The 288,358-nt window shown below is 47.3% G+C and overlaps 2 protein-coding genes and 1 pseudogene across 4 annotated transcripts; 2 read left to right on the top strand and 1 right to left on the bottom strand.

The window, feature by feature from the left end:
• Positions 1–37,516: 37,516 nt before the first annotated feature.
• PDIA5 (protein disulfide isomerase family A member 5) lies at positions 37,517–129,557 on the bottom strand. 2 transcript variants are annotated; one of them, XM_043594331.1, is made up of 17 exons: positions 129,352–129,557; positions 107,321–107,447; positions 104,355–104,442; positions 96,042–96,125; positions 95,747–95,792; positions 91,396–91,488; positions 86,970–87,030; positions 80,351–80,418; positions 73,357–73,448; positions 73,192–73,263; positions 66,650–66,786; positions 53,792–53,862; positions 53,084–53,244; positions 48,832–48,962; positions 44,551–44,621; positions 38,118–38,252; positions 37,517–37,745 (listed from the first exon to the last, which is right to left on the bottom strand). In XM_043594331.1, the coding sequence occupies exons 1-17, from the start codon at positions 129,397–129,399 to the stop codon at positions 37,665–37,667; spliced, it is 1,566 nt and encodes a 521-aa protein (XP_043450266.1). In that variant the 5' UTR covers positions 129,400–129,557; the 3' UTR covers positions 37,517–37,664. The 2 variants fall into 2 exon arrangements, with proteins under 2 accessions (XP_043450266.1, XP_043450267.1); XM_043594332.1 differs by lacking the exons at positions 37,517–37,745; positions 38,118–38,252; positions 44,551–44,621 and adding an exon at positions 47,871–48,458 and having other exon boundaries at positions 129,352–129,535.
• LOC122492499 lies at positions 49,666–49,727 on the top strand (annotated as a pseudogene).
• Positions 129,558–169,993: 40,436 nt separating the features above from the next.
• On the top strand, positions 169,994–287,881 carry SEMA5B (semaphorin 5B). Of its 2 annotated transcripts, XM_043594330.1 has the most exons (22): positions 169,994–170,330; positions 248,151–248,351; positions 253,566–253,665; positions 258,532–258,577; positions 268,854–268,916; positions 269,240–269,338; positions 269,863–270,076; positions 270,760–271,045; positions 273,349–273,484; positions 274,666–274,873; positions 274,971–275,178; positions 281,934–282,051; positions 282,193–282,374; positions 283,383–283,526; positions 283,730–283,877; positions 283,996–284,221; positions 284,418–284,636; positions 285,113–285,283; positions 285,387–285,536; positions 285,858–285,902; positions 286,342–286,547; positions 286,776–287,881. In XM_043594330.1, exons 2-22 carry the CDS (start codon positions 248,198–248,200, stop codon positions 286,932–286,934), a joined length of 3,282 nt encoding a protein of 1,093 aa, XP_043450265.1. In that variant the 5' UTR covers positions 169,994–170,330; positions 248,151–248,197; the 3' UTR covers positions 286,935–287,881. The 2 variants fall into 2 exon arrangements, with proteins under 2 accessions (XP_043450265.1, XP_043450264.1); XM_043594329.1 differs by lacking the exon at positions 285,858–285,902 and having other exon boundaries at positions 170,230–170,330.
• Positions 287,882–288,358: the final 477 nt, after the last annotated feature.

Genomic DNA, 288,358 nt, shown 5'->3' with positions numbered 1-288,358 from the left:
CAGGCACCCCTTAGTATATATATTTTTTATTCAATAAAAATTTTACATTTTTAAAATGTTATGGGTGGGGCATCTGGCAGGCTCAGTCAGAAGAGCATGCAACACTTGATCTCAGGGTTGTGAGCTTTGGGTGCCATGTTGGGTGTAGAGATAACTTTAAAAAGTGGAATCTTAAAAAAATAAATAAAACTGATATGAGTGATGTAGCCATCAATAAGTTACTGGTACCGGATAACCTTCCTATCACAAACAATAGAAAAGTGGACCAAATCTATGAAACAAGTGTTTTCAGAAACTGGACAATAGGTACAGTAAGACTGTGATACTGGAAAGAAGGAAAACAAATAAGATGAGGCCAAAGTTTTCCCTAGATTTCTTTCTGGAGGTATTTCCCTAAGCACGGGATAGAAGAAAGCCAAACGGAATACAGTTCTCTTGCAAAATGGGGAGAGAGAAATTGGAATTAGGAGAGATTCAGGCAACTTAAATCTGCAGGGCAGAATATCAGAGAAAGAGCTCCAGAAATATGCATCAGGGTCTGCATGAATCTTTAGTGTAGGTTTAAGGATAGACTTCATGAGGCTAGTTAAATAACAATTACTGGGGGAACTATAAGCTGAACAACTACTAGAACTTAAGTAAAGTTTAGAAACATTCAAGTTCTGACCAATTGGAATGAAGAAACCTTATTAAACACCTGGCGCATTTGCTAGGGATACCTCAGAAAGGCCACATTTTAGAGAGAAGGCTAAAAATAAACTAGCCCAACATTAAAGGCTATTCTATCCGTTCAAAACAAAGCTGAAAAAGCTTATCTGCAAGTAATTAACTACTTGCTTGAATGAAACTTAATCTTTAAATAAAGACAAAATCCAGGCACCAAACCAGTAATACCTATAATGTCCGTTATTCAATAAAAAATTACTGTATATGTGAAGAAGTAGGAAAATGTGAACAGAAGAAAAATCAGTCAATAGAAACAGACCCAGAAATGGTGAAGATGATGAAATTAGCAGATAGGAACTTTAAAGCAGGTGTTATAAGTGTGATCAAGAATTTGAAGAAAGACATAAATGTAATCAAAACAATGAATCAGAACCTCTAGAGTAGTAAAATATAATATCCAAAATGAAAATTTCATTGGATGGGCTTAAAAGCAGCTTAGACACTGCAGAAGAAAAGATCTGTGAAGAAAGAAACTGTTCAGAAGAATGAACTATAACAAAGTGCAAGGACAAGTAAACTTGAAAATAAAATGGACAGAGCCTTAATAACCTGTAAAACAATACGTATGTTAGTTATCTAACATATGTGTAACTGGAGATACAGAAAGACAGGAGAGGAGATTTTTTTAAATATGAAGAAATAATAAAAGTTTTCTAAGACTGATAAAAAATATAAACCCATAGGTCCAAGAAAGAAAAACAACCCCAAAAATGATAAACACAAAGAAATCCTTACCAAAGCACACTACACTCACACTGTTAAAAATCAATAATTAAAAGAAAATACTAGGGGCGCCTGGGTGGCTCAGTCTCAGTCAGTTAAGCATCCAACTTCAGCTCAGGTCATGATCTCAAGGTTCTGTGAATCTGAGCCCTGCATTGGGCTCTGTGCTGACAGCTCAGAGCCTGGAGCCTGCTTCTGATTCTGTATCTCCCTCTCTCTCTGCCTCTCCCCAGCTTGTGTTCTGTTTCTCTCTGTCTCTCAAAAATAAATAAATGTTAAAAGAAAATTTTTTAAATAAAGAAAATACTAGAAAAGATCACAGAAAAAGCCACATTCTATATAAGGAACAGACAACAATTACTACTGACTTCACATCAGAAAGAATGTAAGCCAGAATATAACAGAATAAAATCTTTACGGTCCTAAAAGAAAACCTCTGTCAATCTAGAACTTTATATCCAGCAAAAATTATTTCAAAAAATAAAGGTGAAATAAAGGCACTTTCAGACAAACAAAAGATGAGAGAATTTGTTACTAGTATACCTGAATTATAATAAATGCTAAAGAAAGTTCTTCCAATTAAACAAAAATGATTCTAGATGGAAATTTGAATTTACACAAAAGAAACAAAAACTGTCAGAAATGGTGAATATGGGAGTTAATACAAAGACTTTTCTCTTTTACAATTTTCTCTAAAATATAAATAATCATTTAAATCAAACACAGTAACCAGGGCGCCTGGGTGGCTCAGTCAGTTAAGCGTCCAACTTCAGATCAGGTCATGATCTCACAGTTTGTGAGATTGAGCCCCACATGGGGCTCTCTGCTGTCAGTACAGAGCCTGCTTCAGATCCGCTGTCCCCTCACTCTCTACCCCTCCCCTGCTCGTTCTCTCTAAATAAATAAATAAATAAATAAATAAATAAATAATAAACTTAAAAAAAAAAAGAATTAGCCACTATTGGCTTACCTAAGCTCTTAAAAAAAAAAACAGTAACAATGTTTTGTGAGGTTTATATCACATGAAGAAGTAAAATACACATTAGCAATATAAAGAAAAGGAGACTGGATATAAGGATACTATGACTGGATATGGGATACTGGTATAAGGTTCTTACACCATACTTGAAACGGTATAATTTGAAGGTAGAATGTGATAAATTAAAGATATGTATTGTAAGACAAATGACTACAAGGAAAAAGAAGAGGTATTTAAAATTTAATCAGCCGACAGAGGAATTTAAAATGAGAATGCTATAAAATACTCAATCCAAAAGAAAGCAAGAAAAGAGTTAAAATGGAACAAAGAACAGATAGACAGATAAAAACCAAATAGTCTGGGCACCTGGGTGGCTCAGTTGGTTAAGCATCTGACTTTGGTTCAGGTCACGATCCCACAGTTTATGAGTTTGAGCCAGCAGTGAACTCCTCACTGTCTGTGCTAACAGCTCATAGCCTAAAGCCTGCTTCAGATTATGTGTCTCCCTCTCTCTCTGCCCCTCCCCTGCTTGCTCTCGGTCTCTGTCTCTCAACAAATAAACAATAACAAAATTAAAAAAAAAAAAAAACAAATAGCCTATATGACTGATTTACACATAACACATATTGAAAACTATATTAAATGCAAATGGTCTAAACTCTGCTTTAAAAGGCAAATTGTCTTACTGGATTTGAAAAATTAGTCAAGGCCCAGCTATATGCTATCTACAAAAAAATTCAGTTTAAACATAATGACATAGATCAGTTAAAAGTAAAAAAAATGAAGAAAGAGGGTTGCCTGGGTGGCTCAGTCAGTTAAGCATCCAACGTCAGCTCAGGTCATGATCTCACAGTTTGTGAGTTTGAGCCCCACATCAGGGACAGCACAGAGCCCACTTTGGATCCTCTGCCCCCTCTTTCTCTCTACTCTCTCTTTCTCTCAAAAATAAATAAACATTTTTTTAAAAAAAAAAGAAAAAAAAACAATCACTAATTTAAAAGGTGAAGTAGTTATATTAGTATCAAAGTGAACTTCAGAACAAGGAATATTATCAAAGTTAAAGAGGGATATTTTATAATGATAAGAGATTTATTTCATCAAAATAAGCACACATCCTAATAGAAATGCATCTAATAACAGAGCTTCAAATACACAAAGCAAAAATGGATAGAAGAACTGAAAGGAGAAGTAGGCAAGTCCACAATATAGGTGGAGATCTCGTCACTTTCCCTCAGTAAGTGAGAACAAGTAGACAGAAAGTCAATAAGGTAATAGAAGACATGAATTAGCAACCAACTTGGCACAACTGATATTTATAAAACGGTTCACCAAACAACAGTAGAGTACACATTCTTTCCTAGCCAAGATAGACCATATGTTGGGCAATAAAAATAATTTTTTTAATTTTTGAAAATGTTTTTATTTATTTTTGAGAGAGAGAGAGAGAAAGCAGGGGAGGGACACAGAGAGAGAGGGAGACACAGAAACCAAAGCAAGCTCCAGGCTCCGAGCAGTCAGCACAGAGCCCAACACAGGGCTCGAACCCACAAACTGTGAGATCATGACCTGAGCCGAAGCTGGACACCCAACCGACTAAGCCACCCAGGTGTCCTGGCAGTAAAAATAATTTTTAAAAAACATTAAGCAAAAGAAACCAGATACTAAAAAGTACATTCTGTATTTGTCTATTTACATGAAGTTCTAAACAAATACAACTAATCTGTAGTGAGAAGAAAATCATAAAATGGTTGCATCTAGTGGCTGGGTTGACTAGAAAGGGGCATGAGGGAATTTTCCGGAGTTGGTGATAATGTTCTCTCTCTCTTTTTTTTAAGAAATTTGAACTTTTCTTTGTTTTATGTTTATTTTTGAGAGAGGGGGAGAGAGAGAGAGAGAGAGAGAGACAGAACAGGAACAGGATAGGGGCAGAGAGAGAAGGAGACACAGAATCCAAAGCAGGCTCCAGACTCTGAGCTGTCAGCACAGAGCCTGATGCAGGGCTCAAACCCATGAACTGTGAGATCATGACCTGAGCTGAAGTCAGATGCTTAACTGACTGAGCCACCCAGGGGCACTCTATCTTGACAAGGGTTTGGGTTGCAGGGATGTATGCATTTTTCAGAACTCATTAAATGGTATGCTTGAGACTTTTGCATTTCATTGTATATAAATTTTATCTCAAAAGTAAAAAATAGCATAAAAATATTAAAGTCTATTTAGCAATTCTGAAACTACTTTCTGCATTTTCTAGGTCTCAGCAAATGGGTAAATACATTGAGGATAATGCAAGCCAGTTTCCTCACATCAGAGAAGGTAGTTAAAAATAAGGGAGTTATCTAAAAATAAGGAAGTTATCTAAAAATAAGGAAGTTACTAAAAAATAAAGGAGCTACTTAAAAATAAGGGAACATAGTGCCATTTCCACTGAAAGGAACCAGAGATCTTGGTGGGGGGGGGGGGTGGATTTCATCTCAGTCCTGAGGCACAGAAGGAATAATGTGAGCCTGTACCATCTTGTGTCAGAAAGCAAAGAAGTACCAAAGAATGTCAGGACATAGGAGGCAGCTTAAAGGAATTCCCACGGATTCAGTCTGGGACATTATAAACATCAATCTAAACAGTGATTGTAATATTTTATAACGCATTGACTGGAATAAAAGTAATGAGTTAAACAAATAGTCCATAGTCCATACACATAAATTTAAATAATAAATAAACACATTTAAAAATAAGGAGGGAAAGCTTTTCCTGATAGTAGAACACCAAGTAATAAACACCAAAGGAATGATGGAGTTAGAAAATCATGAACAGATGCCAATGCCAACATTACTAGTCAAAAGTTGAATGAGGGACAGGATATTTATCCATTCTCAAAACATCTCCCCAAATTGCCTATTAAACAATGGAACAACCAGGAACTTTACAGTAAAGAAGTCTGGCAGACAATGATAATGACAATGCTAATTGCAATAAGCTAAAAGTCAATAAAAATCTAACCAAAGGTTCTGGGAGGATTACAAAGGGATAACTGACTGAGCTTGAGAGAAGCAAAAAAAAAAAAAAAAAAAGTTTTATTTTTTATTATTTTTTATTTTTTTTTCAACGTTTATTTATTTATTTGAGACAGAGAGAGACAGAGCATGAACGGGGGAGGGGCAGAGAGAGAGGGAGACACAGAATCAGAAACAGGCTCCAGGCTCTGAGCTGTCAGCACAGAGCCCAACACAGAGCTCGAATCCATGAACTGTGAGATCATGACCTGAGCTGAAGTCGGATGCTTAGACTACTGAACCACCCAGGCGCCCCCAAAAAAAGTTTGTTTTAAAAAAAGGGGTGATGTTTGAGGAGACTTACAGGAAGAAGAAAAGTGTATCAGGCAAACTGTGGTGGGGCATGGAGAATTTAGATACTTAGATATAGGCATGTGGAACAGCATTAACAATTCAGGGAACTGCAAGTGATCTCCTAGTGCTACAGTGTGGATGGGAAATGAAGCAAAAAGAAAGGCGAGACTTCAAAGAGCTGATATGCCAAACTACCAAGTTTGACTTTTTCCTGCAGGCAATGGGAAGGCACTGAAGGATTTTAGGCAGAATAATAGTAAATGCATGTATTCTTAAGAAAGAAAGAAAAGAAAGAAAGAAAGAAAGAAAGAAAGAAAGAAAGAAAGAAAGAAAGAAAAATAAACCTTAGTGTTTTAAAAATAAACACATTCTAGAATGGTACAAAAAAATGTCTAACTATAAAATAGCTGTAAGAAAATAAAGATGGATTTGGCTTTGAGATAAAGAAATGTTTCTATGCATAAAAGCAATGAAGAAACCACAAAGAAAAGGATTAGAAGATCACATCAAAGTATAAAGTGTCTGTACATGAAAACAAATAAATGAAAATTCAGGCAACAAACTGAGTGAAATATATGCAACATATGACAAAGAATGCCAACATACCTCATCAAAATAAAAAGCTTCTGCACAGCAAAGGAAACAATCAGCAAAACTAAAAGGCAACCAACAGAATGGGAGAAGATATTTGCAAATGACATATCAGATAAAGGGTTAGTATCCAAAATCTATAAAGAACTTATCGAACTCAACATCCAAAACACAAATAATCCAGTGAAGAAATGGGCAAAAGATATGAATAGACACTTCTCCAAAGACTATATCTAGATGGCTAACAGACACTTGAAAAGATGCTCAACATCACTCATCATCAGGGAAAAATACAAATCAAAACCACAATGAGATACCACCTCACACCTGTCAGAATGGCTAAAATTAACAACTCAGGCAACAACAGATGTTGGCGAGGATGCAGAGAAAGAGGATCTCTTTGGCACTGCTGGTGGGAATGCAAACTGGTGCAGCCACTCTGGAAAACAGTATGGAAGTTCCTCAGAAAATTAGAAATAGAACTACCCTACAACCCAGCAATTGCACTACTAGGTATTTATCCAAGAGATACAGGTGTACTGTTTCAAAGGGGCACATGCACCCCCATGTTTATAGCAGCACTATCAACAATAGCCAAAGTATGGAAAGAGCCCAAATGTCCATCGATGGATGAATGGATAAAGAAGATGTGGTATATATATACAATGGAGTATTACTCAGCAATCAAAAAGAGTGAAATCTTGTCATTTGCAGCTACATGGATAGAACTAGAGGGTATTTGCTAAGCAAAATTAGTCAGAGAAAGACAAATATCATATGACTTCACTCATATGAGGACTTTAAGATACAAAACTTCAAGATGAACTTAAGAGAAAAGAAGCAAAAATAATATAAAAACAGGGAAGGGGACAAAACATAAGAGACTCTTAAATATGGAGAACAAACAGGGTTTCTGGAGGGGTTGTGGGAGGGTGGATGGGCTAAATGGGTAAGGGGCACTAGGGAATCTACTCTGAAATCTTGTTGCACTATATGCTAACTAACTTGAATGTCAATGAAAAGAGAGAGAGACAGAGACAGAGACAGAGACCGAGAATTAGGAACATGCCCATTGCAAATGGGCAAGGGCACTAAAAAGATAATTCACAAAAGAATTATAAGTGGTCAACAAACATTTAAATGGTAATTAAACGGGGAAACATCCCACTTTTCTAGAAGGAGCTGTATTTCAGAGTAAATAAGTAGTCCCAGTTGATGAGAGAAAGCGCTACTTAATAGAATAATAAAAATAAATATAACAGAAGGGATGACAGATTTATAAAATCATCACTTTCAACTCGAATGAAAACATTGATTTAGGCAGAAATTAGCCAGGTGGTAAAGTCAGGAGGTGAGTGGTGGATGGACAAAGGACATTCTTCTGATGCCAAAATACACCACATAGATTACTGTTCAGTTGCAAAGGGGAAAACCCCACCCATCCAATGAAGTGGAAAGGTTGCTACCACTCTAATCCCAGGTCAATCTGAACATCCCCAATTGACTGTAAAATGTTATAGCTCAGCCACCTGATGTGATGCAGTAAGAAGTACACATCACCTGTGATACATTCTTTCCAAAACAATGTTTAGCTTGAATCTATCATATCGTTACAGCTAGCTCCCCATTCACAAAAAAACACAAAATTTTAATTTTTTAGACATAGATAAAGTTAAAAAAAAAGTCATCATTTAACCTTTTTAAAAGAATCTTCCTCTTACTATTTTAATGGGTATCTTCCACACAAACTTTTTTTAAAAAAATGAAATTGGGGGCGCCTGGGTGGCTCAGGTGGTTAAGTGACTGACTTTGGCTCAGGTTATGATCTCCCAGTTTGTGGGTTCAAGCCCTGCATTAGGCTCTGTGCTGACAGCTCAGAGCCTGGAACCTGCTTTGGATGCTGTGTCTCCCTCTCTCTATGCCCCTCCCCCTCTTCTTCTTCTTCTTCTTCTTCTTCTTCTTCTTCTTCTTCTTCTCTCTCTCTCTCTCTCTCTCTCTCTCAAAATTAAATAAACAGTAAAAAAAAAAATTTTTTTTAATGAGATCATAGGGGCGCCTGGGTGGCTTACTTGGTTAGGCGACCAACTTCGGCTCAGGTCATGATCTCACAGTTTGTGAGTTCGAGCCTGCATCGGGCTCTGTGCTGACAGCTCAGAACCTAGAGCCTGCTTCAGATTCTGTGTCTCCCCCTCTCTCTTCCCCTCCCCTGTTCAAGCTCTGTGTCTCTCAATAATAAATAAACATTAAAAATTTTTTTTAAAAATGAGATCACATTCTACATCTTGTTCTACGACTTGATGATATTTCATGGACAATCCCTCTTCCTACCCCATCTGTCACTATCTGTGGATTTACTTCATTCTTTTTCACAGTGGCAGATGGTAATACAGATGTATGGTAAGTTATTGAATCACTTTCTATTAATGGATGTTCAGGTTCCCTTTTCATGCCATTACAAATATTGCTATCAGAAACACCATTAAATGTACATCTATGTGATGTATTTAGGCTGGACAGATCCCTTGAAATAGAATTTCCTGGTTAAAGGGCATGCCAGATTGCTCTAAAAAACCCTATACTATCTTATACCATAACCAATAATGTGTGTAATTTTCCCACATCCTCAAACAAAGCTGGATTTGTATCATCAAGCTGTTTCATTTTTTCCAGTTTGAATAGTGGGGAGGGGGCGGAAGGTTACCTCATTGTTAAGCTCATAATTTTGCTATTATTAATGAGGATGGCAATTGTTTTATATGTTTCTTGGAAAAATGTGTTTCATCTTTTATAAACTGCCCATTCATCTGTCTCTTTGCCAAAACAATCTATGAATAACTATTAGTCTGATGAAATCCTGGATTTAAAGTAGCTTTTTTAGGGGTACCTGAGTGGCTCAGTTGGTTGAGCTTCTGACTCTTGATTTTGACTCAGTTCGTGATCTCACAGTTTGTGGGTTTGAGCCCCATATCAGGCTCTGCACTGACAGTATGGAGCTTGCTTGGGATTGTCTCTCTCTCTCTCTCCCTACTTCTCTCCCCCTTCCCCATTCTCTCTCTCTCTCTCAAGATAAATAAACTTAAAAAAAATAAAGTAGTTTCAAATATTACAACCTCCATTAACCAAGAATAAAATGTTTCCTAGACCTTTGTTATTAATGTGTGTCTGTTTGGATCCAAAAGTCCAAAAATCTTTTTGATGTTCTCCCTTTAAAAAAGTCGACTTTCATGCCATACTTTCCAGATAGTTATATTATCATAATCTTCCAGGTGGAGAACCAGAGCACGACTACGTTGTACTCATTTAGAGTCACAAAATGATTCAGTGGCAGACATGCATCTCAAATCCATCATTCCATCTTATTTTTCAATTATGCTCCCCACACTTTCCTTCTCCAATTCACTCCCCACCAGTCTCATTTACTGGAATAAAGAGCCAGTTAGTATTCATAGGTTTTATTCAACACATAAATATGTAAGTTCATGAAAGAAGGAAACGATCGCACATAAGCTATAAATTATTTCTTATTCCTGTTTACAAATAATGTTTTAATTACTGTATACTTCTTGGCTATAGGAAAAATGACTTAGAAATAATTTCCCCTCCAACCAAAATTCAGTAATATATATGTTTTAGTACAGTGGTGCTTGCACAGAGAAACCTCAATGTGACATTGCTGCTGTAGTTTAAGGAGAAAAAAAAAAAAAAGGTAAGCTGCAAGGAAAGGACTTTAAACTTTTATTACAGGAGAGGGTTTTAGGTAGGGGAAGTTCTCCAAATCCAAAATACTGTTTCCCTAACAGCTATAAATACATCCGTCATTTCTTCACCGCCCCCATACAGCAGTGACCTTGTAGGATAGATGCAGTGAAGAGAAAAACCTATTTCAGAAATGAGGAATTAACCATGTGGTATAACAATACCTCCTCTTTAACCATTTCCTGGGGACTATGAAATGTCGCTATTAACACGGATAAAAATGATTTAAAATAACAATTACCATTTGTTTATTATATGCTAATTACTTTGCACTCATTTTGTTTTTCTAGCAACTCTGTGCCTTAACTATTATAATTAAATTATTATTTTATAGGACTAACTAAGCCTCAGAAAACTTGGCCATGTTCCCACAGTTAGTGAATATAAGAGCCAGGATTCAAATCCAGGCTGCTGACTCACATGCTGGTTCTTTTCCCTGCGAAGCTTTGCTGCCCCAGCACCACAGGTGGTTCTGCAGGGGTGATGGCAGACCGGCTGTTTTAGACTTGTCCTCTTAGGACACTGCACATGTCACCGGGATCCAGCCACGTCTGGGTTTTTCTTTCAGCTGTGCAAGTTCAGAAATTCTGTGTTGTGAGTTGGTTTATCCTGGAGTAGAGTAAAATACTAGGCCATGAGCATCCCAAGCAAGACCTAGCCAGGGACAGACAAAATCCACAGGTCTGTGGAGGGGAGGAGAAATAAAAACTAAGGAGGGCACCGAGATTGGAGACAGAAATACCAAAGCAAGACAACATAAGAGGAGATGTGAAGTCCATGCCAAAGATCATAGCAGTCTATTATTGAAAGCCACATAATGGTATGGTCAAGGTTCTCCCGTGGCCAAATGGCAACCGGGGGCAGTAAGGTTTACAGGAGCTTTAGCTTCTCCCACTTGGGGAGAAACCAGCCTGTGCAAATCTGGAAGCTAGCTGTGAATGAAAGGCAAACTGTGGGCTGGGGCTGCAGAGCAGAGGGCAGGTGCAGCTTTTTGAGGTGGCCCAATTGACTCAGAGGGGCAGCCATATTAGAAACTAAGTTGTCTCCTGAGAAACTTAACAGAAGACCATAGGGGAGGGGAAGGGGGAAAAAAGGATACAGAGAGGGAAGGAGGCAAACCATGAGAGATTCTTAAAAACAGAGAATAAACTGAGGGTTGATGGGGAGAGGGGAGATGGGGATGAGGTCGTGGGAGAGAGGGGAAAGTGGGTGATGGGCATTGAGGAGCGCACCTGTTGCGATGAGCACTGGGTGTTGTATGGAAACCAATTTGACAGGAAATTTCATATTAAAAAAAGAAAAAGAAAAAAAACCTAAGTTGTAGGTTACTTCGCCGAGCACACTCAACTTCCCTTTCCAGCCTGTTTCTGACTTATATTCTTGGAAGGATTAGTTTATCAATTACATGATCCATTCCTGCTTAGCCACAGCTGACTGAACCATCTGACCAAAGGAGCTGGTCAGCAACCAATCAGACTCTAAATTTGATCTAAGAAATATAAAGAGTGAGTTGGTCAGATGCCATGTGCATGGAGCTGCAAGGTCATGCAGTGGGTAGGACAGTGAGTCTACGAAGTGCCACACATGGCTCAAATTACAGGGGAGCAAATTGTTTGGAACATAGCAAGAAAAGCCCAAGAGAAACAAACAAGACTGTGTATGCTCAGTCAGAGACAGAGGCAAGTAACTCATTTTATGGTTTCCAATCGAGGAGAGGAGATTTCCTCCAATTAAATTCTCTGTGAGGTTCCCCTCAATCTTAATTTTTTTAAAAAAGAAATCCTCTTTTTATGAGTTTTTTAGAGTGGATTTCTTTTCTTACCAATAATTTCTGACTCAGGCATTGATTTGTGAATATGAATAACATTGTGGTACAGCATAGGGAATACAGTCAATGGTATTAGAATCATGTTGTATGATAATAGATGGTAGCTACACTTGTGGTGAGCATAGCATAACATAAACTTGTCACAACACTATCTCGTACACCTGAAACTAATGTAACACTGTGTGCCAAATTTTTTAATTAAGAAAATGACAACACACACACACACACACACACACATACACACACACACACACACACACACACACACACACTGCATGCATGGAGGACATAATTCTACTTAAAAAAAAAATAGAATGCCATTGTATTCATGAACAGTGAGACAGTCCTTTCCAACAAGAACTTTTACGTCCAAATACATGGAAAATGGAATTCGTAATCTTTGTGATCAGAGTGCCAAAGCCCAGAGTGTTGGGTCATCTTATAAGAAGTTTGGCTTTGGCCAAGGCAGCAGCTGGAGAGCGCTCCTTCCTGGAGAAGCAGAGGGAAATGAGCCATCTTTGAGCACCTACGAAGGGACCCTTGGATGTTACATAGAATTATATCCTTTAACTCTCACAGCCTTATTATTCAGTTATAGAAAGAATGTGAAGCTCCAAAAGGTTAAGTAAACTGCTCAAGGTCACAAAACTAAGAACAAACACAGCTGAGAATCAAAGTCAGGCCACTTTTCCTTGTGGGAACTCTGTCTCCCAAAGGCCAACATCCTAACAACCACCCATTACAGCCCCATCCTCCTTGGGCAGTGCAATGGTTAATATTATGTGTCGACCTGGCTGGGCCGCAGTGTTTGGTGGTTGCTCAAACATTATTCTGGATGTTTCTGAGATGGTGTTTTTTGGATGAGATTTCATTTAAATCTGCAGACTTTTGAGAAAAACAACTTGTCCTGCATAATGTGAGTGAGACTCATCCAGATAGTAGAAGGTCTAAATAGAAGAAAGATACTGACCTCTCCCAAGCAAAAAGGAATTCTGCCAGCAGACAGCCTTCAGAATTGAACTGCAGCACTGGCTCTTCTTTGGGTCTCCAGCCTGCTGGCCCACCCTGCAGGTTTTAGCCTTATTAGCCTCTATAATCGTGTGAGCCAATTCCTTAAAATCAATCTTTCTCTCCCACTCTCTCTGTCTCTTTCTCTGTGCACACACACACACACATACACACACACACACACACACACATCCTCCTGCATTTCTAGACAACCCTGCTTATACAGGTAGTGATAGATAATTAATATTAGATTCTCTTTTTACTCTAGGTAAGTTAGGGCTATTACTTCTAACATCTTAGGTTCATAGGAAAGCACACAAAACCACAAAACAGAATATGGTATAAAAACTCCCCTCCCTCCCTTGTATATTAAATCCCATTAGACTCCATTTTAGAGACTTACTTTCCTAACCTTGTCTTCAGATTCCAGCTTTAGCTCAGTGGGAATATATAAATTCACCAGGATATTACTTGTCATACTTTAACACCAGCAATAATAAGTACTGATTCTGGACCTATATTCTTCGGCACAATCACAAATCTCCGTAACCTCTATCCACACACAAATGTCATTGGTACCTGCAAGTGCGAGAGGGATGTTAATTTGAAAACTCTTACTGGCTGTAATTTGTTTGAAGATGGCGAACTGAATCACAAATCAACTAAAGGTGTGCTTCAATACTCTTCATTAGTATACAAAATTATCGGAAAGGTATGGGGACGGTGCATCAAAACTGAAACCTTTGATCATTCAGTCAATGACACATATGCTATTCTGAAACATTCTCCTCTTTCCAGGCAGCCAATGACTGTTTTACTGGGAAGAGCAAAGAGCAGATGGACGGTATTTATTAAAATTGTACTGTGAACCTTGTGCCAAATGGCAATTATATTATTTAGAGTATAAGAATGCCCATGTTGTAATAAGATAAAAATCATCATAATAAAAAATTAGTTAAAAATTATATAAATTCCATGTTAAATTATATATTTAAAAATAGAAATTTTATTTTTAAGTTATATAAAAATATATCCTATACATTTTGAAATAAAAGGCATACTTATAAATAACCCATGGGTTAAAGGAAAAATATTAATAGAAATTATGACTGTTAACATTGTACAACAATGGGGATACCTGGATGGCTCAGTCAGTTAAGTGTCCAACTCTTGATTTCGGCTCAGGTCATGATCTCACGGTTTATGGGTTTGAGACCCACATCGGGCTCTGCACTGACAGCATGGAGCCTGCTTGAGATTCTCTCTCCCTCTCCCTCTGTCCCTCCCTTACTCACACATGTGTGCACTCTCTCTTTCAAAATAAATAAATAAACTTTAAAATAAAAAGATAAGCAGTAACAAGTGTTAGCCAGGATATGGAGAAAAAAAGAACGCTTGTGGACTGTTTGTGGGAATGTAAATTGGTACAGCCAGTGTGGAAAACAGTATGAAGTTTCCTCAAACAATTAAAAATATGATACATATGATCCAGGAATGGATCATACCCACTAATGGGTATTTTCCCAAAGAAAATGAAAAGACTAATTTGAAAAGATATATACACCCTATGTTTACTGCAGCATTATTTATAATAGCCAAGATATGGAAGCAGCCTGAGTGTCCATTGATAAATGAATAAAGATGTGATACACACACACACACTGGAATATTACTCAGCTATAAAAAAGAATGAGATCTTGCCATTTGCATCAACATGGATAGATCTAGAGGATATTATGCTAGGTAAAATGTCAGACAGAGAAAGACAAATACTGTATCATTTCACTTATGTGTAGAATCTAAAACACAAGTGAATAAACAAAAAATGCAGGAACAGATCCATAAATACAGAGAACAAAAGGGTGCCCGAGGGGAGAAGTGGGGGTGGGTTGGGTACAATGGGTGTAGGGGAACGGGAATACAGGCTTCCAGTTACGGAACAAACAAGTCACAGGAATAAAAAGCACAGACTGAGATATATAGTCACTGGTGTTATGATAGCATCGTATGGTGACAGATGGTAACTGCACTATGGTGAGCAGAGCAGAACATATAGACTTGTCCAATCACTACATCATACACCTGAAACTAACATAACATTGTATGTCGACTATACTTCAATTAAAAAACAAAGTGTGTGGTTTCATGGAATTAAGTGATTTGGTGGTAGAGAGGTGCCCAGTGGTGAGGGTGAACAAAAGGAAAGAGAGAGGGTGATTGGGGGTGGTGGCAAAAGGGGCACTGGTGACAGAGAGGAGAAAGCTAGAGGGAGGCGGGTCTGGCAGTAGAGAGGATCCTGGTGGCAAAGATGAGAAAGCTAGGACAGGGGTGAAAAAAGGGTAAGTGAAAAATAAAATGAGCCTGGTGGCAAGGAGGGCTTTGAGGCAGAGGAAATAAGACATTGGTAGGAGGGGAGCAAAGGTTAGCGGATAGGGACCCAATGGCAAAGTGGTGGCAGGGAGGACAGTTCCAGGTGAAGGGAGTGAATGGAGTGTGAAGTCCAGATGAGGTGAGAGACGGGGAGAGACAGGGAGTGTTAAGAGGTCAGAGCCAAGGTTGGTACCTTGCCGGAAGCTGCTGATAGGCCAGCATTCCGAAGGACTCCCGCAGAGGGCTGCTAACTGCTCTCCCAGAGGGTATGGTGAGAGCCTGGATGCCAGAGTTAGAGAGGGTACAGCCACAGTCACTATGGAAGCCAAGTAGGACCAGAGGGAGCATCCCTTCCCACATACTCAGCCACCACTGACGCGTGGCTATCCTCATCAGAACACTTGCCCAGGTGGCTGCAAGACACAGAGGAGGGAGCTGTGTCAGAAGCCAGATGAGCAAGAAGGGCCAGACAGGCTTGTCTGGTGCTCAGGGGAGGAGCACCAGAAGCTGTAACCCCCTCACTTCCAAGAATCCACTCTTGGAGAAGTTCCTTCGTGGACACAAGAGAACATGCTCAACAATGTTCACATCAGCATCATTTGTCATAGCAAAAATAAAGTTTAGTCATGCAAGAAAACAGGTGGCAATGGGATTGGAATGAATTAGAACCGCACATATTAAGAAAACAAAAATCTCCAAAGAAGTTCAATAAAAAAGTAAGTTACAAAAGGATACTAAGAGTACAATATCATTTATATAAGATTTCAACTCTACCAAATAGTACTACTGTTTTGGATGCACATAGGAGTAGTAAATGCGTAGACTTACATGGGAATCACAAACACAGAATTCAAGATAATGGTGATTTTAGAGGTGGAAGGATAGAGGGGAATTGGATCAGGAAGGTACTTTCAACTGTGTAAGCTCTAAAGCTGAGGAATGGATACAGTGATGCTCTATATTCTTTTAGTGTCTTTTTAAGTATCTGAAATAAACTAATTTTTAAAGAAGAAATTTGGAGGCACGTGGTTTATTATTCTCTCTACTTTTCTGGAATTTGAAGGGTTTTTCAAATCAATAAGATACCATATTTTAATATATACTCTACATGAATAACTCCCCCTCTCCTGTCACCTGTATTTTACCACTCAAATGAATTAACGGGAAGATGGAATGAGGTAGTGATATTATTATGAAAGTAGTGAGCCAAGGCCTTCTCTACTGAGAACCAGAACTTGAAATAAATTAAGTTCGGTTCAGTCTGGAGTATTAATAGGATTTAATTATTTATAAGCTAAGTGTCATAAGGGTCCATGATCCTTAAAAGAACTAATCACATTTCAAAGGGCATTGAAAACCGTATAAACGTAATAAAGTTGCATAGTCTAATCATCAGCTTGTTACCTGAAAGTCTGTGGAGGAAGGTACCTTACTTACTTACTTATATTCTAGAAACCAGCCTATACTTCCATCAGATTTTATAACAATGTTATTTAACATTTATGGAGAATAAACAAAGATTTTACACATAAGCACACACACACACACAAACGCACACACACACCCAACCCATATTTTATAAGGATACATACATATTTAACAACATCAGATACATTGGGAGACGACTATCAGGGTGCATGGACTGATGATAATTTGCCATGAATCAAGGAGTAAGCTTAACTCAACTCTCAGCACTTGAGATTAAAAGCAAAAAAACAAACCAAACAAACAAAAACACAAACCTGGTCCCCTGACCTTATGGTGCTTATAAATTAGAGGGGAAAAGCAAATTTGTAATATGAATGTGATGGCTTGTAAAATGCTAAGAACTTCTGGATTCTTAGCAAAAGAGACAGTGTGATAATCTCTCTAGTGAATTAGTAATTTGGTTACCAATTTTTTTTTTTCCAAGAGGGGAAAGAGCTATCATCTTGAGTTGAAAGGAAGGCATTTCATAGATACACCCTTTGTCATGGTCTTAGTTCTCTTGAACTGTTGCACGTGGCTACAAGTGAAGAACCAAGAGAAGCCCATAGAGAGAAAAGAGAGCTCTGCTGAAGGATGTCGCATCCCCTGGCATGGGTAAACACAAGCCTTCTCTTATGTTGAAGTGAAAAGAACATAAAGGCAAATATCCAAGGGATGCCACGTGTAACATGTAAGGATACAGGCTTCGTGAACATCTGATCCTACTTCTATTACTAAAAGCAGAACCAAATATATACCAAAACTACTCACGGTTAGTATGATGTGACACCACCCCTGTGATGGGAGAATTCGGGGTTTTGGGTATTAAAAAGCAATTTGTTTTGATAAGACAGGATATAGGCTTAATACAGTAAAGGTTTTAGGGGCGCCTGGGTGGCTCAGTCGGTTAAGCGTCCGACTTCGGCTCAGGTCATGATCTCGCGGTTCGTGAGTTCAAGCCCCAAGTCGGGCTCTGTGCTGACAGCTCAGAGCCTGGAGCCTGCTTCAGATTCTGTGTCTCCTTCTCTCTCTGCCCCTCCCCTGCTCATGCTCTGCCTCTCTCTGTCTCAAAAATAAATAAAACATTAAAAAAATTTAAAAAATACAGGAAAGGTTTTTATTTACCGCTCACATCACCGTCTGGGATAGCGTGGCTCCCTTGGCAGCTCCTCTCCAAAGAGGAAGTCAGGAATCTTGGTTCCTTCATCTCAAACACATGGAAAGTAGGGATGAGAGAGTTGGAGGATCACACAGGTCATTTTAAGACCAAACTGGGGGCACCTGTGTGGCTCAGTCGGTTAAGCATCCGACTTCAGCTCAGGTCATGGTCTCAAGGTTTGTGAGTTCAAGCCCTGCGTCAGGCTCTGTGCTGACAGCTCAGAGCCTGGAGCCTGCTTCAGATTCTGTGTCTCCTCTCCTTCTGCCTCTCCCCTACTCACGCTCTATCTCTCTCTCAAAAATAAGTAAACAGTAAAAAAAAAATGAAATGAAAAAGATGAAAAAAACAAAAAGAGCCAAACTCAAGGTGGCTTACTTCACTCCCCTACATTTCATGGATAAAAGCAAAGCCATAGACTCCCATACCTGCAAGGAAACAGAATTTCTGAGGGCCCAAGAAAAGCAAACAGGATGAGAAATGCATTGTGCTCCCTCTGCCAGAGGACTGGCTTAAGGAAAATTATTGAGGAAATAAAAAACTGCTAATTTTTGATGCATGTGACAATAGTATGTGGCCACTTATTTATAGAAACAACCAATCCTGACTTTTCACACTGATCTCAGCAGCAAATCTAAGCATAAAAAAGAGCAAAATAATCCATCCTACTCTCTCCCTAGTTGTGCAAAAGCTCAGTAAAATTGTAGAATTTATGCTGACAAGACAGGTCTGATAGTGATAAATAAACCTCCCATCCCATTAAGGTCCATTCCTTTATGTCTCTCAAAGTGTAGTTTTTTGAATCCTAGTTGAAAAAGAAATTAAAATTCAACCATTTATTTGGATGTGAATTTCAAAAAGAAAAATGAAAGGGAACAAATTAATTGTACAGAGCAGCAAAAATAAATAAATAAATATACATATACATATACATATACATACATATACATATACAAACAAAACAAAACAAAGGTCAGAAACAAAACAAAACAAAAACAAAACAGTAGTAGGAATTCACATGCCCAGAAAAGCAAAAGAAGGCTTCTCTCAACATTTTCTGCAGAAGCCCTGTGAGTTGCCTTCCTTGCCCTCCTCTCTTATAACAACTGACCAACCTGCAGAGAGAGGGCCTTACCACTGGAGGTGCCTGTACTTATCTCGTCTTTTCTGGCAATTCTGGGTCTCTTACCACTACTACCACCAGTACTCCTACCACTACTGTTATCCTGTGGTCACTCCTATCACTAACCTGCAGTTCGTGAGTTTGTCATAGGCCATGCACTGGGCTCTGCTGTTTCGCAACTTTCTGTTATTGCTTGAAACAACCCAGTATGGAGAAATAATCATGATGTCTTTTGTGCAGAAGAAGAAATTAAGGCACGGAGACATTAGGTAATGTTATCCAAGGTCACACAAGTAGATGATAGCAGCCTGGAGCAAGGACTGTGACCTAAGCCCTAACTGAAGCATTTAGCACCTTTGCCTCACTGGCCCTCTGATAATATTTAACAATAATTATTGATATTAATACTGACTAACACAAAAAATGGCGGGGGGGAGTCACCTGCCATTCTAGAGGCTACATTAAGAGGTAACAACTATTAATTTATCGCTGTATTTCCTTTAACACTTTTTTTTCACCCTTGGGTCAAAATAGAGGTGATGTTATTATTATTTATTATTATTATTATTATTATTATTTTAGAAATAGAGAGCAAGGGAGAGGGGTAGAGAGGGACAGAGAGAGAATCTTAAGCAGGCTCCATACCCAGCATGGAGCCCAACATGGGACTCAATCCTATGACCCTGGTCTCATGACCTGAGCCAAAATTAAGAGTCAGATGCTCAACTGGCTGAGCTCATTATTTCTTTTTTAACTGCTTTGTTGAAATATAATTCACATACCACATAATGACCACTTAAAGTACAGTGTATGGATTCATGGCTTCTAGTACCTGGAAAAAGTTGTGCCAACATCACTACCATCTAATTTTAGATTATTTTCATCACTCCAAAAAGAAGCTCCATATACACACCCCCACACTCTTACCTCCAACTCTGGGTAACCACTAATGTATTTTCTGTCCCTATAGGTGTGCCTACTCTGGACACTTCATATAAGTAGAATTATGCAACATACAACACGTGGTCTTTTTTGATGACTGGCTTCTTTCACTTAGCATGAAGCTTTCAAAGTTGATTCATGCTATAGCACTTATCAGAACTTCCTTCCGTTTGATAACATTCCATGGTATGTATATGCCACATTTCTTTATTCATCTGTTGATGGACACTTGGGTTATTTCTACTTTTGGGCTATTATATATAATATTGTTTTAAAGATTCACATGTGAGTTTTTATATGGACACACATTTTCATTTTTCCTAGGAGTGGAATTGTTGGCTCACATGGCCACCTGATGTTTTAATTTTTTCCCAAACTGTTCTTCAAAGTAGGTGCCCCACTACAGATTCCCACCACAGTGAATGAGAGTTTCTCTTGCTCCACATCTCGCCAACACTGGTCATCTTTTTGATTATAGCCATCCTAGTGAGGGTGAAGTTGTATCTCATTGTGCTTTTAATTTGCATTTCCCTAATGGCTAGTGATGTTGCCCATCTTTCATGTGCTTCTTGGCCATTTGTATATCTTTGGAGAAATGTCTATTTAAATATTTTGTCCATTTGAAAAATTGGGTTACTTGTGTTTTTTTATTGTTATGAATTCCTTACATATTTTGGATATAAGTCCTTTATAAGATACCTGATTTGCAAATATTTTCTCCCACTCTACAGATTGTCTTTTCACTCTCCACTGGTGTCCTTTGAATCACAAAAGTTTTTAATTTTGATGAAGTCCAACTTATCTATTTTTTCTTTTGTTGCTCGTTATTTTCATATCATATATAAGAAGGTCAAGGCTTATTTTTAATAAAAAATATTTAAAAATAAGAATCATATTAGATAAAACATTTTATTCCCATATTTTTTTTCCACATATTTCATCGTGAGCATTTTTACCTGTAATTTACCTAAAATTTTCCCCCAAAATTTTACTTTAAGGTTATACTATCTGGTTTTATCAAGCCTTCAAAGAAATAGTAGAATTGGAGAAGATTCTGGGAAAACATTGCAAAAAAAAAAAAAAAAAAGTTCCCAACAAGAATTTAATAACCCATTCATTTCTATTTATTTATTCTTTAAACATATATTTATTTTTGAGAAGTGCAAACAGGGGAAGGGCAGAGAGAAAGGGGTGTATGGAGGATCTGAAGTGGGCTCTGTGCTGACAGCAGCAAGCCCAATGCAGGGCTCGAGCTCACAAACTGCAAGATCATGACCTGAGCCAAGTCATACCCCAAACCAATGGAGCCACCCAAGCATCATCCATTTATTTTTAAAGTAATATAACCACATCACAAAAATGCAGAAAGTAGAAAAAAGGTGTAAAAGTGCCCACACTCTGATCACCCTGGTAGTCCCATCATTATCATCTTCATGTACTTACTTCTGGTACATTTTTTTTTTATTAAAAAAATTTTTTTTTCAACGTTTATTTATTTTTGGGACAGAGAGAGACAGAGCATGAGCGGGGGAGGGGCAGAGAGAGAGGGAGACACAGAATCGGAAACAGGCTCCAGGCTCTGAGCCATCAGCCCAGAGCCTGATGCGGGGCTCGAACTCACGGACCGCAAGATCGTGACCTGGCTGAAGTCGGACGCTTAACCGACTGCGCCACCCAGGCGCCCCTCTGGTACATTTTTTTAGCTTATCTTTGAAGATTTGCAATCATACAGTATATATAAATTTGCATTCTGCTAAGTTTAACCCACCATAAGATTCTTGACATGTTTCTCCCTAGTTTTCATAACTAGCATTTTTACCAGCTGCAGGATATATCAAATGAATGTACTATAGTTTACATAACTATTCTTTTATTCAATATTTGGCATTTTTTCCAGAAACTCTCGCCTTTTGCTTTGTTTCCTACTATGAGTAATGCATAGATGAACATTTTCTTGGTTATAGTGGCTGTTTCCACGCTTGGGATTATTTCCTTGGGATACATACCTAGAATTGTTAAACTGAAAGTTATAATTTTGTGTGTGTGCCTCTCAAGAGAGATTGCCAGATTACTTTCCAAAAGGTTTGATTCGCTTCGAATTGCTGCTGGTGATGATTGATGATGATATTTTGGGCACGATCATTTAAAAAAATACTTCATTAATTTAAGTGAGAAAAAAAAGTTCCTTGTTTTAAGTTTCATTTCATTTTTTTTTTTTAAGTAGGCTTCAGACCCAGCACAGAGACCAACGCAGGGCTTGAACTCACAATCCTGAGATCAAGACCTGAGCTTAGATCAAGAGTAGAATGCTTAACTGACTGAGCCACTCAGGTGCCCCAAATTGGCATTTCATTTTATGACTACTTAAATTCAACATCCTTTGTAGGTAGGACATTCCAGTTTTATTTCTTCTAAATTAATTATTGTGAGGAACATGGTCCGATCTGTCATGTATTATATATGTGGCTATCTACAGCTATAGATATATGAATTTGAATATATAGGTCTGGGGATCTATTACTTTCAAATGTTATTTCAATAGTAAATTTATGTTTATAACCTTGTCACAGAGATACAACTCCAGTAAATTTCTCCTATACCTGCTGAACCAGGGTCTGTATATAAGTAGATTTGGGTTTTTTTTTTTCCCTAGGCAGAAGGGCAAGTGAGGTGAACAGATAGATTAATAAAAAAAACATACTCATTTAGGTAAGGTATTATTATGTCTTGATATTGCTCAGGTTAACATTTTATAGCCAAGTTCCCATCATTTTGTAGACATCTTTTAGTATGTAATTATTTTAAATATAGCCTATTATTTTAATTATCTCTAATTAAAAGCACTTTCCAAGATCAATGTGTATTCTAGTAAAAAGGAACTTTGAATTCTTCCCACTTTATAATACAGTCCCCTATTTCTCTCTTCAAAGTAATTTTATATGTAGGCAGTAAGTCCCAGGGAGCCCCTTTAGAGGAGCTATGAATTTTAAAACTAACCCACATTTTTATTTTATTGTGATACAAAAATAATGTTACAGGATTTTTCACTAAGTGTTTTTGTGCCTTCACTAAGTACTTTCCTTTTATCTGATTATTCACATGCGGCTTTCCATGAATACCAACTACTTCTATTTGGCATTTTACTTCATAGTGAGAAGGTGGATTCACCTTATCTTAATTATCATTATTATTCCATCACCCAAGTAGTCTTTGGAGACCACAAGAATGTGTCCTGTTATTTGCAGTTATGGTCAGTCATCACCATTGGAATTAATGCACAATTAAGTCAAGTCATGAATACGTAGACTCAGGTGCCTCTCTTGAAAAACTGGAGTGAAGACTTTGGGGGGTAATTTCACAATGTATTTTTTTCTTCACTGCTTTTTAAAAGAGCCCATCAGAAGTTTACAAAATAATATCTATTTACTTCTCACTTAACTTTGGGACTTCTCCAAAATTTAGGATGTTCTGAGGGCAGGCATTTATCTGAATCAAATGAAAGAAAGTCCAACTTACTTAGTTTTAAGGCCATTGTTCCACTTCTCCTTCTCCATTATTATATTCATCACTCCAAAGTGGTTGGTTTCTTCTTTCCCTATCACTATTTTATTTTAGTCTCATCAAGGGCCCCATTCCCATATTATTCCCTCCTTCTGGGTGCCCTTCTTTTTATCTTCTCCTGTTCTTTCTTTGAATACCACCAAATATCTGGCGGCATCTCTAGTTAAGGAGACCTCATTTTTTATAATTTCTGTTTTTTCATATTAATATTTGTCTTAATTTTCATAATCAAAGTAATTCATGCCCATTATAAAAACTGCAAAAGTACAACAAAGTAAGAAGGAATGAAAACTTCCTGTTATTCCAACTTCCAGAGGTAATCACTTTTAACTGATTGCTGTATTTCCTTCAAGTCTTTTTTTTTTTTTTAAGTTTACTTACTTATTTTGAGAGAAAGAGAGAGACAGAGTGTGCAAGCAGGGGAAGGGCAGAGAGAGAGGGAGAGAATCCCAGGCAAGCTCCATGCTCAAACCCACAAACCATGAGCTCATGACCTAAGTCGCAGTCAAGAGTCAGACACGTAACTGCCTGAGCCACCCAGATGTCCCAAGTCTTTTTTATTTGTATACTAATACTAATACTAATACTAATACTAATACTAAACCTGAACAAATCAGGATCAGGATCTTATTAGATACATTTTGTAACTAGCTTTTCTCACTTTTGCTTCTAATTTATCTAAAATTTGTAATATGTCATTGAAAAGAAGTCAGAATATCTAGAAAGCAAGATAAAGAAAATGAAAATCAACCATAATTTTATCATCCAGAGATAATCACTTTTAATATTCTGACCTATATATTTCTGGTCTTTTTTCCTATGTATATTCCTATGCACATTATTGCGAAAATTGGATCATACTCTCTCTATATTTTGTAAAATATTCAAGTCTTTGTGAAAATTTCCAACATTTACTCAACACACATTCATCAAGCACTTACCATGCTCTTAGTGTTGGGTCAATATGGAAAAGTAGACAGAAAATTTCTTTGCTGTCCTAGACCTTATAGTCTAGTGAGGAAGAAAGACAATAAGCAAACAAATAATAATAGATAGGACATCCAAAGAGACATGTGCTATGGAATAAAAGAAAGCAAGGTAAAGGTTAAAGACCAATGGAAAGGGAGCTGCCTTTGCATGGGGAGGTGAGAGAAGGAGGGCTCCCTGGGGAGATGGTATTTGAGCAGATTCCAAACTAGCAAACAAACAGTATTATTTTCCTGGATTTTGTGGTATTTCTGGTATAGTGCATTTTTTAAGTGTTTTATTTGTGATTTCTCCTTTTCATTCTGAATAAATATTTGCCTTTGTCCCTAATTTTGTATTCCCTTTATTAAAGAGGGCCCCTAAATTGTGTAAGCATCAGTCCTCACTCATGATGGATCCATGGCTGGCAGCACTCTGTAAGGGAGGCTGGGAGATGGACCTCTTAACAATGATATTGGGCATCAGTCCCTCATCTCTGTCAGGGGTGGGTGGTCACTGGCTCAGCAGATCGGAAGCCCAGCCTGGTAGTGGAAAAGCCCAGAAGCAGATTCATGTTACAGAATTCTGGGCAGGCTTAGGATTTGGGGGTCCCAAGTATACCCAAAAGTGAGGCTGAAAAAAAGAGGACAGGTATAATACACGCAGGGCAAAAGATACACTCCCAGATTCTACTGCCAACCTCCCTCCCCACCCTGGCCAATGGAGCTTGGTTTATTCCAATTCATTCTCTGAGTTCTTGCTATCAGCAATTTACCTGCTTCAGACACCTCTTTTATTTTCAACATGTCAAAGACTTCTGAAACCCAGTGTCTGCTTGCATTCAGATAAGCCCCTCTATGCTTCACATGTTAGTTTATTTCTTGATAGAAGAATTTTGAAACCCAGACCAATTTCTTTCCATGCTACAGAAAGTGGAAGGTTTGAAAGCAGTCAGATGATGACAGGAATTAAAGTCTTAGTCTGCTGAGGCTTTAACATCCTGTTAGAACAGACATTTGCCTGGCAGACTCCCAGCCTAGATGCCAGGCTGATCACCCAGTGATGTGGCAGCATTTGAAATGTCATGTTCTGCGTGTCCTGCTCACTCTATGCTCTGCACAAATATAGTGGTGTTGTTACCATCACTTACTTGGCTGCTTTTGAGTCCTGGAGCCAAGATATTTTAGCTGCATGGATCCTGCATTGCATTGATAATGTGGACAGATTTATATATGTAGCTTCCTATTGAATGTTTCTGAAACAATTTTCAGAAGAGTTAAAGGTAGCAATAGATCACAGCAACTTAATCACTTAATCATAATGAAAAACTTCCACCTTTGGAGAATAATATTGGGAAAACATATTTCCCTTAATTTTTTTCAAATTCCTCTTGCCTTGCTTCCATCTGTATAAGTGAGCTCGGTATTGCACACTGGTGAAGACTGCAGGACTCAACCTGCTGGTTCTGAACTTCAGCAGCACATCAGAACAACCTGGGATCTTGTAATACATATCGATGCCAGGGATTCATTTCCTGAGATTCTGGTTCGGTGGTTTGGGGTGGGCCCCTGGCTCTGATTGTTTTTCAAGATCCCCAGGTGGGTAATCATGCAGCCAAGATTGAGAACCATTGTATCTGGGGAAAAATGGCAAAGAATGTCTATCTATCCCTTTCCCAAGGAGTGAAAGAGCAGAAAATCCTGGCAAGTGTACTGAATTCAGCCCTTAGGGCTAACAATTTCCAATGACAAAATGCTGATGGCATCTCTTCCTTCCTTTTTCTCATTGTGAGGGACTTAGAGCTTGAGAGAAGAGGACATCTGGACCCCATGGGGCATAACTCTGCGCTCAGGCTATAAGGTGCTGTTGTAGAAAGAACGCCTTCCCTCTAAGCTAAAATACATGGAGTAGGAGATGTGATCCAAGAGGATGAAGAGGTTCTTGGAAATGTATTTTCTGACTTTACACTTGGAAGTGATCTCGGTGAAAAGAAAAGGAGGACACACAGAAAAAATATCCAGTGGAGGCCAGCTCAGATGGGAAAGCAACAGGGAACAAGGAGGGCATATAAAGAGATCTGGAGGGTGTTCCTGGGAAGCCCAATTGACTGAGGCTTGCAACGAAAAGCTATGGATGAGGGAAAGGCCTGCTGTAATGAAGTGAGAAGAGGTTCTTGGGAGGAGACATGGGCTCACTGCTTAAAGCCAACTACTTAATGTTGATGGATGATAAAAGAAAGTGAAATGCCATAACTGTTAATCTTTTTTTTTTTTTACCATCTCTACATTATATTTAAGTCGTTCAATCACTGCTTACCAAATCTTTTTTTTTTATATATAATCTATTGTCAAGTTAGCTAACATACAGTGTATACAGTGTGCTCTTGGTTTTGAGGGTAGATCCCTGTGATTCATCACTTACAACACCCAGTGCTCCTCCCAAGAAGTGCCCTCCTCAATGCCCATCACACATTTTCCCCTCTCTCCTACCCCCATCAACCCTCAGTTTGTTCTCTGTATTTAAGAGTCTCTTATGGCTTGCCTCCCTCCCTCGGTTTGTAACTATTTTTTCCCCTTTCCTTCCCCTATGTTCTGTTTTCTCTGTCAAGGAGAATGATCACTGTACTGAAAGGATAGAATGATCATTGATTATGAGGAACGGAGATCCAAGACAGAAAGTTTAACTAAAAAAAATATGCAAAAACAGCCAGGAAAATTCTAAAAATAAAAAAAAGTAGTTAGAATGGGATGTTTAAAAATAAAACGAAATGAAAATGGGTAAAGCAGTGGAACAGGGCAGGATGTACAGCACCCAAATAGATTTTGAAATTTGCTATGCAGTAATAGTGGCATTTCAGTGAGGAAAAAAAGATAAATTATTCAAAATGTTGTTGGGGCAAGTGGCAAGCCATCTTAAAAAAAAATCTGGATATTGATTCCTCAAATTGAAACAAATTTGAGAGGTATTTTAAAATGCCAAGAAAAACACAAAGGAATGTATACAGTTGATCCCTGAACAACGTGGGTTTGAACTGTGCAAATCCATTTAATGTGGACTTTTTCAATAAATACAGTGCTGTGAATGTGTTTTCTCTTCTTTATGATTTTGAAAATGACATCTTTTCTAGCTTTTTTATAAGAATACAGCATATAATACATATAACATACAAAATGTTTGTTGATTGCGTTTTTAGTAATGCTTTTGGTCAACAGTAGGCTATTAGCAGTTAAGTTTTTGGGGAGTCAAAGTTATATGTAGAGTTTTGATTGCCTGGGAGAGGGAGGTTAGTGCCCCTCATCCCCATGTTGTCCAAGGGTCAACTATATGGTGGAAAAGAATTTTCTTTTCTTTTTTTTTTTCAATATATGAAATTTATTGTCAAATTGGTTTCCATACAACACCCAGTGCTCATCCCAAAAGGTGCCCTCCTCAATACCCATCCCCCACCCTCCCCTCCCTCCCACCCCCCCCATCAACCCTCAGTTTGTTCTCAGTTTTTAAGAGTCTCTTATGCTTTGGCTCTCTCCCACTCTAACCTCTTTTTTTTTTTCCCTTCCCCTCCCCCATGGGTTTCTGTTAAGTTTCTCAGGATCCACATAAGAGTGAAACCATATGGTATCTGTCTTTCTCTGTATGGCTTATTTCACTTAGCATCACACTCTCCAGTTCCATCCACGTTGCCACAAAGGGCCATATTTCGTTCTTTCTCATTGCCACGTAGTACTCCATTGTGTATATAAACCACAATTTCTTTATCCATTCATCAGTTGATGGACATTTAGGCTCTTTCCATAATTTGGCTATTGTTGAGAGTGCTGCTATAAACATTGGGGTACAAGTGCCCCTATGCATCAGTACTCCTGTATCCCTTGGGTAAATTCCTAGCAGTGCTATTGCTGGGCCATAGGGTAGGACTATTTTTAATTTTCTGAGGAACCTCCACACTGTTTTCCAGAGTGGCTGCACCAGTTTGCATTCCCACCAATAGTGCAAGAGGGTTCCCGTTGCTCCACATCCTCTCCAGCATCTATAGTCTCCTGATTTGTTCATTTTGGCCACTCTGACTGGTGTGAGGTGATATCTGAGTGTGGTTTTGATTTGTATTTCCCTGATAAGGAGCGACGTTGAGCATCTTTTCATGTGCCTGTTGGCCATCCGGATGTCTTCTTTAGAGAAGTGTCTATTCATGTTTTCTGCCCATTTCTTCACTGGGTTCTTTGTTTTTCGGGTGTGGAGTTTGGTGAGCTCTTTATAGATTTTGGATACTAGCCTTTTGTCCGATATGTCATTTGCAAATATCTTTTCTAAATCTGTGTATCTAAATACACATGCATATATACATGTATACATACATATACACACAAACATACATACACACACAAAAAGCATACTACATGTTTGTTCATAAACTAAAAGAAGAAAACAAAACAAATTCTTGGCAGGATGCACATCAAACTTGACAGCAGTTATTTCTGGGACATGAAACTAGAGGACAATAAAGATAGTTTCTCTCTCTTTCTCTCAATCTCCCTCTCTCTCTCTCTCTCTCTCTCTCTATATATATATATATATTATTTGGTTATAAACTTAGTGTATATATATATTTCTATATATAAATATACATATACAGACATAAAACATATATGTATATGCATACATAAAATATATGCATACTAAGTTAATAACTAAATACATTATCTTATATATAATATAAATATATATTATATATTTATTTATTAGCTAGGTATTAGTTGATTTAGTATTACAGAGAAGATATATAAAATAAAGACAAATTTGGTTTAGAGTTTGAAGAAAAGCACTTGCTTGCTCTAAATAATTTCAAAATGTTTAACTCAGAAAAATCTCCCCCCAGGGTCCTGAAAGAATGTGAGATGTGGCTGTGTCATAGCCCAGGAAGTGAAGATGTACTGAGCAGGCATTATGCTGGTTAGTTCAGTCATGACTCATGGGCTTGGGGAGGAGGCAATGGCCACTAGAAAGAAGCATCAGCAACTAAAAGTTCTGTTGGTCATGGAGGAGACAAAGGGACCCTGTGTTGCATCTGAGCTCAGCTACTCCCCAGCCCTGTGAACTTGGCCAACCTGCCTAACCTCACCTAACCTCCTAGAGCCTTGGCCTCCCCATCACACCACAGCTGGGTGTGAGCACTGGCTGAAATGGAGCAGCTAAAGATGCTTCCACACTGTAAGGGGCTGTGCACAGGTGAGGTGAAGCTTTAGTATTCTTTCACAGGGTTATTAGATTGATTCAGCAGAGGAACATGATTAGATACAGGATATCCAGGCCTCAACAAAACATCTGATAACATTTTTCATTGTATTCTTCAGGCGAGGCTGGAAAATAGGAGTTGGAGGCTGGGGCAACCGAGTGGGTTAGGAACTTGCTGAATGACCGTGCCTCTGGATGCTGAACTAATTGACTGACAGGAAATTTCTGTTGGCCTGTCACAACATTCTAGGCTATACTCTATCTTTCACATTTTAATTCTTATCAAACTTGCAAGCGACATGAAGTTAAAGATAGAAAGCTTGTCAGAGACAAAAACAGAATCTAAAACACCCTGTCAGGCTAAAACAAAGATGGATTTTTCAAGATAAAATGTAACTAAAATAATTTTGTATCATAATTATATCAAAAATATAATTTGCAAAGATCTTTAAAAATTATAATTCCCAGAGTTAAAAAAAAACAGGTAATCTCATATACTCTTGGTAAGAGTATAAATAGGTATAGCACAGAAGGAAAATTGACAGTACGTATCACATGCCTTAAAAGTAAGCATATTCTAGGGCTCCTGTGTAGTTCAGTTGGTTAAGCGTTGACTCTTGATTTCCTCTCAGGTCATGATCTCACGGTGGTGAGAGCGAGTCCCTCGTTGGGCTCCATGCTGGGCGTGCAGCCTGCTTAAGATTCTCTCTCTCTCCCTTTGCCCCTTCCCAGACCCACGCACATGGCACACACGCTCTCACTCTCACACAACAAAAGCTTATTTTTTGACCCAGAAAGCCGCTTCTGAAAATGTGTAAAATAGCAAAACCAAAGATATCCATCCCAGCATTACTTATGACCAAGAATAACTATAAATAACATACACATCTAATGATATAGATTTGTAAGTAAAGGATGGTATTCACATAGGATGAAGTACTATATAGCAGCAGTTCTCAACTGAGGGGTGATTTTGCCCCCCAGGCGATTTTGGCAAAGTCTGGAGTCTTCTGGTTGTCACAACCTGTTGGGGAGGGGAGGTGGTACTGACATTAAGGGGGTACAGGCCAGAGATATTGCTAAAACTTCTCCAATGTACAGGAAAACGACAACAAAGAACGATCTGTCCCAAAATGTCAATAGTGCCAACAAATAGTGTTGAGAAACTCTGCTATATGATCTTTAAAAATCATGTTGAGGAAGAATACCAGATGATACCAAAAAATATTTAAACATTTTATAAAATTTTTTCAAAGTTATAAAATACTAAAATATTTCATTTGTGTGTGATAAAAAATTGAAAGACAATACACCAACATACTGGATAATAACTGATGAGTAGCAAGTCTACAAGTGATTTAAATTTTCTTCTGCATGCTTTTCTGCAAAGTTTCTTATCACACCTTGAAGATCAGTGAAGAAGAAATTCAATGAAGATGAACTATCAAGGGTTGGTCTTTTCTGTAAACAGTGTGAAAAAGTTTTGATGGCTTTGGTTGACATTGGGCCTGCAGTCTTGGACTAGATTAGCCAAGATCTATCTTATAAGATCTGGAATGAGGGATTCATGGTCCTCTCCCCCTGTGCTGTCCAGGTCTCACCTGGACTCTTGTGTTCAGTACTGGGCACTACATTTTATCAGAAATGTAGGAGTTGTGTATTTACACAGTGCCTATTTATCCAGAGAAAGATGCATGTGAGTGTGTTTTCCCATTAACTGATTTAGTAGAAGCAGTGATCTCAGCCTGACCCAATAAACTGAAAATTCTCTTTAGGCAACTATAGGATGACTCCCTAGATAAATGCCCAGTCTTTCAGAACTCCCTTCCTCTACAAGAGAGAGGATTTAGATGCACAGCCAGGGAGGGACTTAGATGTACACCAGGTCCTGCAGGTCCTTGCACCCCCTGCTGGTCAACACTGCACGTGAAGTGGTGGCTGCTAAGGGCCAACTGGGCCTGCTCTGGGGTCTTCAGTGCCTGTCTGCCACTGAAACCAGGGGCTTCCTTCCTCCTTTAGTGCTGGCTGGGCACCACCTCATCCCTGCCGGTACCGCGGACCCCTGAGGTTGGCTGTGATCTCCCTGCCGTGATACCCCCTAGCAAACCCAGCCAGATTCGTCAACTTCCCTACCCTTCTGGGTGAGGGCACAGGAAAACTCCGGTTCCTGGCCACAGTGGAAGCACGGCTGTCTAGAGAGAGAGTTAAACTCAAGCCCTCCCTGCTAAACTGGGTCGCTGAGTTTATATATTGAGGGCAGGCTTTTTCTCCCCCATATATAAAAATGTTTTTTGGGAGATTGGAGGAAGGAAAGCACTTTTTATTTTGATGTAATTTTCAAACTTATAAAAAGTCATATATACCCTTTGTCTAAAATTCAGCATTTACATTTTGTGTATTTGGCTTTATCTTTCTCTCTGTGTGTATGCATGTGTATATATATGTATATATATATACACATATTTATTTATATATATATATATATATATATACAGAAATATCATAAATATTTCTCCAGAAATACAATATAAATGTATATATATATACAGAAATATCACATATTTCTGTATATATACACATATATGTGTACCTATATATTCTTTTCCTGAATCATCTGAAATGATGAAATCCCAGAAAAAATTTTGATATAGACAAGATTATTCTAAAATTTATGTGGAAAAGGAACTACAACAGCTAAAAACAATTTTGAAAAGAAAAGGTAATGGGAGAAATCAGTCTACTTGATTTGAAGACTTATAACAAGCACATTATATAAGTATAATCTTATATAATCGTATATATCATGTATTATGTATCATATATATAATCAACAGAACAGAGAACCCAGAAATAGACCTCTGAAAGTACAGCCAACTGATTTTCTGCAAAGGCACAAAAACAATGCAGTGGAGGAAAGAGTCTACAACAAATGTTGCTGGAATAATTGGACATCCACGGGCCTGATCAAAGTTTCACACCTTGTACAAAAATTAACTCAAAATGTATCTTATGTTTAAATGAAAACTTTAGAAAAAAAAAACAGAAGAAAATCTTTAAGACCAAAGGCTTGGTCATGAGTTCTTAGATATAACACCAAAAGCATGATCCATGAAAAAAAAAAAAAAAGTCGATATACTGGACTATGTCAAAATTAAAAATTTTTGCTCTGTAAAACACCCTACAGATGGGAGAAAATATTTACAAGCCATATATCTGGCAAAGGACTAGTATCTAGAATAGATAAAGAACTTTTAAAATTCAACAATAAAATCTGAAAAATTAGAAAATGGGCAAAAGACATGAATAGGCATTTCATTGAAGAGGATAAAGAGATGGCAAATAAACACATGAAAAAATATCCAACATCACTAATTGCTGGGGAAACATACAGTAAGACCATGATGATATCTTACTATATACCTATTAGAACAGCTAAAATTTTTAAAATAATAATAATGACAATACCAAATGTCAGGAAGGATATGGAGAAACTGGATTTCTCATACATTGTTAGTGAGAAAGTAAATGATAAAGTCACTCTGGAAAAGTTTGGCAGTTTGCTTAAAAGCAAAATACACCCTTAACATATGATCCAGCATTTATATTCCTGGGTATTTAACCCAGAGCAATGAAAATTTACATCTAGATAAAAGGCCACTTTATTTGTAATGGCCCCAAACTGGAAACAACAAAAATGTTTCCTAATAGGTAAATAGTTAAACTGTGGTACTTCCATCTGTACCATGGAATACTGCTCAGCAATAAAAAGAAACAAAACATTGAACATAAATTCGGATGGATCTCAAGGACATTATGTAGAATAAGAAAAGCCCATCTTAATAGATAACTTATTGTATGATTCCATTTATATAACATTCCCCAAATAAAAAAAGGATAGAGATGGAAAACAAGTTAGTGGTTGCCAGTGTTTGTGATCAGAGGGAGGGGAGAATAGGTGTGAACATAAAGGAACACAGCAGAAATCTTTAGAGTGATGGAGCAGTTCTACATTTTGATTGCAGTGTGGATTTTGCAAATTAGACACGTGATTAATGGCATAGATGTGTGGGATTTTAAGGAACCCTGAATAGCCTAAATGATCTTTAAAAAGAATAGAGTTGGGGCGCCTGGGTGGCTCAGTCGGTTGAGCGTCCAACTTCGGCTCAGGTCGTGATCTCACAGTCTGTGAGTTTGAGCCCCGTGTCGGGCTCTGTGCCGACAGCTCAGAGCCTGGAGCCTGTTTCGGATTCTGTGTCTCCCTCTCTCTCTGACCCTCCCGCGTTCATGCTCTGTCTCTCTCCGTCTCAAAAAAGTAAATAAAGGTTAAAAAAAAATTAAAAAGAATAGAGTTGGAGGAATCTCCCTTCTTGATTTCAAAATTTACTACAAATCTACAGTAATCCAGTGTGGCACTGTGATAAAGACAGATAGACCAATGCCATAGAATAGAGAACCCAGAAATAACTCCTCACATTTATGGTCAAATGATTTTTGACTGTTCATTGAGAAAAGAACAGTCTTTTCCACAAATGGTGGTGGGGAAACTGGATAGCCATGTATAAAACAATAAAGCTGGACTCTTTACATTTAACTCAAAATGGATCAAAGTCCTAACATAAGACCTAAAGCTAGGGACACCTAGGTAGCTCAGTTGGTTAAGCATCGACTCTTGATTTTGGTTCAGGTCATGATCCCAGGGATATGGGATCAAGCCCCGTGTTGGTCTCTGTGCTGAGCATGGAGCCTGCTTCGGATTCTCTCTCCTCTCTCTCCCCCCTCTCCATCTGCTCCTCTCCCTCGCTCGTGTGCTCTTTCTCTAAAATAAAAAATAAAAGACCTAAAACTATAAAACTCTTAGATGGAAACATAGGACAAAAGCTTTGGATGTTGGGTTTGGTAATGATTTCTTGGATATCACACCAAAAGCACAGGCAACAAAAGAAAAAATACATAAACTAGACTTTATCAAAATTAAAAACTTTTGTGTATCAAAGCACATTATTAAGAAAATGAAAAAGACAACCCACAGAATGGCAGAAAATATTTGCATATCATAGCTAAGGGATTAATATCTAGAAATATATAGAACTCCTATAAGACAGCAACAACGACAAAAAACAAACAACCCATTTGGCAAATGGGCAAAGGACCTGAATAGGCATTTTTCCAAAGAAGATATAAAAATGTCCAAAAAGCAGTGAAAAGCACTAATCAACAGCACTAATCGCTAAGGAGATGCAAATCAAAACCACAATGAGATACCACACACACACACACACACACTCCTTAAACCTAGAGCATCATCTTCCTGTGCCTGGCACAGAGCTTTCTGGAAGCCAAGCACCTCTAGAAAGGGAGGCAGCAGCATGGGGAAGATGACATGGGTTGGGGGGCTAGCTCTGAAAGCTCCAGTTAGGCAGTGATGGGGAATCACTGGTGTGTGAGAGGCATGGCAGGGTTGGGGGGGGGGGTGCAGAGTAAGGTGGGAAACTAAGGCAAACCAGTGGGAGGGGTAAACAGAAACAGTAACCCAAAGGAGAGAAGCTGAGGTGAAGGTTATGTCAAAGCCTCAGAAAGAAGACTGGGAATCAGTTCTCTCCTATCACATATACTTCTGTGGAGACCTCAGTCTGCAAATGCAGGATCCAGAGGAATAGAGGCGGTGAGGTGACAGCAGGTCCTCAAGGGATAGAGAGGGGTCTGCACGGAGGACCAAGGAACTCCAAATGAAACAAGTGTGGGCATGAGGAATGGAACTAACCAGATGCCGTGGTACATGCTCCATCTGCACAGAGCTCCAGAATTGAAGAATGAGGGTGAAGGGTGCAGGAGACAGTGTACAAGCAGAGGGTGGGGGTGGGGAGTGGAGGAAAGGAGCTCTATCCACAGAGACCGTTGCCCAGAGCTGGGGTGAGCTTGCTCAGGTCATGCCCGAAGTCATGGTAAACACTAGACATTCCAACAAAGCCTTTTAATGACAAAATCCTGCAAATAGAGAAGTGAAGAGGATGCCATTCCTTGGTGCTTTCAAGCCTTCACCAAGAAGCCAGACCAGGCAAATCTGACCTTGAGGCTATGAAATGGACAAAAAGAAAGCAAGCTCCATGCCTTGAAGGTGGGTGCCAGTGGTCCTCAGGCAGGAAGTGGCTTTTGTCAGGTATTGTTCTAAAGATGCAGTTAAAAATAACTTTTTTTTTTTTTAAGTAGGCTTTACATTCAGCATGGAGCCCAATGCGGGCCTTGAACTCAGAACCCTGAGATCAAAACCTGAGCTGAGATCAAGTCAGATGCTTAACCAACTGAACCACCCAGGTGCCTCAACAACTTTTTTTGAAGACACAAGCAAATCAGTTCCTCCCACAAAGGTTCCACACCACCATTAAGGAAAAGCATGTCCATGCGCACACGTCCTCCCCAAATCCCCTTGTAGGAATGAGTATACTGCACAATGTCAGGATTACGCGGCTCCTGTATGCCTGTGTACAGAACCCAGCAGGAGCTCAGTACATGTGTTTAAATGCATGCTTCTTTCTTTCATGCCCATTCACCTGGGGCAAGACCAGGGGCCACTGCTGAGAAAGTGCCTGCTTGGGATTAAAAAAGGAAGGCTGAAGCAGCAGGAGGTGGATTGGGAAGCTGGGAACCCCCAATTTCCCCCAGCAGAGCAGTGGCACCCGTCAGCACAGCCATGAGGAGCTCTGTGGCTCTGTGCTGCTCTGGTCCTCCTCTCAGCAGATTCAGCAAGAAGGACAGAGGCCACAGGGCGGGGGGCTGGTCTAGGAGACAAGAGTGTTCCTGAAGGCCAAGCCACCAACAAAACCACCCTACTAAGTAGCTAAGTGCTTAGGCAACCCCGCTTCTGAACTGCCCAAATCCAAGGCTAGGATGGCTGCAAGGCAGAGGGAGCAGGGCTGTTCTCCCCGTAAAAAAGTACCACTGGATGGACAAGACACGTCACAGGGTGCTTTGGCTCTGACAGCACCGCTGGGCAAACGGCTGGTGTTTGTCACCCAGCGATGCAGAAAGCACAACCAGCATGGGAAAGCCAGTCAGGAGAGAGACGTATGGAGGCAGGAGGCAGACTGAGATGTAGGGTAGAGCAGGGGCCTGGGTGGCGCCCATCCATGGAGAACACGGTCGGGGGAAGGTTTGGAGGTTACTGTGGCGGGTGAGGGGATGCTGACCCAGCATCTGCATGCCTACAGAGAATATGCCACCCACGTCCCCTACCCTGCCCCTTCCCAGCCAGTGTGCAGAGCAAGCAGCAGCACAAAAGTCCCTTCCCCACTCCATTCTAGATGGCCCTTTGAGCCCAGGCTTCACCACTATACTCGTCCCCAGAGACGTAGCTTTTCTGTAAAGGGGGAGCAGGGAGGGACTGCAGAGAGGAACAGAGAAGACAGAAATAGCTGAAGAAAGGGAAACATGTCAATGAGTTCCAGGAAAACGCACACACACTGAAACCGCAATGATCCAGAAGAGGCTAGTACTTGGTTACCGTCAGCTTCAGCATCCCGTTTTCCCTGATTATCTTAATGCGTTTCCTGTCCGAAGCAGTCATTTCCAACAGGATATTCTGTGGTCTGATCTCCCTGTTCTGTTCTCCAATGGCTGATAGAGGCAGTGCCCTGTGCAACCCTCCTCATGCCCTGTCCCCGCCCTCAAGAGTCTCTGCCCCGCCTCCCAGAAGAGGACTTCATGAGTACCCACCTGTTACTACAGGCTCCGTGGAAATAACCCACACCACCAATTGGTTTAATTTTATTTCAAAATTGTACAAAATGGCCATAAGCGGCTATAAAAAATTTTGTCTTCAGAACACGTGGAAATTCAGAAAGAACAACAAAACAGGTATTATTCACAGTGTAATGGAAAAGCTTTCTCTGAGGCAGAAATTACAACTCTTCCTTCTTCTTCCCTAGTCTCTCATGGTCTCCTTCCCGGAGCGTTCGAATAAAATTGGTAAACCCCAATTCCTATAGGGAATGGGAAGAGAAAGAGAAAAAGGAAACTTTAACCCCTGATGTGGATGTGCACCCTCTCTCCCCCTTCCCTGATGCCCCACGTGCTCACTTCTCTGGGCAGAGGAGCAGCCAGTGGAAGCAGCTGGCAATGCGGGGACAGTCTGCTTGGCTACTGGGGAGCCCTTTCTGACACCCTGGAACCTGTCCCTGCTCCGGGAGCTGGACTCTGGGACAACCTCTTGGGGAAGTCTTCCAGCCAGGCTCACGGCCCTTGCTTCCCAGCAGAGTGCTAGCGCTGACCTCTGCCCTGCTCTGGAAGCCTCCCTTTGCTGCCCCCTCGGTGGCTGTTTCCCTGCCCAGGGCAGATGCCTCTCCCCAGCTCACCGTGCGATCGCTGTCATACTTTTCTGCAAATTTCCCGTAGTGGTAGTAGTGGAATGTGGGGTAGGCCTTGATGGCCTCTTGCTGACACAGGTCCTGGTTTTTGTCTCTGACGCAGTCAACAGCAGCACAGGCAATCTACAGGCCCAAAGAAAGGGTGGGTCAGCACAGGAGGCCTCCCACGTGAGACCTGGGGCCTGGACCCTCTGCACACAGACGGCACTTCAGGCCTACGTCATGTGCTTTCTTTTTTTCTCCTCAATAGCAGGGATGAGCTGAACCAAACAGCCTCAGCCCAGAGCTCCACTGAGACTGGTGATGCCTGTTTCCAATTCTCAAGGCAGCTGGGTAAGGTTAGGGGACTCAGCTTGCAGCACCCTCAGACTACCCTTTAAAATCAAGAGTATAATGGCCATAAAGGAAATTATGACTTGAAAGCATCTGTAAACACCACAGGTTTTGTGAGGCTCATTTCTATGAGGCATGGTAGGACTCATTCATTTATCAACTAACACTTCCTGAACATCTGTTTGCGGAGGGAGGATAGTACCAAGGTTAAGAACAAAAGCTTTGAAGTGAAGTTTCCCAAGTGCAAATCTTGGCTTGGTTGCATATTCAGACTTAAGGAAAATTACCTAGCCTCTAGCCTCAATTTCCTCATCTGTAAAATGGGGGTAATAACAACACATAGGTTATCAGGAAATTATGAAGACTGAGTAAGAGAATTCAGGGGAGGTGAATCGGCCACAGGACCTGGCACATGGTTAGTGGTCAGTAATGTTAGCTGCTGTTATAGTCGTGCCTACCGGCTCCAGACACAAGCCTTGTCTCCAGTAGGAGCTCAGCGTCCGGTCAGGGGAGTCAGATAAAGAGACAACTCCGAGGCATGATAGGGGGTGTGACGTGACGGAGGTGGTCCAGGGTGCCAAGGGAACTGGCACAAAGGTGCTCTGCCCTAGTTTGCCGTCTGAGCGGCGTCCTGAAGGAGGAGGAGAAAGAAGTTTCGGCCAGGGGAGCACATTCCAGGAACTGGAAGAGTTAGTTCAGCAGGACTAGAGCAAACAGGGTTTTTGGTCAGAAGGAAGTTCCCAAATTGGCCACTGGCCTCTTCCTGCCCTTCTAACAAATTCCACATGCTGGGTAGTTTTTCCTAATTATTGTTCTTTCAAAATAAGAGGGTATCAAGCAGGCATGGGAGAACCTTTTCTCTGTTGAGGGTCACAACGCAGAGAAGGGGGGAGAGGGTCGCTTAATGGGAATACACCATACACAAGCATTACAGAAGAAGGGAGGGCAGATTCTGAGGAAAGGCAGCATTTCACCCAAGTGCTGCTATGTGCCAAGCCTGTCCTAGATGTCAGGGGTACAGTGATGACCTTGAAAAAATCTAGTCATCAAGTGACTGCCATCCTTACTGCAGGAAAGCAGTTAACAGACACATAACAAGGGAGATCATTTTAGAGCCCAGGGAATGCTCTCAAGAAATTAAAAGAGGGTGATTCAAGAAAACGATAGCCGGAGGGGCTGCTTTCTGGCCAAGAAGGCCTTTCCGAGGAGATAGCGTTTGATCGGAGACCTGAGTCAGGAGGAGGCAGCAGGTGCACGAAGGCCTGAGCAGAGAGCACCCACCTAGAAACCAGCCCATGCCGGGACCAGGGAGAAAAATAAGCACGCTGCCTCAGAGAACCAGAGCCCATTAAGGCATTCAGACTGAACTCTTACCGTACTTGAAAGAAAGTTAAAATTGTTCAATAGCCACAATTCACATGGTTCTATGGCTACGAGTTTTTCACATTGGGATGGGGGCCCCCTTTCCAGGCAGAAGAGCCCTGCAGGCCACCAACAGTCACATTTACTGGTCACTGACCTCGTGCCCGAGTGAGCAGGGCCACTGCTCTGCAGGCAGCGGGACTGACAGAGTGAAGTGTGGCCTGCTCTCTCTCTGGTGACCAGCGTGCCACACTTGCCCCTCCCCCGCCTTCACGCTTCCCTCCCACTTCAGCTACATAACGTCTGTATAATAAGACTTCTCAGAGCAGAGTTTGCAAACTTGCTGCGCACAATCCATATCTGGCTTTCAGTCCTGTTCTATTTGGCCCACACAGAATTAAAAAAAATAAACCTGAATTAGCTGCCAACCTAGAAAAAGAGCCAGAAGATTTTATATAAAAGTTTGGCTCTCCAGCTTCTCTTTAAAAGCCAGATTTGATGGCATTTGCCCTGCATTCCCACAGGCAACACGTGGCTGGAGCAGAGGGCAGCGGTCTCCTTCAGGTGGGTTTCCCCCAGCCGTTTGCTGAAGTCTACACGGAGCCTGACTCGCCGGGCTAGCAGGTGGGCCCCTGCAGTCTCCTGAGAACCTCAGCTCACCCTGTAAAACACTTCCTGAATTATTTAGAAACACGAGGCAGGTGCTCCTCTGACTGTCCTCGGCGTTCCACTTCTTGGGGCCCGGCCCAGGGGAGCCCTCACACACCGGGCAGCCCTCTGCGTCCGGCCCTCAGTGAGCGGCCGATGCCCCTCTGCTACGCTGACAGAGTGTTTGAGGAGTGTTGCTCCAGGCTGCTGCTCTCCCCGCATCTGCTTTAAATTATGAATTTAATTTGTATACATGCCCTGGAGCTGTGGGAAATATAGTGTATGGTTTTATAAATTGACTAAATTAAAAATGTGTACTTATTTTGAATCACCTCAACTAGCTGCCAGCCACGTACATAGAGTGCTACTTCTGGCTGCAAAGGCTCCTCTACCCTCCATTTCTACAGGAAGAGAGGAGTGAAGTGCGGCTCCTTCTAAAGGAAGTGGCTTAGGGGGCGCCTGGGTGGCTCAGTCTGTTAAGGGTCGACTTTGGCTCAGGTCATGATCTCACGGCTGTGAGTTCGAGCCCCACGTCAGGCTCTGTGCTGACAGCTCAGAGCCTGGAGCCTGCTTCAGATTCTGTGTCTCCCTCTCTCTCTCTGCCCCTCCCCCTCTCATGCTCTGTCCCTCCTCTCTCTCTCTCTCAAAAATAAACAGACATTAAAAAAAAATTTAAAGGAAGGGGCTTAGACTCTGGAAAAAAGACAGCAAATATTCCGCTTCTCATCTATCCCCATTTCTCCTGTCTAAATGCCTGCACCCCTTACACCCACTCCAGATTTGCACTGACTGAACTACAGCACTGAATGTACACTATCACTTTGAGATCTGCTCCACAGTACTTGGTATCCTGCTGTGGCCCCTTGGCCAAATACTTGCTAAGTGGCACCCATAACTCTTGGCTGCAGGGAACCACTGCGTAAGGCCAGTGATGGACGGGGCTTGAGAATGTGGTCCCCCATGAGGTCTCCAGGGACTGAACCTAATCACCCACGCACTAATCTGCTCATCAACCCCCCTGCTCTGGCTCCTTCCCCGCCTGCTCCCCGTTCCTCCATCCTTGAGGCTGTAGCCTAAGACCATCTCCCAAATAAACCTCCTACACACAAGGGCCAGAACCTGAGTTTGCTTTGGGGAAACGTCTGACAATGCCTGCTTATCTCGTTCTGAGATGCCCCTTTCCAGCCGGACAAGTTTGACGAGTTTTTTAACCTCTGTAAGATCCAATCTCCTTTTCTGTAAAATGGGAGATTAATAATATCTCCTTGGTTATGCTATGATGAGGACAACATGACATAATGCTCTCAAGTATCAGTGGAAGAGTTTTCAGAAAATATCAAATATATTATTGCTTCTTCATTCAGTCAACATTTACAGAGGCTTCAGGCATCAAGACTGGAGGGAATTCAAGGGCAAATGAAGTCCCTGCCCTCAGGGAGCCTTCCTTTCTGAAGGACAGAGAGCCCTGTAAACACAAGGGACTAAACACACCAGGGCCAGGTTCCATCAGCTCCTGCTGCCTAAGGGCACCTGTCCTGGGATGACCTTCACACCTCCCCAACAGCTGCCTTCAAGGCCAGCCCCACCCCCAGCCCCACACCTTGCCAGTCCAGTGGTCGCCTGAACCCTGCCTGCAATCCACCAGCCTTCCACTTCAGGTTCTTGTCCTCCATGGCCCCTTCCCTACGGTCATCTGTTCCAACATTAGCAGTATGCAGCCTTTTCTCCACCCAGTGTGTCAACTGCTAAAGCTCCCCAGTAAGCTCCTGGGAGGGGTGGAGGCTCCCCAGCTAAACTATGAGCTGCCTCATGCGGATTTATTGATTCAGTAAAATAAATCTCTGCAGGAGCTAATATTGACTTTGGCTATGAAAATGGAAGTGAACAACCAACTGCATATTGATTGGGGAAGGAACAGAGACTGGCTTCTGGGTAGAAAAAAAATACAATTCCAGCTAAGAGGTGGCAGCATGGGTGTCCGGAAGAACTAGGAGTCAAGAGACTCTGTTCTGGCTATCAGTGACCAGCCAGGTATCCCTGGGCAAGAGACACGGTCCTCTCTGGGCCTTGATCCCTCATGAGTAGGAGAGGGCTGGATGGGCCACCACTCCCCAAATACCAGCCAGTAGCCAGTACAAGAGCTCTTAAAAATTATAAATTCCTGGAACTGTCTCTAGACTTCTGATGTGATAGTTCTAGGATGCACCCAGCAATCGTGGCACCAGTAACTTTAGCCCCCAGGCCGAGAGCGAACACTTCCCTGGTGTTACTGAGAGCCACCTCCAGGAACCCCAGGCCTGCCAACTGCCTGGCAGAGAGGGACAGAGAGAGTAAACATGTTCCTGGAAATGAGCGAGGGTAATCTCTGGCTTAGAATAAGGGAAGCTGGAAGGAGAGAACAGAGGGAATGACACAGAGGAAATGACCCCCGGAAAAGGCAAGTGACATTACTGGCTCAAGTTAAGACAATTAAGCAAGGGCATATCAGTGTCTCAGAGAAGGAGGGGGTCTCCATAGAAATGGTGTCCCTGTGCATCAGCAGATGGGAATGAGGAAGAGGAGGGCTGGCCCTCGGCTGCTCACTATGGGCATAGCCAGCCTGGCCCTGCTTGGACTGATGTGATCCCTTCACAGATCCTGGAGCCATGGAGACCCGAGCAGCCAGAGGTCGGGGGGCAGGGGGTGCAGGGAGACCCCACACTTCAGCCACTCTCTTGTCTACCCAGAGTTCTCTGGGTGAGGGGTGAAGGGAGTCAGTGTGGAGTGACTGACAGTCCTGGGCTGGCTCCAGGGAGTAAAGGCATCCCCACACCAACCAACCAACACCCAGATTGTGAGGGAGTCCTGCCGGGATGGACCTCCCCAGGCCCCCAGGAGGAGCTCCTGTGTATGCACTGGCCCTGGGTGGCAGAAGGGGGCAGGTGGGGACAGAGATGAAGACGGGAAGCCCCTTCTTGCCACACCCCTCTCAATGCAGGCCAAGTGGCAGGCAAAGGAGAAAAGGAGAAGTGAGCCACAGGGGCACAGCCAGACCTTGTGGGTGATGACAGGACATCGTGAGTCCAGGGAAGGGTCCTGGGGTCTGAGTCCTGAGTCTGCCCCCTCCCCACACACACGCCCCAGCCTGGCTCTCTCTGACCTGCTGGCCCTGTATAGTTCTCACATGTCATCACAGGGCCAACCCCAGGAAATCCAGCCTGCCCTGGCTGCACCTGAGGAACTCATTCAAAAAAATGTAAGGCACCACAGCAGAGATGCGTGTGACTTTGAGTCTGGGTGTGTGTGAGCACACTTCTGGGGCCTCTTGGGTGAAGAGAGTCCCAGGCTGGGAAGAGTCTTCGTGATCATCTAGAGAAGCACCCTGATCTTAGAAAGAGGAGAATTCAAGGCCTGAAGAGCTGATGTGACTTCTCCAAGTCACACAGTTTAGCAGCAGCCAAAAGCTGCACCAGCCTGAGTTCCAGAGTCTTCTCCTGCCACACACCCTTTGGCCCCAAAGTCACACTTTGCTCTCACCTGGGAGGGACCCACACTGCCCTCACTGCTGGAGCTGCCTGGGGGATGTGCCTGGGGGGTCCCCTCTCCTCCCCTCTAATCCAATCCCGAAGCTCTAGCTTGTTAATTTTATGCTTCATCGGTTGGCAGCTACAGGAGCCTTTCCCTTAGGCAGGATGAGGCTCTGCACACAGCCTTGCTCTCCTCCACCTTGGCTGCCTCCAGTTGACTTTTGTTGAATTTTTTTATTTGTAGTTTCAATTATATAAGTGATGCATGACTACAAATCCTACTGTAAAAAGATTGAAGCACTAAGAAAATATAAACAGATGACCCCTTTACCGCCCCCCTCTTCCAATGAAGGGCTGTAACGGTTCAGTGTATCCCTTTTAGCTGACTTTACAGCAAACATTCAGCCTGCTCTATGCTGCCTTTATGAAAAGAATGTCCTGGTTCCCAGGAGTTCTCTGATCTCAGCAGAGCCTATTCAGGAACGGGACCTGAACGGGAAGGGAGGAAGGTGTAGGAAATGGCGGCAGAGCAAAGTCAGAGGCAGGGCAAGAGACAAAGAGGGGTCTCTTACCTTTCGGTCATCTTTAAAGACGTTGGCGGTGGCCGTAAAGTGTGGGATGACCTTCTTACAGTGTGGGCACCCTGCGGGAAAGGAGGACAGAATGTTGCACGTGCAGGGGAGGCTGCAGAGCCAGGTGCCCCTCCTGGAACTGATAGAGAAACCTTTCCAGGAGCTTTCCTCCACCCAACAGACTGTGGGGGGGGGGGGGGGGGTTCATCTGACTCCTACCCCTTGCACACCACACTGTCAGGGTCCTGTGTCAACTCTGCCCCTCAAACACTGCCCTGTGTTTCTGCTGTCAGCACGAGGGCTTTGTAGGAGTCTGTGTGCAAACGTCAGGTCCACTCCTGCCCGGGACCTCCCACCCCACATCCTCCTGCCATACACCGGGTCTAAGAGGCTGAGGGTGGAGGAGATGGTCACTGCAGTCTTGCTCTGCAAGCTCCTTCCACAGAGGGCTGCCTGGGAGCTATGGCACAGAGGGAGCTTTGGGCCTGGAAAAGGAGAATGTGTGCTCAGGACTCTCTGATTCTGTTACAAAGCCCTGCTCTTGCCTTATGGACAATGATAAATCTGCCCATGTCATGACTGAGAAAACGGGACAGAGAAAGGTGGTGGCAGGAGCAACCGTCTGAGCCCCCACTGCTCATGTTTTGCTGCTAACGTCTACATTCCCAACAAATCCCCACCCCAGACCAAGCAGCCAGACCAGGCCCCAGGTCCTCACGCTATCCTTCTATCCTCTGCTCTACAATCAACCTGAGCCCTGGATCCAGGGACAGGAGACCCAAGGTCAGGTTAAGAGGAGAATAAGCCACTGGGTTATCAGGACCTGGGTTCCCCACTATGGAGAGAGGCCTATCACAATGGATGAGGACCCATAACTCCGGAGGCCCAGGGTGTGACAACAGTGCTAGTGTCAGCTGGAGTGACAGACCTCCTTTCTTGGCCCTTCCCTCAGCATGAGCAGATCCAAACCCAAGCCCACCTCTTTCTACCATTCCCCAGACACTGAACACAACTGCCATGAGAACGGAACTGCTTTGAGGGAGGATTTCCTTGACTCTGGTAATTAATTCTGATCAAACCACAGGTGGGAAAGGCCAAATGCCCTATGGGGAGAGTTGGTGAACAGTCGGGCCGGCCAAGGCGAGGAACAGAAATGGCTTTGCCCATCTGCTTTCTCTCTTTTTAAAATAAGATAATAACGACTGGCATTTCAAAGAGTTTTGTGAAACCAAATTAAAGCTGAGCTACAACTTTAATGTGAATTTAGCGTTGCAGCCAGTTCCTGAGATGGGCAGGATCACCCATATGGCCTGGCTGGTGGAGCTGCCAGCTGGCCCCAGAACAGTGTGGACAATGATGGGGAGGGGCAGGAAAAGGATTTTCCCAACATCCACTGCAGGTGTAGAGAAGAGAGCTGGGCTGGATGTGAGTTCTATCAGAACTGAATGCCGCAGAGTGCCTAACTTGTGGCAGATACTAACAGATGATTTTTTAATGGCCTCAATGGCAATTACAAGAGCTCTTTACTAATCTGACCCAATGGAGGGAAGAATAGCTCAAATTCATGAAAATTTCACACTATAGAGGAATGATGGTTATAGATTCCAAAACATCTAGAGGGCACAATGTGTTGGTCGACAAGGCTCACCAGAGCAGCATCTTCGCAGCACCTAGCGGTCCCCTGTGAGCGGCACATGGATGCCCACTAATAGCATTAGGCTGGCTGGAAAGAAGTTATCCTCTCCCCCAAACCTGGTATCACTATTAATTTTTCCTTTCTAAGCTCTTTGCTTACTGAATGTATAAAGGTAATTGTCAGCCTAGTGCAAATTCCTATTACCATCAATTTAAAGTATCTAGATCTCAGATTAATCACCTTCTGGTGCATCTAATTTCATCATTATCCAAAAGAAAGAGCATGGCAGATGAATAACTGGAGGGGAGGCTGTTTTAGGAAGGGCATGAAGATGTTCCCAAGAGGTGTCAGGTGGGCCAGAAGAGGCATGATCTTTTAATCTGGGCTCTTTAAAAAGGCACCACCTATGTGTAGCAAGGAAAGAAACTTCCCAGAGTGGGGAGACAGAAAGAAAGACTGAGGACAGGACAGAAAATTCCAATGCTAAAGACTCAGCACGCTGGCCTAAGAAGGGCAGTCACCATGATCAGACCACTGAGAGCAAAGTGGGGGCTTGGAACAGGAGAAAACAATGAAATAGCCAGAGGAAGATCTCTGTATAAACCGGGAGGAGGTGGGAGGAGGAGGTGGGAGGAGGTGGTGGGAGGAGGAGGTGGGAGGTGGGGAACATAGGGAAGAAGTGGGAGGTGGGAGGGGGCAGGAACTTGAGGACATGGGGGGAGCTGGGAAGTATGGGACATGTCGGGGAGGTGGGAGGCAGATGGGAGGTGGGGGACATGGGGGGAGGTGAGAAGGAGTAGAGATTGGGGAAGGATATGGGGATTGGCTTTTGCTTCTACTTTATACTTACCTTTATCAGGTGTGTGATCTTTCTTAGAATTAGGTTCTTTATATGTAAATAACCATAAGGATGTGTCATATACTATATATAAATAAGTATATATTATTTTCATAACTGAAAAATTTTTAAAGATTTGCCTTTGGATAGATCCACCTCCCTGATGAGCATCTCTGGAACAGGGTTCAGGCACAGGAACATGCAGTAGAGAAGGGAAACTCTAGGTGCCAGGCCCTTTGATGGAAGCCAAGTCGCCCAGTGGAGCAGCCCTGAACGGGCTGTTTCGAGTTGTTTCTTGCCAGAGTACATAGACTGTGAAGCCCTTGAGCTGTGGCAGGGACCATGCCTCCTTCTCTTGTATCCTGGGCCCTAGATACCACCCAGCACACAGTGGTTCTGTGAGGGAGGTCGTTAGCACCCCACTGGGGTAGGAATCCTGACTCCAGAGGTCTGGGGGAAAGAGGGGAGCAATCCCAGGGGAAAGTTTGTAGTCTGGACTTTCTAAAGTCCACCCAGGGGTTGGTCAATGACCTCTGCTTCTGTGGCCAGGGTTTCACTGCTGCTGAGAAAGCTCATACTCTCTGAATTATGTCTATGGCAGAAAGAGCACCAGCCCAGGCTGCAGGGAGGGCTCTGTCGCTTCAGTGCTCCGAAGCCTTGGGTAGGTCACACATCTTCTGGGTCTTAGTCCTGTGCCTGGCATTCTGCCCAGAGGGAAGACAACGTCTTAAAACCCACTCAGCCTTCTAGGCATATGCTAAGGACAGATGAGGACAGACAAAGACAGTGAGAGGCTCTGCAAGGAATGGAGAGAGCCCAAGTCCCGCTCTGACCTGGAGAAGAAAAGGCAAAAACAGAGGGACACTTTGCTGCCCGAGGGCAGGGGTCTGAGGCTGGGAAAGGTGGGCAGGAGGCAAGCCCTCTCAGAAAGTGAGAGGGAGGAGTGACTTTACGGATTACTGACACTTGAAAAGTGGGGCAGGGGGGGAGGCAACAGGAGGGCTGGCCACAAGCAAGCAGGTTTATGACTAGATTGAGTTGCCTGGCTTCTCTGTAGAGCGAAGCTTTATTATCCCCACTCCATTAAGCTGAACTGTAACCGGGGGGAGAGAGACAAGGGCAACAGAACAGTGGGAAATTCAAGAGCCTTCCCTTTTAAATATCAATTAACTTCAAGATGGAACAACACAAAATCCAAAGGTCACAATCACACGTGTCACTTCCTCAACTTAAACTTTGATTAAAGGGGGATAGAGGGGGAAGCTAGCTCAGAAAAATGTGGTGTGCTTTTCCCACAGATTCAAACCCGATGGCATCAAAGCCACGTGGAGGAGGTCAGGGAGGAGGACTGGGCTGGGGTACTCAGGAAGACCAGGAAAGCAGAGGCCAAAATAGGTCGGCTAAATTCCAGGGTTTGAAGGTGAAGTCAGTGCTCTGTGGGACAGAAGGAGCCAAGGGGTAGGTGGAATTGGCAGGTGGGAGGCAAGCAGCCTAGAAGATTCCAGGGACATGAGGAGACTGAATAATTTTATGGCAGGCCCCTGCGACAAACAGAAGCAGAGGGCTTTACGACTGATGTGAGCAAGGCTCCCCAGAAACAGGGAGAGAGACCCTGACAGAGCTAACAGGAAGAGGCCTTGGATTTGGAAGGACCTCAGCCTCGGATGAAACTGAGGAGCCCTGACACAGCAGGGATGAGCCCAGGGTCCGCCTGTGGCTGCACTGTTCCCTGATGGAGGGATCTTCTTGGTTCAGTCTGGCCCACCTCTCCACCTTGCACCTTGGCGAGCACCCCCCAGCTACTTACAAGGGGCATAGAACATGACCAGGGTGTGCTTCTTCTTCTTCAGGGTCTCCCGGAAGTTGTCCCCTACCAGGTGCAACACGCTGGTCTGCTGCTCTTCCCACGTGGGCTCTGGGGGTGGAGGGGCCTCAGGGCTGCAGGAATGGCAGGGAGGGGAGACGGTCATAAAGGGAGGCCTGTGCAAGGGCATACACTTCCACCCCCACCTGCTCAGAGGAGCACCCAAGAAGAAATCACTTTGCATCCTTTCTAAAATTTAATTTAAAACCTGTGTTCCAACGTGAATAAATCTGTACCATCAACAAAGATATTCTGATTTCCTCTGAGGAGCTTATTAAAAAGCCATTTTGTGACGGTGTGGAAGACCTGAGCTCCTTTTAGGGCAGAGCAGTCTCTCCAGGTGTCAGCCATCATCTTGCCATGGGTACAGAAACTCCTTCGCCTGGGTTCCCCTCCCTCTCTCTCCCTCCCTCTTCCTACTGCCTCTTCTGGGATCCTTAAGGACCCTCCATTATGCTTTGCGCTGGTGGAGACAGCATGGACCAAGGAGTGAGATGGGTCTGGATCCAGATTGCTTATCACCTGTGTGAACTTAGGTAAATTACCAAACCCCTCTGAGCTTCATTTTCTTTTCTGTTAAGTGAGTACAATGATACCTATTTCCTGGGATCCCTATGAAGAGCAGAGACAATGTACCTAGGGCACCTAGTCAGGCCAGCAACTAACAGTTGCTAAGAGTCCATGTGCTCTAAGAAATACTAGGCATTCATTGTGTGTCTCTAATTTTGCAGTCTTTTTCTGCCCACTAGTTCCCTCCATTGTGCCTCACAAAAGGACAGATCTCAGCATGGCCCCTGTGCAAGGATGACACACAAATTCATGAAACGTTCCGTATTTTTTCGTGATGAGCACTGGGTGTTATATATAAGTGATGAATCACTAAGTTCTACTCCTAAAGCCAATATTATACTGTATGTTAACCAACTAGAATTTAAATAAAAACTTGAAAAAAAAAAAAAAACCCAGAAACAAAAAAGACAGATCTCAGGGTCTTTTAAAAGCCTTTGTTGCCTTGTCCCCCTCTCTACAACCACACTGCTCTGCTCCTTCTCTGAGAAGGGTCTCTGGGGAGTGGTCTGCACCCAGTGCTGCCACATCATCCCCTGCACTCTCTCCTTCACCCATGCACCACTGGCTTCCACCCCTGGCCTCAGCCCTGGCCCCAGCCCCGAACCCAGCTGAGTGCAGCCCTGAGCCAGCCCAGGACCATTCCTCTTTCAAAAGTCCCCTCTATCGAGTGTTCACAGGGTCTCCCTCCTCTTCAGGTTCCATCTGAGCCCCTGCAATTCTCAAAAGATCCCATTCATCCACATGGCTTCCATAATTCCTGTGCCTGAGGAGGACCTGAGCCCAGACCTCTCAGCAAGGCTCCAGGTGTTTTTCAGATACTTCTGCTGGAAGGCCCCACTTGGAGGTCACCCCAATCCTAACAAAACAGAACAGATCACTCTTCCCCCTCCTCCACACCTCCCAAACCAGCTTTCTTCAGCTACCTCTCCATTTTGGTCAATGGCACTGCTGTTCCTGTGACCAAGACTGGCCCCTTCCAGCCACCCTGTCTTCCTCCCTTTTCTTTCTCTAGGTCCCCTGCCCTAACCCTGGCTCGTGGCCAACACCTGACCTCCCTACTCTACCTTATCCCTGAATCCTGCCTCCCCGGGCTGGCCTGCTGGTGGGCCTGTCTCAGTCACTCACAGCACACTTGTGTACAAGCCTGGAAACACCATCGGCCTCACCCAAATTCCTCACCCTGCTCCTGCGTGACAGGCCTCGGTCCTCCATCTCAGAGCTATCTGCTGTTCATGCTCTGCCTGAGAATTCTTTCTGAGTTCCCAAAAGAACTACTATTTGTCTCTGGGCAAGGCCGCCAACCTCTCTGAACCTAAGTTCCTTCATCAAAGAAATAGGAATAAAAACTCTTGACCTCATAGGATCTGAGGATGAAATGGGCAACAGATACAAAAGCAATTGGCAAAGCCTGGGAAGGTATTGCCACTTATGTGGCAATACTGTCAGTTATAGATCCAAATAACAGCTGGCATCAATAATAAAAACAGCTTCCTTTCTCTGAGTATTGCCACACCACACACCGTGCTAAGCACAATAGTCTAATTTAATTCTCTAGATGAGTCTTTGGGAAAGTGTTGTCTCCGTTTTACAGATGGGAACAGGCTTGGTGAGGTCAAGTAAATGGCCCAGGGTCACAATCTAAGCACAGGTCTCTTAGACTCCAAAGTCCATGTTTTACCCTCAGTGCTTTTCAGGTGCTCAGCAGCAGAGAGACTCTGCAAAGAACAGACACAGCTCCTCTGTGCTCACTACCTGCAGCCAGGCCTCTCCTGATTCCCTCAGCTCTCCTACCACAAGTGCAAGCACCAAGAAACTGCCTGAACCCCACCCTGTTCAATCCTCCCAGGATACCAGCTCTGGCACCGGAGGGAGGCTGGAGAGGCAGGTGTGAATGGCAACCTGCTTCTGACGCCAGAAAACCCAGAAGAGGGAGTACCTTGTCCCTTCTGGAAGTGAGCCACCACTCGCCTCTGATCCCTAAGAGGAAGGCCAGGCTATTCTGAGAACCTGCCCCCAGTGATGAGCAGGACAAAGTGGGAGAAGCTGAGACTAGGACCTCACTAGTGCACCCACCTCTTCCCAGGGGTCTCTCCTGAACCTAGTGGAACCTTCGTTCCCATTCTATAAGTGGGTATTTCTCAAAACACTATGGCTGTGGGTTCCATTCCCACTTCCTGAATCAAAGCTTCAGGGACAGCAGCTCCAGGATCTGTACTTTAAACAAGCACCTCAATACAATGTGACACATATATACTCCTAAGTTTGAGCACAAATGTCCTAACAAAGTAACTCAATCTAGATGCTGCTATTTTGCTTGGTTCTCATGTCACATTTGACCCTAAAGTCTTGGTTTTCATATGGGAATATACTATGCTTTGTACCAGGACCTCAGCAAAGGCTGGAATATGTCTTCTTTTACTTTATCTCCCCTGCCTACCCAGTGCTGAAATGAGGAAATATTCCCAAATATTCAAGGGTGTGTGTGTGTGTGTGTGTGTGTGTGTGTGTGTGTGTATGTGCACGCATCTTGGGGGAAGGGTGTAGATAGGAGAAAGTCTCCTTAACTACGTCCTAACAATTTCTGCCTCTGAAGCAAGGCCTGGGACTTCCTCCATTTCCCAGGGTACCTGTGTAATGGTTCTTCTTCCTCATAGGACAGGGAAATGCTAAGAACTGGAGGTTCCAAAGACCTTGGGTGAGGAGGAGGTCCTTGGGCTAGTAATTATGAGGCTACTCAGGTTCTCTGGACTTGCAGGCTGTTATGGGCTGAGTTGTGACCGTACCCACCCCCCAGCCCCCATTTACATGTTGAAGTCCCAGCCTCCAAGTACCTCAGAATGTGACTGTACTAGGAGACAGGGTCTTTAGAGAGAAAATTAAGTTAAAATGAATTCACTGAGATGAGCCCTACCCTAATCTTACTGGTGCCCTTCCAAGAAGAGGAGATTAGGACACAGACACAGAGGGAAGACTGTGTGAAGACGTGGAGAGGAAGAAGACAGTCAAGGAGAGAGGCCTCAGAAGAAACCAGCTCTGCTGACGTCTCATCTTGGACTTCTGGTCTGTGGAACTGCGAGAAAATAAACTTCTGCTGTTAAGCTCCCAAGTCTGTGTTACCTGTTGTGATAAATCAGCAAACTAATACATACACTGAGGGAGCTCTTCACAATCTGTATTGTCAGCCCCAGACCACCACAGGTTGCCTCGTGGACACATTACCGGAGGCCTGGTCAACCACCAGCAGACCTGGTCCTGAATGAGTTCAGCTCTGAGCGTGAAGAGCTGTGTGTGTCCTCCAGCCATCAAAGCAGATGGAATAAAACGCCATGAGGAAGCCTGGGGCTAGGTCACGGGGAGAGGGGGTGGTCTAAGAAGACAGACATGCCACCCGCTGCACTGGTGCTGGTGAAACTGTATCCGGGAAGGCTACCAGTGACATGCTGCGTGAGAACATGTGGCCAGCACCCCAGAGGTGGCTTTAGAATTGGAGAAATCCAGTCCGCCTTGGCTCCTGTGGCCCTCAGCCAGGGTTAGCAGCCTCTAAGGTTTACTCTGTCTCCTCCAGGCCTGTTCCAGTGGCTGCCAGCCAGGAGTCAGGATGTGCTACTGAGACCACAACACTTACTTTCGCATCCACTCAATAAAGTTCTTCTTTGTTCTGAGCGCAGGCACTGCATATTTCTCTCCATTCTTAAAATACTTCAATGTAGGAAACTCGGAGATGTGGAATCTTTCTGCCAGGGCCTTGTTGACAGTGGCATCGACAGCTGCAAGGACACCAGAGCTCTGGGATGGGGGAGAGGCCAACCATGCATGACAGCCTCAGACACCGTGCTGGCAGAAGAGGAGCCCAGATGCCAGCCCCCAACCCGCCCGGGACCTGTCAGTGTTTCACTGGGAGTGGCTGTCTCCCTGGGCTCATATATTCCAGGGAATGACTGCACACTAGAAAGTGCATTATTTCTCATTTGTGGGCTGAAATGAGACTTTTAAATCTGCCCTGCCAATTAGGCTGTGTAGACTGTGGCCGTTCCCAATAGCCAGGGTCCCAGAGCAAAGAGAGAGAACTTTGAGGCTTCACCGCAGAGCCATGACCTGGCGGAGGCCGCATGGACAGCGTGGGAACACGACCCCATCGTCTCTCTGCACCGCTCCATCCCTGCTACGGGCCCCACTGTCTACAACATGTGTACTCAGGGACAGTGACGTCCTGCAGACCTCAGGGATCAGGGAAGTGGCTGCGGAGCCTGCGCGGGAAAGTCACTGTGATGATTCAGGTCACTGATTCTTCAGAAGAAAATGGTGGTGGGGAGGTTAAGAAAAGGAAGCTTACGTCTGCTTCTCCATGGAGGACTTCTGCTGCATTCTCAAACTCTGGCTTCATTTTCTTACAGTGACCACACCCTGTGGGAAGAAATCAAGAGAAAACATCCCCTTGGCATGGAGGCTCCAGTGATGCCCCTGCCTCTGTGCAACAGATGGGCCCTATTCACAGACACCAGGGGGACCTGAGAGAAAAGGAGCAGCACCAGCTCAGAGGCAAGAAATCTTTTCCCTAATCCACTTGGTAGAGAGGGGAAGGTGTGCAAGAGGCAAAAAATGAAGTCACTACATGAAAAAGACTGGCTATATGTATCTATAGGTCCTATACTGGATATATGCATATATAGGTCCTGTGTGCCAGGCACTGCTATAAGAGCTTTATATCCTCACAACAGCCCTGCAAGGTATAACCTGATTATCTCCATTTTGTAGATGAGAAAACTAAGGCACCAAGAAGGTAGGGGACTGGCCAAGGCTACTTACACTGCCACAGGTCACAGAGCCAGGGTGCAAACCCAAGCAGTGTGGCTGGAGGCCACAGTCACAGGCAGTGTGTGCTTCCCAGCACCACTACCACTGCCATCCCCTTCCCCAGGGGCAAAGGGAGCCCGAGGCTTGAACCGGGAATAAGCATTCACAGAAGCAAAAATACATTCCAATTGTCCCCACAGGAGAGGATGTATGATATGACAGGCACAGGGATCAGGCCTGTCATTTCCAAATGCCTATTTCTTCATATAAAGATTGCTCTGCCCTCTCCTCCAACCACACACATGCAGTAACATCATGAATAATAAAATTTGATACATTAAAAAGTAAACAAACACTTTGATAGGTGATGTCAGGACATTTGTACATGGCTTTCATTTTAGTAGAGAGTACTTTCTGGCTTCTAACACTGCAGAGGCTGTGAAGCAAGGAGGTCCAGACTGGCTCAGGCTCGGGACAGCTGAAAGGTGAACCTGGCTGCGTGGGGGCCATGCTTGAAGCAGGCTAAGCAGAAGGCAGGGACAGAGCTCGGCCTTCTCATGGGGGTACGGCTGTGTGGAAGCCAACAGCACTGCAATTCTGTAGCTAACTTGGGAGAAAGGGAGGCAGACAGACATACCAGTATTAGCAGAGGAGACCTCCCACAGCCTCCGGAAGCCACCAGGCCATGGGAAGGGCTTTCCTGCTTCCATCTGAGCACTTGGCTGGGGCAAAAGTTCCTGTCTTCTCCAAGGTCACTCCTGCAGAGCTCAGCCCCAGGGGGTACCAGAACACAAACATGTCCCCTCCACCCCTGTCTGTTCTCAGCTTCCTCAGTCCACGCTTACCCGTTCCTCCTAGGGACAAGGGGTTCCCACAAGGGGCTATGCTGCATCCGCCCTCCCCCACCCACACACTGATAGTAGAAACTTTAAGTGATCATGCAGCATCCAGGCCAGAGCCATCAAGCCCCTCTTTGGACAGAGCACTCTGGGGAGCCATGAGAGGACTCAGTGGATAGAACTGTCCCTGATGGAATTCAGCCCAGGGAGCAGCTACAATTCTCAGTGGCACCAGCATTTTGGTCTTTCTCAAATGGGCCCAAGGATAAGGGAAACCTGTGGGTTCATGGTCTGACTACAGCCCACTCAGGATGCCATGAACCATAGATCACCATGACATTGAAACATAAGAACATCATTTGCCAGAAATGAACACTGAGTGCTATCACAAGCCATTAGTCACTTTCTAAGCAATTAGGTTACAAAGGATTGTTTTGTTTTGTTTCGGTTAAGTTTATCTAGAACTGAAAACATGTTTTCCCCAAAGAAACAATTTCATACACAGATTCTAGGCAGGTTCTCAGGAAAGACTATAAAAACCCATTTAACAGAATGTGCCTGAAGCATATAGAGCATGCAGTGCTATTTCTACTTCACTGAACTGTCCCCCAGATGGAAAACACACGATCCAGCTCCAGACACCACACAGGCCTCTGTCTGTGGCGAGCAGCTACCCACAACAGCAAGAGAGAGCATCTTCCTCAGCTCAGGGTGGGACTCTGGGCCTTCTTGGGTCACTGACACTCTTAAGAATTTAATAAAAGCTTCTCCTTCCCTTCTCCCAGACTGATGCGTATAAAGTCCAAATTTACGTATAACTTCATAGGGATCCGATCCCCTATCTGGCTCACAGTCCCCAGTTAAAAGCCAAGGCACACAAGGCCCAACTCCAAGGCATTCTATCCCATGGGAGGTGGGGCAAAAGAGCACAGAGCTGTCCCTACAGGTGTCCAGGCTCAAGTGTCCATTCACACCAATCCATGTGTCAGGAGTAATGGAATATTCTGCAGAAGAGTCTACTGACTTGATGTGGAATATACTAAAATGAACTTTTTTTTCCTGGTTCTCACTAAGAGCAAAGGAGTAAGTCATTCTCTGGAGCTTATGGTCAGGATGAAGCGGTTCTAGAATTCTTAAAGTGGACCCCCACTCCTTCGGCCTGCCTCCAGGCTGACAGCTCCAGGCAGCCTGCCCCAAGGGATCACCCATTCTCCCGTTCCCAGACTGGCCCTTCCTGACTGTGGTGGTGGAGGCTCACCTTGCATGAAGAGAAGTCAGGAAAAGGAAGCTCAGAGGAACTCCTAATGCTGATCTGTCACCCAAGAATTCAGCCTGCCCTGGAGAAGAGGAAGTGAGTAGCCGGGGTCACCCACTCAGTCCAGTGGAGACCTGGGCTCAAGGCTCCAACTGGCCTCTAAAAAAGGCAGGAGTGGCAGGGAGACTCACCCCTGACCACCTTCTCCCATAAACAAGATATGAATGGTATCGTCAGGCCAAGTGCCAGCAGGGCCCGTGGTCAAGGTGGGCAGTGCGATGGACTGGGGACTGGGGGGAGGGAAGATAAAGAAAAGCCAGCCATTGCCACTAACAGAAAACCACTATTTCTTTCCAAAATGTCCCAGTCAATGTGACAGGACCCCTGAAGATAAGAGAATTCACCTTCATACCTTTATCAAGTTCTGGCCCTTTGATGCCACTGTCCTGCTGGGGTAGCAAATAGACTTCCATATCACCTGCTAGCTTCTATCCGTGGTGGGCCAGAGATGGACTCTGAGCCTGAGAATTGGCTCACTGGGAGGAAGGGTCTATCACAGACATGGGACGGACAAGTGGAAGATATGCCGGGAAATGTCCAGCCTCTTTAGTTTGCACTCATGCCTCTCTCCTGGACTTCTGGCCCGGTCTCCCAGAACTCTCCTTAAGATAATAAAAGTACTTGCTCACTGTACTGGGCTTTGCCAGCCCAATGAGACAGATGGGACAAGCTCATTAGAGCCAGAGATGGGCCCTGACATGGGATTGAGGTGGATCTTCTGGCTGGAGTTCCCATCACTGTGTCCACATGACACAAAATTCCCCCAAAATTCTTCTGTCCATCAGCACCCACTCCTCATCATCACAGCCCTTGCCCTGATGGACCAGGCATCTCCACACAGTGGCTACCAGGCTCCGGCCCCTACCCTGAGTCTTTGGTTCATTCCATCCCCACCAAACCAACCATTTCTCTTCTACTCACAAAGTACTTATTCATATATTTCCATGGCATTTAATTTCATACTGCCTTGTGACTGTTATATTGCTGTCTTCTGATATTTAGGAGCAGCCAGGACATCTTTTCAAGACATAAATCAGATAAAACTCTCTTGGTTATAACTTTGCAATGGCTGTCCATTACAGGTACATCAAAATCCAAACTCCACCATGGCCATAAACTGCACGCCATCTGACTCTCCCACCCACCAACCTCAGCTCCTGTCACCTCCCTCCTGTCCTCTGATCTGCAACCTGTGGCCTTCTTTCTGTTCTATCAGACCAAGCTCACTTCTACTTCACGGGTCTTCATGTACTCTCACCTGGAACATGTCTTTTCCCCATGTCTGTGCACAGCTGACCACTTTCACATCATTCAGGTGTTAGCTCAGATGTCACTTCCACGGAGAAATTCCCTGACCATCTAATCCAGAGGAGCCTCACACCATCATGTTCTCTTCCAATATCCTATTTATTTTCTTAACTGTACTCAAAACAACTGGAGTAATCAGGAGGTGCCTATGGTGGCTCAGTCAGTTAAGCATCTGAATCTTGATTTCGGCTTGGGTCATGATCTTGTAGTTTGTGAGTTCAAGCCCCGCTTTGTGCTTTGTGCTGACACAGTGAAGCCTGCTTGGGATTCTCTCTCCCCCTCTCTCTGCGTCTCCCCAGCTCGTGCTCTCTCTCAAAATAAATAAATAAACTTTAAAAAAACAACAACTAGAGTCATCTTCTTACTTGAACCTGTCCATTCCAACTGGAATGCAAGCTCTGTACAGACTTGGCTGTGTGTCTAGCTCACCACCATATCCCTGATACTGAGGATGGCAGTCAACACACATTTTGGATGAGTTAACTTCATGCCTATACTGTTCAGGTTTACACCTGTGCGCACAAGGTTTAACTGGACTAAATTCTTTTGGGGCAAGAGTCATGCTTGTATCCGAATAGTTGCTAGTTTGACTATTTAGTATTAACTGGCAGCCAAGCCAGTTACTGGGTACATACCCACCCCCTGCCCACCATTTATTCACTTCTGCTCCTTACAAGGTCTGTAAAACATCTCTGGAAATCTCCAACATCTATGGATTTTGTTCTACAGCTTCTCCTTCATACCCTAGAGTACTCTTCCCCTTGCTTACAGCACCAGTTCCCTCTGCTTCCTGAACAAGATACGAAGGCTAGGCAATAAACCTCTGTAAAGAGAGTTATGACAAGGAGAATGACCAGGCCCCAAAGAAGAGAAAGGTCTGGCCAGACGAACATCTCCCTTGCTGGCACCCACCTGTTCTGGAGCTCTGTGGGTCCTGGGCAGTGCCTGCCTTGACCCCAGCCCCAGCCTTTTGGGCCTGGCCTTCAGGATGTCCTGGCCGTGGGGGCTGCGTGAGAGCCAGAGGAGGAGGTTACAGAGCAGAAGCAGGACTCCAGCCCACTGAGTTTTAGTGTCCTGATTGTGATTTGATAGGCCATTAAGTTTTACTGCCAAACTTCCTTGTTGGGTTTTTATCATCTGTGTAAGTGCACTTACGCTGATTTTCATGACCTGGCACAGGGGCTGCGTGTCAACTCCTCGAGCACATTCTTTTCTGGCTGTGGGAATGTTAGCCTCCCGTCAACCCCAAGCTTTCCAATTCCTCTGGATTACACCAACTTTAATTATACCTATGATTTTATTACAGATCAGCTATGGAGACTTCCCTGGATCCTGGAACCAGGATTTTCCAGGGGACCAGATTAATCTGGAAAGCTCCCATGTAACTGGGACCCTATAGGGAGCCTGGATTTTCCTATCCACATTCCTGCTGCCTTGCCTGGAACTTGGCTGAGAGCATGTCAGGAAGTGGGGCTCCTACAGATGCTAGCAGACACACTCACATTTTAACACTGTGATGAGCTCCTCCAGGGACCGCAGGGCTCTTTCAAAGCTTCTAGCTGTATACACAACAAAGCTGACTCGTAGATACTCACAGACACTCTGGGGGCAGGCTCACACACTGATGGATGCCTCCATCCATCACACAGCCCTCTTCTTGTGCAAAAAGAGAGTGGTTTTTTTTTTTTTTTCTCTTCCTTTACATTAGTGGAAAATGTAGATAACAAGCTTTTAAATTTTTTCTTCCAGGCTTCTATCCTAAGGAAATAATCTGACATGTGGACAAATATTTATGCATGAAACTGTTCTCTGCAGTGTGATTTATCATGGGGAAATACGGTAAACAACTCGAACCTGCAACATTACGGTGCTGGCTAAGTAATTTATGGTGCCATTATACAATGGAATATTATGTGACCACAAAAAGCATGTACAAAAAAGAATTTTTAATAACATAAGAAAACACAAGATAATTTTAAGAAAGATGTAAAGGAAAAACATGCATGGAAAAAAAGGACTTAAATAAAATTAAATCCTTTCTTCCCATCTGGTACAACAAGATGAAGAATACAGAGGAATTAAAGAACAAGATGAAAAAACAAAAATATTAGAACAAAATGCAGGGCACTGGTTTTATAACCTAGGGATGGATTTCCCAGGCAAGCCATGAATCCCAGAGGTCAAGATGGGGAAAGACAGGCTTGCAGAAGGCTCAGGGGTGCAGGTTTTAATCCTGCCTCTATCTTTTTGGCTAAGTGACCTTTGGCCAGTTTCTCAACCTTCTGGTGCCTTTCTGTTCCAACCTATAAATTAGGGAAAATCATGATATCTACTTCTTAAGATCTGTTGTGAATATCAAATGAGTTAGTAGATACAAACTGCTTAGAACAAATGCCTGATCCATGGTAAGTGCTCCATAAATATTCTACTTAACTATTTGACTACAAAAAAGGAAGCTTTTGTACAATGAAAGGCACCATAAAGTTAGAGCTAGTAACAGACTACAAAGAGAACACGTGGCTCGCGTGAGAAAACATATTAAGATTACTATCGATAAGTATAGAGTTCCAGCTCGAGAAGAAAAAAAACCAGCAGAAAAATGGGCAAAGGATACGAATAAGTGGTTCACAGAAGAACTACGGAAGGCTGACTAGCACATGAAAGGATGCTCAATTTCTCCAGAGGCCAAGGAGCTGTGGGCAAGTTGCCCTTTTGCCCAGTTTGGCAGGAATTGAAAAGGCGGACAGTATCCGTGGCTGGCAAGGATGCAGGCTGTCACACACTGCCAGGTGTGGCAAAGACTTTCTGGAGGGAAGCTGGCAGTATCTATCAAAGCTCAAGCACACTCATCCTGTGGTCCAGAACTTCAGTTTCAGGAGTGAGTCATGAATATTTAGACATGTTCCCGAATATATATGCTTACAAATGTTCACTGCACTGTTTGACTAATCAAAGACTGGTGGCCAATGTCTATCACTAGGGAATGGTTTAAAATCTATATCTCAATTATTAAATACTATTCAATGGTTGGAAAGATCGAGGTAGATTTATATGCCAACATCTACATGTACACAAAAACATCTTCAAGACCCACTGGTAAGTGAAAAAAAGCAAGCCACAGAAGAAGACAGGAAATGATACTATTAACATAAAAAACCTAAACTCAAAACACTGATATTTAGGTAGAAGCACAAAAGGAAGAGAAAGATGTTCCAACTGGTAGCAATGGTCAACCCCAGTAGGGGCTCAGGGGAGGGAGTGGGGACTTCATTGTTCATACTAGATTCTTCTATATCCCTTGAACCTTGCGCTGCCAATAATAAAAACGTTAGGGGCGCCTGGGTGGCTCAGTCGGTTAAGCGTCCGACTTCAGCTCAGGTCACGATCTCGCGGTCCGCGAGTTCGAGCCCCGTGTTGGGCTCTGGGCTGATGGCTCAGAGCCTGGAGCCTGCTTCCGATTCTGTGTCTCCCTCTCTCTCTGCCCCTCCCCCGTTCATGCTGTGTCTCTCTCTGTCTCAAAAATAAATAAATGTTAAAAAAAAAAAGTTAAAAAAAATAATAAAAATGTTAATATTATCCTTATGTTGTTTGTGCAATTAAAAATAAAAGTGATAGCATGAAGAACTATTATGGCATGACAATTACACAAATCCACACATGTCAGAAAAAAACTCTATTTACCTATATGTTGATTGAAAAAATAAAAAAAAAAGGGGGGGGAAATAAACTAGAAAGAATGACGCCAAAAAGTGACAAGTGGTTGCTTCTGGATAACGGGATTGTAGGTGGTTTTTTTCCACCTTGATCATTTATACTTCTCTGTACCTTCTAGATTTTATACAAAGATCATATTAATTGAGAATAAGACAGAAAGTAAGAAGCAGAAAATCTGGAGTCTGACAGGGCTCTGCTACCGAGCCGAGGGAGACAGCCCAGCTCCTGGAAGGCAGGCCAGACCCAGCAGCCTCCAGCACACGTTTCCAAGAAAACCCCTGGACCTGTTGCCCAGGAATGCAGGTGGATGCGGCAGGGGTGCACCGGGGGGGGGGGGGGGGGACACAAGCTACTTCTCGGGGACACCCTCCCTGTGAGCCCTCCTTTGCTCCTTCTACCAGCCCCACGTAGGTGACGCTCCCTCAGGTAGTGTCCTTCCGTGGCCCAATGCAGGGCTGCAGGCACACAGACGGGGGGAGCAGGTGGGTGTTCCTGCAGCCAAACACACAGTGACAAGAAGATGAGGACAATGCATTCTGACTTTTCTCCTTCAGGAAGTTGCAGAAAGAAACGAAAGGCTCCAGGAGCGGCAGTAGTCCGTGTTCGGCCACCACACCCTTTTTGGACACTGTCCTCTGTGGGGTCAGAGAGCTGGGCCTGGTGCTGCAGCCTCCCTCGTCCATGCCAGGCCCCACACTGAAGGCCAGATGGATGCAAAGGGGGAAGTGCTGAGCCATGGAGGGTTGCCCCAGGGCTACGAGTGAGGCCCCCACTCTATCCCTACACTGCACAGCACACACCCTCCTCTCAGAGCCCACTGCTCACACTCAGACTGTCCTCCGCAGGAGGCTCATCCCAATTCCAGAAGGCGAGGTCCACGGAGCAAACCTGCTTGTAAATCTCAGCCCCTGTCGTTCCCTCGGTGTGATCTGGGCCAGGACTGGAGCTAACGTACGTGGAGGGCCCTGCACTGTGCTGAGCCTGTGCTTATTTGCTCAGTGATGACTCAGGCATCAGATGTAGAGGCTGCAGAAGATCTGTGTGAGGTTTCTAACCCACTCCAGCTAGAAGGCAAGGGTGAGGGAAAGAAGGTAATAAGGCAAGAGGAGAGGCTGAGGTGGAAAGTAAGTGGCAAGAAAGCTGGAAAAGATGGTAAAGAAGCAGGAGGCCACTGGAGGTTTGATAATAGGCAACAACAGGGGCTTTTCCTGCCAAGAATCCAGGGGGTCAGCTCCATAGGTACCCTGTGAAAGTTCAAGCACAGAACCAAGTGATTTGCTTCTGGAACGTACAGATGCCAGGGAGCACCCACCTGGGGCAGGCATCAGTCAGGTGGAAAGCTGAAGATCCTTTCTCTTCCTGGCCTTTCAGAGTGGAACCGGGAAGCATCTGACATTGAGCAAGCACATACTCTCTGCATAGAAATAACACTGCAAAGAGGGACCATGACTCTTTCTGGGAGTCAGTGTCAGGAATGTTAATTTTCTTCTCTATATTTTCCTATATTATCCCTTTATAAAATGTACATGCATCCCTTTTTAATTACCAGAAAGTCAGAAAAACAAATTCAGCTTTTTAGTTTGAGCCCTATTTCAGACTATTGGCATCTTTAAAAATCTTAAATGCAATCGTTCAGTATTTTAGCTAGCTATCCTTTTTCCAGCTCTAACCCTTGCAGATTTAGAAGTATGCCTTGTTTTTTAGAGTGTTAACAAAACTGTTGAATAAAAAACAAGTACCACCCTCTAGACAGAGCCAGGCCTGACTCACATTCATTCAGCACCAAGGAGGTGCTCCTGTCAGGGCGGCCCCATCCCACCCCTCTTATCCATACAATCAGGAAAACGGAGATTTGCTTTTGATAAAAGAAAGACGTGCTAATTCACGAACCTAGTAATTACGTCCTAAGAGACAAATCAAGCACATCCAGCAATCCTTAGTAGAAACTATGGTCTCCTGTGTTGAAAGATCCCAACTTGTTCTTCTAAGCCTCCAAACGGTCTGCTTCTAAACCACTTCCTGTTTGCTCTGGGATGGAAGCCTGTAATACTACTGATTTCCAGCATTCACCTTTTATGCACTTGGGAAAACTAGGACAGCACTGCCAGTCTCTGGCCTCCTGCCGTTTATCCTTTTCCCCAGGTCAAATGCCACAAAAGTGGTTTCCTAAGCACTGCAGGTTATGGGGAGCACTCCAGCATAAGACACACAGCTAGGCAGCCAAAAGTTCGGTGCTTGCGGCTCTCCCCTCTTGGGTTCCGAATTCTCTCAAAACTGCGTGCATTCCCTCCCTTCTCAGATGACAGACCATGTTCCTGGATACGGAAGTACTGTGCAGAGAGATTATCCAATGGGAAGCCATTCCCCTCTGACAGGAACAGTAACAGGCAGCTCATCAGGAAGTTTCCCCTCATGCTATTGCCCTGATCCCTATCACTGCTGGTCCAGCAGAAATAAACCCACACAAGCACACATGCGCACAGCCAGGGGGCTAGCAGGTACTTCATCTGGGAACGCAGGGGCCCTCACAGGCAGACACCCACCAGCAGAAGCCGCAGACGTCTCCCGTTTGCTAAGTTTGAAATCAGAGCCCCCTCAACAGGGCTCTACACAGAGCGGGGTGGCTTTCAAAATATTTATTAATAACAATGACTAATGGGGAAAACAAGAGCCATCTGGTTTCTGGCTCTCTTTCTCTAATTTAGCTCTAAAAAACTTTATTAGTTTGTTTTCTCATTCTTTAAGCCCTTATTCCATGCCCACAGATGACCTTGGGTGGGGGAGGGGTGAAGTAATGAACAAGATCCTTCTGGTTCAGGGAGGGAAGAGGGTAAGGGACAGACAGGTTCCAGGCCCCAGACCCTGTAAGCATCAGCTACTACAATAGACTGCTCACAACCAAAGACTACAAGAAAGAACACAGACAAAAATTACCCAGTGTGCAACCCAGGTTCTGAAAAAGAAAGGGCTTAATAAACAATTATTAAACAATTCCAATATGGGGCGCCTGTGAGGCTCAGTGGGTTAAGCACTTGACTTCGGCTCAGGTCATGATCTCATGGTTCGTGAGCTCGAGCCCTGCTTCAGGTGAGCCCCGCTTCTTTCTCTCTCCCTCTCTCTCTGCCCCTCACTCACTTGTACCTCCCCTTCTCAAAAAACAAAACAAAACAATCCCAATGTATCTGGTACATATTGTTTTGGAATAATATACAGGATTCATCAAAGGGGTCCATACTCTTCACGCTGAGATGCATAAACCACAAATCACTGCTCACACCATTCTGTACTGTGTCAGGAACTGGGTAGGCTCTCTTGATGCAGGCTGCAAGGACCGACATGCAGGGGTGACATTCCCAGGGAGGAACTGATCACAGTCAGCCAGTACTGCTGGGACAGGGATGCAGGCGGGGTGATCCCAATTCTAGACGCAATGTAACTTGCTGCCAGACTGGCTTCCATCAGCAGCTCTGACATGGGTGGGGAGAGCACATCTCAGCCAGGAAGACGCTGCAGGGCTCACTGGCAGGCAGCTTTTCGGTTCCTGCCAACCACAGGGACACGCTCACTAAGGCCCTGGCAGGGCTGGGGGTGAAGTGCTCCCAAGGCCCCATCATCACCCTTAAGCAGGAAGCTCTTTGAAACTTAGTTGTTTGCATGTTTTGTCAGTTTTCTAGAAATTCAGAAAAAAGGGTATAGGAATACTTTCCTTTGGATTCTCTTAAAAATCTGGCACTCATTAGAAAGAAAGGAGCTGAAGAAATCCCCAATGGTGATCTGCTTGTGAACAGCTCCCAACTAACCAAACCCATGCGATACAGCAGAGAAAGGGGAGAGTGGGGAGACCAGGGCTCAGCAGTATAGGACTTATACAGCAATGTACAATTTGTGCCATTTCTCTGTGAGACAGTCTCCTTGTCTGTAAAATGGGGCTAATCACACTTGCCTTTTGGCGCTGTGGGTAAGGTAAAAGGTGATCCTAGGGGGAGCCACTTTATCACCACAGGGTGATACACAGCTGTTAGCATAAAGATCCCTACACATGCGACGATTAATACTGCATTCTCCTCACTGAATATGCCTCTATGGACAGGACGGTTTATGGCACTGATCTACAAAGTAGTTATTTATAGGGGTGTCTGGGTGGCTCAGTCGGTGAAGGATCCAACCCTTGGTTTTGGCTCACGTCATGATCTCATGGTTTCGTGGGTTCGAGCCCCATGTCAGGCTCCATGCTGATAGTACGGAGGCTGCTTGGGATTCTCTGTGTCCCTCTCTCTCTGCCCCTCCCCTGCTCGTGCTGTCTCTCTCAAAATAAACAAATAAACTTTAAAAACCAAAATAAAATAAACCCAAAGTGGTTATTTCTTGCTTGTTTTTCTTCACAATCTCTTTCCTGCCATCACTGGACCAAAGAGCTGGCAAGAAGCTCTAAGAGAAGAGCATGCCCCACCTCCCATCTGTCCCAGGGTGCCGAGGACCCTGGGCACCCATGGCAGTGGGCCTGACTTTCCTAGGAACTCTGTGTCCCAGGGCTGTCATCCCCTTGCTCACCCCTCCAGGTGCAACCTTCTCCCTCTTGGAAACAAATTATAATCAATTTCTCCATTCTCCAAGAGGATGGGGAGGACACTCGCCTAGAAAACTCCTGAGGCCTCCCAGTCATTATTGCAGACACCTTTTACAGCACTCACACATTTCCCTTCCTTGATCCACTGTGGCCACTTCAGGGCATGAAACTTTCAGGTGAAGCAGAAGGAAGGCATTTTACATGCTGGGGGATCTGAGGCTCCAGACCTGGCCTCGCTGGGCCATCTCAGCTGCTGGGCAAGATACGGGCTCTGTTGGGGCCTCAATTTTCCCCACCTAGATTAGAAGTGATTACTGTTCTCGGTAGTATCTCAGGACCCCTCCAGTCCTAATTCCTCCAATTCTGGGAAATTTATTTGCATTTCCCAACTTATGCTGACTTAGGGGAACGTACTCAGGCCTACTAGGTTGAGGTGAGGAACACCGGGGCCCGATGAGGACATGGGTACTGTTCCAATGGTGATGCAGGGTGGGCTGTGTGTGCCGTGGGGGCGGGGAACCTTGCCTGGCACCAGTGCATCCTGGCATAGAGGAGGCATCCAACAGGCCAGTGCTCACTGGACTCGTGTCCCAGAGCAGTGCCTGTCCTACGCTGAGAGAGGAAAGGCTGTGGCAGGAGCAAGGTTCCACTCACATGGGGCGTGGAACATGACGAGAACAGAGGAGTGTTCCTTCACAAACTGGTCAAAGTCTTCGTCGGTCAGGTGATAAACGGAGCCGCCCTCATCTGCCCAGGGAGTCTCGGGGACCTGGGGCTGTGGCGGCTGCGGACTGGAAGACCAAAAACAGGCAGAGCTCAGAGCAAGCCCGGGGCCTGAGCAGCCCTTACGAAATCCAGCCCCCTGGTGAAAGCTCCCACTGGCTCATATGGCCTGCTGCAAGGGCTCACCAGAAACTCCTCAGTGGAGAAGCCAGGGGTGAGCAATCTGGCCCTGCCCACCCTGCCTTCCCCTGAGAGCCCCAGAAGTGCAGAGCTGATGTCTTCTTATAAATAATGGCTTTCAGCCAGAGCTCCCTAGGCAATTCAAGAAACCCCACTTCCTCCCAAGAATCTGGGGGTTTGATAGCATCTCAAGCTCTTTCAAACTTCCAGCAAACTGGCAAGAATAAATAGCAACAAAAAAGTGACCTTTGGAAAAGCTCTCTGTTGTGCTTGGTAGCTCCCCACAGGAAGGGCAGAGAGTGGGGAGAGGAAAGAATGGGGGGGCAGGGTATGTGCAGTGGTATGGAGGAAAGAGAGAGGCCAAGTGTATGAGAAAGACCAAATTTGGGCTGAGGAAGGGGCTGGGAAAGGGAGGCTGCCACATGGGTGGTGCGAGGTGTTCACTGACCCAGCATGGGAGGAAGGTTGTGACGAGGAAGAGTGAGGCCAAGGGAAACAAGATCAGGGACACCCTAACCTTGACGGCACCTACACTATATCACTAATCCTTCCTAGAGACAACTGGATAACTGGAAGGAAGTTATCTAGTTCTCTCAGAGGAAGAGCGCTGGAGCAGGAAGTCAGGCTTGGAGGTCAGTCCAGATTCCGCCTCCCCACCTGCTAGCTGAAAACCTGGGGAAGCTATCTAACCTCCCAGGAGCCTGCTTCCACCTGGGATGACCGCATGCTGGTATCTGCATCACCAGATGTTCTGGGGAGAGGCTGCAGGAGCCCTCTGTTGCTCCAGAGTTGAAGACAAGACTGCTGGTGACACAGAGCTCCGGCTGCTTTGCTGCCACACGCACCTTTGCCAGAGCACCTTAATTGGCGCTTGAAAAAACCCTTTAGGATGACAAATGTGAAAAGACAACCATAGTTTCCTGCCTTTGAGAGCCTACAGTAGAGAAAAGGTGTACGGTCCCAGCAGCCAGAACTAGAGATAATGAGAGAAAATGTGGCTGACACAATGGGATCTGCCGACCCCGCCATGTGACTAGCAGAGCGGAACCTGCCACTCCCAACCCACAGAGGGCCTGGGTTTGATGTCACCTTCAGAAGCCCTCCCTTCTGGCCTCAGCCACCCTGAACCCAAGCAATGGGAAATAGCAGTAAGAGGGCAAACCACTTCCAGCCCACGCACGGCCAGTGTCAGATGTGGCTGGTGGCAAAATCAAGCTTTAGAATGGGTCACTAGCCAGACGACGGTCCTAGACCGACACCAGGAGACCTAGGCTCCCATACTTGGACTCAAAATACCACTAATTCCACTTTAGGGAATTTATCTTTACAGTACACCTGCACACAGGCAAAACTATGTATGTTTGAGGTATTTGTTGTAGGATGATCTGTCATGGCAAAGACTAGAAACAACCTGTGTTAGTTGGTAGGAAATGGTTACATAAACTGCAGTCTGTCCACACTATGGGGGTTCAGCATGATGAAGAACAAAAAGCTCTCTATGCATGGACGTGGATAGACCACGGGGATGTACGGAACAGGCCATAATGTACTAATTTTTGCATAAAATAGGGAGAGATAAAAAAAATTAGTTATCTGCATTTGCTTGTAACTGCATAAAGAAACTAATCAAAGTCGTTGCCTCTAGGGGGTTGGGGGGTGGGGAACAGGATGAAGGAAACACATGGAAGCAAGACCTGTCAATGTAGGATTTTTAAGTATCTTTTTAAAGAATCATTTTTATTACGTGAATGGAATCTATTAAAAAATGAAAATAACTTTTAAACATCTTGTGACAGCACAGAATGGAGAAGACATGGCTTAGCTGCTGTACAAATGTATGAAAGTGCCTGAGAAACTTCTAGTTAAGCACAGAGAGCACACTCTAAAACCACCACAGTAATAGTACAAGACTTAAAAAGAAGAAAGTAAGAACCCACAGAAGCAAAAAGAACAGGAAAGAATACAACGGCGAAGATAGAAAAAGAGGTCAGTGCAATTTTAGAAGCTAGGAAACGGACCTAGCAAAACAGAAGGCAGAGACCTGAGGTGCTGGGTGCGGTCAGGGGGCGGGGGACAACCACACCCATAGCAAAGGTGCTTAAGGACCCCGAGGCACCACCCCTTGAAGCAGGGCTGTGGCTGGGGCTAGAAACAAGGGCACATGGAAAGCCTGAAAGCCAGGCCCTCAGATTCTGGCCCTCAGACTAGCAGCCAGGTGAACACCCCTCTCCCACCCGGTAGACAACAGCTGACTCTCTGGAGAGGATTGCCAGAGCTGGGCACAGTGGCAAGAGTACTCACTAGACAGAGAAGGATTGAGCAGAAGTCTGAGGACAAACACAATGGCTGAATTATGCCTTTTACATCTCTCTCCTTGAAGACTGGGGCTCCCACTTACCACTGTACCTCCCACACCTAATGATGCACACACCCAGGAGATGCGTTTTGAATAAATGATGGAATGAGAGAAGAATGGTTGAAGGAACTGTGTGTTTAATATGGAGAGGACATGGGGAACACAATAGCTATCTTCAAATATTTCACACTGCATCACAAAGAGAAAGTAACATTTATTTTCTATGGCTCCGAAGGGGAGAACCAACAAGTAGAAGCTCCAGAGAAAGAACCTTCAGTCAACAGAAGAACCTTCTACCTACAAGAGATGGGAGGGAAAGAGAGCCATGCTGGGAGCCAGAAGAGCTGCGTTTGAGTCCTATTTCCTCCATTTACCAGCTCTGCGGCTTAAGCCACCAACCTGACCTCAGACACCTACAAGATGAAGTATTTGGAGGCCTTTCCTTACCTCTCAGGTACATCTAGACAGATAATGTTCCAGAGTAAGATATTTTATAAATTTATAAAGTACTACCCAAATGTTCCTACATATCCTTCATAACTGAAATCATAGAAATCATTCAAACATGAGTGGGCGACCTCAACATGAGGCAAGGCCCTGCTCTCTTGAGGTGTTCAAGTGGGACTGAGATAGGTAACCATATCAGTTCTAGAGGTAATACAAACATTACAAGGGAAACTCTAGGGGCAGATTCACTGATGTTTCTATTCCCTTCCAATCCTGTGACTCTGATTTCCTGGGCTCTCCAGACAAGGAAATTCACATAAATCAGATCCTTATCTGAGGTAGGTGCCCATGCCACAGGTGAGAAGATGCAATAAGCATCAGAAGTCAAGAAAACTTTGTGATTACTTTCAGTTCACTGCTGGTTGGAATAAAAATACACAGGCAGAAACAGGTGGCTAAGTCAAAATGGACTGCCATGTATATACCCTCTATGTGCCAAGCCCACTCAGCAGCATGAAACCTACAGAGAGGAGAATGAGAAACATAGCCAGTGGGGGCCCAAAGGGGTCCCACCTGCCATGATAAACACACCCACGCTGGGGCCCTTGCACACTCAGGCCCCAAGGTCTTCACCTGGCCTCACTCAGTGCCCAGTGGCTAGCCACTCGTTGGGGGCGGTGGAAGGAGATCTGGATTCCTCTCTCCTGGTCATCTGAAAGTCATCCAGAGAATTAACAAGGCCAGATCCATTCTCATTCTTCTACACTTGGCCACACATAAGCCCTGAGCAACCAACAGGGAGGCCCAGGGAAGAGGTGCAAGGAAGCAGGAAATGTGAGAACACTGCTATCCACCAAGATGTAGGACAAAACCGGTAAAGACATGAAACACCTGGCACGGCAGGGGGAGGGGGGCACACCTGGGTGGCTCAGTCAGTTAAGTGTCCGACTTCAGCCCAGGTCATGATCTTGTAGTCTGTGACTTCAAGTCCCATGTCAGGCTCCATGCTGACAGCTCAGAGCCTGCAGCCTGCTTCGGATTCTGTGTCTCCCTCTCTCTCTGCCCTTCTCCCACTCCCACTCTGTCTCTCTGTCTCTCTCTCTCAAAAATAAATAAAACATTAAAAAAATTTAAGAAAAATAACATCTGGCACAGGGAAAAATCACACACAGAGCTGGGTACCTGTAGGGGGAAATCTGGAAGGAAATTCACAAAAACATCACAACACATAATCTTACAGTGGGGTGATGGAAGGGCCTTCCTTTCCTTTTGTTTAAATATATTTTTAAGTTTTTCTATAATAACGTGTCTCACTTGGAGAGTCCTAAAATCAGGAAACATTTAAAAAAATTAAAAAACAGTGATATTGCTAGCTTGTGCTGGGGTGTGAGAGGAGGCAGCTCACTGCGGGGTCCTTTAGGACCTACCCTTGCTATGCTGGGGTGGGGTGGGCTACAGCCATGCCTTCGGAGGAGCTGCCCCCATGAGTGCCCCTGACACAGTGATCATGGGGGGTTGGGCAGCTGGGCAGGGCTGCTCAGGGAGACCCTGATGCTGCACGCCCCCTCCCTGGAGTCACCCTACTAACCTTCTCAAAGAGCCTGGAGACCAGGGCTGGACCAGGGGCTGCTAACAAGGTTTCCTTCCCAAGTTCCCATGTGGGGTGAGGAGAGGGAGGAAGGAGGAGATGGGAAGTGGGGAGGCACCAGCCCAGGACTGCCTCCAGGTCTCTGTCCAGAGCACAGTGTGATGGAGGAGGTGGGATGGCGGTGGGCAGAGGGGGGGTGGGGGGGGGTGGGGAACAAACTGCCAGGCTCCAGTGGGGAGCTAATCACCTGTCTCAGAAATTCCACTGACGTGCTCCCCTTGTGCAGGGTTAGCAAGCAAGTCTGAACACTATTTAAAAGAAAACTAAACCTTATCCTTCCAAAAAGATAGGAGTATATTTTGAAACCAGAAAAGGTTAGAGAAGGGGGAGGGAAGCAGACAGATTTTATGCTCTGGTGACAAAAGAGATGGCTATTTGTTGAAACCTTCTCCCAAAGCAGAGTGAGATGTGTCTGGCTGGAAGAGAGGACATGCTTATTATCAAATGAGAAAAGAAACCAGGGGAGTGAAGGCCCAGGTTAAGACAATGAATACACAAGAATGGGGGGCCACCTTCCAGGGCAGGGGCTGGAAATGAGTGATAGATGGGGACAGACATGTGGAAATGCTTCCAAGAAACAAAAGATGCTATGCAAACACGGTGCTTCCGCTGTGTTTTATCTCCTGGGGACTGACAACAGAAGACAGAGATTCAACCGTTAGAATCTGACAGTTTGTTGTTTTTTGGCGGGGGAGGGTACAAAATTCATCCTCCTTTCCCATTCTGAAAATACACATTTTCAACCTCCATATCTTCGGATAACTAATTATTTAACCTTTTGCCCCTCAGGAATGATGTCAATGAAGACCCACCATGCTGGCAACTGGGGAAGGGGTAGAGGGCTCCAGCCAAAACTCAGGGGAGCTGCTGTTGCCCAGGGGCAAGCCTGGCCCTGCTACCTGTCACCTGCAGGAGCCTGGACAAGCTCTTTATGGCTTTGCACTGCTACCTTTTTCATTAAATAAGGCTAACAATAATGTCGTCCTTACAAGGCTGTTCTGAGGATTACATGAGAATCCATAGGAAGTCTTTAGAACAGGGTCAGTCACAAAGTAGAGCCCAAAAAATGTTAGCTGGTTATTATTCCAAGAATTATGCACAAAGAGCCATACATTGGCAGTGACTGGTAAGTGCCAGACTGATAACAGGTAGAGCCAGAGCAAGCAGGGTAAGTGCTCAGCTGGGGATGGCCCAAGGAGGCTGCCAGGAGAGGCGACCCCCTCCCCTGCTCCCGTGACGGGAAGGGGTTGGGGGGACAGACTCCCCATTCAACACACCAGTCAAGGTCATGCCCAAGCCACACGCCTAGTATGATGGGGGTCCAGGTGAGGGATACTTTGGGTTACAAATAGGCACACAAGGTCACTAAGAAGCAGCGTCTGTGGGGAGTGCACATGAATGGCAAAGCACTCTGCAAATCTAAGCTATGAGAGTATTTCCTAGCAGCTTCACAGCACCGAACACAGAATTATGTTTGAAATAAGTGTTCAGTTGACAATTCAATTTTCAGAGAGACCTGCAGTGGGGCCTCTCTCAAAACTGACATCTAAAGCGAGAAATACCCTCAGCCAGCAGATAGACAGTAAGGGGGAAACGCTATTTAAAATGCTGTCACCATGGCCACAGTCACACCAAGTCTTCCTGGCTCCCATATCCTAACCCCACAAAGACCCCATCTTCACCTAGAAGCAACCCAGAAACCACAGTGTGGCAGCACAAAGGGCCCTTTGCCTTCCTGCTTCTCTTCCCCAGCTCCAGCCATAGCCCTGTGACCAGGGACCGCCCTGGGGAAGGGGTACCCTCCCTCCAGGCACACACCCCTGAGCCAACCGCCCCACTTACTTTTTCAGCCATTCCACAATGTCCTCAGCTGTGGACCCATAGTTGTCATACTGGAACAGAAACCGTCCTTTCCTGTGAAATGTGGACAGACAATGTCGGCTCAGCCAGGGATGCAAATGCCACCATGGAGGGGAGCGAGCGTCAGAAGGGAGGCAGGAGACTTACTCGAAATAGCAGATGGTGGGGTAGCCTCGCACATTATACTCCTCCTTGACGTTTTCAAATTCCGAGGGGTAGACGTTCATCCCAGCCAGCACCTAGGAGCAAAGGGAGAACAGGCCTATTGGCCCTCTGCCCCGCAGACAACATCCCCACCTTGCCAAGCACGGCTTATCTGTCTATCCCACCAGAAACAGATGAAGGGGACAAAGCCTCACAAACTGACATGCAGCCCTGGGCAGCGGGGGGAGCATGGCAAGCTAATGCAGCTGGGAATGAGGGCTGAGAGCTCTGGAAGACATGGGGCCTGGGTCAGGTGGCACCCTCTGTACAGGCATTCCCTTTACTTGCCTGCGGGGTGGCTATCCCAGAGTAAAACCCAAGTTCTGAGGGCTGAGGAAGACAGGTGGCTTTGCCACCAAGTTCAAGCAGGTCCTAGAGTGGGGCTGCTGCCATCCAAAGAAACATTATGCCTCCTCCCTGACCCTGTCAACTAAGGTTTCACTTCTCTCTTAAGTTACAGTCACTGCTCAGCCACCCCACAACATCCTCATGGCCTGTCCTCAGTCTGTCCACCCAGGCTTTGTGTGCAATGTTCTTGGACCTCACAGCTTGTACGTGGCCAGGGAGAGTCTGGCTCTTGTGACAATCCATCTGCCTGACTCTCCTCCCTCCAGACTCCCAGATTCCCCACCTCTCTCCTCCTGTTTGTAAGCATCGCCTACAGCCTGATCGTACCATCTCCAAAGTTTGAACATTTTTTGGTTGCAGGGGTCCCCATATCCAACACTTCTAACTGGGAAAGGAGAATTTTAGTAGCTGTGTTACTGACAACAGGGCTAAATAATAAGAACAACCCAGAGTCCTCTAAAACTCCTTCCCTGAAGCAGTAATCTTTTCTAGGGCAGGATCAGGTGCCCGGAAAGGACTTTGAATCTGTTCTTCTAGGAGAATGAAGATAGAGTGGCCAGATACAGGAAGGCTGTTCCACAAAGCAGGGCAGCATGGAGGAAAAGGGAAAGGGACTTCAAAAAGCCAGGAGCAGTTATAGAGGCAGAGAGAAGAAACACGGGAAGCTCATTTTGCTGGACAATATAGAAGGAAACATTGGGTGGGAGGGGGGATGGGCTAAATGGGTAAGGGGCACTAAGGAATCTACTCCTGAAATCATTGTTGCACTAGATGCTAACTAACTTGGATGTAAATTAAAAAAATAAAATTAAAAAAACAAAGAAGGAAGCATAGGACAAGAAAAAGGACAATAGTCTCAGTGGACAAGAAACTTGATTCAGAAGACTGTGTCCACTTAGGAATCATGTGGCCTTGGGCAAGTCACTTATCCTCACTGAGGCTCCTTGTGTGGAAGACATGGGCGATGGGAATATCACAGGGCTCTTAAGAGAACTGAACCAGGTGACCCAGGTCAAAGGTTCAGCACAGGACTGATGTTGAACAATCGTCAAGTTCTTGACTTCCTACCAAATCCTCCTGGTGATGAAAGCCTCTGGCAGCACCATCCCTAGAGGCATCTAAACAAGTCTCTCTGGGGCGCCTGGGTGATTCAGTCTGTTGAGCATCCAGCTCTTGATTTTGGCTCAGGACATGATCTCATGGTTGTGGGATCAAGCCCTGACTCGGGCTCTGCACTGAGCGTGGAGCCTACTTGGGATTCTCTCCCCCTCTCCCTCTGCACATGCATATATGTGTGCTTGCACACTCGCTCTCTCTCTCTCTCTCTCAATAAATAAAAAACATTAACCATGTCTTTCCAACTGTTTTAGGTACCTAGCACAATGCCTGGCATACAGTAGGCACACAATGTTTACTAAATCACCAATTTCCACACACATACCCCACCCCCCCAGCTCATTTGTAGGATGTTGCAAGGAATACAGGGAGAATTCGTCTGAAATAGAACTTACTAGAAGACCTGGAACCCTCTAAAAGCCATTCTGTTCATTTCCCCAGACTGATTCAGCAGCCTATTCCAGTAATAATTGTCTACTTTAAAGTTCTTTTTTTATTCTAATTGATCTCCCTAGTGTCAGTGCACATCCACCATGAGATTAATCTTCCACATCCTCCTCTTTCATTACATCACTTCCCTGCACAAAACCTTTCAATTCCACTAAATATGAGCTAGAATCTAACTGCACGCTCAAAGATCATACAGTCCCTATCTCATTTCTGAATTCTTCTTTCTTACAAAACCCTTAATTGTACACCTGCTAGAGTCTAGGTTTATGATTCTCCCAGGAATTGGAAAGTCTGAGATCTCTGCACAGGGAGGAAGTTGGACCGATCTCCGTCTAAGGCACCTTGCAGATGGGTAATATACCACAGTGGCCAGGAGCCTAGGCTCAGGCGTCATGATGTTGGGTCCGAGCCCTAACTCCTCACTTAGTAGACACATTTCTTTGAATAAGTCAGATGCCTCTGTGCCAGTTTCCTCATCTGTAACCACCTCTTATGACTGCTGTGAAGACTGAATGAGATAGTACAAGTAGAGTAACTACAGCACTCAGAACATGCTAGCTGTTTTCATCAATACTACGAAGCAGCTCTGAACTCTGCACATGCTGTGCTCCCCTGGCCCTGACATTTTGTCTTCTTGTCCCTCTGCTTAGGATGCCCCCGTCCCATCTCTCAGTTACTACCGAAGACTTATTCATCCTGTAAGGCAAATCCAATCTCACCTTCCCGGACAGCCTTTCCAAACCACCTTTGCTTGTGATGAACTTTCAACTCTCTGGGTTTTTGTAGCACTCTTGTACCACTTGGGGGCATTTATTAATGAGATAAATATTTTTTGAACAACTACGTACACTTTTTGGAGTCTGGAAAGCCAACTGAGGCAAAACTGGCCTCGGCTTAAAAGTTACAGCCACAACACCTGACCCTGAGCCACATGTGCTGGTGCCGTTCGGTTAGCGCGACCCGTTCTGCCTCATGTTCAGCCCGTGTTCTGACAGGAACAATCATGGATGCTTCACAGAACAGACAACACATGAGCTGGTGCTCAAGGGAGAGTGAGATTTCCACAGACATTCCAGAAAGAGAACGTGGAAGCAAGACAAAACAAGATGCAGCCGAAGAGGTAAGGAATATATGCTGGTTTAACTGGACTGTAGGACACAGAACGGGGAAGGAAGAGAAGGCTGGACAGGTTCAGTGAACTCACTCTGGAAAAGGCTTTAGTGCCTAAGAAACTAGGACTTTGTTCAAGAGGTGCTGGAGGGTTTTCCAGCTGCATTCTTTTCTTTTTTAAAAAAAATATAAACAGGTCAAGCTGTAAGGGGCGAGTCGTGGGTCAGGGAGAGAAATCAGCAGCCTTTGGCAACCACTCTGTGTGGGCTAACCAGGGCCTGACCCAGGATGGTAGGCAGGGAGAGGACAGGGTGTGAGGAAGAGAGATGTGTGATGATGCCCTGGCAGAAAAGCACGTTGTCAGCGGAGCCTGGGGTACTTGGGAAGAGTCATGAAAGAAAGCTGCCAGTCTGCTGGATGGAAAGGTACTGAATTTTATTTTAGACATTCTGCATTTGGGACACAGGGAGAAAAATCCAGACCAAGATGTCAAGCAGGGAATCTGATACATGATACTGGAGGTCAGGGACTCAGGCTCCATGGAGCTACATTTTGTTGAAATTATGGATGTAGATAAAATCACTGAGGGAGAGGCCATCACAACAAGGAAAGCACGGTGCCAAGCCCTTGGTCCTAATAAGAAAAGAAGCTGAAAAAGCAGAATCTTGGGAGCACCCTCATTTAGTGAGTGGGAGGAATGGGAAGTACAAATAGGAAGTGTGTCTATGAAGTGTCTGTAGCTCACAGAGCTGTTTCCACACACCAGCCACTTGCTCTTCACAACAACCTAGTGAGGTAGGCAGGGTTTGCGTTATCATCTCATTTTACAGATAGGGAAACAGAGACTCCGAGCCTATTTGCCCAAGATCTCCTCGCCGGTTAGCAAGAGCCAGATCCAGAGTCTGATGTGCACAGGTCTATCACCAGGACCACCCCATGTCATGGTGTTTACATCTAGATGGCCCATCATGGCCAAGAGAAACAAAAGACTCAGCGTGGACCTCAGTAACTAGCAAAGCTGGGAAGAGGAAGCAGATGGGGACAGGCTCGCTCTGACAGCCGCTCTGAGACAGGGAGCAGCAACGGCTGCTGACGAGGATGGCAATTAGCAGGGATAGGTTGGATAGACACTGATGATTCACCAGACATTAATGACAACAAAAGAGAGGCAGAACTGAGTTTGGAAAATGGCAAAGGCTGAGCATCCCTGATCTGGCCTGGCTTACATCTTCATGACATCATCAAGTTGGACACCTCCCAAGAAATCTGTAGAGGAGGAAGGTTTCTGACCCATGCCACAGACATGGGCTAGCCAGAAAGGGTTCATGGATGACAGAGATGAAGAGGAGATGAGGTGCCACTTCAGCTAGATCTCAGCAGTGGTGAGGGGTAGGCTTTAGATTTCCGGGGGCAGCCCACCTCTGCCCTGCATGTGAGGATGGAAAGGAATCATGCTTCTAATCACCCTCTCTGGGGAGCTGTGGCTGCACCATGAGCCCTGGCCTCCAGAGGCCTCTCGTAGAAGGTGGTGTCTATGTGGCCAGACCTTTCCCTATTTATGGAGTGAGGAAAGGGTGAGAACTTTCAAAAGATGCTTTCCTAAGAAACAGAACAAAACATACCCCAAGCAAGAAAATACAGAAGGAAATGAATGTGTTCATACAACACAGATGCCTTAGGCCAAGGTAACTAACACCTGGCCAAAGCTGGGCTTGACCAGCCAGGCTCTCCAGGTACTCAGACGATCCCACTGAGTTTTCTGTAACGTTGTCTAGGGAACTGGGAGGGTCACTTTTTATGTTTCTTGACCTGGGTGCAGGCAGGAAAGGCAGGCACTGCTGTTGTTGTTGTTTCCTTTTTTGGAACCAAGTACCCTTAACACAAATAATCTTCAGGGATAATCTTGAGAAAGAGCATAGTATGAGCCCAGGGCCAAGGGGCAAGCCCTCAGCTCACAAACATCCTTCCCACTCTGTCTCTGTCCTTAATAACTGATGCTCTGAATTCCTTCAAAAAGAGAAACATTTTTAATGTAAATACCGAGCTTAAAATAAAACGTGCTCAAGAGTGATAAGCCACACATTCATTCATTCACTTATCCGTATGTATGGGGTACCACAAGCTTGGCCCTGTGCTCTGTGTTGAAGAAACAGATGTGAACCAAACAGTGTCCCAGTGCTCAAGAAGCTCACACTACAGTGAGAAAATCATACTATAATTAGTAGCAACTGGTGAAGAAAGTGATCTGGAATACAAGCAAAGATGAGCAGACCTGGCCATGCACGGCAAGGACAAACTCTATGGGAGCATGGAAGGGACTGGAACACTGAGTTTGGCAGGTAGATGCAGCATTGGCTGGGAACCTTCCAGAAGGTGCACAAGAATAGCACCAAGACCTTACCTGCTTTGGTGGGGCTGGCCAGGTATTTGTGATGTGACTGGGACTGGAGCTATTTAACTTCCACCGCACCACAGAGTTAGGAAGTTGAGTGGAGAAGTTTTCTAAGGGTATGCGAGTTATGAGTAGGGAGAACGCTGGATAATTAAGTCTTTTCTCCAGGCGAAATAATCGTCATATATGCTATCTATTAAGGCCCCAAAATGCAAAGTGAAACTTCCCCCAAGTGATGTATGTGTGCCCCGAGGCCAAACATCTCCAGGTGAGTTGCTAAAAATTCATTAGTGATAAACAAGCAGGACCTTGGCGTTGCCCCAGAATGAGGTCAAAAGAGAAAGCACTGGTTCTTTACAACCCAGGCTTGTAGCGGGCTAGGCTAGCAGGGCTGTGTCACCATGACCATGTAAACTTTTTAAATTGACTCTGAACTAATCACCAACTTCATTTGATCTGTAAAGATCATGATTCAGTTTTGAGAAATCAGAACTCCCTTAGTGGGACTTTGGCCAGCCCCACCATGGTGATGGCTCTCCTCCCCACAACCTTTCATGAAAAGCATATGGATTTTTCCATGCTCCCTAGAGGGGCCAACAGTTATTTTTCTGTTACCACCAACAAAAATGAAACAAAAAACCCTCGGTATTTGTGTGGCTCAGGGAATGAGCAAAACTAGATAGACACGTGGCACAGAAGAGACAAGGCTGGCAGGTGGAGGCTGCCCAGAGATGACTGGGACCATCAGTGAGTGGTCCTCAGCCTGGTGAGGTCTGACTGTCCAGTCTCTCCTGCCCTTGCTGCACCATTCTGGTTGTTCTTCCTTCCTGAGGCTCGTTTCCTCAGGGGCTCCTCTTCCCCCTCCTGTCCCTGAAAGATGGGCACTCCTGACACAACCCTGCCTCCTGTCTGCTTCACCCCCACCCCCCCCCCCCCCCCACACACACTGCACACTCTCCTTCAGAGAGCGCCTGCAAGTTCGGGTGTCCGACTCCTCACCTGGACTGCCTCTTTCTGCTGTCGTTTCCACGGCTCCTCCAGCCCCACATAAAACAGATCCCTGGTAAGCCTGGCAGGAAACTTCCCTGTGAATCTGCTTGTGCTTTGGGCCCACCACTGGTCACTATGCCCCTTTTGCCACCACTGGGCTGCCCAGCACCAGGAGCCTTGGCCTGCTTTGGAGCCCAGCCCCAGTAATTCTGGAGCCCTGATGCTCTGCTGATGGCCCCTGGCCACCCAGCAATACCACCTGGGCTTCTTGCTGGTTTCCTGGTTATTTCATCACTGGCCTTGCTTGGACAAGCACTGAACTCTCCTGGTCCCAGCAACTCTGGGGAGTTCTTGCCATCCACCAAGAACAGGTCTGAGTCACATGCCCAGGGCAGCGGGAGGGTGACTCCTTGAGATTTGCAGACCTGCCCTCTCCCTGCACCCTAGGCCCCTTCCTCCCACCGCCTCTCCAGGTGAGAGGGAGAAGTCTGGGAGCCGGCCAGCCCTGCCAGGCCCATGGGCCTCACTCACAACGTGGCCTCGCAGCTGGGTCGCGGCCTTCTGGAAATGTGGCATTATCCTCTTGCACACGCTGCACCCTGGTCACAGATAGAAGAGAAACAAACTCGGTTACGGTGGGTGCTGGACCCCTATGCCCTGGCTTCCCTCCCCTCAGGCTAACCTCTGCCAGCAAACATTTATTCAGCCTGCAGAAGGGCAGGACTGCTGCTGACCCTGAGGACACAGAAGGAATAGAGGCCCTGCCCTCCAAGAGCTTACAATCTTGATAGTGTAGATCACGACACAGCCCGGCAGTCCCTCGATAAATGTGGGACTGACTAAGCAAATGTGACACAGCTGAGAAGGTCAAAGCGTGGAATAGTTTAGGGCTGATCATGAGTTCAACAGGAATACAGGGAACCCGAACAGGTGACAGGAAAGCACAGTCAGGGACTGTAAATGAACCTGAATCAGATGCCATTAGGAAGAAAAATGTGCAACCACGGGTACAATGACTCTTGGGATTTCCATGCCCCTTTTCTTAAGCAACAAGAATAACTGGGCAGTGAGTGGAGACGGGCTGGGTGTGAAATACTGACTCTGGCCTTGCAGGAGGCGCACCAGGCCAGGATTGGCACACCTGAGGGCCTGTCTTCCCTGGATGCACTGCGTGGTGGCCCTGGACATGGCTCTCTGGGTGATGGCTCCTTCTGGCAAATGAGGAGGGTTGGAGCAGACAACCTCAGGCCCCTTGCAGCTCTGACATCGAGGATTCTGTGATGTCTCTGGCTCAACCCTCTGTGGGGTTCTGTGGTCACTCTTCTCCTGGGATGATGAAGGCCCCCCAAGCCTTGGGGGACACAGGGCCAAGATAGCCAGGTCCCAAACATCCACTACTACTTCAGAGCGACCTTGCTTTAAAACCTCTCCGCCCATCCCGCCCCCGCATCGATCAGAGCAGGCCACATTTCCATAGTGATCCCACAGGACACATGTACCAGTGTCTTCAGACATAAGGAATTCAGACATGTCAGGATGTTACTCTTTCTGACAGCCGCTCTGCTGCAAAAAGGCTTTGAGATGCACTTAAAGGCTGTAGACACCAAAGCTGACCAGACCCCTGTGTCAGGCTGGATCTCATTTCAACATGACAGTGGGGACAGGGCCAAGCAGCAGTAGGTGGACAAGCTCTAATCCGTGTTTAGCTAACACCTTGGCAGACTGTGGGCAGAGTAATACAGATCGGAGAGGTGCTCTCACCCACGGGGCCAGACAGATACAGACACTGGAGAACTGTGAGCAGGTCCAAGGTTCCACAGGAACCTCCCCAGCACAAGTCCGCTGGACCAAATGTGATGCAGGGGGTTTTGACATGGAACTCCCCAAATGCCCATGGTCCTCCTGTGACATTCCTGCCCAGCAGACAGACGGACACACACTGTACACACACCAGCCTGGGCTTAGGTTCATGCCATTAGTTCAGGCTCAGACTCAGGGGGACTCAGGAGTGTGGGAGTGGTTGCAAGGACAGCCCGCAGCATCTGTCCTCAGAAGACAAGATGCACCTTTCTCCATCAGCTGCCACACACAGCCCCATCCCCACAAGTGTCATGAAGAAAAGAACATGACATTTGTCAGGGGACACTGTTCCCATGGTGAGATACTCACAGAGGAGGGAAACAGGGACAACAAGGCCGACCCAGCCAGGTGCCCATGCTCCATGGTGGATGACACACAGCAGGGACAACAGGGGGCGCACAGCAAACAAGATGCTCAGCTCTGGGGAGCATGAGACCCAGGTCTCCCCTTGACTGTCTGCTGCCTGTGCTAAGACTGAGCGAGTAGTCTGAGCCTCAGCTTTCCCATCTATGGAGTGGACACAGAGTCTCCCCTGGAGGCTGAGGGGCAGAGCCAACACTTGGGAGGACAGAGCCGGACGCTCAGCAAGGAAGGCACTGTCAATACAAGACCTGAGTGTCTGCACCTGCTAGGTCTGCAGTGGGAGAACACTCCACAGGGGACAGAAGATGTCACTCCCAGGAGGGAAAATAAGTCGGGGGCAGGGGGGAGTGCACTTGGAGTTCATCTACTCTTTATTCAGTGGCTTGATGAGATGGTGGGAGTCTGACGCCCACTGGGCCACATCAGTCAGGGGCTTAATTTATGAACTACTCCCACAGGGGTGGCGTCTCTTTTCCAGCTCTGCCCGTCTGCAGCCTGCAGCAACATTACCCTCATGTCCCCCCCAAATCCCCATGGGTGGAGCCCAGCAGCTCTGGGAGAAGAAGTTAGTGAGGTGAAGAGGTGATGGAAGAGTAATAGGAAGCTACAGGCCAAGCCAGTTTCCAATTTAACTTGACCAAAAATAGAGCTGGTACCATGATCCCTATCTGAATCTCTCTTTCAATGGATTCAACCAGGAGGCACAGGAAGAGATAAGACTAATTGTCACTCTCAAACCCTGAAAGTTAGAGTGGTCACCCTTTTATTTTCTCACTAATTCTGTCAACATTGACTGAATAAACAATAGGTCCCAGGGACCCAGATTCCTTGTCACAAGTAAAGCCTCCCACTGCCTTTGGGTTCATTCACCCCGAACATGATCAAAGGATCAGAGTCCTAAAAGACTTCCCAGTTAGGGAACTGGTGTATTTCCAGGAATAAGCTGAATTATGAGGCCATGAAGGCTTGAGTGGACTAGTATAATAAAAAGCACACATCTGTTTCAACAAAAACAACAACAAAAGAGTCCTGAGGTTATCTGGGACCCAGGAGGCCATCCAGTCTGACCCCTTCACAAATTTGAACTTAACGGCTCCAAGTTTTCATCCTCCCTTCTCGACTATTAACTGCTCTGTGACACCAACAAGGGACCTAACTTCTATCCCACTTTCCATTATATAAAGGTAATAACTATGCATGCCTCTCTGCCTGCTATGGGGAGGAGGATGGGCACCCTCCCAGAGAGCCTGGGAAAAGGGTGGGGGAGATGGCACACACATTCCAGTGCAAACTGCTAGGGAACCACCTTTGTAAGTGATGGACTAGTGTCATTTTAATGAAACCCACACGACTATACCATGATCCTGCCTGTGACACGAACTATATACAGACATATACTTGGTTTTAATCTCATCTAGCCCATACATTGAATCCTGAAAGGTTCTGAGATAAACCAAAGGGGGCCCTCTCCTCAAGGGGCTGGGTAGGCAGGACAATTCCTGAAGCAACTCATAGCTAAGCAGTTAATAAGATCCCTCCAAGGAGAAACAAAAAGGCGTGAAACCAACCAGTGAACATTAAAGAAGAGAATGACCCAAGGTTAAAGTGCATGACCATTCTGAGCAAAGCCTGATCTAACTAGAAGTAGGACACCAGGGCCTCCTTTCTATAGGGAGGCATACCCTTAAGGCCAGCAAGGTATCTGAGAGGAGGCTGGGTTAGGGGGATACCCAGCAATCAACAGGGGCTGGGGACAGGCTATTGTTATGGTGAACTAACCACAGAACCACCAGAACCTCATAAAAGGGCAGCCATCTTGGGAGGCATGATCATTCAGGTGGAAATGGGAGGGGTCTTTGTCCAAAGAACTTCTCAAGAAAAGGGATTCAAGGCAGGCTTACAAGAGTAAATAGAACTGAAATGAGAAGTTACAACTCACATCATAGAAATACAAAGGATCCTAAGAGACTAGTATGGACAATTAGTCACCCAAAAAAATTGGATAATTTAGAAGAAATATGCAAATTCCTAGAAACATATAATCTTCTAGGACTAAATCAGTAAGAAACAGAAAACCTGAATAGACCAATTACTAGCAATGAGATTGAATCAGTAATCAAAAACCTGCCAAAAACAAAAGTCCAGGACCAGACAGCTTCACTGACAAATTCTTTCAAACATTCAAAGATTCAATATCTATTCTCCTCTAACTCTTTCAAAACACTGAAAAGAAGGGGAATACCTCCAAATACATTTTATGAGGCCAGTTACTCTGATACCAAAACCAGACAAGAACACCACAAAAAGAGAAAATTATAGGCCGATATCCTTGATGAACACAGACGTGAAAATCCTCATCAAAATATTAGCAAACCAAATTCAACAATACATTAAAAGGATCATTCAACACTATCAAGTGAGCCAACAGACACATGAAAAGATGTTCAACATCACTCATCAGGGAAATGCAAATCAAAACCACAATGATATATCATTGTGTGCCACGCCTGTCAGAAGGGATTTTATCAAAAAGAAATAGCAAGTGTTGGCGAAGATGTGGAGAAATAGGAACCCTTGTACACTGTTGGTAGGAACGTACGTTGGTACAACTACTATGAAAACAGTATGGAGATTCCTCAAAAAATTAAGAATACAACTCCCATATGATCCAGCTGTTCCACTACTGGAACAGTATTTATCTGAAGAATATAAAAACATTAATTTGAAAAGATACATGCACTCTATGTTTATTGCAGGATTATTTACAATAACCAATATATGGAAACAACCTATATGTCCATCAGTGGATGAATGGATAATGAGCTGTGGTATGTATAGTATATACACGTGTGTATATATACATATATATGTATATATACACATACACATATATACACAACAGAATTACTACTCAGCCATAAAAAATAATGAACTCTTGCCCCCTGCAACAACAAGGATGGACGCTGAGGGCATTATGCTAGTGAAATAAGTCAGAAGGAGAAAGACAAAAACCTTATCATTTTACTTCCATGTGAAATCTAAAAATTAAACAAAACAAAACAAAACAAAAACAAACTCATAGTTCAGTGGTTACCAGAGGGGAAAGGGGCCTGGGGTGTGTGAAGGAAGTCCACTGTGGGGTGATGGATGATAGCCACTGATACTCCTCCAAGCCACGGACAGGCCAGGGCACACCTACATCCCACCACACATGGCCCCTCTCTCTCCAGTCTTTAGTTTTCTGAAGGGCATTATGCAGATCACAGAGCCACAGCTCTAGGGGCCTTACATAGGCTGTATTCCAGGGTTTTTCAATCTGTGGGTTGGGACCTGTTAGACTCCAGGGTGGCCCAGGCAGAATATTTGAGGCTTTGTAGAACATACTATCAACTAATTAACTCTGCTTAGCTTTTGAAAGCAGCCACAATCTATAAACAAATGAATATGTCTTTTCCAACAAAAATTAACTTACTAAAAAAGATGGACAGCCACGGGCCATAGTTTGCAGACCCTCTATTAGAGGGTTATAGGAAAAACCAGTAACTTCTGAATAAAACAAAATAGACTGGGGTGCATGGGTAGCTCAGTTGGTTAAAGCATCCGACTTCAGCTCAGGTCATGATCTCATGGCTTATGAGTTTGGGCCCCGCATCGGTCTCTGTGCTGACAGCTAGGAGTCTGGAGCCTGCTTCAGGTTCTGTTTCCCTCTCTCTCTGCCCCTCCCCGGCTTGTGCTCTGTCTCTCTCTCAAATATAAACAAACATACATACATAAAACAAAATAGAAAAACGAAATAGTGCATACTACATCTGGCAGAGTAGATGGCAAGTAGTAAGGGTAAAGTATGGTTTTGTAAAACTGGTTTCAGCTTATTTACTTAGTCAACTTATTTACCATAAGTATATATAAGTTACATGTATACTTATAGCACCAGGTTGCCATGAAAAGTATTTTTAAATTAATACTAGGAAATACAGTCAAAAAGTCTGAAAGCCACTGCTCTGATACACTCTCTTTTCATATAGAAATGGAAACTGAGGGGGGTGGGGGCACCTGAGTAGCTCAGTTGGTTAAGCATCCGATTTTGGCTCAGGTCATGATCTCATGGCTCCTGAGTTCGAGCCCCATGTCGGGCTCTGTGCTGACAGCTTGGAGCCTGGTATCTGCTTCAGATTCTGTGTCTCTCTCTCTGCCTCTTCCCTGCTCACGCTCTCTCTCCTCCTCAAAAATAAGTAAATATTAAAAAAAATTTTTTTTAAAGCAATGGAAACTGAGGGGCAGAGACGTGAAGGATTTGAAGATGAAGGATTTGAAGGCAAAGGATTTGACCAAGGTCACCCAGCTCGATTGTTGGCATAGCTGGAATTAGAACCTGGGTCTTCTGGTTGTCATCTCAATGATCTTTCTGCTGTTCCTATGGCTTTGTGCCTCATCTAGAGAATGAACCAAAATATGAGGCCCTTTTCTCCCTGGTCCTGATTCCCCCACACCTCCCAGGTGACACCAGCAGAGGTGTGCAGGAGCCAGAGCTGGGCAAATGGCTGCCTTGGGGGGCTGGCCAGGCTCTGGCTGGTGAGCAGCAGTGGACCTAGAGGGTGAGGCATGGCTCCATCAGCACATAGCTGCACCAGGCACACAGCTGGTGGGAAAGGAATACCTGGAGAGACCCGTGTTGTTGCTAGGTAGAGCTTGGGGCAAGGAGGGCAGAAGGATGCAGATTCTAGTGAGAGAAAAACTGATGTGGACAGCAGGAGGGGAGGAGCCAAGTGAAAAGGCAAAGAGGCAGAGATGGAGAGATGGGGTGATGGACGCACTTCACATTCTAAGAGAGTTGGGGCTAGTTCCCAGTCCCCTGCCTCCCAACCCCCAGCTGCCCCTCCAAGAGGCTGAACAATGAACTCTGGCCCAAAGGAGAAAGGTCACTCACAGGGGGCATAAAACATCATCAGGAGGGGCTTCTCTTCCTTCTTCAGGAGCCGTCTGAAGTCCTGAGGCACAAAGAGAGAACACGGCAGGTCACACACACAATAAAACAACAGGGAGGCGACATGCCCCTGGCTCTGGAGGGTGGGGGCACCACCATGGTGGAAGGAGCTGTCCAGCATTTCAGATGTCCCATGGTCTGATGTGGGGTTTGGGGCATGCAGCCAGAGTTTCAGCCTGTCAGGAGCTGGACGATCGAGACAATCTGTACTACCCCTGCATATTACAGATGAGGAAACTGAGGCCCCGAGGGGGCACATGGCTTTCCCAAGGCCACCTGGTATGATGAAGTAGTCAGGACCAGGCTACCAGCTTTACCTGCAGCTCCACCTGAACGATTAAAAACCTGCAAGGAACTATTTATGTCCTGTGAGGCTCAACCAGCCTGCCCCCTCAAGTGATTTATGGAGTGGTTGTGTTGTAGGGGGTTGGTTGTTTTCACGTGGCCCAAGTTGGCTAGATGGAGATCTGCTGGTTAAGGTCACACAGGGCTAACCCAAACCCACTGTCTCTTTCCCCAGCCCTACCGCCACTGTCCATGTGCCCAGGAGCCCATTGTGTGCACAGGAACACACAGATGAGGCATGCCCTCCTGCCCCCATGGGGTACAGATCATCTGTATTTGTAAAACCCTCCAAACAGTGCCTGGCACATTATTATGCAATACATAATTATTTGTTAAATAAATACAATAAATGCAAAAAAAAGACATTTTTATATTTCACAACAGTGCTAATGGAGAGACTTCAGTGTAAAGCAGGGTCAAAGACCTTTCTTCCAACGAAAGTCAACGATGTTCCGGAAAAAGCAAATCTATCAAGGACTGCAGAGAAACGCAATGACAAAGCATGGTTTGATTAAAATAATTTGCTTCTCTAACCAGTTTCCATAGAAGAAAATTAGAGGTTTTTCTTTTTTGAATAATAAGGAAAGTAAAAGGAGATTGCGAAATGCAGCTTTCTGGCAGCAACAAGGCATTAGGTAAATAGATGAGGGTACATCCCGCTCTATGGAATACTACTGCATCATTAAAAACGATGAAGAGGAATATTTAATGTCACAATAAGATATGCCTGTTACGTTAAGTGGGGGGAAGAAAGCAAGTTAGAAAGCAGCATATAAAATGTAATGACACTTTTGTGAGTAAAAATACGTATGCATTATGTTGAAAGCCTGGAAGGCTACAGAAAATACCAGCAGTGGGTACTTCTCAATGGGAAGGGATAAAGTAACTTGTTTTTCTTTTTAAACTTAAGCTGTATTTTCTAAATTTTCAACAATGAATACGCATTGCTTATAATTTTTCAGTTAGATAAAAAATATTACAAATATTTTGTAGGAATTTAAAACATTTTATAATAAATTCTGAAAATGTTCACCCTTGTTTACATAACTAGAATTATATAATTTTACAAAACAGAATTAGCAACTAAGATCTTTGACCCTGACTATGGGTAGAAAATGCAAACGCTTTGAAAATGATCTTCTGAAATCCCTGGAGAAAAAGATCTGAGATCTGAGAAGAAAAGGGTTTTCTGAGCCTGTAGCCATTTGGTTTCATACCCTGGGTGGTAACAATCATCACATTACATTCAAAGATGCTTAATTACCTTCAACAGTGCAGAATACTAACCTCACAAATACAATTGGCAATTAACTTGAATTGGGAACTTTTAGTTATTTTATGTGGAGATTCTATCAGCAGAAAGGCAGCTGTACCTTAAACTTCTACAGAAGAGAAAACAGCACCAAGTATAACAAGAGGATTGCCTACAGGTGTGAAAACATTTTTTTTCTCCTTAATATTTCTAGTTACAGAAGAGCGATCTTAGGAGTTTCAGGACATGATCATCTCAGGGGAAGGAGACAGCAGGCAATCACTTTCCAGAAAGGCTAGAAACATGCATTATCACAAAATCTTCCCACGAGCAACAGTGAGTTTAGGCTGCTTGTTTTCCTCATAACTACGGGCACAGATGCCACCACCTCCTGACATTTGCCCCTCTTCCCCTGCCAGCAACATACTTTTTACCTTCTGATGATACTGGCATTTTCTATCCCAGAGAAATGCTGATGGCCAGCCCCTTAATTCAAATTGCCCAGCCCGTAACGATCACACATGATCCCTCCTCCAGAAAGTATAAATGGCATCCTTTTCTTCTGGATTAACAAGCATTAAGGGTCAATAATTTTAAATGAAAAGGGAGGGGAGGCAGAGGAATATAAAAAGTACATTTCATGTTATCAAGATAAGAACAAACGTTCTCCAGTTCCTATCACAAAAACAAATGACAAGTGTTAGCGAGGATGCACTCTTGGTGGAAATATAAACTGGTGCAGTCACTATGCAAAGAGTATGGAGGTTCACCCAAAAATTGAGAGTAGAAATCCCATATGACCCAGTAATTCCCACTAGCGGGTATTTACCCAAAGAAAATAAAAACACTAACTTGAAAAGATATACATGTCCCTATGTTTACTGCAGCATTATTTACAACAGCCAAGATACAGAAGCAACCCAAGTGTTCATCAACTGATAAATGGATAAAGAAGATGTGGTATGTATGTATGTGTATATATGTGTGTGTGTGTATATACACATACATATACACACACACACACACACACACACACACAACAAACAATGGAATATTACTCAGCCATAAAAAAAATGAGATCTTACCATCTGCAGCAACATGGATGGATCTAGAGGGTAATGCTAAGTGAAATAATTCAGAGAAAGACAAATACCATATGATTTCACTTATATGTGGAATCTAAGAAACAAAACAAACGAACAAAACCAAACAAATAAAAACAGACTGATAAAACCAGAGAAAAAACTGGTGGTTGCCAGAGCGAAGGGAGTAGGGGCATAAGTGAAACAGGTGAAGGGGATTAAGAGGTATAAACGTCCAGAAGCGCCTGGGTGGCTCAGTCAGTTTAGTGTCCGACTTCATCTCAGGTCAGGATCTCACGGTCTGTGGGTTCCAGCCCCACATTGAGCTCTGTGCTGACACCTCAGAGCATGGAGCCTGCTTTGGATTCCGTGTCTCCCTCTTTCTCTGCCCCTCCCCTGCTTGCATTCTCTCTCTCTCTCTCTCTCTCTCAAAAATAAATAAACATTAAAAAATTTTTTTTAAAGAGGTATAAATGTCTAATTATAAGAGAAATAAGTCACAGAGATGAAAAGTACAACAAAGGGAACAGAGTCAGTAATACTACCATAACTTTGTATCATGACAGATGGTAACCACACTTCTCATGGTGAGCACTCTGTAATATGTAGAACTGTCGAATCACTATGTTATATATCTGAAACTAATATAGCACTGTATGTCAACAGTATTTCATAGATTTTTAAAAAAAGGACATTCTCCTTCCATCTACAAAATAGCACTGCCTGCCTCACAGACCATCTGGAATATAACAAAGACGTTCTTGCCCATCCTTAGGTGAAGACACAGCCAAACAAATGAGGTATACACGTGTCACAATACATGGATAAAGATGTACATTCAGGTCGGGTGGGGCAGGCTTAGAAAGGAGGGTCAGGTTGTACGGAGACTATAAATCAGAACCACTGTTTTACTCCCTAACTCCCTAGCCCAGCCAAATCCAGAAATTAAAACTTAAGAGGGTAAATAATTTGCTCAAATTTACATGACTTAGAATTATAGAGATCTGACCCAAGTCTCTGGAACTCCAACCCAAACCTCTGAGATTATTCTTAAAGAAAACAAAAAAACAAAACTTACTTTTTTTTTTTTTTAATTTTTTTTTTCAACGTTTATTTATTTTTGGGACAGAGACAGAGCATGAACAGGGGAGGGGCAGAGAGAGAGGGAGACACAGAATCGGAAACAGGCTCCAGGCTCTGAGCCATCAGCCCAGAGCCCGAGCGGGGCTCGAACTCACGGACCATGAGATCGTGACCTGGCTGAAGTCGGACGCTTAACCGACTGCGCCACCCAGGCGCCCCAAAACTTACTTTTAAACACACACACACACACACACACACACACACAGCCAATCCCAGCAATGACTGGGTTACGTAATAAGGAAAGGCTTTTTAAATGGATATTTCTCTGAGAAAAATCTAAACACATTAAAATACATTAAATAAGGCAGTGAAGAATGGGAGGTCTCAGGCAAGGTCTCAGGCAGCCAGTCTGTGATCTCCTGTGGGTTCCGTCATGGAGCTGGGAAGGAGAACAAATATTAGGGGCCTAGGGGCCCGGCTCCCTTGGAGAAAAGTACAACTGGTCTCTGAAAAGTCCCATTCCTCATTTCTTTGGGCATCCCTCCTAGGGAGACCCTGGTTGGGGGAAGCTTCCAGAGTCAACCAGAATCGATGCAAAATAAGTTACCTTTTCACTGTCAATGTGGACAACGTCTTTGGCTCCAGGATCTTCCTCCCACAGTGGAGGCCCTTTTGGATCCTTCAGAAAGGCCACTATAGACTGAGGAAAAGAACAAAGAAGGGAAAAGTCGTTTTAGCCAGGAAAAGAGGGAGGTGGGGAAATCAGGAACCTGCCCCATCTCTCTGCCCAGAGACCCACATGCCTGGAGAGGGTCTGCATGTCGCACGTGGGCAACCCCGTGGGGGGCAGGGGTGCTATTCCATTGCCCACTGACTTCACTGCTGAGGGCCCTAAAAATGCACCCCCACCGCCTCCACCAAAATTTTTCAGCCACGTGACACCTTAATCTGGTCAGCTGATCCATACCTACTGTGCTTCTTCATGGACATCAAAGAGGAGATTTGAGATAATTCATTGGCTTATTCAAACCAGAGACAGGCTCATGCTTCTAAGTCTCATCTCCTCCAAGAAGCCTTTCTGATCAATTTGAATAAAGGTCTCCAGTCCTGTCCAAGGATTCCACATTCGTGCAGCCTCCAAAACTGCCGACCACACAAGCAGGTAAGCACACCTACTTGCCACCTGCTCAATATTTTGTGATCTAAACTGGTTTGAGAGTGCGTTAAATCTTGATCATCCCCTGAGAAGCTCAAGCCGGGAAGCCCCCAGGGGTAGGGTGCTCATGTCTGTGACTGCCTACTTGCCTGAATACCCTCCCTCTACATGCCCAGGATGAAGATCTGACAAGGACCTTCAGGATAAAGGACTTACCTAGCCTTTGTCATGTGGACGACTGACTCAAATCTCACTCCCTCTGGGAAAGACACAATCTTCCCATGTGGAGGCCGCTGTCCCTCTACTGCCCTCTATCCCTGCCACACTTCACTGGTCCAGGACAGAAGCAGCCTTCCCTCAGACAGCCACTCTGGAAAATGGTGCTCAAAGTCTATGAGAGCCAGGAACGAATACCAGAAACCAGCCAACCTACATCCCTTCAACCCTGGAGGGGAGTTGCTGGCTTCCATGCCAACAGACAGAGCCTTCAGCGCCCCCAATTTGATGCAAGATTTTGTGACTTCTGTCCACTTCGATCAAGTCCCAAAGAGCAGATGACAACCTGAATGTGTCCACAAGTGTGGTGGGAGAGAGGAGGGCTGAGGTGAGAAAAGGAAACACGTTCTTAGGGAGGCTGTGCATTCAGCCATCCACTGGTCACGCACACAGGACCTCTGTGAGCTTATTATTTGGGAAGAGCTACTATGGAAAAATGGGAGACAGCTAAGATTTCGTAGAATTTCATTCAGGTAATGCTCCCCTGCTGTTCCAAATGGGGCTATGAAACGCCTTCTGGCAAGAAGAGAGGGCCATTTCCACATGGCAAAGGCAGGTCTGCCTCCTCTGTCCCTGTCAAAGCTTCCCTGTGACAGTATAAGCCAGAATGGAACTGGAGGGCCTCCTGAAACCCATATTCACCCACAGCTGCACAGGCACCTGCCCACCTGGGCCATGTGAGAAAGATGCTTACAGCTGCCCACCTGTTTCAGAAAATGCCTGGTGCAGGGGTTCTCAATCTAGGGTACACGGGCAGCCTTCAGGGGTCTGTGAAACCCCAGCCTCACATGAAAGCATTACTCTTTTTTTTTTTTTTTTAATTTTTTCTTTTTTTCAACATTTATTTATTTTTGGGACAGAGAGAGACAGAGCATGAACGGGGGAGGGGCAGAGAGAGAGGGAGACACAGAATCGGAAACAGGCTCCAGGCTCTGAGCCATCAGGCCAGAGCCCGACGCGGGGCTCGAACTCACGGGCTGCGAGATCGTGACCTGGCTGAAGTCGGACGCTTAACCGACTGCGCCACCCAGGCGCCCCGAAAGCATTACTCTTTATGTTACTTTACTTAACATTTACATTTACTCACACGACAACATTTTACATTTACTTCATGCAAACACACTGTTTCTAGGGAGAAGATCCATGCCTTTCAGTCGATTCTCAGTGGGACAAGGAACCCAAAATCGGTTAGGAACTATTGCTCTCAGGGGCCTCCTGTCCACGCACCAGCACAAGCAGAGTTAAAGGGTTAGCCCCATCTCCCATTCCCCGACTCCCACCCCTGCCTCAGCATCAAGGAGAAAAGACAAAAGTGGATGCAAAGAGGAAAGGAGCCATCTCTTCTAACGTAAGAACTGAAATAATCATACTAGCAATCTTTTGCTTTTCAGGTGGAGATTATTCTTGTTTAACTGAAGTTGAGTGATTCCATCCATAGGTTCTCTCCAAAGCACTGTAACCGATGAGATCTTGGGTGGAAAAATCTGCAGGGAGCCGCATGGGGAACACCCCACTCCCTCAGCCATCCTGTCCTGGGTGCTCTGAATGCCAGGGAAATGGCCCCACACCCAAACCTTGGTTTTCAGGACATCTTCACGTCTGGGAAACCACACTCATAGCTACATGGTCTTGGGAGAAGGTTGTCAGAGGGTCATCTGAATCCTGGCTTCCAGGCATCTCCAGTCCTCACCACTGACACATAATAAGGATTTTGCAGGACAGACTGCTGACCAGCAAAAGGCCACTTATACAGGAAGTTCCCCTCTTTGAGCTTCCTGCTCTTTACCCTCACTTGTCTGGTCTCTGGCTTCTTTAGGGGCCACAGCGTGGTGCCTGTGACTGGGCCCCCCCAGAACCACACAGGACGACAGCAACTATAGCCAGAGCATGAACCTGCAACTGGGCACCCAACCCTGGCAGGGACTCCTCTGTCTCTCTGGAGATGGAGGCCCAGGAGGAAACTTGAGAAGAAAACCAACCTGTGACCAAGGAGGGCACTGGTCTCAGCTGCTCCTGCTCAATGATGAGCAGAAGCCATCAGGCAGTTATGGGAAACAATATGCTGCTTACCCTTGCCCTGAGAACTCCAGGGGCCCTACCCCAGTCCCTGATGACCCTGTGGGTTTTGGGGAACCCTTGAACTAAGGATGCCCTCTCTCCACTAAAGACTCTGACCCTGTCCAACGCTTAGCCTGCTTCTCCAACTTATTGATGCAGAAATCCTAGGAAGGATGAAGAGTGAGCAAATGCCACACACCTGGTCTTTGTAAGGGGTGGACAGAGGCCAGGACTCAGCCTCCCGACCTAGGCAAGCTCAGACCACTTGGGCTCCTTGCTCCTTCCTAGCTACTACAGTTCTGAGCAGCTGCTATTTCCTGCTCCATGATCCCAGGACAGACTGCTCAGAGGGAGCCGCTAAATGTAAACTGAACACAGCCTCCAAAGATAAAACAAAAAGCCCCCGGCACCCCCTTCCATCACTGCATAGCACTTCCCCTGCCCTGCCTGGCTACACGTTGTTCCTGGGGAGTGCGTGTTCTCTCTGAGGGCTTCGGCTGACATCTTAACACAGAACAAGAGGTTAAGAAACTCTAGGTGGTAGAATTTTCTCTAAGTGTCTAAGTGGGTGTTAAGATGAGTAATCAGGCTGAATCTGTATAAGGTAAAGCTGTAGCAACTTAAAAAAGAACGAGTGCTGGTAGATAAGCAAGAAGTGACCAGGGAGCCGAGGAAGAGCGGTAGAGGAGTGGGACACTGACAGCTGCACGGATGGATGAACAGGAAAGAATGGAAGGAGATGGAGAAAGAGAGACAGTAAGAGGAGCACAAAGCAGGAGAGTCTGAAAAAATAAGTTCAGTCTATGTTGAGAACAGAAGAAATACACGGCCCCAGACAGGGCAGAGGCATGCCGCCCGGACCAGAGATAGGAGAAGACTTGTCTGAGGAAGAGAATGGGTAGCTGAAGGAGGAGAATCCAAAGGCAATCGAAGGACTCAGGGCGGCGGGTCAAAGACCTTCCACACCTATTTTCACTGATGCTTTTCCATCCACTGCTAAATCGGACTTGTAGCAGGGGAATGACCCAGTGACATCGGCGTGTCATCTGAAATGAAGTGCATCAGCCAACAGTGCCAACCTGCCCGTGTCCTGCACCCTGTGCTAAGTGCCCCCCAGACTCTGGATAGCCAGTATGGACACTACCATGGAGATGAAGGAGCGCTTCAAGCCACAGCAAGAGGAAACCCAGGCCTCTGGAGGAGAGAGGCGTAACGTCACATGTCTCACCCACATGCCTCTGCTGATAGATTCACACACTTATCTACAAGGCTGGCCATCCCCATTGTGCTAACAGTTACAAACTTTTCCGTATATTCTGCTGACATGTGCTCTAGAGATAAGAATCCCTCAGGTCATTTGAAAGAGCTATCTGTGCAATCTGCCCTTCCTTCTCTCAGAGAAAACCTGCCAGGCTTTTGGCATCTGTTCAGACTCTACCTCTGCTGAGAATGAGGGAGGTAAATTTACCTTAAATGTCACAGCTCGGTTATATTCAGTATGAAATGCACCATCCCTGTCGGATGAGGAGAAAAAGGTGTTAACTTTAAGAATGGTTATGAAGATACATACCTTTGGTTTCCTGCAGCATCTTAATAACATTCAGCTATTGAACACAGTTCAAGATTTTTTTAAAAAAAAGAACTGTAAACACAGAGGAAAAACACTGAAATAAAATTAACCTAACTCAAAACTGTTCACTGGGAATACCAATGAAAGCTTTCTAGCACTTACTTGGAAATTGGAAATGCCCACATGTACTTACTGGTAATGGAATAATTCAACCTTTTTGTCCTTTGGGCTCAGGTCAACTTTCATCTTCTTGCACAATTTTCTACTCTCAGCATCACTGAAAAGACACAAATGTCCGAAACCATTTGTTACCTGAGGTCCTCACAAAGGTGTTGACAGAGTAAAATCTGCTCGTGGCCTAAAAAAAGACTGGTACCTTGAAATTCTCAATAGCAGGGAAGGCCCTGACTATAGGTGGGCTCTCAGAGGACTGGAGGAAGCAGAGTAACCAAAAGGATATGGGCTGATCAAGAAAGACAGAGATAAGCAGAGGGGCAACATGGACACCTCTGGACAAAGCAAGTCCCCAGGAGTACAGCCCATTCTAAGAAGAAAAACCAACTACAGTATAGATCTGTGGCTCTCAGTCCTGGCTGCTCATCAGCACCACCTGGGAAATTTAAAAGAATACAGATTAACGTGGCCCTTCCCAGACCATTACTTCAGACTCTCTGCCTAAGGCCCAAGCAAGTTTTTGTTTTTAAGCTCAAATGTGTACCATATCCCACCTACTATATACCATCTGACCAGGATAAGAGGAGAATGTCCTACAAGGCTGAAGAAGTTACGAAATCTGAGCAGGTACTGACAGAAGCCACAGGGAGAGAGGAGAACGCTTCAGTGAGGTGCAGCTCCTGCAATATCACACTCTCACACTTCTTCTGATAAGAAACGTCTGTCTGGTGCCACTCAGCGTTTACAGAGTGCTCATGCCCGATCTCATCTCCGGTTTCCTCCCTGTGAGATCAACGGACCTCAAAATGTGGTCCTTGGACCAGCGGCATCAGCACCACCCAGGAACCTGTTAGAAATGCAAATTCTCAGCCCCATCCCAAATCTGCTGAATCAAAACTCTGCGGGTACTTGAGCAACTATGTCTTAAGGAGCCTTCCAGGTGATCCTGATGCACACCACTGTCCTCTTCTGGCTCTTCCTCCTTTCCCTCATCTTTCCAACGTTTGGCCTCCCCTATGACTCCCACCAGCCCCTCAGAGACCCCATCTGTCTCATAGCTTTCCCCATAACCTCACCATACTCAGCCAAGTCTGCCCAATGGCCAGCCAAAGGCAGCCAGCTACCCCACCCATGCAGGGCCCTCTCTCCAGAGCCACATGGACTTAGTGAGGGTATCTTGACTACCCAAGTCCACTGGTTCCCACTGACCACACTGCATGAGAAACTTTGTTCTGCCAGGTATGACAGCCACCTGAGGGAAGTCCCTTCATCTCTCACCTGTTTACATACCTCACTACCTTCTACAGCCATCAGCTTCACACAGCTGTGCACCAGCCCCAATACAGATAGACTAATTCAACCATTCAGCTCAATTCTAAAAGCAACATTCATCAATGGACAAGCAAAAATGTGGGACCTCATTTTAAGTGTAGAACACACTTTGCAATTCAAGAAGCATGTCTTACTAGAGAGATGTGTGTAGGTCAGAGAGGGGGCCGCCCTCCTGCCCCCACCCCAACCCAGGCCCAGGCTTTTCCCTCCCTATTTAGTCTTGCCTGTGGTAGTCAACACCACAGCCACTGATCTGGCAAACAGTGGGGACTCAAAAGAAATGCATGATAAATTCCAAAAGGAAAGGCTAATGACAATACAGTGGCTGCTCCCCCAAGGTGGCAAGGGCATTTAGAGACAGGGAATCCAGAGAGAAGGTAGATAAGCAGAGATGGGGAGGAGATCCAGATGGGCTGAGGGTATACATCAGAAAGCTCCTGGAAGGGCAGCCCACGGAATCCAGTTGCTAGAAACTCGTCCCCTAAAGCCCCGTGGGGATGCCATACACGCCTCCAAGTGACAAGGGCTATTACAGTTTGGGTTTGCCCTGCCCACAGGGGCTCTGTGGTGAAGCCCTTCTATTACAGGTGGTAGATTTGTTTGCAAACAACTGCATCTAAGGTGCCCTTTCCCTGCCTGAGTTAATTCCCCAGGAGAGGACTCCACTTGGGATGTTTACAACCATTCGCTTGGCACTGGCCTTGTCCAGCTTTGTTCTGCCGATCTCAACTGTTTCTGGGTGACCACCTGCCATTCACCCAACTGCAACAACAATCTCAAGCACCTCAGGCCTCCCTCAGCCCCATCCTGGCATCCAGCAGGGGCACCCAATGGGCCTGCCCACTCTGCCGCACCTGAGGTGGCCGCTCAGACTTTGCAAGGCAGCCAACCGGAGGGGAGAAGCGCCACCCCACGCTGGCTCTCTTCCCTCAAGCCTGGCTGGCAGCCTCTTCCCATGACTTTCATAAAGTAGAGAGAGGAGGGACAGGGCTCAGAATCATTCTAACCCCAATCCCTGCCTGCTCTGCCAGAACCCACGCCAAAGAAAAGTCTTGCTGCTGCAGCAGTAGGGTCCCCGGGGAGCTCAGACCAGGCTTAGGGGAACCAGGGGAACCAACAAGGCTGAGTGGAGCCGGGGAGGGGGGGCACAGAGGTTCTCCCGCCTGTTCCTCGGAGTGGACCCCTGGCTGCGGGTCCGGCCCTGCCTTCGGCCTGTGGCCCCCCCACTCCAGTTAAGTGAGTCACAGCTGTCCCTGCCACAGGATTCCTTGTTGCAGACTTGGTGCAACCCACTTCCCTCTTTGGGTTATGACACTCCCCCCAGGATTCTCTCTTCTCCCCTGCTCCCTACAGACAGACAGACAGACACACACACACACACACACACACACACACACACAAATGCGCACAACACGCGTGCTCGCAATAATGCACAGTTCTCAGGGGGGTCACTGGGGAGGTGGCTTCCTGGCCTATTTGAGCACCTCTGTCACAGATCTCAGAGCCTCAGCCAAGCACCTCCCACATTCCCACACTCCCTTCCCCACGGTCTTTCTCTCCACAGAGCACAGCTCCACATCTGACCATGTCCACTGTCACCCCATCATAAATGTTTGCTCCATGAAGGTGAGGGCTTTGTTTGATTCCCCAGAGTTACAACAGCAGCTGGCACCTAGCAGACACTCTCTAAATAGCCTGAGCGAAGGAGTGAATGAATGAATGATGCTGTCTTTTCACTGTCAGGATGAGGCCCTGCACTTCTGGCTCTCTGGGCTCTGTCTACTGAGCTCCAGTAAGTGATGTTAAATATGCTTACACATGAAGAAGCAAATGCTAAATTTAAATAATTTTTAGAAGAAAACATAAGACTTCAAAATATGTTATGCCTGCCCTGGAAGGCCCCAAGTCTTGATCTGGAAGCCAGCACTGCTCTGGGGAAACTAAAGCAGATGGGAGAAAGAGAAGGGAGAAGAAGGAAAATGTGGCTATAGGTAATGACCTTAAACCTTCAGGAAAAGAAAGCAGTGAGCTCCCGATATGCAGCCTCAGCCCAGTGAGAATCGGCCCCAGGAATTAGCATACCAGGCACAGCTCCCGCCTGCTGGCTCCGGCTCAGCTGCCCTGACAGCAGCACTCCGTGCCAAGGCCGAGCCCAATGCCAGGCTGCAGGGCACAAGGGGAATACCAACTCCCTAGCACACAACCCGCTTAACAGCCGGACAACCACCACCAGCCAACCCGAGCGTGCCTGCTGAGGTCTGAGCCAGGAGGTGGAGGGAGGGGAAGGGACAGCTAACAAACCCCTGGATAGAATCCAGACACCCTACAGACACCTCACAGCCACAAGCTACCAGGCCTGGGACCTGGGAGAAAACCAGCATAGATGGGGGTGGGGGTGGGGGTGGGAGGTGCCTTCAGCCATACAGGCAAGGGTAGGGAGTGGAGAGCCAGGAAATTGAGAATAAGGGGAAAAGAAATACCCATATAAAGAAGAGCAGAGGAAAAAGACCAAACAAATGGGGGAGGCAGGGACCCAGAGGTGGGAAGAGGCGACAGAAACCAGCAAGGAAGAGGGAACAAAGTGGGAGAGAGGACAGAGGCTCTAAGGAAAAAACAGGAGAGACCTAAGAAGCAGACGCCCAGAATGGGGGGAGACACAGAAAGACCCCCCAAAAGACTGGAGGACACTTAGGTACATACACACTACACACAAAGCCTGGCAGCTTCCAGGATTTTCTGAACCAGGCTATTTAGGGATGAGAGCAAACTGGAAGATTCAACTCCATGGTTCACACAAGTATAAACTGAAGCCCAGAGGGGGCAGCGACTTGCCAAAGATCCCACAGCTATTAGCTGTCAGAGTCTGGACTTAAAACCAAGCCCCAGGACCCGCAGTCCTGTAAGTCCCAATGCACTCCAGACTTCTTAAGGGTCACAGCAAATCATTCTGAACACTGGGGCTGACTGTGATGCCCAGGACTTTGTTCAGGGGCATCCTCTCAACAACCAAGCAATCCTCACCCAAGAAAGAGCCATTGAACAATGCATGCACCACTTCTCCCCATCAGCTTCTGGGAATGCTCTGAAACAATCCTGCCCAGATGAAAAATAATAGTAAAATGGGATCTCACATTTATATTCTAGAAAAAGCTCATTTACTGGGACCTGGAAAGAAGGCAGAATATGCACTATTGTCCCATTTTACAGATGAGTAAACAGACCTGTCCAAGGTCACAGGGCTAGTAAGTAGCAGAACAGAACCTTCAACCCAGGCCTCTGCCCTTATTAGGCACACCTTCAAAGACACTTCACCAGAGCACTGTCTTCTCTTGCCCTAGAATGTCCCCTGTTCCCTTCACCTGTCCTTTATTTTTTTTAAGTTTTATTTATTTTGAGAGGCAGAGGAGGGGCAGAGAGAGGGAGAGAGAATCCCAGGCAGTGCAGAGCCTGATGCGGGACTTGAACCCATGAACCATGAGATCATGACCTGAGCCGAAGTCTGATGCTTAACTGACTGAGCCTCCCCTACATGAGGGGAGGCACACTCTGGCTGACCACCTGCTATTTAGTAGCTGCTAGGATAAAAAGCGAGCAGACATTGGCTCCGTTCCACATGCTCACTCCACTGCAGACAGCAAGAGAAAGCGTTCTCGAAAGCACTTCTGCCCATCCCTGGAGCGTCTCACTCAGACTCATAAACACAGACTGAATGCACTTAGGACACGGTGAGAGCTTTCATCACTGGGCCACGGGGTTAACGTGGTAGGCTCCCCTAATGGTTTACGGGACACATTCTGAAGGCCAGGAGCAGGTGTGGCCAAGCAGGAGGGCAGACCCATCACCCTTGGGGAACTCCTTATGTAATGGTGATCCGTGAGAACTGCCACCCACCCCTCCCACCCGTGGCCTCTGTGGACTAGCGCCCCAAGTTTTGTCCCTTGGGCTGCCCTGGGAAGATTTCAGTACACCCTACCTATGATTTCCAATTTGGACCCAGATACCCCCCTCTTCTAACACAATCCATTAGAGCTCCATAATCCATCTACTTATCTAAACTATTTTAAAAGCTATTTAACATTTCAGTTTATACTTCTTAGAGGAATGAATTGAGTGGCAACTACACAGAACAATCTATCCTTTTGTCTTAAGGTTACCTCTTTAGGCTCTAAGATGCCTCCCTAGATTTCCATTTTAGCACATCAAAAGTCATAGGATTATTTCTCCCATTGGCACTTTTATTGACTCCAGACATCATGTCTCCAAACGAGTCCTGAATTCTAATGTTCTTAGTCTGTCTTCACACATTAACCCTGGCCCCATTTAGTCCTGCCTCTGCATGGAGCAGAGCAGGACTGCCACCTCTACACCCATCGGCAGATGGCCCAGGCAGTCCTCGGGGCCCATACCACAGGGAGCTGCCTGCAGGGAAAGCCAGGGCACTTTAAAGACCTGGTACTCAAAGGTCTTTGCATCACACTGGAACTCCACCTACTCTGTGAAGCTTTCTCAGGCAGAATTTTACAGGCAGAATAAAGTGAAACCCCTCTCATACATAGCCTCCACTCACTACACTTCTCACATGGATTATAATCACCTGGTTCGATGTCTGCTTCCTCTTTGCACACTGAGCTCCTGAGGACACTACTGTCCATCTGTGTACCTCAAGGCACATAGTAAATGCTTGGGAATGTTGCAAGGGAATGCAGCAACTAAATCAAAGCTCTTCTGCCCATTTCTGACACCTGCAAGCCTAAGAACTTCCTGTGATAAGGCTCCATCGGCTGGCGTGGCAGAACCGGTGTCATCCTCAGATATGGAGATTCCAAAGTGTCCTGTCCCCTCTAATACTGACAAAGGCTATGTACCAGTCACGTAGCACACTCTTGGTAAAATGTGGGAGACTGAGACATACCTACAAGACAAGAACACTTTTAGACCAACTATGCACTAGAATTAACCAATGGCCAAGATCTTATCAAATGTCTGGGGAGCAGTCTCTTCCAGTAAATTGATGTCTGAATAAATCAGGAGGTGTGAGGCCAGACAGGAGCATGAACCCACGCACATACACCCCTACAGCAAACACCACTCAGCTAAGACTCCTTCTCCTGGTCTCATTCAGTGCTTTGTCAAAATATAAATCTCCTTCAATTCTCCTCAATCATGGGCAAGACAAACTTGAGGCCATCAACTTATAAATCAGTTGTGTGCCAGAAGTTCATTCACAAAACAGCTGTTTAGGGGCACCTGGTGGGCTCAGGCAGTGTCCAACTCTTGGTTTTGGCTCATAGTTTGTGAGATCAAGCCCCACATGGGGCTCTGTGCTGACAGCACAGGGTCTGCTTGAGATTCTCTCTCACACTCTCTCTCTCTCTAAATAAAAATAAACTTTAAAAAACAAATTTTAAAAAACCCAGAAATTTATTTTTATTAAAAAAAAATTTTTTTTTAATGTTTATTTATTTTTGAGAGATAGAGACAGAGCATGAGCAGGGGAGGGGCAGAGAGAGGAGCAGACACAAAATCCAAAGCACGCTCCAGGCTCTGAGCTGTCAGCACAGAGCCCAACACGGGGCTCGAACTCACGAACCACGAGATCATGACCTGAGCTGACGTCAGATGCTCAACGGACTGAGCCACCCGAGCGCCCCTAAAAAACCAGAAATTTAGAACTCAGATTGAAGAGGAAGAAGGCTATACTGCAGTACAGCCCTAAAGCTCATTTAACCCACAGGGTTAAATGTGGTAGCCAGGCTGTAGCTCAGGCAAGAACAGCCACAATAAAAGTGAAGGTTAAAAAGCCCTTTTCCCAGCAGAGACCCACCTCTTTCCCGTACTTAAAAGAGTGCAATATTCTCCTTTCCCCTCCTCTTCCCAGGCTCATACTCCCGATAAACCCTAAGTCCAGGTGAGAAGTGGCTGGACACAGTGACTCCGGAAACTCTTCCTGTCCGAAGTCACAAGGGCGTATAACGCTGGTATCCAGGTCAAGTGCAACATAGACCTTTGCATACAATAGGTGTTCAAACATGCAAAGGACAAACCTGCTCTTAGTTACCTCTCCTCCTAAGTTCCTTCACTATCTAAGTGCCTTTTATGCATTTATGCCAATCTAGGCCAAATTGGGAGCTAATTATATAACAAGAGGGGGTGTGGGTGTGTGTGCATTGCATGCACAATGCACTGACCACAGAGAGATGTGGAAATTATTCCTAATGATTGAAAAGAAAGGGAAGCTGAGTACACCCTGGACTCAAACTCCCACACTAGGAAGAATCAGAGGAATTCCATCAAGAGCCCCCTTCCCCACACTAAGAAGTAGCCCCCCTTCCTACAGACTCCCTCCTGTGGGCTGGTGTTTGATCCTGCCGCCTTAACACAGACAAGAAAGTCTCTGGGAGGAGGGAAGTCAGGAAGGAGGAGAAAGAGAAGGAGAAAGAGCTGGGAGCACCAGCACTAGGACAGGCAGTGGCAGGCAGGGAGACAAAGGTCAGAAGAGAGCGCTAGAAGGAAAAAGCCACTGACACATCTAATGGAGCCACCTCGGAAGGCAAGGTGGCTGATTCCACCACCTTTGCACCGAGGGCAGTGGAGACCTCTATTAATGCCCTGGGCTGGAGATGAAGCCCATGATTCTTGCTGCAGACCCCCCTCACGAGCAAGCCCACTGGGTGCCTCTGAAAAGAACCTTGTCTCTCTGGCCATCAAGGCCCCCTCTCTCACCTGCTGGGAAGAAAAAAGTCAAGTCACACAGGACAACAGAGTAAAAAGGGAGGAAGAATGCTGGGGCTGGAAAGAACAAGTGGGAGAGCCAGAACTGCCCCTTCTCCAGTCCACAGGTGACCCTCAAGTAAGGTTAGGGAAGCTTTTCTGCAGCAATTTCTCCTATCACAGCCTCTCTCCCAAAGAGTTAATCAGGGACAACTCCCTACCCCACCCTCCAGATCCCCCAAGGACGCCCCGTCCTCCAGCCACCACGCCCCATGTCCCCAGGACATACCCACAGTCTACCCAGCAGATGGTGCCTTGTCCTTTCACTGCCTGGGCCACAGTGGACAATAACCTGAGATGACTTTCCGCTGCAGCCTCTGTAAAAAAATAAAAAATTAAACATCTGTGCCCAAGTCCACGAGGGTCACCCCTGCCATCTTCCTTTAGGGGCAAGGAAGAATGGGGAGCCATCCTTGAGGTGAGATCCTGAGCGCCACTAAAACACTGACCCTGTAATCAGTAGTTCGGGGAGAAATCTTCTCAGAAACCCCTGCTCCTGCCAGGCTCTGGACTCCTCCCCACAGACACCGAGACCCCAACTCACACCTCTGTTAGGCTACATCTCATGCCTCACTGTTCCAAGGATCTCGCAGTCAGATCCTCCACTCTGACTCATTACTTTTCTGGGACAAACTGTGAAAATTCTATAACCAAACAATTACAGTTCTATAACTAATATAGGGAACAAGGTTGCCAATTCCACACTCATCTGCCCTGGAGCTCAAACTGCGAGCTGACAACAGCAGGGACCAGATACTTCCTTTACTTGTGCATCACATCTTCATCTTGGCAGGGGCTCAGCAACCTGGTGGCTAAATGAGGATTATATGGGACACTGGTCCCAGATGGACCAATGTCAAGTGTACCCAAGTCACATTTCACAGCCCATTTCCCCAGAAGCGACAGAAGGGCCAGCCCTGGCAGTACCTCAGGGGTTAGCTATAAAAACATGGACTACACCTTGAGGCAAGGTAGGGTGAACACAAGAAAGGAAGTTTTTCATTTGTCCAGGTACCTGGGAACTACTGTAGGAGGGCAGGTACTTGGGGATGAAGCCTCTGTGGCCAGGATTTCAACATTGACAACTTGCAAGGGTCTGCTGCAGAGTGGCTGTGGCCAGTGTGTCCCCTTCCCCCATCACATCTGTGAGCTCACTTGAAGGGCCCGTCACACAGACACTGATAGCAAGAGCAGGTCTGCTGCCTCCCTCACCAAAAACCCTAAGATACATTCCAAAGCCAAGCAAAACTGATGTCTGAATTATTCACCTCCACAGATCCCCTTTTCTAGTGTGGATAATGGTAGCTGTTTGTGAATACAAAGCATGCTGAGCCTTTCATGCAAGTGAACAAAAAGCATCTTTCTAGAGACGCACAGGGAGCCACCCGAGGGAGGCACTCCCAAGAACCCCACAAGGACAGGTGGAGGAGGGAGCGTGGCAGAGGCGGGAAAGGCCATGGCCCCACCACTCCTCTGGGCTCAGCCTGGGCTTGGTGAGGCACAGGAAAGGTACACACTGCTTGAGAGGGTGGAAGTGGAGAAAATCCAGTTATTGCGCTGCTCCAAAAACCCACTGAGGGTCACATGTGTTGCAGCAGGCCGGGGCAAGGAGGCAGGAGGGTAGTCACCTGGGTCCTGCTACCCCAGCAGTAGGAGGCAGAGAGGGGTCTAGTAAGCAGGAAGCACCGGAAGTCCCAGTGCCCACAAGGGTTGGCTGAGGGCAGAAGAGAAAAGAAGTGCGGTCCTCGCCCTGCCCCCTGCCCCACAAGCCCCTATCAAGAGACCCCACATTCCCACTCTCTAACTTACCATAACCACTTGGTGATCTCAGAGCCCTTCCGTCCCAGCAGGATTAATATTATTTCTTCCGACCCTCCAGCAGAGGAAGCACAGAGAACAGCTCCACCATCTACCGGCTGCTAGACCTCAGATGAGTTGGCTATTCTCCCTCTACTTGAATTTCCTCACTTGTACACTGGACATTATCTGACAACCTGTACTGCCTCCCTCAAGGAGGCAAAGGAGCAAACAGGAGCATGTCGCAGAAGGTCCTTGCAGTCCTTGTCAGATGATGAGCTTATGTGACGGGACCTACCCAGAGAAGGAACTGAGCATGGCCCAGCACTGGCAACTGCCCAGCTCCAAGAGCATCCAAGGGGATGAGCCATGCTTACTCAGGGCCCTATGCTCCAGGCCTCAGGAGCAATTCTGCTCCTCCCTTGCCTCAATTTCCCCCCTACTCCTGACAACAGAGATGCTAGACACATTCTGGGCTCCCAACAACAACCTCAGGAAGTGTGTGCCAGGCCCTCAAAAGGGCAAGAAGTAGCATGTGCCAGGGTGCTTAGAGGATGCAGGGTTCAGGAGAGACACACGTCCAAAACATCCATCAGCCCCTAGTGCCAATGAGTGTCAAGGATGAGCTGCCAGGGAGAACTGTGCCCAGGAACTGGCCCAGGCACTGGCTGTTGCTTCTCCAGGGCACAGAAAACTTGGCATCCTTAGGAGCAGTGAAAACACTTAACTCTGCTGGAACAACACCAACAGTCAGATGTTCAAAGTCGCAGCCAAGAGCTGAGCAAACCTCTCTCCATCCACTATGCCCTTGCCAGCCTCAAGGTCAGAAGAGGCAAGCAAGCCACAGTCCCACCCTCCACTGAAACTGCTCTGTTGGAGCCCACTGCAAACTCAGTCTCATGTTCTGACCCCAAAGCAGGACAGATGGGGGCCAGGCAGGGCCAGGGCTGCGAACCTGGGTGCGTGCTCCCAAGCCTGGGACCAATTCAGCTGGTGACAGGCCGACCCAGCCAGCTAATCAACAGCTCTGGCAAAGCATGTCCTGTGATGGCCAGTCCGTGCCTGTCCAGGAAGCCACAACATCCACCCCACTGACCACCATCCTCCATCTCCCTTCACACACATCCTCTCCCTCCTGAGGTAGTGAGGACTCCAGAGGCTCTTCCCAAGAAAGACTGATTATAGGGAACTGAAACAACCTCTCAGGATGCAAAAGAAACAGAACTAACACCCCTCTGTGCTTCTGCCTCATCTCTTGGGGAAAGTGGACAAGCCCGATGACCCTTGGACCCTCCCTGAGTGGCTCCTGGTCCTGAGGTCTCTGCCTCCCACTGGTGCCCCGAACCCAAACCATCCCATCGCTGATGGATGACCCCCAAGTCCAGGTTGGGCACTCACCAGATTTGGAGTAAAGCACCAGCACATTATTCCGGGTCCTGAGAAGTTTTTTCAAGTCCTTGGGGTCAGAAATTCTCTCGATGAGTGAGGAGACCTTTGTGCAGGACAGCCACGTCGGCAGGACGACCTGGGGATCAAGGAGCCAAGGACCATGAGCCCCAGCTTCCCGCCAAGCCCAAGGAAGAATGGGTGCCCGCAGAAGTGCTGCCTAGAACACACTTTACTTCAGAAGGGTAAGGGCACACCGACCCTTCTCAGGACTACATCAACCTTTCCACATCATCCCTTTTCCAAATTACCAACACCTCTCCCCCAAGACACTTCCCAGACCATTCCCAGTCTCCAACTCCCCCCTCGTCTTCAGGCACGTTTGTCAAGCTGTAGGGGCTGCATACTACACAAGAATGCTGCATGGACACACTGGCCACCCACTCAATCAAGACCTGTCTGGGAGGTGGACATCTGTACTCCACACGGCACTCCAACACCACACACCAGAGCAACGTGAAAATGCCACCCACCTAGAAGCACGGATGCACAAATCCACAGAGAAGTAACATCACTTCTCATATTCAGGATGGGAATGGAAGGTTTTCAGCTTTTCCCACTCAGCCAATGATCTCAGGAGGCCAGCCAACAAGAAATGAGCCAATTCTTCCCAGAGAACCCTGAGAACTCTGAGCAGTGGAGGCACCAGGCACCTCTGCAGGCACAAGGAGGGGTGGCCAGAAGCAGAGGCTGGGGGAGGAGGTGTGTTAAAAGTCCAAATAAGGAACAGTCATACAGCAGATCCCCTCACCCAGCCTACATAGCTGGCTCCTTGCCTAGCTGTCAGAAAACACGGGGCTACTATATGGAGAGACGAAGAAAAGCTCTCCTGGGAGATACCAGGCAGGGAGTAGAAGTATGGCCCTGAGAGAAAACGAGGGGATTTAAGGGAAAGTCTATACACGGAACCTTGAGATCACTGATCCTCAAGCCCCAACTCCCCCCACATCTCCCTTCCCTTTTCCAGAATGTTGTCAGTCTTATTCCCCTAGGCAGGACATTAGAGAATGTTTCTCTAAGGAAACTGAGAAGCACAAGAAAAATAACCTAAAGATGGTGATTTGGAGATCCTCCAATGAAACAACTAACTTCCCACTGAGATACCCACTGTGAGGCCCTCTCAGTAAACAAATGCCCTTCACCTCCTCCTCACACTCACAGAGTCTCCAACGCCCATGCCAGTGCCTTGCTATTCAATACAGATAACTCAAGTTCACCAGATATTTGAGGAAAGCCCTTAACACAAAAGACAGGGATGAAAACAAACTAAAAGAAAGATGATACTTAGAAGAAAAGAAAAACAACAGAAGAAAACAGCAAAACTATAATTATTATTCTCAGAGAAACAAAATACTGCATCCATAAAACAAGAATTGAATGCTATGAGACAGGAATAGTCAAAGAGAATCAGGAAAAACTCTTACAAAAAACTCTCACAGAAATAAAAAATTTCAAAAGAGTTGAAAGTAGAATTAAAAAAAAAAAAACTCCTAGAAAATAAAACACAAAAATAAAAGATAAAAAATAGAAGAAAAGATAAGAAAAATAAGATGGATCCATTAAGTGCAAGTACCAAATTAAACTACAGTAAAACCTTGGATTGTGAGTACTTGTTCTGCAAGTGCTCTGCAAGGCTAGCAAGTATTTCTAATAAATTTTAACTTGACAAATGAGCAATGTCTTGCAATATGAGTAGTACATGATGCCAAACATCACATGATCACAACTGAGCCAATGGTTTCTCTCTCTCTCTCTGTCTCTCTCTCTCTCTCTCTGTCTCTCTCGCGCTTTAGGATTATGGGTGACCAGCTTCCACACTCAGATGCTCGGCCTCAGGCTGTGGCATTTGACAGAAATCAGTGATTTTTCAGAACACTGGAAGGTACCCACAACTGGCACTAGTGCATTTTTTGTCACTTCAAAGCACCTATGGACAGTCTTTTGCTTTTCCATACAAGTAAGCTAATGAATACTTTGCTTCATTCTGGGTCAGGCTGCCTACAGATATAGATCCCTTTCCTCTGTTGCCTTACTGCCAGTTACATTAAATATAGTATATGACAAGAGTTTATTAATACTGCACTATAGCCAACATCTACGTGAGTGTATACAATGGCCCCCATGCAAAAAAAGATTCCATGGAGCCAACAGATAGCAGTGATTCCATTAGTGATAGTGAAAGTCATCCTACACAATAACCCTCTTCTTTCATCTCCCTCACACCAGTAACGAAGGCTTTAAAAGTTTAACTGCAGGTTGTTTATTTTTCTTTATATTTTTTATTTTCTTTATTATTTTGTATTCCATTACAGTATCATAATAATTTTTATATGAATATTTTTGGGTTGCGGAATGAATCGTGAGTTTCCATTATTTCTTTTTTTTAATTAAAAAAAATTTTTTGGGGGTGTGCGCCTGGGTGGCTCAGTCGGTTGAGCGTCCGACTTCAGCTCAGGTCATGATCTCACAGCTAGCGAGTTCGAGCTCCGCATCGGGCTCTGTGCTGACAGCTCAGAGCCTGGAGCCTGCTTCAGATTCTGTGTCTCTCTCTCTCTCTCTCTGCCCCTAACCCACTCGCATTCTGTCTCTGTCTCTCTTAAAAATAAATAAACATTAAAAAAAATTAATGTTTATTTATTTTTGAGAGAGAGAGAGAGAGAGAGAGAGAGAGAGAGAAAGCACAAGGGGGAGGGGCAGAGAGAGAGGGAGACACAGAATCTGAAGCAGGCTCCAGGTTCTGAGCTGTCAGCACAGAGCCCAACACAGGGCCTGAACCCACAAGCCATAAGATCATGACCTGAGCTGAAGTCGGATGCTTAACTGACTGAGCCACCTAGAAGCCCCTCTTTTTTTTTTTTTTAATTTTTAATGTTTATTTTTGAGAGACACAGAGAGACAGAGCTTGAGTGGGGGAGGGGCAGAGAGAGAGAGGGAGACACAAAATCCGAAGCAGGCTCCAGGCTCTGAGCTGTGAGCACAGAGCCTGACGCAGGGCTCAAACCCACCAACTGTGAGATCATGACCTGAGCTGAAGTCCGAGACTTAACCAACTAAGCCACCCAGGTGCCCCTCCATTATTTCTTACAGGGAAATTTGCTTTAATATGCAAGTGCTCTGGACTACAAGCATGTTTCTGGAACAAATTATGTTCACAAACCAAGGTTTTACTGTAACTCCAGGAAAAGAAGTAAACAGAGGAAAAGAAATTATTAAAAAAAAAAAATCATTCAAGAAAATATCCCAGAATTGAAGAATATAAGTTTCCAGTCAAGAGAGCCCTGCACGAGTTAAAAAAAAACAAAACGAAACAAAAAAAACAAAGTCTCACCAAAGTACATCACTGAAAACTTTCCGAAAACTGCTGACAAAGAGGAGATTCTGAAAATTTCAAAGAAAAAAAAAATCCCACCATACACAAAAGATCAGGAGTCAGAATTGGCATAAGACTGCTCATTAGCACACCACAGAATAATGAAGCCTTGCCTTCATGACTCTCATGCAACATGATCTCCAACTGGAATTTTATACCCAGCCAAACTATCTGTCAATAGTGAGTACAGACTTACTTACACTTAAGAGCTGAGATGTGAAAAACTTACCACCAATACACCCTTTCTCAGGAAGGTACTGGAACTCATGCTCTACCAAAACAACAAGTGAATAAAAATGAGAAAAAACATGGAACCTAGGAAACAAAGGATCCCACAGACAGAGGCAAGGAAAATTACCATGTTGACAGTGAAGAGGAGTCCAGGACAAATATCCTGTAGTCTATAAAGCAATGAGCCCATAATGGAGCAAAGACAAAAGGTTATGGATGAATGAGACAATTGTAGATTATCTGATATGCTTGATTATACTGATCAGTTAAATAATCTGACCAAAGTTACATAGTTAATGAGTAACAGGACCAGAACCTGAACCTAGTCTCTCTACTTAACCTGATGCCCTGCCAATCCACTGCCTCTTTGCAGCCAGAAGTCTTGAGCTGCCTCTGAGTTCTACTACTTAGTACCTAAGATGCCTAGCCAAAATCACTCAAACTTCTACAGCTTAGTGCCTTGCATCTGACATGGAGATAATGATACCTCCCTAGTGGGACTGCTGTGAGGATGCAATGGGGTAACTTACTGAACATGCTTTATAAATCATAAAGCACTTCAACAGTATCAGTTACCATAATATATAATACAAATTTCCATCTCAGCAGAATAGAAGATAGAAATGTGGCCATATTCTAGTGTTTCTAAATATAATCTGCCATTGGCATTCAAAGTTTCCTTCTCCCTAGGGTAAAACTATCCAGGAGGAAGAGTTGAGGAATTATTTCACCCTCATTCTGCCCTCCCAGAGCTGTGTATAATGCCTAAGGACCCACTGCCCTTGCACAGCCCACCTTGAGAGCTCGCCAAAAAGGTCATTCCATTATGTTATTACATGTTATTCTAGTGCTCCCAGGGAGCTAATGGACTTCAGACTAAAAAGTCCATAGCTCAATGCACATGATTAAAGGAAAAAAAGAAAAGAATCTGTTGGAAAACCACATTGATGCTGCTCTGTGTTTAATCCCCAGATAATATTATCAGTCAGGAAAAACAACTACCCTTGCCCAGTCCCTCAGCACTTTGACCTGTAGACCAGCACTCCTGAGACTGGCAGGCACCTACGCTTCTGGAACTGGTGAGAAGGAAAGGGGAAAGGAGGGAGGATGGGTCCAGAGCCCACTTGCCCAGGCAGCACAGTGGCATGCTGGTGGGCCACAGTGACACCAAAGTGTGTACAGCAGAAGCCTCAAGAGTCAAGTCTTATGGCATACCCACAGCTTCCTTTCTAAACAAACCCAGTGAACCCCTCAGATCATCTAACCAATAGCCACCCTCAAAGTAAAACCACTTTCCAGCCAGCTACCAAAGGCTCTGACCTAACGTTCACTCTCACACAGCAGGGAACTTAAGCTCAATAAGAAATACACTGAGCAAATTGACTTTGCTTGAATACTATCACCCAGTAGGATGCTAGGACTTAAACTGGGCACTGCCCATAGCCAGCCTAGTTTAGAACTCTCTATGGAGGTGTCTCCTTTCCACCTCCCCCAATCCCTATTCCACCCCTAGACTAAGAGCTCCGGAGGGCTGGGCCCAGCAGAGTGCCTGGCCCCTTGAAAGCCTGCAGGAAATATCTGCCCAGCAACATAAACCTGACAAATCACACTGGTTACCACACTCCTGACCTCTACAGAGATCACACACTAGGAAGATGTTATAAAGTGAAGGCATAATAGCTCTTGGGAGACATGGAAGGGGCCACCCAAAGCAGACAAACCACAGCACAGTGACGGTCTGGGAGAGAGTGGGTAGGACCATGCCCCACCTCAAGAAAGCCTGGCTCAAGAGCCTCATCTGGCCATGACCTTAGACTGGGAAGCCATCAGGGAGGCTGGAGGTGGAAGGACCAACGAGGTGGCTGCCCAAGAAATGGGTCTATCCAAAAGCCTCGGGGGAAAACAACAGAACTCAGTGACTATTCCTATGTAAGCAAGGAGGGTACAGAGAAGAGGCTAAAGTGACTCCAAGGATCTGGGCTAGGAGTGTGGAACAACAGCCAAGATGGAAGACGGGAGCAGTGGCAGAAGAGGCTCTGGTCTTCTGTTGAGGGAGGTGATAGATAATATGCTCAGGCATGGACGTGTGGACACACAGGCTTTCTTCAGGCAAGGGAAATCCTCAGTTGAGGAGAGGAGGAAGGACCAGGAGGAAGATCAGGAAGGATAAAGTGGAGGTGCCGCGTCAACACAGACCAGGGAGGAGACACACAGGAAAGGGGGTGATCAATCTGCAGGCAAAGACCGTGGCAAAGTCCCCAGGGACATAACAAGCAAACCTTAACAGCAGAGAGGCGGGGGGAAGGCAGCCGGAAGTCAGGCTGCTGAGAAGGGAAAGCACACCCCAGTGTGGGAGCTGGGGTGACGAGGGGAAGCCACGCAGGTAGTCCAGTGGGTCAGGAGAAGGATGGGCTGTCTCCACTGTGGACAAGTGTGGGCATAGGAGAAAAGAACTGGCCTAGAGAGGCAGGATTTGGAGATTTGGGGGCAAGAGAGGAAAAAGAGTCAGGATACCCAGATCCGAGAGAACCAGAAGACTTGGTTACTAAGAGCTAAGATGCCGTGCTTAGTATCTTTGAGACGGGGGGGAAGATGAAAGGCCCCTGGGTGCCTGGCCTCAGACGGACCATCACATCAGCTCACAACCACGGAGCAGTCAGGAGGACTGCCCTTGCCTCCCTCCCCAAGAGGTCTCTCCTCCAGCCACTTAACATTCTCCTTTCTCCTCCGCTTCCGTCTATTTTAACCTTTGCAGTGTGCACGCTCCTTCCTTTCCTGAAGATGCAGCTCCAGTGAGCCTTGAATCGCCTTGCCAAGAGCCTTCCTGCAGACTTCATAAGTCACAACCCACAAACCCTGATAACAACAATAATAACAACATTAATGATGCACAAACTCTCTGCTTTGTCAAGCCCTCAGCGGGGAGAGGGCAGCGTCTGAGAAGTGCTTCAGCAGCCAGCCACCTTCCCAGCCAGCCATAGAACTGTTTCCGGGTATGGCAGCTCTTTACATTCTAAGTCACTGGCTTCGGATCGTTCTGCTCACCAACCCTCAGCTTTAACAGTATTTACACTAGGGCCTGGGCTCAGACCCATAAAACGTTCCCCCAGTGCAGGGCAGAACACTGCTGGGAAGGCCAGCTGCCTCTGTTCCTGCTGCTGGGGAATCCTGGAGCCCCACATGTCAGCGTCCCCTGTCAAAGTATATACCCCCTCTTAGAACACCATGCCCCTCCATCACGGTAACAGCAGCCTCCACCCCCACTCAGAGCACAGGTCCCCTTCAGGGCCCAGCAGCACCCAGGCTGCTGGGCGCAGAAACCCTCACTCCACCTCCATCACAGCTGGAGGCATGAGGCTTCTCATCTTCCAGACGCCCTGAGTGCTCTCCTGCCCGTATCAGGGCCAGCCTACAGGCCCACTCTCATCTTCTCCCTTTGAGGGATCCCCACCCCTCAGACAGCACAGAGAGAGCACTGCTTCGGGAGCCAAACAGACCTGGGGTCAAACACGGGCACCGTCATTTAGAGCAACATGACCTCTCAGAGCACCATTTCCCCACCTGTAAAGTGGAAAGGATAATACTGATACCTCCTTTGCGGGCATGGCTGAGGATTAAATGAAGGGGGAAAAAGCACATAGAGAACCTAACATAATGCCTGGCACACAGAAGTACATAATAATCATAATTATCTTATTAGTACTATTAGTGAGACAAATCACAGAGCAAGAACAACAGTGAAACGGGAACCACCTCTTCCTCTCCAGGGCCCTGGCTACAATGAGGCAAAACAGCACGTCCAGGCAGGAAGGAGCATGCACGTACACAACATTCAGGATATAACCTGAAACCTGCAATAATCACCCATCTGCATGGCAACCCAGACCAAGAGGCCACGCGGTACATGTAGAATGCTCCTTCCAGATTCTGTGCCCGTTTGCTCCTCACAAAACCTAACAAGTGGGTGCTGGCCTCATCTCACAGATGAGGAAACTGAGGCTCAGAGAGGTTAAATTGCTTACCAAGTCACACAACAGGTAAGCAGCAGAGCAAGGACTAGAGCTCAGGTCTCCCAGCTCCTGCCCAGAGGTGGTCTATTATTCTCAACCCCACAAGCTCCCTGGACCCAAGCAGAAAAAGAGCACCTCCTTCCCTTCAGAGCAGCCAGGAAAAGCCCCAAACTTCCAAAATACCATGGCAAGAAGGGATTTATAACCCTCTGCAGTACCCTGTTCTCAGGGCCCTGGATCAATGAGCCCAGATGTGCTGTTCATTAGAAGTTGTGTACAGGAGTCTGAGCCCCTTTCCAGCTCACTCTCTCCCTCTCTAACACACAGCACACTTAAACTGCTCTCTCTTCACTTAACCTCACCCACCATCCCCACCAGACTAAGGAGATAAAGAGTGGTACAATCTTGGAAAATAATAGGGAGAACACTCCTTGCCACACTATACCCTCTGTTGGAAAAAGTTCCAGATCTCTGGGGTGCGTGCCAGCACCCTCATGTTCTCTGTAGCCGGGGAGGCTGGCTGTCATTACAGATTCACTATTCAATGTGGATCATGAAGCCAGGGGTATTCAATTATGTAAAAGCAGCTTGCTAAAGGAGGGTGATTTGAAGACAGAAATTTTAGCATTTAGGAAAAGGGGTGGAGGTGGAACTTGACCTTTTTTGCTCTGTCACCTGAAAAAAGATACCCTTCCTATGTTGGGAGCTGTGAAGAAACCGGTTTTAATTTAGTGTAACCCACATTTTGCTCAAAATAGTTTTCAAATGTCAGAATCTAAAAGTCTAGACTCTAAAGAAGCTGGTGGTAAAGGGATCCAGGAAAAATGTTAAAAACAGATGACCTGAACCCAAGGTCAGAGAATTCGAGCTGACTGAGAATTTAGAGCTGGAGGTTTGGTGGAAAGAGCCAGAAACCCAAGTTTTTCACTGGCTTTACCTTTTGGTCGTGTGACCTTGGGCAAGTCTCTCTTTTCTAAGTCTCTGTAAAATGAAGGGACTTAAAATAATTTCCAAAGTCCCTGCCAATTGTGACATTTTGATAAATCTATCCTCATGATCACTACCAGAGAAGTACTGTAAGGTAATTATACCTTGTGACAAAAACTGCTGAGTTTCTCTGGATCTGTGGCCACCCACATTAAAAGTCGCTCCTCTGTGTCCCTTGCAGCAAGTGTGGCTGGCTGTGCAACTAAACTCTGGCCCCTCAAATATAAGCAGAAGTGTTTGGAACTGTTCCTAATAGACATTTGGGTCTTCTTAGTCTCCTCCTCCTGCCAGATGGAATTTAGACAAGATGGCTAGAACTCAAGCAGCCACCTTGAGACAATGAGGAGAAAGGACTTGTTACAGAGGTGTAGTAGTAAGATAAAAGGTACCTGGGTCCCTGACCCACAGGAGTATGTACTGGCCCTAGAACACCCCTTCCTAGGCTTCAACATGAGTGAATTACATGACCTCTGTAAGGTACTTATTCTGGGTTTTCTGGCAGACATACAAATGGATATTGAGTCCCTACTGGAACAAAAGCCTAAATTGGAAAGAAATATTAACATTTGCTCCAGTTGGGATATTTCAAAGAGTCTAAGGCACTAAATCATGTATTATACTTCAGATAAATTGTTGTAAGGAAGGAGACAGAGGGACTATCAAAGATTTGGTTCACTGTGTTCCTCCTAAATTACCCAAGTTTCACCATGCCTGTTCCCGTCAGGTGTCTTGGTCACTTGGTGACAACTACCCACAAATGAAAGGAAAGTCAGCTAGTAGCTCTCTAGTTTCCCTGCAACCTCGGCCCTTTATGACTAAGAGGACCACTGCAGGAGACCAGAAGGCCTTGCAGTTCACAGGCTTGAGCTGGGCTGGCTGGTTTCCCCAACACAGCATTCCTCACATGCCATCTCAGGCCTCCAGGTAGCCCTCCAGAGCCAAGGACTCAAAATTCCTGAGGCTGCGCCACGCAGTGGGCCCACAGGGCTGAGAGAACGAAATATTTACAAGTCCATGTCCTCCACCCTACCATTTCATCTTAGATAGCTTATCATCAGAAAGCTCAAATTCCTCCCTCTCCCATGCCTATCAGCCTATTGCACTCTGAAAAGAGCAAACACATTCCTTCTTAGGATCCTAGAGGTGAAATACCCTAGCTCCTCACATGTGCCCTCAAATCCCTCACCATCCTGAATGATCTACCTTAGACACAGACATGTTCATGATTCTCAGAGCTATCCCCATAGCTGGCAGCAGAGTGTTAGAGCTTAAAAAGAATAATGTGCTATATTACTAGAATTTATTTGGGGAAATAAATATTGATGCTTTCGTAATTCAAAATAGAGGAAATTAGTCTCAACACAAATCTTGACTGGTGGGTCACAGTTAAAAAAAAAATTGAGAAACATCATTAACGAATCTCTTAAAATATGGCACCCAAATGTCACAAAGTGCTGGCAAAAGTACAATTCTTTTCAAAGTTATTTGGCACAATTCACCAAGTATCTCAAAAAAAGTATTTATGCTTCTTGACTTGGTAATTCCACTTTTGGGAATCTGTCCTGAGGAAATTAGCAGGGGTTCTGACAGATGACTCACACGGTCCTACTCGTAAGAGTCAAAAATTGTAAACAACCTAAATATTCAACAGCAGGGGAATGGTCATTTAGAGGAAAACATTCAACAGAATAATACAGCCATTTAGATGATGTTTTCGAAGACTGTGCAATGAAGAAATATTTGCTTTAGTGTTAAGTTTCAAAAAATGGAGTTCAAATGTACATGGCATGATTATAACTACACACAAAATTATGCTCAGAAAAAGACTGGAAGAAAAAAATGCACCAAAGTAAAACTTCATCCTTAGATAGATTTCATTCTTCCCCTTTGTTTTTCTCAGTCACCATAAAGGCATGTCCAATTTAAATCTTTAAAGAAAAAAAAAATTATCACCACTTGGCCACCATCGAGGAAATAATTAACAATCTCTAAGTATCACCCCATAAGCAAATGTAACTTCACAGCAGAGAAGCCTGGCAGAGACCTCCTTAACTAAGGGGCCAGCATTAGCACCACCAATAATGGGTAAAATTAGCACCGTATGCCTCCGGATATAATGCACTGAACAGAAACATCATCAAAAACCCAGCTAAAGGACATTCTTCAAAATTATCAAGGTCACAAAAGACAAAGCCTGGGAAACTGGTCCAGATTAAAGGAGACTAAAGAGATGATGACAATTCAGCGTGCCATTCTGAACTGGGTTCTGAGCCAAATGCTACATTCCTGATTTTGATCATTGTACTGTGGTTATGTAAGGGAATATCCTTGCCTTTTAGGAAATATTTAGGGGGCAAAGGTGCATCACGTCTGTGAACTTTATAAACGGTGAGGGAGAATGTGATAAAACAAATGTGATAAAATGTTAATATGTGTGGAATCTGGGTAAAGAGCAGATGGGAATCCTTTGTATTCTTCTTGCAACTCCTCTGTAAGTCTGAAATTAGTTAGAAAAAAAAATTTTTTTTTTTTACCTAAAAAAAGACAGGGGGAAAAAAAAAAAAAAGATGCCCAGAAAACAACCAAATACTGCCCCCACCTCTTCCACAGGACTTCCAAAACCCTTGGCCAGCCGGCCGGCCGGCCAGCGCTCACTAGTACTTTCCCGTGTAAGAGGAGAGCTCATCTGCCATTCTTCACTTCCAGCTACCTGTCTGCTCCTCTGCTCACCTGGCACCGCGTAGTTTTTTATAGGAACTATTATACGAAATCTGCAAAGCACTGTGCATGCAACACATATCCAGAACGTCTTTGATGAGAGACAGAGAAAGAGAAATACAAAAGAACATTAATTTTTAAATATGGGTAATTTACATCCCTTAATAAAGGCAAATTTTAAGCATCTGTCACCAACCACCATGGCTAAACAGCACTCTTCACCAGGAATGAAGACCTAACCTCAAACCAAGTTTGGGAATTTCACCACTGGTACTTCCCAACATGCAAATGTCTACCCTACAGCCTCCGAAATAAAGGCAAGCACCATGAGTCCCTGAATGGGGTGTGTGGGTATGTGGGTGTAAGACAGACAGATAGGGCCTGGCTGAGATATGGACCCCTGACTAGCTGCAGCGAGGAACTAAATGTGCTTTTTTTTTTTTTTTAATTTTTTTTTCAACGTTTATTTATTTTTGGGACAGAGAGAGACAGAGCATGAATGGGGGAGGGGCAGAGAGAGAGGGAGACACAGAATCGGAAACAGGTTCCAGGCTCTGAGCCATCAGCCCAGAGCCCGACGCGGGGCTCGAACTCACAGACCGCGAGATCGTGACCTGGCTGAAGTCGGACGCTTAACCGACTGCGCCACCCAGGCGCCCCCTAAATGTGCTTTTTAAGAGAGAGAGATGGGAAAGCACTTGGCAAGGAATAGAACCCAAGAGAGAATTCTTCAGTGCCAAAATTCAAGGCCTAGGGATTAGCCCATAATAATGATAATAGCTCCATGTACAGAGTGCTTACTGTGTGATCAGGAGCAGCTGAGCAGCTCACATGCCTATCTAATTTAATTATCTTGGCAAGAGACTTCAGTAGGTACTTGCAGTACATCTATTATATAGGTGAGGAAACTGAAACTAAGGAGAGCCAAGAAACCTGCTCAACATCACACAGCAAGAAGGTGAGAGAGCTGTGACTCAGACCCCCATCGCTGGTGCCCCAGTTGGAGCACAAAGACCACAGATTCCTGGAGCCACCCACATCTCATTGTTTGTTCTTCCAAATACAAAGCTAGCTGCATTTCTTATGTGTTGCTTCCTTTAAAAACCATACCTTACATGTGGTCTACACAGTACAGTTTTCCTCCCCTCTCTTCCCCCGCAACATGTGGCTGTCAACAAGGGACAATTCAGGGGCAGGACAACTGATCCGAGAGCTTATAAAAACAGGTTTTCTTATCCTGAAATTGCAACCGCAGTGCATTTAACCAGGACTTAAGTCCCTAAAGCTTTTAATGTTTTGAAAAACCTCTCCTAACGCCAAGAGGGCTTTGGGTCACTGCCAGCCTGGTGTGCCAGGCCTGCTAACAAGAGCTGGTAGAGGGAATAGTGAATTAGGCAGCAGAGAAGGGGGAAGAGCAGGTAAATTCCCACTCCAGAAATCGAACTCTGACTCAAAGCTCAGTTAATTGATAAGAAAATAACAATTCAAGTGCTCATGACCCATGGTGTACATCCGTGCTTTTACACACATTATCTCGCTCAATCCTCTAAAGCTGAGGGTTTAAACCAGTGTTTTCCACCCTTCAGGACTCAACCCAAGAGCTGAGTCACAAATCAATTCAGTGGATTACCACCAACATTTTTTAAGTGACATCAAATAGAAAACATCAGTATGTATCATAAATAACAAGACTAAGTATTCAGCAAAACATTTATATCTGTTACATATACTTGGCTATAATGTAAAACGTACAGTTGTGCTTGCAGGAGTTGCAGCAAAAATATCTGAAAAAATGTCACAATCTGTGTGGGAGGTGGTGCTATCCCCACTTTAGAGATACGACCACTGAGGCTCACAGAAGTGAACAAACACCCCTCAGGTGAAGCCCAGGACTCAGCCCAGACCTTCTGAGCACAGTGAGTCAAGGTGAACACTCCCCACTGGTGCCCCTCAAGCCCTCTCCACTCACTAGAGCTCCACCCAATACAAGACCGGAGAGGCCGGCAAATCTGCCTCCCCTTCCAACGCAGCCATTAAGCACAACCAACTGGAAAAAGCCACAGTGACAGCCTGACCCATCTTTTCCCTGCTCCCTGCTTGCCTGCAGTTCTCTACACACCTTCAGGGAAAAGCAAAGCAGTGTGTGTTCAAGCCAAGTGCCACCTCACACTGTGCCCGGTGTACATGGGTCATGACCTGGGCAGAACCTGGGCCACACCACCCAGCCCAGAGCAGCAGCCCTGACTGGCAAAATACTATCCACCACACAAAATTAATGTTGTTTACTTGTAAATCTGCCTGGTTTGCACGCACACCAGCTCTAAGTCTAGGCTTTTTAGAAATAGATTCCTGGGCCTTATCTTTAAAGAATAGCATCTCACAGATCTGGGGAGGCCAGGAATCCAACTGTATACATAGACCCTTATGGTGATTTGGATCCACAGCCTGGTAGGAAAAACCTCTATCACTGACCCATCTTTGGAGCCCACATCACTCCCCTCTCAGATACAGAGGCTCTCTGAGGACTCGCAACAACTTCCACATGGATAACATTACAGATACCTCCAGTTCTCCTTTGCCTCAACCTCTTGAACCCCAGCAGGACACTCTTGGCCTCCCTTCTACCTCTCCAGCCACCCTTCCTATCTTCTTTGTAATCCCTCGTCCCCCCAACCTCCAAACGTTGAAGTTCCTCAGGGCTCGCTTGTTCTACCTTCTCTTCCTTCTCTCCATTCTCCATGGGGATCTCACCCACCTCCTGAACAGCACCCCTAAATTAACATGTCCAGCCCAGATCTCTCTCTTCAGAGCCACATCCTCACATCCTGCTCACTCTGGTTCCTAAACTGGGGTCACATAGAATTCTCAAATGTTTAAGAACCTAAATCTCATACAAATAGCATATTTCGAAGGGTTACTGAACTCGGTTTTGTTTTAAGTTTATTTTGAGAGAGAGAAAGAGAGAGCAGGAGAGGGACAGAGAGAGAGGAAGAGAGACAGAATCCCAAGCAGGCTGTATGCTGTCAGCACAGAGCTTTATGCAGGACTCAAATTCATGAACCATGAGATCATGACACTCAACCGACTGAGCCACTCAGATGCCCCAGGGTTACTGACCTCTTAATAAGTGACCCACTAAAAATAGTTACATCAAAAAAGGATATAAGGGAAAAAAGGTTTAAAGAAGATCTCAAAAAAAAAAAGTTATAAGAAACTAATATGCATATGGTTCATGAAAAAAAAAAAAGAATCCTGTTGTAAGACTGCTAAATTAGGTATCAAACTGGTTAAAGTCCTGCAGGGCAATCACCTCTGGGTCTCTCTTCTCTACCAAACAGAAATCATTTGCATCTTATCTACCTTTAAAATATGGGTCCTAGAGGAGTCTGGGTGGCTCAGTCGGTTAAGCGTCCGACTTCAGCTCAGGTCACGATCTCGAGGTCCGTGAGTTCAAGCCCTGCATCAGGCTCTGGGCTGATGGCTCGGAGCCTGGAGCCTGCTTCCAATTCTGTGTCTCCCTCTCTCTCTCTGCCCCTCCCCCATTCATGTTCTGTCTCTGTCTCAAAAATAAATAAATGATAAATAAATAAATAAATAAATATAAAATAAAATAAAATAAAATAAAATAAAATAAGGGTCCTAAAGAATAATACAGTTATATTCCCTAGAGTACTGGATGGCCCTTAGGTGTCCTTCTTAGACAATGCTCTAATATGACATTAAAGAGACACTAAAGCATCTTTTATTTCCATGGTTTTGGATAACTTTTTTAAATATTTACTTATTTATTTTGAAAGAGAGTGAGAAAGAGCACACGTTGGGGGTGGGGGGGGGAGGGGAGATTGGGAGAGAATCCCAAGCAGGCTCCAGGCTATCAGCACAGAGGAGCCTGGCATAGGGCTCCACCTCATGAACTGCAAGATCATGACCTGAACCGAAATCAAAAGTCAGACACTTAATCGACTGAGCCACCCAGGCGCCCCTGGATAATTCTTCTTTACACTGGGGCCTGTGAACTTGAGTGAGGAAATAGTATCTTTATTTTCACTAACCTCTAACTGAAATTTAGCCTTACTTTTATCATGAGTGTAGGCAACAAATTATAGTAGCACCAGCAGTGTCTGTGACTTTGCCACCAACAGAAATCATATATTCTTTAGCCCTTACCCCCAGAAACCACACTTTTCATTTTACAACAGGCGTAGATATCCTGAAACACTGTTGATGCTCATCACTAAATATTACCAAAAATATCAAACCTGCCATTAGATCTTCCTAAATGAAACATTATAATAAATACAAATATTTTATCACATATTTATTATAGAATTTGGGAACTATATTTCAGTATCATTGGTTTCCTTTGTTGTACTATGCATTGTTTTATACACTTAAAAACATGATTCTAAGAAAGTCCTCTGAAAAGCCTTTCCTGACTTGCTGCATTAGGTTAGGGACCCATGTTACACATTCTCTTATCACCTTGTATTTCCTCTTTCTGGCACTTTACCACCTGAATTAAGTAATAAGTTAGTGGCTCTCCCACTAAGCAACAGGAGGAAGGGATGGTGGCCATCTTATTTATCATTATGTCCCTAATGCCTTAGATGGTATGTCTGACTCATAAAAGACAGTCAAGAAGTATCTGTTTAAAGAAAAAAGAAAAAATAGGGCACCTGGATGGCTCAGTTGGTTGAGCATCTGACTCTTGATTTTGGCTCAGGTCATGATCCCAGAGCCATGGGATTGAGCCCTGCATCGGGCTCCATGCTGAGTATGGAGCCTGCTTAAGATTCTCCCTCTCTCTCCCTCTACCCCTCTCCCCCACTCGCGCTCTCTCTCTAAAGTAAAACAATTAAAATTAAAACTAAATACATAAAAAAGACCTATGGGATGAATGAACATCTGGGACACGGGTAGCATGCAGGTGCTGGTCTACATTCCTTGGAAATAAGGAGCAGGTACCATACTCTGCCCAGGACCTAGCAAAGTCAGACCCTTTGACAAAAGTAAACCCACTTGTTCTTCACAAGCCTGCCCTACTTGGCCCAACAACAGAACTTTCCAGCCAACCCCACTTCTCAGCTCAGATACTAGACCACCTCTGTGTTTCAGCCCCAGCGTAGGGCTCTCAACCTAGATCTCCGTTAATACCTTCCAAAGCAAGGATTAAAGCATCTGCTCATGAGTTAATGACATCTGCTCGTGCCAAAGGGTTGGGGGATTCTCTGGGGGGTCAGAAGATGGACATTCTACTCCAATCCCAGCCAGCTGCAATGAAGCCAGGCACAGCCTCACCATCAGGCCATCTGGGAACAGAGTACACATCAAACTGGGGGCTCAGGATGCCCTTGGAGAATAAAAAGACACCAAAGGCTATTCTAACCCCACAGTCCATCTGAGTATTTAACCCCCCACCGCATGATTGCAAAGCTAATTATTTAGAAGTGGTTTCACCAAAATGAAATACATGGGAATGCTTTGCAAACTCCAAAGCCCTCTATAGATATGCCAACTGTTTTATAATTCTCATCAACAGATCACCTGGGTAGCCAGAGGCTCCAGCCAGTACTGCAGGATGGGCCAGGCAGCCCAGCAATGGGTGGGCATCCCTGCTCCTCCCCTCTCCCACTAGCATCTAAGATGCTAGATGTGAAAAAAAAGGAAGGAGGAATGGGAGTGTGGGGCCAAAGAAACCGTGGAAGTCCTGGTAACATGAGCACTTAGGTTCCTTACACCCCATGCATCACTCTCTGACTCACTGTCACTTAGCCACCACCACCAATTGAGACACAAGAGCCCCACTGAGCAAAACCGCAAAGCTGAAGCAAACCCGTCAGGGAGGCGGTGTGGTTGGTATCATCATTCTCAAAAGAGTATCCACTTTCAGAAGAAAGGAGAGAGAAACATAAATCTTTAGACCCTCTGCAGCCCCCTCTACTTCCTCAGAGGCTCTGCAAGGGCCCACTGGGGAGTGGCAAGGAGCGAGTCAAGAGCCCAGCTCAGAGGAACTGTGATGGGGAGAATCCCAGCAGCACAGCCCCCCAACTCACAGCCTGCAGTCTCTGCTCACACCCTCTCTGGCCTCCTAACCGGTTTCCCCAGCACCTCTCCTTCCCAACTTGAGATAACTGCCCTGGCTCCTATTTATTGTGCCTGCCCCCCCCCCCCCCCCGCCCCCATATGCCAAGCACTGTGCTGGGTGCTTCCTGTATTATTTCTGATGCTTTCAACTCTGCAAATGCAAATCACCACTGACAAACAAGAAAACTGAGGCAGGGCCCAAGGTCACACAGCTCTTCAGTGCCCAGCTGGCTAAAAACCCATGTTCTACCCATTACATCACACTTTGACTTTACCTTATAGATACAAGAGAAGAGAGAGGAAGAAAGTGTTGTTTTGGGAAAATTAATCCAGTCTCTTCCATTCCAACCCCACAGTGTGGACTGACTGATCTTATTATTAAAAGGGCAGCTTTCATCACGTCTCTCCATCACCTACAGAACCAAGTCCCAAAAGCTTTGCCAGGCATTTAACATTCATCACAATCCACTTTTCCAATGTGATTTCCCCCTCCCGAGACTCAAATCTCTCCTTCCATCCAGACCGGCCCATAACTCCTCATTGTCTGTACTTCTACCCCAGATGGTTTCCTTTCTTTGCCTGCAAAACTAGTTCCTCCGGCCAACCATGGACCGGGGAGGACTGCATGCCAGGTCCTGGGCTAGGTGCTGGGAACACAACAGGCAGAACAGGGAAGATCCCCATCGTCACAGAGCCTGGAGTCGGCCCTCGTGAGGCGTGAGCTAGGACCCTTCTCTAGTGACTGGGGGCCCTCGGCCTGACCCTTGCCCAAACGCACAGCACTCAGCATTTGCCACCCACACGGAGCTCAGCTATTCCTCCCATTGATGTGCCAGTTCTGTTTTAAAATTTCCTCTGTAATGTGTTTGTTTCTGTGGGAAAAGTGCACTCCAGGTTCCAAACAGCATTATAAATGGCAATTAGGTCCCCAGGCCAGCCCACAAAAGCCTATTAAATATATAATGGTGTAGAACCTAAATATGTATACATTAAAAGCTCTGCAGGAGAGACCAGGGACAAACATCTCCTGCTTCCTGCACCTCCACCCACTGTCCCACCAGGTTCTGAGCATCAAGCCAGCGTCAAGCCACCGTCAAGGGCAGAGGCCCTAGCAGTGGCTTGGGAGGAAGGAAGCAGGTGGAAGATGGGGGGCTGGGATGGCAGAGACGGAGCAGGAAGAAATCTGATCTATAATTCAGGAGACTGGCACCAATCCCAGCTGTCTTTACAAACCCAGCAGCCTTGAGACCCTTCCCTCTCAAAGCCCCACTTCTCTAAAATCAAAGAGTTGAGTTATATCAGGAGTTTTCAGACCTGTGAATCTCAGGGATTGGCAAAATATATTTTTCAAAATGTATTTTATATATTTTTAAAAACATTTTAAAATATATAACATGTTTAAAATATATAATGTATATTATACATTTAAAAATAAGTTTTATCTAGAAAAGACTTTCTTAAAAAAAAAAAAATCAACATACCATCACTACTTAATTTTTTCTAAAGGACACTGAAAACCGCCCCTTCCCTCCAATATGGACATCATGTCAGAAAAATGGACAAGTTTTTAAACTGAAAGTATCTGGATTCGTGGAAAAACCATTCACCATTATTACTTTTCCAGTGTGTCTATGGACCAGTGAAAACTGTCACAGCCCAGTTCCAATCCTTGGCCTGATGCTGGAACCACTTGAGCCGGATGACTTCACGTCCCCTCCAGCTCCGACATGTCTCCATTCTGAGGACTGGATGTCGACTACACCACAATCAGCATGGATGGCCTGGGGAAGGGGCCACCACAGGGAGGAGCTGAGAAGGGCAGCAGGAAGGGGCAGTCAGCTGCAGGGGTGGGGCCAGGACAGCACAGCCTCCCCAGATGGAGGGCAGAGATACCTAGCCAGGAGGGAAGGGCTAGAACCAACCTGTCCCAAGTGCTGACTGTGACTCTTCATCCCAGTATTCTTCTGGAAGGCTGAGAGGCCCCAAAGGAACCTTTTTCCTTAATTAACTTTTCTGATCAAAAAACAAATACACATCCATATAGAAAACTTGGGGAAATAGAAAAAAGCATAAACAAAGAAATAAACAAAAGTCACCCAGAGCTGTGCCTTCTAGAACAATCGCTGTTAACATTCTGATGCACTGCTAATTCCTCAATCACATATGAAGCTATCTTCAGCCACCCTGGGATTCGTTCTGTACCTTGCTTTACCCCTAATTATGAAGCACTTTTCCATGTCCCTAGATATTCTTCATAAGCATATAAAATATTTTGATAGTCAACATGGCATTCTAATAAATATAAATATTCTTTATAAACATCACTTTCTATGGCATGGACAGGACCCAAAATCATTTAACTATGCTGTTATTGTTGAGCATTTAAGCCATTTCTATATTTTTACTATTGTAAAAAACGTGGTAGGTATATATCCCTGTCCGTGAATCTCTATAGATCCCTTTATACTGCTTCATGTCCCTTGGGTCACAGTCCAGTGCTCTGCACATATCAGCTCTCAGTAAATATTGAGCAAACGAGGAAACCCAATACACTCCTAGGACCTTGGGAGCCCTTATTGGACATACATAGAGTTTAAATTTACAGAGGCCCACCCTGGTCTCCACCAGCCACTCAGCACTGGCCCTGCACCATTGACACCTGCTGAGCCAAGCTAGGGCATGGGGAAAGGAGAAGGTCAATTTCATGCTGCAGACTCCCAGGTTCTAGTGCTCTCAGCAAACCTACCCAACCTTCCACACCTGGAGATGGAGAGCACCAGCAGACCTTAACTGCCTCACTGACTCCCCCCACCCCCACTTCGTCCAGACTGCACAACCCACTGCCTCAGGAAAGCCATGGCTGACCTCTGACCTTCCCACCAAATTAATGAGGAGGCTGCCAGCACCTCGGGTATTAGTGCTCACTGCCCTGTCTTTATTTGCTCACAGGACTGACTCCGTTGCCCAAGCCAGGGCGGCACCGGAGGTCAGGGATAATCTGTGCTTTGCTCTCCATCCAAAATCCAATCCAGCGCCAAACAACATCGTTGATAAATAAATGATTGCCGAAAGAAACTTGTTTCCAGTCAGATTCCCAAGCCCTCTATTTTTATAGAAGGGAGATGAAAAAAGAATAGAGGAAAGCAGGACCCCCTAAAACAGCCCAAATGCAAAGACCTGATAGGGGGTCCCGCTGGAGCTGGCCCCCTCTGCACAGTCCTGTGGTATCTCCTGGACCAGAGACCTGCCCAAGCCAGCTGGCTCCAGAAAACAGAATGCAAACAGATCATCCACAGGTAGACGCAGGTAAAGGGACACTGTCCCATTCCAGACTAGTTCTATCCCAGAGGGAGAACGGCCAGATCTAGGGAACAGGAAGCAGCCTTTCCCACCGACTTCCAGACCACCAAAAAATACAGGGTCACTCCTCCTTGGTGATGCCCCAAAGGCAGGATATCAAAAGATGAAATTGTTTAAAGCAACTAAATCCACACTCCAGTTTTTCTCCTCCTGTTGCCCAGCATTCTTGTCACACCCAACAGAAAAAAAAAAAAAACGAAAAATCTGGGTTGGAGAGGGTACCCACAGCAGAAAGTTTCTGGGAACTTCATTGGGAAAAAAGGAGCCAAGATCGTCCTAAAAGAAGGGAGACCGACCAGAAGTTATGGAGTGATGTGGAATGAGGCCACATTATCCCATCACACACCCACAGTAACACCGAAGCCAAACCTGGAGAGCCCTGGGCATTGTGGACAAATACATACATTTTGGCCTCTTCTAGGGATTTCCTGGAGCCACCCCCGCCCGCCTCTGCCCCTTTCAATTGTAAGCAAACTCCTCTCAGCGAGCCCACCACTCCCAGCACGCTGGCTCACCCCTACTCCACTCCTGCATGATTTTGCAGTTCACAGAACTTCCTCCATCCGACCCGCACCCGACGGCTTGGGGGGGGGGGGGGGGGGGGCTTTACCGTCCCCACTTCATGGATGAGGAGACTAAGTCGCAAGTGTCACAAACTAGAAAGTGGCTGAGGTTCGGGCCAGGGCACTTGGGTGTAGAAGCAAGAACTCCTCCGCGGACCCCACCCAGCCCTGCCTGCAGGCAGGGTTACCAGGTGGAGACCGGCACTTTCTCTGCTGCTCAGGGTGGAAACCGAGAACAAGGTGGCCCTAAAGTAAGGTTTCCAGCAGTACAGATATAAAACACCCTTTTCCCACCCCGCACTCACACAGGTGCAGGGCCCAGAGTATGGGCGCGGCGCACCCTCCAACCCGCCTGTGTCCCGCCCCAGCCGCCGGCTGCCCCCCCGACTTGCACCCCCGCAAAGTTGTGCCCGCGGCGCAAGCCCACTGCGTGGCTCCCTCGGACCCTGCGCCCTGGAGGGCTCCGCGGGGAGGGCACGGGGACTGCCCCACTGCCTCCCCGGCGGCCACCGGGTCCACGCCTGCCCGGCACGCATGCCCCCACCCCGGGGTTTGGAGGCAGCTCCCCGCACGTCCCGCGAGGGCCGGGAGCAGGGAGCGCGGACCCCCGCGTGGGGCGCACGTGCCGCCCCCTCCCGGACCCCAGCGCCACAGCCTCACCCAGACTGCCAGCAGCAGCAGCAGCCATGCCGGCCCGACCCGCGCCATCCCCGCCGCAGCTGCCTACGGCTGGCTCCGTTCTCCACTCAGGCTCCCGCGCCCGCAGCTCCGCCGGGTCCAACAGACACGGCCACTTCCCAGCCGCTCCCCGCCTCCGAGTTCCCGGTGCCACGTCTGCCAAAGCATGCGCACGAGGCTGAAAGAGGCGGCCTGGAAGAGGTGCTTGCTGGGAGTCGTAGTTTGCGGCAAGGCTGGGCTGGGGGCCTCACGGCGTGGACTTGGCCTCAGAGGCACAGAGGCGCATGGGTGGAGTGCTAAACGGCGGCGAGGTCAGCCAGTAAGGGAAGGCAGTTAATTTGCGGGGCTTACTCTGTGCCTGGAGTTTCAGATCAAGATCTCATTCAGCTTACAGAGATAAGTTTTCTTTTCCCTACTTTGAGGATGGAGAGGCAACCAGAGAATTCAAGTAATTTGACCCAGACCACGGTTTGCAAAAGGCAGAGTCCAGCACTGTTTGTGAAGGGTAGGAAAAGCCCTCATTCCCTTCCTCCCAGGCTCCCACTTACCTTTTCTTTTGTTCATTCAGAAAAACTTTATTTAGCTAATGGGAAACAGTTACAACTGACTCTTGTTTCCCGCTCAGGTCATGATCTCAAGGTTTGTGGAATAGAGCCCCACATTGAGCTCTATGCTGACAGCATAGATCCTGCTTGGGATTCTCTGTCTCCCTCTCTCTCTGCCCCTCCTGCACTCTCTCTCTCTTTCCCAAAATAAGTAAACTTAAAAAAAAAAGTTAAATATGGATTACCATACAATCTAGCAATTCCACTTCTAGCATATACCTAAAAGAGTTGAAAATAAGTACTGAAACATGTTTGTATACAAATGGTCCTAGCGCTTTTATTCACAAGAGTTGGAAACAATGCAAATGTCCACTGAGGGATTAATGGTTAACAAAGTATGGCACAAGTGAAGAAATGTGCAGAAGACACGAATAGACACTTTGCCAAAGAAGACATCCAAATGGCTAACAGATAAATGAAAAGATGCTTAACATCACTAGTCATCAGGAAAATACAAATCAAAACTACATTGAGATACCACCTCCCACTGGTCAGAGTGGCTGAAATTAACAACTCAGGAAACAACAGATGTGGGCAAGGATGTAGAGAAAGAGGAACCCTCTCACATTGTTGGTAAGAATACAAACTGGTGCAGCCACTCTGGAAAACAGTGTGGAGTTTCCTCAAAAAATTAAAAATAGAATTACCCTGTGACCCAGTAATAGCACTACTGGGGATACAGGAGTGCTGATTCGTAGGGGCACATGTACCTCAATGTTTATAGCAGCACTATCAACAATAGCCAAATTATGGAAAGAGCCCAAATGTCCATCAACTGATAAATGGATAAAGAATATGTTTTATATATATATATAGAGAGAGAGAGAGAGAGAGAGAGAGAGAGAGAGGGAGAGAGAGAGAGAGAGAGGGAGAGAGAGAATGGAATACTACTCAGCAATTAATTAAATTTGGGGGCGCCTGGGTGGCGCAGTCGGTTAAGCGTCCGACTTCAGCCAGGTCACGATCTCACGGTCCGGGAGTTCGAGCCCCGCGTCGGGCTCTGGACTGATGGCTCAGATCCTGGAGCCTGTTTCCGATTCTGTGTTTCCCTCTCTCTCTGCCCCTCCCCCGTTCATGCTCTGTCTCTCTCTGTCCCAAAAATAAATAAACGTTGAAAAAAAAATTTTAAAAAAAATTAAATTTTGCCATTTGCAAGATGGAACTGGAGGGTATTATGCAAAGTGAAATAAGTCAGTCAGAAAAAGACAGATATCACATGTTTTCACTCATATGTGGAATTTGAGAAACTCAACAGAAGACCATAGGGGAAGGGAAGGAAAAATAAGTAAAAACAGAGGGAGGCAAACCATAAGAGACTCTTAAATACAGAGAACAAACTGAGGGATGATGGGAATAGGGGGTTGGGGGGATGGGGAAATGGGAGATGGGCATTGAGGAGGGCACTTGCTGGGATGAGCACTGGGTGTTGTATGTAAGTGATGAATCATGTGGACCTACTCCCAAAGCCACGACTACACGGTATATACTGTATGTTAGCTAAGCTGACAATAAATTATTTAAATATATATATACATATATATGTATATATATATATAGTACATCCATATAATGAAATATTATTCAGCCATAGAAAGGGAAGAAGTACTGATATATGCTATAATGTGGATGAACCTAAAAAATATTATCTATTGAAATATTGTGCAAAAAAAAAGCCAGACACAAATGATTGCATTTTGTATGATTACATTTATATAGAATATCCAGAAATAGGTAAATCCATAGGAACAGAAAGCAGATTAGTGGTTGGTACTAGTGGGCAGGAGGGTTTGTGGAATGAATGCTCAGTGGGTATAGGATCTCCTTTGGGGGTGATGAAAATATTTTGGAAAGAGATAATGGTTACACAACATTGTGAATATACTAAATGCCATTGAATTGTCCATTTTAAAATAGTTGCTTTTATGGTAATGTGAATTTTACCTCAATAAAAAATGTTTAAGAAATCTTTACTGAACTCATTCATGTGCTAAAACATTCTTGCATGTAGTTATTCATTCAAACATGTTTAGGGGCGTCTGGGTGACTCAGTCAGTTGGGTCCAGCTTCAGCTCAGGTCATGATCTCACTTCATGAGTTTGAGCCCGACTTTGGGCTCTGTACTGACAGCTCAGAGCCTGGAGCCTGCTTTGGATTCTGTCTCCATCTCTCGCTGCCCCTCCCCCACTTGTGTTCTCTCTCTCTCTCTCTCTCTCTCTCTCTCTCTCTCTCTCTGTCTCTCTCTCTCAAATATAAATAAACTTTAGAATTTGTTTTAATGTTTATTGAACACCTACTACATCCTGAGGCCCGAGATATACAGTAGCGTGATGTACAAGGACGTGCACAGACTGGGTTTGGTAGGTTATAAGTGAAAGATCTTTGCTCACTGTCTGGAGGCCCGTCCAACCTATCATCATGTCCTGTCATTTCTACCTTCACAATCTATCTCTTCTGCCACCTCCTGAGTCTAAGTCACTGACATGTGTCACCTAAGCAGGGGTAAAATCTCTGGATGCATTCTCCTGCATACCCCCTATAATGCATTGGATCTTGCCTGTCACTTGCCTGAAAACCTCCAGTAGCTTCCCATTGCCCTTCAAATGAAATTCAGACTCCTTCTCAGGACCTGTAAACCTGGCATGGTCTGGTCCCAGCCCCCTAGACCTCATCTCCTGCCTTGTTCACTTGGCTCCAGTTACTCAGATTATCATTTTCCTTCTCCCACCCTTAACAGCTATTCCCACTTCAGGGCTGGTACTCTTTCTATTCCCTCTGCCTCAACACTTACCCCGGCCCTTTGTCTGATTGGCTCCATCCAATCCTTCATGGCTCTCCCTGTCTACAGGAGATTTTACCCTCTCCACTCCCAAACCCCTTATTCTCTAGCTCGGGTTCTGTTTGTTCTTTGCTGTTGGGTGCTTACCACAGTCTGCAAGTACTTACCTAGTTGGTGTGTTCCTTGTCTGTTGCTACAACTGAGATGTAAGTTTCACATCTCTCTTGTTTGCCAGCTAAGTTTAAACCTACCACAGGACCTGAGCCTCTGGTGGTTCTTGGAGTTGTTCCTGATGAAAGACTGAATGATTAAATGAAGTGATATGGTGGGGAGTTTCAGAAATTCCTGAAGCAGGCTGGGGGACAGGGCTTCCTCTGCATGCTTGCTCTGCAACGTCAAGCTCGTGACCTGTATGTGGAAAAGTGGGCCTCGCAGCTCCATGGGTCTCTAGTTCACATCTGTAAGATGAAGCAGCTGGTAAGGATGTTAGAACAACAGTACTCTCTCATACATTGCTAATGGGAGTGAACACTGGTTCAACAACTTTGGGCAACAGTACATGTACAAAATACATAGAAAGTGTTCATAATTTTTTTTAATTTCATGTTTATTTTTGAGAGAGAGAGAGAGAGACAAAGCAAAAGCGGAGGAAGGGCAGAGAGAGAGAGGGAGGCACAGAATCCAAAGCAGGCTCCAGGCTCTGAGCTGTCAGCACGGAGCCCGACGCAGAGCTGAACCACAAACCGCGAGACCATGACCTGAGCCAAAGTCTGACACTTAACTGATTGAGCCACCCAGGCGCCCGATAACAGTGTTTTCATAGTACCTGTTGTGAGCTAAATTGTGTCCCCCAAAGTTCATATGTTGAAGGTCTTAAACCCCAGTACGTTAAATATGATTATTTGGGGAGAAGGCCTTTAAAGAAGTAACTAAGGTTAAGTGAGGTCATTGGATGGACCCTTATCCAATATGACTGGTATCCTTATAAACAAGGGACATTAAGACCTATACACAGGGGGCGCTTGGGTGGCTCAGTTGGTTAAGCGCCGACTTCAGCTCGGGCCATGATCTCATAGTTCATGAGTTCAAACCTCACATTAGGCTCTGTGCTGACAGCTCAGAGCCTGGAGCCTGCTTCGGATTCTGTGTCTCCCTCTCTCTCCCTGCCCCTCCTCTGCTAGTGCTCTCTCTCTCTCTCTCTCTCTCTCTCAAAAATAAAATAAACTTCAAAAATTAAAAAAAAAAAAAGACCTACACACAGAAGGGAAGACTATGTGAAGACAGAGATAGACAGCCATCTACAAACCAAGGAGAGAAATCCTCAGGAGAAACCAACCCTGTGGAGAAAAAGGAACCCTTGTGCACTGTTGATGGGAATATAAATTGATGCAGCCACTGTGGAAAACAGTATGGAGGGTCCTCAAAAAATTAAAAATAGAACTACCACACAATCAAGTAATTCTGTTGCTGGGCATTTACCCAAAGAAAATGAAGTCACTAATTTGAGAAGATATATGTGCCCCTATGTTTAGTGCAGAATTATTTAACAATAGCCAAGGTATGGAAGCAATCTAAATGCCCATTGATAGATGAATGGATAAAGAAGATGTACACACACACACACACACACACAATATACAATGGAACATTACTCAGCCATAAAAAAAAGAATAAGATTTTGCCATTTGTGGCAACATGAATGGATCTAAAGAGTATTACCTTAAATGAAATAAGACAAAAAAAAAGACAAATACCCTGTGATTTTACTTACATGTGGAACCTAAAAAACAAAACAAACAAAAACATAAATACATAGAACATAAATATAGAGAACAAACCACCAGAGGGTTGCCAGAGGGAAGGGAAGGGAAAATAGATGAAGGGGATTCAGAGGCACAAACTTCCAGTTATAAAACAGATAAGTCATAGGAAATACAGGCAAAATAGGTGAAGGGGATTAAGATATACAAACTTCCAGCTATAAAATAAGACATGAGGATGAACAGTACAGCATAGGAAATATAGTCAATAATATTGTGATAACTTTGTATGGTGACAGATGGTAATTACACTTCTCATGGTGAGCATTGTGTCATGTTTAGAATTATAGAATCACTGGAAACTAATATAACATTGTATGTCAACTATACTTCAATAAAAAAATAAATAGGGGTGCCTGGGTGGTTCAGTCGGCTGAGTGTCCAGAGTCTTCATTTCAGCACAGGTAATGATCCCAGGGTCATGGGACTGAGCCCCACGTCGGGCTCCACACTGAGCATGGAACCTGCTTAGGATTCTCTCTCTCTTCCCCTCTGCCCCTCTTCCCTGCTCCTGCTCTCTCTATTATATAGAGAGAGCTTTCTCTCTAATAAATACACACACACACATACACACACACGGGGGTGCCTGGGTGGGTCAGTCGATTGAGCATCCAATTCTTGATTTTGGCTCAGGTCATGGGATTGAGCCCTGCATCAGGCTCCAGGCTGAGCATGGAACCTGCTTACAGGTCTCTCTTTCTCTCTCTCTCTCTCTCTCGCTCTCTCTCTCTCCCTCTCTCTCTCTCTCTCTCTCTCTCCCTTTCCCTCTGCTTCTCTCCCTCACTCACACTCTCTCTCTCTTAAAAAATAAATAAATAAATAAATAAATAAATAAATAAATAAATATTCTTCTCTCACTCAAAAAAAAGAAGCCAGCCCAGCTTCTTGACCTTGGACTTCTAGCCTCCAGAATTGTGAGAATGCAAATTTCTGTTGTTTAAGCAATCCTGTCTGTGATGCTTTGTTATGGCAACTCTAACAAACTAATATGGGAGCCCAAACAGGAAACAATCCAAATGTCCTTGAAAAATAGATGAATAAATGATAGCATATTCTGCAATAAAAAAGAACGAGCTATGGATATACAACATGGATGAATCGCAAAACCATGATTTTGAGTGAAAGTAGCCAGACAAAAAGGACATACTGTATGCTTCCATTTATCAGAAGTTCAAGAAGAGGCAAGTGTGATCTATTGCGATAATAGAAAAATAGGACTTACCAATGGGGGGGGGGAGGAGGAGAGGTCAACTGCGAAAACTCATAAGCAAACTTTCTGGGTGCTATAAATGTTCTGTATCTTGATTATAGTTACAATAATAGTAAATAATAGTTACACAATAGTCTACATATGTAAAAACTAACTTATTAATTGAGCTTATTATTGGAGCTATATTCTAAGATTTGTACACTTTATGTAAATCATGCTCAATTTTCTAAAAGTCAAAAAAAAAAAGAAGGGTAGGGTAAATCTGCTAATCTCTATTATCCCTTATAACTCTTACATCTCAAGAGTCCAAGGCTGTCTAAAAGCTCCTGGGTTGGGAGGAGGGCTGAACTCTGCAGCAGTGTAACTGCCAAAAGGGAAAGAGTCTGGGAGAGGAAGGAAGGAAGGAAGGAAGGAAGTCATGAGCCTGTGAGCCAGAGAAGCAGAGGACAAGGGACTGAAAGGGAAAAATAAAAATTGCCAAGAAAACAGGCCATTTAATTCTGCAATTGAAACTAACTAAAATGAGATTTATGGCCCTTCTGGGAATGTTTAACAATTCTAAGCTCCACTCTCTTTGAAATATTAGGAGACCAGCACAGGGCAAGTGCTGTCCCTCCTCCATTACAGCCCTCAACGGGAACCATCCATTTTCCAGCAGCAGCCCCGCAGGGCCAGGCCAGAGAAACTTCTTGTCCTGTGGTTTATTGTGAATTGTGACACTACCTTATATTTGTGTAGCCAGTTCCTCTCCATCATCTCGACTGGGATGAGAGCTAGCACAATGACACTCAAGCGAGGATGTGAATTGGCCAGAACAAAATAGGAGGAATGTTGGGCCAAAAAAGCCAGACACAAACAGTATATTCTGTATAATGTCAGTTATACAAGGTACAAAAAGGGCAGGGAAGTGTGTGGGGAATCTCTGGAAGGGGTCTCTTGGGTTGGGTTCTGTTACTCTGTCTGAGTACAGGGCACCTAGGTATGCTGACTCTGTGAAAATTCATCACACACATTCATGGATTATGCTGTACATATGTTATATTTCATTAAGTCTACGATTTAAAAAGAGGAGGAATGAGATGGAGGGAAAGAAAAGTCAGCTCTGAAAAGGGAAGGTGAAAATCAGGGGAGAGAATCCAAAGAAGAGATAGCTTGGAAGTCATTCAGCGATCCATACACCTGGAGAAACAGCTAGTCCCACCAAAGAGAGATTGAACATGAAAACTCCTAGTGCCCAGGGCACCCTGTGCTGTTTACGAGCCTTTGCCTCTGCTCATCATGTCTGCTGATGTGTCACTCCACCCATACTCCCCTGCTCGGCTGGTACCCACCCACGTTGGGCAGCCCCTCCTCTGAAGACCCTCAACAGTCTCCCACCAACCCCCCTGCCCCAACCAAGTCTGGGCCTAAATGTCCCTTCTCTGTGCTCTCACAATTTCCCATGTGAAATGTGGTTCTTAAGAGCATGGACTATGACAAATTCATAGACAAAAAAAAAAGTAGAACAGTAGTTTCCAGGAGCTGAAGGGAGAGGGGAATGAGGAGTTTTTGTTTAATGGGTACAGAATTTCAGTCAGATGATGAAAAAGTTCTGGAGAGAGATAGTGAGGATGTTTGCCCTGCAGTGTGAATGTGCTTAATATGGCTGAACGGAATACTTAAAAATGGTTAAAAATAGAGGATAGTCTTTTCAACAAATGGTATTGGGAAAACTGGATATCCATATGCAAAAGGATGAAGTTGGAGCCTCACTTACACCATGTACAAAAATTAACTCAAAATGGATCAGAGACCTAAATGAAAAAACAAACTATAAAACACTTAGAAGAAAACATATGGAGAAAACTTCATGACATCGGATTTGGCAATGATTTCTTAAATACGAAACCAAAAGCACAAGCAACAAAAGTAAAAATAGATAAATTGGACTACATCAAAATTTAAAACTTTAATTTTACATCAAAGGACACAATTAAAAGAGTAAAAAGGCAAGCTACAGAATGGGAGAAAATATTCACAAATCATATATTTGATAAAAGGCATTAAAGAAAAACCAAAACAGAGGCCACAGTCTGAATATACCCCTAGACCCAACAGTCAGAGTCACATAACCAAAACTTAACACTGGTCTGATTTTCTCGTTATACTGACTCCACCCTTAAGACTTAAGCTTTCTTCAGATCAGTACGATCTTATAGCTTCCCGGCCAATCAGCTACAAACAAGGACGCTTTTTTTTAATACAATTTTATTTTATTTTATTTTTTTAATTTTTTTTTTTTATTTTTGGGACAGAGAGAGACAGAACATGAACAGGCGAGGGGCAGAGAGAGAGGGAGACACAGAAACGGAAACAGGCTCCAGGCTCTGAGCCATCAGCCCAGAGCCCGACACGGGGCTCGAACTCACGGACCGCGAGATCGTGACCTGGCTGAAGTCGGACGCTTAACCGACTGCGCCACCCAGGCGCCCCATATACAATTTTATTTTTGAGTAATCTCTATACCCAACTTGGGAGCTCGAGCCCACAATTCCAAGGTCAAGAGTCACATGCTCTCCCAACTGAGCCAGCCAGGCAACCACAAAGAAGCCAGTTTATGCAATGAAAAGAAATGTAAGATTCTAGTAATCAGTCACAATAGAAAATAAGGTGTTCCCTCATTCATGCTTTATAAACTGAGCTGTAACTGCTGAAAGCAAGCTTCCAACCACTTTGGGTTTGAAGTCTCCCTGTTTTTAAGCAGTTTTTTCTTGCTCAATAAAACATTCATACCAAGTAAAGCTTTCTGAATGTTTCTTTTGAGAGGAGTAAATATCCAGAATATTTAAAGAACTTCTACAACTCAGTAACAACAACAACAAAAAAACTAACTCAAAAATAAGCAAAGAGGGGCGTTTGGGTGGCTCAGTCAGTTGGGCAGCCAACTTTGGCTCAAATCATGGTGTCATGGTTTGAACCTCACTCTGGCTCTGTGCTGACAGCTCAGAGTCCGGAACCTGCTTCAGATTCTATGTCTCCCTCTCTCTCCACCCTCTCCCGTTCCTGCTGTGTGTGTCGCTCTTTCAAAAATAAATAAACATTAAAAAAAAATTTCTTTAAATAAGCCAAGAACTTGAATAGACAGTTCTCCAAAAAGATATACAAATGGCCAAAAAGCACATGAAAACACGCTCAGCATTACTAATCATTAGAGAAATGCAAATTGAAATTACAGTGAGTTACCTCCTCCCACCCATTAGAATGGCTACTATTAAAAAAACAACAACAGGGGTTCCTGGGTGGCTCAGTCAGTTAAGCGTCTGACTTCAACTCAGGTCAAGATCTCACGGTCTGTGAGTTCGAGTCCCGAGTCAGGCTCTGTGCTGACAGCTCGGAGCCTGGAGCCTGCTTCGGATTCTGTGTCTCCCTCTCTCTCTGCCCCTCCCTAGCTCACGCTCACTCTCCCTCTGTGTCAAAAATAAATAAAGTTTAAAAAAATAAATAAATAAAAAATGAAAAAATAAAAAAACAACAACAGTAAATAATAAGTGTTGGCAAGGATGTGGAGAATTTGGAATCCTACTGTTGGTGGAAATGTAAAATGTTGCAGCAGCTATATAATAGTACGGTGATTCCTCAAAAATTAAAACTAGAATTACCATATGATCCAGCAATTCCACTTCTGGGTATACCCGCAAAAGAATTGAAAGTAGGGTCTCAAAGAGATATTTGTCCACTCCTGTTCATAGCAGCACAATAACCAGGTGGAAGCAATCCAGGTGTCCATCAACAGATGAGTGGATAAATAAAATGTGGTCTATAGAGTTGATCTTTGAATAACACGGGTTTGAACTCACATGTGCATTTTCTACTGTACAGTAATATCAATGTGTTTTCTCTTCCCTATGATTTTCTTAATAACATTTTCTTTTCTCTAGCTTACTTTGTTGTAAGAACACAACGTACAGTACATATACAAAAACACGTGTTAATTGACTATGTTATCAGTAAGGCTTCCAGTCAACAATAGTAGTAATAATATGTACACTTTTGACTGTGCAGAAGTGCCCTGAACTCCTGTGTTGTTCAAGACTCAAGTGTACATACAATGGAGTATGACTCAACCTTAAAAAAGGAAGGAAATTATACGTGCAACAACATGGATGAAGCGTGAGGACATTACGCTAAGTGAAATAAACCAGTGAGCCCATTTATACGAGGTACCCAGAGTAGTCAAATTTTTAGAAACAGAAAGTAGAGTGGTAATTTTCAGGGGTTGGGGGAAGAGGGCGAATTGGGCGGTTGTTCAGTAGGTACAGAGTTTCAGTTTTACAAGGTGAAAAGTTTTCTGGAGATAGGTTGCACAACAATGTAAGCATACTTGTCACCATGGAAAGTACACTTAAAAATGGTGAAGATGGTAAATTTTATATTATTTATATTTTACTCTGATTTTTTAAAAATCAAAAGTATAAAAAACTGAAATGTGAAAATTTCAAAATAAGTAAAAGAAAAAGACTCTTCAGTTTTTTTTAAAATGGGTGGTTAAATGGTAAATTCTATGTTGTGTGTATTTTACCCCAATTTAAAAATATATATGAACTGTGACCTTAGAAAGGCATGGGTTTGCATCCTGTCTTTGCCATTTACTAGCTGTGTGACCTTAGAGAAGTCACGTGATTTCAGATCCCCATTCTGTAAAATGGGGATAATAGTACTTTCCTCAGAGGGCTATACTGAGGATTAAGTGAGATTATATATACAAAATATCTAGCTAGCATTTCTACTGTATGAATATTTATCTCTTATTTGATAGCCTTCTTTACAGTGTATTATATTTCCTGGAGTGTCCAGTTTCTCAACCGCCCTGACACCCATACCCCAACACACGCATGCGCTTTGATGTGATCTCTTGAGGACAAAGACTACATCTGATCTACCTTGTTTACCTCAGTCCCCCGTGGTCAGGCCAGTGTCTGGCACATAGTAGGAGCTCATTAAATGTTTGAAGTGAAGTTTAGCAGGAGTGTTTGACAACACAGGAAAGGAAAGTTTCTCAACATTAATTTGGACAAACAGAACAGGTTAGTCAAGTAATTTTAAGACCAAAAAAGAATCCTCACAGGTCTGGGTTGAAGTATGTCCTCCTAAAACAGGGGTATCTAGGGGATGGCTTCAGGATCTCTGTTGGCCCCTTGTTTCCATGACAGGCCTGGAAAAAGTGTGGTTATTCATTGATAATAACTAGTAACTCATTATTGGACATTGACTGTACATTCATCATAGACTCATTTGCAGGGTCTCTCCCTCTGACATTCCATTAAGAAAATATCACATTAAAAAACCCGGTTCTCAGGCTGGTAAGAGCACTTTTCTGCTTGTCCTCTCAAAGATTGATCTCTCTCTCCTGACTGCGTCACCCCTCCTTTCCACCCACGGGTCCTGGCTACAGCTTGTGGGCTGCTTAAACCCGCGGCCTCTCAAGCTGATGAGCCGGCCTTGTTGGAACAGTCATCCTTCCCTTGTGGCCATCTCCCGCCCTGTGCTTTTAGGCCTTTTTAGAAGCCTGGACCTTGGGTGAGACCACAGCACCCTGACATTGTGCATCCTGATTCCTTTGTCCTGGTCAGAAGATGTCCTAGAGGGTTGTGTCCCTGACCTCTCTCTTTCTCATTTTCTACTTTCCTCTTATAACTTAGCTCTCTAACTGGCTTCACTACAGGGCCTCAGGCTCTAGCTCACTAAAAAAAAAAAAAAAAAAAATCTTTGGCTTGTTAAAACTAAAATCCAGAATTGACCTTAGATGATACCATTTTCTTCCTTAGCAATGGTCTTCACATTACTGAAGACTTCAAGTTTACATTTAAAGCCCAGTGTCAAAAGCCAGGATGCCCTCATATCCTCCCTTGTGGGATCACCCTTCTGTTAATAGTTACATTTACATGACTCAAAACCTCATCCCACATATGGTGGGAAACCCAAGACATTTCCCAACAAGTAGATCTGAGGTTTTGGGGACGATCAGGTGGGATTCTGAGAAGTCTCAGGGATGAGAACTCAAATCCAGTTTCCAGGGAAGCATTTGAATCTCTTTGGCATTTTGGTTTCTCCCCACCCTGTTCCTGCACAAAGAGGATGCAGCCTCTTTTTCCCTTGACTCTCTGAGGCTAGCATAAACACAAAGATGCAGCAGGTTTATTGAAGGCTTTACTGACTATGGAGGAGGGTTGCATTATGCAGCTAAGCGAGAACACCACAAACAGCAAATGACCTAAATGGAATAAATAATAAAAGCCTGTGTCATTCTGTCCCAAGGAACTCCTCACTGGCTGGGGATTTCCCCCCCTTCCCCCCTTCCCCCCCCCCCCCCCCCCCCCCCCCCCCCCATCGCTATGTTGCTACCTCACATCTCTCTGGAGCTGTGGTTTAATCAAAATATATTTGGTCTCTGTTCCTGGTTCCTGGCACGGAGCTTCTGAAACTCTTGGATTTCCCAAGGGGTGACAGGACTGTCTTTTGTTATTCATAAAGAGCTTCTTTTGACAACACTTGGATTTATGGTAAAGAGTGACTCAGGATGGGGCCCCTAGGTAGCTTCTGGCTGGGACCTGTCACCAAAAAGACCCAACACCTGATTAGAAGGTGGGAACTTACAACCACCACCCTAACCTCCAAGGAGTAGGGAGCTGGAGATTGAGATATAATAAAGTCTCTAACAATAGCATTTGGAGAGCTTCTGGGTTGGTGAACCCATTGATGTTCTGGGAAGGTAGTGCACCTGGACAGGGAATGGAAGCTCTGAGTGCCTTACCCCCATATACCTTGCTCAGTTGGCCGTTTCTGAGTGATACCTCTTATAATAAGACCATAAACCTAAGTAAAGTGTTCTCCTGTGTTCTGTGTGTCATTCTAGCAAGTTATCAAACCCAAGAGGAATTGTGGGAACCCCAAATTTGAAGTGAGCTGGGCAGAAGCATGGATCATCTGGGGATTCCATTTATGGCTTGCATCTGAAGTGGGGGCAGTCTTAGAAGAATAAGCCCTTACTTAACACGTGAGGTCTATGCTAACTCCGGGAGTGTCAGAATTAAACGATTGGACACACTTGGGAGAATCAGACAGGAGTCCTTCTGTGATGCACATTGCTCTGTTGGTGGGAGGGGGGAGGTTTGGGGGGAATCTGCACAATGTAGATCTTAGAGGAGTCAAGATCCTGTCTCATGTTACAGAAGCCCCGAAGGCCATATTGCTAGGTGGGATGTGGGTACCATGGTCCAACTCAGCCAATCAGCTCTTTAAGCCAGTGATTTTATCTTTGGAGCAAGTGCTACAAAAAAAGCAGGGAATGTTTACAAGAGGAACACCCATGCCTGAGCAGCAGGGCCCACAGCATCTACTCGTCTACCGTCAACTGCTAACAAGCTGTTGCTTGGTGTAACCCTGGCTGAGCTACTGGATATCCAGCTTCCAGCCTGTTTTTCCAGTTCTCCAACTTTTCCTGGAATGGGTTTCACTTAAAATATGTCAACAAATTCTTTGGTACCCCTCTCTTCAAGAGCTGGGGCTTAATTCCCCTCCCACTGAGGCTGAGCTAGGTTTTGTGACTTGCTTCTCATGGATAGAATATGGTGGAAGTGACAATGTGTGACTTGTAAGACTTGGTCATAAAAAGCATCGCAGCTTTCTGCTCACACTCTCTTAGAACACTCGTTCTGGAAGAGGCTAGCTACCATAGGGACACTGAGGCAGCCTTATGGAGAGACCCTTATGCAAAGGAGAAGAGCCTCCTGCTAAGAGCCAACGAAGTATTGAGGTTTCCTGCCAACATTCAAGTGAGTGAGCCAATTTGGAAATAGCTCCTTCAGCTCTAGTCAAACTTAGATGACTGAAGCCCCTCGCCCCCGACATCTTGACTGTAATGCACTAAGAGGCCCCAAACCTGAACCACCCAACTAAGCTGCTCTTGAATGAGTGACTCCAGAAGCCATGAGATAATAAATTGTGCATTGTTTTTAGCGTCTAACTTTTGGAATCATTTTGTTATATAGCATAAATAGCTAGTGCACTTCTAGATTCTGTGAGCCACCAAAATACCTTCCAGTAAATTATTTTTCTGTGTCACTTAGCTGGGGTTCATTTCTGTTGTTTGCAACCAAGAGCACTGGCTGGTACCACTTCTTCAAATCTTCTCCCTCTACCCCCAAGCCACAGCCCCAGCCTCTTGCCCCTGCTCCTTTATCAGGCAGGATAGTTCAGGCTCAGCTTTCTCATGACATCACCGGCATATCCAGGTTATGTCCCGAATGCTTCACTTTCACACTCAAGCAGGCTGCCCAGGTATCTTCCCAGTTGTAAAATCAGCCCCACACCTCCCTGAGAAGGCACAAGCAGTTGCCTGCAGACTGCTGTGGCATTAAATTACCTGTAGCCCAACCCTCCCCAATACCTTGCCATCTGTCTTCCACACTCATCACTGCCTTGCTGCTCCCTGGGGGTTCCCATACTCTCCTCCTCATGAGTTAAATCACCCGGTCTCCCACCCCTGAGAACTGTCCTTTTGCAGCCTCCCTGCAGTTTTGAATGCCGCTCCCCGAGATCCCCTTCTGGAAACTGTCTCCTTCCTCCATTCCTTCCACATTGCACGTGCTGTGCTCCTGCTCTGCGGGCTCCAGCTCTCAGCTGAGGGTGACCCTAAGTCTCTGCTTCTACTGCTGACCCCTCTCCCGAATGCCAGGACACATTTCTTTCTGGTCAGTTGCTTCAGTTAGCTCTGTCCCTGGAAGCTGAGCTAGTCAGCATGTGAAAGCCCGCTCATCTTCTCGCCTGCCTCCCTCTTTCTATTCACGGCACCGTCCTTCCTTCTGGAAACCAGGCTCCAATTCCCTGTCCTCTCTGCCTTTCCTTCTCCTTTCCCCTCACCGCTCCTCAGTTACTGAGTGCCACCGCATCCTTCCCTCAGAACCCCCCACATCTGTCTCCGGTTACTCAGGTCCAGCTCCCCTCTCACACTGGCCTCCATGGGCACCTCTTCTCTGCTCCCCCTGCTCCCCCATCCTTGCTCCCCCAAGTAATCTCTCCCACACACAGTCTCCAGAGCGAGATACCTGAGGAAGAGCCCCTATCCTACTCACTTAAAGACCTTCAAATATAATCAAACTATTGGGTTCCTACGGTATGTGCATTATTTATGATGGTTTGCACACAGCCTACTGAAGCCATTGTGTGACAGCTTCAACCAAAAACAGGAGTTGATTCCTCCAAAATAGGGGAGACCTCCTAGAACCCAAGGACAGGAATGCAGCCAAGCCTCAGAACCGGAAAATTCTCGGGACTCCACAGGGTTCTCTTTCTATCCCCTCTCTGTCTTTCTGGGCATCTGCTTCTCCATCTCCCCCACAGACCGAGCTCTCTCTGGTACTCAGCCCCTTGCAGAAGGATGGTGCCTCATGGGAGCCAAGGTTTATTTTTATCCCCACCACTCAAGAGACCACTCCCCAGTTGGGAACGGTGCCTCTCAGTCTCCGTTTCCAATTTGCAGGTGTGCGAGTCAGGAATCTTCTGCTCGCAAATGAGGGACACTCAACATAACTAGTGTGGACAAAAGCATAACTTAGGGCTCTGATGAACAAGCTTCAGGAAGGGCAGGGCTGAGGCTAGGTCTCCTGGACAGAGGGTAACCAGGACTGGCTGTCATTCATCTCTCCACCGCTCATCCCTGCCTAGGAGTATCCTTTCCTTAATGTAAGCCTACGCCTTCTACATGTTAAAGGACACTAGTGGCACCTGATAAATCTTGGCTCCCGAGAAGGTTGCCTCTTCTCCACAAAATCTGATTTAAGAAAATCCTGAGAGTGTACTCTAATTGATCCAGTCTGGGGCATGCCTTGTCACTCCTGGTCTACGTGGGATGGATGCCAGACAAGGGTAGAGGATAGAATACAGACTCTGGAGTCAGACTGCCTGGATTAAAATCCTGGCTCTGCCATTAATTAGCAGAGTGATGGGGCACCTGGGTGGCTCATTTGGTTAAGTGTCTGACTTGACTCAGGTCATGATCTCACGGTCCGAGAGTTCAAGCCCCAAGTCGGGCTCTGTGCTGACAGCTCAGAGCCTGGAGCCTGCTTTGGGTTCTGTCTCCCTCTCTATGCCCCTTCCCTGCTCATGCTCTCTCTCTCTCTCAAAGATAAATACACATTTTTTAAAAATTTAAAAATTAGCAGCATGACACCTGGCACTTAAGCTCTCTATTCCTCAGTTTCCTTATCTGTAAAATAAGGTAACAAAAGGACCTACCTCACAGATTGTTATTAAGATTACATTTAGAGTGCTTAGGATAATGCCCACCACAAAGTAAGGCTCCATAAGTATTACTGATGACAGTGACAGGTGACAGTGACAGCCACGAGGAGGGAGAAGGAGACAGTAAACTTTCCTTGAGCCTCATGCTTGAGAGGGAAGGAGCAGGTCACCAAAAGGAGTGTGTATGACTTTTGTATGGCTGCCGTAACAAAGTACCACAAACTGGGTGGCTTGGAACAGGAATTTGTTGTCTCAGTTCTGGATTGTGGAAAGCTGAAGTGAAGATGTGGGCAGGATGGTTCTTCTGAGGGCTGTGACAGAGAAACTGTTCCAGGCCTCCCCCTGCCCCCCCTCTGACTGGTGGCCTCAGACATCCCCCCATCCTCATCCCCCAGGACTCCAGATTTAGTGGGTAGAGGTGAAAAGGGTGCAGCATGGAAGCCAAGTGCACAAATGACCTTTAAAAGATTCTCTCTGCAGGTGTGGTGTTTTATGGGGCTCTGACAGAGTTTGAGCTATTTTCTGTCTCTGTCTCTGTCTCTTTCCTCTTCTGTCTCTGTGTCTCTGTCTCTCTCTCACCCTGTCTCTCTCTCCTACTCTGAAGGGCTCTGCCCCAGGCCTGGGAGAATTCAGGCCCAGACTCAGGTGGTGAGTTAACCATTTCCTGCCAGGTCGGCCGGGTCTTGGCTGCCTGGAGTGCTACTAGTGAGTTTCAGGCTATGTGTTGCATTGTCAGTAGTCAATTATGGCATTTCCTCCTCTCCCCCAACACAGTTCCAGCCAGTTCATCCTCCCACTGCCTCTCTTCTCAGTTCAACCCACATGCTGGGAGGCAGAGGAGTCGTGTAACAGCAGACCCTCCAGGAGAGGGTCCTGTTTGCCTCTTAGAACTCTCTGCCATTGACAGAGCTACCTAAGCTCTGGAAGGTGAGCTGCCTAAACCTTCACCTCCCACCTCGTCTGGGATCCAGGTCCTTGACACCCTTTGATGCCAACCAGGGCTCCATGTGTACGGGGTGGGGACAGGAAAAGCTGTGGCCAAGGAAAATTAGTGTTTCCTGGGACATTAGAATCCTGCCCCTCTGGAATTTACTTCTAAAGTATGGAATTGTAAAAAGAATGCTGGGGTCAGAAGCTAGAAGTCTGGAGCCTTGAACTCTAGCCCACTTCTTGCTGGTCCCAATGCGTTCGCTATTTCTTTACTTCTTTGAGTTTCAGTTTCTTTGTCTATAAAACAGGAAAAATACTGACCCAACTCATCTCAAAAGAGATAGTGGTAGCCCTTTTAGAGCTGTAATGTGCTATGAAGAAGGTATAAGATTATTATTACTATTGTCTCTCCTGCCCTTCAGTTATTGGAAAACCTTATTATAGGTTCTTTTTAAAAATTTTTTTTAATGCTTTATTTATTTTTGAGAGAGAGAGAGAGAGAGAGAGAGAGTGAGTGCAAGTTGGGGAGGGGCAGAGAGAGAGAGGGAGACTCAGAATCTGAAGCAGGCTTCGAGCTGTCAGCACAGAGCCTGACACGGGACTCAAACCCACGAACCTCAAGATCATGACCTGAGCGGAAGTCTGACACTTAACAGACTGAGCCACCCAGGCACCCTGTAGGTTCTTAAAAACACAATTAAAGGCACACATGCTTAAGACACAATACAAGCAGGGCCTGATAGGAATAGCTCAACTCCCCTTCATTCATGCTACGCCTCCATTCCCCTTCTAATGAACTGTTCATTTCGTACATAGCTCTTTAGACACCTTCTATGCACGTGCCACTGGTGCACAATGGGTTCTTTTTATCTCCGAATCAGAGCACTCTGTATGTCCCTTTTGTATCTGATTATTTTCATTCAGTATTTTGAAGAACCTTTTGTTTTAGCACAGATAAACTCTGTAATGGTTGTATGACACTTCACAATGAGAATGTACTATGATGTGTTTACTGATTACTCAAAGCTGGACATTCCCATTCTTTTAAGGCCCCTCAGGCTGGCAGTTTGGAGACTCCACAATTGTCCTGACATTATGCTCTTCTGCATTTCTTGATCACTGGAATCCCTGGGCCTCTAAAATCAGGATGTGGGAGCTGGATGCAGCAGACACATCCGGCCTCAGGATGGGAGGAGCAGTGGGAGACTTTTTGGCACCCATGTGTTGAGGCCTCCCTAGGGCACAGGAAGCAGAGAGGGAAGTAGGTCTGGGGACATCACTCAGGGTCTTTGCTTCTATTGATCTCTTCTGCCTCCCTGCCTGCCTCTAAGTCCATGCAGGGAGCATGCTGGCCCATTATAGTCACCTGGGGAACTTCTACAATCTCAGAGCTGTATCACCCCACCCCCTGCCCCCCGCCCCCCACCCCCTGGCCAATTAAACCAGAATCTCTGGAGACCAGCCCAGCACATTATTAGCAGTTTGGTAAGTATTTTAGGTGATTGTCTATTGTACAGCCCACAAGAACTACAGCCAAGACGCCTGGAGATAATAATGGCATGATGAACCCAAAGGCCTTTACTTTCTTCCTCTCTTTCAACTCTATGAGAGAGAGGATTATCCCACAGCATGCAACCCAGAATGCATTTACCCAGCGTGCGTACATGATGTATACATGAGGTGGTTTTTATTGAATTCCTTGCTAAGTTTTTATTTGGTCACCTTCTTCACTCTTCTTCAAAATTGTTTATGTAAGGGGCGCCTGGGTGGCGCAGTCGGTTAAGCGTCCGACTTCAGCCAGGTCACGATCTCGCGGTCCGTGAGTTCGAGCCCCGCGTCAGGTTCTGGGCTGATGGCTCGGAGCCTGGAGCCTGCTTCCGATTCTGTGTCTCCCTCTCTCTCTGCCCCTCCCCCGTTCATGCTCTGTCTCTCTCTGTCCCCAAAAAATAAATACACGTTGAAAAAAAAATTATAAAAAAAAAATTGTTTATGTAAATTGGTAAGACGCTTTTAGCAGGCAATTTGGCAATATGTATCAAGAGCCATAAAACTCTTTAGAGTTTAGAATCATTGGCCTAACTATTCCACTTTTGGAACCTATCCTAGAGAAATAACATAAATATGGGGGGGGGGAATGCTATATGCATAAGATGCTCGTTGCAATATTATTTATATTAATGGAAAACTGGAGAAACCGAAATGTCCAATGTTACAGGAAGGGTAAGTAAACGGTGGCACATCTATTTGGTAAAATATTAAGTAATCATTAAAATCATTAAATGGTTATGAAGACAAAGCAATAACATGGAAAAAGCTTGTGCCATAAAGTTAACTGAAAACGCAGGATACAAGATTGTGCAGATACACTATAATCACAACTGCATGCAGGGAAAACTAAATGTAAAGGAAAAGAATCAGAAAGGAAAAAAACAAAATGCTAACATAGATTGTGTTAGGATGATGGGACTAATTTTTTCTCTTCCCTACTCCCCATGATTTTATAATATGATAGCATTACTACTTAGAAGGATGGGGAGCCTGGATGGCTCAGTTGGTTGAGCATCGGACTTTGGCTCAGGTCATGATCTCGTGGTTCATGGGTTTGAGCTCCCCATCAGGCTCAGAGCCCGGAGCCTGCTTCGGATTCTGTGTCTCCCTCTCTCTCTCTGCCCCTCCCCCACTCACACTCTGTCTTTCTCTGTCTCTCAAAAATAAATCTAAAAAAATTTTTTAGTAAATAAAAATTGATGGAAATAAATAGTAAGAAAATTCTGCCTTGTGTGTATTTTCATGTCTGTCCAAGACTGGCAACACCCTGATGATGAAGTCACTATACACCATGCTGAGGCCACTGAACAACACCCAGTGCTTTAGGCTTCACCCAGCACTTCACCCAGAGCAAAAGTCCAAATAACAATGGGTCAGAAGTCAAAGGATCTGGTTTTTAGTCCCTGCCCCCATTTTACAGTATGACCTTGAGCAAATCGTTCCTCCCTTCTGAACCTCAGTTCTCACATCTGTGAAACAATGGGTTTATTTTGGAGAGTGCCCAAGAAACGTCCTGTGCTGAAAGGTGACAATGCAGATGGTGCTAATGACCCACAAGTGCATTCCGATTCATTGAACGGGAGAGTAAGAGGCAGAAAAGTGTCTCCCCGAAAATGTCTGCAGACCAGATGCCTTTGCTCCTTATTTCTACATTCAGAATGGCTCTCCCTCCCTGTCCTGTATTGAAATCCTTAAAAGCATAACTGAATAAATGTAAGGCAAATCACACACCTCTATTCAATATTTGGTAATTTCTCTCCACATCACTCACATGCAGTCCTGATGGCTTGTAAATATAAGTGCTTCTGGAATATGCAGGAGAGTGCGTGGAGCCAAACAGGAAATCATGCTCCACCCCCACCCCTGACTTTTCATCTTGATAAAGTGATTTCCCTCAACAGGCAGAGGACAGGGAATCATAAATCAGTGACAGCAGAGCTCCTTGGGGTCTGCGCAGCCCTCTGCTGGGGAGAGATGGCTCTCTTATAAGATGTGGATGCACCAGCCTGGGGCTACAGAAAGAGGGAGAAAGGTCTGGGGTTGTTAAAAAGCAGAATCATTCTGATGGGAAGGGAAATTGAAACCCCAGGATTTAAAGAGAGCAATAAAGGTGATGATGGGAAACGGAAGTCCTCACTCATCTGGCAGGAGGGGATAAGCCGTTAGGATTAGTACATTTTCCACCTGACTGATGTTTAACTGTTGAAGTGCCAGGACTTGACCTTTAACCCCATTAAGATGTTTCTCCATCTTATGAGTGTCTGTATGGGGCATAATTTAGCCTTTTTCTAATAACACAAGGGAAGGGAGCCAGGGGTATATCACGTATCTGTCTGAGTGGTTGTCTGTGAATGGCCATGTTCCCCACTCAACTGTGAGTTCCATGAAGTCCGGAACCCTACATTCTGTTCCTAAAGACATTCCTGGCACAGAGTGGGCACAGAGACGTATTTGTTGAAAGAGTGAGACCCCACTGTTGTATAATATGCTGTATTATGAAGGACTTGTTGCTACTATCAGAAAATGGCTGTTGCTAAGCTAGGCAAAAATGAAGATGATCTGAGGGATTTATGGGGTCTCTAATTGCAGTCTGAGCAGCAGGAATTGACCGGCACCAGGCTGGAGCCCTGCCCGGGGAAGAGCGGGTGAGGAGGGACCCAGGGGAAATTCCTTATTCTCATCTCTGCTTGTCTTTGGGTTTCTCCTTCCTTATTCTCTCTCATTGTTGACCACGTTTTTCTGCTGTACAGAATACGGCTACCTTCTTTTCAGTTTATTGGTTCTCATTTTCAGAATGAGATTAGCCTTTCTTTCTGGGTTGTTTCAGTTCCTAAACCTCAATTCGGTTCATGCGTATCTCAGGCCAGTCAACTGTGGCATGGGTCGGGGCGGGGTGGTCCTGTCACCAATAAGATGAACGCTCTCGAAACTTTGCAGGTGGAGGAGGGTGTGTCCTCAAGCAAAGGGGTATGGATCTTCAAAACAATAGCTTCCACTACATTCATATTATCTCCTTGAATCTTTATAATAAACTTCTCAGGCAGGCAAGCCTGTCATCTGTTCTTCACAAGAGGAAAAAATAAGATTGAGAAAGAATAAAGAGTTTGCCTGAGATCACACAGCTGGGGATGGGGAGGCTGGAGGCAGGAGTGGTAGGAGGTAGGTGGCATAAAAGCTTGGGGTGTTCCCCCACACCACGCAGTCTCCCATCAACCTCCCAAACACTGTCCATCACTTTGCACTGTGGTAATTGTGGCAGACAGGGTGGCCAGAGGGCTAAATGTTCACTGACCCCAGAAAACCCTGCAAATTACTCTCTTGGAAAACCCCAAAGTCAGCTTGCTTTTGGCTATTTGCTTCTCTCTCATAAAGCTAGGTGAAGGTTGTATCCTGCCTGCTCCTGGGGGCAACGTACTGCAAAGTTGCCTTTCCTAAAAATTAATTGGTGAATCAAAGGTCAGAGCTGCTTTCTCCCCAGTGACTGTTTGGTCCTCCAGAATAGCTTTTTTCCCTTCACCGTGGCCATCCGTGTCTTTTAACCCTCTGGCAGCCATGAAAACCATATCATTTATTCTCTACCCTGTGAACTACACTGGGACCTACTATGCCTTCACGTGTGGGAGGTTTATGTTTGAATGTGTGGGAAGATTGTATTTTGCCATTGCCAAGAAGTTGTGCAAGAGTGTTTTGACACCAATTTATTCAAAATATCGTTGATATTATCATCCTCTTTCTCATCAGGTGACACTTTTCTCCAAATATGCCACTGATCATGATTTCCTCAAGTTCTTTTTAATGTTTGACTTTTGACAGACTCTCAGGCAGAAGCAATATGAAAGGCATATCTTTAATATTGTCACAAGACAGAAGAAATCCTCTATGGTGTCTACATGGTAAAGCAGCTTGTTCGTGACATTTGTTTTGTAATAATATTTCATATTCAGCATATCCCCTGGTCCATGGGCCAGATCAGGGAAGTAACATGGAGTGCGAGGGTGATGGGGGAGGGCAGGAAGCCGGTAAAAATATTATCAGATTGTAACCTCAGGGAGCATTTTATAATTATCTAGTAATAGGATAGCTTTGCTTACCTAGGGAGTTCTGTGGTTCTCAAGTAATCTTTCATATAAGATTCAAAAGGATGTTAGTACCAGTTAAGAAAAATATCTTTGTCTGACAGGAACTGCAAAAATTTTAAAAGAGATTATAAAATCCTCAAGGAAAAAGACTTTCAAATACAGAAAGCAAATCCAAATGACTGAAAAAATAAAAGAGTTACCATTAATTCACATAGTAAGAAGTCTAAAGGAGGGGCACCTGGGTGGCTCAGTCAGTTGGGGGTCCAACTTCGGCTCAGGACATGATCTGAAGGTTCATGAGTGAGACCCCCACGTTGGGCTGTATGCTGTCATTGTGGAGCCCGCTTCAGATCCTCTGTCCTCCTTTCTCTCTGTCCCTCCCCTGCTTATGCTCTCTCTCTCTCTCAAAACTAAATAAACATTTTTTAAAACAGAAGCCTAAAGGTAAGACAATTTTAGAGATGGTGAATTAATTCGCTTAACATTATCAGTGATCCAAGTTCTATCTATCTTTCCTGTTGTTCAAGTATGTTAGCTAGCTTTCCTCATAGGCACAAGATAGCTGCACCATCTCTAGGCATTACATCCTCACATACCACCATCCGGAGGCAGAAGAGGGGCAATCTCTTTCTTGTGCCTTTGTTTAAGACTAAGAAATCTCTCTTGAAATGTTCTACCCAGAAAATGGATATGGATACTAATATCCTTCTGAACAGAATTCAGTCAAAGAACAGAATTGTCCTTTTCAAAGCCGATCACTAGCGAAATAAATAGAATTATTTTGAAGGACTGAAGACTGAGGTGACATATCCCTGAAATACATGACTGCCTGGCATCTGAACTGTGCACATATTCTATTAGCAAAGAAGTGGTGGGAGGGGGGATAGCTCTCAGACAGGGCACAACGATGGCTGCTATAGGGCTCGATACACATTTCTTGATTTTAATCCATTTTATTCTGCTTAAACCTCAGGACATTTGATTCACTGACACCTACTGGGATAGAGATCATTAAGCCTCACATAATAACAAACCAGTTTCCGAAACACTATAAAACCACTCAAGAGAGACTGTATTCAGAAAACAGTTTCTTGAAAAAGCCACAAAATTGGGCTACAGTTTTGTGACGAAGTGATTACTTTTCACTAACTTGGTATAACCTTCTGATTATGAGTCTCATTTTGAAATGCCAAAGCAGCCCTTCAGAAAATACATGACTCCATCAACCACACTTGCTCGTTCAAATCCGTATGTCATTTCCATTAGTACTAGGCTAGAGGGATGGCCATATGATATAGGAAATAAAAACTTTATCCACATCTATCTATACGTCTGGCTATCTACCTACCTACCTGCCTGCCACCTTTTATAACTGTCCACAATCCACAAAAGCTGAGATGTGCTCTGTGACATTTTCTTTAGAGAACTAGGAAATCCCCCTTATCAGAGAACACTGGTCGCATCACCAGTTCTGTTCTGAAACCACGTATGGTTTCTCTCCAGCTTGGCCCACAGAGTGAGGGAAATTTCCAGAGATCTGGGTAGAGGAACTAATCAGAGTGGTGGGGATGAAATAATTCCAGCATGCCAGTCCTGTCTTCAAGGTCCAAGAGTCTGAAGAGAAAGTCTAATTGGCTTAGCTTGGGTACGTGCCCTTCTCTTAGGCAGAGTGAGGGGACACCTTGATTAACACGTCTACCGAAACCACTGCCTGGAGGAAGTCATTCCCCACAGGGAAATCAGGGAGCTGTTACCAGAGGGGGTGGATGCCAGGCAGGCAAACAGCCATCCACAGCAACCTCGAAGCACTGCCCGAAAATACACAATTGGTAAACAGGATTCGTAGGATGTAATAACAAAACAACTTTTTTTCTGCTTCCCACGTCTCTTTAATCCTGCTTAGTGAAGGCAATCGACTTTCTGTCCCTGAATGTAGAAACCTTACTCATTTTTAAAACGTGAAACAGCCTGTGATCACTCAAAGATGCAAACACAATCTTAAATTCAGTAATAGAATGTTAATGCTATTAGCACTTTAATCTTCATTCAGAGATAAGGCTTCTCCGCCATTCCCCAACTGGGATCAGTTGCAGGCAAGCTGTCTGCCTTTGGCAATGAGAGTGGTCAGCCTATATTGTCTTCTTCTCGCTACCTGCTGCTTCTCATTCCCTCCGTGGTCACAGCCGGGGAAGAAGGAGTGGGAAGGAGGAAAAGAAAGATTCTATTTAACTGGGATTGTCTTAAAATGTTCTTGTGCTCCTCATGGCACAGTGAATATTTAAAGCTGACTCTCTGATGGGCATTTTCATGTGTCTTTTTGAGGCTTCCTTGCTGTGTGTCTTTGACTGCAACTCTCTTGCTCTCAATCTCTGTGCAGCCCATCCAGCTCTCTTGCCCTCTAGGTTCATGGGAACAGACGTTGGACTCCTGCACTCCCCTCTTCCAACTGTAGGGGTCACATATCTAGTTTTCTGAGTGGTTCTGCTGGATCCCCCATTCACTAGGCTTGTGTTGATGGATAAGCACTGGCATCCCATGCTTAGTGGGGTGTGTGTGTGTGTGTGTGTGTGTGTATGTGTGTGTGTGAGAGAGAGAGAGAGAGAGATTCTCAGAACAACAATCTCCAAGAAATGTTTTTGAAATAATTCTTTCCTCCCAATCGCCATCCCCTGTACTTCATTTATATCTTCATAGAATGTGAAGGGTTCAAGAATTATAATTTTTTAAAATAATCTTTGCCAACAGATGACAATGGCATTGTTTTCATTTGTATTTCTTTAATTGTTAATGACTACCCATTTTTCATACACCCCGTGGATGGGTCTAACAATCAAAATAATTAACAGAGCTCTTACTATATGCCAGCTACTTCGCTGATGCTAACTCATTTAATCTTCACTGGACCCTATGCAGTCAGTCCTATTATAATTCCCATTTGGCAGATGAGGTCCGAATGATGAATTAACTTGGCCAAGGTCACACAGCTAGTGGGTCTCACTCTGGAGTGCTCTTGCCTGACTTTTCCTGTTTCTTGTTCTGTTCATTCTGCTCTGATTCCTCTTCTCTTTCCTCTTTGTCTTCTCCTCCTCTCCTTATCCTTCTTACATTCTTCATTTTCCTAGGGAGCATTCTGACTTTACTAGCTATAGTCAACCTGTTCAGTTCAGTTCCAGCCCGTATACAGTGGGCATTTAGCCATGCTGAGCACTGTATCAGGGGCTGATACAGGCAAACACAATGGCCAGTGTGAGCTGAACTCATCATCTAATAGGGAGAGTACACACTGCTCATGTATAGCTCGTGACAGTTTCCCAAGTGCGTTCACAATTCTCCCACTGCAGTTCTCAGTTTCAGAGAGGTTAGATGACTTATCCAAGGTTACACAACTAAGAAGTGGTGCAAGAGAGACAAGAGAGGCTTCTGGCATGAAAATCAGCCATCTTAGTATGAGTTCTTCACACCTTTCCTACTTTTACCATTTTGTTGTCACTCCACATCTGGGGACATTTGTCATTAGAACAACTTTAATCTCCACTTTGGGGCTATGCCTGAAGTTTAAAGCCTGGAAGGCTGCTCTCTGGTTAATTGAAGTGTTACTATAGCAACAGTGACCATAAAAACCAGAAGAGCATGTACAAATTTCACATCCACAGGTTAGGGTGTGCAAATGTGTAACTTCATTTTCTTATAACTCAGGTTAATTTCTGATCTTGAGCTCCCATTCTGCTTGATGCAAGAAATGTATTCTAGTCACTTTCAAGTAAACTCAATAAAATTCAGTATTTCTTAGCCATTTTTTTTAAATTTAAAACTTAGTCAACTCGAGATGATTTCCCCTCTCCCCCTGGGGGTGGTATTGAGTTCCCAGAGGAAGGTGGGATTCTGCAAATGCTCCCCTGCAGGGGGGTTGTAAGGCAGATAGTGGCATCAGTCTTCAGCTTCCAAAGTCCTGATAGGTGGGCTTGGCTGGGATAATGTTTGGTCCTCCTTTGAAGGGAGAGCACCCTGTCCTGGTGCTGGGGGTCCCTGACTTGTGGTCACATTCTCATCAGCTTCCTGTTGGGAATGTCCAGACTACATCCCACTGATGCCTGTCTCCTTATCTGGAGACACCCCTCCCAAGGCTCCAGCTTTCCCTACAGTGCTCTCTGGCACTCTCTCAATTAACTCTCTTGCCCCACTCTCAGGAACTAGATGTGCCCTCTCGTGCCAATCCCAAGGTCTAGAAAATCCAGGGGATTTTCCCTTGCCTTGAGGCCACAATGAGAAGGAGAAGAGGAAAAAATGGGCACCTGGGTGGCTCAGTCAGTTTAGCATCCAACTTCAGCTCAGGTCATGATCTTATGGTTCATGAGCTTGACTCTGCCTTGGGCTCTCTGCTGTCAGCCTGTCAGCTCAGAGCTGGGTTTGGATCCTCTGTCTCTCTCTCTCTCTCTCTGCCTCTCTCTCTGCCTCTCTCTCTCTCTTTCTGTCTTAAAAATAAATAAACCTTAAAATTTTTTTTAATCTACCAACATACCTCTTTTGTTGCTTTTTAACCAGTTTTCCACTTTATTCTTAGATTGATGGAAAAAACACTGAGCACTTCCCCCTCACCCAGAAGCTCCCACAGATGTACCTCTGTTGTGTTGGCCTCAAAACACACTCCCTTGTGACGTGTTCATCCACTGACAACCATCTCTGCCCTCCCCAGCCATCGGGCCCTGCACCTGGGATGTATCACTCTGTCCGTAGATTCATTTTTCTCTCTTTCCATTCTTTTATCACATAAGCCCATGCAATTGGTCGATACATTCATCCTTCCTTTCCTTCTTTTCTTATACGGAAATGTTTGTTTTCCAACTGTTTCACTTGTCTTCAGTCTTCTTTGGAAATAGATGAGGGTCTAAAGTAAAATTCTAATAAATAAAATCCATGTAGCCCTTTTAAGTTTCGGTGAGTAGAACCACCCACATTATGCCATATGTGGATGCACCATAATTTTCCTGACTCCAAATTGCTTTCATTTTGAATCAATTTCTTTGTGTGAAGGCTTTGATGTTTTTCCCCCTTCTGAGTCAGTGATCCTAGTTAGGCAAAAGAAAGAAAAAGAATAACAATGTTGAGTTATCTATGATATCCCAGGCTCTATGCTGGACACGTTTATCTACATTATCTCATTGCATGCACCCTAGATTTATAGGGTCCTAGCTGAAGCCTAAGCTCTGTTTGCTCTGAGGTTCAGACAAGCCCATCTGGAGTCTGAAGAGAGAATGAGGTGAGCAAGAATGCAGGGGCTGGTTTGAGCCTCCTGGGAAAAAAATTAATTTTCTAAGTTTGAAGAGAGAATCCACTGGAAGAGAAATTTGCACACTAATTCATTCGACAAATATTTGTTGAGCCCCTACAGTGTGCTGGGCACCAGGGATACAATTGTGAGAAATTGAAGGGCAATGAGCCAGTTTTGGAGGGGAGGGTGAATTCTGAGCGCAGCAGGGAGTGAACCACTCAGATTGTCCTGTTACCCAGACCCCAATCCTAAGGAATGACAGCTGCAGTACAAAGTGATCAAACACCAAAAATTAACTTTGGTTCCATTTCTGAGAAACAATGAAAAACGGACAGCGAGAGGAAAACCAGTGTTTCCTGCACTCTGTGTGACAATGTCCTCTACACAAATGTCAAGGCAGAACTTGGAATACTGTTGGACACCAGGAGGGCTCTCTGATGGGGCATTAACCCAAACAACCAAAGCAAGGAAGAGGGATAAAGCAAGAGCAGCCAGTATGCCTTGAGCCCAGGACTTGACTGAGATCTATGCTGGAGTGTGCAAGAACTAACTGGGAAGACTTTGGGGAATTCCCCAGTTCCCACAGGCTGATGGGGCTGGAGTCTGAGAATACAGCTTTGTGACTTCTGCCAAGTCTCCATGTTTACCCCCAGGGTAGTGCGGCCGGGGGAGGGTTATGTTGTTTCACAGAGGCTCAGAGGAGATAAGATACTTGCCAAAGGTTATTGATTTAGTAATGATCTTTCTCCAAAGTCCTTCCAAGACCCAGTCCACCATGTGGTATAGTGGAAAAGCTCCAAGATTCTCATCTCTGCTGTTAACACATTGTGGGACCTTGGGCAAGTGAATTTATCTCTTTGAGCTCAAGTTTTTCATCCTATAAAGGAAGGGGATAAACTAGAAGAGCTACAACATTCTGTGGTTCTTGGACTAATGTTAGCCCCTCAGCTCCACTCTGGGTGCCCTTCATAATCTAACCCAGTCTTGCATATATCCAGACAAAACCCCCTTGCTTCCTAACATGGCCCCTTTACTCTAGCCAAACCAGTTTTCTCACTGTCGCTGAACATAGCACATTCATATTCATTCTTGACCCTTTGCCAAATCCCTCCATAGGGAGACTAAGAAAATTGGAAAATACATCCTGGTCAGACCACAGTCTCTCCAGCCATTGTTGGAAAGGACAAACTCATTGCCTTCCCCCACACCGACCTTCAAGGTGGGCATATGTCAGCTCCCCTGGGCATCCATTTACATCTGACATTAATTTGTCCAGATCCTTTGTGAATTCATTTATATTTCCCTCATGTGCTACATCTTGGAGTAATGTGTCTCACAAGTTTATTACCCATTCCCTTTATTTGTTCTAACTGTTCCTCGCTCATCTTTCCCTCCAGCTAGTGTTTGGGCTGAATAAGTCCTTGTTCACCCTCTCCTGATTATTGATGAGTTTACTGATTTCCATCGTGTCCTTTTCCCATCTGGAGAACTCTAACCTTTATGGCCTGTCTTCCCTCCGCAGCCCTCAATTGTTCTATCTCCTTTCCTTCTCCAGGGTCAGAACATCCCTTCAGAGTTTCACTGACTAGAACTCACCACAAATCAATGAAGGGAGGATGTATGGTGTTTAGAGAAACACGAGGGTTTGAGAGCAAAGTTATTCCCAAACTGCCCCCACCTTGCCGATGTCTGATGTGTGTTTTCTTGGCCTTTGGAACAAAAGCAAGCACTTCAAATGCATGTATTCTAAAGACACAGGCTCTCTCCTGGCTTCTGACAGAGATGTTAGTCACAAAGTTTGGATCTGTTTATTTTTAAAACATATTTGCTCATGCCATGAGCAAATTCATCTTCCCCTTTTTTTGCCAATTTATACAAAGTCAGTCAATAGCAATAATAATTAACATTTAGTAAGCTCTGATAATGCCCCAGGCACTGTGGTAAATGTGTAGTATCTTTCTTAATCCTCTCTGCAACCCTCTGAGGTAGGGATTATCATCACCCAATTTTGAAGACAAGAATGTTGAAGAGCAAAATATTGAGAATATTGAGAAGTGAAAATATTAAGAAATATTGAGAAAAAGTAACTTGGTTATTGCACAGCTGGCAAATGGCAGAACCTAGTCTCAAACCCAGAGAGGCTGAGATTTTTCAGCCTGAACGCTCTTTGCAGTTAACCCTGGCTGTAGATTAGAATCACCTAGGAGTTTTGAGAAACCGCCAATTCCTCAGGCCCCGCCCCAGGGCAACAAAGTCAGGTTCTCAGGGGGCTGGGGTCCAGATACAGATATCTTTAAAAGTTCCCCCAGGCAATTCCGTCATCAATCCAGGATTGAGGGCCATTACTCTGGTGCCTCCTACTGTCAAAGCCTGTTAGTTTTTTCTACTGTACCCAGAAGAATACATTTAGTCATCTGCTACGTGCAGGTACATCCTGTGACTTTCCCTCACTCCAGAACATTTATAAAGATACTAAGTCTGCTCAGTCTTGGCATAGATTCTTTTGTTGTGGTGGTGGTGTTGGTGGTAAAGTATACATAACGCAATATTTAGCATGTTAACTATTTCTTTAAAAATATTTCCTTTTTTTGGGGCGCCTGGGTGGCGCAGTCGGTTAAGCGTCCGACTTCAGCCAGGTCATGATCTCGCGGTCCAGGAGTTCGAGCCCCGCATCAGGCTCTGGGCTGATGGCTCAGAGCCTGGAGCCTGTTTCCGATTCTGTGTCTCCCTCTCTCTCTGCCCCTCCCCCATTCATGCTCTGTCTCTTTCTGTCCCAAAAATGGATAAACGTTGAAAAAAAAATTTTTAAAAAAATAATAAAATAAAATAAAAATAAAAATATTTCCTTTTTAAGGGCGCCTGGCCAGCTAAGTCAATGGAGCACGCTACTCTTGATCTCAGAATTGTGGGTTTGAGCCCCATGCTGGGTGTAGAGATTACTTAAAAATAAAATCTTAATGGGGCACCTGGGTGGTTCAGTTGGTTAAGTGTCTGACTTCGGTTCAGGTCATACTCTCACAGTTCATGAGTTCGAGCCCCGTGTCAGGCTCTGTGCTTGACAGCTTATAGCCTGGAGCCTGCTTCAGATTCTGTGTCTCCCTCTCTCTCTGCTCCTCCCCTGCTCATGCTCTCTCTCTCTCTCTCTCTCTCTCTCTCTCTCAAAAATAAACATTTAAAAAATTAAGAATAAAATTTTTTTAAAAAGCTAAAATCTTAAAAAATATTTCCTCTTTAATATATGTACTGGATCATTCTATATGTATTGGTTCCCCCCCTTTTAAATTTATGTATTTATTTTAAGGGTGGGGGGAGAAAATGAGTGGAGGAGGGTCAGAGAGAGAGGGAAAGAGAGAATCCCAAGCAGGCTTCATGCTGTCAGCACAAACTCCAACTTGGGGCTCAAACTCATGAACCGTGAGAGCATGACCTGGGGCAAAATCAAGAGTTGGATGTTTAACCGACTGAGTCACAGGTACCCCTTAACCTTTTTTAATTATGGTGAAATACATTTAACATAAAATTTACCATCTTCATGATTTTTTAAATGGCCAGTGAAGTGGCATTAAGAACATTCACAGTGTTGTGCAGCCATCACCACCATCCATCTCTAGAACTTCTCCATCATCCCAAACTGAAACTCTATACCCATTAAATACGAATGCCCCAATTCCCTGCCATCCTAGTCCCTGGCAACCACCATTCTACTCTACTATTCTAGGTACCTCATATGATTGGAATCATACAATATTTGTCCTTCTGTGTCTGGTTTATTTCACTCAGCATAATGTCTGCAAGTTTCACTCATGTTGTAGCATGTGTCAAAATATCCATCCTTTTTCAAGCTGAATATTATCCCGCTGTATGTCTATACTACATTTTGTTTATCTATTCATTGCATCAGTATAAGAGGAGGGAGTTTTAACAGTGCAGCATCTAGAGAAACCAAATTTTGCTCCTAATTTTGCTTTCGGAATCTAAGCCATTCACTAATCTTAAGAAAAGAGACATTCCCTCCTGCAGCCATATGATGACTTAACCTTTTAAAACAGCCTTTCTTAGGGGTACCTGGGTGGCTCAGTCCGTTAAGCGTCCAACTTCGTCTCAGGTCATGATCTCGCGGTATGTGAGTTCAAGCCTCACGTCAGGCTCTGTGCTGACTGCTCAGAGCCTGGAGGCTGTTTCAGATTGTGTGTCTCCCTCTCTCTCTGACCCTCCCCCGTTCATGCTCTGTCTCTCTCTGTCTCAAAAATAAATAAACGTTAAAAAAAAATGAAATAAAACAGCCTTTCTTAGACAACTTAGTCAAAAGTACTTAGTCTAAGTACTTTAGTCTAAGTACTTAGTCTAAGTAGATTACACTCATTCCTCCTTTATATTTACTTTTTTTACTGTCTCAAAGAACTCCACTAACTGTGTCTCTTCCCTCTTCTGTGTCTGTCCACTCCTACGTTTTCTGTGTGGTCCAGGGAAATTTCCCCGTCCCTCAGGAAGCCTTCCGGGACACAGTTCCATGGGCTCCTTCTCTCTTGAGCTTGTCTGGTGTTTACTGCCTACAGCAGGCTATCTGGCATTTACCTGCTATTTACTTCTCACATGCACATCACATTCCCAATAACATGATCATCCCCTAAGTATTGCTCATCCTCTATCTGTGTCTTCTCCAGCCTCAGTGCAAAACTGAGCAAATAACGGAGGGGGGGGGGGGAACGATTCTTATTTAATTGAAATGAAGGAGTTTGCTGTCTCTCCCTGAGAATCAGTGCCTCCAGCCAATGTCTGAGATCCGAGCTGCCTGAAGCATCACCAAGATGTGTTAAGGGCACATCCCACCCCTCTGCACTTCTCAGACTTGGGTAAGAGCCAACACTCAGCCATACTGAGAGGGGGCAAAGTTCTCTTCATCAGGACTTACCTTATTATTCACTTGGCTCTCACTCCTGACTTCCCTGGGCACCCATATTCCTGCTTTTGTTTCACCCCTGTCCCTCTCAGTTCCCTATTTTGGATTCCCATCCCTTAGATTCCTTCCTCATACAGCAAAAGTGGACATGGGTTTTTATGCTTTTCATCGTCTCTGCCCAGTGGGTTGCAGGGGCTGTCATAACAGTCTCCTAAGTGGTCTCCTTCTCTCACTTCCACCCACTGCCACCCATCTCACCCCATCAGGCTCCTGCTCCAAACCTCGGATGATTCTCCTCTCCTGGCCTGTAGAATTAAATCCAATCCCCCTTCCGTGACATTCAAGGCTTCTCTAATCTGGCCCTGCTCACAGATGGGCATCACCCCCTACTATATCCCCCCATGTGTTCCATGAGTAACAATGTATGGAATTATTCTTCTCAGCCTAGGATTCTGGGGGTATCGTACAGTCCCAGTATAGTGGTGTGCTCAGTGGATAATATGAAGGGAATGACTGTTTATTCCCCACCCTTGCAAAAGTGCTGTTAATTTCTGGGTTGCCTTATCTAGATAAGGCATTATGCTAACCTATTGTTCCCCAACAGGGAGGATTTCTGAGGTCACTGAGCACCAGAGGAGAGACATTTTGGTCAGGGCAAAGGAATCTTTTTTTTTTTTTTTTTTAATGTTTACTTATTTATTTTGAGAGAGAGAGTGTGAGCTTGAGCAGGGGAAAAGGGGAGAGAAAGAATCCCAGTCAGCCTCTGCATTTTCAGCAGAGAGCCTGATGCAGGGCTTGAAGATCACGACCTGAGCCAAAATCCAAAGTCAGACGTTTAACCCACTGACTACCCAGGCATCCCGCAAAGGAATCTTTCTATAACCTCTCAACCATGTTGATGGTTTTCCATCCCCACTCAGGCAGCAGATTCTTCTTCAGATTCCTCCTTTTCTCCCATCCAGAGACCTGGCCCTGCTCAGGTCCTCTCAGTGCCACACCTGGGCCTCTTCGTGGTCACAACTTGGGATTCTCTTCTTGGCAGGATTCTGATCCCACTCTGGGAACATTGTCTCATGTTTCCTTGGCCAATGTCCATCCTGTGTCCTGATCAATTTGGGACGTCTGTGGCTCGTCTTGGGAGAAAATCACAGACAAAGATCTCACGTTTTCAAATGTCTTTAAGAACAGTGACCACACTTTTTGTTCTTCCTTGAGTCCAAGTGTCCTGCGAGTGACCCCTGCCTGCTGGTTTCTAGCTGAGCACTTGACTTGTCCCTTTGTAGCTCATCTACCAGGCATCCTGGGGTCATCTGTTGGGCCAGCGGTGCCTCTGTCCTTCCTTCTGATCTTTGCACCCCTCCCATCCCTCACTTCTTCCCGACTCATCCACAGCCTAGATCTGATAGTGCCTGCTGGGACAGCAGGAAAGGGGAAGGCAAAAGGTGCTCCCGAGTGCCTGGGGAGAGACATGTGATTGCCCCTGCGTATGAGGGCAAGCTGCAAAATCAGCCTGCCTTCTCTCACACCACACCCCTGATTTAGCAGACATGAAAATGGGGTGTGTGTGTTGTGTGTATGTTGTGTGTGCGCACATGATGTACACACTCATTTACGCATGTTGCCAGAGAGAACGTGTGAGGGTAAATAGATGAACGCCTGGAAGGGGATTTATTTTTTTCAGGAATTGAGAAGAAGAAGCAGAACTATAACACAAGAAACAAAAACGATGCCAGGATGAGGATGCGCATGTGAGGTGAGTGACACTTCAGAGGGTCTGGGCTTTCAGAGCTAACTCTACTCTGTCTTGACTGTGTGGGCCAGTGGACCCATGTGTCTAATTGAGTGGAAAACAATTAGTACATTTTTCTCTACTATGCATTTTCTGTTAAAAAGTTTTAAGTGAAAATACAGATGTTAACTAACAAGTGGAGGGAACAGTTTGATGTGGAAAAACCTAAGTTCAACTCTCAGCTCTGAAAATGCCCAGTTGTGTTATTGTGCCTCAGTTCCCCTGTCTGTAAAATAGGGGTAATACTAATACAATCATTAACTTGTCATTGTGCTCTTCTCTTTACCAAGCACTATTCTGTGGGCTGGGATGATAGTAATGAACAAAGCAGACAATGTCTCCACTTTCGCGGAATTCATATTCTTGTCAGGGAAGATAGACAATAAATAAGCATGTATGTACATTGTTGAATGAGGATAGAAGGTGAAAGGGGTTTGTTGTTTTTGTTTCTGTTTTTTTATTTTTTTTATTATTTTTTTTTTCTTGAGAGAAAGGGAGAGTGGGGGAGGGGGCAAAGGGGAAAAAGAGAGAGAGAGAGAGAGAGAGAGAGAGAGAGAATCTCAGGCAGGCTCCATGCCCAGCACAGAGTCGAATGTGGGGCTCAATCTCATGACCCTGGGATCATGACCAGAGCCGGAATCAAGAGTCAGACACTCAGCTGACTGAGCCACCCACATGCCCCTAGGGGTTTGTTATTTCTGAAAAGATAAGTGATGTACCTCTAATGAACTGATATTTGAACAAGACTGAAGAAAGTGAGGAAACTGCCCATGTGAACATCTGTCAAAAGAGCTTTCCAGGCAGGGAGAACATCAAGTGCAAAGGCCCTGACGCGGCAGCCTTGGGTGTTTGGGAAATGGAGGAGAGGATGTTAAGGCGAAAGAGAAGTGAAGAAGGGGAGAGTGGTAGGAGATGGTGTCAGAAAGTCTTATGGGCTTGTTAAGGATGTGGCATTTCCTCTGGTGAGCTGCAGGGCTGTGGAAGGTGTTTGAGCAGAGGAGTGACAGGATCTGACTTGGAATGGCTTCTGTGCAGAGAACAGACTATAGCAGCAGAAGTGAAAGAAGGCAGAGCAAACATCCAGGTGAGAGAAGATAGTGGTTTGAATTGGGGTGCTAGTGGAGGAGGGGGTGAGCAGTAGTTTGATTCTGAAAATATGTCAAAGGTCAAGACCGTGGAATTTATGATGGCTTGGATGTGGAGCGTGAGATGACTTCAAGATTTTGGCCTTGAGGAATGCAAAGAACAGAGTTTTTATTTACTAGATTAGGGACGTCACAAGGAAGGGCTGGTTTTAGGAAAGAAAATTGGAAGTTAGATTTGGGGAATGTTAAGCTCGAGATACCTACTAGATGTTCACGTGGACGAAAGGAGCAGATAGTTGGGTCTGTACATTTGGGTCTCAAAAGAGAGAGGTCAGAGCCACAGACACAAACTTGGACGTGGTGTTTACCACCATGGAGCTGGACAAGACTGTCTGCAGTGTCATGGAGCCATCTCCTTCACAGGAGTATGAAGGTCAAAACGTATCGAATGGAAAGTACTTTTGCAAGCTGAAAGTGCTACACACGTGGAAAGGACAAAGTGCATACCTTTGGTGAAGAAACATAATTTTAAGGACTGTCTGCCGGAAAAGTTAGCATCATAGAATGTGTGTACAAAGAAGACCTTGGACACCGGTTGATCAACCCCTCTCATTTTACCCATGAGGAACTGAGGTCAGAGAGTTTGAGAGGGTGGCCAAGGACAGCCAGGTCATCAGCTCCTGAGCTGGTCTTAGAAATGGGAAGCCCTGACTGCTGGTGCAGTGCTCTTTTCCAACACACGACGCACCTGCTCACATTTACTGCTTCAGCTCTCTCTGAATCTGTTAACCAGGGCCAAGTAATTCTTCCAAAACAGAAATCTAATTATATCGCCTGGTGCTTTCATACATGCTATTTCCTCTGCCTGGAATACTCTGCCTCCTCCTGCTTCTCTGTCTGGCAAATTCCTGCCCTGTCTCCATTCCCAGCTAGAAGGACCCTTTGCCCTTCCTTGCCCTGCCGAGTGGAGCTGGTCACTGGCCCTCCACGTGCCCGTGGAGCTTTGGTCCTGCAGCAGAATCCTCAGATGTGCAGTGATTTTGTCTGCCTCCGCCCCCCACCCTGCCCCGTATGCCTGTGAGACCCTGACTTTCTCCTCTTCCTATGACCTCTCCACCTAGCACAGTGAATGGCACTTAAATGTTTGGAGAGGAAGGAAGGAAGGAAGGTCTTCTCTCTCACTTTAGCTCAGGACAATGGCAAAGCTGCCATTTAGTGACACTTCAGTTCCTCTGACATAAGTGTGCTTTCGGTTCACAGTTAGACAATGACTTCTGGGGTGGGAATTTTCTTTTCTCTTCTCTCTTCCCAGGCACAATAAACAGGTGATTCTGGGACCAGGAAACTGTTCAGGCATCATAAGTGATTGGTGCCTTCTTTTCAATTCTCTCTTTGCTATCAATATATGTGAGACTGTGGTTTGTATGCCTTTTGCTACAAGGCCAGATTTGTGTCTGTGCCTGGGCCATGCACAGACATGTATGCATACATATACACACATGTACACGCCTTCCTGGGAGGGCTGCACTCTCATTTTTCGGAGGTACCCAGAGCTCCCAGAAAAATGCCCTCAGATGGGAGGCAGGAGGCAGTGTTGTGCTCAGCCTTGTCATCCTTGAGCAGGAAAATCTGGACTTCCTTCTTAACCTCTTGACAACTTAGTTCAAGATAAGTTTGGAATTTCTAGGTCAACAGAGAATTCTAAGAACTTCTTTTCACCCCCTCCCCCCACCATGATCGCTGCTCTTTTAGCATGTTTGTTTTGGATAATTCTGTGTTAATTACTGTATTTACATTCTACTTAATTAACACATTTCCGGTAGGTAGAGAATTGGTTCTGATAGAAGCAATTATTATACAGGTTATTACAGAGTTTTAAGGAAGATGACAGAAGGTGATAGCGACACTGAGCGAGGGGGTCAATGCTCCAGGTTTTGTTCCTAGTAAATGAGTCAGAGATTCTAACTGGATTGGATTTGTCCAACTCAGGAAGTGCCTGATGCATGTGGTGAGCCAGGCTAGTGAAGCAACTGTCCGTTCCTGAGGCTTGGACTTCTGAAGCTCTCTTTTATTGAGAGCTCTTGAGTAATCACTGTTAATCAATACAATACTGTAGGATGCAATTAAGATTAATTAGCCCGCATCCCCAGCAGCTATGCTCCTCTGTCTGTGTCTCCTTGGGCGTCTCCGCCTCTTGGCTCCTGCTTCCCCCAGAAAGGAAGAGTCCCTGGCCTGAATCTTCCGTCTCGGGTCTCCTTTCTTCTCTTTCTGCACCAAGCCCTCTGTCATTCATTCACCCATTCATAAAGTGGAGATGGAGAGCCAAGAAGGGGCATGAAGTGATGTTGGAAAGGCAGAAAGATAAAGCAATCAAAACACGGTGGAGAAAGAGGGGGAGGGGAGAGAATATGATGAAGGATGGAGATGGTTGTTTTTACCTTTCAGGAGAGAGCTGCTGCAGACAGAATTGCTCACAAGGCATTTCGTCTACTCTCCCAACAGACAGACTCTCCTGCTCACCCTTTTTCCCTACAGTATATCGAATATTTTCCTGTTCCCATATTAATTAAAAGGTGTCTATATATTGCATACATTTATATTTTTGCAATGGCAAAAACCTGTCTCCATGATTCTGTCGGGAATGAGAATGGGGGTTGGGGGGAGAGGAAGCAGCTCTTACAGCAGTGGAAGGGTCTCAGATAGAAGGTCAGGATCAGTGCCCTGAATTCTGTCTTTGAACTTGATTTCTACCCCTAAGTAAATGGAAGGGCTACCAGATAGTATGTGCTGGTATGTGCTGACACACGTTTCCTTCCTTTTTTCCTCTTTGTATCTCTCCTCTTGTCAAGAGTGTGTCTTAGTTTTGCAATTCCTCTCCACTCTGTACCTTATGAGTTCTGGCATTTCTGTTGCCCTAAAAAGTCTTTATTTCTGAGATTGTGCACTGTTCCCCTTTTTTTACAGCGTCCCATAAACTCCCTTCTTGGATTCTTCCTCTCTTTCCCATCATCCTGACCAAATTGCTTCTCATGCTGGTTCAGGTGTGTGTGTGTGTGTGTGTGTGTGTGTGTGTGTGCGTGTGCGTGCACACGCGCGTGTGTAGGGAAGCACAGCTCTGGAGTTCTTTTATTGTCTCCATTCCTCTGCTTTATCTGGGATTTCCTTTACCCAGAATTTTGTTATATAAAATGATTCACTCTCCTTCTTCCATTTCTGGCATACTCCAGGAGGACTTTTAATGTTGTCCTTTTTCTGACTTACCCATTTTTATTTCACAGTTCTCTGTGGTTATCTCTTAAAATTACTCTTTTCGAGGTTTAATTTTTCAAGTCTTTTGTCTTTATCCTTCATTATTTCGTTTTCTTTTCTTAGGTCACCTTTTTAATTTTAAAATACCTTTTTTTGTTCAGCAGAGGGCTCCCTTCCCATCCCTCTTGCAGCCCGGGCAGATAGGATTCGAAGCCCCCCGTCTCTCCCTCCCCGGTTCTTGCCTTCAGAAACACTAGATGCTTAAACTTGTAAACATTTCAGCCTTGATCGGTGTGATCGCTGTAACCCTTCTCTCTCAGCCGAGAACACTCCTCTGCCTCCCGGGATCGCTAATCTCCTGGATGTCCTCCCAGTGTTCCTTGAGGATATTTTTACTCACTACAGCCCCTACTTGTTCCCCAAATCATTCTGAGGGTAGGTGTTGCCAGCCCTAGTTTACAGTTGGGGAAACTGAGGCATGGAGAGGTTCCCTCAAGGTCGTGCAGCTGGTAAAGTTAACCCTGATCCAGCCAGTTCTGGTTTTCCAGTCCAGCCCAGCAGCCTCGTCTTCGACCGCAATTTATACCAGATTTTCCCTGTTTTGTACGCGATTCCTTCCCCCGTTTAAATCCACAGGCAGGAAGATCGTCCCTAGCTAATAGGGCTGGGGAATCTGGGACCCGGGGGGAAGGGAGACTTTTCTCAGGCGCCAAGGGTGGGTAGGGTTCTGGTGGGCTGACGCCCCTAGAGGAAGTCAGGTTCGAGATGGGGTCACCGAGGACAGTAAGGCAGGATGTGGCAAAAGGTAGCAAGGGCTCAGGAGGACCTGGGTCTCGTCGTCCGAATGCCGGCTGCGGAGCGGGACTTGTGTCCACCCACTGGGTGACACACACTAGGCAGGCCAGGGGCGGGAGTCGGGCCGAGCCTGGGGACATTGAGATGCAGGGCGCCCCCTCGCGCTCTTCCGCGCGCCTCGGGGCTGGCGGGTGAAGCGCCGGCCGCGGCAGGTCCTCTCCAACCCCCTCCTCCTTTTCGCTCCCGCTCCCTCCTTCCCTCCGCTCTCTCCCAACTCCTCCCCCACCGCCTCTCCCCCCCTTCCTTCGGCTTCCTCCGTCTCCTCCCCGTTCTCACCCGCGCTCCGGGTCGGGAGCTAGTTGGAGCGCGGGGACTGCTGCCAGAGCCCAGCTCCACGGAGCCGGGCGGGTCGGCCGCGCGTCCAGCGGCTGCTGGAGGAGCCCGAGCGCAGCGGCGCGGGGCCCGGGTCGGGACTGCACGGGAGCGCCGAGCCCAGGGCCGGGGGCCGTTCCAGCGCGGCCGCCCATTCCCAGACGGGCCGCCAGCCTTCCTGGTTGGCTTCCGCTGCTCCGTGCCGCCGGGAGCCGGGAGCCGCCGAGAGCAGGGCACCTGTGCCCGCAGCCCGGAGGTGAGTCCCGGGAGCCCCGGGCGTTTCCCCTGCGCGGGCTGGGGCTGCAAGTTGCAAACTTCAGCAACTCGGCTGGGCAGAGGGGTAGGGGCCCGGAGGAGCTAGCAAGTTGGAACCGGGTGGGGGAGGCTGCGGGCGGGAGGAGAAGGGGGTCCCCGGGCTTCCTCGCCCACCGCGCTGCCGCTTTCCCGCCGACCGCCAGCTCCGGGTCCCGGCTGCGCGGGGCCCTGGTCGGGCCGCGCGGCCGGTGCGTCTGGGCAGCAGCCGTGATGGGGACCCGCCGCCCAGGCCTGGAGGAGGGGACGGACGAATGAAAGGCTGAGAGAGCGCGGGGCAGAGGAGCTGAGACTGGCGCCGCGATGGAGGCTCGCCGAGGGCCGACGAGTAAACCGGAGGGAAGGAGAGTGCGGGCGGCGAGGCGCGTGGGAACGCGTGGCCCGCTCGGAGTGTGAAATCTCGCGCTCGCGGACGTCCCCGCCTGCCCGGCCCCCACCCGGTTCTTCCCAGACCCCCTGCCCTGGCAGGGCCCCGCGGAGCCCGAACTGTGCCCCGCCAGGGCCCAGACGCGGCGGCCCGGGGGCCCCGCGCTCCAGCCTCGGAGGGTGGAGAAGGGTGCGGCGGCGGGAACGCGGGACGCGGACGGCGATTCCCTGATTTATTTTTCTCATGGTAATTCGTCTTTGTGGTTGGGGCTGCTCATTCACTTTCCGCTCACGTCGTGCGGGAGATCCAGCGCGGAGGGAGGGAGCGGGGGGCGCTCGGGCACCGGGAGGGATGGAGACAGGAGAGGGGATCCGGGACCCGCGCGGGGCGGGAGCCGACAGGGAAGTGGCGGTAGGACGCGCCGGGGGAGAAGGCGAGGCTGAGGCGACCCTGCCTTGCGGAGCCGCGAGCCGGCGGCTGTGGGAGGACAGAGCCGGCTCCTCCGCCTGCCGCAAACTTTAAACAACGAGGAGGAGCCACCTGAAGCGCGGTTCCTGCCTCCTCCCCAGCCCCTTGTGCCGAGTCCGCGGGTCATCCCACCCGCCCCGCCGCGCCGGGCTGGAGTGGGCCCCGAGCCGGACGGGGACGGGTAGCCGCTGGTCTCTGCCCCCACCCCCGCGAAGCTCTGCAGGCTTTCCGCGGCGGGGATGAGAGCAGGAGCTGGGAGAGGGCTGCCACCCTCGGGACGCGCTCCTTCCCGGTCCCGTGCCTGAGCAAACGCGAATGGGGTTGGAGGCGTGGAGGCTTGCCTGGGTCTAGACCCCACCGCGACCCTACCTTTTGTGCCTCCAACCCCCATCCTTTTCCTTCAGCCCCTAGCGATTCCAGTCTGCTTCCACCAGTCACCCCGCTTCCTATTCTCCCCATCCTCCCAGTTCGGCCTCATTCTGCTCTGAAAGCAGCGGCGCCTCTCACACGCCCTCCACGCCTGCGACTCCGGCCTCCCCACCCCCACTCTCCCTCATCTCATAGTCTGCCTTTTCCCATTCATTCCCCTCACTTACCCCGCCGCCGTCCCCGCCCCCCCCCCATTTCTTCTTGACGTTTAAAAGTGACCTCTCACCTTTTCTGAGCCTAGATAGGTGACCTTGAGGTAGGGGCAGGGGGGAACTTGAGCCTGAGAACTGGACCTCACATCTAGGAAAGGGAGGACTGCTTAAGAAACAGTTTGGGAAAACCCACCAGTACCCTGCTCCAAATGTAGACTCCCAACAGAGGAGGAGGGGCGATAAAATATCAAAGAGAGGGAATTTGCCACTTGGTCACCCAGAGGACAGTGAGCATTGTTTTTGGGAGACCTGCTCGGCAAGAAGATGCCAGGTTAGGAAAGAGTGTGTGTGTAGGGGCAGGAGGGCAACTCCTTTCCTGATTTCAACAGCTGCCAGCAGCAGTTTGGGGAGGGGGTGGCAGAGCTTCCAACTCTGTTCTCTTTCCAGGGAGTCAGTGCCAGAGCCTTTGTCCTCCAGACCTGACAATAGCCAGCATTATTATCACCTGGACGTCAAACACTTTTTAAGTGCCTACTGTGTGCAATGCACCAGACTACATGTGGGTAGATACAAAGGTGTACAGGGCTGAGCCCATGCCCAGAGAGGCTGCTAAATTCACCGATTTAATCTAAAGAAGACGCGTGTGTGTATGTGTGTGTTTGGGAAGGGAGAACATAATGGGGAAAAGCACAGGCCGTACAAAACAGCAAGGGCTTGGTGCCAAATGGTGACCTAGGGCGTAGGAGAAGACTGTTTGAAGAAAGCTCTGGGACTCAGGTGGGACTGAGAGCTGGGCTTGTTGGCTCTGCCCCCCTGCCCACCAGCTGTCTGTAAAGGGAGGGTGGGAGAAGAGAAGGGAAGGCCAGGAAGGGGCTCCCTTTCCACTTCTCCTAGAGCCAGACCAGGAAGGCAAAGAAGCTGAGAGGTCCAGCCTGGCTCTGTGGATTGCCATGTCCCTTTTGGGACTGGCGGAATTGCATATGCTTTTCTGTCTTGGTGTACCCTCCCTGGCTTGTTTGAAAGCCACTCTGTTCGTTACTTCTTACTGAGGCTCAAACCTGGAAGATGGCTTAGAGATTGTCCATGTTAGGGAAGTCACAAACTCCAATGCCTATAGAAGCCAAGCAGGTAGCAATGTGCTGATCAGGCAGTTAGTTAGAATGGCTGGACACCTGGATGTTCAAAGTCAAACTGGCCAGATAAAATGGTCCAAGCAAAACCAATATCTGCTCTTGAGCAGCCTGACCCCCTATATTTACAGATCAAGAACTTAAGATCCTAAGAAACATTATCTCTTTGTGTGTATGTGTTATCATGTCTCCCAGAACTTTGGGGGTACTATGATGAGTTCTCTAGATGATGAGTTCCTTGAGGTCACGGAGTTATCTGTCTTATATAAATCTGAGCACTTCACATCCATTGATGCAAGGTTCCAGACATAGAGCCAGGACTGGAACTCAGGTCTCTTCCCTCTCCCTCCCCAGCACCCCAAGAACTCAGTGAGTATAAGCCAGCTTTGTTCTCTGCAAAAAATAAAAAAAAAGAAAGAAAGAAAGACGAAGAAGCAAATCCAACCATGACTTTTTGCTTCCCCTAATGTAGTAAAATCTTATTCAGGGGTTAGATGAGAAAAGATATTCAGGGATCCCAAGGGTTATCCAGAAAGCCCTGAGCTCTGAGTATGGTCTAAAAAGGAGAAGAGGAGCCCCAGCAAGGGGGAGAGGGGTGGCAGACATTTATAGAGAATTAGCCTGACAAGGCTGAAGATGAGTAGGTAGAGTGTGTACACTTGGGAGGGAATATGCTGTGGGTTCAATTATTTTCAGCATTGATCATGACACTCTTTTTTTTTTTTAGGGAGAGAGGGCATGCACACAAGTGAGGGAGAGGGGCAGAGGGTGAGAGAGAGAGAGAGAGAGAGAGAGAGAGAGAGAGAGAGAGAGAGAATCTTAAGCAGTCTCCATGCTCAGTGTGGAGCCCAACATGGGGCTCGACCCCACGACCCTGGGATCATGACCTGAGCCAAAATCAAGAGTTGGATGCTCAACCAACTGAACCACCTAGGTGCCCTGACACTCTCTTATACTTAATCTTGGTAACCCTCCTATATCCCATAGAAAGTCAACAAGGTAGAAACTTGGATCACTAGCATATAATCAACCAATTTAGTACTTTCATTGAGGACTGAAGTGCTAGAATGGGCACAGAGGGCAAAGGACCATGGAAACCTTAAGTGATACAGGGCTGAGACTCACACCCCCAGCTGCCAGACGTTCCCCTAGGTCTGCAAGTGTTAGCTTTGTTATTGCCTAAGTACAGGATAGATGAGACCAACAATAGTAGTGAACTCTTGTGTTCACCATTTATTACTAAGCACCTACTGTGTGCCAGGCACTGTGCTGGAAGATATGGATATGAGGATAAACAAAGCATGTCTCTGATCAGAATGGAGGTGAACTGGTATGACTAGGAGAACACAATTACTAGCATTACCTTAACTTCTGTGATGGAATTTACTGTGAGGGTTTTCTTTTCCCTTGGGGTTTGACTGGGTAATCTGACAGCTAATGTGGAGTGTCTGAAGGACTTGCAGTCGTGGGTTTGTGGGGAAGGCTGAGAGGGCTAGGGTTCCACCACCTCAGATCTTCCCTGGGCTCCTCAGATTGTCACTCATTGAGGGGGGCTGAACAACTACCTTGTGCCTGTGGTGTGCACAGAGACAAAGCCAGGCATCTGAAGATCTGGAAATGAGAACTATAGGGAGGAAGTGCTGGTTACTTATTCTTCAGGGTCTGAACCCCACTGGGTCCTGGGACCATCCTTTGCCTCATCCAGTCACCTAGATCACTAGCCTGTCTTCTTTGACTGGGGTGTGTGTGTGTGTGTGTGTGTGTGTGTGTGTCTGTGTGTGTGTGTATTGGAGATAGCTACCTCTAATGGATGGATTTTCTTCACATTCAGATCTTTGCATTTGAATTCAGACGCTACTAAGTTGATCTAAATCTATGACAAAGCTTAACTAACTTGGTCTTAAATGTATGAAAAGAAGCCAAAGCAAGTGGCTTGACTAATGGAGTTTCATTGAATTGACCAAATTGAGCCCTTCTTTTACAGCTTGTGTGGGCAACACCTGGATTTCACAATGCTATACTGTTGTGAACCTCCTTCTCCTTTTGGTTTGATGATGGGTGCTTTCACTGAAGAGATGGCTCAATGATGGGTGATCGGAAACGGGATCTTTGCATATGCCATTCTCTGTCTCAGATGGAAGATTCTCCCCCAAGATTTTCTTTCTGAAAAAATGTCCCTAATAACGGATTTGAATGCTAGAAAGTAGCAAGGCAAATTCCAGCTGGGAGTAGGGTTCTGGAAGGGAAGCAGGGTGCCGAATGTTCTATGGCTCTGCCATGCCACTTTTTCTCCCTTCTGCTGTAGTGTTTTGCTTTAATGAGCATGAGAGATGAAAACCAAACCTTGCAGGATGCACTCTTTAATCCTGACATTAGTCAGGGGCTCACCAATGAGAAATGACTATACTTGGTAGCTTCAAAATGGAAAAAAAGAAGGTGGTTTCCTATCCAATTTGCTACTGGGCACAGTGAGGAAAGCGGGAGGAGGAACCCTTGCAATGAAGACCAGGCTCGGGAGAGTTTGACCTTGAGCACACTTCCCAACAGTTGGGCTGTTCACCCTCCTCCAGTCTGACTTGAAACAGAAGGATAAGGAGGTTGGGCTGTTCCTGAGCAAGTGAAAGCTTTATAGGCAATGCTGTGTGTGCTGAGTTGCGCCATGACACTGCCCTCATTGATCTGCCTTAATAAGGATGACTTAATCAGACTTGCACCTGGAACTCGTTTGAATTTGAAGCCTTGTCGATATTATCAGAATAGCTTTGCATTTGAACCAAGAATGTCTCTGGCTGGCCTCTTCTGCAATAGGAAGGGATGGACTGGAGGATGGCTGGTGACCATCTGCTTGTCAGTCCCCCGAGGATCAAATTGGAGCAGATAGATTTAAATTCCCAAAAAGGGAGGCTGGATTAGAAATGAGGGAGTCTGCCCCACTTGAGAGCTTCTGCTAGACCTAGATTCCCCATCTGTGAAAATGAGATGGTCAGATGAACCCTAAGACTCTTTCTGGCCCTTGAGGTCAGCATTCTTGAATGGAGATTACAGTCACTTCTTCATTTTCCAGGAAAATCTCTTTTTTGTGGATCACTTGTGGAGAATGTTTAGTCTAAGACCAGTTTCTAGTTCCCTCCAGACCCACTGCTGATAAGCCACCTGACTGCCAGTATCTTCAGAGAGTGCATTCTTTCTCCCTTTAGCTTCTGCCTGAGCCAAACATCATTTGGAAGCTAAATCTGCTGCACAGTAGGGGTGTGTGTGTGTGTGTGTGTGTGTGTGAGAGAGAGAGAGAGAGAGAGAGAGAGAGAGAGAGAGAGAGAGAGTGAATATACTCACATACATCCATGTACAAATAGACGCAATGCATTGCAAAGCTCTGTTAGGGTTTGATCATCCAGCATTTTGGATTATCTGCAGCTCTGTTCTTCTGCCGGAGTTGATATAATTCTGTCTCTAGGGAGACAATGTCAATGTCTCTAAGGGAAATGGTGGGGTGGCAATTTAGATCTGTCCCTATCTGCCAACCCCACTGTTCCACCTGAGACAAAACTCCCTCCATACTGCCCTAGTCATTGTCCTGAGGGGCCCCCCAGGAGCTCCCCTTTAAGGAGCACAAAAGAGCCGTAGTTGGTTCTTAATTATTCAGGGATGGATGGATCCAGTGTGTAAAGCAACCGACCCAAGCCTGTTCTTTCCCTTCTTTTGGTGCCTTGGGTAACTCTATACCTGTATCGAGAAGCTGGGGGAGATCTTATCATTTAACACAAACTTTTGTTTCCAGCAGCTTGTTCCCTCTGCTCCTCTTCCCTTAAGGCGCCTGGGGGAAACCAGGAGCCCTCTGAGAGGCCTCATCCACCCAGAACAGACTGCCTTTAAGGTCTACACATTGCTCTCTTGACCAGGGTGTGTTTCTGCCCAAAAGCAGGACAGAAGAGGAAAATACCACTAGACCAGCTCTGGCTTCTGCAGAGTCAGGTCCCTATAGATTTCCCTCAATCTTTGTTTCCTTCCCTTCTCCTGTTTGTAAAGCCACCTGTACTTACAGTTTATGGAGTCAGCTGGTAACCTGGGCCCCATCAGGAGCCTCAATGGAGAGCAGTGTCCTTGTGGCAAAAACTCCCAAACAGCCCAGCTCCAAGGAGCACTTCTGTGAAAGCCCCTCAAGGCTGAGGGTCGTTTTCCTGCATAAACCAGGTACCTGGGGGCTGCCTGCTCTATTTCAGCATTTCTCCAGCTTATAGAGTGAGTCTCTCTTGATATATGGGGCCCAGTCCAGGGAGCAAGACTCCAGTGACCTCTGTATTCAGGTAACCGTAGCTTGGCTCAGTTCAATATGAATCCACTGATGTCTATTAGAATCACCTGCAGAGCTTTGACAACCTATAGATGACCAGCTCCATCCTAGACTTTAATTAAGTCAAAGTCCCTGAGTGTGGAGCCTGAGCAACTGATATTTTTTTCGCTTCTAATATGCAGCTATAGTTGAGAGCCGCTGACCTAAATCTTCTTTCTTATGCTGCCCCTGGCCGCACGCCAATGGCATGGCGTGCCCAATCTCTTTGCCCTCAGCCCTTCCAAACAGCCAGGTCCTTTCTAGTAGTCACCAGCTACAGCTCCTGGCATTCAGATCATAGCTACTGTTTGTGTTCCTGCATTCTGAATGTAATGGCTTTGTATTATAAGCTGATTGTGGGAGCACCCTTCTAGCGTAACTTCTTTGAGATCGTTTCTTCTTAAAAAGCATTTATAAAAGTAAGGCACATTCATTCAACACTGTTTCTTGTTTACTTCTAGATACACATATAACAAAATTGTGATTGTACTGTTTGTGTTACTTTGTAAGTAGCCTTTTTCATTTAATAATATATTGTGGTAATTTCCCCCATGTCTTAAGTATTCTTCTCCAATGGGCTTTTTAATGGCTGCCAGTATTCCATCCTATGGATGTGCCCTAATTTATTTACTGAATCCTCTGTGGGTTGGACATCTAAGATGTAAACTACTTTTTACTAATATAAATAATGCTGCGGTGAACATCCTTGTATATAAATCTTTGTGCCTGTAGATGATTATTTCAGAACAGATTTCTAGAAGTGGAATATTTATGCTTCTTTTTCACATGGACCATCTAGAAAATTTTTGGTGGACTTCCTATAGCAGTAAAATGTTTTCATATTCAGAGCTGAAAAAGTAAATTGTTTTCACTGACCTCCTCTGAGGCTTCAAGCTGGCTGCTTCACCCTACTTGACCTGAGGGTCAGAATCCTTGCCCTGGCTGGATGCATCAGCTCCACCTCCAGGTGAGCTCCAGGTCTCTCCTGCTCCTAACCCAGTGTCTTTAGTTGCTTCTTTCACCTGCTTGGCTTTTTCTTCTTCACGTCTCCAGCCCAGGAACTATCAGCCTTCAGTGCCTTCAAGTTATTGTTCCATAATAACAGCTATTATTTATTGAGCTGTTACTATGTACCAGACAGTCCGCTAAACTCTGTATACCCATTGTCTCTTTTAATCCTCATGTGCCTCATGTGCACGGATTATTTTTATCTCCACTTGCCACACGAGGAAACTGAAACCTTGAGAGGAAACTGAAACCTTGAGACAGAAAACGATTTGCCCAAGGTTACATGGTTAAAAAGTAGTAGAGCTGGGATTTAAACCCAGACTATCGACTTCAGAGCCTATACTCTTAACTGTGTATATACTTTTTTCCACCCTTGGCTGAGGGTATCAACATATTGTTCACAAACGCTCCTTCAGCATCCCATGGTCATAGCCTATGCCTTTCTCCAGCAGAAGAACACTTCTCACGTACGAGTGGCAGCAGAGTGGCCATTTGTCAAGGCCCCATTTTCCTTTTCACTTCCTTGATTCTGTCTTCACCCCTTTCTCCAGGTACCCCATGCCAGAAAACATGCCTCCTCACTGACCAGCTGCCAAAATCCCAGCATGCCTTGCAGCTTAGCAGGTCCAAGTTTGACATATCCCTATTGCATTTTCCCCACCCAGTCGGAAGGATTTGGATGCTACTTGCCCAGTATGGCTTATAAAGCTGCCAGGGAGGCATGCTCTAGTAATGATGGGGGGATAGGCAGCCTGACTTCTGTTGGATGTCAAATACTGTTTAAAGTGGAGGCTCGGATACATTTTTGCATTCTTGCCTTTATCACATTGCTGTTGCCCAAAAGATAGAGAGATAGCAACCGAAACTATCCTTGTGATTTGATTCTGACCATGACCAAGAACTAGGTTGTGATGTGACAGCATTCATATGAAAGACACCGCATCAGCCTGGTGTTAATAACAGCCAAGGAAAGAAATGACATGCCCACGGACCTTCCCTAGACTATAGGAAGTCTGATCTTATGATTAGGGATTCCCAAAGGGAAGATGGTGTGTGGCAGGTGAGCTTCTGAAAAATGAAGCTTCACATTTTTATCCATGAGTTGCATGAAACTGGTGTAAGTGAGCTTATCAAATTGGTTGATGACAAGACTATGATGGGCAGCTCCTATAAAAGATAGAATAAATATTCAAAATGATCTCAACAGACTGGAATGCTGGGTTTAAACCAACAAGATGAAATTTAACAGGGGCAGATGGAAAGTCACATTTAGATTGCACAAATTAATTACTCAAGTTCATAAGGGGGATGGGAGTGGGAGAAGACTTGGTTTGGCTGCAGATCCTGAAAAAAGAAAAAAAAGATCTGAGGGGTTTAATTGTGCACAGGCTTTATAGGAACTGACAGGGTGATGGGCTTGCTCAAAACAATACCATCTTAAATGGCACTAAGAGAAGTGCAGGAACCAGATTGGGTTCTCCCCGGTAATTCTGTCCTCATTTCTGGACATGGATCTTAGAGGGGACCCTGACCAACTTCAGTGTGCTCCATGGAGGGCAGCCAGCAACAGGAGGGGCTTGGGAAACCCAGCCACAAAAGTTCCAGTGAAGGGAACTTGTCCATTTATTTAGAGAGGGAGAAAACCCTAGGGGTCATGCTGGCTGACTGCAGAAGGGGCAGGACTTCCTATAGGAGAGAACACAGCTCATCAGCCCGGGAAAAGCAGAAGACTCCAGAGTAGAAAGTACAGGAAGCTGGGTTTTTTTCAGAATGGGCATCTTCCCAACCAGATGGGTTCTGGTGAAGCAGCACCAGCTGTCAGTCTTGCTGCCCAGGATGTTGCTGGGGGACTCCTGTACTGGAGACAGATGATGATCCCGGCAGTGAACCTTTATCTCTCCGTGGCTCTGAGTCTGGAGGACACCTGCTTCCTTTCCTGATTACTCCAGAGCAGTTGTTCACAGAGCAGGTCCCTGGCCAGCAGCATCAGCACCACCTGGAACCTGTTAGGAATGCAACAGTTCTTGGATTGAACCCCAGATCTAGTAACTCAGTGATTCCCAGCAACCTGCACTTAAACAGACCCTCCAGGCCATTTTCATGCCTGCTGAAGTTTGAGACTCTACTTTAGACCACACTAGGCTGTTCTTTCTGTTACTGGGTGCCTGTGACACTTCTACATCCCATTCCACTTTAGTGTGGAAACTTGGGAGGAACACGGGCTTTGGGATGAGACAGACTTGAGTTCAAACCCAGTTTTTGTTTGTGGGTTTCATATGAGTTCCGTTCCCTGTATGAGCCTCCCTTTTGTACTGTGAAGTGAGGAAGGACTAGTTTAAGGGAGGATGGAATGAAGTAGTAGAACTCTTGTAGACAGATGCTCACTCTTAGTATCAGGTCATCCTGGGAACAGTCTTAAGAGCATAAGAATTGGTCAAAGGGAGGCCTGGGTGCAGCCTCCTCTGTATCCCCTCAGCACCCTCCAGCAGGGCCTTCCCACCCAGTTCGAGTTGGTGAACTCTGGGGCTGCCAGTTTCCTCGCTCCCTGGGCAATGGAGAGCCATGGCTGCTTTCCTTCCCACCCCTATTCATGCCCATCCTTGTGAGCATGAGCAAGTCCATCCTTCCAGTGCACCTGCGTCTCACTGAACCCGATCTTCTGAGGTGTGTGATTCCAGACTCCCTGCTCTCGGCATGCCATTTTGCCTGCCAAAGCCATCGATGAAAGGTCTTGGGCCGAAACAACCTGCAGGAGCCTCTAACTTTACATGGGTAAGGGGCCTGAGCTTCTGGTGTCGGCCAGGCAGGGGAATAGGAGTGGGTCCTTCCTGGAGCTGGAAGTGGCCAGGGTCACCTCTACAGGTCCCTACTGAGCGGTCATCTGGCAGAGTCTTCCTCAGAGACAGAGAGCTCATCACCCCACAAGGTGCCCATTCAATTTTTGCTCAACAATGTCTAATAGAATGTTCTTATATTTCTCTGAAGTCTGTGTCTCTCCTTGTGGGCCCCATCTCTTCCCATGTGGCTGTTCCAGGCAAACCTAGTCACTTCCATGCCAGAGCTTATCCAGCATGGGAGACCGATTACCTTCACCTCTTCCCCACTTCCACGAGTGCTCCTCTGACTTGTCTCTTCATCTCTGGGCACAGAACTCTGAACATCCTCCCACTTGTCTTAAATTGCGGTCACCAGGACCAAATCTGGTTTTCCAGGTGAGGCCCGGCCAGCACACCCTCATGCGTCCAGTTACCACAGCTTCTGTTAATGCAGCCTTAATTCTGCCCTGGCTATTTTTGGCAGCCACGTGGCCCTGCTGACTTTCACGGATCTCGCAGCCAATCATTCCCCTTAGGTCTCCCTTTTAGCATAATCTGTAACTCAGCCCCATCTTCTAAGTATGTCTTTGTGTTGCTTTAGTTTGCTAGGGCTGCTGTAAGAAAGTCCCCCAGACTGGGTGGCTTAAACAACAGAAGTGTATTGTCTCACAGTCCTGGAGACTAGAAGCCCGAGATCAAGATGTTGTTAGGTTTGGTTCCTTCTGAGGGCTGAGGGAGAACCTTCCCCTAGCTTCTGGTGGTTTCCTGACAGTGCTTGCCATTCCTTGGCTTATAGAAGCACCCCCTTAATCTCTGCCTTTCTCTTTGCATGGCATTCTCCCTGTACACCTGTCTCCAGATTTCCCCTTTTGTAAGGACACCAGTTATATGTGACGAGGGGCCCACCCTACTCCAGTATGACCTCATCTTAACTAATTACATTTGCAACAACCTTATTTCCAAATAAGGTATCATCCTGGGGTTCTGGGGATTGAAACTTAAACATGTGACTTTTAGAGGGACACAGTTCAACCCATAACAGCGCTGTAGTCTCTCTGGTCTTCTGTTTGAGACTCTACGTTTTTCCCTTGTTCATTTCATCTTGTCTAAATTCAGCCCCTCTCTCTAGCTGATTAAAATATTTCAGATTCTGGGGGCGCCTGGCTGGCTCAGTCGGTAGAACATATGACTCTTGATCTCAGGGTTGTGAGTTTGAACCCCACGTTGGGTGTAGACACTGGTTAAAAATACAATTTAAAAAAAAATCCAAGATTCTGTCTCTGACAGCCAATATACCTGCTAATAACTCCCACCTTCAAATGCTTCCCATCTATCGATCCAAGGAACTGATAAGATATTGAATGCAGTGGGATAGTTCAGAGCCCTGTAAGTACCTGGCTGCTTCCATCCAAGGGGACTCAAACCATCAGTAGGCACCCTTGGGTAAGACTGTATGGCCAGCTCTGTGTGCTACTAATTCTTCACCTTTTAGCTTCCTTTCTCTAGCTTATATGCAACGATTTCTTGAAGAGCTTGTCAGATGGTTTCAAGATCAGCTACACCGGCAAACCCCATTTCCCTCGTCTACCAGCCTGGTGACCCTGTCAACAGAGAAGATGAGCTTTGCCTGACAGGACTTTATTACTGAACACGCACTTCCTGACTATGATCTCAGCTGCCTTTCCCAAAGTGCCCACCACCATTTGTTTATAGTCTTTTCAGGAATTTTTCCCGGACAGCACATTGAGTTTCCCACTGTGTGGTTGACAGAATCCACCCCAGACCCGTTTCTGGAAGTGAGGGCTTTGTGGCCTGCCTGAGGCCTCCCAGCCCCTCTTGTGCTGGCCAGGATCCTGTCAGGATTCCTGGGAGATCCCCACAGCTGTCTGAGCCTCATCTGCACGTACCCTGGGTGTGGGCTGGGCCAAGTGGCTTGAATGCATTTGGAGCAGCTGGAGTTTTTTGCAGCCATTGCGCCAGCCTCCAGCTTGGCCCTCCTGTGCCCAAGGCTCCTCTCACTCTTTCCTTTCCGTGGAATCCCATGCCCTGATGGAGAAGACAGAAGCTAAGCTGGAGGCAAAGCTGAAGGCCCACCAGAGAAGCCCCCAAACCTCTGGATACCACATTAGTTCCCTTTCAGCATGCTTTCCCCTTCCCGCTCTTCTCTTTCCCAAATTCCTCTCATTCCTACAGCCTCTCCTTTTCTTTTTCCTATTCTTGCTCTTTGACTCCTTGAGGGTAAGACACAAGTGAAGATGAGAGGTGTGCATCAGGGGGCTGGCCTGTCTCGCATGGGCAAGCATCTGGCTGTGTTGGGACAGGTGAGGGCAGCCATCTGCTGAAGGCCTCAGATGCTTTGCTGAGGAGTCTGGTGCGGAAGGCAGCCTGGAGCCACACAGCGGGGCTTGAATTCTGGATCCACCGTATACTTGCAGAGTGACCTTGGGCAGATGGTTTCTCCTCTCAGCTCGGTTTCCTCATTTGTAAAATGGCCATAATACCTGCTTCAGAGGGCAGTTGTGGGAACTGAATTAAATGAGCTCCTCTGAGTAAAGCGGGACGTATGGAAAAGTACCTGGGAACTAAGGGTACCAAACACACCGGCCCTTCTGCAGAGCGGCCTGGTGAGCTGGAGATGGATGAGGTGGGGGAGAGGGAGGCCCGTGACGAGGGTGGGGAGGAGACGAGATCACAGTGCCAGGATTGCAGGGAGGCCACGAGAATGGAAAAGAAGGAGTTAGTCTGAGAGAAAGCGGGAAGGAAGAAGCCCCAGGATTCTGAGCAATTTGTGGAAGAGGATGGGGTTGTTAAGAAGATTTCCTGGAGTTTACTGAGAGTTTGTGTTGTGCCAGGCCATGTATGTATTTATTTATTTATTTATTCAATATATGAAGTTTATTGTCAAATTGGTTTCCATACAACACCCAGTGCTCATCCCAAAAGGTGCCCTCCTCAATACCCATCACCCACCCTCCCACCCCCCATCAACCTCAGTTTGTTCTCAGTTTTTAAGAGTCTCTTATGCTTTGGCTCTCTCCCACTCTAACCTCTTTTTTTTTTTTTCCTTCCCCTCCCCATGGGTTCCTGTTAAGTTTCTCAGGATCCACATAAGAGTGAAAACATATGGTTATCTGTCTTTCTCTGTATGTGCCAGGCCATTTAAAAAGCTGCTCTGTGTATTTTAGCTCATGAAAGTCTTAGGGGTAGGTATGGCTTTATTACCCCCATTTTATAGATGGGGCAACTGAGAAATATTACATAACTATTAAGCCAGTCCAGGCCTCCAACCCAGGTTGGCCCGCTACCTCCAAGCTCGCTCTCTCCTCCTTCCCACCAATATGTTTTTCCATTTCCCATTCCTGTTCGTCCATCACATTGCCTCCATCCCCGGCTGGATCCTGTAGGATCCTCACGCCAACTCCTCTTCATGGTTGTGGGGTGGGGTGCAAGGCCCTGCCTTTCTCTTGGGACACTTCTCATGGCACCTTCCGTGAAGCCCTAACTCATATCCATGTTGGTTCTCCCCCACTCCCACTGTCGATCTGTAGAAGGGTGGCTTTAAGTTAAACTTCAGGAAGAGCCTCCCAAGTATGAACTGTAAGAGAAATTAAAACAGCGTGACTTAGCTGGAGATCTTTAGGGCTAAGGTGGAGGGGTGGAAGAGGAAGAGGATGAGGAGAGGTGGTATGGCTCCTGCGTCCTGGACCTCTGAGACGACAGCTCTGGATGCCAGAGGCGTGTCAGTGAGGGGCTCCTCTTGGCAAGATGGCTGCCACTCCTAATTAACCCATGGCTTTAATTACACTTCACAGCCTGGTCCTGCTGAGAGAGAGGATTGCTCTGAGATTGTGGCACTGGGCTAAATGTCTGAAGCAGTTTCCACTTCACAAACTCCTCTCCTTGTGAGGGTGGGACCACAGGGGAGGGCTTTGCCTGGGCCTGGGCCTGGGGGGATAGGAATGGGGAGCGTGCCTGTGCCCGTCCCCTACCCTCCTGCCCTCCTGTCCTGGTCACCTGTCTGGGGAAACCTCCCTGACTGTGAATTAGGCTTCTGCTGGCAGTTTGGTGCTGCGGCCTCGTCCAGGGGCTCTGAGAGCCAGAAATGGGGGGGCAGGGCAGAAAGGAGCAGGAGGAGAAGGCACAAGTGGCCCTAGGGGTGGATGAATGCCTCCAGACCCAAGGATTAATCCTGGTGGGATCTGCTTTGTATTCTCCAATAACCACTACGTGTGGGAACCTACTGTGGGCCAGTCTCTCATTTAAGTCCTCATGGAGGTTTATAATGGAGGGATTTAGCCCCTAGTTTACAGAGGAAGGAAAGACCTCAGCAAGGCTAAGAAACTTACCTAACATTGCATATAAAGGTGAAGTAAAGGAAGGATTTGAACCCAGGTCACAGTAAACCCAGAACAAGTGCTCTTTCCACCTGACAATGGGCCTCTCCCAGTAGCTGGTCGCCTCTCCCAGTAGCAGTCTCCTGTAGATCTGGGATGCAGAATCCAAAGATTGGGATACGCCGTGTTTTCTGCTATAATGTTGTTCTTAAGTGCTGTCGCTGCTGGGAAACCCGGGGCTCTGGGTTTCTCTGGGTCATTCTGTGTCCTGAGGAGGTGATGGGAAGCTTTATGGGAAGCCATCCTACTCTTCCATAGCATAGCCATGGTCTCCCTTCCCTAGGTTGTCCCTCTCCTGTGACCTCACAGGGGCAGCTACCTCAATGCCATCCTAAGCCCTCTAGTGACCACTCCCAGGCCTGTACCTCTGCCAAGAGCCAATGTCCTACGCACTTTCTCAACCTCCAGCGTGGAAGCCTTGGCCCTGAGTCACAGGCTGTGTGTGCGTGTATATGCTGGGGGTGGGGGTGGGGGTGGTCTGAGGTAGAGTCTGCTGCCCTATGGAGGCCCCATCTCCCATCTCAGTGAGAATTCGCATTCCCATTGTTCTTGGGCAAAACTCCAGACTCCGTCTACTGCCATCCCAGATGTCCCACAGTGCCCCATGTTGGATCTGCACACCCTTGAGCTTGCTCATGTGTGACAAGGAGGCTAGACCAGGGGACCATGTCTTGCATGCCCCATGTGCCTGGCATTCTGCTCTCTAAATTACCAGGGGACCGTCCCAAGAGTTATTCCCTCATCTTATGAATGGGAAAACTGAGGCTCTTGTAGTTGGGTAACTGGCCCTAGTGCACACTCTCAATCTCACTGCTCTCTCTGTTCCCTTGCAGCCCTGACAGGGGAAGGCTTGCAAGAGAAAGGGGCTCAGCAGCTCCACGAGAGGGGCTTACTACCCACCCCTCTTTTAGTGCATTCAGCAATGGCTTTGGGCCTGCCCACTGGAGGGTAGGCTCCCAGGACAGAACCACAGCTTTACACGCAGATGTTCAGTCCAAATCATACCCCATATCTGTCATAGAGATTTGGGGTGGTGAAGCTGGTCAGGGGGTTTGGAGAGGCTCACATCTCAGAAGATAGAAATCAGACCACTCACTGCAGGTCTCAGATGATCTTTCTATGTTAAGAAGACCCATTTTGTGGGTCTGACACAACTTGGTGCCCTTTATGAGGGTGTGAAGGTCAGTGGAAGGGAGGCTGGGCTTCAGACGCTAGGTGACCTGTGTGCATGGATGATCCATCCTTCAAGGCACTAAGGAAAATGATGTTTCTCCTGTTGGATTTGCTCTGATGGGACTGTGCCAAAATTCTTCCTGGTTCTAAACTCAAAACAGTGTTTACATTGTGGGTAAAAATGTTTGCAGTGAACTGGAGAACCACAGGGCTTGGAAGGATCTGGGATAACATCTAGTGTGGGCAGCAGGAGCTGGGATGTGGAGGTTTTAGTGGTTCCGGAGTTTTGGCTATGCCTGTCTGTGAATTTGGCTTCAGAGCTGAGCCATTCTTCTCACTGAGTGACAATGGACATAAAAGGAAGATGCGCTCCTCTAGGTATGGGGAGGTCACCGTTGTTCTCGGGGTTTTGAAGAGACAACCTTCTAGAGTTCTCATTATCTGGTGATAAGATTTACATCTCAAAGTGAGAGGTGAGAAACCAGGGATGCCACACCCCATGTGTGGGCCCACATGTGACAGAGAAGAGCCAAGGTGGGAGAGAGAGGGTGGAGGCTGGCAGTGGTGCCCGGGATCGAGCCAGCCTTGGCGTTGCCCACTCGGTCCTCTGGGCTGTGACAGCTCTCACCACAGGGCAACACAGGGAGCTTCTCTGAGTTCACAGACTCAACCCCTTGGCCTGCCCTATCAGCCTCTCCAGTTCTACCTTGAACTGACTGTCCAGTAATGACGAATATTGACCTGAGCACCCATCATGCACCAGGACTGTGATGGATGCTGGAGAGATAGGGGTGAATAGGGCACAGCTCTTTTCTTGCAGGAGGTGACAGTTCCAGGGAGAGGCAAGAAGCCTGTTAGCCCCCCTGTAGTCTGCTGAGCTGCTGGCCTTGCCCACACCCATGGCTGCCCTGTCTGCAGGGCTAAATTCTTAGGAACTGGCTGGGCCACTCACTGGCTCCACACAGTCTCAGGTAATTCACCTTCTCCTGCTCCGGGCAAAATGATGAGGAGGATATTGACAAAACCCATGTTTTAATGGAGCGCTTTACTATTGTCAAAGGACATTTGTATCCTTCTTTTCTTCTCCCAGAAACCACCACTTCCCTTTACTGAACTCTATGCCGAACACTGTTCTAACTGGTTTGTACATTATCTCATTTAATTCTTATACCAATAGCAAACAATTCGGAGTTTGGTACTGTTCTACTCATTTTAGAAATGAAGTTCTCCAGGAAGAATATGTCCCAGTCATGCATCAACCTAAGAGGCAGTTTCAAATCCTTGTTTCCAATTCCAAACTCCATGCTGTGTCCTGTCACACCACATAGTATCTGCTGTCAGTGTGAGTGTCCTGGGGGAGTCTGGTGCCAGGCTCTGGCGAGCACTGGTATCCTGGGAGTGCTGAGGGCTCCCTGCCCCACACCTAGCAGAGTTGCCACCTTGGCTACTTGCCCCGTTCCTTAAGGGTAAGCCTCGCCCGCTCCTTTCTAGATCTGTTTGGAGTTGGACCTGAAGGTGCCCACCCAGAGCGCCCATAGTTATCAGCGGTGCCTCTCCCTTCCCTGGGCACATAGGACACTCAGCAGGGGTGCTGTCCTTTTTCATTCCACCAGCACACTGGAGTGCCCTAAAAGAGGCAACAATAAAACTCAGAAGGACAGGGAGGGACAGGATGCTTCTGGGCTCCAGGTCAGCAAAACCTCTTGGTCTTCTCCACCTTCGAGGTCAAAGAAGGCGGGCGGGGTGGGGGTGGGGACTACTCCCTTCAAACCACTACTCAAACCACTCCCTTCTTGCTCTGTGTTGTCCCAGCACTGGCGGGGGGGAGGGGCGGGGGGGGGATGGCGTTTGAGGAGGAGGGACTGTTTCTGCCCACTTGCCGTGCCATACTTTGGTGGAGAAGAGCAAATCTGAGCTGGTAGTGCTTCCCTGGGGCCCTGGCCCCTGTTTTCCTCTGTCCGGGTCCATCTTGTGAAGGGATGTATGTTTAGCGGTTTTCTTCCCAGGCAGAACAATACAGTCACCAGGGTGGTGGGGGATGGAGTGTGGGGTGTGGTTTAAAACCGCCAAAGCCCAGGCCCCACTATCAAAGAGGGATTCCATCTGTGCAGATGGAGCCTGGGCATTGATATATTTTTAGGGCGCCCCAGGTGAATCTCAGGGACAGTCAGGAAGAGAAACCCCGGGACATCTCTTTCTGCCTTGCCCTTAGCACTCTGTGCTGCCTGTAATGCTTTAGAACCTGTGATGGTCTCCCTGATGTGCACTCCATCTCCCAGGGAAGGGAGAGAGCCCTGTTTGTCTCTGTGTCCCTTTGCTCAGCCTAATGCCTGGCACCAAAGCCTCAGTCAGTGCGTGTTGAGTTGTTAATGAGAGCCAGTCAGAGAACATCCTGGTTTCCCCTTCTCTTTCTCTCTCTTTCAAAACATGGATGGCGCATGTTCTCAAAAACAGAATCTTTGATTTTTATATCTCCAGTGTGGGGTGAGGAGTAGGGTGCTGAACCTGCAGAATTTCAGGGTCACTGGAGAGTCTCTATAGCTGGAAATAGAGCAGGGGACAATGGGAGGGGTTCTTTGTGGGGGCAGGTATGGAGCTGTACTCTCTTATTTTCTCTCTGTCTCTCTGTCTCTCTCATACTTGGATGTAATCGTGAATGGAGGTGGTAAATCTCTAAACACAGGGGTAGGGCCTGACGTGCAAGGGCTGAAGGAACAAATGTTGTCTCTGTGTATTTCTACCTGATGTACGCGCAGGTCCCTCCCTCATCCCGCAGGGAAAGCTTGGGTAATGGAAACCTGCAGAGATAAGGAAGACCCTTCCCTCAGCCCACAGCCTCTCTCCTTATGGACACCCCACTGTGGGTTCTTCCTCTCAGTGAAGTGAGGGAATGGAAGAGAAAGTAGAAGTCTCTGAGCCTGCTCCCCACACTGAGAACCCCTCCCAGAGAGGAGAGAATGGAGTATGGGTACATTGGTAGGAGTCTGGGTACAAACTCCCTTTCATCTCCTGCTGAAATGCTGCGCCTTGATTTCCTGCCAGCCCCGCCACGGGCCCATGGACACACATCTTCTGCGGTCCCATTGAAGACTGGGTGGCATTGATGCTGCGGTCCACACTGGGAAGCTCGGGTTTCCCTTGCCCCACAGCCTGAACCACATCAAAGGTGCACCTGCAGTGGGGGCAGGGAGGCCCCCCCCCCAGCCCTGGGCAGCTGCAGGCCCTCCCCCTCCAGCTGGAGGCTCTGCCCCCTGCCACTGCCCCTGAACCCAGGGCCCAGGGGAGACCCCTGTCCAGTAGGTCTACATCCTACCCGCCACTTGGACACCTCTCTCATCCTATCTCCAAACAGACCCTTCTCCACAGACCTGCGCTCAGCTTGGCTGCTCGCTGGATTGCCTCTGCTTTGTCTCTTGTAAGTCAGGTTTCAAACGTGCAGTCTCTGCCTGCGACATCTATGCAGTCCCTTCCCCCGTTCCCCCCTTAGTCTTTTATTGCCATTGTCACTTTCCCTGGGTGACTTTCTCAGGTGGGCTTCTAGTGATTCAGTCCGGTGGCCATTTGTCGGTGCTTGTTCCCTGGGGATCCCCCACCTTAACACTCTCAACAACCTCTTTTCAAAATCCTGCCCTTCCCAGGCTTCTTTCTGGCCTGCCTGCACACCTCCTCCTTCTGCTCTGCTAACAGCTCTCCTCTCCTCCCATTCTGATCCCACCTGCCCATTAGGGCCAGGACTAGCCCACCTAATGCAAGTGGCCCCTTCTCCTGGGCCCTGAGAGGTGAAGCATCTCAAATAATCCTGTCACAAATACCTACTGTGTGCTCACAGGTGCACATTGCCCTTCTAATGCTTGCGAGCCAGAGCTCTGAACAGAAGCCCTGTCCGTACGGACTTTATATTCTAATCGAGAGGGACAGAAAAAACACAGTAAATCATGTAGTGTGTGAGAAGATGATAATAAAAGTAAAAAATGTGATAGGGTGTGGTCTTAACTATTAGCAGGACAACAATTTGAATATATCCCTAAACAATACATGCATTCCCATGTATCCCTTACTTTGCTTCAACAGTTATCAGTATTTTTTGCCCATCTTGTTTTATCCATTCCATCCTCCACCAAACTTTTATTTATCCTAGCATATTTAAAATTTTTTAATGTTTTTTAAATCTATTTTTGAGAGAGAGAGAGACAGAGAGAGAGAACGAGTGGGGGAAGGGCAGAAGGAGAGGGAGACACAAAATCCAAAGCAGGCTCCAGGCTCTGAGCTGTCAGCACAGAGCCCAACCCGGGGATCGAACTCGTGAACTGTGAGATCATGACCTGAGCTGAAGTCGGACACTTAACCAACTGAGCCACCCAGGTGCCGCTATCCTAGCATATTTTTAAATAAATCCCAGGTATCATGAAATTTTATCTATAGATACTTCAGTGTCCAGCTCAACTGGTTAAGATGTATTTACATTGTACATACACACTGTGCCATTGTCACGCCTAACAAAACCAGCAGTAATTCTTCTGGGACTGTTTAACTCTGCCATGTCTGACAGTCTTGCCTCGCCAGGTGTTGGAATCCCCGTGAGGGCAAGGACCATGGTGTTCAAGCATCCAAAGCTTGGAAACAAGGCAAAAGTATGATTGCACGTCCGGGCAACCTCATACTGTAGCCTAACAGGTCCACCCAAAGGTTATTTAATTCTCTATGGGGATGTACCTTTGCTTGACTTTCAATGTATTATTGATTGGGAGGCAGGCTTTACGAAGCTAAATGTTACCATATAGGTTGATAAGATAACCCAGATCTTTACCCTTTACAAACGATTCTGTTCAGTAGAAGAGATAACTCCAAAATTATGGGGGTTTTTTTGCCCTGTAGGACATTAACCAGTTTTGTTTCTGCTTCACAAACTCCTTTCTGCATGCCTTTCCTGACTTACTAACAAACCCCTGTTCTCAAATTCTCTCTGGAGCTAACTTTACCATCCCTCACTAACGAGTTAAGTTTAAATTACATTTATATGAGAGCATTTGGAAAACCACACTTTGAGAGTGGCTTATCCATTTTCTTCCTCTTTCCTTAGTCTAGTCTGCTGCTCGGTGTGGACTAGATGGTTGTGGAATGGGATTTATGCTTGACTCGGTATCCTATTATAATGGGAAGAATCAAGGTTTCAAGTTGAGAAGTGCATAGCAGATGTGACAGAGCTCTGGAGTGAGGGTGGCCTGGCTAAAGCAGGCCCCTCGGCCCTGGCTCCCTGTGCTCTACCCTGGAGAGCAAGAGGAGGGTCAGGTTCTGTGGATGTGGGGCTATCTGGAGAGCCCTGGCTCACCCTCTGCTCCTGGGAGCAAGGCTCTGTCCAACTCTAACACTGAGTGGGGAGGATGGAAGGGGGTGAGAACAGGACGCGCGTGTGTGTGTAAGTGTGCAAGTATGTGTGGCAGGGATGTGCCCAGGAGGGCATGCTGGTTTGCCAGTTTGCCCCACATGCTCAGAGGGCAAGGATAACATTGTGGGAGTGTTCTTTTATGTCCCCAAATTACCACCTTCTGATTCCTCATGCTTTTCTGGGTTGGGAAGGGCTTCTCCTTTACAGCTTATCCCAATTGTTCCATTACAATTGAGGCTTGGGGATGCAAAGGGAGGCAAGAATATTGACAATGTGGTAGAGATTGTAGTGGGAGGGATTGTGTGTGCTGAAAAGCAGCTGTGCTTTTTATCTTCTAAGGGGTTGTGTTTCTGTTCCAAGAAAGGGGGTGGTGGTGGTAGGGTATATGTGTGGAGCAGAGCTGATGGGTGGTGGTAAGAATTGTCCTGTGGGTTTCCAGGACTGGAGCTGCTCAGTGTGCAGAAACGATTCCTCCCTTTACTTAAATTATCCAATTGCCGTCCTGGCTCCCTCAGCCTCTGGATTGCCTCTTCCTTCAGAAAACCAAAGCAACATGGAGTTAAGGCAAGACTTTGTCCTCCAGGTACCCACCCCAAGCTTCCAGGACCCCCAGTTCCCAATCTCAGTGCTCTGTGTGGCACCAGCCAAGGCAAGCAAGCACTGTGGAGGGTTATTAACAAAAAGGGATTTTCCGTTCGCTTTAAAGGTTGGGTGTGTTTGACATTTTATTTCAATTAGCATGGAAAAGCTCTAATAACATCTTTTTCTATTCCTATTTGGAACTAGGGTAACTTTTAAAAGCAACCTGTCTAATCGATGATGGGGGAGCACCATTTGGGGGACATCGTTGGTCCTGGAGACTGGAGGGTGATAGGAAAGAGGGGGCATTTCTTCTTCTCTCCCTGACTTCCTTCATTTTCACTGTCCTGGCTTGTCAGGCGCTCCCATCCTCCTCTATTGCCCTCTTCTCATTCTGTTCATGTACCACCCCCAGCCATCCCTCAGGAGACATTTGCCAGCTCCAGACACTGGAGACACAAAGATGAATGAGACACTTTTCCCAGCTGGAGATGTTCTGAGCCCAGTGGACAGTGATCCTTCATGAGTGAACAGTGCTTTCTGGTTGACAGAGCCCATTCACATTTGTTGTGTGTTTTAAGCCTCATGAGAGTTGGGGAGATGAACCAAGACAAGCATTATCCATCCCAGAAGAGGAAACTGAGGCTCAGAGAGGTTGTAGGCCATCTTCAAGGTCACACAGGTGGTGCTAGGTGGGGCCAGGACTGGAAGAGCCTTCGGGTAATGGTCAATCCCATAATCTCTGGCTGCACAGAGGCTGGTAACAAAACGTCACAGGAGTTGGGAAGTTGGAGGCAGAGTGTCAAAGAAGCTGAGGACTGGCCTACAGGATATGGTGACTTTTGTCTGCAGTCACTTTTTTTTTTTAATGTGTTGGTAAATTGTTATTTGTTGCTAAGTAATATTTCATTCTTTTTAAAAAATGTTTAAATTTTAGTTAACATACAGTGCAATATTGGTTTCAGGAGTAGAATTTAGTGATTCATCGCTTACATACAACACCCAGTGCTCATCACAAGTGCCCTTCTTAATGCCCATCACCCGTCTAGCCCACCCACCTCCCCTCCAGCAACCCTCAGTCTGTTCTCTATAGTTAAGAGCTTCTTAGGCTTGCTTCCCTCTCTGCTCTTTTTCCCTCCTTCCCATATGGTCATCTGTTTTGTTACTTAAATTCCACATATGAGTGAAATCATATGGTACTTGTCTTTCTCTGATTGACTTATTTCGCTTAGCGTAATACATTCTAGCTCCGTCCATGTCGTTGCAAATGGCAGGATTTCATTCTTTATTTTTTTAAGAGAGAGAGAGAGAGCAGGGAGAGGGGCAGAGAAAGAGATAGAGAGAACCTTAAGCAGGCTTCACACTCAGAGCAGAGCCTGACATGGGGCTTGATCCCATAACCCTGGGCACCACCCCACTTTGTTTTAGAGAGAGAGAGAGAGAGAGAGAGACACGATTTTATTCTTTTTGATGGCTGAGTAATATTCCATTGTGTGTGTGTGTGTGTGTATATGTGTACATATACATATGTACACGACATCTTCTTTATCCATTCATCAGTTGATTGACATTTGGGCTCTTTCCATAATTTGGCTATTGTTTATAATACTCCTATAACCATTGGGGCGCATGTACCCTTTCAAATCTGTATTTTTTGTATCCTTTGGGTAAATACCTAGTAGTGCAATTGCTGGATCGTAGGGTAGTTCTATTTTTAGTTTTTTGTCTGCAGTTATTTCTGTCTGGCCTGGGACCCATGTCTCTCTGGCTGGAGTGTTAGAGGTCAGGACATTGTGCTCTCCCTTGCCTGGAAAAAGGTAAAGAGCACATATCACTTTCAGGCCAACCACCCTTTGGTGTCTGAGAGTCACATTCTGGTGACCACGGAGTCCTGAGTCCCTATTCCACCCCCACGCTCAGCCAGTTGCAATGACAGGGACTGGGGCTGGACGTAACACGAATAAGGTCTTGAAGAGTGGGACAGGATGGAGTGGGGGAGGGGGGGTCAGTTACAAAGGTAACCTGTGGAGTGGTGGTGTCATTTAATGGGAGACAAAGAATGTCATTCCTGGCTGGGGAGGGACCAGCTGTCAAGCTGTGGGGCAAGGCCTGGTAGGGGAAGGCTGTGGGCAGGAAGGGATAGAGGAGGGGAGCAGCTGGGCCTACGAGGTGGATTGGCTGTGGTTCTTGAGCAAGAGAGAGTTACCTGATGGTGATGTGTGTCGGGTAGTATTGGGGCCTTCCTGTTGGGTGGGGGGAGCTGAGCTGTAAGGGGTGAGTGTCCAGAGTGTTCACTGTTTCTGACGTTTCATGCTGGCCTTCCTGTTACAAGAAAGTACAAAAGAAGCGGCCTCTTAGAGTTCATGAGACCTGATTCTCTCGTCCGTAGGGCTTTTGCTCTTTGCAGAGCATTCTGGATTCTCAGAGAGCTAGTGTGAGGTTTGGTCTGGCTGATCATCAGATTTTTCTAGGGGAACTTTAAGGCCACACCCGTGAGACTCTGATTTGATAGATCTAGGTGGGGCCGAGAGTCTGAATATTTGTTGTAGAGGAGCAACACCATTAGTCGAATACCTACTATTTGTTTGGCATTGGTAATCAGCCACCTAGTCAGGAGATGAGGGGCAATCAATTTCCATCAGCGCGAAGGAGTCTGGGAGGAGGCCAGCCGTGACATCTCGCCGCCTGCCGTGTACCCTGTTTACAGTCTTAGAGTCTGAACACGAAAGCCCAGCTCTCCAGGGAAGCTGGGCTGGGTCATTCCAAATTTCAAAGTTTTCTAACCAGCTTAAGATTTGTCCTTTTAAGCAACAACACTTAAAAAAATTGTCAGCCACTGTGTTTGTGATTCTGTGTAAAATGTATTACATGCGTCCCTGACTTTTTAAACAGTCACACAAGCATAAATGTAACCTTTTCTTGATGTCCCACGGGTATGTTAGGAACCTTAATTAATGTATTGAGCTATAATTCAGTGGGGCTTATGGGACGATTTGCTTATACCAAATGGCCCCCTGAGGTTTTGAGTGTTTGTGTCTGCTTTTTAGTTTTTCCAGCTGTACTTCTTGCTGACTGATGTCCCTTCTTGCTAGACATAATGTACCTGCCTAAAGCAAATGTCTCTTCACTTTCAATTTGCATTTATTATATGGTTTTGGGAAATGGATAACTAAAGTCCTTGTAATTGGGTAGGAAATCTGTGGTTAACTTGCCATTATTCATTCCACACCCTCTCCCTGAGTGGCAGCAATGACATTTGAGATTGACCTCAGCCTGAGGAGGTGACCTGATTGGTTTAAGGGAACACTGTCTTCCTTCTTTAGTGTTGGGTCCTAAATGGACACATGATGCAATTTTGACTAATGGGATTTGAAGAGAGGTTCTCCCCTGATCTCTGAGAAAGTTCTTCCTCACTAGTAATAGACGGCCGTGGGAAGTCATTCTCCAAGTCGACATAAGTGAAGAGACACAGCTCTAGTCACTTTCTTTGGGAAAAATCTACTGGGGATGGCAGAGAGGGACGTGGAATGACAATGGCTGCCGTAGCGGAGAAATTGGAAAGCACCATGAGCTGGTGGGGGGTTGAATGTCTAAACCTCCTCTCATGTGAATTATTATACTTGCTTTGGTTTAAGCTCCTTTGAATTGAGTAGGGTTTGGGGTTACTTATAGCTAAAAGCATACCAATGGATAAAAATCCAATATATGACATAAAAGTGAGTGGGTTCTGGGTGAGGCCTGGGGACTTTCGTATGTGCCCTTCGTTACTCTGTTTTGGTTTCTCGGAAGTGTGGTTTTGTGTTTTGATTTGAAGAGTTTGTTTCTTCCTGAGTTTTTCCAGGTGGTTAATGACTACTTCTCGTTCATCTTTGTATCCCCAGTACTTTTCACAGTGCTCTGCACTTACTGGACGTTCAAAAAATTGTTAAATTGACTTAAACTCAGCAGTCTGCCTGTATCTGCGGGGTGCATTCTCCTTCCTGTTGGCAATTATATGAGCTTGTTGCCCTTTACCTATCAAGGTTTTAGAATATTAAAGACACACCACAAACTCTTAACACTGGTAATTTTTTGTAGTGCTTTCCAGCATACAAAACACCACCTGGACCTTATCTCAGGAAACAGGGCCAGGATCATTCCCATTTTACAGAGAAGAAAACCAAAGTTCAGGGATTTACATGAAGCTTAATGTTATCATTGGTTCTTAACAAATTTAATTTTGAAGTGGCATCCAAAGCACTTCCTATTAGAACGGATAACCCCTGTGCTCCAAAAGGAGCCTCTCTTACAAGACTTCTCCTACACGGGTACTCCTGTGGTCACTAAGAGACATAAATAACGTAATGATCAGCATCTGCGGGTCTGGGCTTCCGGATGGCACTGACCCTACCTCCCACTGCCACCTGAAGAATTGCAATTTGCCATCAGCTTAGAGCTCTTCAAGATTCACAGCTTGAGCTTCTCACCTAGCTAATTGGCACTTACTCTTCAAACTGGGTTGCGCTCCCCAATGAAAGAGAAACTGGAGTTCGCCTCCCTCTGCTCTCCTAAGTTTTGCAGCTAAAAATGAACCGTGAAACTTGCGGGTTTTTTGCTCCGGACGCGAGTCACAATGGGTATCCACACAAAGGCATTTGGGAACTCTGAAGTTCCCTTCTGCCCAGCGAAGGCCTTCCCCTGTATATATCAAAGCTGTGAAGGGCCCCTTCAGTACACAGTGCATGAGGTTCATTGAAAAGTGAAAAGTTATCTCTACCACATCCCTCCTTCCGTGATGCCTGCCTGCCTGAACATGCCTGCCGAGGGCCTCTGCTGCCCCCACCCCAAAATGATGCTCTCACACCACCCCTTCCCTTCTCGCTCCCCATTGCCTCATGGACCTAACCTATTTTTGTTTTCCTGCACTTGAACTCTTCTCCTGCCAGAGCCTTGCTAACGATGCCTGCCATGGTGTGGTGCACAGCCTGTTCTGATGCCTATGCCTTTGGTTATGGTGAAACGATCTCTGCTTCGCTTCTGAGCATCAATAGAAATTGTTGTGTAGAACACTTATTTTGACATTATTTCGAAAATGGCTTTGTGTGTATGCCTTGTTTCCTGGAGGGCAAGGATTATGTTTTACATTGCTCTCGTATGATGCACAGCACCTAGTGTTTACCTTATCCTGTAGAATTTTAGAGTTTTCAAAGGGCTGTGTTACTCAATAAATACCTGAGGAATGTCATCGCCTCTTAGAGTTCTACTTTATGGATTATCTGTGCTCACTCCCTCTGCCTCTGAGTACCTTGCCTGGCCACTCACTGTGAGACTGAATTCGGGAGTCACGAAGCCTGGGTTTTTAAGGGGATGAGTGGGTGTGAACACAGTTTATAATGTCTGAATGCATTCCTCAGTACATCACAAATTCATTCTGGGCATTTAGTCCCCGGGAGTTCTGAAGGGGAGAGCGGTGGGAAGCACAGAGTTGCATGCTGAGGGTTTGGTGTCTTGAATACTACGAGAGAAAGGACTGAAGGACCGCGTGTGCGCTGCTCTGATGCCACGTCTGATGATGAGATGGAGGGGTTCCTCGCAAACAAGGACACAGGGCTCTCCTAGCCCATTCGGGGCTGCTAGCGCTCTTTGCGAATTTTCTCCTGCCACCAACCAAGCTTTAAAAAATGGTGGTGGGGGGATGGTTTCTTCTCTAAAGTCAGTGGCTTGGGTTCTCAGACTTGTTTCTCTCTTTTTCTCTACGATACTCTTGCTGCTACCCAGGCCTCTGCAGAAACGGTCGCCCTCTGAGATTCTGAGAGCCGGGGCCACTCTGTGCTACCATGCGAGAGCACGAGGAGATGCTGAGGTCAACGGAAGGCAGTTGAGGAAATCCCACACTCAGACTGACCTGGAGTTTCCCTTTCAAGCCTTGGTGTCTGGATTTATGGTTTCTTCTCACTCTCTCCCTTTTCCTTCCAGCATCACCCTTGCCTATCCCTCCTGCAGCAGCCCAGTAGCCTGAGCATTGAGGGGCTCTTGGATACAAACTCCCCCTGCTCCTCCCGGGCACCCCTCACGTGGCTGCATGGCTCGGCCAGCTCCTTTGCCACCACAGCCCCCCACAGAGGGAACTGAGCCTCTGGGAGCCAATGCATCTCCCTACTCCATCCTTCATTCCCACCTCAGGTGGACCCACCCCCCACACAGCGGTCTTGAAGTGTGGGGCTCTTTTTGTTGTGAGGGTGACTTAGAAACTCTATTGTCATTTGGTGGTAGAAGCCAGGGATCTAAGTCTGTGCAGGGCACAGGGGAGGCATAGCCCTCAAAACATGCCATAGGCTCCTTCATTGAGAAACACTGTGCACTCCAGGCTCAATGATGAGCTTCTGATCTTCTCCAGATGCAGGAGGCAGTGCAGCGGAGTCAGGTCTGAGCCCCTGCTCTGCCACTTACGGCCCTGTGACTAGTTTCCTAGCCTGGTTCCTCACTGTAGTGTGGAGTGCTAACAGTGCCCCCACTCCACGGAGTTGAAATAGAATTTGATGTTGATATATACAAAGACTTAGGACAGCCCGTACGCACCGAGTGCCATAGAGGCATTCGCTATTCTTACCCAGGCCTCCCGGGCTCCTCACTTGGCCTCAGGTCCAAACTGTGCTCCTGGCAGACACTTGCTTCAGAAACAACTGGGCCAGTGGCCACCGGGACTGAGAACCTTGGCTCCAGGTATGGGCAGTTACCCAGGGTCCTGGACCTGAGCCGCCCTTGGGAACCTGTGCTTCCTTGACTCTGTTCCCAGTCCTGCCCTCACTCCATTCGATCATTCCAGAGGGCTGTTCCTGTGTGCCTTTCATTAGAAGTCTACTTCCACGGTATTTCTCTTTTCTTCTCTCTCCGTAGTTTGTTACTGTTTTCTTTTTTTTTAGAACCTCTATTAGGCAGTGGTACTCAAAATGCAGATTCTTGGGCCCCACGCCAGAGATTCTGAGGCAGGATATCCAGCTGGGGACCAAGAATCTGTATTCAACTTGCCACCGGTGGCCTCCACAGCACCAGCCTCTAGCTCTGTAGATCCAGTCTCTGTGTCTGCTATTGTCCAGGGAGGTGAGGGCCTCTGCTGCCCCCACCCCCAGGAAGCATGAGGCCCTTCTGCATGTTACACCTCAGGTACATATATCATCATTTAAAAATATCTACTTAAAATTCCACATTTACATCTCCTTCCAGCTGGGGTCACGCCTCAATCTAGAATCACTCCTTTGGGAAAAGGATAGATGAGAGAAGGTGAGGCGTGACATTGCTTTCCTTTAGAAAAGTAGCAGAGTGGGAAGAAGGGTCTCTGGGCTAGAACTCAACGGCTTGGGTTTCTAGCCCTGATTCCATCACTAGCCTGCTGTGTGACCTTGGTTGAGTCACTTGACCTCTCTGGGCCTCACCCTCTTCATTTCTAACATAAAGGGGTTGAACAGGTTGGACTTGCCAAAGTTCTCTTCCAACTCTAAAAGTTTGTAAGTCTATAAGTCTATTTAAATGTGCCGACAGCTTTAGAATGGCTAATTAATGAGTTTTTAGTGGGAACACAATTAGGTGATAATGAAGGCCTCAGAAGTAAATCTCTCCACTTCTAGTAATGAGTAGATGAGACTTGGATTTTGTTTTCACTTAATGGAGCCCTTGGGAAGAGGGAGCATGGGACTACAGGCTCCTACCTGGGGGCTCAGGGAGGCCAGGAGTCAGGGACAAAGCCACACATAGAGGAAGCTAGGTGGCACTGTCCTAAAACAAAAACGAGTCACCTCTCAGGGTAGGCTTGGAGCCGCGTGGATAAAGCGGAACATTGGCAGCTCTGCATAGTGCCTTGTATCCATTTCCAGAACACGTTCACCTGCATCATCTTGTTTAATCCTCTTACACCTGGTGAAATAGATAAACTTGGAACCTTTATCTCCCCCATTTAATGGATGAAAAATGGAGGCTGAGAGCAGTGACTCACTCAAGGTAAGGTTAAGTTGCTAATCAGTGATAATCAGGATTCAACTCAAGCTTCTTGATTCCAAAGCCCATGTCCTTTCTGCCCTACCTGGCTAGTTTGTCGTGCCTGGCAGGCCACCTCTACTGGCCTCCCTACTGAGAGTACGCTGAGGGTCTGCACAGCCACCTGGGACATGGCTTTGTGGGCTGGCTGTGGGGGTGGGAAAGATCAGGCTGGCATGGGGGGTGATGGCGTCCAATCTGCGGTAAGAAGGCTCCCGGGCAGGCTCCGCGGTTCATGACAGACCGTGGCATGGTTGCTGAGAGCTGGGCACAGCCACACATGCCACCGAACCCAGCATGGCAGTCCCCGGCATGGCAGTGCTCAGACAGTGTTTGCAGAGCCCCTGAGTTTGTATCTAAGTGCCCTAAAGCGAGGGAGTGAGAATGACAAAGGGTGATCCATAGAGGTGGGGAAGATTTCTGTCCCAGGGAGACAGACAATAAGGAGACCCAGCAAGGAGAGAAACCCCTCTGTGTGGTGTGGGGAGGGGTAGGGTCTCCTGCCCTGGGAGTAGAGGCAGGAAGCAAGTAGATAAACTTCTCAAAGTCAACTGCTGGTGACTTTGACTGCAGAGACATGAGACCTTGACCTTTCCTTTCTGAGTGAAATAGGGTGCAAGCATTATGCCGAGATGCAGTCTTTGCTGCAGAGGGAGGGAGGGAGGGAGCACACCAGCAAGCATTTGTCTGCATCCTGCCCTAGAAATGCTTCAAGTAATAAAATCAGGATGACTTCAGAAATCCATTACCCCTCTCGGCCTCCCACAGGCACCTACGTGCCCTGGTGGAGAGGGAGAAGAGGCCTGGGGACCGAGCCTGGTAATGTGGCCTCAGTCTCCTCATCTGTAAACCAGGGGATGGGGGGAGATGGGTCCGAGGTCCCTACCTGCTCTGACCTCAGGTGGTCTAGAGGAGGTCTTTTGGAGTGGGGGCAGAGGAAGGGTTGAGATGAGACACCAGAAAGAAAGGGGAGAAGAGAGGAGGGTAGAGATAGACATGGGGAGAAGAGAGCTGTGATAAAGTAAGAAACACACAGAGCTCAGAGGTTGAGTGTCCACCCAATCACTAGCGAGTCAGGCTTGGCTTCCACACCTGAAATGTGGTGCTGGGGATACAAGGATTAAAAAAAAAAAAAAAAGGAAAAAAAAAAAAGGAAAAAAAAAAAAAAGCAGGTTACAAACCATAAAGTACCACACAAATTAACATGCTGAATTCGCAATAAAAAGCACTGACAAGAGAGGCAGGGAAGGCTGGGGGCAGGGAGCCAGGGGAGATCCTTTCATGAACCTTTTCTTTCCTGGGGATGTAGATAGAGGAGAGGGGTAGGGAGTGGGAAGGAAATAACCAAAGGTGGACCAAGGAGGAAATAAAACCCTCCCTTGGTGAAGCTGTTTGTGTTCCCTGTGGGAGACAGAGAATCCAGGCAGCTGCCAGTGGCAGGCTGCATCTCCAGCAATGGAGCCTTTGCCTGGGTGAGAACAGCCCAAGTGGGACTAGGGCAGGAGGAAGCTTCCTTCCCAGACGCCCGGGGAAGGGTGAAGGCAGACTGGGGCTTCGAGGTGTCGTGGCACTCCCCAATTTCTGTCACGCTTGAAACTCTTGACTGAGGAGGCTGGTGTGAGGGGAGCGTGGTAAAAGCCCAAGGCAGAATCTGAGACAGGAGAGGGAAAGGATGCGACAGGCAAAAAGAGAAAAATCTGGATGAAGGAGTTCTGGAAAGCCAAACCAAGACAGGAGCCTCAGTCCATGTGGCCCAGCTCCACCCACGGTTCCTCCTTCTGCTGCTCGTGTCTGGATCTCCATCTTGGCATGAGGCAAGGCCAAGACGGGGGAAGCACAGGGCCGGGGTCAGGGCGGCCAGCTCCCCTGGCAGGCTAGATTTATGATTTGGCTGAGTTGGGGAGAGAGGGAGCCTGCAACCATCCAGGGTCTGAAAAGCAGCCCAGTGTTTCCTGGAGGAGTCACAGTGCCAAGGGCAGGGGCATCCATCTGGCCTCTCCGTGTAGTACATTTGTCACCCTGGAGCCTGGGACCAGGCTTGCGTCCCTTCTGCCATATGTAGCCACAGCTCCCACCTTCAGTAGCCTCTCCTGCAGGGCCTGCAGCCCCAACAGGTGCTCCTTGAGGGGATGGGGGGCAGGCAGCCTGCTCCCTGTCTTGGGACCCTTTCCTACTAGGGCCTCTAGCTGGTACCCATCCTAGCTGGTGTCTGCTAAACTTCCCCTGGGAATAAAAAACCTTGGTGTTGGAAAGGTGAAAGGACTCCAGAGATAGCTAGTACTGTAGTTTCATATTCTAGGAACTCTGGGCTTCCTCTGAGCTACCTTGAGAGTTGCTGAGAGAGGCTGAACACCCAGGGCCCAGCTCCCTGCCCACCAGTGTAACTCTACTTCTATCTGATCTAGATATGGATGTTCTAGATAAGATTTCATTTGAAAGAATGGATTCTGCTGCTGACAACGAAAGTTTGAAGGCCACAGATCTGGTCTCGTTTCAAAGAGGAAGATACAGAGGGCCAGAGAAGGCCAGTAGCCTGGCCCAGTTGCTAGCAGAATGGGGACTGGAGCCCAAACCCCCTGGTTCCCCCATCACTCCATGATACTGGGCTGCCTTTTTGAAGGTGCTGGTCTGAGCATTCATGGCCAACACCATTTCTCCACCCTAACAGTTCTCCTATTTCCCCCTCTCTGTCCAACAGTCAGGCCCACCTCTTGAGCTTGGGTGCCATGCCCCTCTTAGCTTTTCCTCTGCCAAAAGGGGCTTCCGGGTGTAAATCATGTGTGACCCAGGCAAATTCACTTCAGGTGTGAAGCAAGACCTCCACGATCAACCCCCAGTTATGGCATCTTCAGCCCTGGAGCTGTCTCCAGGCCCAGATCTTTGGGTTGTGGCTCCCCTATCGTCCATCCCTGTGGGCCTTGGAGTTTATTGAGGGTTTTCTGGTGGAGTCCAGTAGAGCTGGCTCTCTTCTATTTAGGTCTCAGTTTGTTCATTTTGGCTTGTCCTCTTTTTTTTTTAAGAAGGTTTATTTGTTTGTTTGTTTGTTTATCTAAGTAATCTCCGCGCCCAACATGTGGCTCCAACTCACAGCTCTGAGATCAAGAGTCTCAGGCTCCACCAGCTGAGTCAGCCAGGTTCCCCTGTCCGTTTTGGCTTCTGATTGCTGATGCCCATCCAGCCACTCTCTGCCTCAGTCTCTGGATTCTTTTCCAGAAAACCTCAGACTAACAACATTCATTCTGGGCAGGCGGCTCTCTCTACCACCACCAACAACTATGCCCGCTTCTCTCCTACAATTCCTGTGGGCCCTATTCTCCAGCACGGTTGCTCTGTTTTATGTTCTGCCTCCTCTGCTAGACTCACTTTTCCAGCATGCTTCCGTTTAGCCTCTCCTTTCCAGATTTACGTGCTGGCTCTGCACTTTCTACTTGCTTCTCTTAGTGTTTTAGAGCCAAGGCCTTCTTCTCCAGTCAGCCCCCTGGACACCTTCCCATTGTAGGAACCACCACAACCATCCCAGGATTCCACAGATGAAGAAAACCAGGCTCCAGGCTTTCCTGGGGGCCTGACACAGGCCAGGCATGTGGGAGGCACCTTATACATCGTATCTCGCTGAACCCTCACAGCATTCACCCAGTTTTCATGTAGGGACACTGAATGTCAGAGATTTAGCAGCTTGCTCAAGATCACACAGTTAATAAGTTTCAAAGTCCTAGTTGTGCCTAACTCCCGAGCGTAGGTAGTTACCCACAAGACCAAGCTGCCCAGGTGGCCACCTTGCATGGTCAAGCCCATGACCTAGGCTTGGGTGGCACACCTGGTGGTTTTTCTCCAAAGCACTCATCCTATTCCAGGGCCTGCACCCTGCTTACCGTCTTCCCTGTTTCCCCTGGTGGGAAGCTCCACAGTGGCTGGCTTCTCCTTCCCTAGCCCAGGACCCCCGGGAGGGTGAAGGAGAAGGATATGGCTCTGTGATGGGAGAAGATGGGGAAGGTTTCTGAGCTCTCCATCTTTGGGAGAGTGGGCACTGGGATGGGAGCAGGGAGGATGATGACCAAAATGGGGACAGGAAATGACTTGGGCTAGAAAAAAGAGAGATTGCGCTGCCGACTCTTTTGTGAAGCACTGCTTCCTCCAAAGTTGTTACCCGAGAGTGTGCAGCAGAGGAAGCTGACTGCTGACAGCAGCAGCTGTGGAGGCGGCGGGAGCTAGAGGGGTGGCATTATCACCCTCCCGGGGCGGGAGGGGGGGAGTGGTGTCTCCTGCCTGTTCTGGAATCTGTGTCTCTCACCACCCATCCCCCCACACACCCTCGGGCTCAAAACCCAGAAGGAGAGAGAGGGACAGACACCCCAGGAAGATGCACACACCCTGCCTCTCACACTCCTGCTCACATGCACACCCACGCGCGCGCGCGCTCATGCACACACACACACACACACACACACACACACACAAACTCTTGCAGGTCTCTCTTTTCTCTGTCTCCATAAGCATCACACCACTGCTCTCCGGTCCAGCCAAAGTTGGAGTATTTCTGGGATGAGCAGTCTACTCCATGAGGATAAATCATCCCAAACCATCCTCAGGCGCCTTTGAGGAAACTCAGGAGACAGATCCAGCCCTCTGTGGGGTGGCCCGGAGGACAGCCTGGGAGCTGGTGATTGGTGTGTCACGCCTGGGGCTGCAAGCTGTTTCCCGTGCTTTTGTCTGATGCTGGGAGCAAGGCTCAGCAGTGTGAGGGACAATCAGAGCTGCTCGGGCAGGCTGCTGCATCGTGTCCTGCTGTCCCTGTGGCCAGACCGAGCTGCCAGAGCCCCCAGACAGGACGGAGGTGTTTTCTGGCTAACCTGAGCGCAGAAGCCCGGGTCGATTTATCAGCAAGTGTTTCTTCCTGAAAGCAGTGGCAGCAGCCTTGGTCCCCTGGACTGAGAAACACTAGCAGGGACTCAAGCCCTGGCCCCTCACCATCCCAAGGAAGCCCCCCCGCCCAGACCCTTTTCAGAGACCTGGGAGCTGGGTGTGCCTGTGGCCCTGGCTCTGCTCCTAGGCTGGGGCTGGGGTCGTGAGTGCTAGCCCTGTGGGTGAGGAGCATGAGAGCGTGGTTGCTCGCCTGGGCTCTGACAGCCGGGCTGACAGTGCTGGCTTCCCCAGGATTGCTTCTCCTGCCTAAACCGTGTTTGAGTCTTGGGTGTCCGCGGCTGAACTACTAGTGGTGAGTACTTGGACAGATGTCCCTTTTCATGTTCATTGGCCATGCCCTGCACGAGTCACAGTGGCTTGGCTCTGCAGCTTTATTTTCAGAGAGAATAGACATTAATTTGCCTCACCTCGTGCCAGCTGGGTGAGGTAGAAAATCTAGGGAGCAGGGCCAACCTGAGGCGGGGGGGTGGAGGTGAGCTTCACGCAACTGGGGCTGCAAGTGTTTTTTCTTAGGACAAAGAGGTCCCTGAAAGGAGATGCTTCTCTCACTGGCTCCCTCTCCCGATTGGGTAGAGATGTACCTAAGCAACGTGTGGAGGAAAGGCTGCCCCCAAAATGCCTGCTCCTCACAGGTGTTTCAGGCTTTGGGGCCAGCTGCACTCTTGCTGCCCAAACCCTGCTGGTTGAAGGGCTCAGTGAGGTTCCCCTTTTCCTATCTGGCCATGTGGCTTATTGCCTCTTCCCACTCTGACGTCATCATCCTGGGGCCATTGAAGAGGGCCCTTTAGTTTTTTCCTTGCTCCCTCAGATCCGTGGGCTGCCTCCTGAGGGCCAGATTGCTGTCAGCACTCCCAGGGCAGGCCATGGGACAGCAGCAGGTCTCCCCCTCACATGTGCAGAGTGAGACCCAGCAAGGCCGGGGAGATGCGGCCTTAGGACCCTGGGGCTCTCTGTGGTAGCCCTGGTCCCTGCCTACCCCTCTAAAAGAGCACTGTCCTTGGTGGTTATGGTTATGTTCTCAGCATGGGCTGCCTCTGGGAATAAGGAGGTCTGGGAGGCTGCCACATGCTGGATGAAGTCATACTTCCTATACTCCTATATGAGCCCTTGATTGTCTCTTTTGAGTCCACAGTCAAGTGCATGCTTTCTAGCTTTCCAAACATGTCTGTGATCATGTTTCCTGTTCCCTTGTGATTGCACAGTCTGCCTATATCTGCATAAGTGTCATACAGTGAATGCGTCTGAGGTCCCTTTGAAGAACATCTTTCTGGAGGATCACTGGGGGACAACTCTGTAACCCTATGTCCTGTTATACCTCGATCCTTTGAGGCCTATCTGAAATCCAAGGCATGGCTAGAGAACTGTGGTTCTGACTCATTTGAGAATTCTGACCTTATGATTCCAAAATCATGGCTTAGAGCTGGGCAAGCAGTGTGTATTTAGGGCAGGTTTTCTCAGCAGTGGTACCACTGAAATTTGGGGCTGGATGATTCTTGGTGGGGGTGGGGAAGGACTATCCTGTGCCTTGTAGGATGTTTAACAATATCCCTGGACTCTACCACTTTCGTTTGTGATGCCAAAAAATATCACCAGACGTTACCACATTTTGCCCAGGAACAAAATTACAGCAGTTGAGAATTGCTGGTTCACGTTAATGCTGTGGCTTCTATAGTCTCTCCTTTGGCCTCATGGGACTGGGTCCAATGTGGCCAAGTGAAGTGTCGCCATCCTGGCCTAGGAATACAGACACCTGGAGTCTGGGCTTGAGTGATCTCACTCAGTCTAGGTGGAGAATCACTTCTAGCCCTCCCCTGTGTCCACCAACTTACAGATTTTCTTGGTGGAAACATAGTGGTAAGGGTCAGTGGGGCTGGGTAGGGCCTCCCTTCTGTGGGGGATGAGGTCTGGGAAAGAAAACCCCGCTCCAGGATACCACCATTTCTTCCTGACATTTTCCCAAAAGCCAAAAGTGGCATGGGAGCCAGGATGGGTTCTGTACCCAGGGCAAGTGTGAATATGCACACATGTGCACGTATATATGCACACTCACTTGGCTGCAGCTTTCTGGACCCTGTACTGAATGAATGATGTGGAGGCCAGCCCTGCCTTGGGGAACTTGCAGAGTGAGATGGACATCCTATTACGTACTAATAAAGAGATAAACCAATCGAAAGGATTCTGTGCCTTGTTTGGATTAAGTTTCATCCTTCTAGGCAAATTACTTATGAGTAAGAACAATCAAGGGGAGAAGAAGGCTCTTGAGTTTCTTGGTTTATCAGAATCTCTGTGGGATCATGGTGGTCTTGCCCTTCATCAATCCAGGAGGACTTCATAAAGGAGGAGATATTTCAGAGCCTATAATGTGAGCAGAGGCAGCATGGTGCATGCGTGTGTGTGTGTGTGTGTGTGTGTGTGTGTGTGTGTGAAGCCCTTGGATCTTTTATCTGACAGTGACTCTGGGGGTGGGGGCAGGTAGAGAAGCTGGCTAAGGCATGTCCTTCCTTCCTCCTTGAGTAAGCAGGTGCCAGCCCTTTTTCTCCATGCCTCCCATCTACTCTGCTGAAACTTGTCTTCAGAGCTGGAAGCCAGACCCTCCCACCCCCAGCACAGAGGAGGGACTTACAGAAAGCCCCATGCTGCAGAGAAATGATGGCCAAATTCTGATTTGTCAAATAGAGCAGAGAGGTGCTTCAGGTGACACGAACCAGCAAATCATCATCTAATCAGCCTGCTGAGCTTTGAAATACCTCCCGTGATCCATTTCAGCAGATTATATCTTCTAATGATGCTTGATTCTGGTGGGTAAGTTTACAGTCCCCAAACAAACAGCATCTGAACTGCAGGGATGGGGAGGTGGCTGCACAGTGTTGCCTGGCCTCTCTGGTCACCCCAGCTAAGCCACAGCACATTGTCCTTAGGCCCGAGTCTCCATGGTCTCCACCTAAGTACACAGACTGTTTTCCCCAGCAACTCTTTGGGAGCCTTTGACCTTCCCTTTTCCTGGCCCTGTCTCCCTCAGCAAGCTAGTTATTCTCTGAAAAGCCTGATGGGCATTGGAGAAGGGGAGAGAAATCTCGTTATAGGTGGAGTATTGGGGCAATAAACAGCTCTGTGATCTGCAGCTTTTGAACCTATAGTGTTGTGATAATGCTCTGAGGTTTGCAGTTTTGTGGTCCCAAGAGGGAGCTGGGTCCCCACCTACTTTTCTGGTTTTTTTTCGGGGCTGGCTGGTCATATAGGAATACAGGGCCCATGGGCAGGGCCAGGCCTGGGTTTATGTAACTACCAGGGCTTACATGAGACTCCTCCGCTGTGGAACAGAGACAGAGAGGTGACTCGGAAGGACAGAAGCCCTCGTTGCTCCCACAGAGGGCACACGCCTATGTATGTGAGACTAGGCATAAATCAGGAAGCCCCATCCGGGGTCTTGGTGGGCCGTTTCAGGGTCAGCTTACAGGGGAAAGTCATGGCACAGCCCTGCACGTGGGACCTTTCTTTGTACCAGCAAGCCCTGGTGACATTAGGCAGCATCCCTAACACAGCCCCCTCGGGCCCACCAGCTGCCTCTGTGTGGCTGCTGGGAAACAGCAGGGCCTGAGTCTGGGAACTGAATGGGTGGTCATGAGGTTCCCAGCCCAGTTCCCTGAGTAGAGGTCAGACTCTGTCAGACTCCCAGAACATGTGCTCGTCAGATGCAAAAACCTTTTTTCCCATAGTGGAGCAGGGAGGGAGAGAGATGTGGAGAGATGTAGCATTGTGAAGGGGACTTCTGCCCATGCCAGTTAGCAACAGGAGCCCTGCTGGCCATCCCCACCTGGGAGTTACACTGAAAGCTTAAGCAGATGTGACTCCTCTTGAGGAAGTATGCTGAGGGCAGAGCCCGCTTCTTTGGGAAGAGGAGGCTACATTCATTACGACATCCATTTCTTTATCCAACTTTTATAGAGCGCTTGCCAGCCCGGTGCCGGGTGACACCCTCTCCAGCTTCACGGAGCTCACAGCCAGGGGAAGAAGGATGGAGGTTGATTGAGACATGGTGGCCCTCACACAGCTGTGGGAGCCCATTTGAGGTCCAGATTAATTGGGTTTTTGGCTCTTCTCCCAGCAGAGCTTTCCAGGCCCCACCCCAAGGCTTTGGGGAGATAACAGAGTTGTGGGGTCAAGTCACAGCTGGAAGCAGTGGGGCTGCTCCCAAACTGCCAGGTCCTAAAGGGGCTTGTTAATCTGTGCCCCCCGGGGCTGGCAGGAGGCTCCTCGGTGCCCCTCTCTTCTCTGCTCTCGGTTAATTGCTTTCCACAATCTGTTCGCTCCCCACCCTGCCTTTCCTCCTCCTGCTGCTGTCTGCCTGTCCAGCTTTGGAACTGTCACTTCCTCCCTGGTTGCCCGCTCCGACCCTCCAGTGGGACCCACGTGGCTGGTGTTCCTGGAGACTCTACCTGAACACGTGGAGGATAGAGGGAGGGGATATGTTAGATTTTAGCTCTCTGATATTTTTCCTCTCCTCAGCTCACCTCCACATTCTCCTATTCCACTAAGCTCAGGGCTCCGAGAAAGGGGCTGTTGGTACCTGGCTCTACCATTAAAGCATCGATGCTTGTCCATCGCATGTAAAATGAAGGCCTGTTCTGGAACAGGGGTCCTCTTTGTGTGGTCCTCAGACCGGCAGCATCAGCATCACCTGAGTACTTGTTAGGAATGCAGATTCTCAGGCCTCCCCCTAGACCGCAGAATCAGAAACCTGGGGTTGGGGCCCGTGCACACCGCAGACCTGAGAACCACGGCTGGCTGCTCGCCTCGCGGGATGTCCTGCTCTGATCCTCCCCGCACACCCCCCACAGCAGCATCCACAGGTCTGCCCCAGTGACTTTAATAATGCCTCTCTCCCCAGAGGAGCAGAATGCCCTAACATCTCTCTCCCGCTGCTGGCATTTAGCCCATTGCTGAGTTAATTCAAGCAATACTAATAACCGGTTTGCCGGTGAGAAGACCTCTCACAGACCCCTAAATCCTACTCGCTGGGGTGCTGATAACAGGCTAGGAATCCTGTCTGGCCACCTGCAGCCATTCACAAAACAACATGCAAAAGGTCTGGCGCTAGACTGGATTCTGTGATGATACCGAAAGAAATAGAACCTTTGTCCCTGCCCTCTGTGAACTGACAGTCTAAAGGGGGGACCAGTGCCACAGTCTATAGCTTTTAAAACTGGCTTCCTCCCTCCTCCTGCAGGCCTTTCCCCTTGCTCAAAGCCTCTCTCCTTGCTTGATGCAGACAGCTGGCATCAGTTTCCTGGAGGTCCTCAAACCCCTGCTGGTCAGGCTCCATCAGGTCACGCTCAGCATCCCGCTTTGCACTGGTTCTGTGAGCGGCTGGCCCCAGCTGAGACCTTTCCCGGCCTTTCTCTGGTCTCCAAGGAGCCTGCAAGAAATGCAGCCTGAGAAAACAGCCTCCCTTCCCTTCCCCCACTGCTCTGTTCTCCCTGCCCACTCCCCCTAACTCCCCAAGGCTCCCCCAAGCCTGCAGCTCCTTCACTCCCAAACTCATGTTTTATGCAGGAACATCCCCATTCTCATGGAAAGTGCAGCAAAGTTGGGGAAAGAATTCCAAATCTCTTTTGAAGAGGGCAGAGCGAATGCAGGGTTATGGGGTTAACCTCAGCTGAGAGTTTTTTCCTGGCTGAGTGGATGCCCTTCCGTGTGTGTGTGTGTGTGTGTGTGTGTGTGTGTGTCCCTTGTTTCTTTCTGTCCACAATTTGCATGGGAGGGGCGGGGTGGGGAGGGCAACACACACCAACACACAAATAGACACATGTGCACACATGTGTCTGGAGTGGGCCTCCCCTCCCAGTGCCCCATCCTGCCTCTCCTTCTGCTTTCTGGGGAACACCTGGAGTGTGGTATTTTGGATTTAAACATTCTCAGAAATTTGGGAGGCATGAGGAAAAGCGATTGAATGTTTTTTTTCAAATATTAGAAAGAAAATGAACATACATCTAAAACTTTCCTTTGGTGATCTACCTTTGTTTTGAAACATCAAAAATGGCTGTATAGAATTGATTTTTTAAAAAATAAAATTAGCTTGCTGGGTATGTGAAATTGCTGCAGTTTATTCTGCTAATAATTCCAAGTTTCCCATTGTGAAGTGCCCACCCTTTCAGAAGCCTGGCATCCTTTCTCTTCTGATCGTTTTTAAGAAGTAGTAAAACCTTGAACAGAAGACTCCATCTACAATAAATACACTTAGAACAAGACAAAGGACAGTATTATGTTTTCTGGACTTGGTGCTGGGAGAAACAGAAAAGCACTTATTTTCAGAAAGGGAATTGTGGAAAAAAGAAGAGGGAGACCTTCCAATCTCGCTGGATGCAGTTTGCTCCACAGAACTTTCTCTAAGCAGCCTGATCCTCTGAGCCCTCACCTTGAGTCATTCTGGATTCTTCCAACCCTGCATTTTTGTGGTCTTTCCAGAGTCTTAAAAACTGAAGATTTGCCTAGTTGGAGACAAACTTCTCTCCTTTTTCACATATTAATTCATCTCTTGATTTGCAACATGTTTTTCCAAGTATGGCTCCATGTCCGTCACGTGCAATAAGATATTTTGGGGGGCAGATTGGAGCCATAAGATGGCAAGCAAGGCCACCATGTTGGGGGGATTTGCTTGGGACCCCCCCAACCCCGCTTTCCCTAGACTCAGGCTTCCACTGATAACCATCACTGTCTGCAGCCCTGAGCAGCTAGGGCATGGTTTGTGTTTATTTTAGTGGTTCTGTTAAGCACTGTGGCTATTCTCCTCCCGCCTGCCTGCAAATCTGCCTCTGAATCCTGGACCCAGGGCTTCCACAACAATTTGAGTTGCTGAGGACAAAATTTTTCCCATACTTGATTAAAGTAATTTATTTTACTTTCCTCTGTACTTATAAGTGGAGATGTACTTGGATTCCCAGGAACAATTGATTTTTCTGGAGGAGGTCATTGAGAAAGGAATGTCAAACAAGGCACATCATTATATGCAGACGAAAAGATTGATACAGTTCGTTTAACATAAAATCTTATTGTGTAATTTTTAGAAACGGTTTGGAAACGTAAAAACACTCCATCCTCAACACTTTATTCATGCTGAAAAAGTTTTAGAATGCCAAAACATATTTGAAATAATCTGTTTCAAAGAAGTCCTTGGGACAAAACAGAGGGGGAATAATTTTTTTTTTTGCTTTACGTGTTTCTTCCAGGCCTTCACATTTTCAGTCTTGTGTCTGGGGAATCTCCTGTGTTCAGCAAATTTAGAATGAAATCTACTTTCCTCTTCCCTCCTCTGTGGCATCCTTTGTCATTATTCTTAAAGAAAAACATGTGTGATACACCCAGAATTCCACTGTGGCTTTTGGTTGGAGCAGAGGAGTCCAAGAGTGCTGGAGATAGCAAAGAGATAAAGACCATAGATGGATATAAAGAGACATGGACACATTGGCAGCCCCCAACTGACAAAGGACAAAGAAAGAGGACTTTAGGAGTAAACCCAGACACCCTCCTAACAGTGAGCCCATCCCCAAGAGGAGGGTCCACTCTGGGCCTTTGGGCCTACGTTTGCAGCTTCTAATACCTGGAGGACAACCCTATATGAATGAGCCTATGGGAGCCACTTGGGGAGCCAATGAGAAGGGAGGGGGGAAGGTTAGTTAGAGAATTATGGGCAAACCCTCTGAAGCAAAATACTGTAAGATGCTAAGGGTGGCTCCTATCAGCCCTGCCAGCTGTTTATTTATTTACCTCTTTTCATAGCAGGACATTATGAAGCTGAATTAATGCCTTTCTAGGGCCAAACCCTGAGGGTGACCTGCCCTTGTTTCTCTCTCCCTCCCCCTCTTTTCCCTTCATATACCACATTCCCTGCCACCCCCACCCCTCTTCTTCACAGCGGTGGTAATGGGGGGAGTCATGATAGCTACCATTTATTGAGCAGTTACTAGGTACTTGGCTGAGATGAACTGCCTGAGTCTTCATTCTTTTTGGTAAACTTGAGTACTTTGAACCTTTAGGGGTTAAGTGGGGGCTATGGGCCCCTTCCCACCTCACTACCAGGTTGCCATGAAAGGCAAATTCTCTCTATATATAGATAATTCTCAGTCCAAATTCTCTCTGTATAGATAATTCTTAGTCCAAATTCTCTCTATATGTAGATATTTATTAGTAACCCAGCACAAAACAGTCATATGACCTCTTCTGGAAGCTCAGGGAAGTGCTAACTCTGCCCTTTTAAGTGGGCCAGCAGCACCTGGCCTGAAATGGTCCCTTGAGACAAATGTCACAGGGTTTAGCTAACCATTTGGTGCAGGAGCCTGAACCTTGGAGGAGATGCTAAAGAAGTTGGGGTTTTTCACCCCAAAGAAGAGCTCATAGGGAGGGGGGCCTGAATGATGATTCAAATGACTGATTATTTTTAACACTATGATGATTTATTTTTCCTTTTAACTTTAGTTGAGATATTAGAAAACAAAGATAGAAAACCACAACACAAATGTTTTAGTAACAAGTTATATTAAGGTTAGTGCCTTACGCCACCACCCAGGTGGAGAAAAAGACCTTTGGCAACCACTCTAGAAGCTTCTCTGCGTTCTGATCCCAATCTCCCTGAAAAGGTAGCTCAACTACCTGTGTGTCTTTATGGGTGGTTTTTGTTTCCATGATGATTTATTAGAGGAAAGAGACAAAGCCTCTGCTTCCTGAACCCAGAACAACCCATAATTCATTGCACCTACAGCAGAAAAGATTGAAGTGAGACTACAAAAAGAATTTAGAAATCTAGAAATCAGTGACATGGAGATAGAGGAAGAAAATCTGTGCAATGATTGAGATGTGGTTCTGGCTGGGGGCAGGGAAATAGAGGTCACCCCAGTCTGGGGGCTGCCCTCAAAGAATTAGGCTGGCTGGGTGCCCCTTGCCTTTTCTTTCCTTTCTTCTCTTTTTTAAAATCTTTATTTACTTTTGAGAGAGAGAGAGAGAGAGAGAGAGAGAGAGAGAGAGAGAGTGTGTGTGTGTGAATGGGGGAGGAATAGAGAGAGAAGGAGACACAGACTCTGAAGCAGGCTCCAGGCTCTGAGCTGTCAGCACAGAGCCCGATGCAGGGCTCGAACTCACGGACTGTGAGATCATGACCTGAACTGAAGACAGGCGCTTAACTGACTGAGCCACCCAGGCACCCCAACCCCTTGCCTTTTCTGATCAGCAGGAGATTGAGGAGGCTCTGTGTGTGGTGGTGGGGCGGGGGAGATGGAGACAGGTGGTACCTCACCCCACAGTGCCCTGACTGGCTGGCCTTGGAGGTCACCCGGTGTCGTGATCCCTTCTTCTGATCATGCTCTTCAGAGACATGCTCTTCCTCCTGAAGCCTCTAATCCTGCCTTAGCCCGTCAGACAGAGTGACTCTTGAAAGAAAGAATGAGCAGCTGGGGGACAGGCCTGGGATCTGAGCCCACCCCATTCCTGGGTGACCAGGGCAGCCGAACAAACACACTTTGGCCCCGGGCCCAAGGGACACCAGGCAAGGTGCCTGGAGGAAATGGGGCAGTGGAATAAGAGGAGAGTGAATGGCCTCCCTGCTTTCCCTCCATTCAGTGTGTGGTTTCCATGGGGCCCCAAGTGTGTTTATAGGCAGCAGACCTGAGTGGGGGGAGCCCTGGGGACCGGGCTGCAAGGCTGCAGGGACAAGAAAAGGAAGACTGGGGGGTGGGCAGGGAGGGCGGGGGCACTTGAAAAACCAAATGAAAAGTTGGCTGTCGAATGCTTTTTGCCAACCATAGTCAATTCTTAATTATCCCTGTAATGGGAGGGAGCAGTGGCAAGAATGATTCAAAGCAGCAAATAATCCCAAACCATTTAAGCTACATGATTTTTAAAAGAGAGAGAAGGAGATTTCCCTTCCTAATGATGTCTGGCTCAGGCTGATGTTAAATGAGGGAAGTATTAACAGCGAGCTCCCCAGGGATCAAGGCTAGAACCAGTCTTATTTAACATGTTTATAAATTATTTAGAGTTCACATTTCGTGATTTTGTGAACGGGTGCTGGGAGGGGGCTGTAAATCCTCCCAGAAGCCAGAGGAAACCCTCTTCCAGGGATTATGCACTCACTGGAGGGAATCCCCGAAGTGGGAAATGAAGAAGAGATTGGAAGTGTTAGGCTAACCAGGGCAGTCTCATGGGAGGGCACTGGTCAAGAGAGACTCCCACATCCCCCAGCAAGCCTGTGGCTTAAAAAAGAGGAGCATGAGCCTCTGCTCTAGAGCACTGAATGGCTGCCAGCTTCTCCCTGAATTAAGTTCACGAAAGGCCCTCCACAACGAGGTCTCAACCTTTTCTCCCATCACTCCAGCCATGCTCCTGACATTAGGAACAACAGCCTATAGGGCCTGGTGACTTGCCACAGTCACATGGCTAAATGCAAAGCACTTGGAATTGAACCCAGAATTCTGACTCAGAGACTTTATCCATGCATATTGCACTGAATCCTGGCTGACTCCCAAAGCCGCACCTCGGTTCCTGCCTCATCTCCTGTATCTGCTGTCAGGACTCTGTTGATCTCAAGTGCCACCTCCTCTGAAGAGCTGTCCCTGCTCTGAAAGTGCTCTCTCTCTTTCTCTTTCTCTGCTCAGAAAAACCAGTGGCTGATGTGCCTCTCTTATGGCTCATGTCAAGCTTTACCTGTGTAACAGCTGTGGCGTTCTTGTCTCATTCTACCCAGACACCCTGGAACTTCTTGCTTAGTCTGTCCTCCCTGTGGAACCGCCAGAACAGTGTCTTGCCATTGGCCTGTGCTGTCCAGGGGTTACTTGAGTAGAGAGGATGGGAACATCCCCTGGAATGGAGGTAGCAAGTTAGAGCTGACTGTCGTAGGTCCGGCTAGCTCTCCAAAACCCTGATGACCTCATATCCCGACAGAGCACTTGTCTGTTGGTTTTCACAAGAAGCTGTCTAATGCAAACTGTCCACACATGAGCTCAGGCTGAGGTCAAGTCCTCCTTTTATCGCACATGCAACAGCTCCCATGACTGCATGGCACCCAGTCCCCCTGCCTCAGCATCACCTGATGTACTCTGCCCGAAGGAATCTCTGCAGGGCCTGGGACTGGCATTGTGACGAGCCCTTCTCGTGTCTGTAATGCACAAGGAGGTCTGTGTATTACCTAGAGGTAATGCTCCTAGAGGACAGAGGGCAGCCCTCTGGGATTCGTGGAGGTCACATGGAGGAGAGTGTGTAAGCACATGCACATTTATACACATGGATCTGCAGGAGCCAAGTGCATGCACATGTCCGTGTTTATGGGTGCCACTCTGATAACTGGGCCCATTCTCAGTACATCATGCCTTCACAGTGCCACCTGCTGACATGTCTTAAAAAATATTTTGGTGAGGGGGCACCTGGCTGGCTCCGTCAGTAGAGCATGGGACCCTTGATCAGTAGAGCATGGGACCCGTCAGTAGAGCATGAGACCCATGGACTCCGTCAGTAGAGTTCAAGCCCCACACTGGGCGTAAGGCTTACTTAAAAAATATATTTTGGGGGCATCTGGGTGGCTCAGTCAGTTAAGTGTCCAACTTCGGCTCAGGTCATGATCTCATGGTTCGTGGATTTGAGCCCCAGCTTGGGGTCTGTGCTAACAGCTTAGAGCCTGGATGGAGACTGCTTCAGATTGTGTGCCTCCCTCTCTCTCTCTGCCCCTCCCCCGCTCATGCTCTGGTTCCCTCTCTCTCTCAAAAATAAATAAACGTTAAAAATATTTTGGTGATACGTGCTACAGTATGGATGAATCTTGAAGACATTACGCTAAGTGAAATAAGCCAGTAACAAAAGGACAAATACTGTATGATTCCACTAATATGAGGTACCTAAAGTAGTTAAATTCATGGAGACAGAAAGTAGATGGTTACTAGGGGCTGTGAGAGAAGAGGGAATGAGGAGTTAGTGTTTAGTGGGTACAGAATTTCACTTAGAGAAGATGAAGAAAGTTCTAGAGATGGATGGTGGTGATGGTAGCAATGTGAATGTACTTAATGTCACTATACACTTAAAAATGATTAAAATGGTAAATTTATGTTATGCATTTTTCACCACAATAGAAAAGTATAGTAATTTGAGCCATTGCCCTGCCCCTGGGAAAAGCCGTGCTGGCTAGAATGATCAGCCTTGCCTTGACCTTGAAGCTCTCCAGAGAACGTGGGATTTCCACTGCCCTGCCCATCATCCCACACCCCTGGAGACAGGGAGACCTTCCTTGAGTCCTTTAGATCGCCATCACAGTAGGTCATCCTGGGATGAGAGGGGTTTGTGTCATGAGACTGGCCTAACAAAACAGAAGGAAATGATACTTTTTCACATGGGGGAAGCCAAAGGCAGAGTCTCATAGAAAACACGGATGACATCAAAAGCTTCCGAGTGATGAAATGTCAGGTCAGCTGGTGCGTGTGGCCCCAAACAGTGTCAGCTCCACTTTACCTCAGATGTATGAGGCCATTTAGGGAAAATAAGTAAAGTCATGTCCACAAGTTGGGAGATGCCATTGGTCTGACACAGCCCAGCCAATCTAAGAAGCTGTTGGAAGTATTTCCCTAAAGGCTTTGGCCTTATGCGCTGGTTTGGACAAAAAGACTAGCCAAATAGCCAGGGGTTACAGCGAGGGAAAGAGCAGGCATTTGGTTCTGACCTCAGCAAAACCGGACATGTAGCCTGTTGTTCTTTCATGAAAGGATTGTCTTTTCGAGGTGAGACTGAGTCTACCAGGACTCCAGGACAGGAAGGAAATCGGGAGGTGGGGACCATCCGCACTGTGAATGCCATCTCCCTATTAACGCTGTGGTTGAGGTGACATATGGACTTGATCTCCAAGTCCCTGAAATCAGAACGAGGATCTGGCAAAAGACAGCTTTCGCACAAACGTGAGTAAGTAAGTGCTATTTACATGGCAGGTAGTAAGTGTATGTGGAACTTGTAACCCCCAGAGGTGGCATAAGCTAAATATAGGAATAGACTCAGGAAGAGTGCAAAAATGTTCATGGATGACAAGCCATAATGGGTGGTCAGGGAAGCCAGGCTGCAGGGCCAGCTTCTGTGGTCTGTGTCAGGTGGCGTGGCATTTCCAAGTGCTCTGAGAGCTAAGTCTGCCCCCTGGCTTCGGTTCTCATTTTTCCTATGCTCTTTGCCTTGTTTTGTCCTTGGAGCAGTGGCTGTCTCTGGTCATCCTCTCTAGGTGATAGCCCTTCAGAGACTTAAAAATTTTGATTGCCCCCTTAACTCCAATTCCACCAATATTTTGTTCCTTTTCCAGTCTATAGAGTCCCAACCCTTTATCCTTTCTTTTTGAGGTGTTCCTTGCACCCCACATCTCCTCTGAACCCCCACTCCCAGCCACTATGCAATCTCAGGACCAGCTGAAGAAGTCAGAAGCACCTGGGCAGGATGACTGGAGGTGAGGGAGCACGGTGGCTTTGAGATCCCAGGAAAGGGGCAGAGACAGAGCAGCCTAGAGCTGCAGGACATGGTAACAGGTGCCGAATGGGCCTAGAAGAAGGAACAGTCATCAGCTTCCTCTCCTGCCCTGTGCTTTCCCTCACCCTTTGCCCAGTTAGGCTGATCACACATTTATGGAGTACCTACACGCTCCGTGGAGAGCTTGGGGTGAATGAGTCTCCTGGAATGGAGCCTGTGTCCTTCCTCTGCAACCCTGCAGAGCCTTACTCTGGGCCTCATGGCTGAGGCTTCCATTCCCCTAATATATTACTCTGAGAAGCTAGTACTGGGAGACTGGCTAATCAACTGCCGAGCTTCTCTGCCTGCCTAACTTCCTTCACTCCCAAGCTGTTACCTATTTAGCTGTTAGGTTTTCAGGGACATAACTTTGACCCATGGTTTATGGGAGTCCATTAAAAAACAAGCTGTGTTATAATGGGCTTCTACTGTCCTGGATCAATTTTCCTCCTTTCTGCAGAAAAGGAAGGATGCTGGCTGGCTGGTGTTTGAGAGGCTGCGATCCCGCAGCCCGACACCCAGCCTCCCCCGCTGGCCTGTGAGCATTCAGCTGCTCACTTCCCCAGCCGAGTGAGTGGTTCTTTTCAGGGGCAACCGACTGCACAGATTCCTGAGCCATGATCTCATCGGTTCATGAGAGGCTGAGCACGTAGACTCACGCTGGAGAGACGGGGGCATTCTAGGGTCTGAGTGGGGTTTGGGGAGGTTCAGGTTCAGGGCTTCACTCCTTAGGTTAGTTCCAGGGCTTGGGTAGGCCTGGTCTTGCCCTCTGTCTCCCATGTCTCTCTACACATGCTGCTGTGGATCCCCACCTGGGGCAGGACTAGCTGGCAGGCTTCCTATCTGCCATTCGCTGCCCCCACACCAGAGCCCCCAGCACACAGTCTTGCAGGGGCAGTCTCGCCCTGGCTTGGACATCTTCCTGCCCACACTGTTGCCTGCAGCGTTCCTTTAGTTGGCAAATATTTATTGAGCTCAAACTGTAGTGCTTCCCAAAGTGGGCCCATGGAGCTTTGGGATTGGAACCATCTGGAATGATGGTTAAAATTCTGGCTCCTGGGCACCACGCCAGACCTAATGCATCAGAATCTCTGGGTGGAGCCTGGGGATCTGCATTTTAATCAGTTCCCCCAAGTGATACTTTTGTGCCCTAATGTTTGAGACTTGCTGGCTGTAATGGTTAATTTTGTGTCAATGTGGCTGGGCCATAGTGCCCAGATATTTGTTCAAAAACTATTCTGGATGTTTCTGTGAGGATGTTTTTGGATGAGATTAACATGTAAATTGGTGGGCTTTGAATTAAGCTGATTGCTCTCTATAATGTAGGTAGGCCTCATCCAATCAGTTGAAGGCCTGGATAAAACAAAGACTGATCTCCTCTCAGCAAGAGGGAATCTGCCAGCCCACCCTGCAGATTTTGGGCTTGTCAGCCTCTATTATCACATGAACCAGTTCCTTAAAATAAACACCCCCCCTCGACACAGACACATAACACACAGACACACAGACACACAGACACACACACACACACACACACACACACACACACACCCCATTGGTTCTGTTTGTCTAAAGAACCTTGACTAATACACTGTTTTGCTATGTGCAAGGTCCTAGCCGTCATAGTCACACTTGGGCAGATGTCAGCTTAAAGCAGACCCCTGCCTGGCTCTGCCCATCAGCCCTGGCTTTGTAGGCACATGCTCTGAAGCACCAGAGAGACTGACTGGGCAGAGCAGTAGTTGCTGTGGCCCAGCCCTGACTCTTCTCTGGGTGGAGGGTCCTGACCCTGCTGCCCTCCACAGGACAGGGTTTAGATATTATTGCCAGATTTAGCAAATGCAAATACAGGATACCCAATGAAATTTGAATTTCAGATAAGCAATGAAATATTTTAGTGTAAGTATGACTCATGCAGTATTTGGGACATACTTATACTAAAAGAATTATCTGTCATTTATCTGCAATTCAAATCTTACTGGGCATCCTGTATTTCATCTGGCAACCCTATAACAGCTATGCACACTTTTCTCTGGAGCCTGGAGTCAGCGACTGGTTCTTGTTAATTATATTCCCTTCACAAAGGGCTTTCTCTGATGTGATCTCATTCCATCCTTACAATGATAGGGAGGCAGAGCAATCCTATCCCCATTTCACAGTGGGAACTGAGGCTAGGGGGCTGTCAGAGGTTCCCAACTGAGATCAGAGCAGCCCTGGCTGCACAGTGGAACCACCTGGAGGGATTTTAAATCACTCCCATGTATGTATTTGGGTGATGTGTATGATGTCTGCAATTAACTTTGAAATGCATCAAAAAAATAAAATGGATGAATGCATGGGTAGAAGGATGATGAATAGATAGGTATGTGATAAAGCAAATACAGCAAAACATTGATGATAAAATCTAGGTGATGGGTATACAGGTGTTCACTGTACAATCTTCTAACTACTTGGTGTGCTTGAAAGTATTCATAAAAGGTTGGGAGGAAAAAAACCTGGATGCGTAGGTCCCATCCCAGAGCAATTAAGTCAGAATCTTCGCAGGTGAGGCCCAGGCAGCAGGATCTTTTCAAAGCTACCCAGGTGATCTGATCTAACCCCTCACTTCTCACTGTGCACTGGGCATCACCTGCAGGGTACAGGTACCCTGCATCAGTGGTTCCCTGACGGAGAGTGCATCCGAGTGTGGAGAGCTGCTTAAGCAAATTACCGGGCCTCATTCCCAGACTTTCGAATCTAGCAGGTCTGGGGTGGGGGTGAGAATTTGCATTTCTTACAAGTTCCCAAGGGATACAGATGCTGCTGGTGCAGGGACCACACTTTGAGAAGCACTGCCCACACACACACAGCCAAACACAAGATGGATAAATGCTAGTATAAACCACATGCCACATCTGTTAGCAGAGGAAGCCATTAGCTGTGTGGGGGTCAGAACAGGTTTTGCAGAAGAGCCAGCATTGTCTGTGAGCCTCGAAAGATGGAGAGGTTTTTGTTGGAGGAGAGTGCGATCTAAACAGAGGAAACAGTAGAGGTGGGCAAGTGCATGGGGGGTAGCTGGATTTGGGATGAGCTGGGGGAAGTGGGGTGGAGAGGGAGTGGCCAGAGAGGAGGCAGGAACGGTAGCTCATGCCAGATGGATTTGGATTTGATCATGTAGGCAGTGGGAAGCCGGTGAAGGTTTATTAGCAGCAAAATGATGTGACCAAATCATCGCCATAGACTATTGTTCTGGCAGCTCTGTGTAGGACAGATTGGGGAGGAGAGATGAAAGATAGGCAGTGTCCTTAGGAGGCTATTGTGAGCATCTGCAGTGAGTGATGTGGAGGGTCCGCATAATCATGACACTAATAATGATGATAAAATAATGGCTAACATTTATCGAGTGCTTTCTAGGTGCCAGCCAGTGCTATGTGCTTTTTGCAAACATTCTTTTTTAATCTTCACAACTGCCCTGCTTGGTCTTACAGACGAGGAAACCAACTCAGAGAGGTTAAGGAAATGTCCAGGTTGAGATTTGAACCGAGGGCCATGCATTTTGTGTGAGTGTTCACACAAAGGCAAGGGGGGTGATGGGGAGGAGCAGGAGGCCAGCAGGTCCCTACCTTGGTCTCCACTTCTGCAGATAGTCATCCATGTCCCCTGGCTCGAGGCCTTATTCACTTCCCTGCTGAGGCCGAGGTCTGAGACGGAAGAGGTGCAGCTGGGCGGGGGAGCAGCCATCACTGTCCCTCCCCACCAGCTAGCAGCACTGCTTTCCCGGCAAGCAGAGGCTTAGCTGTGCCTCCTTCCACCCTGCCCCCCTGGCCCAATGCCCACTCTCTGTGCCTCCTCGTCCAGTGCTCCCCACAGCTGCCTGCAAACCACACCTGTAGTCACTTAATTAAAACTTCTAGAAGAAAAAGGACATTGCTCCCTACTCCCTTCTGTGTCCCCGCTGTTCTTGAGCCTGAGCAGCAGACACTTCTAGGCACCTTCCCAGAATTCTTGCATTTCAGATGTTCCTCCAACAGGCCCGTACCATGGCCACTCTATACCCAGGCAGTTCCATTACTGAAAAGGAAATGGGGCTGGGGGCAGGACCTGTAGGGTGAGTAATAAAGTCCTTATAGAAGAAAAATGCCTGCAAATAGTAAGCCTGTTAGCTGTTATTCTTATTATAACTGGGCTCCATGAATGCAGAGCTTAGGGACTTTGGCACCAATGACCAGGTTTAAAGAGAGACATTCATTAAGCACTGGAAGGGCTTTGTCAGATCTTGATCATCTTTCTGTCTCTAAGAAGGGCTGCTTTTATACCAGGTCAGAAAGAGCTCACTGTACTTCTCTTAAAGACCCCCCTCCTCTCCTCCCATCCCCTGGCCCAGGGCTGAAGCTCTCTGTTTTGCCCTCCACAAAGCTCCCAGCCTTGCTCACCTCCTGGATACTGTCCACCTGAGAGGTCTTTGAGCATGGGCCCTGTCCTGCCCCCCACACCCAAACGAGAAGGACCTGCCTCATAGGTGCCTGGGGCTGGGGCAGCAGTGAGGCTCTTATTGTACCTACAGAAGCCTTGTAGGCATCTGAGCGTGTGTGCGTGTGTGCGTGTATGTGCACAGTTGAGTGTGTACACGCGTGCATATTCACATGTTGAGGGTGTGCGTTTGGGGCAGTGGTGGTGGTGCAATCCCAGACCTGGTCTTCATTCAGACCCACTCTTCACCTGTTTGTGCAGGAGAGATGGGGCTCACCTGGCAAGGGAGGGTGATGGAGGCATTTTCTGAAAAGTCTTCTTGCTAGGGCTAGACAGCAGGGCTATGTGTGCCCTGATTGCGTCCCAGCCTCCCCTCCCCATCAGCCAACCACCTGTGAGCCTTCCTCCTCCCTGGGCTGAAGTGTGTAGCATGTGTGGGGAGCAGATGGGGGCTGGTGTCCCTGAGCTCTTTCTCCCAGCTTCCCTGAGCCAACCATTTGCTGCCAGATGGATCTGGGTGCCGATGGGGCGTGCACAGGGAATGGCAGCCGGCTCACAGCCAGCCCATGGCCTTGCCCCAATGAGTTGGGACACAATTATGTTCTGGAAGTTTGGGAATCTGAGCTGGCAGGATCCAGATCACCAGGAACTGAGCCTGGTAAAGAAAACTCTCAGCCCTCCAGGAGGAAACCCTGCTGGAGTCGCTCCTTGCCTCTCCCTCCCCTAACCTGGGCTCCACACTGTCTGCCTTCCCTGGGAATGTGCAGGGATACCAACTCTGCATGAGCACAGACTCCAGTCTCTTATCCCTTAGCTGTTTTATTTATTGCACGAACACCACCATAACAGCAATAACATAAACCAAAGAAAAAATCTCCCTCCATTTCGTGACCTTAACAGATGAGCTGTTCAATTTTCTTTGTTCCCTTATGGTCCCTGTTCATATTACATCGCTCCCGCCTTCCTCCTCCGCCCCTCTCCACTCCTTCCTTCCTTCCTTCCTTCCTTCCTTCCTTCCTTCCTTCCTATAAGAGGAAAGGGGGCAGACTCCAGCACCTTCTGCATGCTGCCAGGCTCTGCCCCGCTCACCTCGAGGTAGGGGAGAAGACACACCTGCAGCACAAAGATTTGGATGCCGTCCTTGGGTGGCTGCATCCTAGAAGCCGAGCTGGAGCAGCTTGGGCACCCTGGGCTGGGCAGCTCATTGGCTGGCTTCCCTCAGAGGTCTGGGGACCCAGGTCCACTTGGCTCTCACAGCTCTGACTGGGAGACTGGAGGTAGGCAGAGAGAGGACAGAAATGTAAGGAGCACAGGCTGGATTCAGGGAGGCTAGGGATCCAGGCTGGATGAATAGCTATCATGTCTCTTTCCTGCCCTGGTCTTAGGACTGTTCACTCCCCAAAGGGGGTATTTAGAGTGATTTTTCTGGAGACGTTGGGATTCAGTCATTTCTAGCTCCCAGATTTCTGAATCAAGGTGTGTGGATGCTCTGAATTACCTGTCACCCAGAGTAGGGGCTCTCTCAGTTTCAGGCTCAGCTCAAGTTGCTCAGAGCCTTATCCAGTGTGAACCATTAAGGCTTGACTTGGGGAGAATATTGTATCCAAGGTCTGGCAAGGTACAGCAGGGGAGGGCAGATCTGGGTTAACTTCACATTCTGAGCATTTGGATCTGTGGTGGCTCTCAAGGCCTCCAACTTCTCATCTGTTAAGTGGAAGGAATGACAACCCTCCTGCAGACTGCAAAGGGGATTCAATGGGGTCATGGCTATAAAGAGCAGTACAAGCCCATCAAAGGAAAGGGGATATGTGTGATCCTTGACACTAGCCTTTCCGCTGAGTCAGTTCACCTGCACCCAAGCCAGCATCCTAACCACTCTCACCAACTCCTGGGGACCTCTCTCCCATGCTGGACCTATTAGCCCGAGGGCATGAGTGGGATCATCTGGAGCTAGTGGGTTAAACAAAGAGCTGAATGAAGTTGAATCATAGCCCATAGCGCAGATAATGCAAAACAGTGTGCAACCCTTGAACAAATTTTGTTTGATTCAAGTTTCGAGGATGGCTAGTCCAGGCTGAGTGTTGCACATACACAACTGGATAAACAGGGAGGTCCAGCGTGTGCCGGGTGGCAGGGAAAACAGCTGACACGCTTCTCATGGGGCATCAGCACCCTACATGTTACCGTGTGGTTTGGAGTTGCGTTGATTTGGACATATCATCCGTTAAGTCAATGCACACTCTTCACAATGTCAGTGCACGGCTCCACAACATGTTACTGCTGGTTTCCTGGAAATACTGGAGAATGAGTACTGTAGAAAGGTCCCACCAACTGCTATCCTATTCCCTGTCATCATGAACAGCAGAGTAAGAAGCTTCCCGTTGCTCTAGGAGGAAGACAAATTAGACCCTGGAAGTACTTTCTGTCTGGAGAGCTGAGGAACTCTTCTCCAACCGTCTAGACTGGAGAAGTGACCTAGCCACAGTGGGTCTCTCAATGAAGTCATTCGGTTAATAGGCATTTGTTGAGCACCGACTCTATTCATGGTGGTTCTACCACATCCACAAGCATTTTGTCTTCCTGCCAAGTCAAGGAAAGGAGTTGTTGTGATTGCTATTGTTGCTGTTGTCATCATCCTTCTTTTACAGAGAAGGGAGGCAGTGGGGCCCAACGATTCAGGGCACAGTGCCTGGCCCTGTCCCACCTGGGATTGTGCCCGTTGACTATTTCAGGGACAGAGCCAGGGTTTTGCATGCAAAGTCCACGCTGTTGTCACCACACCCCACCCGCCTTCCCAAAAGCCTTGGGGAAGGCTTCCTCTGCAGAGGCACGACACCACCCACGCAGCAGTGTGTAAACACCTTCCTCATTGGGCATTCAGGATGGGAGACTCACATTCATTCATTCATTCAACAGACTTCGGGGCTAGGGATCCAGAGATGAATATGACATTATTCTTGTCAGATTTTAGCAGACCTGTTAATATCTTTGCTTCTCAGCCCACACTGGATTCAGAAAACATTTCCTATCAATTACCTTGAGCAGAATTATCACCTGCCACATTCTCCTTCTCAAAGCTGGCTGCTTTATGAGTATCTAAACTTTCAATCATGAGTGGGCATGTTATCTAAAGTCCCTTTGGCTAAGACCAAAGATTCCTTACCTTTTGTTCCATCGTTCAGTCATTCTTTCATTTAACAAATAATTCAGGGTCTACACGTTACGTATTGTGTGAGGAACTGGAGATACAGTGCTGAGCAAAAAAGACATGGTTCCTGCCCTTTGGAGTTTACAGACATTAACCAGACAATTCCCCCATCCTGCCCTGATGTGTCCCCAAGGACTAAGGTGCTTTGTTCAGGAGTGTCTCCAGCAGGCATGGCATTCCTAGGGTCCTTTGCTGCCCCAGGGTCAGCCCATCCCATCTGGGAATGATAAGCCACAGGGCAGTACCCAAGGACAAAGTGTTGGTTGATCCCTCCCTTTGGAGGGAGGAAAAGGATGCCTATAACTCCCCAGGTCTCCTGGCTTTTGATCCAGCCCTTCTTATGAGAGTTGCCCCAATGGACAGAGCTCAGAGGATCCTCTGAAAAGAAGAGGCCATTCTGTTCACCTCCCAGAAAGAGGACAGAAGAGGGGCCTTATGTCCTCTGTGGAGTTTGTTGGCTTGGAAAAGGGGGCACTGGAGTTAGGCTGATGTGGATTCCAGGCCCAGAACTGTCACTTCCTAGCTGTGGGGTTGAAGCAAGTTGTAAACATCTCTGCACCTTAGCTCTTCAGCCGTAGTGGGGCAATAATCGCTGCCTTCCAGGACTGCTGCAGCCATTAAATGAGATCCTATTCATGAAAGTTTCTGATGCATGTTTGCCATTTATTAGATGGGTGGCCACCCTTCCTTCAGTGTACAAATGACTTTCAACTTCTTAAGGACATGATTACCTCTGGAGCTGACACTTACTGAGAAAAGCCTAGCAAGTATTAGAAGGTAAGGACGTATCAGGCCCTCTGTCGTAGGACCACTAGGCCAGAGCAGTGGTTCCTGAAATGTGGCCCTGGACTCGGCAGCACCTGGGAACTTGCTAGAAATGCAAATCTTGGGCTTCACCTCAGAACCACTGAATCAGAAATTCTGGGGAAGGGGCCCAGCAATGTCTTTTAACAAGCCCTCTGGGCGATTCTGATGCATGCTAAAATGTGAGAACCTCTGGGCTGGAGACTGCAAATCGGCTGTCAGGGGGCCAAATTCTTCTACAGATGTGTTTTGTTTGGCTTCTGTCATCAGCTGGAGCTGAATAGCAGCTGCCCCTGAGGAGTGGCTGTGTCCTTTTGAAGGGGTTACAGTCTTCACTCTGCTGCTCCCTTCTGCGTTACACCAGCTGGCCCCACTTACTTGGCCGCCCAGCCCCTGTCGGCAGGCATCTGAATTTGCAGCCAGGGCTCTGGGTCAGGGGACTGTGTAGATCCCTCATGGAGAGGCAGCAGCTCTGCTTCAGCTGCTCCTGAGCATCAGGAGGTCAGGAGAATGCCCAGAGATGCTTAGCCACCCGGCCCAGCAGGAAATAGGAACAGGGTAGCGGTTTTCTCCTTCCCCAAACCAGCAGTCAGGTCCTGCTGATTTCACTTCAGGATTTGGTTTGAAGTGTTGTGAATTCCCAGCACATCATACACACCCACATTCAACTGTAGGTCCAAAAATACCTTCCGCAGCCAAATAGAGATGATTTTTACATTCCCCACTACCTTGGATTATCTGCCTGGCTGCTCTGTGCCACCCCCGCTATTGGCCCAGCTGATGAGCAGTGACTAGAAAGTGATGGCTAACGTGGAGGAGCAGAAGGGCTGGTGCCTCCAGCTCCCCAGCAGTGAGCAGCTCAGCTAGGTGTGGGGACTTTGTCCACCCCAGAAGTATCAATACAGGTGGGCTCTGGGAAGGCTGGGAGGATGGGGGCGGGGGGCTGTGATGTCTGGGGGATGGAGCAGGATGGAGGTGGAGCTGGGAGCTCTCATTGCTGAGGCTGGAACAGAGAAGCACAACTGAAAATGGACCCAGAACCCTGCATGGAGTAGGATGGGATGGGATGTGGGGCGGATGCTCTGGGCTGTGGGAGAGGAACTGAGCTGGACTCAGCCTTGGACACGGGTGCAGAGGAGACTCAGGAAGCTTCCCTGTTCTGTACCCCCATGCCACTCCAATGCCTGCCTTCCTTCTAGAGGGAACACCCCTCTACAGGAGCCCCGTCTAGAGACAGGAAGCAGGCTGGCTAAGAGCACAGGCTTTGGCATCAAACGGATCTGAGATCAGATCCCAGCTCAGCTCACTGCCTGTATGACTCTGGACAAGCCACCCAAACTCTCTGTTTTCTCACCTGTCAAAAGTCAGTAAAGCCTATTTTATAGGCATATGGTGAAGATAAAATGAGACAACATTTGTAAAACAATTAGCACACTGTCATAGAATAAAGAACACAAAAAGCTTACATATAATTATAATTATCAGAGAGCAGAAACTATGTGTTTTCCACCGGAAGACCTGGTATTGAATTTTGGCAAGCTGGGGTCATTGGTGAGGAAAATGGATTCGGATGTAAGCATTAATAAGTGAGCAGAAGGTCATGTAATTCTCAAAAGAGGAGTCCTCCAACGAAAGAGACACTGTCCTTCCCTGGTACTTGGGGCCCGTGGCATTTATTAGGGCCCTTGATAAGTGTTGGTTCATGTAGCAGAAGAGATGCAAGAATGTCCTGTTAGTGATGGGTACCAGACACTGATGAGGTCACTGAGAGATGTGGTTAATGTGAAGTGACCCCTCCCCTCCTCAAAGCCAGCTGCCTTGGAGTGGGGAGGAGCTATTTTGCCTAGAACCTGCAGAGAATGAACAGAATTACCTCAGATGTCCACACAAAGCATTATTAACCTCAGGAAGATCCAAATTTTTACCTGCTTTCCCCCTGCCCTTTCTTAACAAAGAAATGATATTTCCAATTGTGTTTGGTGTGGGGTTTAGGATGCAAATAACTGCCCTCTTTTCCAATCTAAAAGGGACAGTTCTTGGGCGAGGGACGCCTCCGGCCCTCTCCGCCCCACCCCCACCCCACTGCTAGATCACCCCCAGGACCACTGTTCCTTCTGACCCAGGTTCATTGCTTCTGGGGAGACTAGCCCTGAAAAAAGGGCCTGAGGTGGGAGATTAGCATCCATGCATTTCTGATTCTGTCCAGCTGTGTAAGTGGCTTAGTGAAAACTAAAGCAACCCGTAATTATCACAATTATAATGAGCAGGGAGAGCACGGGTGCAGAAGTATAATCCAAATTAAACTGCGAAAGGGAGTCACACTATCCCCCAAGGCTTTTTCTGCACAAATACCGTGTGAGTCCATGAGCCTAAACATTCCTGGGGGCCAACCCTGATAATCGACTGACATGGAGACCATTTGATTTCTGGATTCACAGCTTTCCAGTAAAACACTGTGGGGCCTTGGAAAGGATGCACACCTTTCCTTGGAGGAGGGAGATGCAGACACCAGCCCTGGCGAAGGTTCCAGCCCTGGCAGGGATGGAGGTCTGGGCCTGGCCCACACTTTGCCTTGCATACAGGGTGAGGGGAAGAGCCCCAGACCAAACAATGTGTGCAGTTTAGTCCCGACCCCAGCTCACTCCTTCCCCTAGCTCCTCGTCAGCCCTCCTCTGCAAAGCCTCTGAAGGGCTTTTCTTAGGGCAGTTTCCCTAGAAGCGGAGCCTGACCTGGGATTCTTGTGCAAGGGATTAACTGGGAGAGCCCTTGTAAGCACCTGAGAGGGAAGCAGGATGGGACAGAAGACAAAGCCAGGTGAAAATGCACTGTCCGGGGAAGCCTGCCTGATCTCACTGGGAGCTCTGGGGTGTGAATTACGCAACAGAAGTTGGTACATCCAAGACAGGGGGCTGGGCTTTTATACTTCTGTGTCAGTCGTGATTGCCCCCTAGTCTCCCAGGCGTATCTCCACGAGGCGACTGCCCTGGGCTCAGGGCCAGCCTCTCGAGAAGGTTGCTGGGACATGGGGGATGGGTACCCTGGCCCAGGAATGGGGGTCTGGGCAAGGCGCCAACAGCACCTGCTACACAGCTATTCCAGTCCCGCATCAGTCCTCTCCTCTTTCTCTCCTGTGAAAAGCCGCATTAATTAAACTCAAGAAGTTCCTCATGTACTTCTGAAGACCATATAGAGGTCATTTGTGGGGTGGTTGTAAGAGGGAAGTCTAAAGTTCTTCTCTAGCCTAAAGTCTACAAGATTGCACTCAAAAGTGAATAATTATTGGGATAATTCTTCCAAGACTAATCACACATAAAGGCTTATTTTAATAAACATTCTTACAATGAGATTTCGTGCTGACTTGACTCCCAAAAGGGCACTGCGAAACAGCTTTTATTATTATTCCCGTTATACAAACTGTTGCTCAGAATGTTTATGTGTTTTACATAAGGTGACTCAGCTAAGTCAAAGTAGTCCATTTCTAACAGTAAAGTTTCAGGTGGTACTACAGACATCTAGGAACTATTCTTTTTAGGGGAGCTCTTTCCTAAAAAGAGCTCTTTAAATCGTCAACCTCTTAGCACCTCTCCAAAGCATCAACCTCAAATGAAAATTTCTATCAACTGTCTTCAGTGTTCAAGACACTGGTAGTTTCTGGGGACTTTAAAAATATTGTGGCATCTGCCTAAGGGGCTTTGAGTCTAACCAGGGAGCCAGATATATAACAAAGAGGGAGGTTGGATCGAATGCCAACTGAGAGGATTAGGTGGGCATCATAGGAACTGGATGTGGGGGGGTCTTCTGAAGGTGAGGGGTGCTCCAGGCTGGCCTTGGAGAAGGGTGGGTCTTGAATCGGCTAGATTCAAGCTAGCTGCTAAATAATCCCTTCCTGCCAGCTGGTTGTCACTGGGAGACCTGTGCCAAGCAGTGGCACATCCGTCCGTTCATCCATTCATTCACACAACACGTGTCAGCTGAGTTCCCATTACATGGCAGTCTCTGTGCTTGGTTCTGGCAGGGCAGTGGGGAGAGAGCTCCCCCTGAAACTCACCATCTCATGCAGATATGGCTCACACTGCTGTCATCTTTCCGGTCTTTCCTAATCCCGGGGCCTACGCAGTCCAGGCTGAGCAGCAGTGTCTGCTCTTGACTTCGCTTAACTCTACACAAGCAAGTGGTCAGTTTGTTCCCTCCTGAGAGAGAAGAGGTTTTAGAGGAGGGAGTGTGTCACCTAGGAATGCTTTTGGCTGCAAGCGACAGAGAACACCACCAGAATAACTTTAAACATGAGGACGTATTTAACCACTCAAAGGTGGTCGGAGGTGACAGCAGCTGCTGGTCTTTGCTCCCTGGCTCAACAGCATCAGGATATTCTCTGATTCTCTCGGCCTGTCTCTCATTATGCCAACGTGGCTGCCATAGCTCAAGACATCACATTCCTCTGCGGGGCAGGAAGGTGGCAGGAGGGGCCAACTGACTCTATTCTCTTATGAGGAAAGCAGCACTTTCCCAGAATCTGCAGCTGACTTCTGTTTATTTCTAATTGGCTGCACATAGCCGCCTCACTGCATGCAAGTTGGGAAAGCATCTTACCCGGGGCTGGCAGCGTGGCCACTCTGCAACGTGGGGGTGTCATTGAGGATGATGGGGGAGTGAACGTCACTAGTGCTGTCGCAAGAAGAGCTGTGGACTTCCTTGTACAAACCTGGGCGGTGAGCTTCTGCCCCTAGCTCCTGCCCAAGAAACTTTTGTACTGATCCGAGCCCCCCCTGCTGAATCGTAACCTGCCTCTTTCTAGCCTGTCCTTTTCCCCTTCCTCACATGGAGACCGTCTCTCCTCCTCCCCACCCCCGGCCCACTGCCAGCCACAACCTCCCCATTCCCCGCACCTGCCTTCTGCCCTCCTGGTTTTCACTGTACTTTTACCCACCATGGAGCCCCTTTGGGAAAGGAAAATGGGAGGGAGGATGAAAGAGGAGGGGAAGTGTTAATTAAACACCAGATGTTTAACTCTGTTAATTAATGGCTCTCTTACCCTGAGTGGCATCAGCCTTCTCTTATCTGTCTCCTTCACCCACACTGATCTCTGTAAACCTGAAGAGGCCAATATTGGTGCAGGGGGCCTGAGACCAGCAGAGGGAAGATGGAGAAAGTGGCTCAGGAGGGGGTTCCTTTGTCCCGGGGTGGGGGGGTTCCCTTGTCCAGGAGAGGAGCATGGACATGCTGGCATACTGGCGTTGGGAACAGAGGAAAGTTCTGTTGGAACAAAAGGGCGTTGGGAGAGAGGATGAAGCCCTGAGGTCACAGACCTGTTTTGTCTGGTGCACACAGGGACTGGAAAAATGCAAGTATTTGCCGCCATTTAAAAATAAGGGAATTTCAGGGCACCTGAGTGGCTCTGTCAGTTAAGCGTCCCACTCTTGATCTCAGCCCAGGTCACGATCTCTTGGCTCATGGGTCTGAGCTCTGCATCAGGCTCTGTGCTGATGGTGCAGAGCCTGCCTGGGATTCTGTCTCTCCTTCTCTCTCCCTCTCCCTCTCTCTTTCAAAATAAATAAACATAAAAATAAGGGAATTTCACATAAATCCAGATGGATGTGTAGACTTTCTTTAAAAGTGGGCAGATGTGGGATACCTGGGTGGCTGGGTCGGTTGAGCATCTGACTTCAGCTCAGGTCATGATCTCACGGTTTTTGAGTTTGAGCCCCACATAGGGTTCGTTGCTGTCAGCCTGTCCACGTTTGTCCCTCTCTCTCTGCCCCTCCCCTGCTTGTACTCTCTCAAAAAATAGATAAATATATATTTTTTTTAATGGACAGATCAAGCTCTGTGTCCTGAGAAGGTAACAGTCAGCTGGAGAAGAGGGAACTGAGACACAGCTGTCCTGTCCAGATGGAGTATGTGTCTTTCCATCCTCCACTGCCCCCTCCCTCACCACCTCGCTCATGTGTCCCTGCTGCCCCTGAGGATTTCTGGGTTTGGGATCCATTACAGAGACACAAGTCCCAGGGCTTGACAATGGGTTGGGTATGGGGAGATGAGGAAGGGGGTAGTCCGGGAATGCTGAGATGTGAGTCAGGATACCTTGGGGGGCGGGGGGGTTGTAGTTCCATTGACAGAAATGGGGGACATGGGAGGAGTAAGTTAAGGAAAAAAATTGACAAATTAATTTGGGGCAGGCTGCAGTGGACATGTCTGTGTGACCTGAGGTAGAGATGGAGTGTGACCACACTCCGTGTGGTCTGGCGTTTGAAGAGAGGGGCTGGAGATCTGGGCAGCTGAGGGAGCTGGAGTGCAGGTGGGAACACTGGGAAGAGGGAGCAGGAGCTGAGACCATCCTGGGAGCAGAGTGAGAGAAGAGGGAATTGAGAATAGAAACTTGGAGAACCACATATCTGGGAGAAAGAGCTAGAAATGAAAGTTAGGGCCGACTGAGAGGTTGGGAAGAACGTGGACAGTGAAATGACAGAGAAGTAGGCATCGCGTCCAAGATTTTTATGGCACCTTCCTCTATATTACTTGCTTTGAAGCCCAAGGGGTACTTCCAGCAAGCTCTATGGCCCAAGGGAGGGAAATGGGGCTAAAGCCCTTGTTCCTCTGGTGCTCTGTGTTTGCTGGCTCCCCAAAGATGCGTGAAATCAAGCATTTACATCATGGCAGCTCTACCCTTTTCAGGCCACCCAGAGTCTTTTCTCTAATAACTTTAGAATGAAAGGCTTTGTCCCTACTGGAAAGTTGCAGTATCATCCTGGAAACGACCCACTAGGTAAGCAGCAGCCCTGAGTGTGGATGTAGGAGGGGTACAGCTTCTGTAGCCAACACACACAACTCCTTGCCACCCCAAAAATCTCTCCTGTCTCGGGAGAGGCGGAAGGAACAGGGCTGTGGAGTCAGAGAGTCCTCAGCCTGTGGCTGTCCTTTCTGTCACCTCTCTGCCGCTGCTTCGTCCATGTGCAGAATGAGGGAATGTTGCCATGAGGATTAAGTGGCTGGCTTTCGTGGGGTGGGGCCGTCCAGGCTGGAGTCTGGGCCCGTCACCCCCAACAGAAGCTCCTTCCCACTCCCCCTGACACCAGCAGCACAGAAGGCAGCAGATGTTACTGGTCTCACTTCATTTCAATAGATTTACAAGCATCCCTTTATGTGTTACTGAAAAATTGGGTGTAAATCCTATTTTAAGAACACAGTGGAACTCATTACTTGAAGAAAGCTTTGGAAAATCCTTTTGGGAAGTGAAGAATAATCACGCTTTGGTAAAACTTTTGTGCCAATATTCAAGAATTTCTTTGTCTGAAGTGCGGTTCACCTGTAAAGTCTTTCTCGTGACCTCCTCTTTGCATCTTGTGACCATCTTCTTTTCCACGGGACACGCTGTGCCCCTTCCCTGTGTGTGCTGTCCCATGTGTAGCCCCCTCTCCCTGCCCCCTAGGGTTCTCCTATCACACCCCCTGACCACTCTCCCCCACCCCCCAAACTGTGTGGCCCTGACTTGCCCGTGACTCTTTACTGGCTGCTGCTCTTCCTTCTTCCAAAATTCAGGCACAGATCAGTCTCTGGACATTAGATATGTTTGCCACGTGTGACCACTTGGGTGGGAATATGTATGACGGGTGTGGTAGGCCACTAAAGATACCCTTGTCCTTATCCCTGGAACCTGTGAGTATGTTACCTTATGCAGCAAAAGGGGCTTTGCAGATGTGGTTCAGCTGAGGACGCTGAGATGGGGAGAGCATCCTGGATTATCCAGGTGGGCCCATCGTAATCACAGGGGGCCTGAAAAGCAGAGACTCTTGGGGTGCTTGGGTGGCTCAGTCGGTTAAGCGTCCAACTTCTGCTCAGGTCACGATCTCACGGTTCGGTTCGTGAGTTCGAGCTCCGCATCAGGCTCTGTGCTGACAGCTCGGAGCCTGGAGCCTGCTTTGGATTCTGTGTCTTCATCTCTCTCTCTGCCCCTCCCAGCTTGTGCTCCTTCTCTCTGTCTCAAAAACAAATAAACATTAAAAAAAAATGTTTAAAGGGGCACCTGGGTGGCTCAGTTGGGTTTCTGACTTCAGCTTCAGGTCATGATCTCACGGTTTGTGGGTTCGAGCCCCGTGTTGGGCTCTGTACTGACAGCTGAGAGCCGGGAGCCTGCTAAGGATTCTGTGTCTCCCCCTCTCTCAGCCCCTCCCCTGCTCATGCTCTATTATCTCTCTCTCTCTCTCTCAAAAATGAATAAACCTTAGAGGAAAAAAAAAGCAGAGACTCTTTCCCAGCCTTGATAGAGAGGGATGTAAGTATGGACGAATAGGTAAAGGGAGCCAGTGTTGCTGGCTCTGAGATGGAATATGGGAGGCCTCTAGAAGCTAGAAAAAGCAAGGAAATGGATTCTCCCCTAGGGCCTCTGGAAAGGCAGGCAGCCGTACTGACACCATGATTTTAGCCCAGCAGAACCCAAGTCGGACTTGTTACCCACAGAGCTGTAAGAGAATAAATGTGTCGCCTGAGGCCATGAGGTCTGTAGTAATTGGTTACAGCAGCAACAGGAAGCAAGTGCAGGGGCAACCACCCTGTCTGTGGAGCAGTCTGACCTCACACCTGACCTTGTCTCTTTTGCCTCCTTCACCTCGTGCTTATGGACTCACCCAAAAATTCCCCCTTTTGCTGAGTGATTTCAGCTGGTTCTGGGGCCTGCGTCTCTTGGGTGCCCTATGGCTCCCCTCCATCTCTGGCTGCCCACACCTCATCCCCAAGCCGCTCGATGTCTCAGCCACACAGCCAAGCTGTGGATGGACAGTAGGGGGCCTCTTCTCACTCAGGTCAGGGGTAAGGTGCGCCAGTAGCTCACCTCCTGGGATCTCCTGGTCCTCCTTGGACCAGTGGATTTTAGGAGTTCTTTTTTTTTTTTTTTTTAATTGTGTCAACATACACAGAAGATAAGACTTACCTTCTTAGCCATTTTGAAGTATACAGCTCAATAGTATTGGTACATTCACATTGTTGTGCAACCATTACCACCATCCGTCTCCAGCTGTCTTTCCTCTTGCAAACTGAAACTCTGCACCCATTAAATAATGACCTCCCCACCTTCCCCTCTCCCTGGTTCCTGGGAACTGCTACTCTACTTCCTGTGTCTATGAATTTGCCCATTCTAGGTACCTCATCTAAGTAGAATCATATATTTGCCCTTTTGTGTCTGGCTTATTTTATTCTGCGTAAGGTCCTCCAAGTTCATCCACGTCGCAGCATGTGTCAGAATTTCCTTCCTTTTTAGGCTGAATGATATTTCACTGTATGTATATACCACATCTTGTTTATCGATTCACCTGCCAGTGGACACTTAGGTGGCTTCCCCCTTTTGGCTGTTGTGAATAATGCTGCTGGGAACCTAGGTGTCCAAATACCTTTTCCAGTCCCTGCTTTCAGTTCTTTGGGGTGTGTACCCAAAGTGGAATTGCTGGATCAGATGGTGATTCTATCTTTTTTTTTTTTTTACGTTTATTTTACTTTTGAGAGACAGAGAGAGACTGGAGCGAGAGTGGGGGAGAAGCAGAGAGATTGGGACATGGAATCCAAAGCAGACTCCAAGCTCTGAGCTGTCAGCGCAGAGCCCGATGTGGGGCTCGAACTCACAAATCAAGAGATCTTGACCTGAGCAGAGGTCGGATGCTTAGCCGACTGAGCCATCTAGGTGCCCCGTTTCTACTTTTAATTTACTGAGGAACCATCATGTTGTTTTACATAGCTGCTGTGCCATTTTACATTCCCACCAACCCATTTTAGCCATTTTTAAGTGTCCAGGTCAGTGGCCTTACGTACATTCACACTGCTGTGCAACCGTCAGCACCACCCAAGGTGTGGAGAGCCATGCTCAGGAGAGTGACTGGAGACGGGCCCTCTTTGCAAAGGTTTATGTTGAGCAAGTGAATCTGTCATTGAAACCCCAAGGAAGCCCAGGCCTTCAGCTGGATTTGCCTTCTATTTTTGAGCTGTAGGCATGTTTTCAAATGCAGTTTTCCTTTTATGCAGTAACTGAATATCTGATAGCAAAATGTTTCCACAGAGAGAGCTTGCCCATGGGGAGGAGGAAAGGAGGCTGCTCTAATGAATAGATAAGCTTGATTTGTGTTTGGCAACATCCTTAGCATTTAATTCTAGCAATTAAAGTAGGCAAGTCTCCTTTGTTTTCCTTTTCCTTGCAAAAACAATAAAATATCACAGAATGTTTGGGGGAAGAATCCCTACTCATTGTCATACTACCTTTGTGGGACCACTATCACCATTCAGGACAGTTATCTGTGCAAGGCACGAACCAAACATTTATTCACCCTGCTTCGCTTAAGCTGCATGGCAACTGTGAGGCAGTGTCCTGGGCCTAACCCATGGCATCTCCCTTCTGCACTCATTCTGTCTTTGTGCGTTTGGTCCAGCTTCTTCCACACACGTGTTGTTTCCTACAAAGTTGCCCCCATGAGGTTCACGTTTGCTTGCTTTCCCAAGTAATGTGAACATTCCCTTTGTACTCCTGTTTTCAATTCTTACCTTGTGTGGACATACTTTGTTCACAGGAGCAAATCCAGGCTCCATGATTATAAATACAGAATGACTGAATGCATTAGAGGGTTCCCATCTGGGAATGATCACTGGAGCAGCCTGAGCCCTGGTGAGAAGCTCCGGAAGCTATGTCAAATAATGCCATTTTCCTGCCTGGTGCACTGAGACTGTGTAAGGGAGAGGCTCTGGAGCCTGACTGCCTAGGTTTGGATCTGGCTACCAGTTTGACCGTATGCAAGCTACTTAACTGGTTGATGCCTCAGTTTCCCCGTCTATGAAATGGGTATGATAATAGTATGTGCCTCACAGGGTTATTGTGTGGATTAAATGGCATAACGAGCATAGAATACCACCTGAGGGGCGCCTGAGTGGCTCAGTCAGTTGAGCATCCTACTTCAGCTCGGGTCATGATCTTGGGCTGGAGCCCCGCATCAGGCCCTGTGCTGACAGCTCAGAGCCTGGAGCTTGCTTTGGATTCTGTGTGTCTCTCTCTCTCTGCCCCTCCCCTGCTAGCATTCTGTCTCTCTGTGTCTTTCAAAAAAAAATAAAATAAAACAGTAAAAAAAAATTTTTAAAAAGAATACCACCTGATGTATGAAAACATGTCTCTGTTGTTGCTATTTACTTAGTTTTGGATCTCCCACCACCTTCCTGCCCAACCTCGAGCTAGGTACGCTCCCCCAAGCCTCAGTTTCCTCATCTGTAAAATATGGGGTTGAACTAAATGATCTTCAAGAGCCCTTCCTGTTTAACTTTTTATGATCGCCCTTTTCCTTTTATCTTCCCCCTGGGTCTCACTGCAGTTGGGGGGGTGTGGGTGGGATGGCAAGGACTGCCCAAGGCTGATAGGGCAAATGCACAACCTGGAGTTTGCTAGGAACAGACAGAGGAGAGGAGAACCCAAGCAGGGCCTGGCCTGGCCAGAGAGCATGGTGCAAAGGCAGGGAATGAACTTGACTGGGACAGGGGGAGCATCCCCACCCCCACTCCCAGGTTCCAGAGCTGAAAAGTGCTAAGTCTTTCTGAGCCTCTGTCCTTCCCCCACCTGGTCCCAACCCTTCCCTCTGGGCCCCAGTCGCCCAGATGGTCTAAATGGGAAGAAAAGAGGAAAATCCGTATCCAATCTGCTCTATTCAGAGCAATGGGAAGGAATCTGCATCTCAATTTTATCTTTGTGCTGAGCCTGGCTAAGCTTTGCCCCCCAAGTGGTGAGTGATGGGTGGGTGGGAAGATGGCATTGGTGGCCCCCGTGGGGGAGTGAGGGGCACCCCCGCGCCTTCCCCTCCTTACCAAACCGCAGACAGAATGCATTCTTTCCTGCTCTTGGTTTCCCCCTGTTTCCTCTTCTTTTCTTTTCCTTCTCTTTTTCTCCCTCTTTCCCAGGCAGGCAGCCAAGTGGGGACTTTGAATGGTGGCAAGAAGGGAGGGGCCGGGAAGGAGGAGCAGCAGTGCACCCTTCCTAGAAGGTACTCAAGGGCTCCTGGGCTGAGCTTGAGGTGGGGACAAACAGAAGCGTCTCATTCTCTCCCACCCACCCTGGCCCCTAGCTGTACAGCCTGTGCTGGGGGGTGGGCTGTGGCTGTCAGTGCTCTGGCTGGGGTCTGGATTCTGCCCTGTCTGTAGGCAACCTCTGGAATTTCCTTCTCCATAGCCGCTCAAGACCTGGAAAACTGGCTCCCACAGCCCAAACTCACAGGAGACTGATTTGCAGCAGGAAGTCAGTTTAATAATTTATAGCCAGAAAGTGCTCTCCCTGGTTGGGAAGCCAACTCAGGAAACCAAATTAAATTCTGAAGGCTGCTTGGAGAGTGCATGGAGTTAGGGCTCTGGAAGGTGCCAGGAGGGCTGAGGCCAGTTCTCCTCCAGGGAGGACACTGTGTGTAGTGGCCTGTGTCTACAGCAGACAGTCTCAGGTTCAAATCCCTACTCAGTTATTAACTGGCACTAGGACCTGGGGCATGGTCCTCAGCCTGGCTAACCTCTGTTTCTTCATATCAGCTATGAATGATGATCTTCGAACGATGATCACAAGGGCATCTCTCAGCTTTCTTGCCAAATTGCCATCAGGTCTTGAAGGGAAAGAGCTTAGCACAGTACCTGGCACTTCTCCATACACAGCAACCATGCTTATTTAAGCCCTTATCTTTAGGGTTGTCTTTTCCTTTCCAATTACTCTTTTTATCAATCAAAAGGAAAGAGGTCCCTGGTCTCTCTGGAGAGGACCCCCTGGCAGTAGCAATTTGAGTGGTCTTCCCCTTTGACTCGTCCCTATGACACACCCTCTCCTACCTGATCCCTCAGTCACTCCCAGCCTTTTTGCAGGGCCACTGCCTGCAGTTGAGCTGATATGTCCCCTGCGGGGAGCAGGTGGAGCTGAGATCTGCCTTGCTCCAGGCGTGGGGCTCAAGTCTCTTGGAGCAAGAGGCACACCCACTTCCATTCTCTGAGTTGCCCTGCAGACTGGTGGCTGCTTTAACCTATTGCTGTCACTCACTGTCCACTGCCACCCAACTTCCCAAAGCACAGATATGGCCACATCCTTCCACTGCCCCAGCCACTAACTAGTCTTCTGTTTCAGCAGAAGGAAATCTCGCAACGCTTTAGGTTTAGTCTCGCCATGATTTGGCCTTGGTCTTCCTCTCCAGACTCAGCTCCCTCTGCCCTGTTCTCCAGCCTTGCTAGATTATGTGAGGATGGTCCAGGGCCAAGTCTTTGCCTGTGCTGTTTGCCATTCCATTGTTCTGGAATGGTCTTTGCCCGTGATGGCCAGGGAAGCTCCCGCCTTCTTTCCTTCAAGGCCCTATTTGAGTTCTCCCTTCTGCAGGAGGCTTCTTAGACCTCCTGCCCCTGGCATTCCTCTCTCTCCCTTTCCCAGGTCACCTTGCACCTGTCTCAGGCCCCCCTCATCATCTGTTTCCTGTTCATCTTGCACTCAGGCCTCCATCTCCTTTGTAGGACTGTAACCTGCCGGACACTGGGACCCCTTTGTTCCTCCCGGCACTGAATGGCTTGGTGAATGAAGATGGTCTCCAGTGCAGTAGTTCAGCTTCTTCCCTCTGCAGGAAGGTCTGGGCAGTCAGCGCTCCAGCAAGCAGCATGGTCTGCTTTGGGCTTTTGGGGGGGATTCAGCCCGCTCTCTCTCTCTCTCTCTCTCTCTCTCTCTCTCTCAACACACACACACACACACACACACACACTCCACCCCTGTTTCCTTCTTCCTCTGCCCCAGAGAGAAGAGCAAAGGTCCTTGTGTAACTGGGCCTTCCAGCAGGCCTGGCCCTGGCCCTCCGTCCTTCTCTTGCTTTCTCTCCCTTGCACTCAGCAATTTTATCCCCTCCCCCGGTTGCAGCTAATCCTCCTCCCACTGTCTGTGCTGGGAAAGTAAGCCCTGGAGGAGTCCCATGGAAGGCGAGGAGTCCTCAGGGGGGTGCATGTGTGGGTGTGCGTCCTCTCTCACACACAAGCACATGCATCACATGCCTCCCAGTGTCATCGGAGTGACCCCATATCGAGGACCACAGGGAATTGGGGCAGCAGCGAGAGAGAAAGCAATGGAAGCTCTGGCCAATGATTTAGGAAAATGCTTTCCTTATCACTGAAGCTTTCCCAAAATAGCAGGAGTCGGCTGCTGCTACGTCTCCCTTTCTCCCCACTCCTAGAGCACCGTACCACACAGTGCCAGTGCCAAGTGGCTCCACGACAGGATGAAGCACAGGCTTTCTGTGCTCCCTTACCTGTCCAGGCCCCAGCTCACTGTGTCTGCCTTGTGATATATTGTTCCTTGGAGAACTGTCTCCTCTCTTCTATTAAACTGTAAGCTCCCTGAAGGCAGGGACCATACTTTTTCAAGGAGTGTTCCCCCATCCCTCATTTCCCCCATCTGTACCAGAACCAGGACATAGTAGGTGTTCAGCAAATGCTCAGTGAAGTATTGTATAAATGACTGAATGGATGAATCTGGGAAGACATTTCAGTGACTAGGGAGTGTTTTATGTACACGAATACATTTTTACAGGTGGATTTCATAAAGGACCTACTTGTGCCAGACATAGTTCCGAGGCAGGGAAATATTAGCCCAATTTATAGGTGACAGAACTAAGATATATAGAGACCTGGTGGCCTCCTGAGCTCAGGACTTGCTGTGGTAACTACAGCCCTCAGGAAGATCGAGAGGCCTCTGCTACGCACTGCCGGCAGAGAAACTCCCGGATTATTTTAGTGTCAGATCAGACAAATATACTACAAATAGAAATTCCTGTTTGTCATAGGCATATTTGGGTATAAGAATGAAAACCCAAACTGTATGGGATAGGTTGTGTATCCCATGCTGTGTACCCTGGGGTAGCTGCTGTTCTAAGCCTGTTAGACAAAATAACTCATTCAATCTTCATAACACCTCTCTGCAGTAGGTGTTATTCTCCCCATTTTACAGACAAGGAAACAGGCACAGAAGCATGATGAGCAAACATCACAGAAAGAAGTCTGGAGGAGGGCAGACCAGAGCTGCCTGATTCTATTCATCAATCTCCCAGGTCCCACCTATCTTTCTGCACCACAGTCTGGATCACGAGGCTGAGGGATACTAAGTAATGTAGCATCATCCATCCTAGCTACTGGCCACTCTGGGAGAAGGAAAGCCCTCTTAGAGAGCTTCCCCACAAGCCCTACCGATGACTTCCTCACACATCTCACTGGCCACCCCTGTCTGGATGGCTTTGAGCAGGGTACCTTTCCCCCTAACCTCCACCGATGCAGAGGCTCCTTTAGGAAGGAGGCGGTGAGAATGGGCACCAAGGACGCAATACTGTGCAGGCAACTCCTGGTCTGACACAACTCTGGCTGGCTTAAGAGAAAATGGGAGATTTTATTACAAGGATCTAGGAAGTCGGCTGATGGCTCATGGTAGTAGAAAGTAGTCAGGCCTCAGGAAAGGGCTAGAATTGGGAGTCTGTTAGCATCCCAGAGAGGCTCTGCTGTCTTTCTCCTGTCCTGGCTCTCTGTCTTCAGACTCCCTCTGCTCCCCTCCTCAGCCCACATGACAGGTAAAAGATGGCCACCCCACAGGGCCCATGTTGCTTGTTCCAGGTTCCTCTACAACACTGACTTGACTTGACCCTGGGGGTTGGATGGGGGTTACAGCCCCAAATTGCCATGAGAGAACATCTGATTGGTCTGTTTTGACATGACTATCCTTGGTGCACGCAGCTATGGTGGAGTGGGGATAGGCATATGTAAGGCTGCGGGGGCCTACCCCTTTGACATGTGGAGGGAGGGGGGAGATAATTTCCAAAGAAGGGGGATTCTCGGGAGCTAGAAATTCACCCCCCACCCAAGTATCTAGAACTCTGCTCACAAAGACCAGTCCTGTAACACTCAGTGATGTGGGGATTGACCATTCCCTTTTTTTCAGTATGGCGCCCTTGACTTTTGTTGACATTTGCTAAGCCGCAAGCCCTGGCTCATCGAGCTCTGCCTTGACCACCAGCACCCCACACCCCAGCCCCACTCCTCGGTACCCTGCTTCTCTCCTTCCTTTGTACCCCTCTTAGGGTCTACTGGCTTCCTTACTAAGGACAGAAGGTGTCCTTGAAGGTGATGGCAAAATAGGCCTGTGCATGTGCCCCCGTGGGATCCCCGAAGTCAGCACCTTGGCCCATACCTGCATCCCTAAGGACTGGAATGCTCATCTGAATAAAGGCTGTTCCTATCTCCTCCCTGCTTAGCCTTCAGTCTGTCTCTCTCTGGGGGCTTTCTGGTCAGTGTGCTGTGTACATGTCCATCCACTGCTCTGGCTCTCTATTCCTTTTTCCTCCCTCACCTGAGTGGAGCAGATCTGGATCTAGGTCCTGCCCCCAGTCCTTCCCCACCCCCATCCACATGCTGTGTTCCCTTCCCTTCCCTTCTCCTTAAAGAGCAGGCATGCTGTGCTGGGGCCCAGGTGGACCAGGTGATGGTAATCTAGTAATTATTGATTCCGGAGGGACTTGGAGGACATATTTACATAAAAACCATAATGTGAGTGGAGCTTCTGCTGTGGAAATTAGGTACTTTAAGGCCTGGCTCCTGGGGGAGGCAGGGGCCAGGGGAGGCTTGGGAATAATGAAGGGAGGGTGGCTGTCACACTGCCTCAGATGAAGGGCTGATGGCCGATGGAGGAAAAGCCCCAGCTAAGGTCTAAAAAGATGATATTTGCATAGGCATCAAATATCACCAATGAGATGTTATATCAGTCAGGGTCCCCCCCCCCCAGCCCCGGAAACAGATGGCACACTCAAACTGGGAAATGGGAGGGCAGTTTAATAAAGGAACTATTTAAGAAGGTGTGGGAAGGGGTTTGGGAGCCATATGGGACTGCTCACTGGGCTCTACCCTGCCGCCGATAATGAGGGGCTGGCACCACCCCAGGCAAAGAGAGGAGGGGGGAGCTTAACTCTGACCTTCTGTGGGGGGATGCGGCTGCTCACCCAGCTGCCTCCTCTCTCTCCCATTCCTCCCATCTTCCGCCAGTGTCCCCACTGGCCAAACAGAGGGAAGGAGTCCCCTGTTGCAGCCCAGGCACTGAGCACGGAGGAGGGGCAGAGTAGAGGGACAAATAGAAAGCATCCAGCACAAGTGTCAAAGGGCAAGAGGAAATTCCATAGCAGTGCCAGCCCCATGCAGCAGGAAAGACCCAGTTTAGCTCTCAGGAATAATGCCACGTGAGCGGCCATGTGAAAGTCACTCCAGGGAGGATGTCTGGGCCAAAGCTCCCTCCCAGAGGGTTTCCACTAGCAGGGGTGTCCAACCTCTCCCGGGGAGGGACAGAGAATTCCACATTTGAACCTGAGGCTGAGGGGACCAAGAGGTGCTCCAGAGACTAAGGCCCCCTGGGATGCAGGATGAGGCCAGGTAAGGGAGAAGGGAGCTCTTCCAGGTGCACCATCCGCATAGTCACTGGGGTATTTCCTCAAAGCCTCTCAGCAACATGACGACAGGAGTTACCCCATCTCACACAGGTGTGAGGAAACAGACAAGAAGAAGTCATCCTACTTTCATTTTCCAGACCTAGAGTAAGGTAGTGGTGGTAGGAAAGGAAGAGAGGAGGGGTTAGGAGCAAAGGGTGTTCGAGAGGAATGGAACCCTAGGGGCCCCTAGTCCCTGCAGAGGTTTGTCACAGTCGTCTTTGGAATCACTCACCTGCTGGTCCCAGGACCCCACCTCCAGTGGAAGGGGTTCTGATTTGTCCCCACCTCCAGCAAGAAATCCCTGATCTAGTCCAACCTTTTATTTCACAGATGACGACTGTCACCAAGGAGGTCTATCGGTGGGTTAGGGACCTGTGAGGGATGTGATGTCAACAAGGCTTGGTGGGTGACACGTTGGATGGGCCAGGAAAGGAGGGAGGTGGGAGCTGATTCAGAGTGTCTGAGTCAAGCTCCAGAGGAAGTGTTGTGCTGCCCCATATTAGAAGTTTTAGGGAACCAAAACTAGTCTGGGTTTGTGAGTTCGAGCCCCAAATCTGACTCTGAGCTGACAGCGCAAAGCCTACTTGGGATTTTCTGGCTCCCTCTCTCTCTGCCCCTCTCCTACTCTCTTCCCCACTCCCCACCTCAAAATAAATAAACTTTAAAAAAATAAAAAGTTTTTGAGGTTTTTATTGAATGGGTGATATTAAACATTTAATAGTCAAAAGTGAAAATAATATAAAAAGGTGTATATATTGGGACACCTGGGTGGCTCAGTCAATTAAGCGTCCGACTTCGGCTCAGGTCATGATCTGATGGTCTGTGAGTTTGAGCCCTGCATCGAGCTCTGTGCTGACCTCTCAGAGCTTGGAGACTGCTTTGGATTCTGTGTCTCCTGCTCTCTCTCCCTCTCTCTCTCTCTCTCTCTCTCCCCCCTCATCCCCCACTAGTGCTCTGTCTCTCAAACATAAATAAATGTAAAAAAAATTTTTTAAGGTATATATTAAGGAGCATCTGTCATGATTTTGCTATTTATAGGTAGCCTGATTTAAAATTAGTTTGGGTTTATTTTTCCAGTGTCTGTTAATGCTCATACCAGCAATTATAAATATGTATTCTCATTTCCACCTTCTTTTTTACACAAAAGGTATCAAGCTAGTACCCTGTTCTGCATCGGGTTTTTTCCAGTCACTATACCTGGAGATTTCTCCATATCGAAATCTAGGGAAAAATCCCCATTCTTTTCTAGAGCTGTGTAGTATTCCGTTACACAAATACACCCTCGCGTAGTCAAGCAGTCTCCAGTTGCTAGGTGTTTGGTTGTTTCCTGTCTTCTGTTACTTCAAAGAATGCCCCCAAGGAGTAATCTTGTGCATAAATCACCTGGCACATGTACAGGTGCCTGTTTAGTCTATTTTTGCTTCTCAACTATCTCTGGTGAAGGAGCAGATTTTACATTTCAATTTACAATCTGTCGCAGATGGATACTTACATAAAATTCAATAAAAGTGAATTACTGGAGAAATGAATTGACAAAAAAACTATGAAAAATACAAGCCTCCAAATTTTATTAGATCCAATAGACATAAAAATTACTCTGTCACATTACTATAAAGATTTTTAAACACTCTCAAGTTTCTGCATTTATCTTACCACGAAGTTGTCACAGTTTGTGGATTTGACACTGATCTGCGGACCGCACTTTGAGTAGCACTGGTTAAGACTCCCAGAAATTAGATCAAAAGGTACATGCCTCTGTCATTTTGCCAGATTCCTCTCCATAGGGCTTGTACCATTGTTGCACGATGGTATATGAGAGTGCCCCCTTCCCCACAGCCTCGCCGAGAGTGTCATCTGTCTTGGAATTTTGCTAAACTCATAGGTGAACAGTAGTAGCTCAGTCTAGGTTTTAAACTGCATTGTTCTTATTGTGAGTGAAAATAGCGTCTTAATTAATTAAAGTATTTATTTATTTACAGAGAGAGAGAGAGAACGCATGCACACATGCACAAGCAGTGGAGGGGCAGAGAGAGGGGGACAGAGAGAATCTTAAGCAGGCTCCATCCACACCGAACTGGCTGCAGGGCTAGATCTCATGACTCTGAGATCATGACCTGAGCTAAAATCAAGAGTCAGATGCTTGAGGCACCTGGGTGGCTCAGTGCCTTGAGTGTCTGACTTCAACTCAGGTCATGATCTCGTGGTTTGTGGGTTCGAGCCCCTCGTTGGGCTCTGTGTTGGCAGCTCAGAGCCTGGAGCCTGCTTCGGATTCTGTGTCTCCTTCTCTCTGCCTCTCCCCCACTCACACTGTGTCTGTCTCTCTCAAAAATAAATAAATGTTACAAAAAAAAGAGTCGGATACTTAACAACTGAGCCACCCAGGTGCTCCAGTGTCATTCATATCTTTAAGCCCTATTTGTACATATATTCTTTGCCTATTTTGTACTGTATTATTGACCTTTTTCCTCTTGATTCCCAGGAATTATTTATACATTAGGAATATTAGCCCCTTGTCTGTGATATGTAATGCAAATATTTTTTTCCAGTTTGTCATTTGCCTTTTGATTTTGTTTGGTGTTTGTTTGGGGGGGGGGGCATGCAGAAGTTTGAAGTTTTATGTAGTTAAATATGTCAATCTTTTCTTTAATAGCTTCTGGATTTTGAGTCCCGGTTCTTTATTCCAAAATTATAAAGAATTCTGCCTGCATTTTCTTCTAGTATTTTTATGGTTTTATTCTTAACACCTAAATCTTTTATCCAGTTGGAATTTTTCCTAGTACAGGTGTGGGTTATGGATCCAAATTTATCTTTTTACAAATGGCTACCCACGTGTCCTAGCTCCACTTATTAAGATCCCTAGATACCACCTTTATCATTAAAACTAATTTTACGCCATTTGGGATCATAATAGAAAAAGCTCTATAATTTGTCAGTTTTATCCAGAATACCATTGCAAGGGAAATTAGCTCTCCAGATATGATCTATAACTCTGTGTTACTAGAGCAGAGTAAACTATAAGTAACATAGGTAAAATGTAAATGTATTTAAACAAGCAAACACAGCCCGTGGGCCTGCCAACAACCATGGAGGAAACTGGGAGAAGTGGGCCTTGCTGAGGGAACTCGTGGTGAGAGTCAATGTTTGCATTGCAGACCTTACCTGCCTGCCTCCGGAGCTAGGACTGCAGAGGGGCCCAACGATGGTGTTTCTGGGACCCCTGGCTGTCACCCTGTTGCCGCCCAGCCTCACACTGCTGGTGTTCCACCTGTCCAGCTCCCAGGATGTCGTCACTGAACCTAGCAGTGAGCAGCAGCTGTGCACCCTGAGGGAACACCCCACTGTGGCCTTTGCAGGTGAGAGCCACTTCCCACTCGGTCCTTTTTGCAATGGCTGTGCTTTGTCCCACTTGGTCCTTTTTGCAATGGCTGTGCCTTGAAGGACTTAGGTCTGAACTCAGCAGGGTCTCTTTGATGTTGGAAGTCCTGGGATGTTCCCCTAGGGATAAATGTTAGAAGGATGAGTAGCCATGGGCTGGAGGGGTCTGATTTTAGTCTCCAATTTATTTAAGGCTTCCATCCATGTTTACCTGGAGGAGGAGGGTGCCTTGCTCTGGCATTCCTGCTAGGAGGAGGGGTTGTGGGTACTCTGGGTAGAGTGGACAGGGGTTCATCGGCCATCTCAGCTCTAGCTCTTCTGGAAGCATGAGTATTTCTTAGCTTCGTTGGGGGGCCAGAATGAAGATGACTCACTCCTTAGGAGGTGCCTGGAGATCTCTGGAAGGCTTCCTTCTGCTCTAAGACAGTTGCAGATGCCTGTCTTCAGGGCCCTGGGAACCCACAGGGAAACCGGTCCTTGGTGACTGATAACTCCCTCTGTCTGTCAAGGGAGGGCATGAGAGTGTCCTGTTAAAGTGTTTCCCAAACTGGGATTTGTGACTCACTGGGCGTATTCTGAGAGGCCTATAAATTCTCAATAAGGGTTTCTAAAATTAATACATACAGTCGATGATAATCGAAAACCAAAACAAAACATAAATACCAGAACATGCGGGATGTTCTCCCATGACCTGTTGGCTAGTTGGGGGCTCCCTGGTGGTGCTAGGACCACATCAGCACTTCCGAATCCGTCACCTGCATGGCAGCTCACACTGGGATCTGTGGATGTAGCTTCAGAGGTCCCCAGGTTCTTAAGTCTGATAGACACCTGCCCTATTTCCTCATCACAAGTACCCTGGCAAGGAGGCAAGGCAAGGACTGTCACCTCCCTTTACAAATGGGAGGGCTGAGGTGTAGAGGGTGGGAGAGGCTTGTCAGAGGCGGGCCTTCACGTTGGGCACCCAGTGCTCTTTCTACTCCCCGTGGCAGAGCGATCGGGGCTCCACCTTCTAGGTGCCACGGGCAGGAGGGTGAGGAGCCGTCCTCGGGATTCCACACAGCTAATCGAGAGGGCAGAGATGGAAACCAGAGCAGAAAAATAAATGCCCGAGTGCGAGGCTGGCATGGGATTTGGGGGATAGGAGGGGTGGTATGGATAGGTGTTGGGGTTAGCAAGGTGGGGAGGCTGGGGCGGCTGGGAAGTGTGGGATTCCCAGCTGTGGGCTGGCTCCTGCCTCCGGGAGGAGAATTTGCAGCTGTCTTCTCAGTGCTGTCTTGTTTGAGATGGGATCCAAGGCTTTGAAGGCTTAAGTGGATTAAAGTAAATTAGCAATGTCCTTAAGCCTACAAAACACGAGTACACTCTCAGACTTCTGATGGCTCCCAGCGTGCTGGTGGCTGTCACTGAAGGGAAGGACCAAGTGCGGGACAGAAGGAGCGGGACTCTCAGGGCTATCCTCATCTTGGATGCCCCATGGCAACTCCTAATGAACCATTTCCTCTGAGGGGCTTTGCTGGAGGCCACTGTTGGCCTGGTGGATTCTTGGGGCAGGTACAACGGAAGGAGAGCAAGAGAATTTCTGTCCCCCAGCCAGGCTGGTCTGTACTGGAGCAAACTAGATAGGGGGGTAGGGGTAATGGAGAGGTAGAAGATGTGTTCCTTGAATGCCTGGCTTCATTCCCACCATTTTTTATCTTAAGGTGTATATTACTTGAATGAAATAACCTCCTTCCCCACCCTCTTTCAGAATGGAGGAATGAGGCTCAGATTGTCATGGAGTAACTAAGGAATCCCCTTAGCCCCAGCAAGCAGAGATGTCCATCATCCTAGACTGACAGCCCTAGAGTGTGGCATCATCTCTACTTTTCCTCCCCAGCCCTCCTGGCCTCCCCTCCACTCACCTGGGTCTCCGTTCTGACAGCTTTGGATTTTCCTATCCATTCACCAAATTGTTATTGGGCCCTACTTGAACCAAGGACAGGGCTAGATGCTGTGGGACTTCAGAGGTAAGAGTTTCCTCTGGGTACTCGAGTATCTCTTGTTGTTCCTTAAAGATCACTCCCTTTGGTCTGCCAGTGCAGTTGGTCCTGCACTAGGACTGGTCCTCTTGTCTCCCCACACCCTTTGGTACTGGTGAGCACACACCAGGGACTCAATTCATGTTGGGAACTGTGTTCTGGGTGATGCTGCCATTCCAGAGAGGTTGCCATATAACCCAGCCCAGTGCCAACCGCCAGCTTCCAGGATCCCCTCAGATGTTACATTTTATTTCTGACTGATCAGTAGGCTTCCAACTCTGTAGCTGTGAGTTGCCTTCTCCCCTGACACCTGGCTGATCTGTGAATAACCCCTAAATACCCTAGAGGACCTGCCTGTTGCAGAGTCTGGCAGGCGTTTTTCCATCTTGTAAGGTTAGATTTCTCCTTCTTTTAAGGGGGGGCCCACCTGTGTCTCTCTTTGGCCTGCACGTTATTCCTTCTGCCACGGCATGGAATTTCTAGGAGGCAGGGAGAAGCCAGGATGGAGTTAACACTGACAGTGGTTAATCCACAAACTGGGTAATTGAATTGACTATAATTAAAATCACAGGCGCGTCATGGAGAATGTCATTTTTCTCTTAAAGTCGCCGTCCAAAGCCTTCCCTGCACACGGAGCTCAGAACGTGCTTGGTGTTTTAAAGACAGGTTTCCCTCTGGTCCTGTTTGCCTGTTTAATAAGAGGAAGCTGGCTCCTTTCCCAAGACAGCTCCCCCAGGATCAGCGTGCTGCACCCGCCTGCCTCTCTCCCCCCTCGCCCCTTTCCCCTTGCCCTTGTCAGTTACAAGAAACTGGAAGCGGCCGTCACCCTCCACTCCTTCCTCTGCCCCTGCCTCCCATTGTCTTCCCATCTCCTACCCTGTTTCGTCTTCCTTTCCTTTCCCTGCCCCAGGGAAGGGCCTGAGTGAAGACTGAGCTGAGAAGTCCCCACATGGAGTTTCTCCTGGTTTGCTGCACACCAGTCATGCCACCCCTTCCCCTGTTCAGCTGCCCACATCTGGAAGACCCCTGTCGGAGGGGACAAAAGGAACTAAAGGGTGACCCAGTTGCTACCGTTGGGGAGCACTCATCTGATGGTGACAGGCAAGCCCTCCATATCTTCCCCACCCCCACCACAGAAAACAGGCTTGAGCACATTCAGAGTGACAACAAAATACACTGTTAACAGAATAGACAAGGTAGAGAGAATATGGAGCAAAATAAAATCAGGGTGGAGAGATTGTGATCCAGGAAGTCTTCCTGGAGGAGAGTCCTTGGCTTAGTCTATAAAGTAGTATACTATTCTACCAGGATTTCTGAGTGTGGCCCTGAGGTCAACTAAAAATCCAGCTTACCCGACTCCTGATCCACTTCTTATACCGATATTGCCCAAATGCCATTGCAACTTCATGGTAATTCTTGCTAACCTATAGTCCCCTGCTGAGGACAGAGGCAGACCCAAGGGGTTTGTTACATTTTGCTGTAGAATTTCTTTCTTCTTCTTTTTTTTAATCATGCATATCACGGTTTTCTGAAAAACATCCAACTCACAAAACCTCAAGTTCTCCAGGGAGCGATTAAGTGTTTGCTTGTCGTGCAGAAATGAAGGGCTGCTTTTACTCTGTAGTGGAGGGATAATGAGCAATGATTTATTTCCCCTGGATTACACACACACACACACACACACACACACACACACACACATGCACGCACGCATTTCTCTGGGCCTTCTGTGAGCCAGTTGCTAATAGACTGTGGGGAGAAAGCACCGGACCTCACATTCCCCCCTCATCTTTTTCTCCATTGGCATGAAAGTTCTCTGCCCCATGGTTCTCTGGCTCTCTTGTTATTGGTCAGTTCCCTCCCATCTATGAGGCAGAGGCTGAGGAGTGCTATTAAGGGGTTCTGGACCAGGATGGGAGAAGTGGGTCTCCAGTGGAAGGGAAAGAGGGAAAGTCAGCGTACCCTGACGTACCATCCCCAGGCGTACCTTCCACAGACCACTGCCCCATCCATCCAGAGGGCTGTGAGATCTCCTCTCTGCCCACCAATCTCCATGGAAGACTTTGGCCTCGGCTGGGAAGCTCCTTCATTGGAGACAGGGATAGACGGATAAACCCAGCTTCTGTTTCCCACCTCCACGGAAGCTTGTTTGAAAACTTGGTTCTTCTTGTACAGATGGGAATTGTGGATTGATCCTGCATTTACTCAATTCCTTCCAGGTGCTGGACACAGCCTAGAGATCTAAGAAGCAAGGGCTTCCCTACCCCCCAGGGAAAACAATGGGGATATACACCCACCAATATGGGGGCTTTGATGGCAGTAAAGTAGAGGCCTCACCCAGGCTTTCGGGAGTCAGGGAAGTCTTTTTGGAGGAGGTAGGGTGGGGATGGGGCTGAACAGGAACTGTTCCACTGAGGGAGAACAGAAAGGCAAAGTTTGCAGACTCTGGTGGGATAGATCTGCACAGTGTTCTAGTTTAGTATGGCTGGAGCGGTAGTTTGAGGGGAAATGTAAAATATGAAGTATGATTCTTTCTGTGGCACTAAATAATTAATGTGCCAGGCATCCAAACTGGGAAGACAGTGCAGAGCCCAAAGGCCTTCATAAGAGTTGAGACTTTTTCTGGGGTCAACTGGGAGCTATTAAAGGGTTCTAAGCTGCAGAGCGACAAAACCAGATTTGCATTTTAGAAAGATTGCTCTGGTTGCTATGTAGGAAATGGACCCACCAGAGGGGCAGGAGTGGAGGCCAGGTTAGATAGGATGCTCCTGGCACCAGGCCAGGCAAGAGATGATACTAGCTTGGATGGGGGTAGGGTACAGAGGGCAAAAGGGATGGATTTCTTGGAAGTGGGACAGATAAGATTTCTGAGTGTTTTTAAGTGCTGGTGAGGGTTTAGGGGAGGGAAGGATGATCACAGTTTTCCCTTTGGGCAGCTAGGGGTTAGGTGGAGCCCTTCTCTGAGATAGCGGACATAGCAGGAACAGTGGCGACACCCCCACCCCCTCTCCCCCAGCTGGCTGCTCACAGAGGGGGCAAGTGGAACCCAGGTTTAGGGGGTGCCAAGACTGCTTCCGCCTCACCGCTCGCTGATGTTAGCCCTTTCATTGTGGGGTCCAGTGCTGGCACAGCTGGTCCAACAGTAACTGGAATGCCTGCTTCTCCCTCCACCAGATCTGAAGCCGTGGGTCTTCAACTTCACCTACCCTGGAGCCCGAGACTTCTCCCAGCTTGCTCTGGATCCCTCCAGGAACCAGCTCATCGTGGGAGCCAGGTAACGAGGTGCAGGAGGGTTGGTGCCACGAGGGGTAGTGTGCTTAGGATTGGATGGAGGGAATGTCACTTGGGATGAGCCCGCTATGGGCAGGCCCTCATCCTGGGCCCGTGTTCCTCTCTGCCAGGCCCTCTCTGTATCTGAATGTCTGTCTTCCACAAGAGGAAGCATTAGTTGGAGCAAGGCGGGGAGGAGGGTGACCTCTAGACCCCCAGATTCCGTGGCTGGTAGTTTGCAAGAGCAGGAACATCTGCTGGCCACCTTCTACCCCACGTCCCTACCCTGCTTCCTGGACTGCCCAGGCAAAGTCCTCCCTGAGAGCTCCATGCAGGGAAGGTGCCCAAGAGCCCCCTGCTGGCTGGCTGGCCGCCTGCACCTGGGATGCTGGACTCAGGCCATGGCCTTCTTGTATGAAGCACCTCACTTCCCTCCCTGTTGCCTAATCTTGTTTAGCCTCACTATTCTGGCTCTAGGGAGGGCTTGTGGAGACCTTACAAAATTGTAGACTCTTAGCTCTAGTAGAGAAGGGAGCTTAGAGATGGTTTACTCCAGTGGGTCTCAGAGAGTGATCCCTAGACCAGTGGTACCAATAGCACCAGGAACTTGTTAGAAATGTAAATTCTTGGGCCCCACCCCAGGCCTGCTGAATCAGAAACCCTGGGGGTGGGGCCCAGCAATGTGTTTTAGCAAGCCCTCCAGGTGAGTCTGAGGACTTCTAGGTTTGAAAATCACTAGTCTAATCTAACTGCCTTCAATTTCAACATGAGGAGGCAAGGGACAGGAGAGGGGAGTTGACCTTCCCAAGATCCCATTGAACAAGACGACAACAGAGGATGGGGCTAGAACTCCTGTCTCCTTACCTCTGGGCTAGAGTTTTTTTCTGCCAGTCCCTTATCACCTTCGACTGCACTGGTGTTTTTCAGAAGCTCTCCACCCCAGATGTTCAGATTCAGCAGGTCTGAAGGTGGGGGAGGGTGGCCACTAGGTTGGGCAACCCCAGGCTATCCTGCGTGGCTTACCAACCTTGACCTTCAGGTTTTCCAGAGTGTACCCACCCCCTATTTACATTATGAAAAGGAAGCAAGCCAAGCAGAGCTCTGGACAAAGACCAGAGGAGCTGCACTGCTCTTAGGATACTGACCTCTGAACCATCTGTAAAGTCTGGCTTCCAGTCTTCTGTGTTGCCAACCTCTCAGGACTGTTGTGAAGCCAGGGCTGAAAGCATTTTTTAAATTAATTATTTTGCATCAGTGATATGAATGTGTCGTGGTGAAACATTCAAAAAGTACAAAAGAATATACAATGAAAGACACACACACACCAAACAGGACGCCTTCTTGGAGGCACATCCTGCGACGAGAATGTGTTCTCCCAGAGGTAATCTGTGCTTACGCAAATATACAAGGGTATGGGCTTTATTTTTCCCAGCAAATAAAATACCATTAGCCCTTGAACAACATGGGGGGTTAAGGGCACTGACCTCCCTCCCCTTCTGTGCAGTTGAAAATCTACCTATAACTTTTGGCTCCCCAAGCTTAACTACTCAAAGCCTACTGTTGGTTGGAAGCCTTACTGGTAACATAAATGGTCGATGAACACGTATTTTGTATATGTATTATATAATGTGTTCTTACAACAAAATAAGCTAGGGAAAAAAGTGTTATTAAGAGAATCATAAGAAAGAGCAAACACATTTACAGTACGGTATTGAAAAGAAATCTGTGTGTAGAACAAACTGGAGTTGTTCAAGGGTCAGCTGTAATGGTTTTACTTTTTATTTTCAGATAATTATGGATTTCCATGCAGTTGTAGGAAGTCAGTCCACATACCCTTCACCCAGCTTCCCCCGGTGGTGACATCTTGCATAATGACAGTGCATTGCAGTTAGGAAGCTGACATTGAGACCATCCTTCTCCCTTATTCAGGTCCTGCCAGTCTCACAGCTGTACTTCTTTAAATCCAAAAGGATACCACTGAGGCCTCTGCTCTGAACCTTGTGGACACATTTTGAAAACTGCCGGTCTTTCTGTGCCAGCCATGTACCATATATGTAGTAAAGCATCTAAAGCATATAGTAAATCAGGCATGTAATAAATCACCTAACCTTCACATGAACACCGGGCAGAGCATTCTGTAATTATCCCTACTGTATGGATTAGGAAACTGAAGCTCAGAAAGTTTAGGCCACCTGCCTGTGTTCTCGCTGCTGTTTTGGACCCACTCTGGGGCTTCCCCACACAACAGGCATGCCTTTTCCTGGCGTTTTGAGCCTGGCTGTGCCCTCAGAGACAGGGGACAGTCAGGCAGGACATGGTGCCTTGCACCCCTCACAGCAAATGAAGTGGTTCCTCAGTTTCTTCTCCCCCGTTCTCTAGGGAGAGAGAACTTTCCTTCCTCCTGTCCTTCTGCCTGACATTCTCCCTCTTCTTTCTGACCCCCTAGGTCTCTGGAATTCAGCTGGGGATATTTTTTATTTATTTATACCCTGCCTTGTTCCATAGGGGATTTAGGGGCAGGTCAGGCTGAAGAGATTTCTCTCTGTTCTCGTCTCCCGGAGGAGCAGACTACATTGCTGTGATAAACAATTTTTGATGGGATAAAAATTAATAAAGTGATGCAATGTTTCCCCTAATTTTTTAAAGCTGTGAGCAGATGCCTCTGTTACCTGAGCAGACAGCTGGGGCAGAGTCCGAGTCCATCTGTTCTCAGGCCAGGAGAGAGGGGGTGGGGAAGCTCTGCAGGGCAGGGGGCTGGGGAGGGACAGCAGAGGCCTGCAGCCAAGGTCAATGGCGAGGCCTGTCCGGCCCCAGAACAGCAAAGAAGCTAAGCGGCGGCTGGGCCTGGAGCCAGAGCTGGGGACAAGAAGCCTCCAGGCTGAAGTGTCTCCTTCAGGCCCCTGGATTCATTCAACAGGGACCCCTCCACCCCCCATCTCCTCCTGGCCCACTCCACAGCGTTTCCCTTCAATTCTCTTCTCAGTACAGCCGAGATAGGCCAGAATGTTCTAAAGCAATTATTCCTAAAAACCTCAGGAACCAAAAGGGGAATGGCTAAAAGAAAATGTTAGAAGGAGAGAAAAAAAATTCTTAGGGAAAACCAAGACTTTACATCTGTTTGATATTAATAAAGCCTTTTAACATGCACCACACCATCCCCTGTCTCCACAGTCCTGTGAAATGAGAAAGACGGCGTTAGTTTCTCCATTTTACAGACACAGACACTGAGGCCCCCACAATGTCCCCAGAAAGTAGCCAAGCTGGGATTCTCCCTGCCTCCGCTGCAGGGTCTACTCTGTGAGCCTGCAGCCACTTTTGTGTGGCGTGTTGACTGTGGCCCTGTCCCCCTCCAAGTCTGTGCATAGTGATAGTGGGCTTGTGGCTCCAGAGTCCAGGCAAAGCAATTTCCTCAGTGTCCGACCCTGTGAGTACTCGATGGGTGACTAACTGAGGTAGTAGTATCATTATCACTGCTATTTAAGGCCTTTTTAAAAATTACGACTATATTATTTTTAGAGCATTTCTAGGCTGACAGCAGACTTGATAAGAAGGTACACATGTTTCCCATGTGTCTCCTGCTCCCATAGCCTCCACCACCAGAGGGGTACATTTGTTGTCGTTGAAGAACTGCATTGACACATACATCATTATCACCCCACATCTATAGTTTATATTATGGTCTCTTAGTGTTGTACATTCTGGAAGTTCGGACAAAGGTATAATGACATGTATCCAGTGTTACAGTGTCATACAGAGGAGGTTCACTGCCCTAAAAATCCTGTGCTCCACCTGTTCATCCTCCCTCCCCTCAACCACTGATCTCTTACTGTCTCCATAGTTTTGCCTTTCCCAAAATGTCATATAATTGGAATCATACAGTGTGTAGCCTTTTCAGATTGGCTTCTTTCACTTAGTATTATGCATCTAAGTTTCCTCCATGTCTTTTCATGACTTGATAGTTCATTTCCTTTTTGCTCTGAATAATATTCTATTATCTGGATACACCACAGTGTATTTATCCATTCACCTGCTGAAAGGCTTCTTGGTTGCTTCCAAGTTTGAGCAATTGTGAATAATGCTGCTATAAACATCCATGTGCAGGTTTTTGTGTGGACACGTTTCTTTATTTAAGGTTTTTGAGCAGGAGGCTAATGTGATGAAAACAGTATTTGAGGCAGATGAGGCTGGCAGCCCCATGTGGGCTGGGGGTGCGCAGGAGAGGAATCGTGGGGGCGCTGAGGGGGCCACTGGGGCAAAAGCGGATAGGGTGATCCAGGGAGGGGATCGTGGGAAGGTCAGATCCAGAGTCACCACAGGCAGGGGCTGCGGGAGATGAGGAGGCAGACAGGACTCCGGGGGCCCCAGGCATGGTGTTAGGAGAGATGGCTGGTCTGTCTGAGGAGGGGAGTCAGACAGGAGTGGGTCTGGGTGGAAGGAAGGAGATGGTGTGTTTAGGCTCCTGCAGGAGCTCCATGAGGCATCACGTTTAACAGAAGTGGGCTCTCTGGCTGGGAGGAAGGTGGTGGGGCTGCTCCCTGGACCTGCCAGGACAGCCAGGGAGCAGGGATGGTGTGGGCTTCAGGAGTAGACAAGTCTGGGCATGAATCCCAACTCCTTCACTTACTGTCTATGACTTGGCCAACCTGTTTCCTCATCTGTAAATGCAGTTTTCCCTCTCCATTCATGGAGTTTCTGTGAGGGTTAACAGAGCCAATGGAGATAAAACTCTCCCAGGGGGTTGACCCACCACAGGCCCTCTGCAGTCTGCACCCTGTCCTGGCACCTTATGAAGCTGGAGCTGGGAAGCTGCTTCCTGGGGACCTGCCTGCAGAACCAGCTTGATTTATGATTCTTGTCTCTGTTTTCACAGGAACTACCTCTTCAGACTCAGCCTTGCCAATGTTTCCCTCCTTCAGGTACATTTGCCTCCCTTCCCTTCCCTTTCTTTGTGATTTCCCCGGTATTTGGGAGCTGGGGCTGGGGTAGCACAGGGAGCAAGGTTCAGAATTCAGCCCCTATGGTTGGAAAAAGGAGCCCCATGCTCTTTTCACTGGCCGTGGACTCACGCTGGCTTCCAGGTCTAACAGCCGGGAAGGTATTTGGAAGTGAGGGTCACCCACATAAATATGGAGGCACACATGGGGCTCCTGCATTGTGCAGGGGAACTGCTGACAAGGGGAGAGAAGGAGCACCCAAGTGAGAATGACCAACTGGCCTTGTGTGCCTGAGACTGAGGGGTCTCGGGATGCAGGACTTTAGGTGCTAAATCTGGGAGAGGGTTGGGCAAACTGGACTGGTTGGTCATTCTAAGTCTTACAGAAAGGACTGAGTTTTGGCCTCAAGAGAAAGGGTATCCCTGGTTCCTTTTTTAGCTTGGCCTGAGTGATCCCATTCTAACTCAGCGTTTTCACTGGACTGTGATTGATTTATTATCTGCTGCCAAGAAGGACTCCCCAAGCATAATTCCCTAAGTGCTCTAGGAGGCATTTTAATGGGACTCCTTGATCCAGAACATTTATCCCAGATTGAGAAACAGATGCCAAACCATCTCTACAGAGGCGGAACTTTCTAGATGAAAGAAGTCCATCTCTTCCTCAATGAGGGAAAAGCCTCCGTTCTTGTGTCTAGGAGGCTTGAGTATTTGTTGTGCATCAGATCTGAGCTGGGGGAGGAGGGGTTGCAAGACAAGCAGAGTCTCTGACCTCTAGGGCTCACTGTATAGCCAAGAAAAGATGGTGAGTGATGCATCTAACCTAATTACAGAATGGTTAAAGGAGGCAGTCAGGTGCTGGACGGTTTGGGGTACAGTTTCACTGCAAATGGCATTCGGGCAAGGGGACACCTCCTTGGTGAGCTGTTGTGACATTCTGGTCTGACCTTTTCTAGCTGCACCTGGGTGTATACCCCCATGGGCCATTGCAGCTGACTGCCAGAGGGGAGTTATAAGGGAGCAGAAAAGGTCTGACCATCAGAAGGGAGGAACTAGGGCAAATAGAAAGGAAACACCATTCATTCATTTATGGCTCCATCTATCCTTCAGTCCTTACCCTTACCAGCCAAGCTGCCATCCATTCATCCAACTACCCACCCAATTAACATTTATTGAGTACCTACAAAAGGCTGGGTCTGGTTGGAGGCATGGTACTAGGCATTTGAGATCCAAAGTGGAATAAGGCTTAGTCCCTGGCCTCGAGGAATAAGCAGATGAGATCACAAAGGATTCCCTGTCCTGGATGGGATTTCTGTGGCATGATCTTGGGGCCTGGGCTAGAGCAGCCTCAGTGACCTGCCAGCTTGGTCACAAGCAGCCCATCTAGAGCCTACTTACCAATTGACATCCACAGAAAATGAAACCAAGTTGCCAAGCGCAGCAGGTGAGGGCCTGGGGAAAGTGGGCGCAGAGGTGGTTCAAAGTGGGTGAGAGGAAGTGGACCCGGGCAGGGGTCCTACCCTGAGCTCAGGCAGTCGGCTTTTTGTTAGGTTCCCAAGGTCTGCAAGTGAAGATCTTCTAGGAGCAGTAAAGTGGTCCCAGAGAGAAAGAGAAACAGATGCCGTGCAAAGCATGCAGGGAGGGGTGAAGGCTAGGTTCAGTGGTGGCACTGGTGGCACCAGAGGCACTAGAAACCCATCAGGCTCAGCATGGTCTGCAAAGCCTTCTCAGAAAGCTGCCCTTGGCCTGGAGCTTGAAGGATGGGGATTTTCCAGGCAGCTCAGGAGGGGACATAGAGGTGTGAAATAGCATGGAGCACTGAGGGACCTGGTGGCAGGATCATTGGGTATGAGTGGGAAAAGGGTGGGAGATGAGGCCTGGGAAAAGAGAGAGACCACTTTGCACCTGGCCTGGTGCAGAGAATGGGTTAGTCAGGGGAGCCTGTTTGGAGGCCACTGCAATAGCTCAGGTGAGTGATGGGGAAAACTGAACTAAGGCAGGGGGTGGGGATGGAGAGAAGAGGGAGGAAGACCTGCAGGTGATGGAAACACACAGGGTCACAACATCAAACAGCTCCAGGGCGCATCAGGCACACTGTCTTTTGCATGAAGGAGGAAGGGAAGTTAGCAGCTCTGGGGGGCTCAGCCAAAGGCTTGGCCCACGGTGGTGCCATCCAGGGCTCTGGCTTACAAAGCTGGGTAGCATAAATCAGGTTGGGAATGAAGCTAGCCTGGCTCTTGGCAGTAGTTCTGCCTTGGCTGCCCAGTAGAATCACCAGGAGAGATTTGAAAAACACTGATGCTTGGTCCCAACCTCAGAGATTCTGACTTGATCGGTCTGAGGTGCAGGTGGGCACTGGGAATTAAAAAAAAATTTTTTTAAACGTTAATTTATTTTTGAGAGACAGAGCATGAACGAGGGAGGAGCAGAGAGAGAGGGAGACACAGAATCTGAAGCAGGCTCCAGGCTCTGAGCTGTCAGCAAAGAGCCTGATGTGGGACTTGAAGTCACAAACTGTGAGGTCATGACCTGAGCTGAAATCGATGCTTAACCAACTGAGCCACCCAGGCGCCCCAGCACTGGGATTTTTTAAAGCCCCCAGGTGCTTACAGCACGCAGCCAAATTTAGGAACCGCTGCTTTGGATGTCAATGCCTTTTCTGTAGGTGCTGCCTGCCTGGTTTGGCTTCTGACAGTTGGCCCACAGTTCCCGGGTCCCATACCTTATCAGATGTTAGGGCTCTCTGGCTTGATGATGAGGCCGACACTTGGTTCATCCCTCTCTGTGTTGAGCTGGCCTCTGCCGTGGGAAGATATCTTATGCTAACCCCATAACTCACACTTGGAGCAACGGCTCAGCTGCAGGGGCTTCTCTGAAGGTTGCTGCCAACCAGCCACAGGTACACTAGGAATTGGTTTCACCACCTTCCCAAGATGTCTCTTTGGGGTCTGATCTCAGGAGTCTAGACTAGATTTTCCATGACAGAATAAGGAGAGGATTTCATGTCCACATCCCTACCATAGTGGACTACCTACCATCTGACCACAAAGGGGAAAGAAAGGGAGAGAAGTTAGAGTGGGCTGTCCAGCATTCCTGGGCAGACTGGAGGTGAACCCCCGGCTCAGGTCCCCTGGTCTGTCATCTGGCCTGGTGAGAAAGCCTTGACTTTTGGCCACAGAAGCCTGGCCTCCACAAGTGCCCTTCCATTGCCCTATTTGGGGCTTTGGGGTTCCTGCTCATAAGCTTTCAGTCCTCAGCATCTGCTATCACAATTGCTTACAGAAACCAACTGCTAACCAAGAGCTGACCACCAGTGTCAGGAGGAGGTAGGACCCAGCCCTCCAAGCCAGCTTCCTCTACTGTCCATACTTCCTGGGGGTGCAAGGCGGTAACTCTAAGTTACAGCCAAATGATCCACTGACTCCAAGGAAGGATTTAACAATGCTTTATTGATAGCTTAAATAATTAACATCCCTTAAAAAAAAATCTAAATACAAACAGTTTATGCAAACCAGTGTCCATTAAAAGGACTTCTAAGTGCCTAACCCCTATTAAACAGTTTATGTGAACTACTATTCCTTCAGGAAGATCTAAATACCCAGCCTCCTTCCCAATTCTCCAAGCACAAGAGGTGAGATACAGGTAGCAGCACAGAGGGCAGTGCATGAGCGCGTGCATACCTGTGTGTGTGTGTGTGTGTGTGTGTGTGTGTGTGTATGTTTACTGCTGCTTGCGGTCAGGAAGGGGAAATAAAATCAGCTCCTCTGTGATGGTTATTTATCAGTGTAACCTGAACTGGTTTGGAGAAAGAAAAGGTGGCGAGTGGTCAACAGTGTCGGGGGTTGCTGTGTGATGAGCTATCCTGGATTTGGCAATTTTCTGGCCTTTGCCAGAGTAGTTCAGGGAATGATGTGTCTGGAGGCCTAATTGCAATGGATTCATGATCTTGCGCTGCTAGATGTCCTGGAAGTGCAGAAACACGGACTTTTTCTACACATACCCCATCAGGATACACGTGGGGCTTTGCCGGGCCTTGGCAGACAGTGAAGCTGATTCTGAGCTCTCTTCTAGTTATCTCTACATTCTCCAAGCTGGTCTGGCAGCTCCCAAGTTATTTGAAATCTAAACTCTGCTAAATGGTGGACCTAATGCTCAGAAAATGTTTTAATGATCAGCCATTGTCGCTGGTGTCCAAGGAACTTGCTGGGTCTGCAAGGAGATTATCCAGGCCCTGGCCGTCTTGCCTGCTCTCTCCCGTAGCAGAAAACCATACAGTTACTCTGTTACTGGAGATTGCCGTATTAGAATTTCTGGGACAGTCCTAGTTTAAAGCTTTATGCATGGCAGATTGATTGATCATACATGTATATCTCTACTCCTTCACAAAACCCCACTAAAAGGACAGTGAGGAATTTTAAAAGGTATAGGTCCACAATGACAGAGAGAACAAAAGAGACATCAATGGAGAAGAAATTAAACATATTTTAGGGAGATGGAAAGTGGATGGATAGTCATAATTGACTAGGCAGAACAGAACAGAACAGTTTACAGAGGAAAATATGGCAGAGAAGCAAACTGATCCCAGCCCCCAGAAGGGCTTAGAAGTTGGGATGTTGGGTATTGTGGAATGTGAAGATGAGGTATAAGGTGGGGGGGGGGGGCAGTTGAAATTGTCTAAATTGAGAGATTGTAATCCAGGGATTCTATCCCATCCTACACATCAATCCCTTCATCCATTTCACCCCTTCCCCAGCAAAGAGAGACTAAGACCCTTACTCTAAAGAGCCAACTGGTGAGTCTCCAAATTTGGAGACTCCAAGAAAGCTGAAGGACACTAATGGGGTATGGTGCTAGCACAATGTTTCTCTTCTTTCTCTTTATGCAATTTATTTACTGAAGAAACCTGGTCATTTGTCCAATAGCGTTTTCTACAGTCCAGATTTTTCTGATTGCAATCCAAGTGGTACATCTTAACATGTTCCACTATTCTCTGTATCATCTGTAAATTGATGCTAGATCTAAAGACTTTATTCAGTTTAGATTCCAGCAAGGTTACTTCATAAGTGTTTTGTGTACTTTTTTTTAGGAGGTATGTTGTATATGATTTTCTCTGTGTTTTTTTTTAAATGTTAGCAGCCATTGATGATTGTTTCCCAGATCCATTAATGTTGTGGGGGTTACATTGTATTAGTTGGACTTCTACAAAGAAAAACTTCTCATCTCCTTTTTGGTTACCCAATGATAGAGTCGTATAGGAAAAGCAGGGTAAATGTTTGATACTCTTCCTTTATCTACCACCTTTCAAAGAATGAGCTGTTTTCCTAGTGTCTGTGATGATCAATTAATCTTATTCTTTTATTATTATTATTATTATTATTATTACAAACTCAGAATGGCTTTAAACACTATTGATGTGTCTCAGTCCATTGCACTTATCTTTCATGGCTATGCCATCTCTTCCAGGACAAAGCCTCTTCAGGTTGGTTCCTGGGTCCTTTGACATGATGGCCCTTTTGCCTTTGGTTGCATTCTTGCTATTTGGTGTGAAGAGATGCTCCAGGCTCACCTTGTACATTTCCTAACCTCAGACCCGGAGTCAGCCATTACTCTAAGATGCCGGTTCCTTTCAGTGGGAAATGGTTAGTTGATTTATTTTAAATACAAACAAATAGCCCCAAATCACTAGACATTTGAAAAAAAAAGCCTATAAAGTGAAAGAGAAAGATCAAAACAAACAAGCAGAAGAAATGAAGAAAGGTGCAGGGACAATTAGAGAAATATAAGAAAACATCTTAAAAAGTAATTAGAAAAAACTCATTGAATCTTCTGATATATAAAAATATATTTTTTAATATACTAAAAATGTGATTGGGGAAATAAAAATCGAATTGAAGAATATAAGATGAAGTTGAATAAAAATCTCCCTGAAATTAGAACAAGAAAAAAATAAGAAATCACGAACAGGAGAGAAATAACAGAATATTAGAGGATCAATACACAACGGCCATCACTTGGTTGGATTCATAAGAGTTACAAAAAAGAGAACAGAGGAAAAGTTGAGGAAGAAATTAAGGATGAAATAACATAAGAAAATCTGCCAGCATGGAGGATGAGGCTTCACGCTGAAAGGGCAGAGTGAGTTCCCAAAAAGGTCATGCACTAAGACACCTCAGTTGGAAAATTCAGGATATTGTAATGAAAGAGAAGATCCAAAAAGTTTCTAGAGTCTTTTTCTAAAGAAAAAGAAAAAACTAGAAAAGTTGGGGAATAAGAATTACATCAGACTTCTCAATCGCAACACTGGAATCTAGAAAACAGTGGGGGAATGAATGCCTTTAAAATTCTGAGTGAAAATTATTTTTAACCTAGAATTCTGTATCAAAACTATCAATCAAGTATGGAGATAAAATGAATCAGACATGCAAAAATTTTTATCTTTTTAAAAAAAATTTTTAATGTTTATTTTGAGAGAGAGAGCGTGCACACTCCCATGCATGTGGGGGAGGGGCAGAGAGAGAGAGGAGAGAGGGAATCCCAAGCAGACTCTGCACTGACAGTGCAGAGCCTATCGTGGGGCTCAATCTCATGAACCATGAGATCATGACCTGAGCCAATATCAAGAGTTTGATGTTTAACCCACTGAGCTACCCATGTGCCCCAATGAATTTTTAAAAATTGATCTATCATGTTCCTTTTCTTAGGAAGATAGTGGAGATGTGTTTTACCAAAATAAGCAAGTAAATCAAAAAATTGGAAGACATAGGATTCAGTGAAAAGGAGAGGAGAGAAGGTAAATCCCAGGATAACAGCCAAGCAGGGAAGCCCAGGAGCAACCAGTCCACAACGGGGCAGGAGGCTGGAGCCTAGGGGCAGAAGAAAGAGGATGGGACTGAATAGATGATCAGAACCATTTGTGTTTACATTTAATAAATGATATCGAGAGGGATTTGTAGCAGCTGTTGGACATTGACCAATAGCTTGGTCATCATTCCTGGTATTCCAGTAACAGCACACATTAACATTTCAGGATCATATGAGGAGGGAATTTGAGTCCTGGTTTTTTCGGAAAACCTTCTGTGGATACCTTCTGGTAAGATCAAGAGAGTATCAGCATCCAAACTTGCAGAATGGGAACAATAGCTTGGAAGAAAACTCTGGAGACCAGAGTGGAATATTCTTTAAGAACTGTGGTATCACTGAAACCCTGGGTGGTTCAAAAAATGATACTCTAAAACAAGCAAACAAACAAAACAAATGAGCACTGGCAACCAAAGAGAAAAGTGATTCAGAAGAGGTGAACTCTGAATTCAAAGAAGGTTTTGGAATAATTAATTTTGCTTACATTCTTCTTTGTTGTACTCATAAGATTGATAGGTGATAAAAATTGTAGGTCTCAGTAAGAGCATTTTGAATAAGTTTACATTAAAAATTTAAGCAATAAAGGATTTGATTGGCAGCATATTTTCTTTCTTGGTGTTTCATATTACAATCAATGGTGTCTTACATTCAGTGAAATCCAGGGTACTGACTGGTAGTAGTGAACAATTTTTATATATTCATAATAATGTAAATACTGATGATTTTAATTTAAAATTAAATAATTATATTAATATATTAAATTAGTTTAATATTACATAATTATAGTGGGAGGATGAGGAGAAGGGAAATGTATGTGTGCTTTAACGTGGGGGGAGAATGGGATGGGTGAGTGGGAAAAATCTTCACCCCCATTAACAGGAAGTAAGAAGAAAAAGTCTGAGTTTGATACATATTTTCAAGAAATTGGATTAAAAGACACACACACAGAGAAGCAGCTAAAAGCATTGAAAGAAGTTGTCCTTAGGAAATGGGATTGGGGCGGAGGAGGAGTGAGTTGTTGGGGTTTTTTTTTAAATAATTTTTTCATATCCTCTAACTTTTTCAACTCTGTGCATCATTACTCTTTTTTTTATCATTACTTTGATATAAATAATTTTTTAAATAAAATAAAAATTTTAAAAATGACTCAAACAAGCCTGTTCTGTGCTGTTATCATTATAAATATACATATTCTTTACAGGCCATATGTTCTAACTTTGGGTTTGAGAAATCTATTCACTGTGAGAAGCTGCAGGATGTAACGGAGAGAGCTCAGCTCTGGTGTCAGCTATCTGGGTTTGCATCTTGGGTCTGCTGCTTACTAGCTTTGTGACCTTGGGCAAGTTGCTCAACTTCTCTGAACTTTATTTTCCTCACCTGTAAAATGAGCAGAAGTCTAAATGTTTTAGTGGCTGCAGTGAAGATCCAAGAGAGGTGTGTCAGTCCCTGGCACAGAGCCTGTCCGGGTGTCTGCTTTTCATTTGTACATTTGTACATTTGTACAACTGCCCCACCCACCCACCCAATGGAAATCTCACCCCCTTATGAGCAAGGCCCCTTTGCCTACCACGAGCACCCCCCCACACCCCAACAGCTATCCACTGTCCAGAGTCTTAAGCCTGGACATCTACAGTGTCTATGGGTCACTGCTCTTTTCTGGCCCCAAAGGCCCTGAAGTTGCTTGTTTATGTCCCTCTTCTCACATCAGGCTCAGCCAGGGAGCTGATGGGGTCCGGAGGGTGACAATGGCTCCATTGTTCCTGTCCAGATAAACCTCATGGCTCTGTGGCCAGATGCCAGGGTCATGGGCCCTCCTTCAAGGTCTGGGAGCAGAGGCCTGCCTGAGCTCCAGGCCCAGCATGGCAGGGTGAGCCCAGCCTGCTCAAAGGTCTGATGGAGGCATGACCAACTTGCCCCCCAGCTCCTGAATCCAGGGTCTGCTGGAGCCAGCCCTCCCTCTGCCCCACAAAGCAGCCATCTCAGAGCTGTGGGTGGATTGCAGCCTGCTGCTCCCTCTTCAGGCAACCCCCCTCCACACCCCAACCCTGGAGCTCTGCAGGCAGGGACTTCACGGCTAGAAGAAGCTCTGTGAGAAATGAAAAGCAGATGGGGTTTTTTCCCCCCCTGTTTGGATGGAAGACCTGCTTGCTCAAGGCTCCCTCTCCTAGGACAGGTAGGCAGTTCATGTTTATACATGTGACCCAGAAATATATAATGAGCCACACACCAGGGCTGTTGACATTGCCTGGACCTGGAGGGTAGCAATCTTCCCTCCAGATGCTCTTCAGAGGCTGGGAGGGATGTCTCAGAGTGGAGACAGAATAGGTGAAGGGGCAGAGGGGTTCTCAGGTGGGGAATAGCCCTCTCCTAATGCCATGGACACTTGGAAACATGAGGCCCTGAGTGAAAACTCTGTCCCCTAGCACCCCATGGTGCATCCCATAATAGAGCATGAGTGATACTACAAGGGAAACAAGAAGGGAAGCAGACAGCACAGAATCTGGAAGAGAGGTAGCAATTAAGAAATAGGGATCCCAGGGTCGCCTGGGTGGCTCGGTTGGTTAAGCGTCCAACTTCAGCTCAGGTCATGATCTCATGCTTTGTGAGTTCAAGCCCCGCATTGGGCTCTGCGCTGACAGTGCAGAGTCTTCTTGGGATTCTCTCTCTCCCTCTTTCTTTTCCCCTCCCCCACTTGCATGTGCTTGCTCTCTCTCTCTCAAAACAAATCAATAAATTTTTTTAAAAAGAAAAAAATAAATAGGGAGCCCAAGGTCCTGATACAGCAGGATAAAGAGAAAAAACACACAGAGCCTTTGAATCAAGAATGAGGGTTCCAATTCCTGCTCTAGCACATGGCAGCAGTAAGTCACACAGAATCTGAGTTTCTTCATCTGTTAAGGAAAAAAAAAAGAAAACACTTTGCAGGATAATAGTGGGAAAATTAAATAGATCTATCTCTGAGGTTTGCAAAATCTAGCCTTTCTTCCCACTCATTTGAGAGACATCTGACACATAGGGAGCACATTTTCCATCTCGGGCTCTGGGTCTGGGGTGGTTCTGAAGGTCGTCCTTGGCCACTTCAGCTCCCTGGCTGACCTGGGGAAGGAAGGACAGAGAGTCCTGGGACAGAGCTGCATGGGGGTAATTCAGCATGAGGAAGTTGTTACTCTAGGCCTCCCTGACCCAGGCAGGTGGGGAGGGACTGAGGGCACATCCTTCTTAAAGGTCTCTGAGTAAGGAGATCTGGCAGCCCTCTGGGTCCGAGCAGATGTGGTGAGGGGAACCCTTACCCTGCAGGCTGTCATTGACCCTTTCCCAGCTTCCGGTCCACTCCCGACCCTGACTGCTGCCTGCCCTGGCCGTGAGTGCCACGGCCATATGATGTCTGTGTGCTCCTCCCGCAGGCCACAGAGTGGGCCTCCAATGAGGACACGCGTCGCTCCTGCCAAAGCAAAGGGAAGACTGAGGTATGTGGCCCTGGTGGGTGCAGGCATCTGGCTTAGAGCTCTCAGGTGTGTGGTTGTGGAGATGGAGGGTCACCATGTGGGCACGAGGCTGCCTGTGTGAGAAGCCCACCCTGATCCGATTGGGCAGCGATGCAGCCACCTGGCCTGGGAGGGAGATGTGAAGGCAGGGGATGTCCACAGATGCAACCTGAACTTCAGAGCAGGGCACATCTGGGGCAGAGGGGAGTGCTTTCAAATGTCTGTGGGGCAGTGGTATGAGGGAAAGACACCCAGCCCCACACCTGGTGTTCTTGTTCCTTTATTACTTCCCCTTCTTGCTTCAGGAGGAATGTCAGAACTACGTGCGAGTCCTGATTGTCACTGGCCGGAAAGTGTTCATGTGTGGGACCAATGCCTTTTCCCCAGTGTGCTCCAGCAGACAGGTGGGGCCCCCTCACGGCAAGACAAACTGAAGGGGTCACAAGAGGTTGTCTTTCCCAGGCACTACACAGCCTTGGGGTGGGTGGCCAAATTTAGGCACACACACACACACACACACAAAAGAATGTCCAATTAAATTTAATTTCAGATAAACATCAAATTATATTTAGTGTAAGTATGTCCCATGGGAGATTTGGGATACACTTATACTAAACAATTATTCATTAGTCATCAAAAATTCAACTGGGCCTGCTATATTTTATCAGTCAGCCTCATCTTGGAGGGTTCTGACTGGGATGCAGGGAACAGAGGCAGATGGAGCTCCTGTGACTCAGTCTCCCCCCTCCATGATGGCTGCTCCCTCAGGGGAGCTATGCGTGGGGGAGGGAGTGAGGAAGAGGTTGGAGACAGAGAAAGGCCCCGAGAGACCAGGAACCCAGGGGGAAGCAAACTCTGGGGTGGCAGGGGAGAACAGGGAGCCCCTGGGTGTCAGGGAAAAGTGCCCCTATCTGCCCATCGTCCCTAGGTGGGGAACCTCAGCCGGACCATAGAGAAGATCAATGGTGTGGCCCGCTGCCCCTACGACCCGCGCCACAACTCCACAGCTGTCATCTCCTCTCAGGGGGAGCTCTACGCGGCTACCGTCATTGACTTCTCAGGTCGGGACCCCGCCATCTACCGAAGCCTGGGCAGCGGGCCACCTCTTCGCACCGCCCAGTATAACTCCAAGTGGCTCAATGGTAAGGGGGCACAGCCCCGGGGGTGGGGGTTCTCCTGCCAGCCAGCCCACCTGATCCCTATCAATCCTCCTTCCTTCCAAGCCTCTGAAAGGGCTCACACTTGCTTCATCAAAAAGCCCAGAGGCAGGGAGATATTTGCCCAAGGACCATAGCACATCAGAGATGGACTCCGGATGAAACCATAGATGTCCTGAGTACCCAGAACAGATGAAGGGGAGGCTGTGAGGGCAGAGGAGGAGTTAGGAATCAATTAGGAGAAAGAGTTATGGGAAAGAAGAGATTGGGAGAGGGTGGTATGAGTTTCAACCCCCTGGCGTTGAATTCCAGCTTCTCCCCTGACTGGCTGTGTGGCCTTGAGCAAGTACTTGACCTCCCTCTGCCACAATGTTCTCATCCATAACAGGGGGATAATCATAGCACTTAGCTCATAGGTTGCTAAGAGGATCCTATAAAGTACTTATAATATTGTCTGGTATGCAGTGAGTGCTTGGAAGCACGTGTTAACTATCATTATACCTGGACTTTGCACTGGAGGTAGGAACAGGGTTAGTTGGAGCGCCCAGGTCCCCAAGCTGGCCAGGGTGTCAGGATGCCCATCCGGGGAAACGGAAGTAGTAGGTACTCCAGACTCTGTCCCCTTCCTCCCTGCTGGCCCGACCCACTCCTCCTCTTCTGCCCCCCAGAGCCAAACTTTGTGGCAGCCTACGACATTGGGCTGTTCGCCTACTTCTTCCTGCGGGAGAACGCGGTGGAGCATGACTGCGGACGCACGGTGTATTCTCGTGTGGCCCGAGTATGCAAGAATGACGTGGGCGGCCGCTTCCTGCTGGAGGACACGTGGACCACGTTCATGAAGGCCCGGCTCAACTGCTCCCGCCCGGGCGAGGTCCCCTTCTACTACAACGAGCTGCAGAGTGCCTTCCACCTGCCTGAGCAGGACCTCATCTACGGGGTCTTCACCACCAACGTGTGAGTCCCTTGCCCTCTGCCGTCCCTTCCGGTCCTCGCAGCCTGGTGGGAGTGGGCAGATCCCTCTTTGAGCCTTTGTTTCTCCTTCTGTAAGATGGGGAGTGCGTGCCTTCCGCCCTGGGTAGTCTGAGTGTAACAGCACTCCATCCGGTCTTAAGGGTTAACTTGCTCCCAGATAACGCACTCCTTACTTGCTTGTGACTTGCTGCCTCTGGAGTGGTAAGCACTTATTCTAGATTGCCGTGAAGGGCAGGCCTAGACCAGATCTGAAGCAAGTAAATGGAGCTGGATTATGGCTCTGTGGAGGAAGAAATTGCTGGTGGTGAAAGGGAAATAGCCCTCCTAGGGGATGGAAGCCCGGCAAGCTCAGAGGGAAGTCTTTCTGGTCCCTTCCACCTCAGGACTCCGTGAACCTGCTAAACCTAACCAGCAGAGTCTTCTGGCAGTCCTGATGGCACTGGGAAACACAGGCTGGGAATTAGAACCCCTTTTGTTTCCTGGGTATAAGGAGATCATGAGACCCTGCCCCCACCACCTCCTTCTGTGTAAAGGCTGACCCAGTCAGGTGATTTTCTTATACAGAATGCTGAATGGGCAGCACAGACCAAGGAACACATCTGTAGTGCAGGATGCTGCTGGGGCTTCTTTGTGAGGACCTCTAAAACATATGCGCCCTAGACTGGTGTTTGCTTACCCTTGGCCCCAGGTAGCAGGGCTTGGATGAGGGCCAGGCTGGCTATAGGAAGGACGGTCTGAGGGGATGCACAGGGATGGGAGGAAAGCTGGGAAACAGGAACAGAGAAGCTATCCAAGGCAAGGGACAGACATGCAGCATAGCCCATACAGCCATGAGCTGATAGCCAGGACTTAGTGACCAGCCTGGCAGTCAGCACCAGAAAGTGGGCAGCCATGAGCAAAGGGCAGGAGCTTCTGGAGAGGCATCGGGGGGAAATGATGACATTGGTATGGATTGTAAGGAGCTTATGTATTGTGTGCCTTTTCCATGCCAGGTGTGTGTCATGGTGGGGGGTGGGGGGGAAGCAGGGATGCCATTAAGAAAAAGATCTGGTTCTGCCCTTAAGAAGCTTACATTCTAGAAATAGTGGTTATTAAACACCCAGTTTTAACTGTGATAAATGCTACAAAGGGCAAAGGCAGTGTGCTGAGAGCCTCTACCAGTGTGGAGGGGTGGTGATCAGGGAAGCCTTCCTGTAGGAAGTGACATCTACAGGATGAATGAGAGCTAACTAGGAAAGAGTTTGGGGGTGGGAAGAAAGAAATGTTTGAGGAACTTAGTGGAGACCAGCATGACAGGAGCCTGGAGGGTGAGGAAGAGGAGAACAGGAGAGGAGGCTGAGGGGCTGGGACAAGAAGAATTATGTCCCAAAGACCTTACAGACTGCTTAAGTGTTTTGATCTTTATTCTAAGAGCAAGGGGAAATTATTGAAGGGCTTAAAGCTGACCAGAGACTAGCTTGGATGTGCATTTTGAAATGTTTGCTGTGGCTGCTGTGTGGAGAATGGATTCCAGGAGACTGAACAGGCTACAGGGAGGCCAGCCAAGAGGACAACACAGTATCCAGCAGGAGATGAGGGTGGCTGACCCCAGATGGGGGCGGGAGGGAAGTGGACACAGACTAAATGCAGAGAACAGAACTGGAAACATTTGGGGGAGTGGTGTAGCCTCTGTGACCTGTTCACATCAGACTCATAGAAATACCTAATTCTGGGACTGAAAGGGTCTTAAGAGGTCATCCGACTCAGGGTATTGTGGGATGCAGCATGAATCAGTGGTTTGATAACCAGCTTTAAAAATGAAATAAAATGAAGACAGCAGAATAGAATGGAATAGAAGTATCAGAGTATTATGTATGTATTATTATGTATTTAGTAAGGGCAAGTATTGTTTCATGAAGATTCTTCACAGATGTGTGTGCTCATGTGTGTGCTATTCTGAGTTGTAATATGAAATGTATCTCTTACAGTGGGCTGTGGCCGGAATGTTTGAAAAACACTTTTTTGAGCCCCCCACTGGAGAAGGGAAAGGGATGAGGAAGTAGCACAGAATGACCCCCCAGTGCTTCTCGTCAGGGGGCTCCCCCCCCCCGAGTTTCCAGAGTGTGAGGGCCATATCTCCTCCTCCTGTGACACCCCATGGTGTGGGAAGCACCAGGCTCACCCAGGTCCTCAGCCAGCCTCGGAGCCGGGCCATGGCGTAACATGACAGCTGGCGGGGGGGAAGGGGGGTTACAGGCATCGAGCCCCACAGGGAGGGCAGCATCCCACCATCTCTTGCCTTTCAGAAACAGCATTGCCGCTTCTGCTGTCTGCGCCTTCAACCTCAGTGCCATCTCCCAGGCTTTTAATGGCCCATTTCGCTCCCAGGAGAACCCCAGGGCTGCCTGGCTCCCCATCGCTAACCCCATCCCCAACTTCCAGGTACAACTTTTCCTCCCCGTTCCCTCTCCTCACAGATCACCTTTCCCTAGCCGAGCAGCCACCAGCTGGCTCTCAGCTGCTCAGCACGAACACCAACCCTGCCCCTGCGGGTCTGCACCCATCTGTGCCATCTGCGATAGTTCCCCAAGAGGGTGGTAACATCTAAGACTGTGGACTGAGAAGGGGAGAGTGGGTAGGATGCAGAGCAAGGGAGCATGCTCTGAGCCATCTCTAAATGTGATGTCTCACCCGCAGGGAGACTCAATGTAGGGGACCAGGAGAGCACTCACAAGCTGTCTGGCCAGAATTTGGGGATTTTAGCTGGAGTTTGCTTATAGTCTCCCCAGCCTGGGTACTCATTCCTGGAGGGTCTGAGTGCCAGAAGTGGTCAGCACCAAGCCGTTGGGTAATGAAAGCATACCTAGTGCTGTGGTGGAGAAGAGGAAAGAGCCATGAAGCAAAGGAACCTACAGGTGGTTGACTTTCACATCCATCCAACTTCCTGCCCACGGGGCAGTATGGAGCAGGGGAAGACCTCACCATTTGCAGTGGGATTATCCTGACCCAGATCTAGCCCTCCCTCTGGGTGATCTTGACCTTGGCCAAGTCACCCAACCTCCTTGAGCCTCTTTACCCTTCTCTGGTACATAGGGATAATGCTCTCAACCTCAAAGATAAGTGCAAGGGTTAATATGTACCTGACACAGTGCCTGGACTGTAGAAGTGCTCAAGAAATGGTAGTTGCCGTCCAGCTTGGGTTTAGGAGGCATAAGAGCTTGGAGCTGGTAGGAACCCACGAGAGGAAAGGCAGGTTGTGGCCCAGCAGGGGGGAGGAGTCCCTACAGCAACAGCATAAAATCACAGGACACTGTTTTTGGCACTCAAATGATTCATTTTTAGATAATCCCAGCTATTTCATCTCCCCGTCCTCTTCACCATCCCCAGAACATCCCTCCTCCCCATCTTCCCTGCCTCATGTTCTCTTAGTTCTCAAAAAAGAGGTATTGCTCCCTGGAAGGGGTTGCAGCCGCCCCCTCCCCGCCGCAGCGATGTTGGGGGTGGGGAGCCGGGATTGGAGAATCAGAACCTGCCACCCGGGTTACGATGAGGAAGGAGAGGGATAGGGGACTGCGGCAGCCGGTTGGCTGGGCACGTGTGACCCCACCCCCTCCCCGCTGCAGTGCGGCACCCTGCCAGAGGTGGGCCCCAACGAGAACCTGACAGAGCGAAGCCTGCAGGACGCACAGCGCCTTTTCCTGATGAGCGAAGCTGTGCAGCCGGTAACGCCCGAGCCCTGTGTCACCCAGGACAGCGTGCGCTTCTCACACCTCGTAGTAGACCTTGTGCAGGCCAAGGACACGCTCTACCACGTGCTCTACATCGGCACGGGTGAGCCTCCCCGTCCAGCCCGGCTCCCGGTGGGGAAGAGGTTGAGGGGCGGGGGCTGGGCTGGTCCTTCAAGGCCACCTGCATCTGGCCCCTGCAGAGTCGGGCACCATCCTCAAGGCACTGTCCACGACGAGCCGCAGCCTCCGCGGCTGCTACCTGGAGGAGCTGCACGTCCTGCCCCCCGGGCGCCGCGAGCCCCTGCGCAGCCTCCGCATCCTGCACAGCGCCCGCGCGCTCTTCGTGGGGCTGAGCGACGGCGTGCTGCGGGTCCCGCTGGAGAGGTGCGCCGCCTACCGCAGCCAGGGGTAAGCGGGGGCCGCGGGACGGCGGGTGGGCGGGCTCCCGGTCTCCCGAGGCTTATGCCCGCCAATCGCACCTCGGAGGTGGCGCCTAAGAGGCAGAGCTTTGGAACCACCTAGGGTGGCATCCTGACCCAGTCTCGTTATTTGCCTTTGGACAAGTCACTTAACCTCTCTGAACCTTGGTTTCCTTCTCATAAAATATCTGCAGGGATTTTGTAAAGGTTAATTGAGATAGTCTGCCTAAACCACTTATCACTGCCTGGGGGAGAAGTGTGTGCTTAGCAAATGGTGGTGGCTGCTGTTATCCCTGTTGTCAACCCCAAAGTTAAGGCCTCCCAGCCAGCTCTAGCTTAGCTGATTTATTCTCAGCCCCTTTAATTCAGAGAAAGGTCTTTATCTTTGAAACCACAGTACTTACTACCTAGATGTGGAGGGGGAGATGAGAGATGATACTTCTGAGTCAGCACTAGGTTTTTGCTTTTCTTCCTTCCTGACTTAGAGGAGGCAGAGAGGACTGGCTCTGGTGGGGTGGAGGTGAGGAACCATGTGGAGTTGTTTGTTGTGTTTGCTTCCCAACTGCTTCTGAGACCTTAGCTTCAAGTGGATTCACAAATTTGGCAATAACGGCACTGGCATTTAGGGGGGAAAACAAAAAGCCTATTCCAAAGCCAAATAGAAATGCATCTCAGATGCCTACCACGTGAAGCTCCCCTGAGCTGTGCCCCCTCATTTTTGAGATAATCAAAGGCTGCCTTGGCTGGCATAGCCGCAGCCACATGGGCTCCTGTGGCCTTTGCAACACAGAAACCTCCTGGCTGTGCCCATCTGTCCTGAGAGTTTAGAGACAAATGGTATCGCTGCTGCCTAGGGTCGTTCTCCAGCCCCTGTGGGGTGTGCTGGGAGCTGGGCAGAGGTCTGGAGGGCAGGGGAGGAGACTGGATGGTCATGGTGTGGCAGCCAGAGAGGAAGAAAGGGAGGGCAGTGGGCAGACCCTCAGGCTCCCCTCAGTCTCAACACATGGCTCCGTCAGCAAAACACCAAACATTTACTAAGCCCTCCCACGCTCAGAGCACTTTGCAAAGCTGTCCGTGTGAGAGGGGAGAGGCAAGAACATGGCCTAGAACACTCTCATTTCCCTCAGAGCTGTAGATATCTGGCTGGGGAGAGAACCTCACCCTGTGTTGGACGTGTGAGGCATACTAGGCAGGGCTTACGTGGCAGAATGGGACACACCTAGGATTCTCCCTCAGCTCCGTCATCTACTGGCTGTGTCATCTTGAGCAAGTTACTTTACCTGTTGAGCTTTCCTCTTGGGGGAAAATGGGGAAACTGTGATGGAGTAAATGATACTTGGTTTTGGCAGAGATGTTGTAAGGATTGGGAATTACATCCATGAAGTGCCTAGCCCAACAAGTCGTAGCTAGTGTCCTTATTCCTTTCCCATCTCCACAAATGCATTTAGGGGCCCTGCAGCCTCCTGGGATCTCTGGAGTCTCAGCATCTCTGACATTGAGTACAGGTAATACTGCGTGGCATGAATGATAGGCTGTCTACTGGCGGTGTTTCTCCCATATCTTGTATTCTTCTTTAACTCGTGTGTTGTTATTAAACTTTTCACATATGCCTTGTTCTTTAAATGATTGTTGTTGTTGTTTTTTTAAATTTATTTTTGAGAGAGAGGCAGAGTGTTACTGGGGGAGGGGCAGAGAGAGAGGGAGACACAGAATCTGAAACAGGCTCCAGACTCTGAGCTGTCAGCACAGATTCCAATTTGGGGCTTGAACCCCACGAGCCATGAGATCATGACCTGAGCCGAGGTCGGACGCTTAACCAACTGAGCCACCCAGGTGCCCCTCACATGTGCTTTGTTCTTTAAGAGGTTGTAAATCCTTGAAGGCAAACTCACTGTCCCAGTACTTTTTCTACTTCACCAGGGGACCATGCCCAGTCCCAGGCACAAAATGGCCTTCCACACATGACTGATCCATCAGCAGATTGATTATTTTGCCTGAGAGAGGAGGTTGGTGCAGGAGAGGAGTGAGGAATAGTACTGAGGCCAGCTGAGAATGCCAAGGGAGGATTTGATCCCAATCTGTGGCTATAGGCACTGAAGTGGGGGAAGTGGAGTGACAGGCAGTGTGAATAGGTGTTTGACAGCCATCAAGGAGACAGTGGCGTGCAGCACTGTACAGGGTCAGATGGTCGGTCAGCATGAGGTAGTGCGGCTCCAGGCTGGATATCAAGTAATGGGGTCCGCAGTGGAACCAGAGGAAGGAAGACGCTGGGACATTTCACCACTCACATGGTGCTGCAGAGAGGGGACAGGGAGGGTGCAGAGCATGGCCAGGTGGAACAGCAAGGGAGAAAGAAGTCAGTTTGGAATCAGATACTTTCACCCTGTTTGAACTCCTGAATTTGGGATCTGAACCTTTGATGTGTACAGTGAGATCCTGCCATAAAACTAGAGGTGGACCTGAAAATGTGAGGTCTCATTATTGCAAAGTTAATAAAATGACCAGGGTGAGGCTGTGTAGCCACCAATCCATGCACTCCAGAGTCTGGAAGCCAACTATCACACTATATGAGGATCTGTGCTATTGTGGGGCAGATTGTCACACGGGTTTACTGTGTCCCCGGATAGACATTTCATGCCTTTTTCCTCATTCCTAACAGAACTGGCAGGAGGGTGAGGATGGATGCGCAGAGGCCTCTTCACGCTCCCTCCTGTGCCCGGAATCCAGGGGCTTGTCTCCAGCCCTCTCCTTTCACTCAGGCAAATCTCAGCCCCATAGAGCATGACCAGGATCCTGGCCTGGCCAGAGAGAGACCAGGGCTCACAAGAGGTGGAGCAGAGGGAATCAGCTGCTGACTGGCTCTAAAAAGCAGATGCTTTGTGCATGAACCACCCCTTCCTCCTTCCAGCATGCCCTTCATGAGGCACTGGAGGAGGCGTGGGGGTGCCTACCCCAGCTCACTCAGGAATGTGGATCAGAGTATCTCCTTCCCACCTCCCTCCCAGGCAGGAAATCTGGGTTTTCCTCCACTGCCATCTTAAATAATGGCCACTTGCTCTCAAGCTCCACCTTGGACAGCTCCCATTGTGAAACTATTGCTGCAGGGTTCTGGAATCCGCCTGCTTTCAACATCCACCATCCATCTCTGTCCTGCCTCCCAGCCCATGGAATGAACCTGTTCCCTTTTGTAATGGCTGCTTAAGACACTGCAGTAAAAAAGACATGGTAATATATTATCGGTCTAATGGCTGCTTCTATGGAAGGAACTCTCAATTGCTACCCATTCTTACAGTCAGGCACACTTTAATTCTCTCCTTGGAGCTTTAATTTTCTTAAGAACATTCCCTGCTCTGTAAGCTTTGGAGTGGTCTTTGGCCCAAAGCAGCAAATGTGGACAAGGAGAGAGCTCAAGCATTGGCTCCAAGGGAGTCGTGCAAGCTTCCTCAGGCAGCCAGAGCCAGGGCCAGGGGCAGGGGCAGGGGCAGGCCAGGGCAGGTGTATCTGTGGAGAATCTAGTCTCCTCTCTGGGAGAACTGAGAACAGGCTGAGAGGGCGAGGGAGCCTAAGCAGGGCAGGGGTGGGAGGTAGGGGGTTAGGGCCAGCATCCAATCTGTGTTTTTCTTCCATCCTTATTCTTTTCTTATTCTGTCATGGATTGGAAAGACAAGACATTTCATCTCTTAGCTTAAGAACCCTGACCAATGTAGCCTTAAAAAAGCAATGATCAACCATGCTATACTTTAGAATCACCTGGGGAGTGTTTAAAAGATTCCAGTGCCTGGGCCTCCTCTGATCCAGAAGGCCCAGATATAGGTGGGTTTTTTATTTTGTTTGCTGAAGCTTTTAAAAAAGATCGCCAGGAGATTCTAATTTGCAGTCAAAACTGGAAACAATTGTTCTAGAACTGGTTAGACCCTAGATGAAAGAAGTAGCAAGAGGCAAATTGCAATCTTCCAGTATCTACTGCTTTTATCTTGTATAAACTGATTCAGATTTTCTGCTTTTATCCATATTCTCTACTGGCAGGCATTTGTTTTTGATGAATAGAATCTTATTTATTATTATTATTAATCACTAGTCATGGCTTTTTTTCCATTTAATTTATATAGCTTACAAAGTGCCACATCAGCTGCTTCTAGAGTTTGATACTGCCTTCTGAGAGCTGAGGGAAATACCCTCAGGAGTGGGTTTTATTGAGTTCTGATTGGTTGAATTTGCTAGCAGCAAATTTGGTTCAAATGTCAGCCAGAGGAGCAGAATCTCAAAACCACATGCTGCTGGGACTACTTTGCATATGTACTGCATTTAGTCCCATGATGTCTAGTTTGATTCATTCTGCTGGTGAAACACCCCCAAATCAAACCTTTGGATCCCCAATGAAAATATGAACACACTTATATTGTACAATTTACACAAATTGTTCTTGAGTGAATAAAATGGAAACAGATTCTTGAGTAACAGATGAACGTTTTGGATTTCTGGGTGGGCCAGAGTGTGCTTACTGGGGTCCATCAAGGCCCTCGCCCATTGAAGCCCCAGGCATCACCTCCCTTACATGAGGCCAGGGGTTGTCTGAGCAAGGGGCATCATTGTCTTCTTCAACCTTCTCTGGCAACAAGGGGAAGCCTCAACCCTCTTCTTCTTCGTAAGGTCTCTCATATAAGCTCTTTTGTCCTTGGAACCTGACGCAGTCTGTTGAACCACTGAAAATAAAGAACTCACCTGACAGGAGACTTTCCCTGAAGCTTCAAGTGAAAAGAGAGATTCTATCCTGAAAACACCGAAAAGAGCAACCCCTTGACTCTTTCATGTATTCCTTTAACCCTTGGCCCCTTTGGCCAATCAGAAATCACTCTGTAGTGTCACGTCATGGTGTGGACTCCCCCACCCTCCTTGCCGTCCAGAACCTCCTTTACCTGAAAGCTTTTCTGCTTCCTAACTTCCAATTTCTGCCCCCAGTCCCAGTGCTCTCTCTAGACCCGCTCTTGCAGGCCCACTGCAGTGGAGCAGCCAGGCCTAGGAAAAAGGGTGGAAGCTGGGGAAAGGAGGCAGAAAGGATCCAGGGTATCCCCTGGGGTCGGCAGTGGGCTCTCTGGGTATTGGAGGGAACTTACTTCAGGTGCCAGAGTCTGATGCTCTCTTTGCTTAGCAATGAACAGCAAATCCTGATTCTATAATTTCCACACTCGGGGTGCCTGGGTGGCTCAGTCTGTTAAGCGTCTGACTCTTGATCTTGGCTCAGGTCATGATTTCACGGTTTTGTGGGTTGAGCCCTGCATCGGGCTCTGTGCTGACAGCATAGAGCCTGCTTGGGATCTCTGTCTGCCTCTCTCTCTGCCCCTCCCTGACTTGTGCTCTCTCTGTTTCTCTCAAAATAAATAAATAACCTTAAAATGTTTTCCATACTCTTTTTTTTCCTCCTTGAAGGCTTACTAGTAGATATTTGATTATTTTTACATATTTGTTTGTTGTTTGTTTGTTTTTAGTTATCTCTACGCCCAACACGGGGGCTCAAACTCATCACCCTGAGATCAAGTGTTGCTTTTCTGACTGAGCCAGCCAGGCACCCTGAGATTTAATTTGTTGTTGTTGTTGTTGTTAAAAAAAAAAAAAACTGTAAAGGATACAATGAGTAAGTCTGAAAGAGAAAGGGAAGAGAGGAGGCCTAGAATATGAGAAGTAGAGGCACTTGGTGCATTCATTGGTGTGTGATCAATTACCTTTTCTGGGTCATTGCAGATAGGCCAACCCTGAGGGACCAGGAAGGGGGACCTGGGATGTGTGACCCCTCTCCCGGCAGCCTGAGCTCATTCTCATGATGCTAACACACTGGCCTCTGGTTCCTGCCCCTGAGCAGCACAAGCATGTGGATGCCCCAGGCGACCTTGAACTATGCCTAGGTGTTCCCTGACCCTGTGCCTGTGTTTTAAGGCATGGGCCTATGTGCGCTCAGTGTGTGAAGTCAGACACAGCCTCCAGCTGGGAAGGAGGAGCGTGGTGGGAAAAGTGTGGTCAGGAAGTCTAGGTTCTAGCTTCAGCTCTGCCGTGTGCAATTTATGTGATCTCGGGGAAACTCCTCTTCCTTCTCTCTGTTTCTTCCTTTGTACAACAAAAAAGGTTGTACTGTGGATCCCGGTAACTCTCAACTTGGCTCCCATTAGAATCACCTGGGAACTTTTAAAAACCTCCCTATCCCCAGAGGTTTTTGTTGGGGTGGGGGGGGGGTATCAATATTTTTTGAAAGCTTCTTTAGTGATTCTAATGTGCAGCCAGGGTTGAGAACCACTGGGCCAGACCGTCTCCAAGATGCTTTCCATCATTAATGTTTTAGGACTCTATTATAGTGTGTGACAGACACTACTTTGGATTTCTGTTTACCGCATCTTCTCCAGTGGACCTAGATGAAGAGAATGGGGCACCCAGGCTTGGGGAAGGCGAGGTTAAGTGTGTGGGCTCTGGAAGGCATGGGTTTTAATCCTTGTCCAGCTCTTTGGGTTTCCTGCATATATCGTGGGGATAATAACAGTACCTTCCTCATTGGGTTGCTGTATTAAATTAATTCATGCTTGTAAAGTGTTTTAAAGGATTCCCGGCACGCAGTTAAGTGTTCAATGAGCTTAGTTATTGCTGTGAAGGGCGACTGGATGGATAAGGGCACCCAGAGGAGAGTACCTAGGTGTGTTAATGGGATGCAGGTGAGACTGAGAGGCAGCTGGCTTGAGTCTCAGGACCTCTGTCTGGCAGGGCATGCCTGGGGGCACGGGACCCATACTGCGGCTGGGACGGGAAGCAGCAACGTTGCAGCACGCTTGAGGACAGCTCCAACATGAGCCTCTGGACGCAGAACATAACCACGTGTCCTGTGAGAACCCTTTCATGCTCCCCACCTGGGACCTCTCCCCCTGATTCAGGCTGTGACTGTCCATCAGAATCCCCATATCCCCTGGGACCTGGTGCCTTCCCTATCCCTGACTTGTGTGACCTGTTTGCTATGTATTTGCAGGTGCGGAATGTGACTCGGGATGGGGGCTTCGGCCAGTGGTCACCATGGCAACCATGTGAGCACTTAGATGGGGACAATTCGGGCTCTTGCCTTTGTCGGGCCCGAGCCTGTGACTCCCCCCGACCCCGCTGTGGGGGCCGAGACTGCCTGGGGCCAGCCATCCACATTGCCAACTGTTCCAGGTATATGAGGATACAGGACTTGGGTGGTGGCTGCCTGCCTTGGACTGGAGGAGGGTGGAATAGAGGAAATGGGGCATCTTCAGGCAGGTGTTCCCACAAAGAGACAGAAACCACTTCAGAGCTGTGCAGGGGACTGGAAAGGTAGCTAAAGCATGAGCCTTGGGGGAGTTTCGACTCTAGTGGGAGAGAAGTCTCTGCCTCGTGGGGGCTCTTGATACAAAGAGGAAGGCTGTACAGGCACAGGAGTCACAGACGACAGCCTCAGTAAGCCTTGCTGTTCCAAACACAAGGGACAGCAGGGGATGTTAGTAAAGTAGGCAGACCGGGTGCCAATCCGGAAATGCCACTCTAGGTGCAACCTTGGACTCTCTTAAAATAACTCAATTCTATATATGTTTATTGGTTGGACTGTCAAAACAACCTCATGGGGGTAGGAATACAATCATTATCCTTACTTTAATGATAAGAGTATTATTGCAAGGCACAGAAATTTTCAGTAACTTGTCCAGGCTTATACAGCCAGTAAGCGGTACAGCCAGAACTTGAAAACTGGAATCAAAGTAGACAACAGTGAATAGTGTCTGAGGTTGGAGCAAAGCGCGTGTTGATGTAGAACAGGGGAGAGAGCATGGGTTTGAGTGCAAGGCTTGGACAACCAAGAAGGCTGAAACAAATGTTGTGTATTGTAAAGGCAACTGGGGCCTTCTCTAGAGAATGTGTCCTTTTGCTGTGTGAGTATCTCCATGCCCTATGCCCTATCTCTATGCCCTTAGCCCCGAGCACCTCCTGATATATGGAAGAAGGTTCTCAACACATGTTTGGGGAATGAAGGAACAAATGATCACATAAATAAGTCTGCCTGAGACGGCCTGGTTAGGAGCTGATATTTTCTGGGTCACTGTCTGACAACTTCCAGACAACATAAAACCCACCCGCCCAGGGACAGACTACATCTGGGTAGCCAGGACTCAGAGCGTCATCTGTCCCTGTCCCCTCTGACCCCACCAGGAATGGGGCGTGGACGCCGTGGTCCTCGTGGGCCCTGTGCAGCACGTCCTGTGGGATCGGATTCCAGGTCCGCCAGCGAAGTTGCAGCAACCCTGCTCCCCGCCACGGGGGCCGAATCTGCGTGGGCAAGAGCCGGGAGGAGCGGTGAGCGAGGGTGTGGCCAGAGGTTCCTCAGACGCTAGCTAGCGCTGAGATCCCAGACCTCCCCGGCCTCCTAGAAAGTGGCCTGGATTCTCCGAGTGTTCCGGTGGATTCTTGACCTTCCCGGGCTTGCACTCCCAGTGACCTCTTGTTAGGGAAGGGGCTGCCTGCTCTCCCCCGCCCCCAACACACACCCTTCCCCTCAGGTTCTGTAACGAAAACACGCCTTGCCCGGTGCCCATCTTCTGGGCGTCGTGGGGTTCCTGGAGCAAGTGCAGCAGCAACTGTGGGGGTGGCGTGCAATCACGGCGGCGGTCCTGTGAGAACGGCAACTCCTGCCCAGGCTGCGGCGTGGTGAGGGCCTGAAGAGGGGGCGCGGGCAGGAGGGCCTGCACCAAGGGGAGAGCGGGAGGGGGCGCAGGGCAGGCCTGGGGCTGTAGGTCACGAGACAGCACGTGCTCCCATCCCGAAGGAGTTCAAGACGTGCAACCCAGAGGGCTGCCCGGAAGTGCGGCGCAACACCCCTTGGACACCTTGGCTGCCCGTGAACGTGACTCAGGGCGGGGCGCGGCAGGAGCAACGCTTCCGCTTCACTTGCCGCGCGCCCCTGCCCGACCCCCACGGCCTGCAGTTTGGCCGGAGGAGGACGGAGACCAGAACCTGCCCCGCGGATGGCTCGGGCGCCTGCGACACCGATGGTACAGCGCCGCGCGGCCCCTTCCCTCCCAGGCTCAGAGTGCTGGCGCGGGGCTGGGGGAGGCCGGGGTCGGGTGGAGCTCCGGGCGGTGAATCGCGGGGTTTGGAAGGAGCCAGAAGGGCTGTGTGTGGGGAGGGAGTGGGGGCCGCTGGGTGTCCTGTCGCTGAGGCCAGTCTCCCCACCCGTGCCCCACCCAGCCCTGGTGGAGGATCTCCTGCGCAGCGGGGCCACTTCCCAGCACTCTGTGAGCGGGGGCTGGGCCGCGTGGGGCCCCTGGTCGTCCTGCTCCCGGGACTGCGAGCTGGGCTTCCGTGTCCGCAAGAGAACGTGCACGAACCCGGAGCCCCGCAACGGAGGCCTGCCATGCGTGGGCGACGCTGCCGAGTACCAGGACTGCAATCCCCAGGCTTGTCCAGGTGACCTTCCGCTTAGGAATCCCCATCTAGGAGACCCCCTAGGCTACAGCCCATGCCCAGAGGACCTTGTCTTCCTCGTTTTTTGTTTTTTGTTTTGTTTTGTTTTTGTTTTTGGCAGCTCTGTCCACTGGGCCCTAGAGCAAGTTTGTGCCCTGAACTTGGATACAGTGGCTTGTCCCACAGAGCAGGGCCTTTTCTTACCCTCCATGTCACTCTCTTCTTTGTCCCTAATAGGTTAGCTAGCTAAGGAGCTTGATTTGAGGTGGAGTTGGTTTTTGATGTCTCCTTTGCAGCCTCATTTCCCCACTGCACCCCTGAGGGGATAGGGGCAATCCTTAACAGTAGGCTGTGGGGTGGTGCAAATGATGGGGCCAGGGCGGCCCAGGGCAGGGTGGCCTAGCGTGCCATAAGGTAGAAGACTGTCTTGGGCTGTGCCTTCACCTGCAGCCCCCATCACACACCCTGTCCACTTGCAGTGCGGGGTGCTTGGTCCTGCTGGACTTCATGGTCCCCATGCTCAGCGTCTTGTGGTGGAGGCCACTATCAACGAACACGTTCCTGCACCAGCCCCGCGCCCTCCCCGGGCGAGGACATCTGTCTTGGTCTGCACACAGAGGAGGCGCTGTGTGCTACACAGGCTTGCCCAGGTATTGAGAACATCCGGCCAGGGCTGGGGAGCACCATGGATCCCTCGGATCCCCACCAGGGGGTCCCAGAGCGGTTAACTTCATCCCAGCCCACAACCCACAGAAGGCTGGTCACCGTGGTCTGAGTGGAGTGCATGCACTGAGGACGGAGTCCAAAGCCGCAGCCGGCACTGTGAGGAGCTGGTCCCAGGGCCCAGCACCTGTGCTGGAAACAGCAGCCAGAGCCGCCCCTGCCCCTACAGCGAGATTCCTGGTAGGTCCTCAAGCCAGCACCTTCACACCCACCCTTCCTACCCCGTGTCCCCAACTTCCTTCTCCTTCTGAAGAATCGTGGTGGGTCCAGGATGAAACACCAGAGTGGGAGGGGCACACACTTTGAGCTTTTGCCCCTTCTCACCTAGAGAATGGGCTGACCCCCCCATTCTCAGAGGGTGGGGACAGGGTGGAATGAAGGCCCCAGGCACCGTCCCACAGCTCAGCGCTGACCCACGGGTCTTCCTAAAGATATACCTAGACCAAGAGGGACCCTTCTTTCCTCCCTGCCCCAACACCCTCTCTGTTTGTCTTCCTGCAGTGATCCTGCCTGCCTCCAGCATGGAGGAGGCCACCAGCTGTGGAGGTAAAAGGAACCTGCCCCACCTCGTGATGCTTTCTACCTCTCCTCCCCAAGGAGGAGATCAGCCCTACCCTGAAATCTGGAGTTTCTCAACTTCTTGCTCCAGAGAGACAAACCTTGTGGAGGTCCTGGCTGCTTTAGACCATGCGTGGGGGCAGGGGCTGGGAGGTTCCATCCATGCCCCCCAACTAGCAGACGGTCACCAAGTCTGTATTCAAGAAGAGTCACCCAACTCCACACCCTGTGGTTGCCTCCTCTGACCTAAACCAGGGGTGTCCCGTAAGAGAGGCCCCTGGCAGCAGGCTGCCCCGCCTTCCTGTTTTCGTGGGCTCTGGCCTCAAAGCCCTTTCTTTAGATCTCAGAGTTTCCTGCTGGGAGGCAGTCAGGAGTCTTTTCTCTTCGCAGTGGCCCTTTCCTTACCACTTGCCTCTGCCTCTCCCAGGGTTCAGTCTTATCCACCTGGTAGCCACAGGTGTCTCCTGCTTCCTGGGCTCTGGGCTGCTGACCTTGGCGGTGTACCTGTCCTGCCAGCACTGCCAGCGCCAGTCCCAGGAATCCACCCTCGTCCATCCTGCCACCCCCAACCACCTGCACTACAAGGGTGGGGGCACCCCGAAGAACGAGAAGTACACGCCCATGGAGTTCAAGGTGGGAGCCTACCTGTAGAAGCAGAGTGCAGGGTAAAGGGGGCAGTGGTTCTGGCCCTGAGCTGGGCATGACTGGGCTGGGCACTCGGGAGGGCACAGGGTATCGTGAGCTGCGTCAGCAGCCAGAATGTTTTTTCACTGGCTGGTCCCTGATCTCCTTGCCCTGGCCTGTCGCCTTTCCCCGTCCCTCCCTCACCCCTTTCTTTCTGGTTCCTACCTTCTTCCACAGACCCTGAACAAGAATAACCTGATCCCTGATGACAGAGCCAATTTCTACCCACTGCAGCAGACCAATGTGTACACAACCACCTACTATCCCAGCCCGATGAACAAACACAGCTTCCGGCCTGAGGCCTCACCTGGACAACGGTGCTTCCCCAACAGCTGATAACACTGTCCTGGGGACTTGGGCTCCTTGCCTTTTTAAGGCACAGAGCAGGTGGAAATGGGACGGTGGAGCCAGTTTGGTTTTCTCCTTCTGCACCAGGCCAAGAACTTGCTGCCTTGCCTGTGGGGGTCCCATCCGACTTCAAAGAGCTCTGGCTGGCGGTGACCATGGGGGAGAGGGCTGGCTTCAGGCTGGCACGTGGCTGCAGTTCCAGCACAGCCCAGGTCTCTCATGGCCTCCTTGCAATTCACTACCGTGCTGATATCCCCTGCCTTGTCTGGGCTGTGGACCTACTGGGTGTGCGAGGAACTGGAGAGTGGAGATGGCCGAACAGCAGGCTCTTAGGTTTGGGTTGGAAATGACGCTCATGTGGCCATCACAGGCCAAGGCTGTCCCTCTCTGGCTGGCCTCAGGAAGGGCGTAGGCTACATCCTGATTATCTCTGAGAGGAACTAATCAAATGGCCCCCAGAAGCTCTGGATTCTCCACCCAGGGCTGGGCCACTGTGGTGCTGCCCCAGTGTGACCTGGGGACCAAGGCTGGCCCAGGTTGTCCACCTTTGCCTAGCAGTCTGTACTTTCCCCAGGGACATCCCTCTGGTCAGAGGCAGTGAGGGCTGGGGACTGAAGATTGAACTTTGCTAAGAAGCCCTTTAATCTGGGCTGGCACAGGCCTCAGCTTTACCATCAGAATGCACAACAGGTGGCCCAAGAGAAAGGGAAGCAGGAGTCCAGCCTCCGTGCCACTATGGAGACTGTCTTCTAGCTGCTTAGTAGAGCTGTTGGCTGAGACCTGCTTGGGAGTCTCTGCTGGCCCTTCATCTGTTCAGGAACACACACACACACACACACACACATACACACACACACACTCACAACATGCTACAGTAACAAAAAGGATGTTGGGCTGTGGCATTATTAAAGATGATATCCAGTCTCCAAATGTAATTCTGTCTTTGTGCATATGTGTGTGGGCTCCTCTTGGTGTGGGTTAGAGCAATCAGAGCAAGGCACTGGACTAATAGATGGTCTTCTCGGGGTGGAGAAAATGACCCACATAGAGCCTGACTTTCATAGAGGGGATCTTTCCACTTGTGAGTATATGTACATACTTTTTGGAAAATAAATTAGGGACAAACAAAACCCTAAGTAGGGACACAAGGTACACCAAAGGCAACACAATAGGAGATTTTTCTGCCCATTCCCTTAGCAGCTCTTCTAGGCAACCGCTCCAGGGTGGAAATGCATGAGCCCAGCAGGAGAGTAGTAATGAGGGCTGTTTTATGAGGTATTTATAAGGCTTAGTTTAATAAAGCTGAAAATGACTGAGAAATGAATATGCCTCTGAAGTGGGAGAAGCCCAGTATGGTTTATGATGGATTAAGGAAAAACCTTGAAGCCTCAGTCCACCAAGCCAGAGAGGGA

This window comes from Prionailurus bengalensis, chromosome C2 (assembly GCF_016509475.1).
Source record: "Prionailurus bengalensis isolate Pbe53 chromosome C2, Fcat_Pben_1.1_paternal_pri, whole genome shotgun sequence".
In the NCBI taxonomy this organism is placed as follows: Eukaryota; Metazoa; Chordata; class Mammalia; order Carnivora; family Felidae; genus Prionailurus; species Prionailurus bengalensis.
This window is presented reverse-complemented; position numbering and strand designations above follow the sequence as displayed.

What these genes read in the sequence shown, in the direction of transcription:
- PDIA5 (XM_043594331.1), bottom strand. Translation starts at nt 129,399, where the DNA reads ATGGCGCGGGTCGGGCCGGCATGGCTGCTGCTGCTGCTGGCAGTCTGG. An exon ending in GATGATGTTTTATGCCCCCT is followed by an intron (nt 80,419 to 86,969) that starts GTGAGTGACCTT and finishes ATCTGTGACCAG; the next exon opens with GGTGCAGCGTGTGCAAGAGG. An exon ending in TCTTTAAAGATGACCGAAAG is followed by an intron (nt 38,253 to 44,550) that starts GTAAGAGACCCC and finishes TTGGGCCTGTAG; the next exon opens with ATTGCCTGTGCTGCTGTTGA.
- SEMA5B (XM_043594330.1), top strand. Translation starts at nt 248,198, where the DNA reads ATGGTGTTTCTGGGACCCCTGGCTGTCACCCTGTTGCCGCCCAGCCTC. An exon ending in ACCCCATCCCCAACTTCCAG is followed by an intron (nt 273,485 to 274,665) that starts GTACAACTTTTC and finishes TCCCCGCTGCAG; the next exon opens with TGCGGCACCCTGCCAGAGGT. An exon ending in ACACGCCCATGGAGTTCAAG is followed by an intron (nt 286,548 to 286,775) that starts GTGGGAGCCTAC and finishes CTTCTTCCACAG; the next exon opens with ACCCTGAACAAGAATAACCT.